This window comes from Spea bombifrons, chromosome 5, assembly GCF_027358695.1.
Source record: "Spea bombifrons isolate aSpeBom1 chromosome 5, aSpeBom1.2.pri, whole genome shotgun sequence".
Taxonomy (NCBI): Eukaryota; Metazoa; Chordata; class Amphibia; order Anura; family Pelobatidae; genus Spea; species Spea bombifrons.
In genome coordinates this window covers 69,165,193-69,441,842 of record NC_071091.1, presented here as the reverse complement: position 1 = coordinate 69,441,842, position 276,650 = coordinate 69,165,193, and the positions used below count along the sequence as shown (strand labels likewise).

General features: G+C 38.4%; 9 protein-coding genes across 10 annotated transcripts; 5 read left to right on the top strand and 4 right to left on the bottom strand.

Moving 5' to 3' along the window:
* The first annotated feature begins 9,775 nt into the window (after window positions 1–9,775).
* C5H6orf62 (chromosome 5 C6orf62 homolog) lies at window positions 9,776–16,190 on the top strand. The gene is made up of 5 exons (XM_053466145.1): window positions 9,776–11,329; window positions 12,262–12,438; window positions 13,031–13,153; window positions 14,639–14,773; window positions 14,944–16,190. The coding sequence occupies exons 1-5, from the start codon at window positions 11,201–11,203 to the stop codon at window positions 15,067–15,069; spliced, it is 690 nt and encodes a 229-aa protein (XP_053322120.1). The 5' UTR covers window positions 9,776–11,200; the 3' UTR covers window positions 15,070–16,190.
* Window positions 16,191–26,143: 9,953 nt separating this feature from the next.
* Window positions 26,144–29,146, bottom strand: ACOT13 (acyl-CoA thioesterase 13). Its single transcript, XM_053467118.1, has 3 exons — window positions 28,695–29,146; window positions 27,592–27,776; window positions 26,144–26,511 (listed from the first exon to the last, which is right to left on the bottom strand). The coding sequence occupies exons 1-3, from the start codon at window positions 28,836–28,838 to the stop codon at window positions 26,355–26,357; spliced, it is 486 nt and encodes a 161-aa protein (XP_053323093.1). The 5' UTR covers window positions 28,839–29,146; the 3' UTR covers window positions 26,144–26,354.
* A 294-nt stretch (window positions 29,147–29,440) lies between these two features.
* Window positions 29,441–35,280, top strand: TDP2 (tyrosyl-DNA phosphodiesterase 2). Its single transcript, XM_053466744.1, has 7 exons — window positions 29,441–29,612; window positions 30,977–31,092; window positions 31,699–31,872; window positions 32,696–32,787; window positions 33,516–33,634; window positions 34,405–34,575; window positions 34,776–35,280. The coding sequence occupies exons 1-7, from the start codon at window positions 29,460–29,462 to the stop codon at window positions 35,055–35,057; spliced, it is 1,107 nt and encodes a 368-aa protein (XP_053322719.1). The 5' UTR covers window positions 29,441–29,459; the 3' UTR covers window positions 35,058–35,280.
* A 2,975-nt stretch (window positions 35,281–38,255) lies between these two features.
* Window positions 38,256–57,698, top strand: KIAA0319 (KIAA0319 ortholog). The gene is made up of 21 exons (XM_053467660.1): window positions 38,256–38,340; window positions 39,200–39,311; window positions 41,588–42,315; window positions 43,292–43,484; window positions 44,554–44,652; window positions 46,090–46,187; window positions 46,661–46,748; window positions 47,741–47,833; window positions 49,194–49,326; window positions 50,012–50,240; window positions 51,962–52,085; window positions 52,501–52,633; window positions 53,128–53,276; window positions 53,753–53,904; window positions 54,365–54,503; window positions 54,856–55,015; window positions 55,212–55,354; window positions 55,730–55,852; window positions 56,552–56,642; window positions 57,055–57,146; window positions 57,486–57,698. The coding sequence occupies exons 2-21, from the start codon at window positions 39,215–39,217 to the stop codon at window positions 57,662–57,664; spliced, it is 3,243 nt and encodes a 1,080-aa protein (XP_053323635.1). The 5' UTR covers window positions 38,256–38,340; window positions 39,200–39,214; the 3' UTR covers window positions 57,665–57,698.
* A 2,240-nt stretch (window positions 57,699–59,938) lies between these two features.
* ALDH5A1 (aldehyde dehydrogenase 5 family member A1) lies at window positions 59,939–65,981 on the bottom strand. The gene is made up of 10 exons (XM_053466916.1): window positions 65,489–65,981; window positions 65,138–65,221; window positions 64,497–64,667; window positions 63,701–63,817; window positions 63,474–63,617; window positions 63,193–63,336; window positions 62,858–63,016; window positions 62,364–62,533; window positions 61,839–61,897; window positions 59,939–60,886 (listed from the first exon to the last, which is right to left on the bottom strand). The coding sequence occupies exons 1-10, from the start codon at window positions 65,762–65,764 to the stop codon at window positions 60,681–60,683; spliced, it is 1,530 nt and encodes a 509-aa protein (XP_053322891.1). The 5' UTR covers window positions 65,765–65,981; the 3' UTR covers window positions 59,939–60,680.
* A 2,193-nt stretch (window positions 65,982–68,174) lies between these two features.
* GPLD1 (glycosylphosphatidylinositol specific phospholipase D1) lies at window positions 68,175–81,636 on the top strand. Its single transcript, XM_053468125.1, is given in 26 exon segments — window positions 68,175–68,265; window positions 68,610–68,662; window positions 68,826–68,904; window positions 69,194–69,291; window positions 69,976–70,086; window positions 70,431–70,479; window positions 70,597–70,651; window positions 70,859–70,966; window positions 71,085–71,112; window positions 71,192–71,331; window positions 72,101–72,166; window positions 72,618–72,747; window positions 75,256–75,389; window positions 76,005–76,191; window positions 76,461–76,571; window positions 77,825–77,899; window positions 78,707–78,794; window positions 78,797–78,862; window positions 79,017–79,158; window positions 79,304–79,409; window positions 79,784–79,877; window positions 80,380–80,556; window positions 80,723–80,883; window positions 81,077–81,103; window positions 81,184–81,234; window positions 81,443–81,636. Coding segments are annotated over 26 exon segments (2,508 nt in total). The 3' UTR covers window positions 81,524–81,636.
* A 2,528-nt stretch (window positions 81,637–84,164) lies between these two features.
* On the bottom strand, window positions 84,165–91,735 carry MRS2 (magnesium transporter MRS2). 2 transcript variants are annotated; one of them, XM_053468127.1, is made up of 11 exons: window positions 91,423–91,733; window positions 90,492–90,565; window positions 88,909–88,945; window positions 88,608–88,720; window positions 88,238–88,411; window positions 87,754–87,884; window positions 86,556–86,672; window positions 85,736–85,888; window positions 85,425–85,542; window positions 85,000–85,113; window positions 84,165–84,528 (listed from the first exon to the last, which is right to left on the bottom strand). In XM_053468127.1, the coding sequence occupies exons 1-11, from the start codon at window positions 91,598–91,600 to the stop codon at window positions 84,418–84,420; spliced, it is 1,320 nt and encodes a 439-aa protein (XP_053324102.1). In that variant the 5' UTR covers window positions 91,601–91,733; the 3' UTR covers window positions 84,165–84,417. The 2 variants fall into 2 exon arrangements, with proteins under 2 accessions (XP_053324102.1, XP_053324103.1); XM_053468128.1 differs by having other exon boundaries at window positions 88,608–88,945; window positions 91,672–91,735.
* Window positions 91,736–99,682: 7,947 nt separating this feature from the next.
* On the top strand, window positions 99,683–162,461 carry DCDC2 (doublecortin domain containing 2). Its single transcript, XM_053468126.1, has 10 exons — window positions 99,683–100,355; window positions 105,163–105,214; window positions 127,499–127,575; window positions 127,658–127,789; window positions 128,381–128,527; window positions 130,224–130,278; window positions 132,977–133,154; window positions 156,830–156,930; window positions 159,848–160,036; window positions 162,228–162,461. Exons 1-10 carry the CDS (start codon window positions 100,042–100,044, stop codon window positions 162,324–162,326), a joined length of 1,344 nt encoding a protein of 447 aa, XP_053324101.1. The 5' UTR covers window positions 99,683–100,041; the 3' UTR covers window positions 162,327–162,461.
* Window positions 162,462–175,554: 13,093 nt separating this feature from the next.
* Window positions 175,555–183,703, bottom strand: NRSN1 (neurensin 1). Its single transcript, XM_053468131.1, has 3 exons — window positions 183,538–183,703; window positions 177,926–178,123; window positions 175,555–176,394 (listed from the first exon to the last, which is right to left on the bottom strand). The coding sequence occupies exons 2-3, from the start codon at window positions 178,112–178,114 to the stop codon at window positions 175,996–175,998; spliced, it is 588 nt and encodes a 195-aa protein (XP_053324106.1). The 5' UTR covers window positions 178,115–178,123; window positions 183,538–183,703; the 3' UTR covers window positions 175,555–175,995.
* Between the last annotated feature and the right edge of the window lie 92,947 nt (window positions 183,704–276,650).

Genomic DNA, 276,650 nt, shown 5'->3' with positions numbered 1-276,650 from the left:
TTCCCCCTCATAGCTGAGGTAAGTAATCAAAAGCTTTCCGGATAAATCATATTACTTGGGGTCCGCAGTTTTGGTCCTTGATTTGACTTTAGATTATGAAGGACCATCCCTAATCAGCTCCTGCTGCAGGAACAGCTTGGCTGTCCCTGTATAATGTATAGTTAAATCAGATAGATTCAGCCACCCTCTGAGCTATGCATGATGCGGTGCTTCTGTTGACCCTTCATAATGCATAGTAAAGAGAGGGTTAAAAAGTTCAAACCATCCCTTTTGTGAATAAACCCTGTGTGTTCCAGTAATCCAATCATTGAAATCTAATTAAGGTAAATGGTTCCATTATTCTGAATGCGACTTTAAAAATAAAGAGACATATTCTATATTATCCACTAATTATAAACGGAGACTCCTGGACATCTTGGAACTCTCAATGTTTAGCGATGACCCTGTGAAAATGAAGGTCTTGCTTCTGTGTTGTACGATGACACAGAGGTGTAAATGTCTTGGCTCTGTCGGTCCAGCGTGACTGGAACATTTCTCTCTCTTTGTCTGGTCGGCTTACTTACCATGTAACTTGAGATCTGGGTACTTGGCCGGCACAATGTGTAGACTAAAATGCATCATGTTAAAAGAGAATGCTACGATCTCACATACATCTTACACTTTATGGTTTACTTGCCAAACAGCAAACGGAGCTCAGACTCGCTTTGTAATTCATTTTTCCTCTGTTTTTGCATTTTGCAGGATTCGATGAAGCAAGTGATGTAAACCACCTTGTAAGCTGTCACACCTTCTGTCTCTTTAAATATGGTGATATGTACACTATTTTACAGCGATGCTATCTAAATAAAACAACTTTGCAGCACGGATAAGACCCGCTTTTTTGCGCGCCTTGTTATACATCCACGTCGGATGGACATGGGCTGAGGAGAAAGGTGGTATGGATGCTTGCTGTTTGAGACTTCCTTCTAGCCTGTAAAAGGTTTGGTCCCGAATAACTTGACCGTGCCACCTTTGCCCCCAGACCATCTTTGTTCCCGCAAAAATGTTGGTGTCATCTTTGCCCCCAGACAGCTTGTCAGTGCCCCCAAACTGCTTGACTATGCGATCTTTGTCCCCAAAGCAATTGTCTGTGCCATCTTTGCCCCCTGCAAACAGCCTGCCTGTGTCCTTGCCCACACCACTTACCTGCAGGAGAGTATGGACAGTTAGTGAAGAGAACAACATTCTAAAATTAAACTGCAGCTTAACTGTTCCTGTATCCGCATTGACTTCATGGACACAACAATCAGTATGACAAACCTTCCTATGCTATGAACCGAGACTCACATTTGCTTACAGCTTCCACCTGAAAAGCACATATAAAAACCTACCTCTGGCCAAGCCAGAAGGTGTAATTGCATTTATTCTGAATAATGACTAGGTTCCATTCATTCTCAATTATAACGCATAGTTTGTGGAGTTCTTCACATGATGCCAACAGGGTTTGACACAGTATTGTGTAGGAATGAGAGGATAAAATAAATATTTACCCCCCTGCTGTCTTACAAACAATCCCCAAAGCTGAAACAACTGGTTGTAAGCAGCTCACTAAACAGACCACTAGTAATACTTGTGGTAATTCCCTCTTTCTTGGTATGGACTCACCAAATGTGTTACCCAAATGGCTCTAACACTGGTCCTCATGACTTTTATTTAACCCCTTAACGACAATCCCCGTACATGTACGGGGTTGCCGTGCAACGGGTTAACGACAATGCCCGTACATGTACGGGCTGCCGTTAAATAGCTGCATCGCCGCGATCGCGGCGTTTTCGCCGCGATCGGCGGCTTTGCAGCATCCACGGAAGCCTCACAAGTGAGGCTGACCGTGGATCCGGGGAGGGCAGCCCTTGGCAGCCCTCCCCGGAAGAAAAATGGCCGCCGCCGCACCGATCATGAAAGATCGCGGCGGCGCCCGGCTAAAACAGCTTAGGAAGCGATCTGAATCGCTTCCTAAGCATAAATGGTGTTACTGACATGCCTCGATATCGAGGCAAGTCAGCAACACTACCCCCCGACCCCCGATCGCCTTGTGATTGCTCCGAAGAGCAACCACAAGTGCCATCCTGTGAATGACGTTGCCGTCATTCACAGGATGGCATCAACAATAGAAATTAGTTCATAGAGGGTCTATCCAGACCCTCTTGTGAACTCTCGAGCTCCTCCTGCAGGTTGAATGCAGGTACTGCATCCAACCATGCAAGGTCAATGGAGCCCAGCTCACTAATGAGTGATTAGTAAAAAAAAAAAAATTAAAAATTAAAAAAAAAATTTAAAAAAATGTTTAAAAAAATAAAAATAATATGGTAACATATAAAAATCCCCACTGTCACCAAAAAAAAATAAAAAAAAATTAATAAGCAAGTCCTAAAATTCTTTATCTTTACAAAAATTCCAGCATGGAAAGAGTTAAAAATATTGGCATTACAAATGCCCATAGGGTGTCTCGTATTAAAAAATGCACGAGTGGATGGGATAAATTGAATTGGCCGGGTTCAAAGGTGTCCCAAATATGGGACATGGGGGCAGTAGGATCAGATGTCTAAATGGCCAAAAAATACACACCTCACAAAGGCGGCCTTTTACCTCCCTAATAACCCAACAAACCCATGCATGTGGGGTATCGCTGCGCTCAGGAGATGTTACTGAACACATATTGGGGTGTTGTTTGACACTGACATATACCAGGAGCGATAAATTTATACCTGAAGTACAACGTGTGTGAAAAAAATACAAAAAAATTTACTATCATAAAGTTTCACAAAGGCTGGTGGTAAAATTAGTGCATGGAAAGGGTTAAAATACCAGCATGTGAAATACCTTGGGGTGTCTAGTTTTTAAAAATATATGACTTGATGGGGTAAATTGCATTGGCCGGCTTCAAAGATACCCGAAATGGCACATGGGGGGAAGAATTACCAGATTTGGAAAAAAAGGTTTTGAAATAGCAAAACGCTACCTGTACTTATTGCCCCATAACGTGCAGAAAAAAGCAAAAAAACATAAAAACATTGGGTATTTCTAAACTCAGGACAAATAGTAGAATCTATTTAGCAGGTTTTTTCATTCGTTTTTGCAGATGAGTAAAAGTTTTTTGTTTAAAAAGTGAGAAAAAGTAATTTTTTAACAAAAAATCCCCATATTTTATCATTTTTTGTATAGTAAATTAGATGGTATGATAAAATTAATGGTATCTAAAGAAAGCCCTGTTTGTCCTGAAAAAAACAATATATAATATGTGTGGGAGCATGAAATGAGAAAGAAGAAAATCACAGCTAAACAGCAACACCGAAAAATGTTAAAATAGCCATTGTCCCACAATATACTACGAGTAAAAACCCCTATTGTCCTTAAGGGGTTAAAGATACATTTAATTGAGTCACCTGCATTCAAGCGGAGATACCAGTCATAACATATAGGGAGTCATCAATATGATCCCAGCAGTGTAGAATGTGAAGGAGTCAGCTCCAGACTGTGTGACCCTGAGATTCTGTCCCTTCACCATGAGATTGGGGCAGAAACCCTGAGACTCCGGGTGAAATCCCGAAAGTTCCTGGCTGTGGACATAGGGCACTGTATTCAGTCAGCCATTTTTATGGCTCATTTCAAACTGTTAGTTCAGCTTGTGATAAATAAGCAACAGTTGGCAGATTTATAAATCAATTAAAAAAAAAACATCTAAAATGTGACATGAGAAAATAATGTAAACAAAGGGATGGATGAATCCCAATTGTGCATTTCCTTATAAACTGCCACTTGCTTTACATGAGCTCTCCAGGTGTGCAGAACAATCGGCTGCCCCTCCTACAGCTTAACAGCAGAGCTCTAATGTCGGTTCCTATATTCTCTCCTACTGAGTTTTTCTCTCTTTTCATGGTGTTTGTTTGCAACAGAATTAAGAAGTCCTTTGCAAGAACGAACTTGCATTTAACTCCACAGGAAAGCTTTCCGAGTGTCCTTTTGGGGTTTTTGTGCCACGGTGGTTGGCCAGGAATTGCAAAAGCAATCAGTGAAAATAAAAACAAAGGCTAAGCATGCAGCATATGGCGGGATTGGGATTTGAGAGCAGTTTACGGTTTGGAGTAGATTCAACAGCCCTGTATTGTCTTACATTTATGTACTGCACAAGCTGGCACTTTTGCACACCTCTGGCCAAGACCTGATTCGTTATTTAGCAAAAATCCACGAAAAATTCACTGCTTCCCTTGAGAACCAGCTCACAGAAAGGGGAACTACCCCCATTTTTTTGTGGCGTATTTAATTAATAAATGTGTGCCAAATAGGTATTTTTTACTTAAAATAGAAGAGCAGGAAAGTTTTCATGTGTTCCTTTAGTTCCAGATTTCCCCCCTGTGAACAACACAGTAATTACTTTTACTATAGTTAAGAGTGGTCTTTCCCCCAGACTTATGACTTCCATGGGTGGTACTCACCGGTCCTGACATCAGAAGTGTCATATGTGAAGTCACATATTCTCAACAATAAAGTCACATTTTGTAGCTTTTTTCGAAAATGCACTGCTTGTATGAGAACATTGGACATCCATATAGTATAGTATTCGAATATCCATTAGGCTTCCACGTCACGAGGACTAGCTTCAAAAGTAGAAGAGGATCATGCGTAGGTGAATGCTCGCATGAAACACAAAGGTGATAATGTTCTAAAGTATATATTACTTACATACTTGATACCTGATAAAAAAATATGGAAAAATAATGACTACTGTTTTAGGCCTAATTTCTTGAAATGGTTCTCATTTTAATTGTAATTTATTTGTAAGTGTTCTCCAGGCCATACTTGAAAAGGAGAGAAATTGCTGTGTAGTTTTGCTGGTTAAACATTTTCCAAATAAATAAACTGTGCTAAATGCAATGTACTTAACAACAAATATTCCTCTTAATCATACAAGATCACACGCTTATTTGAAGCTGTGAAGGAGATAACTGTCCATCCCACTTGCCAACCAACACATTTCCACACAATCTCATAGTTCCTGTTTGCCTGCCACTTATTTAGTTTGGAGAATATAAGAAGCACCTCTATGAAGGTTAGAGGGGGTATAATATATAATTTACCTTTGCACGATGCAGACAGTCCAGGCAAGGATTCTCCAGATGGAGGAGTGGGCAAATCTATGCAGCTGGAGTGTGAGTAAGCAACCTTTTTCACTGGAGAAGAATGCTTATTCGGTAAGGACCTCCCAATGTGTCCTGATAAAGTGTGCCTACCCACCAACATCTCAGGTGTCCACACCGGGACACCTCTGTTGGGGGGTTGTGTGACAATAGGGGTGTGGGGCGGCTGATACAGATGCGAGTGGGCCAGAAGCATGAACATCCACTCACTTTACTCACCTTGTGGTGTTCAGCTGCCGAGAGTGCTAGGAGCTGTAATGGAGGCCTGTGATGCAACACAACAGAACTCCATTCATTTTACATTTCCCTGGCCTGGTCATGAGAAAAATGATTTCCCCAACTGGCCCTTGACCCCCACTACCTGCAAAAGCATTACATCGGGTCACCCATACAGGGCAGCGAGGCAATGCCTGAAAATCAGGACAGTCCTGCAAAAACTGTGTTGGGACATGCCTGTATTAGGACAGTTTAAGGAACTGGGCTGGGGAGCAGGTCAATATGTTGCTTGGTTCCTTCTAAGCGGCCTACATATATTGCAGGGTAGCCTTGTGGGACACTGAGGGGTATGAAAATCTGGCATTGTCCACAAAATCTGAGCCCCCTGGAACAATCCCAGCCAAATGGACCTGCAACACAGCGGCACGAAACATCTGGCAGAAGACAAGCTCAATGCACACTACTCAACTATATCTAACACGAAATAGAAAACCATTACTGTCCTTGTTACATCGACTACCATTGGAATTGCAAATGAACAGCAAGAATATTCAAACTAAAAAAGCAGTTTTGGGGGTTATTGGTACGGCTCACCTGGAATTAAAAAGCAGGGTCCCAGCAGCGCGTGTGCTAAATTCTGAGACACTTCAGAAAGCATTGGGACTAGAGCAGACCCCACTTGGTGGCCATATTTACTGTGTATACATTATTTTTTAGACAGCATAAAGTTATCGCCACACCGTTTTACAATATAGGATAACTTTACACAAGCAAATTGACTATTAAAATATATCGGCACAACAATGTACCTTACACAAAGAACATTTTTGAGAATACTTTAATCTTAATGTATTTCACAGAAATGTTACGTTTAATAATTCTGCTTATGGTCCACTTTGAGTGCCCATATCCTGCTAGGAGAAATCTATGAATCTACATATTGTTTTATTAAATGTGTCAATTGGATTATGGATTACACAAAAACCTAGTAGTCATCCATTCTCCAAGACTTTTATTAAACTAAAACCAATACTTGCTCTCCATTGATGGAGAACACCTTGTTCTCCATTGATGAATGATGATCCGCCTATCCTACTTATCCACCAATACCTGGTCTTCAGGTGTCTTTTTTGCAGGACTGTTAAATATCCTACTGTGTTAACGAAACTCGCATGTGTGATACCTTTGCTTTCCATGAAAGTAAATGTATTGACAGCAGATTAAACTAACAATGAGATTGCTTGCCTAATTGCATTTGAAAAATTAGAAGTGTTAATTATATGCGAGTATTTGTGGTTTTAAAAGCAAGGTAGCTTGAGGGTCTAGGAAGAACCTTCTTACATAGCATTTCCTTGCTTTTTATGTGCAAACATGGGCAGGTGATGTAAATTGGGTATATATACATGATAAAGTGTAGGTAAATTTAGAGTTTGATGAAAAGCCTGTTTTATTGTTCTGTATGCTTCTCCTATCTATCCCATCTGGAGCAGGGCTATTGTATGTCTAAGTGACCAATTATTATGGAATGATGCCACAGGCATTTCTTTAAAAAGTGAAATATTCTTCATTCAAACTCTGATTTCACATTTAATGTTTATATTAATATCAATAGATATCATTAGTGTAAGTTTTTCACCATTCGATTTCAAATAAACCATGTTCTTATTTGTAACCTTATGTCATCTGCATGCCTGAGGACCATGGCTGAGGTTTGGAACCCCAGGGATTTACTAGCCTTCCGAAGCATGTTGAGTTGTGGCAGCTAAAAGACCAAGACCCACCAGGGCCGCAAAAAGTCCCTTCCAGCAAATACCTGGGACCCGGACCCTCTGTGGCATTTTTCACTGACAAAATAAACCATGACAAAACCAAATATGAGATAACTATAAAGTGATCCTTAGGTTGGCATTTTAAAATTTCTTATTACCAAAAGGCCGTGGCAGATGTATTGTCAAGAAAAAAACCTTTTGTGAAGTCATTGCGTAGGTAGGCAATGCTGTTGAGGGGAAAAGCACCTTGGACTTCGTGACACTCATGGCCACAGGCAAGGGGATCAGTTCATATCCCTCGCCCTAAAGTATCATGATTTTAACCAAAAAGCAGAGACATGCCCATGTTTGGGTTTCAGCTGAAAGGTATCACTGTCCTTCTCTGCAAAGTAATTAGATGTTTATGTGAGCTCTCCAGCATGGATCATACCTTATTGAGCATGGAACATCAATGACCACTCTGGGAGCCAATCCCTATACAACTCTGATTAGTGGGCCAAAGTTGAATGCTTTAGGAGACTGGCTCCTCTTGCAATGCCATAGCTGTGTTGCTGTGTAAAGTGCATTTGCAAAGTGCACACAATGATAATCTATTCTATAGGGACATTTCAGCTATCCTATGCATTGCAGTGAAGGAAAACCTTGCCACATAGTGGCCATTTAAGAGTACTACACCAAGTTATTTTAACGTTTAAATTGGCCAACATTTATAAAAGAGTAACAGTTAACCACAGCTTTTTTTTATTTTGGGTCATTGCCTGAAACCTGCAATTGCACATATAGTCATGATACTGTCAGGCAAAACAAGTACTACAGGCAGCATTCACACAATGGCAATCCTTTCTGTGACCCTTCTATGTTTTTTCCCCATGCAATAGATAGGTGTCTTGCCCACAAAGTTTCTTTTTGGGCTACGTTATAATCCTAATGCCACTTGGCTGGACTTGCTCCGGAGCTGAATATTGCAGTTCGTATTGTTGCAGTCATTTCTTGACACACGGCATATTAGAGACTACAAGGTCTAGCCTCCTCCTGACACACAGCAAAGGAGACTTCAATGTCTAGCCTCATCCTGACACACAGAAAAGGAGAGACTTCAAGGTCTAGTCTTCTACTGACACACAGCAAAGGAGAGACTTCAATGTCAAGCCTCATCCTGACACACAGTAAAGGAGAGACTTCAAGGTCTAGCCTTCTCCTGACACACAGCAAAGGAGAGACTTCAATGTCTAGCCTCCTCCTGACACAGTAAAGGAGAGACTTCAATGTCCAGCCTCCTCCTGACACACAGCAAAGAAGAGACTTCAATGTCTAGCCTCCTCCTGACACACAGCAAAGGAGAGACTTCAATGTCTAGCCTCCTCCTGACACACGGCAAAGGAGAGACTTCAATATCTAGCCTCCTCCTGACACAGTAAAGGAGAGACTTCAATGTCCAGCCTCCTCCTGACACAGTAAAGGAGGTACTAGGGATTCTCAGTATTTAGTGATTTATTCAGCATACAAGTGCATAGGGATAATAACCAAGTGAAGTGATTCCTCTCATGCTTAAACAAGGGTTAGTGCTATATACTATTGCAGTAGTTATACAACATTCCCTCCACACTGGTCATCACAACTTATTTGCAATTGACAATTTATTGCAAACCAGCTTAACTGGTGCAACCTGGGACATCAATGTTTGAAGCCACTTGAGTGTGATGTAACCTTTATGACTATTTAGTCATCTATAGATTAGCTCATTTCTTGTATATGTATCTAATGTAGGGAAATTTGACTTTACTGAGAGGGTGGTAGATACATGGAACAGCCTCCCATCAGAAGTCATAGAGGCTAATACACTGAGGGAATTTAAACATAAATGGGGTAGGCATAATAAGATTATCCTGGATCTAAGACAAGATCTAGGACTGATTAAGGTCTGCGGCTCCACAAAAGAAAATGGGCTGAATGGTTCTTATCTGCCGTCTAATGTTATGTTTCTATATTGTTTGTATTCAATTGATTGCACTTGTGGTACTTCTAGGGCTAATATAAGGGGACCTGTGCTGTTTGTCTACTGTTTATAGTGTCAACAAAGTTTAATAGCAAAAAAAAAAAACACAAAGCGAGCAATGGTGACGCAAAGGGTTATAAATAAACGCTACGCAATTCATCCTCAACTAACGCCAGGTGACCTAATTTTGTGAACACTAGTGTATTTTGATCTACGTAGAAATGGCCGCAGTGATCCACACTGGAGATCATTTTTGTACAATAATAATCGTTAAACGGATCCATCTCTAGGGTGTAGAACTCCCTGGATTTGCAGAGGACAATGCGAGTAAATTACATCACTATACTTCCGATGCCAAACAAGGCTTTCTACCGAGCGGGCGCAACCACTAGAAAAGGGGAGGCCAGGCTTATTATAAGAAACGTTTTTTTCCTTCCTCGAACGCTCAGTTTAATCTGTTTGTAACGTTAGGATCTCTTTACTCTTTTCGAACTGCTTGTGACCGTGCTTATTACAGTAATCATTTTAATGGATTTACCATCGCAACTGACACATTTACCGCACTCCCTTTCACTTAATAGGCTCGACCAGAAAGATGCCTGGCGGGAGTAGTCGGGAGGTGACGCAGCAGCGGCCATCTTATTCCTGTGTGTCTGGCGTTCGCTGTTTGTTGCTCCTGGGCCGAGCGGACGCTCCTTCCGCAGCCTTCTCGGCCTAGAGCGCCCTAGGTCACTCGGAGTCGCTTCGAGATAGTCAAGGTGTTTTCGTTAGTCTGTGCCTGGTTTATCGGCTAGATCGCTGCGTGACATCGAGGCCTTCGCCCGTGCTTTCGTTACCTCTTCCTCACCGGCCACCGTCACAGCGCGCCCTCGGTTAGGACTATGGGTGGGTCGGGGTGTAGAAGGGTGTGTAGCCCGCTTAGCGGCGCAGCTCTCATGCAGCGGGGTCCGTTGGGGGCCCTGGTCTTGTCTTGACATGGATCCCCCTGGAGCAGTCAGCACCGCCAGCCTCCCCTGCAGAGACAGCTGCCCCGGAGTCCCGACACCCGCACACCGCCTCCCTCAGACACCTTCCCAGACATGACAGACAGCCGGCGTGGCTAGGACACCTGAGAGAGCGAGACACCGCACTTGAATCAGTCGCGACCCATTTTCCACACGGTTGAGATTTACTGAACCCTCGAGGGCTGAGTGTCCCCAGCAGCCCGCACCCCCTTAGTGCCGTAAACCGGTGTTCTTTTGTCGCCTGTTACCGCGACATGGCGACTTTAACGCCTCATCGTTGATTTACCCAAATATAGGGAAGGTTTTAGACTCTTTGTGACAGCTAGGCCTCGACACTTGGCTCCCTCTTGACAGCGCGACCCCTGTCCTATTTACTCCCTGGCATCATGCTGTCCCTAACCAGGGGATGTCACATGGGCCTACTCTCTGCCCTCATCCCCGATACTGTGGGACCCCTTAACATGTGCCGTGAACACCCCCAACGCACATATCACACAGGGAAATAATAGACATTTGCACCTAGTTAGAAGCTTTACGCAGGAAGAGGGTGTTCGCCTGAAGCAACTTGTCATTTTAGGGCTCTATGATGCGGTCTTGGCTTAGAATAATCACTTTTTTTTCCTTTTGATCAGGGAGGTTTAGATAACATGCCTTTTGAGGATGGCATTCGATTTTATGGTACACGAGAATAACCGGGAACAACTTTACTTTATCAGCGGCGTACCCTTGGCATTTTAACTGATGTCTTTTTCTTTTTTGTATTTTTTATTAAAATGCCTTCTTTCGTTTCATCAGAAAATAATGCCGTGGCTGTGCGGCCCTTTGTGTTTATCCTGGTAGATACACAAGCTTGTCAGAAGTTGCCTATATAGCACTTTGGGTTTCGTTGGCCTGTCGATTTAACGCTCTAAGAGGTGGTAACAATGGCTTGTTTCTGTTAAACCGGTGACAAGCAGAGAAAAAACGGTAACTTGTAATTAGTGACGGGCTTCGTAGGTGCGGGCGCCAGCCGCGTGTTAAATACAATAAAAAAAAAAAAAAATGGGGGACCCAAACTCTCGCAAGAAGCAGGCTCTGAACAGACTGCGCTCTCAGCTGAGGAAGAAGAAAGAGTCTCTAGCTGACCAGTTTGACTTCAAGATGTATATCGCCTTTGTGTTCAAAGACAAGGTAATTCATGGGATCGGGGTGGCGGGCAGATCTGTACAGCAGGGTGAAGAATTAATTTTGCATTATGTAGAAGGCTTGTAAGGTGGCTTTATGACTTGATAGGAGTCATGATAAACAAAAAATCACTGCGGAATGCTTGAGCAATGTATATTAATACGATTCTTAAAATTAATGTAACCAACTAAATGCCTGTTCTTCCCTGATTGAATTGCACAGCGCTATGTTTTATGTTACTGGTGAATAAATGCATCTGAAATGGATATCTGATCCATGATGTCACCTGACATTTGTCATCTTGACTTGGGCAGCAGCACAGTCTCCTGCAAGACAGTCTGACCTTGTGTAGGGAAAAAGGTAATGTTCCAGGTCAATGAACTTCTGAAGACCCTTGTTTTGGATACCGATTCACCACCGATGTGTGCAGAAGTTAATGTTAATACAGTGTTCTTCATAGTTTCCCTTTTAAAGGCGTAATCGCGTTCAATAGCAAGAATCGTGGAAGGCTGGCGAGAAGAAATAGGATAAAAAAAAAAAAAGACTGCAAAAGAGAAGCACTTTATTTTTAAGCCATTTTTCTCTTTGGAAATGACAAGTCTTGCATTGTGGAGAAGAGCTTGGCTAACGTTAAAGGAAGCGGTGACTTCCTCTTCTGCGTTTCTAGCAAGTGCTTAAATATGGCGATTTAACGTGTTTTAGTGCTACTTCATTGAACTGCTTTGGAGCTTCTTGGTGTTTTTGGACATTGCTCACAGGTTTATAACGAAGGGAATACTTTTAAAATGTTAAATTCTACCATCAGTATTAACGAGTTTTGTATGCTGTAACATTTTAATACGCAGGTATTAAAAGCTGAAGAGCTTGTGAAGTTGGCCAAAGTAAACGTGAAAATGAACCTGGCTGCCCTGCTAAATACAATTCTTTATTCTGTCTAGAAAAAGAAGTCTGCTCTGTTCGAAGTTGCTGATGTGATACCAGTGATGACCAATAACTATGAAGAAAATATTCTGAAAGGCGTGCGGGATTCCAGCTATTCTTTGGAAAGTTCACTTGAACTTCTGCAGAAGGATGTAGTACAGCTTCATGCACCTCGCTACCAGTCCATGCGCAGGGTAAACAGTAACTTTCATTTATGCTACAAACTCTGTCTTCACGTGCAGCTATTAAATAAAAACAGCCAATACTAATCAACATGAAAATCTGTTGGTATATTGAAAGCCGACTGGCTCTCATGGAAAAGTTTTTCTTTCTGCGTTAAATACAGCGCTATATACTGTATGGTGGGTTGAGTGATGTTTTGTATGACTTTCCCTGCTAAAGTCCTTTTCACTATAGACCTTTTGAGTCATTGTGTCCGGCTGGGTGATCAGGGCTAAGCTATTGTAATTCTCTTACACCCCGTAAAGTTCATAGAGCGTAGTAGTATGTCCCAAAGTGAAATAACCTATAGGACCTAACAATATGCCTTAAGCATTTTGCACTAATGGAAATCTTAAGTTGGCCTGAAGCCCATCTCATCAGAAGGCGCTAGCGTTGCTGGCTTCATGCTGACAGATGAGATGTAGCGGACTTCATTGCCGAAACCTGCTGCACAGTGTGCTGCTGCTTATTTTTGTGGCGTTCTTACAGCTGCCGGCTCATGTTTGTTTCCAGCGTGTTGCTTAGTGCGAGTGATAGTCATACAAACTTGTTTTTTCTCTCTAGGATGTAATTGGTTGCACTCAGGAGATGGACTTTATTCTTTGGCCTCGGAATGATATTGAGAAGATAGTCTGTCTCCTCTTCTCCAGATGGAAAGGGTCTGAGGAGCCCTTCAGGCCTGTCCTGGTATGTTGCATAAATGTCTTCGTTATGTGAACTTGTGATAGACTGCTTCCTCTTGATTTCAAGAAATATGTATAATGAATGTGTTTTTTTTTGCTGGCAGCACATAACACTTCAAGGCACTGTTCAACATGGGCAAAACATTGTTTGCGCTTTAGCGCTTTAATCATATAAATCATGAATCGGTCATAAGATCATCACATAAATACTTAAAGGAGCTCTCAAGAACTCCAATAAAGCCTGGTCCTGGATTTGCTGCAGTCGATACAAAAAGGACTCCACGGTGCATTAAAAAATTAATGTAACTTGTACTTGTTGAAAGAGCTTTTGCTGTCTCCATGGCAACAGTGTGTCACTTTAGCTGTTCCCAGCAGAAATTATGAATATGACAGAATTTCACTTGATGGGCTACTAGCGATTCAGAAGTAGAACCTCACTAATACTGCTTTGTGATATTAAGATATTATTTTAGATTCATACATTTGTACTGTCTTGTGTATGTACAACTATCATTTTGGTTTGTTTTCCAGTATTTTGAATCCAGTCTCAATAGTGGAAGCTCAACTTGTATAAATTGCTTGCACTATACAAATGATTATATAAATCCAATCCACTAGGGAATGAGTTGGAGACTTTTATTGAAAATGCCCATGTCAGTGATAGTTAAAGGGATGTCCCCTGAAAAAAAAATCTCATTAAGCATAAAATACAGTGCTAAATACAGAATTGTATGCTTGCGTTGACAAAAACTTGGTTTTATTTCCTTTTTCTAGCAATAAACTTACTTGGCCTACAATGCTGACCCTCAGATTTGTAATGGAATAGTAAAGTAATGTTTTAATTTTTACATGACATCTCATGTGCTCTGCTTAGGGTTTCAGTGAAGCACACTGCAGAGCTGTCAAGTAGAATAGTTTGTGCATGGCTAGGAGCTATTGCACCGGATTTCAACCCTGAATACAATTCCTGTGACGTATTGATAGAAATATGAATCGCTTAATATGCAGCTGCCTGAAAACATATGCAAACACAAATACAAATCTGATACTAGACAATTAGACTCCTTTTTGGGATTGTTCACAAAGTGTGGTGAATGCGGAAAATTCTTGTACGATCAAATACAAAACTAGTCCCCTAGGCTGAGTTGGTTAGTGTGGGCTGTGATGACAAGTGCTGTACTTATCACTGCATTATTGCTATGAAGGAAAAATGATTTTAAACCATTTACTGTGGCCCATGATTGTAGGCTATAGACTGAGTGGGAAAGCATGTTTTTTGTGTGCAAGTGACTCTTCGTTTGAAAAAAATTCTCAAATTCTACATTTTAAAGTTGACTATGCTAAACCTATGTAACTAGAAAGGACTATTCCTTCATCCATGACTTTTTTTCTTGTTGACCGCTCTTTTGTGATCTGCTATTAGTAAGAAAAGTGCTATTTACTGTAAAACATCGGCTAACGTGTCCTTTTACTATTTTCCCTGTTACAGGCCAAGTTTGAATTTCATCATGGTGATTATGAAAAACATCTTATGCACGTCCTGAGCCGGAAGGACAAGACTGGGATTGTTCTAAACAATCCAAACCAGTCCATGTTCCTCTTCATTGATAGACAGCACTTGCAGGTAACGTTTAAGTTGATGGAGCCCTTCTAGAAAATCACACTGCGCTTTTGTGTATGTAATCTGCAGCCGATAGCATACAGACTTTGATTTTGTTTCTATGAAGTTTTAATCTCTTGCGGCTGTGTGGATCGATATCCCGTATTGCTGAATTATCTTTTTTTCTCTCTTAGACTCCTAAAAGCAAAACCACAATCTTCAAGTTATGCAGCATCTGCCTGTACCTGCCACAGGAGCAGCTCACCCACTGGGCGGTCGGCACGATTGAGGATCACCTCCGCCCATACATGCCAGAATAAGGTGGACCAGTCAGACTGGGAAGATCAGATACGAGCAGCAATCTCGCTTCCTTCTCCGGATTCCAGAAGAATATGGACTCATGCTCAGAACACTTGTTTGTTGTGAACCTTCATGCTGGATATTTATTTTTCCTTCATTTTGTATCAGAACTTTTTTTTTCTTTTTTTCTGTTTTTTTTTAATTTTCCTTCTGCATGGACCTTGTGACGAGAGGATGTTCTGCAACATCTTTTGCTTTAGCCTCTGGAAAACAAAAAAAACAAAACAAAATGTGAAACGATGGGACACTGAATCAAATGTATCAGAAAGCACAAGGTATTATTTATTTAGTGGTCTTCCCATTTGCACTGGTCATACCCCCTAACATCTTTTAGAATGTTAGACAGCAGTATTGAGGGTGAGGGGGTGAAACATGAATGTAATGGGTGCTGAAGCTTTATGGCTTTAGCAGAAAACGAAAGCACTATATGACTAATTTAAATGAATGCATGTGGTTTTGCAGCAGTAGAATGAAATCCAGTTCATTTAGCATTTGCTTTCATGTCTTAGTTCATTTTCCCGAGCTGAGAATGTACTGGCACCTTTTTAAAATGTTGATCTCTATTCCAGATTGCTGCGTACCTTCCGGTGTATCCCCCCCTGTGGGGTATATACTGATGTTCTTAAAATGTAGGAGTCTGCGGTAGCTCTATTAAAAAATAAATGGAAGTCAAATCCTCGGGCGCTGCAGAAACTGCGTTTCTGGTGAGGAATCTAGATAAGCACCTGCCGGTGAACAGTGCGGATATTACTTGTTTCTAAAATAAAAGTAATATTTCTATAAGAAACCCCATGATGGGTTCCTGGGGGAAAAAAGTTTTACAAAGCAGTTGCAAACTTAAGTTTGAAGTATGAAAATGTTGGTTAAGATATCTTTATTTTGTGCAATGAAAATAAGGTTGACTACTGTATTGCTTAAGAAAGATTTGCTTAAAAGGATCCAAATGCCTTTCCGACAGTGTACAGGCCTGCTCCCTTCGCCTAATACTAGTGCTTACCTGGTTTAAATTTGTATCTAGCTTTTTTTTTTCTTTTGGAAATTGGATTACAATGGAAATGAAAATAAATGAGGTGAAATCAGACTTTCTCAATTTCTGCACAACACTCATGATAGAGAATTGGTTTCTATAAGTGATATATATCTACCTACATACCTCTCACTCACTGCCGGCGGGTCACACATTCGCATTACCACCAACAGAAGTCTCACTGAAATAGTTAAAATCATTCAATATGTGTTCCTGGCCAAGCATAGAAGAGCGATATGAGCCACAGTGCGAAAAAAACTTTTTTAGCCTTAACTCGCTGTTTGTAAAGGTTGGTAAGGTAATTCAAATAGTAATATGCTATCTAAAACTTGAATATTTAGCCCTTAATGTTGCAAGAAATCTGAATTTCCAGGAAGCTGTAGTAGTAGAGGGACTAAATAAACTAGGGGATTGATAATGTTGACATCAATTGAATGTGTTGTCCCCCCCCCCCAAATGGAAAACACAGATAAGTGAGAATATCCACACCTTTCCAGCAACTTTAAGGTTAATTAGAACTTAAAATACGGAATGTGTATTTGAAAACAGTTTTAAATTCTAGACCTGCAGGGTTGATGTTAACCATTAATGGGAGGCTACTGCAATCACATGCACTTTCATGCATAGAATATACTGGCCCTGGTTTGCTGTTCCTTTTACAAATGTATGGGGGGGCCTGCAGACTGTCTCCGTATGCATCGGCCCCTTCCCCAGTATCACACACAACTCATTGTGCGAGATATACTTCCTGCCGGCCAGCTCTGGCGCGGCAAACAAGAAAGGGCAGAGAAGTCGATGCGCATGCACGGTAAGAGCTCCCATTGACTTCAAAGGCCATGCTTTCCTGCCACTGATTGGCTGCTGCTAGGTGGCAAGAATAGTTGGACCGCTTAGCAAGGGGCAGCTTCTAGCGCAGGTAAGTCCCCCCCCCCTTGGAAGGATGCATAGAAATGTACTTGCTAGAGTTCTTTAATATGTGTTCTTTGTTGGGGATGTTGGGGCATGAAACTGTCCCTTTAATTTATTGCTCCTATGTAGAATCTGATTGGCTCTCCCAGCTTCTGAAAGGGTGGGTTGAGTTGAAGTCTTAAAGACAAACTACTTAATATTGGTAGATGTCATAGATCTCTGCTTCTCTCAAGTGAAATAGGCTGGGTTCATGGTTTGGAGAAAAATCAATGTAATGATTACAAACTATTTTAGTAATAGTAATCAAAAATGTCATTTTAAGTGTTTTCTGTTACAAAGTTTTCCCAGTTATCACTTTAGACGGCTGAATATTTGGAGCGTGTCGAGTTCTAGCTGGGTTAGGTCGGTCTAGCAGCCAAACACTCTGTATGATACAGCTTTGCTGCAGACAATACGCCCTTCATCACCTAACTGGACCCTCTAACCCACGCGTCCGCACTTTGACAGACCTCTAGGTCCGCAGGATGGAGGACAGAAGATGGAGGAGGAGAAAGGTAGGAGATGGGGAGAAGGTGGGGGGGGCTGTAAGGGCAAGTGTGACCCTGTATGTTTGTGTGTAAGGGCAGTGTATGTGTACATGCGTGTGTATGGGCAGCGTATGTGTGTGTATGGGCGGGCATTTGTAAAGGCAGTGTATGTATATATGTGTGTGAGGGCAGTGCGTCTATATATATATATATAATGTGTCCTGATGAAAGTCAAATAAAGACTGAAACGTTGACCTGCAAAAGAGTAATCTGTATTTATTGGAAAAAGACCTAGAGTGCTGGTAACTATCCATAGACTGTATATATATATATATATATATATATATATGTATATATATATATATATATATATATATATATATATGTACATCATGTATTTTTGGGGGGGCGTACGGGCCCTGAGGTGGGTAAGTTCCTGCTGATCCGGGCCCAGAGGTGGATGACAGTGTGGCCTGGTGTGTGTGTGGGACGGCGGGGTCTGTCTGTATGGCGGGGACCCAGAGTGGTGCAAGAGCCTCGGGCAGCTTCTCATGGATTACGGCTGCGAGAAGCAGAATGCGCAGAGCCTTTTGCCTTAAGTTTTTTTCCCACAAATCGGTTATTTGATGTAACCCATGTTCTCTCTCCTGACAGAAAATGCTTCTTTCACTCATTCCTGCAGTGGATTTAGACCCTGCCATCCCAAAGCTCCACCGCCCAAGTTTAGAATATTTCAAAGAGAACTTCTTGACGTTACAGAAGCCGGTTATACTGGAAGGAATCATCGGCCATCGGCCTTACATGAAGAAGTGGAGGTAGGACAAAATATTGTTGGTTTCTTAAAATAAAAATCCATTGATTATTTATATACACTTCTGATTAAACGGTGATTTTTAATGGAATCTCTTCATAGATGTGCATAGCCCCTTCATCACTCCTGTGTTCCAATGGCCCTTTATCACTCCCATCACTCCTGTGTTCCAATGCCCCTTTATCACTCCCATCGCTCCTGTGTTCCAAGGGCACGTTGTGTTAGTTTAAAAGGCTAATTAATGGTTAGAAAACCCTTTGTAATTATGTTTCAGCCAGAAATGTCCTTGTTTTCCATAAAAACAGCCGAGTGACCCCAAACCTTTTAAATGGTAGTAAAGGGACAGTCCCTCTTTCAATCTCAATTAAAAGATTAAAGATCTTAGGTCTGCAAATCGGGACTGCAAATCCAGGATTGTTGGGATGTATGGTGTAGGCCTACATAAGTAGTTTGGTCATCAAACAGTATCTGGCCTTTTCAAATGGACAACTCTAGGGCTGCAACTAACGATTATTTTCATAATCGATTAGTTGGCCGATTATTTTTTTCGATTCATCGGATAAAAAAAATGAATGTAAATTTTTCATTTATCAAAATAATTTAATAAACAAACAGGATGTTAAAAACAAACAGCAGAATAAAAAAACTTTGATAAAATGCATTTCTTGTTTTCATTTCCCAACCTGCCCCAGTTATGACATTTGAGCCCAGGCTTGCCGCACTGCCTCCCAGATATGCCACTCCACTCTCCTAACATATGCCTTATACCCCCTAATATGCCACTCCATCTTCCCCAGAAATGCCACTGTGCCCCCTGATATGCCTTATACCCCCTGATATACCACTCTGTTTTCCCCTGATATGCCACATTGCCTCCCAGACATGCCACATTGCCTCCCAGACATGCCACATTGCGTTGAGTAGTGGAAGTTATTTCAAAATCCATAATTTAATTATGGGAAAATAGAAACCTTTAGAAATGAAGAATTATAGGGTCCGATATCACTGGAATTAAGTTATGTTTGGGGTTACATAAAGTGGATTACTGAAAACTGACTTTTATTTGGGACATTCCTATCTCCATAAATCACAATATACTGTCTGCTTATGATGTCATAGAAGCAGAAGCTGTCTTGTGATGTCATGTCTATGTAGAGCTATCTGTGGACAATGGCACCTGTAGTTATACAACACAAAGGAAACAATAACAAAAAAAATGTAGATGTTTCTCCAATTTATTATGATGTTATGATGTTATTTGGAAAGAAGGCAAAAAAACCCCAGTTTGTGTCTTTTTCCAATTTTGCAACAAACTAGGGAAAAAAATTCCTTCTTGAATATTATGTTTTTGGCACTTGGCCAGGGCTTAGTCCATCCTTCAGGCCATCCAGTCTGGAGTCACAAAGGAAAAGCCAGAAAGAAGATGAAATGAAGATGAAGAGGACGTGTCCTCTGTGCTCTCCAAGACTAAGGGAATCTCCTGAAGTGTCTGCAAGCGGAGATCTGATGTTGATGTCGGCCGGTACGGGGGAGTGGAACGGCGGCTCTCTAAATCCTCCCACTTAATGTCCTGAAAGAATGGATGCCACCTAATACACCCCGTGATCCAGAGGCGATAATCAGGATCTTTCATCATAAGATGCTTCAGGATGTCCGCAGCTTCTTTGGAGATGTCTTTGACATTCCGAGGGCTTCCTTTTACAATGGAATCCATTAGTACCCTCTCGGAGTAGTGATAGAACGGTAACTTTCCGTGAAGCATGCGGAATAAAATCACCCCGAGGGACCACCAGTCCACGGCAACACCGTATGCTCTCTGTAGATGTATTTCGGGGGCCATGTATGTGATTGTTCCGTAGTCTCCTGTAGTTTGTGCCGCTCCAAAAATGTTTTCTGCAACAAGACCAAAATCACAGATCTTGGCATGGCCCTCTCCGTCAAGCAAGATGTTTTCCGGCTTCAGGTCTCGGTGTATAACTCCGCGAGCGTGGAGGAACTGGATGCCGCAGATGATTTCAGCTGCATAAAATGCAGCTGTGGTCTCGGTGAGGCAGCCCACCCTCTTCATATATGACAGGAGGCTTCCACCAGCCATATACTCCATCACGAATAAGGCGCAGGTCTGTGTTTGGAAGCCTGCATATCCGTGGCACAGGAATGGGCTGTCCCGAGCCATCTCCAGGATTCTCTTCTCCTTCAGTAGGTACAGGGGCTTAATGGCTTTCTTGCGGATGATTTTGACCGCTACCATAGAATCTCTTCTAGGTACAGAAGCCAACATGACTTTTCCAAACCCCCCTTCACCCAGCACTGAATGGAAGGTGAAGCTGGAGGGAGTCATGGGGAGAAGGCTCCGAAATTTCTTCGCAGTATCGCCACTTTCCACCCAACTCCTGCGTCTTTTCATGGGAACCATTCCCCTTCTGCGCTCCTCCAGATGTTCCTCCGCTTCTTCTTTCTCCTGCTGCCCCAGAATCTGGCTGTTTTTCTTGCTGTATTTACACCGCTTTTTCTCATGTTCGGAGCTGCCTGTGCTGCTGCTTCGGCGTCTTTTTGTCCCCTTTGCCCTCAGACACAGGCTGCTCTCCTCCCTCTCATTAGCAGTACGCTTGGTCCTCTTCCTCGCTCTTCCTCTTTCTTCCTCGTTACTGCTACTCTCTTTCTTCCTTTTCAGGACAGGGTCCAAGTGCTCCTTGTTCTGGTTCTCACTCTTTTTGGCGGTGTTGGTGAAAGCTGTTTTCACTCTCTTGAAAAACGTCCTCACTTTTCCGGGGTAGCATCTCCTTACAATCCACCTCAGTCCATGGAGTAGACGACAGTTCTCCATAGCTCTGCTTTTAAAAGGCTCTCCTTTTAAATCGCCACAATCTCCAATGTCGTTGGTAACAACACTTCCAAGTTCGCTATCATTAGCTGCTTACAAGTGCCAAGCGCCCAACTACACTGAGTAAGGAGAGCAGCGCTCTGCGGATTTATTACAGTGATGATGTCACAGACATGATGATGTCACAATGCACCACGAGGGTTCCGTGCTTCTGCTTTACTGCTTTATGGACGTAAACACGTTAGTGGATTTCTTTGAATTTATTGATGGGGCACTTTTGTATTTATCATATAAAATGAATTTAAATACTGCATAGAAATGATCCCCATCCTGCACGAAAACCCATAAATTATTTTAACGAGTTGTCCATTTGAAAGGACCAGATACTGTTTGATGACCAAACTACTTATGTAGGCCTACACCATACATCCAAAAAATCCTGGATTTGTAGGGCAGTCCCGATTTGCAGACCTAAGATCTTTAATCTCCTGTTTGTAATGTATTACTAATATTAAAGTAAAAGTTTTATTTGTTTTTTTTTAGGTGTCCGTATGTGTTCCGTCTCTGTTATTATAGACAATGTACTTGAGAAGCACCCAACTCCTTATCATACCGCCTGTGGGGAACTATACAATGTCTTAGAGGGACATTTCAGTAAATGAGGAATTGGACTTTTAGATATTAAGGCTTTAGATCCAATGCCACTAATAATCAGCTCACATAGAACAACATGAGATAAAAACAGCCTTATTGTATATTGCACTTCCACGGCGGAAGTGCCGGCACCAGAAGTTGTCCACGCGTATCGCGCAGATGTCCCCCGCTGGCCCCGCTAGACACCAGGGAGACTGCATTGCTAAGTCTAGGGGAGGGGGGGCATATCTAGGGAGCAAAGTGGCAGCATATCTAGGGGGAGGGGGCAGAGTGACAGCATATCTCGGAGGGGGGCAGAGTGACAGCATATCTCGGGGGGGCAGACTGGCAGCATATCTCGGGGGGGGCAGACTGGCAGCAAATTATGGGGGGGGAGCATAGTGGCAGCATATCTTGGGGAGCAGAGTGGCAGCATATCTGGGGGGCAGAGTGACATATTTGCTGGAGCAGAGGGGCATATCTGGGGGCAAGGGGCATATATGTAAGGTACATTAAAATGGCTATTGGTTTTCTGTTTGTATGTAACATATGTTGACTAACTGCAAAATAGATACCAAAAATTTTAAAATGCAGTGTGTTAGTTAGAATACTTTTTTACTATTCCACTAATGTGTATTTTTTCTAAAAATCGAAATTTTTCTTTAAAAAAGCACCTTACTTTTAGGGCGCGGCCTATAATCGGGTGTGGCCTACAATCGGGTGTGGCCTATAATCGAGCCAATACATTAATATTTCTTATCATGAATATGGTTTAATAGGAAGTTTTGAAATAACTTCATCTTTGGCAGGTACACTAAAAATAATGATTAAACATACATGCTTCAGTCTTTATGGTGTAAAACATCCTTTGTCATGAAGGGGTTAGCTGCTAAACTGTAGAAAGTGGTGCAGCACTGAATGAAGGTGTGTTTTTAAGTCGTATGGCCCCAATAAATATCATTTAACTGCAGTCCAGGGGGTTAATATATGAAAATAAATACATGATTGGGGACAAAGAAAAAAAGCGGACTCCCAGATCCAAGCCAAATTTGTCGATAAACATTATATATATAAAACATTATATATCGGCGCTTCGCCTGTTTGGAATACATTTGGAATGAATATAAGACAAGGAAATGCTCTGACAAATTCCCCTCGTCTTATATTCGAGGTCGTCTTTTTATCCAGCATCAAATAGAAGTCTGACTTAGGGCTGCAACAACCAATCGATAAAATAGATTAGTTGAATCGATTTTATCAAATATAAAATGATCAAATGCTCTGAAAAATACCCCTGGTTTTAAAATCCAACCTCAAACAAAGGTCAGATTATAACACTAAGATCCAGATCCTCTGCAGCTCTGCAGGGGACCCGGATTCTCCTCTACAGCAGCCGGCGGGCATCTGTGCGATGTGGGTAGACAACCTCCGCTGCTGCCGGCACTTCCGCTGGGGCTTCTATGATGGGGTACCGGAAGGTCACGTCACGTGCATCGTGCAGACGTTCACCCACTAGGCACCAGGGAGTCTGGAACACGGGGGTAAATCTTGGGATGGGGGCAGAGTAGCATATCAGGGGGGTATGTCTGGGGGGGGCAGAGTGGCATACCAGCGGGTCATGTGGCATATCTGGAAGTATAAGCCATATCAGGGGGGTATGTCTGGGGGGGGCAGAGTGGCATACCAGCGGGTCATGTGGCATATCTGGAAGTATAAGGCATATCAGGGGGCAGAGTGGGTTATAGGGAGGTATAAGGCATAGCTGGGGGGTATAAGGCATATGTGGTGGTTAGAAGTCATATCTGGGGGTGGAGTGTCATATCTGGAGTTATAAGGCATATCTGGGGGGCACCGTTGCATATTAGGGGGTATAAGGTATAGCTGGGGGTGTAAGGCATAGTTGGGGGCGGAGTGGCATATCTGGGGGTATAAAGGATATCTGGGGGGCATAAGGCATATCAGGGGGCAGACTGGCAAGCCTGGGTGAGATGTGCATAACTGGGAGACAGGTTGGAAAATAAAAAGAAATAAAAACAAGAAATGCATTTTTCTCAATCCGTTTTTATTAAACATGGAAAAATAGTTTACACGTGAATTAATATTTACTAGTAAAAGTTTTTTAGGTAATAAAACCTAGTTTGAGAAATATTATGTTTGGGTTTCTGTATCTTTAAAATATTGCTTTCTTATTATGTCAGTAAAATAAAAAGGCGATTCGAGAAACTCCAGTGTGATAATGAGATACAATGACAGACGTTAATGTCAATTGTAAGTTTTTTTATTCTGCTGTTTGTTTTTAACACCCAGTTTGCTCATTAAATTATTTTAAATAAACAAAAAAAATTGCATATTTTTTTTATGCAAATAATCGTTAGTTGCAGCCCTAATATATATATAATATATATATATATATATATATATATATATATATTTAACGGGAAACAAATCAGTGCAGGTATTCTTTAGTTATTGAAGTTATGCTGTCTCATTTAACTCCTACTCCCCTGGCTGCATCTGTTGAAACCAGTAAGTATAAGCAGGAGACCCAAGCTTGTTAGAAGTCCCATTAAGTCAGTTGGAGTATAATGGGAGCTCTACTGAGTATATGCAAGAAAAGTACAGCAAGAATATTGTTTTTGTGTTTTTTTTTTATCATACTGTCTTGCAATAAACCAAAGCGTGTCTCAGATTACCCCAGACTCTGACTAATAAAGACTGCAGAGCAAAGGTTTTTCCTTGGATGAGCAGACGTTCCTTAGCATTACCATAAAGAATCAGCTTGGCGTTTCTCCAGGGAAAATCATCCAAAATATCCCATAAATGACGACAACGACAACTCCAGGTCACAGATAAAGGGAGTTTATTAGACCAAAATGAATTAAAACTAGGTTTTTCCCCTCTTTAGGTAGACGAAGCAAGGGGATAAATAAGACAGGAGTGTGAATAGGGCCCTTCTCAGGTTTTGTTGCTGTAAATAAAACTCTTATGTGATGCACTACTTGCTATGTCCCCTCTACCCATTGTACTGCGCCGTGGAATATGGCCCTGCATAAGTCAAATAATACAGACTGCATGCAAACGCATCTAAGTCCGTGCAGCATTGTCATAGAATATGAAAACAGAGCAGGAGTGGACCTTGTCTCTTGTGACACAAAAGCAGGCAATAATAGGCTGTTGCCATAGAAACTGAAAACTTTTTTTTTTTAATATGATGCAACTTTCAGAGAAAAGAATGCCAGATCTACTAAGGTATCTACTAATTTTAAAGTCGGGTAAGGTATTTAAGTTAAATAAATACTTTTGTCGTCTTTATAGTAGATTTTATCTACAGATCTTCAGGAAGTCGTATAGACGATTCTGGGGCTGCATTTTAAGTTTATTTAAACTACTGATCAACAGAACTGCAAAACTGCATTTAACATATTCAATCTGTGAACGGTTAGCTCAAGGCATAGTAAATAATTGGTCAGGTAAGATTCCCAGTAAAGATGTCCCAATAGTAGAGCAAATCATACAGAGCTCGAGGAAATAAAGACAGATCACCAACTGTCCTTCCGGGGAGTTTGTATTTTTCCCTAGAATTTGGGGGTCTAATCACTAAAGGGGACGTTGTGTTTCTTTCTCTAGCACCAAATCATGCGGATGAGTACTTATATATCGCACATGCTAAACTAGAATGGGGCTCGTCGAACCTTTGAATAAACACTCCCAAATTCTCCCTATGATCTACCACTGATGGAAACATTCTCCATATTACCGTATTTGCCCGAATATAGGTCGCACTTTTTTGAGTGGCAGCATATCTATTCTACATTTTTTTTAACTAAGAAAAATTTTTCCTTAAAAAAAGCACCTAACTTTAAGGGTGCGGCCTATATTCGGGTGCGGCCTATAGCTGAGCCAATACGGTATATCTCTCTTTAGATTGTAAGCTTGCGAGCAGGGCTCTCTCCACCTAATGTATCGGTTTGTCTTAGTCTGTCAATTCTCGTCTTGTCATATCCCTTGAATATATGTATTGTATTATGAGCTGTGTACATCGTTGGCGCTACATAAATAATAGAGAATATACTATATATACATATACACACACACACACACTTTATGGATACTAATTAATATCACTATTAAATGCTAAAACCAAACAGGTCCAGAAGTATCCAAGACCTATATAATTAGTAACCAAAGTGGCCCATGTACCACCGGTGAGTTATACTGAGGTTAAAAACACATTTAACAATGAAAAAAAGATAGTAATTGCCGTAAACGTTTCAGTCTATCATGTTTATTCATAAATCACAAATTTTACTACACAGCTGAAAACAAATGTCTTTTATTTGGAAAACATACATTTTTCTTATTTTATTAAACACAATCTGTACAGCAGAAGGTTAACGCATAAGTCTGGATATCCTTCTAGATTAACTCGGTTGGATTGAGCACAAAAAACAAAAAAAAGTGTTAAAGTAAAAGTTTGCATTTTATATAATCTTTCTAAATCAATTTTAGTTGCGCTAACTCCCGAGATGCTTTGTGTGTCGGCCCTGTGCTATTATTTTTCCCGTGACTTTGTTGGTCAGGTCTACGGTTGCGAATCCCAGGGTTCTTCCTTGCTTTAAAACCTGAGCAGAGATGAGGACAGAGTCTCCGATTTTTGCAGCGTTCATGTACCTGTAACCAGAGAAACGGATTTTAAAAATCACTACTAAATCAAGAGAGATATGAAGTGTACAGGTATCATGTAATAAGAATTACCGTATTTACTCAAATATAAGACAAGGTTTTTTTAATGGGAGCCAATTCCTGCTGGTGATTAGCGCCTTCAAAACGCCAAAACTGGTGTGAAACGTCAGCGTAAAGAAACACTGTATATTCAGTGGTTTTATTGTATTTATTTATTTCTTACACACTGCTAAAGAATGAATAATGCAAAGCTCTACATTGATGGGGCATTGAACTGCCCTTTAATATGTTGTAAACATGTGCAAGTGGGTGTTTGGCCATAGTCTCCCAACTTCATACATGAAAAGTCATGGGCTGCCTTTTCACAATTATTAAAAAGAAATAATCATCTTTAATATATATATATATATATATATATATATATATATATATATATATATATATATATATAAATGTTAATTTAATGTAAAGAATATAAATTATCACTCCAGGCTGATGCTCCAGTTCATAGAAAATCAAAGGGGCTTTGTTTGCATGCAGAATATTTTGTATAGAAAACCTCTTGGTGGTAAATTTCAACATGGAAAAATTTAAACACATCCAATCCACAGCGACGATCACAGATACCTACAGCACTAGGAGGTACAAGGCAATAAATCTGAACAGAAGATAAATTCCATAAATTCAGTAATCACCAAAATCTTTCCTTCTATTACTCATGGGTAAAAAATAGGGGCTTCCTACCGGTTTAACCCCCTTAAGGACAATGGGCGGTCCCTAAACCCATTGAAAACAATCCATTTTGAGACCGTACATGTACGGACTTTGTCATTAAGGGGTTAAGAGTGGAACAGTGTGGCTAAAAAATGAATGAACGGAGGTTACGTGTCAACAATTCTAATGCAAAGCTGCAAAAGTGGACCATCAGCACACATTCCATGGGTTGCTATGGTGATTGCATCTATTTTTATGCATTTTATTTATGATGTAATGTTTCAATGATATATATAATATTGTATGCAGTTACTTTGGTTCCATGTTATCTATTGAAACTGACTAAATACTCACGTTATGTTCATATCTACGCTAACTCCTGGAGCGCCTCTCTCTGTATGCATGAGAGCAACAGTGGACACCATATCAACGAGGGTAGCCGTTAATCCTCCATGTAATGTCCCACCACGGTTTGTGTGCTCTTCTTCGACTTTCAGCTCACAGACCACTTTCCCCGGACTGGCTGAGACGAGCTCGAGCTGAAAGAAACCCGATAATAATGATCAGAGTGAACTGAACAGCTTATTGGACCTCTCTTCTACAACACCTCTGCCAGTGTCACCACTGCACAAATAATTCTCTAAAAGCAAAGACGTCACTGGACTATAGCGGGATCACGTGTGGCATATATACTGTGTTTTCATATACATATCTGATTGTATATGTGTCATGTACATCTACGTAATGTTATTAGCCATACCCGCTCTGTCAGGGATGCCTGAGGCTACTAGTCACTAAGTGACACTTAGCTTACTTGGTACATAGTTTTCTTCTTTATTTTAATACAGGAGATCTCCATTTACTTTGAATTAATATATCACGGGTAAGCAATCAAAACATCATGTACCGCGTGTTTTTGTGCGTCTTATTTCTAGATGTGTCCCTATTGACAGAAGTGTATTTTATTTAGTTTGCTGAACAGAGAAAATAAACAATATCTAACGCCAGGTGAGTTAAATGCGCCTGAAATACACAAGATCAGGCAGGACCCCCCCCCCAACACCACTGCACCTGACACTTTAAGGTCACATCCAACCACCATAGAGGTTTCACGTACACAACAGGCACAAACACACAAGACAATTGCATTGCTAAATTGTGATTAGTACTCTGAGAGGTGGGGTGTAAACCTTCATGCGCTACCTTGATCTACAAAGACATGATCGTACTCACCATTCCAATTTACCCATAAATATATCTATCTATCTATCTATATATATATATATATATATATCTATCTATCTATATATATATATATATATAATTATATACATATCTACGTCTCTCCATACATATTGATCCATGCTCGGTTTGGAGTTAATCTACGGATTAAATTACGCAATACTAATATATATGTAGATTATTAATTTCATTGACTATTTAAATAGACTATTCACCTTGTTCAATACTCGATCAAACCCAGGTCCATCACCTACAGCTTTCATCACCGCCCGCAAACTGTTCGTACACAGAGATCTCATGAGCCCCGTATGCTGGGACACCAGCGACAGTCCATTCCGGCGCAATAGTCCCGCTTGCATTGAAAAGCACGAAAAACCTGCAAGAATCTAAAACTCGTCAGCCGGTAACTGGCAATGCAGGTCACCTTAAACAGTTTCTTGCCCTTCCTCTGAAATCTAAGCACAAGAGACACAACGCAGCCCTGCACTATACGCTCATTTTGTGAATCTTATCGTGTACATCTAAAGCGATCATAAACAGCACTTTACGTAAGCACACTGCCTTCGCCAGTTAGAATGACTGTGTATTCTTTTCAAAGGTTGGCCATTCCCAATAAACGTCACAATCAGATCAGTGCAGTTACTTAACAAACAGGTTATACGCAGCCATCTTTACTAAAGCATTTAATCTGGCGTGGCTTTTCTATATCATCCGTACTTATTCTACTTCAAAGTGTAATTCTTACACTATAGAGACCTTACTGTATGTATTATGTTTATTATTCAGTAGCTTTTAAACTTGTTTGAGTTGCACTATACGATGGCGCTTGGCTGTGACGTTACCAGTATGCGCCAATGAAAAGAGGGTAAGGAAAGCCGGGATTGGTCGGTTTTCCTTTGGTGAACGCGGGAAGTGTCACTGAGCTCCGTGGTCAGGTGGGTGGAGTTCCGCCTGCTAGCTGTATTGAGTCTAGTCTAGGGATGGACGGAGAAGATGCGCAGCAAGCCGGGGACAGAGATGGGGACCGTCTGACTAGCGAGAGGAACCAAAAATGCCTGGAGTTCGCCAATATCGCGGGCTGTGACCGGGCTGTGGCTCAGTGCTTCCTGGCAGAGAATGACTGGGAGATGGAAGTATGAGGGTCTGACATTATAACCTGCGGAAGAGCCCAATGCCTTCCGAGATAACGGCTCTGAAGCCAATAGTTTCGCATTGATGGCTGTGTCACAAGTGGCACAACTAGCTGGCACTGGTTAAAACTATCAGAGCATGATGGGAGTTGTAGTTCAGATATCCCTAGTATTTCATTAACAGCAAGGGTTAGACTACATTTTTGTGGTGGATTAATAATAATAATAAAAAAAACAGTTTGTACGCGGTATAGTGTTGCATTAAGTCAGGAAACTTCCTATGTGCGCATTAATTGAGCAAATGCATTAATTAAGCCAAATGTGGGACTGGAGCTTCTTTAAGCCCAAATAATACCCAAATGCATTTCTAGATGGCACTTTAGGCCATCAGGCTCCTGGAGGGACCTTTTCTGGGCTTTCAATAGCACTTTGGTGAATAAAGGGGATTTTAGTGAAATGCAGAGTTTTGCTTACTCTGCTGAATTTGTATTTTGGATCAAAATACAGCATTGCGGACTTTGTTCAGAGTACTGCAAAATGCCGAAACCCTTGCCGGAAATAATGGGCCTGGCAAACTCTTAACCTGTTCAGATATTTTTGCTTGGAACACTTAACTGTCGTCGTTTAACAAGAAAGCGGTTACTGATTGGTTGTTGCCATCACAACAAAAAAAAAAAACCCTCAAAAGCTTTGGTGTTGTACTTGTGTGAATATGATGGCGCTATATACCGGTATATAATAAATAATCCTTAAGAGAAGATAATAAAATGACAAATGCATTATGGTCTATTTGCACAAGATAGCAGTTAGTTAACTCCTTAAGGACCAGGGGTTTTTACTAGGTCTCTAATGTCCCATAACATCACTCTCACTCAATGTATGCACACAAATTATATATTGTTTTATTTGGCTTCTTTTGAAGACATATTCATAAATGTAGGACATTATTTTATATGAAAAAAATCCTTTGAAAAAAAACAAACAAACATTTTTTATGTGTGCCTTTTTACGCTTATACACAGCTAGAGCCAATAGGGGAAAAATACCTGAATTGTCCTGAAACTGCCCTCTATGGCTGATGTAAATTATTTTATCCGTTATAGGGCAAATATTACAAGCTGCACGTCACGTCACGTTTTCTTTTTGAAATTTAACATGGTGGAGCTCAATTTTAGCGCAAATTTCTTGGTTCGCCAAATCCCCGTGATGTATGGCATATGTCAAGGACCATTTCTTATGATGTGTCCTCTCGCTGGTCCTGAAGGGGTTAAAGTCAATGAATCTGCGGGTGCTATGGAAATAAATGTATCGTTATAGAAATGTTAAATTGCTCCAATAGCTCGCGCTGATCTGGTTTCTGTTCCCAGAGGGCAATAAATTCATACTTTGACCCTGCGGTGGAGCCGGTTTCACGAGACGAAGGCACAGCTGAAGGGACAGATCCTTCTTTAAAACAGACAATGCCTGCAACATCTGAGTCGTGGCAAGTTCTTTTTTTTTTTTTTTTTTTTTTTTCTTCCCTTAAATTTCCCTAACAATGTATTTTACACACTATTTTTTTCATCCTACCCTGCTACAAAAAAGAGAAAATACAAATCCTATATGAATGTAACCTAGTATTTGTTGCGTGCCAACTCCCTTAATGCTTAGCCGCCCTGACTGTAAGGGCTGACTGGGGATATTGGCAGATGCATTATTTATCATGGAATTTAATATGCAATAAGTCTGGTTATACATCTCCTCTAACACAATACACTGTCCTTATGTTTGCGAACATTATGTTTACAGAACCCATGTCCCCAGACCTTATTCAAAACCTCTTAACAGCACTTTTTGCCTCAATCCAACAAAATCAATGATGTCATTAAGAGTATTTTTTTTTATGGTTTCTGGATCTTAAAACAACAACAACATAATCAAATTTACAGCGCTACATTGAGTCGTTAAAGTTGAGTGCTTTTAACTTGCTAATGTAACAAAGGTTGCAAAACAATTATATATTATAAATGATGCCTCTAACTGACTTTCCCCTTTTCTGTCTCTGTGTCTGCCAGTAGTTGGTAATTACATTTCCGTTTCACTATCCTAGCATTGACTTGACTGGTGAGGAGTCGGTTGTCGGCTGCGCAAAGCCCTGCGAGGGATCTGTGGCTCAGAGCTCAGAGGACGATAGTCACTTTTCCTTTTTGACTTGGAACATAGATGGCCTTGATGAGTCAAACCTTCAGGAAAGGGCACGTGGCGTGTGCTCTTATTTGGCCCTGTAAGTATATTTATTTTGTTTCATGGTTTGCTGTCTTGTGAGATTTGTTTTTATTTGAACTGATATTTTTGCATAAACCTGCCTATTAAACTAAAGAGCTAACAGCTCACAGGATGCACGACTTCAACCTGACTTGCAGCATTTGTAGGTCAACGAGTAAGGGAGAGCTACCCTTTGGATGCATTTATGTATAATTATTAGATGTTAATTTGAAAGAGTGGATTATCCCTAACAGCACTTTTACCTCTTGTGTAATACACCCTAACTCCCGCTAAGTTTCTGTGCGTCATATTGTTATATTACATGTTAACTTTGATTACAGATACAAGATGTGTACATAAATAATTTAGCCTCAGTTGTTGTTATATTTCCTTTGAAAGGAACTTACAAATAGGTATCATGGTAATGGTTATGCATTTCTTGGGTTCAAAGTTACCGTAATTTAATTGGAGTTTCACAGAGGGGACATCTAGATTTTTATTTATGCGCTGAAAGCGTGCAGCAGATACAGTAGTTTATTAGATACATGGCTGCAAAAGAAGCTTTCTGGGTCTCATTGCTGGCAAATTAATGACTTTACCTTTCTTAAATATATGAAGATTAATATGCAAATCCAGCATTCAAAACAACCTTATTCTGTTCAGGATTAAGACCAGAGATGGTCTCGGGTGACATTTCTTCAGTCCCTGAACAGCTCACGTAGGTAATACCATTTGGCACACAGTCTATCTTTTAAATTATTTTATTTATTGCCCGCCCCTGTTAGATGAAACCCCTTTTATTTGTAACACTTTTTATTTATTAACTTTTCATGTTAACCCAGGTACAGTCCAGACATCGTCTTTTTGCAAGAAGTTATTCCACCTTACTACGAATACCTGAAAAAGCGAGCGGTCAGCTACCAAATCATCCCAGGTAGTTTTTAACCCTTTTATGAGATGCATTTTTTCCAAAGTTTTTACAGTTTGAATTGGAACAATTAAAGCTAAATCTTTTATTTGTCTATCCCGGGAGGCACTTGGCTTTGAAGAATTTTATACAAACAGTAAACTATTACATATTACTAAGTACCAGTAAAGAGTTTTCTCCCCAACCTTTGTACAATGATTACACAATCCTTAGTTAATACAGTAAGCTTTGTACAATTGTTCCATTAAGAGATTACATGAATGAAGTCCTTTACTTACCTCCCGATGCTTACTTCCTCCTGCACACCTTTTTACGTCGGTACTGAGCAAGTCTCTGATCCTTACTTAAAAGTAAGGATTCAAATTAATGTTTACCTAATCACTTTCCCAAAGGGGAGCTCCTACCAGTATTTTTATTACTTCTATCACATGGTAACATCAAAAATAATGTTGTCATTGTAAAACGGTTCTGTTTTTTTAAGACAGAGCATATTCAGAGAGCTGTGTACTTCTCATGTAATGGCATTTGCAGGTTTTATTATTATTATTGTTTTTATATAGCGCCATCAAATTCCATAGCGCTGTACAATGGGTAGACAGGACATAGCAAGTAGTATGTAACATAACAAATTGACTAACAGAGACAACAGGTGAGGAGGGGGCTGCTCAAACGAGCTTACAATTCTTTACCTATTGTCAGATTACTCTTCATAAATTACTGTATTTCTGTTTCAGGCAGCGAAGATGGTTATTTTACAGCTATAATGCTTAAAAAATCCAGAGTGAAGCTAATCAGCCAAGAAATAGTTTCCTTCCCAAACACATGCATGATGAGGAACTTGCTAATAGCAAATGTAAGTTTTTAAATGTCATTTACTTGGTCTTACAGCAGGGACGTCTCGTCATTTGTTGCCCCAAAAACGGAAAGCATCGGTGTGTACACCTCTTCCGCATGCCCTGTAATCAATGGAAACAGCAGCAGCCGATTACATGCATGCTAGCTAAACGCAGTTAGTTGCAGCTACTAGTGTTCATTTCAATGGAGTATGTGCAAGAAGGGCAAATACAAATGTTTCCTGCTTTCAGTAGAGAAGGGTGGAGGTGGAATTAAATGAGGCAGAAGTCATTTAATTGGTTTGCTTCCTGCGCATGTATGCAGCAATCTCTTTCGAGACCTGACCATGCGCATAGAGGCACTGCAAATGTACGTCAGGATTCTGCCTGCACAAAAAAGTACCATGCTTTAAAGTGCTTATAATGGCTTGGCAACTTTAATGATGGGACCTGTGTAGACAGTGGGTTAATTAACACTGAATAAATGCATTCTTGCATACAATTAACATGCCATATACCCTACTAACCATATATATTATTCATGGGAATCTATGGAGGGTATAATGTAGTCTCTGTATACTTCAATCTGACCTTTATCTTCCTTAAGAATTAACAGAGTACAGTTCTGTCACTATACGAATCTTCCATGTATTGAAGTAGATGAAAAGAAAATACTCCAGAGGAAAAACTCGAGCTTATAGGGATTTAGAACATCCTGTGGTTTTTGTTTTTTAAATTTTCATTTTTTCCCTACTAACTTTGCCTACTTGTGTTTCTCCTCCTTCCAAAGGTTAACCTTTGTGGCAGTCATATCTGCCTCATGACGTCTCATCTGGAGAGCACCAAAGACCACACGAAGGAACGCCTCGATCAGCTGCGCGTTGTTTTAAAGAAGATACTGGATGCTCCTCCATCAGCTACAGTAATTTTTGGTGGGGATACAAACTTGAGAGACTCTGAGGTGAGAACTGATATGGGGTCTGGTATCTCCCAATCCCTTGTCTTTGAAGATCATAAAGGATAGCATTTGCAGACCAGGACCTTTTTTTTTTTTTTTTAATATATATACATATGTATGTATTAAATACATATTATAATTCAGTAGGACACATTTGATATAAAATAGTTAATCATTAAGTTTTTTTTTCCTTGCATTTGCAGGTTGCAAAGATTGGAGGCCTGCCAAGTAACATTGTGGATGTTTGGGAATTTTTGGGTAAACCTGAGCACTGTCGGTATACTTGGGACACTAAAGTGAACAATAATTTGCGTGCCCGGTACACATGTAGACTTCGTTTTGACCGGATACTATATAGGACAGCTAATGATGGTAGTCAGGTGATCCCTCAATCCCTCGACCTTGTTGGCCTTGAAAAACTAGACTGTGGCAGGTATCCGAGTGATCACTGGGGCCTGTTGTGCGACTTCCAAGTGATATTATAAAATTAAAATTCAGTTGTGTATAATTTTAAATATTTAACTGATTGTTTTATTAAAGAATTTTTACCTACAGAGCTTGTTTTCTCTCTCCCTCTCTCCCCTTGTTGATGATGATTTTATCTGTAAGCTTCCTAATTATTGTGAATAGTTACTTGATTTATATGGAAATATAGCTATGTATAGAAATATTAAAATTTGTATTAAGCAATGTTTGCCTATAGCCTACAAAGTGTGCAAAGTGATATGATTGGATCCAGCAAAATGGTTAATAATGCACGTGTGCACTTACCTGAGGTTAAGAAAAAAACCAAAAAGATACACTTAGAGAGAAATCATTATAAAAACTGAGAAGCCACATCTTTTGCCAACTATGTGTTAAGCGACGTATTATGTGCAGATACAGGGAAGACATCAAGAGACCAGATCCCTCAGACCTTTTAAAAGAAAAAAGGTAGGAGTTGAAATTGCGCCACAAGACTGTAACACAGTACTTGAAAACAGGCAATTGCAGAAGGGCATTACAAGAAAGTAATCACTCAAAAAAACACTAGGTTTGTGAGTAACCTTTAACCTTTTGATGACAATAGATGTACCAGGCACGTCACAGAAAAACCCAATTAAATGGTGTTGCTGAAATGCCTTGATTTTGAGGCATTCAGTGACACAGAAAACCCACGCAAGGATGTACTGTGACCAACGTTCCATCTAATTTTTCTTAGTTGGCGTGCGCAGAAAATTTCTCTTGTGCAAAAATTTTCACAGCAAAAATTTTGTGCGCACAATATCCGCGCCGCATAAAGCTTCAAAAAAATTATAATTTTTTTTCTTTTTTGGGGAAAAACTGTTGTGCGCACAATTTTTGGACATGTGCGCTCTCTTAAAAAGCTATGTGCGCGCGCACAGCGTAGAGGGAACACTGACTGTGACCCCTCTCCAGAGAGGTCACAAGTGCCATAGTGAGCTATTTTGCATCATGGCGGCGCCCATTAAAAAAAACAAGTTCCTAAGAGGGTCTCTCTGGAGCTCCTCTTGCAGGTTGAATACAGGTACTGCATTCAATCATGCAAGTTAATGGAGCCCAGCTGATTAATCACATTGTGATTAGTAAAGTAAGTAAAGAATTAGTGCATGGAAAGAGTTAAAATACCATTTGAAACATTATCAAACATACTGTATATGGTTTGATCGGAGGAAGTTAAACTCACTGATTTAAAAAATGACCCAAATAGGACACTAGAGCGGTATGACCATATTTGAAAAAAAAAATTGGTTTTGAAAAGGCAATATGCTACTTGTACTTATTGCCCTATAACCATAAAAATATTAGGTATTTCTAAACTCAGGACAAATAGTAGAATCTATTTAGTAGTTTATTTTATTAGTAAAATTTTTTTGAAATGGATGTCAGAAAAAGTATTTTTTTCAATTTTCATATGTGATAGATTTTCTTATAGTGAATTATGATATGATCAAAATAATAGTATCTAAAAAAAAAAACAACCTTGTCTTGAAAAAACCCACAAAATGAATGTGTGGGTACACTAAATGAGAGAGAAGACAATTTACAACTAAAGATGAGTACTGCGGAAATATTAAAACAGCTGTTGTCACGAAGGGTACTAAAAGAAAAAACAGCCCTGCCCTTAAGGGGTTAGAGGACACTAATATTTTTTTTCGATTATTTCCAATAAAAATTGGTGCTTGGTAACGAAAGCATTTAAGAAGTATGCATAGGAGTTTTGTTAGGGTTTTTTAATAATTACATATGTTCTATGTTACTGTCAAGGATTGTGCATTATCAGAATACTTGCATATCAGCGCTGACGTGTTGTCTCCTGTGTTATTTCAAACTCACAGTTGCTTGACCTTATCAAAATTATCGGTATTGCGCACCTTTCTCAAATGATGGGGAACAGTTTCTGTGCAGAGAAGTTTCTTCCACTTCACTCGATAAGAAATTCTAAAAAATAATTCCTTCTCCTGTAATCAGAAGGTGATACTTGTGGTCAGGGAAAGATGAGAGCTATTCAGCAAGGCTCTTGAATTTGATCCATCATTCATGAAATCTAAACATGTTCTGTTAGTCCCAATGTACAGTATGTTTTCTTTGAATTCTGGAAAAAATACATTGGAGTTACTGTTCCGAAGGACAGGTTCTGTTTCCTCTTCAAGACAAATTTTGGTAGATTTCTTAATTTATCTTCATACGCCCATCTCCCAAGACATATGAGCACACAGTATTTTCATGAAAGCAACATGGTCTCCTTTTCACACCCTGTAAAATATTACAAGCTTTAGTTTAGCTGATGTCACAAATGCTCAGTTGGGGACTAATGTCTGTCTACTTTTTGCAACCACCTTTGGTAATGCCCGCTTCTAATGCTGTGTTTGAACCCTGCCATCTAGACTGTAAAGGAGAAGGAGGTCTTTTTACATCTTTATTCTATCACTAGCTTGATCACAGTATTTATTAACAGTCATAACTGATTTCCCTTTTGTACAAAATTTGGGCTGGATGTGGGGATGGCGAGGTGGCCCTGACACTTTACGACCCATGCGCCCACACTTATGGGTCGTGACCGTTATGCTCACTTAGCGTGAGTGTAGGGCACTAATGGTCAGTTGGCCAGTCTGCACCCAGCTAGGGAGCAAGGTTTTACCAAGACTTTTTGGGGATAATTTGACATATAGATAACTCATGCAGCTCACTAAGGTATTTGTGTATGAGGTACAAAATTGAATTCCAAAATACATTCCTGCTGATTCTATACACATGATTGTGATAGTCAGGACTGTAGAATGTGATACACTCATACCCTGCAAACATTCTGACCTCTTGGAATAGAGGGGTGTCAGGGGACATCAGGCTCCCAAAGAGGGGCTGCCCCTCCTAATAATTACCTTATGTAGATGGTTACAGTTTAACCATTTGATGCTTACCAGTTGCCCCCAATGCGTTTAGCTGGGTGTCCAGCTCCCTCCCCCTTCCATGTCGTAAGCCTTCTTTTATTCATTGATTGCTGTGGCTGATGGATCCTGGAAACTGAGCCAGTGGATCCACACCGAATGATCGCTCACACAGCCCGAGCAGCACCGACTAACACACAAAGCGTGCCCTCCGCCGGCCCCACCTCCTTCTCCAACATCAGCAGCCGCCCGTCCGCTCCCCGGACCTCCTCCCCGTCCAGGAGCAGAAGGGACACGGCGATCAGGTGAGACGCACACCGGCCTCCGGTAATCGGCACACAGCCAGCCCCCCTCCCCATCTCCACGGTCTGCAACCCAGGTACGGAATGAACAGCCTGCCAACACCCACTCGTGTTTTTTTTTATTTATGTCTGATCTTCAGGGTTACAATGATCCGACTGCTCATTGCTATAAGGCAGCCCTAATATATGCTGTTTGAAGATCGTGCTGATTGTGATGGCTGGGCTGGTGGATGTGGTCCGGTTCTGCAGCCGGGAAACGCATTCATTCTTCCTTTCTTTCATTCATTCTTACATCGAACTATGGCAGTCAGTATATCAAGCCCTTTCCCGGCAGCCACAAGACTATGTCAGACGGCTGTCATTATTATGTTATGCTGTCACCAGCACAGGCATGTGTCACAGGTGCTTAACCCATTGTGGAGAGATGGTTACATGCAGATTTATTCTTTTTTACTAATATTTTTCTGTGAGTTTCAGGGGATAGCATTTACATTCATTTACAGAGAATAGATCACCCTTGTTGGAAGGCTAAAAAAATCAATGGAGTGAACTTACTAGAAATCTTACATTAGCAGGTGTGATGGGACATCTTGGCAACTACAGTAAAGGATGCTGGACCAGATGTCCCATGTTCAGAACGCATATCCATAAGCTTTGTCACACTTTACCTATCATCGGCATCTTCTGCCTCTCAGTTTAGATCCCGTAAGATAAATAGCATTATTTTACCAGGATTTAGTCAATAAACACTCTGCGTTTAACTGCGTTTATCCCAATTAACCGGGATTTTAAAGACACCAATGATCACCTATATGTAATGCATTTCAACCTATATTATTTTACCAAGAATCCAGAATAACTGTCACGACTTTTTTTTATAGAAATCTAATTACCGTAATTGGAAAGGTAACATTTTCCACTGGTTCTTTGACACAGGCTCAATAGCTGGAAATGAGCGACTCACAGAGACGGCAGGTGGTAAACAGTAAGCTCAGCATCATGCATACATTTATCTACAGCTTCTTCATCTGGCTCAGCGCACTTACAGGTAAGCACTTCTTCACTTAACAGGTGCCTTAACCTGTCCTTATTCTTATTATTTTATCTCTATATGTACTCATATTTGGCAATTTTAAGGTTTAGTTACAGGAAGCAATCAAAGCCGGCTTACGTGTGACTTTAGCCTTGAGCGTTATACCAGTCTAGTCTTTTCCAAACCAGTTTTCAAGTCAAGTCTATGATTTTCACAGCTTTTGACTTTTTATATAAGATTATTTAGCAAATGTATAGATTAAAAGGTAAACAGTACGGGATGGAATGTTGTAGGCTCTCTAGAGTTTTATTGTTGTTAGAGCTTATTAGGTTTTGTCTTATTTTAGCTGAGATTTGCCTTATGACTTGATGGGAATTTGTTACTATTCCTGCATAAAATCAAGAGAACCCCCCAGAGAATTAATCAATTCTCATATGACATTGGTTTAGACTAGGTTTGTGAAATGAGTGTAGCTTGATTCATATAGTATGAATGACTTGAAGCAATAATAAGCCATAAGCCATAAGGACCCTAAACATCTCTTCCCTAGTTCCCACATACATCCTATACGAGCCTTATGACACAGTGTACATGCTATATATACACACACGCTGACATTACACATACCCACATGGAGAACTCTGTGGATTTACCCCAGGGGATTTGGGCATAGTAGCTGGCTGCTTCTGTGTTTACCCATGCCCACTTATACCCACCATATCCAAGTTCCCATCATCTCAGCCTTCATACGGAGTAGGATGAGGAGAGCTCTAGGCAAATGCATACTCATAAACCATGTTTAGGGCGCATGTATAAAGAGAAATTCTGGTGTTCAATGGGACAATCTAGAACATTGTTGGTTGCTATGGTGATTGCCACTTTTACCACTTTTTACTTGGATTTCTTTTTTTTATATATATATATATATAATCCTCACCGGAAGCTTTGTTGCAGAGTCATTCTACAGATATGTTGGTTTGTCTCAGTTAGATTGAGTTTGTACTTCCCCGAGGGCCTCACTCGCACCCCCCCCCACAGCGCTGTATCTGCCTGTAGGGCAGATATGAATTTCAAACTCAGTCATATGCATCATTTGAATAATGCAGTACTGTGGAAGTTAGCTGTGAAGTAGACCACAATTTGGCTTATGCCTATGTTCAACTGTATGACACTTGTGACAGCTGGGCCATAAAGTGCTGTTCTGAGGTAGCTCATGGATTTTTGTGGTACTGGTGACACGACCATAAGGCTACATGGGCCTGGGTGATGCAACCTTTTTAATTGGTCTAAAAATGCCAAAATATATGTTCACTTCTGCTCTTCTGGACAATTTTTCTGGACTGTTGCAAAATGTGCAAGAGCTGAAGCAAAGCTCGGTATAATTCAGCGCAATGATGGACCAGGAGTTTTCCTTAAAGATGGATCCAGTTTGTGAGCATGTAATAAAAACAGACTTTAACTGCAGATGGTGTAGCAAAGACTGATGCCATTCCAGATAAACCCATCTGTTGCTGTAAATTATTATGCAAATGGAAAATCCATGTAGGATCAATCATTGATCTCATTAAAGAAACATGTTTTTCTCAACATAATACGATCACAGGAAGTGTCCCGTGATGAAAAAACGTAATACATGATTATTTTGTAATTATTATTTATGTGGCAAAAAGTGGAATTTATTTACAGATTTTGAGGATAATTCCTTTTTAAGCATAGTTTAATACAATATCCCCTGGTACTGATGATGTAGGGATTGAGGGCTTCTGTTGGCAAAAAGTGTTGTACTCTGTGGGTCCCTTTGTTAATTAAAAAAAGTTATTTTCAAAAACTGCACTTTTAAGTGTATTATACATAAAATAAACAAATGTGTGCATATCCATACTAATTAGTTTTTGAAACACAATCCATGCTGAGACCTCTGTGGCTGAGCCAAATTGTGGTTTATAACATGTGATCAATAGCTGATGCATCACAGAAAATGGAAACCAGTATATGTGTTTCAAAATATTGTCTTGTTAAGAAGGCTTTTTGGTAATAAATTCAACAGCAGGGAGTGTTCTGACAATTTATGGCTTTTGGCAACCCCGTCCGTAGTCCTTGTTCTTGGGCCAATATACAATCATCATTTCTAAAAAAAATTCTCAATAGTTCCACTTAATAAATCCTTTATTGTACTATAATATTAACATGTAGTCATCCTAGCAGTCAGTAGGATTTCTAAACATTTTTATTTGTTTTGTATATTTCATATACATATTTACTTACTCTATATTCAATTATCTTATTTACAGGCTTTGGCTGTGAACAGTGCAGGGAGGGAGCAACCTTCTCGGGTGCAGCTATATCTCCTAATTTACAAAACACACACATCATGAGAGTGCCTAATGCCCGGACCATGTCTGACTGCACAACTGCCTGCTGTAACCAATCAGGCTGTGATCTCTCCTGGATGTTGGGCAAACAATGTTACATTGTAAACTGCCAACATAAAGAGAGCTGTGAGCCCCAGAAGATGGAGAACATGAAATCTTACCTAACATTTGTCTTGAGGCCATCTCCAAGATTTGTTCCCTTGTCTCTCTATGAAAATTTTTTGCCTAGTCGAGGTTACCCACTAGGAGGCCGGGATGACTCTAATGAGGAAGTGGCACATCTTAAAGATCTATCTTTTGTAAATAAGGATCCCAGCCTTGAGGAGCAAGATGAGTACCCTGATGATTACAGTGACCCTCAGTTTGACTTTCTTCACCTAAGTGCTAAAGGAGATAGCAAAGGGAATTCTGATGTAGGCTATCTAGGTTGGTTTTTTCCAGAGCCAGAACAAAATTCTTCAGCTTTGGAAATAGGCAGACGCAACAAAGATGCACCAGATGTCCAAAGAGAAGAGACCACCATGAGTAATGTAGTTGTTCACAATGTGTCAGAGGCAACATTTGCTGACCATGTAACCTCTACAACAACACAAGCAGATATGACTTTACCACACACAATGGAAAAGAATGGTCCTCTTCTAAGAGAGGTAAGGTATAGTCTCTAGCCTTTTGACACAAGGAGCACAATGAAATTATTAACATGGGTTAGCAATGAAATCATCTGGTATAAAATGTATATGTAATTCTTCTTCACTGATAAGGTACTGGTCCAAGAAAAATGCTTATAATAGAGGGACCAGTTTCTTGATTATAAGCCCCTGTTCAAGAGGGATGGAGGATTGATTTACGATTTACGTAAAAAGAGACCATAACCATCCAAGTAACGTGACATCACAGTCTGGATTGTTAATGTCTTTGAGAAGTAATCCAAAAGCATTAGGGTTGGCAAGGTGGACATATGCTCTGGTTTGAAGATTTTGGATTAATTAAAGCAGTTTTGGTGTGTTTCACTTGCGTTTCCACATATAGCCATTGAGGTACCAAGAGTGGTAAGGGCTTTAGAAAACATTTACCACCCGCTTGTATATATTTTCTGCTCCTTTTGTCGACATTCTGCAGTCCTTTATTAGTAAATATGTATTGGACATGACTGGACAGTGAACATTGATCATGATATTAGATGTCTTGGGACACGGTATTACTGACCATAAACAAAGTAATGACCAATACACCCTGGAAAACCCTAAAATGGGGAATTATCCAAATTAATCCAAAACTCAATACAGCTGAGTATGTTTGCAAAACAACATTGGTTGGAAATGCATTAAAAAATTAATCACACTTTTTTTTCCTCATTTTTACTGTATTGATGGCCACCTGCTTGGTCTGGACCCCTGGAGTGAATGGTACCAGCTCTCCCCTGGACAAAAACTAAATTATTAAAATAGAATTGCAAACATTGTCTGCAGTCCACCTGTAACATTTCACGTCCCATATGTTTTCACCCAAACATGAAAATGGAGTTAACTGTATACAGTGAATAGAAAGCAGTGGGTTTGGGCACTTACAGAGAAAGCAAATATAATACTTTTCTTCTTATTTTGGTTTTCTTATTTTCTTCAGTCATCATCGCCACTACCCAGTTCTTCCTCATTGGAGAAACAAACCTCTTTTGTTGCTGAAAAGACCGGACTCTATTCAACTACTGATTGGCAGCCGGAGCACCAAACAGTCTCGGGCCTCCTACCCAACCTTGGAGCTTCTACTCCATTCACTGCTACCAACATTCTGACTGTCAGCACTTCAAAAGTGCCATGTAAGTAGCCTTTATAGAACATTGTTCGAGAAACGTCTGCCTTTTTTAATCATTCCTGCACCCATTTTGGAATATAAGTTGCATATAACTCAGTTTAAGTTCTACTAATTGATTGTCCAGGTATAAGTCTTGAAGAGCCTACAGTCTATGCTGTTTTCAAAGAATAAGTGGGCAGGAAAGTATAGCATTTGATTCTTTTCAAATGCACCTGGCATCTTTATTTAAATTTAAGACATTGATTTAACTAAAAAAAACAAACATAGGGTGTACCGGCAATTCCCAGCGGGAAAGAGAGACTCACTGTAGGTAGCGAGCATCAGGAGCTACGTCATTTTTACTTCTGAATTGAATCTCTTGAGATATCTACCGAGTAAACTGTACTTTTAATACAAGTAGGGTTTGCTTAATTGTTTTTGCAAGACTTAAAAAAATTTATTTCTTCATTACGGAATCAACAGGTTTCTAGTAAAGATAGATATGTATGTTGGTGCGATACAAACTTCACTTGTTACGGTGTTGGCGTGTATTTGTGTATTATTTTTAGATGGACTATTTCATTTCAAAGAACTCTGCTATTGACAGATAAATGCTGGGAGTTATTTACCTCCATAACATACTGTATTGTTTATTCTTAGCTGCAAGTTAAACTAAAAGGATGCAGAGGGAAACAGTTTCATTTTTTTACTCAAATATTACTAACTTTTTGTTAATATGTTCTAGTATTTTCATTATTAGGGAATTTAGAAATGAAATTTGAATAATAGCATATCTTTTATTATGGTACACCCTCGGGAGAACAAGAAGGTTCCGTTATTACCCCCAAGAGAACAGGGCATTTGATTTTCTTTGTAGCAGACAACAATTAAAATGTGTTTTAACATTATGGAAAAAATATTAAATAATGCCTTTCTCTGCACTAAAATGTTTTTCTTACATAGATATTGGGACTTTGCACTATATATATATATATATATATATATATATATATATATATATATATATGTATTTAATTTTTCCTGCATGACGCTGCATAAACAATACAACTTTTTGTATCTTCTGTCTACTGTAGTGCAAGAGCTTTCAGTGTCTACTGGAGACAGCATTCAAGTGATTTTGCCGAAAGATGAAGTGCCGCTTAATGTCTTTGTGACGCCTGAAGCCCCAGCAGGTGATTCATACTTTGTACTACATATATTGGTGACTAGCAAAATGCGATACCGGAACTCTAGATACTGAATGAAGACCTCATCACCGACAAAAATGTTTTTCAGAGATATGGATCGCAGCAGGGACAGTTCCCAAAAAGCTGACTAAGCTCTGGAACTCCATTTTTTTGAAAGCAAGCAATTTGCAAAAGAACACGCATGAACCTACAATTTCACTTCTAATTCCCTGACATCCTCATAACTTGGATCCCATAAAACATAATGATGTCCAAACTATACATGACATTTCCACAAAACCTATTTTTCCCTATTCATTTAACTTGAGTTTATAGCATATACCGACTCTATTCAGGGCCAGCCCTTTTTTTAAGGTAACCTAGGGAGCTGACTATCGGAAAAGGCGTACCACCTGCAGTTTCTGTACTTTGTTAGCAAGCAGGTACATGCTGGAAGCAGAAGCCAGACACGTAGGTTTCCAAGGGTGCGAAGAACTCTGGGGACTCTGGCTGTGTTTATTTTGTGTGCCTGTTGCTATGATCTCAGAGCAATGCGTTTTGCACTTTTCCTTCAGACTGGCGCCATATGTATCCTTAGGACTTGGTGCCTCGGTTTGACCGTGCCATGTTTGCTGTGGAATATGATGTTGTGTCAGGTTGGCCAACAAACTTGGCACTGTAATTAAACGAGATGCAGGCAGTGTAATTGTCTTTCCCAGTGACTTCCATCTACCAGGACTTTCTTGCCACATACCAATTACCTAGATATTTACCTAGTCTTTAAAGAGCAGCAAACTTAAGAATCTATTAAACAAACTATTAAGTAAACTTTGCATAATAGTTTTTTTTAAGTGTTTGATTAAACCTCGACCCATCAAGTCATTCCTGGTCATTGCTGGAGGTGCTGAAGTGCTACCCTTGCCTTCATAATGACGATTTACTCTGCAAGCCCCTGCTGACATAACCATGAAAATATGTAACCAGGCCATGCCCTTACTAAACATGAGGAAACCAGAGGCAGTATTAGACAGGAGACATGTAAAAGATTTCTCCCTTTATTGTATCGGTTGTTAGCAAAACTCTGGGGGGTCTAAAGTGCCTTAAATTGAAAATACCATTAAGATGATTGAACTAATCATTAGTATAGTAACAATTACTATATAGCAGAGCACTTCATTTTTTCTGTTGCCAGTGTCTCTATGTGCTGTTGAAAAAATAAAGCCTACTGGCTCTTTAATGTTAAGTAGTGATTTAATATTGTTACAACATATTTGCGAGTAAGTGAATACCGGTATATCAGGGGTAGCAAAAAGTTACCGAACAGTTGGATTTTAAAGAGCACTTTGTCTCAGACACATGTATCTGCTTAAGAAATTGAGCCACAACATAGCAAAAAAATGTAGTCTTTTGTGCTAGATACAATGCTTTCCTTATCTTCAACAGATATGCCTTATCTCTATGAATGGAGTTTGGTAAACCAGCCAGAGGATTTCAAAGGACAACTGGAAATGAAACATACAAGGACACCAAAACTGTCCAAAGTAAGAAGCTGTCATGCTAATGTTTACTACAAATGAGGCACTGTGTTAGACATGGAAAGAAAATAAACACACTTGGTAAAGATTTATTGGTTTACGGAATAACTTTAGATTGTAGACTTTTGAGACTACCTGTGCGACATCTTCAGGCATAGGTTTCCTTAAGTAGACTTGAAAGCTTATAGGAATTCAGTTAGGCAACAAAAGTTATCGTCTTTACCAAATCTACTCACATCTATAAGAAAACCAATTAGTCTCAAAAGCTTGCAATCTAGTGCAGTTCATTGAGCCAATAAAAGTATAATTTTTACCAAATTTGCTAATTTGCTTCAATAGCTAGTGTTTGTATTTCCAGGACTTTTTTTGCTTAATTTTTTTGTTCCACTCCTACTCCTTAGTACAAATCCCCAGTGGTGTTTAATGAATATATCTTGTGTGTTCTTCAATCATGTATTATATAAGTTTGTGTGTTTCAGCTGTCTGCAGGACTGTATCTACTCAGAGTTGCTGTGTCAAATGTAAACGCTTTTGGAGAAGGATTTGTAAATCTTACTGTCAAACCAGGTAAATGCATTAAAAATGTGTGGGAAGAGTATTTATTTGTTATGGATCTGTGTATGTAGATAGATAGATAGATAGATAGATAGATAGATAGATTTGATTGAAAAAAGTACACAGTCTTTGAATTCTATGGTTTTACATATCAGGACATAATAACAATTATCTGTTCCTTAGCAGCTCTACAATAAGGTAAATACAACCTCAAATCAACAACACATGATATATTACACTGTGCCATGATTTATTCAACAAAAATAAAGCCAGAATGGAGAAGCCATGTATAGAAAACTAAATACAACCTTACTGTTTTCATAGGAATTAAGATGACGGGGCTGCTAATCAAAAGGCCCTTGACTACTTAATCATCAGCAAGTGTGACCACCTCCATAAAAGCCAAAGTTTTAGTAGTTTACTGTCTTGGAGCACTCTGGTGTCTGCTAGCACTCTGGTGCTAGCTGTATATATTGCTTTTAAAAAAAAAGGAGAATACTGTTTATTTCACTGAATACATGCATTTTAATGTTTTAATGAATATAAGCTTAATAAAACTACTCAACATGAAAATGTAAATATAATATTTTAATTAAAAACAGGACCATACATAGATAACCCTAAGTAAAAAGGGTTATGTAAAAATAAATATTTCCATAGTTATTGAGGGGGGATGTATAAAGTGGCATTTGAAAAATTACCCCATAGTTGTATGAATGCAAGATATCTTCGATAATTCAATCTGTCACACAACTCTACTCTCATGCACACTCGCAGACATATATCCTGCGTGAAAATCAATGCTCTTTTTACAAGAATTCAGCCTTAAGCTATTTTTTTGTAAAAAGTTTAAAAAGTGCAGCATATCACATGTAGTACCATTAGAATAATTTACACTTTTATTCCTGCCACCATTTGTTCTATGTAAAAACAAAGTAATCATAAGAATAAAATAAAATGTTACAATCATATCTCCTTCTGTTTGTTATTTTTGTTCTCTCTAGCACCCAGAGTGAATCAGCCTCCAGTGGCAGTTGTGTCTCCAAGAGCTCAAGAAGTATCTCTACCGACATCATTTACCTTTATCGATGGAAGCCGTATGTACAGCTTGAAATGTTGTTTTTACAGACATCTTTGTGTGTATATATTCATGTGTTTTGTGACTGCAGTGCAGGGGCGTAACTAGAAACCTCAGGGCCCTGGTGCGAGAATCTGTTAAGGACCCCCCCACCCCCAACCCATCTATCCCTTTCTCACGATCTACCCTCTCCTTCCCTACCCCCCTTCTCACGATCTACACACTCCCTCCCTACCCCCCCTTCTCACGATCTACACACTCCCTCCCTACCCCCCCTTCTCACGATCTACTCACTCCCTCCCTACCCCCCTTCTCACGATCTACCCACTCCCTCCCTACCCCCCCTTCTCACGATCTACCCACTCCCTCCCTACCCCCCTTTCTCACGATCTACCCACTCCCTCCCTCCCCCCCCTTTGTAGGTCACTTATCGTCAACTCCTGTGTTGGGAGCGTGAGGCGTTTGTCTCGGGTGCCGGCGCTTCACTGCTGAGCGCCGGCATATGACGTCACATGCCGGCGCTTAGCGTGAAGCGCCGGCATCTGAGACAAACGCCTCACGCTCCAAACACTGCACTCTGGGCAGCGCTGAGGCAGACGGTGGTAGCAGCGGCGAAGGCGGCAGCAGCTTCATCGGTGACGGCAGCAGCAGCGGCGACGGCGGCAGCAGCGGGGGGGAGCGGAGGCATCCTGGATTTCTGTCAGTCAGGGGGGACCAAGAGTTGCCGAGCGGTCATTTTCAGCAACCCCTTGGCAACCCTTGGGCCCCCCTAACTGTCAGAACTCCAGGGCCCGGTCGCAGTCGCGACCCCTGCGACCCCGGTAGTTCCGCCACTGCTGCAGTGCATTTTACTGCCTAGTACAGAAGAAGTTTCATTTTCCAAATCCTGTGCACATTGAATGTATAGACTTTATATAATTTTCTTGGGTGATGGAACTAACAATACAATACAATACAAAGTGTATGCTGCTCTGGGCCTGAATATGACACTGATTACAGCATCAATAATTTTCCCCCAAATACAGTGCTTTTAAAAGACTATAGCCACCATCAAATTAGAAGCTGCTCTGCATCATATGACTCCCCACAAGGACGCTCGGGTATACCAATAATCACACTTACTAATGTATTATAGTTAGGTGAGGGATGAATACGTTCTGTAAGCAGAACAGCAAGAGACATTTCCTATTCTGCGTCTGTCGTTTTAAGTTTTTCTCTCTATGTCTGCTTCCACTTTATAACCCCTTTCATGTCACCTTCCTCTTCACCTTCTCTGCAAACATTCCCTCCTAGTCAGTAGCATGTCACTTCAGAGCTACATCTCAACAACAAGTTAATATAAGCTTTGATTAAAATATGTTATTTTGTATTTGTCCCAGAGAGTACTGATGATGATAAAATAGTTGCTTATCACTGGGAAGAAATCAAAGGTCCTTTACAAGAACAGAAGGCATCAGGGGACTCTCCAGTCTTGCACTTGTCTGGTCTGGTAACAGGAAACTACACTTTTAGGTGAGAACAATCACTGTAGTTTCCTCTTAGACTGCACATTGTCAATCTACACAGTTATCTATAATGTGCTTTGCAAAAGAGATTTAAAGGACATGGTTTTAAGGATATAATGCAGTGTGTCCTCAAATTATACTTCTACTTTACTGTTTATGTATGGTTTTGTCTATGTAACCTCATCAAACACTCCTGGATCTTTTCTCAGTGCTCAGTTGATGAGACATATTACACCTTGTCATGATTTATTGGACAAAAATGCATGCAGCCAATGCGTGAAAAACTAAGCATACCCTTTCTCCTTCCATAGGAATTAAGATACTAAGTAGCCCTTGATTAATTGATCATCATCAAGTGTGACCACCTCTATAAAAGGCAGTTTTAGCAGTTTGCTGGTCTGGAGCATTCAGGTGTTTGTTAACACAATGACAAGGCTTTATTTTTGTTGAATAAATCATGACACAGTATAATATATCATATGTTGTTCATCTGGGGTTGTATTTACCTAATTTTTAGACCTGCTAAGGAAAAGATGATTGATATTATGTCTGATATGTAAAACTATGGAGGATGTACTTTCTTTTTCACATGACTGTATTTCTAGTCATATAATTTATTGAAAACATGTTTACACTGCAGACTGTGATAGCAGCAATACAGTAAATCAATAATAACATAACCTATCTTATAGGTTAACTGTTACAGACTCGGATGGAGCTACAAACTCAACTACAGCATGTGTTACTGTCAACAAACCAGTGGATTACCCTCCACTTGCCAATGCTGGACCTAACCAAGTCATAACCCTTCCCCAAAATTTCATCACATTGAATGGAAATAAGAGCAGCGATGACCACCATATTGTCAGCTATGAGTGGTCATTGAGCCCTGGCAGTAAGGGCAAAGTAGTAGCCATGCAGGTACGCACATATGATTCTTTTTTCTTGATGACTGGTGTTTTAATGTATGCTGAGTAGCAATAATTTCTGGGGCTTTTATTTGTATAATGGAAATAACCTGTACTCAAGCAGGAATGGAGAAAACAGTGAAAAGACACAAGATCCAATGCAGGCAACACCTTAGAGCCACTTTCAGTTGCTGCTCAGTGCACTGTGCCCATTTGGGAGAAGAGATATATATATCATTACAAAAACTCACAGTGGTTTGGACATGACAGCATGTGTACCATAGGCAGGTTTTTTTCTTGTATGTTTTAACATCTAGACTTGGCATTGGTTACAATATGCCTGCAGCCCATGTGTATATATATATATATATATACACACACACACACACACTATATGGTCAAACGCAGGCTCGGACTGGCCATCGGACTGGCCCGGGCCGGATTGCCCCTTAAGACCGCAGCAACTGCGACCGGGTCCGCCACTCTAGGGGGCTGGGCAGCCCCCACCAGGGCCGGCCTTAGGAGTGCGCGGCCGCACAGGGCTTATTAAAACATTGGGGTTTTTTTTTTTACTTTATTTAACATCCTCCATGTTAAATAAAGTTTTTTTTTCCTTTTTTAACATGGAGGATGTTAAATAAAGTTAAAAAAAACCAACAAAAAACCCAGATGTTTTAATTTAAGCTCTGTGCAGCCGCACACCCCTAAGGCTGGCCCTGGTGAGGGCTGCCTGGCCCCCTAGAGTGGCGGACCTGGTCGCAGTTGCTGCTTACTCCGGCAACAAGGTAAGTAGGGTGAGGGAGGGGGGTGCAGTGAGAAGGGGCAGAGGGGGGAGAAGGGTTAGATAGTGAGAGGGGGTACATATTGAGAAGTGAGGAAGGTGGTACATAGTGATAAGGAGGAACATAGTAAGAAGGGGAGGGGTAGATGGGGAGAGGGGGTAGTGTGAATGCGTACGAGAATGAATGAATGAATAAATGTGTGGATGAATTGTGTGAATGCGTGTGAGAATTAATGAATTCACGTGTGGATGAATTGCTTGAATGATTTGTGAGACTGCATTAATGAATATGTGTTAATGATTTCTGTGAATGAGTGAGTGTTTGTGTCTATGATGAATGTTTAAGTGATTTTGGGAAATGCAAAGATGGTACATGAAGGGTGGGCTTTAACAATAAATAAAAATGGGCTGCTCAGTCTTAAATGCCCGGGCCTATTTTTTGTCCCAGTCCGGGCCTGGTCAAACGTTTTGGGCCACCTGACCATTACACCAACAGAGACTTTTATGGCATTGACTTATAAATATATAGACATTAATATGTTGTTGACTATAAGCTAAAACAGCTTTGACTCTACTAGGAAGGCTTTCCACAATAGAGCATTTGCGAGGTCAGGCACTGATGTTGGACACGAAGGCCTGTCTCACAATCTCCATTACAGTTCATCTTAAAGGCTTGACAGGGTTTAGGTCAGAGTTCTGTGCGGGCCAGCCAAGTTCTTCCACATCAAACTTGCTTTGTGCACTGGGCACAGTCATGCTGGAATAGAAAAGGATCTTCCACCAACCGTTTCCATTAAAACGTTTGGTTTCACTTGGCTATTTTCTTGGAAAACAAGGACATTTGTAATTGTAACATAATTGCAAAAAGGGTTTCTTATGATCTATTAGCCTTTTAAAATTAAACTCGTATTAGTGAGTATGGCTGATGACTTGTTGTTTTATATGGTGCACAGGGTGTGCGCTCTCCATATCTTCAAGCTTCTGCCATGCAAGTGGGAGAATATACATTCCAGCTCACGGTATCAGACTCATCCCAACAACAATCAACTGCTGAAGTGACAGTGATTGTACAGCCTGGTATGTGACCTACATACAATGACCTTATCAATGTATGGCCCATTTTTTCCTGTTGTAAAAATCTTAATTCTTGGTTGGTCCTTATCTTATGTTTAGGGTAGCCTTAAGCTTATCCAGTGCATGTTTACATTCCCCGCTAAACTTCACAACGTCTGCTAGAAATCATGATGGAATAGGGATGCGAGAACTGTAGGAAGAAAAAGTACTGTGAATACTTCTAATCAAGTTATTTATAAGTTAAGGTGAAGGTAACTAGATACTGAGAACATATACTAATCCTTAGTGAACAAACAATCATATATGTGTATGTCTACCCTGAGCCCACAGGAATCTGTTTATATTAAGCAGGCTGAAGGCAGATATTCTGAAGGCAGAAACTGACACTAAAATCACCCTGTTTTATATATTTCGACAGAGAGTAACAAGCCACCCGTTGCAGTGACAGGCCCTGATAAAGAACTGACATTTCCAGTGGCATCTACAATACTAGAAGGGAGTAAAAGCAGAGATGATCAAGGCATTGTTTCCTATGAGTGGGAAAACGTCAGGTACTGCATACAGAGTTTAGATTTTTAGTGTGGGTGGATAACAGCTTAGATCCATAAATGTAAAATACCCTTGACAAGTACAGTAATTACATAGCCATAGGAGATGGAGGGCCCCACACTCCCTTCAATAAATCATGTGGACACCAATTAATTGCAAGCTTGTTACCCTAGTTGAAGGCGCACTGCCATATCATCCACAGTGTCAACAGAATTGCAAACTCGTACATCGGTTGGAGGCACACTCACCTTATATCCGTGGTGGTGACCAAGCTGCAGGTATAGCTAAACATCATGTACTTTATAATCGAGTCATCACCATAAATATGCAAGGCAGAGAAGGTACAGATAACACGGGACCCTACCGGTTTTGCATGCTGGGGCATTTAATCATACCAATGACAAGGTGCATATCTTATTTTTTATTTTAGAACATTATTTTTGTTTAACATATAGAACTATAAAAACAATATACCATGTCTTTGTTTACACTCCAGTGGCCCAACCAAAGTGACCATTGAGGATGGTGATAAGGCAGTGGGAAAGGTGACTGGCCTTCAGGTTGGAGTGTATCATTTTCGTTTGACCGTGAAAGACAGTCAAGGCCTGAGCAGCAGTGCTATGCTTTCTGTAACGGTTAAAGAAGGTGAGTACTGAGACAATGGCATTATCAAGATAAAAGCTGCACAAAACAACTGGATAACGTAGATGTTATTCATGATGAGTTGTTACTTAGTATGCGATCATATGATTATGTCCTGAGGCTGCTGAATCAGTTTACCAATGTTTGCAATGTATATTATTGGATCAAGCAAAGCAATATATTATGTGACTATTTTGTGCTTTTTAAAATTATTCTTCCTCTTTAATGGGGGGGGGTGCAATTTGGCAAGTTACAGGCAAGGGCATACGAGTTCACATCACCTGTAACTGTATACATACAGCAAATGGCTTCGATTATAAAAGTACATCCTTAAAAAATAAAATGCAGCCAGAAAGGAGTATAACAGACAGGAAGCCCAGGATACAGAGCAATATCTGAATAATTGGTCATTTTTGACACATTTGTATTAAATATTCACCAATTTTGTTTATATTTTTGTTACCTTATTTATGTGTCAGAAAATAATAGCCCCCCTAAGGCACATGCTGGTGGAACACATATTCTTGTACTTCCCAATAATTCAATATCCTTGGATGCCTCGAAATCCATAAGTGCACAAGGACTGGTTTCATACCTCTGGACAAGGGATGGTCAGAGTCCTGCAGCTGGGGTAAATACAATCTCATTTTTTAAACTCCATTGTACTAGTATCATGCTTTACTTTTCACCTACAACAACCTTGCAATTACACAGAATATAAAATCACCTTTACATTCTATATTACAGTATGTTTCCATAAGAACATTGAATAGTGTTGGAGCTCTTTTGTGTGTTTCTCATATGATTTGTATCATATCGGTAATAAAGAATTGTCTTTCTTTAATTTGGAATCTTTGCATGTTGTTTGTTTGTGTATGTAATAATAATTGTTGGAGCTTACTAGGCCAGAACACTTAAGCCCCTACAATAAATAACTGTAATTGTACTATTGCTAGCAATTAGCCAGGGTCCTACCTCCCCGCATATTTCAAATAGCGCATCCAGGCAACTTTCATATTTTGTGAACATAAATCACATACTGTTTTGATTTTGTACCATATTTTAACTGTTCTTTTGTGACCTGGTAACAGGATGTTTTGCAGTCCTCTGACCATGAACCAGTTCTTCAGCTCACAAATCTAGTAGAAGGAATATATCTTTTCCACTTGAAGGTTACCGATGCCAGAGGATACTCAGATACCGACACGGCAACAGTGGAAGTGCGTTCTGGTATGAATATTTATGTATATCTTCATAAATTAGCCTATTACTTGTTTTACTTTAGTTAGCATATAGGACAAAGAAAGAACCATGGAAACTCATAATATTTGAAGAAAAGGATTTCAGTTATGCTTTTCTCATGTATTCATATGAGTACTTCTGTCAAGATCACCATGGATATTTACATTTTTTACGTTTTTCGTTTTAATATACATTACAGGGCCAGATATCCATATGCGTATATATATATATATGTATATATATGTATGTATATATATATATATATATATATATATATATATATATATATATATATATAATATATTGTAACAATCTTCTCTGCTTTTTGCTTGTTTCAAAGATCCAAGAAAACAAAACTTGGTAGAATTGATTTTGGAAGTTGGAGTTGGCCAGCTGACAGAACAACAGAAAGATACATTATTAAGACAGTTGGCAGTCCTTCTGAACGTTTTGGATTCGGATATTAAGGTTCAGAAGATACAAGCACATTCTGATTTAAGGTATATTGCAGAGATATTTTAGTCTATTATTTCAGCACACACATATTTTGTCTAGTTGAACAACAACGTTTTTTGAGAGATGAGTATAAAGGGTTGGTGCAAATAGTTTTTCTCATGGTTTGGGATGTATAAAATTGCCATTTACACTGGGCAGGGGTATTTGCCTTACATAATTATGCAAAAATATACTTCACAGTACGGTAATCGTGTTCTATGTCGAAACCGGTCCTCCCCTAAAAATCCAAAAAGCAGCTGATGTTGCACGGACGCTTCAAGGACAGTTACTGAAAGAGAAGGCAGGCTTCCTCGTCTACAAGGTTCTTCGTGTAGACACTGCTGGTAAGTTTAATACTTTCAATGACGCTTCACTACATTTAGTTACAAGTGTATTCAATTCAGCACAGTAGGTGAACAGCAAATGTAACGCCTATGTACACCCCAAGTCCAGGTATCTTGAAGAGTGAGTGTGCAACCCTTGATAAATTGTTAATATTAGGCATGTAGGTAACAAACTGCTGCTTGCCTGTATTTTGATCATCAAAGGCTTGGGAAAAGTCTTGTAATGGGAAATGTTGGTTGACCTCCACTGGTTTAAAGCATAGTTATACTCATAATCTGTTGTAATATAGATTTTTATATATTTTTTAAATACTAAATATCAACAAACGTATGCATTTATTCACTAGATCCTGCCACTATTAATCTTTTTATCAGTATGCCTTCTGAAATGTTCTGGCCACGGACAGTGTGATCCTATAACCAAATCCTGCCTGTGTTATCCATTTTGGACGGAGAACTTGATTCAGCGTTACATCAGTGATGGAGAAAGTAACTGCGGTAAGTTGAAACGGTGTTGTGCCATAGACTAACATTCAGGAGCTGTGGGTTCTATAGAATGCTTGCTGTTATTACTCCCAATTAGATACTCACTATGAGTATTATGTTTAACTCAGAACATAGAGCTTCTTCTGCAGTCCTCTCTGGTACCAAGCCCCACTTTACTCTCTCACCTGATTGGCTTTAGAGTAGTATCACATAAGGGGCACTACCTTACTGGCTGATGGTGGAGCCTAGGGTCACTGGTGCCTTGGTGCAGGATTTCCTTGGTGCTCCCATTGGTTGGTGTGGCCATTACTTTGATCCCGCCCTCATGTGACGACCCACTACCCTTCCCGTCCCACCACTTTATGTACCTCCCCTTCTCTACTATACTTGTCCCTTCCTATTAATGCAACATCCCATGATAATCTCTGTCAACAGCAAATTTGTTATGAGCGAGTGCATGGAGGAACAAGATCAGAAATAGCATTACCAGCTGTATACATTCAATATATACAGTTAATAACACATTAATAAATTGTCCTGCCAAAGCCCTCTTGATATGGCCGACCAAACATTTTGTTTGACGACCAGGAAATCCCAGGTTGCTAGTTGCTACATAGTTAAACTCTGCATATTTCCCTGGTTAACTGAAGATCGCAAATGAAAGGACAACCCAAGTGACATTGCATTTGTTCTTGTTCACCTGTTTTGCAGACTGGAGTGTACTTTACATCACTGTGCTAACGTTTGCATTGGTTGCCTTCTTGATGGGACTGACTTGGCTCTGCATTTGTTGTTGCAAAAGGTAAAATCCTAATGAGAACTGTTGTAAATACAAACCATCTTGGTAATGAATATTCAGCAGCAGATTTACTATAGAGAGTCTCTTGTTTCTATCACTAATGGTCTTGCTTGTGTCTGGCTACTGCTGCAGACAACGGCATCACTTTACCTGCCTACATAATGAGCCCTGTAGGCGCAAATGTCGTTGGTGAATTCAGCGGTAATACATTATTTTAGACGGTAATATCCTTTCATTGGGTAAACTGATTTTTTTCTCTTTTCAATTAAAACTCTTTTGGAGATCTTAAGTTTATTAGAACATTTGTTGCGCTGGAAACAATATATTCGTTTTACATTAATCTGCCTTTTGTTTATTGAGAATATGGTATAATTGATCATTTATCTAATTCTCTAATTAAATTTTTTTACTACAGCCGTAAAAGGACAAAAATAAGAAAGAAAACAAAATATACAATCCTGGACAATATAGACGAGCAAGAACGAATGGAATTAAGGCCAAAATATGGTGGGTAAAATACCTCCCCAATGTTGTAATAATTTATAATCATGATTGCTTTTGCGTGGCTGGGTTCAACATTATATACACAAAATCTGGCTGCTGCGGTGACCTAATCAAAGCTGGAGAAGAGCACCCAAACTGTCTGTCACCCAGGCTTACGAGCAGTAGACAGCGTTTGTAATTATTTCAGAAAAGGTAATGATCTGTTGTAAAAGCTCCTTACCTACACTCTGGAAATGAAAACCAAGCATGGACTAGCTGAGCGCTCGCTCAGAAAGCTTAGCTCCATTAAATGAGCACAAAGAAAATCTGGATCTTTGTTTAACTTTATTCTTACCTACGCAGGAATAAAACACAGAAGCACAGAACACAACTCCAGCCTAATGGTGTCAGAGTCCGAGTTCGAGAGTGACCAAGATACTATTTTCAGCCGTGAGAAAGCAGATCGGGAGAATCCTAAAAACATTGCCAGTGGGGCTGTCAAAAATGGTGCGCCCTTCAACTTCAGCTCAAACTACAGATAAACTGTGTAAAAAAAAAACCAAACAAAAACAAAAACTGGAACAGTCCATTACGTAGAGTTGAGGCCAAAAATATATCACGGGTGGACAAAACGGCTAAAGTCAGAATATGTATAAATATATATATTTGCGTTACGTTACAGCAACTTATACATGATATCTTCCGAAACTCTTCTTTAACTAATAAAAGAACATGCCTCCTTGACCTAGTTTTATGCTAAATGGCTTCCAATAGACCAGGTAGAGCATAAAGGGTCCTGATGGCTATGCCTGTGCTTGTAGTAGGATTTTAGAGCAGATTACTAGATAGACTATTTGCGTGAGTTTATCTAATTTAATGGTGCCCCTTAGTATCTTAACTGCCTCTGCCATTAACTGTTTTTCCTAATGGAACCCACACAACTTCTAGGCGTACCCCCTAATGGTGGCCCTGGACACAAGATTGCAAGGGTAGGGAAAGATGGCTGCCCATTTCTCATAACACAGAAAATAACAGAGAGAAGACCCTAAAGTTCCACCTATCTTGGGTCCACCTTACTAACTTTCTATCGCATACATGGTTGGGACTGAAAGGTTTACTGAAGCACGGAAACAATTCTGCTCAGTAAAAAGTGAAAATGGTTATTATAAATAACAGTGTCTGTTATTACAGGTACTTGACAAACTATATTTAATAAGACGCGGCATATATTTTCTTGAATGAGTCCTTGAACATGAATTCATTTTGAAACATTTGGAAAACGTTTATGCATATACAAAAATATTAAACGAGTGGAAAATAAAACAAGAAAATAAGGAAGATTGCATTTTTGTATTTGTACAAATATTAAACTCTATGCAACATTTTCCTCATGCAGTATTAACTGGCCTCTCGAAACACCCTTATAACTGCATACTGTCCCTGGTGGGAAACCAGTTACACCTTCTGGTGATTTTATTATATGGTTCAGTGCGATTTCTCATTTAATTGCCGTATTCAAGTTCTGCAAAACAATGTCTGTGTTTTACCAGGGTCTGTACAAAGTGCCCGATCAGGCCCCTGCCGTTCTTGCACCTTTACCCTTTTTCACAATATGAATATGAAGCCACATGAAGCAAATACGACCCACGATACTATATGAAGAATGTAAGAGTGCGCAATTGGCTAGGTATCCTATTCTTTGGGCTAGGATGCCGTAAAGATAAACCCACTACTTGCCGTGTCTCCCGTAAGTTTAGATTCATATCTACACTGTGGCTGGTGCTCCGTTTTGACCTTTACATTGACATGGCAGCGGCCTCTAAATGGTATTGGGCTCCAATACAGAGATGCTGATGGGGAACGAAGGACTGATACTGCGAGGATATTGGAATGAGAAAAGATTCTGCTTGTCACTTACATTGCAAAGCAACCACACTGTGATCCTTCAGAAGTAAAAAGAATACTAACAAGAACCTGCTATATTTGGACAGATATCTCAGAGAAGGCAACTTCACATTTTTTGGTTTTATTAAAACATGAGTTCAGTCGTTAACAGATTATGGGCAGCATTTCTAAAACATACACATTGCTCAGCTGTAAAAATAATTAGTACACAATAACCACTTGTTTAATATGTTCCTTGTCATACATGTTCCATTGATCAATTGGCAAATTATGTCAAATACATCAAAAGATTAAAAACTAACAACTATACATACAAAATGTCTATGCACAATTGTACAACATTTAGATTCACTGTATAAAATATATAGTTACCATTTAACAATGGATCTTACTGTATGTTTAACATTATATCACTCATATAATAAGAATAATTAGCTACACCTTCAATGGCCTTATTGTGGTTTAAACTGTACCAACCATTTGCCAAAACATTTCTATGAAAAGGCAGGACTCAAAAAAAACAAAAAACCAACATGTTTTCCCAAAGGAAAATAAATCAACCAGAATTATATGGGAAATAATTATTGTTAACGTAAATACATCAGATGGGCATAAAGCAATGCAATCACATTATAGGGTCAATAGGATAGGTTAAACATAGACACCTAGAATATGACCGCCAAAAATTGGTAAAACAGAAATATGTCATATAAAATTAGAACACATAATGCACAAAACGTGTGTGTATGGCACTAGACTTATCACTAGACAATCCCAGTTAAAAAATTTAAAAAAGTATTATTGTTTAAAGGCCTAGTCTACAATCACACATGCAGGCAGCCATTTTTTTTTTTAGAAGCATTCACATTTTTCACAATGTATTTTTCCAAATCATATATTTTTTCAAATTCATATTAATACTATGAAAAATATGTTTAACATGGAACGGTCTCATTAATGTTGGTTTAGAGATTACCTGGAGTTTTAAAAATAAAAAAAATCCTCTGAAGTATTCAACTTCTGGGCAGTTTTTTTAATGTAATTCTCTGAGGGCTGGCATATAACGCGCTATCGTGGTACTCCAACTATTAATGACGTGCAGTACTGTAGAAGAACTGGTTCTACGACCACAGGTTATGGAGAGGACCCTTGTGACCGACCCATTGAGCAGTGGTGCACTGAAGAGCCTACCTGCTCTTGGGGGGGGGCAAAAGGGGTTCCAGCCTAAGACAGAGCACACTGCTTCTAGTCATGCAACTAAACACCATACAAACTTAGTTAATATTGTCCAAGTCAAAGGCCAGACAAATTAAAATAATGCGTTCACCTCCAGAAAACAAAGAAAAACATTACAAAGAATTTTCCAATACAAACATTGTTGTTATGACAACCATACATAAAGTTTAAAATAAACTTTTAAGTTATGTTATTTAGACCTTTTCTACATTAAGACAAAAAATCCCAGGAAGCTGACCCACGACAATAGCCTAGGGAAAGCGTTACAGAATAGAATGTAACGTCACTGGAACAGATAATTCAAAACATTAATTTTCTTCTAAAAGCATACATCTGTCATTAATACATTTTCCAACTGGGTGTATGGCACGTTTTGCTGAGTATCCTGTCGAAGAATGTTTATAAACCTAGTTTATATTATAGGCCCCCAAAGCAAACATATTTAATTTCTAAATATTCATCAATGCCATATTTTGACCCTTCCCGGCCAAGACCAGACTGCTTTACTCCACCAAACGGGCACTCTACAGAAGACAGCAGACCTTCATTGACTCCTACCATGCCAACTTCAAGGCGTTCAGCCACTCTCCAGATCTGTGCTGGGTCTTGAGAATAGAAGTAGCCTGTAAAAATATATTACATTATTGGAAACAAAAAGGTTTTTTTTTGGGGGGGGGGGTTGGGGTTAATTCTACTCGGCTTTAATTTCTCAACAAGGAAAGGAAAATACTCTTTGCTTCCTTCCCTTTACACAAGCATGCGATTTAAAACATCTGTATCGGATGGAAATTTCTTGACAAATGTTTATGACATTCACATGAATAGCCACTATATGTACTTTAATGCATATGATAGCTGCATAGTCCCCAGAACATTTTGGGTGGGCTGTTTTGAAAATACATGGAGGGATTTTGCTGAATCCTCCTGTCACGCAGAGCCTGTGTTGGGCTAATGCCGGGGTTTGGCATTGGAAGGGTTAACCTAGCCAGATGTATTTTACAGCTTACAGCTTGACCATTAGTGGTAACTCCCCTACGATATGGAATTTAGGGTGATGGTCTTCTATGCTGGGTTTGGGTCATCTTGAGGACACCATGGGACTTGTCAATCTTAATAGATGTATGTTAAGATGTAGTTCGATATGTATGTGATACTAAGGGCTAGGCCTGGGACATCTCTCTGTGACACTGGAGGGGTGGAATAACTCACCAGGGGATAAAATGGACTGTTTTTTGGAAAATCAGAACCTCTCCTGGAACTTTCTATGGATTTAGAACATCCATACTCAAACTCAACAAGGACATTGAGGTTCCCGCAGATTACCTATATGGGTTTTTTCTGTGTTTCTTCTTGTTTTTTTTTGTACAAATTGTATTGTATACTCTGTGCCTAAAATGTTATCACCTTTGTTCATATTATTTTGTGCTTAAGCACTGTGACATTCATCAGATTAAACTACATATGAATCCTGTTTCGGTCTTTGTGCTCTAGCCAAACTCTACCTTCCGAGAAGGAATGCATATTAAAAGTACTCATAGAGAAATAAATAAGAAAAGATAATGCAACAGGCCATACCTGCTAAGCCCACATTGGCGGAATTTGCAATGGCAATGGCTTCATCTTCTGTGTCAAACCTAAGGTTGGTGGATAAAAACATGAAGACTGAAAAAGGACACAAATTGCAGGCACGTCTAGAAAGATTAGGGAAACAGCTGACTAAAATATTAGCTCTTAGCATGTTTATGATATTTCAGTGAAGTGACACATGAATGGATAATTCCTTATTGGCCACAAAGACAATAACGCAGAGAAATGAACCACGAGTGGACTATCATTTACACAGTCACATAACCTTTCATGACCTCAGAGGTCACGTCTTCAGATGTATTGCAAGTTATAGTTGTTAATGTGAAATGTACCCCTTAATATGTGGGATTGTTTCCCATATGTGAGAACATACGGTTTTGACACTTTCCTTCTCCAACCGCGAAGTTGGCAGAATGGCACAGGACTGCTTGCATATCGCCAAAGGCCAGTTGTTCGTACAGAGGAATACACACAAATACATACAGGGTGCGATCTCACATTTATTCAACTTACTTTATTACTGGAGCCAGGGGGCCAAATGTTTCCTCTTGTGAGCAAAGCATTTTTGTTGTGACATTGCTTAGCAAAGTTGGTTCATAGAAATTCTTCCCCGCAGAAGATAGTTTGCCGCCAGCTTCAATACGAGCTCCTTTAGATACAGCATCGCTGACATGCTGCTCTACCTGAAGAAGAAGAGTAGCAGTAAAGTTGAATGCAAAGGACTTTGAGAAGTCAAGTTTTCCTTTTTATAGGAAAAAAAAGTCCATAATTCAGAGTTAAGACACCAATAGACCATTTCAGAAGCGAATACATCATTTTAGGACAAATGCAACCATCTAGAATGTTATGTGTTCTTCAGCACTCCACACAATGTCTATCAAGGACATACATAAGAACCCCCAGGTCCCTATGTGTGAAAACAGATTACCAAACAAAAAACCCTAAAAACAAAACAAAAACAAACCGTAGTTACTGTCAGAAATGCCAAACTACAGCTTTCACCATACCTTCTGCACAGCTTTATAATTGATGAGAGGGCCCTGGTTGACTCCCTCTTCAAATCCATTCCCAACACGCAGCTCTTTTTGGATCAGTGCAGTTAACTTTTTCACAAAGACATCATGTATTCCTTTCTGAACCAGAAATCTATTTGTGCATACACATGTCTAAGAAAGAGGGGAAAAAAATGATGGGTCAATTTGTTTCAAGAAGGGACTATTTATACCCCCACCCATACAAGATGGGAAACTTAACAGCCTTTTGCATGCCTGACTTACTATTAAAGAAGTCGATAGGCTTAAGGGAACACAATCAACATCAGAATAGAAGAAACATCGTGTACCTGCCCGGAATTCCGAAACTTTGAAGCGAGAGCCCCTGCTACAGCCTGGTCAACTTTTGCACTGTCAAATACAATGAATGGCGCATGTCCACCGAGCTCCATAGACACCCTCTTCACGGAGTCAGCAGCATAGCGAAGCAAGATCTGAGATGAAACAAAGCTGATTGTTCAGATTTTTTTTCAGCTTATTAGGAATGTACTTTCATAAAATGGAAATATTTAAATATTTGAAAGATAAATAAGCTCTTTATTTTAAAACCAACACTGATTGAATGTGATACCTTTCCTGTCGCTGTAGACCCTGTGAAAGAAATTTTTGCAACAGACGGATCCGTGCAAAGGATCTCTCCAACAGCTGGCGCCTTCTCCCTGGAGCATGGAACAACATTATACACCCCTGCTGGAATCCCTGCCTGGTGAGCAAGCTGTAGACACAAGTGATATTGTATTAATATGAGGAGGGACCTTACTGACTGCAGTAGACTGGAGATCTTCTTGAAGGACTTACCTCTGCAAGTGCCAATGCAGATAATGGCGTGTCTTCTGCAGGCTTCACCACAACGGTGCAGCCGGCAGCCAGGGCAGCTCCCACCTTCCTTGTAATCATCGCACTGGGGAAGTTCCACTGGGGAGACAGAAAGATAGGACAATTCAATAAGTCCACCCTGATGCCCAGGGTATTCTCAATTCTTATCTAAAAGACGTTCTCTGGAAGTGACGTATGTACCATGAGAGAACTATGGAAGGTTCTAATACACAAAAGAAAAGCAAGAGACCCTAGAAATTCTAGTATTTAAAAGTTAAATGTTACCAGTGTAACTGTGATGGTGAGGCGTGTTCCTTGAACCACAAATTTCCAGAAGAGTGTAACACTTATACATCCTGATATCATTATGCATTATGAAAGCCCAAACCCAGTGGACGGCTGAGATGGCCCCATGTAATGCATAGTTAAAATGATGACATCACTTTTCATACATTTTGGCACCAACTATGTAATATATAGGAGGAATTCAGCCCTTCGTCGAGGAGACACTTGCTGGTGTTGTGTTTCCACTTAACGAGGACACCTCACAATCCAGATAAAACATTTAGCACGGAATCTATACCTTGTCAGGATTGTTTGCTTTTGTTTTTGTAGACAACAATACTATCATCAACTAAAAGAAAGCTCAACAACCTTGAGACGCAATCTAGCTGCTGATCCATAATAAACAAACGGGCACTTAGCAAACTGCATTATGACCAAGAGAACAATCGGCCCTGGGGGTCACTGTCTTTTGTGTTAGGCTTCCAAACCTTACCGGGGTAATGATTGTCGCCACTCCAACAGGTTGCTTGAGGGCCAAGGCTCTGCGGTCTTTTAGCGGTACGGATATCACATCTCCGTATATACGCCGAGCTTCCTCTGAAAACCATTCCAGAAAGCCAGCTGCGTAAAGAATCTCTCCGAGTGCCTCTTTCATGGGCTTGCCCTAAAACCGAAGAGAACAAATCTGCTGAAGAAACTGAAATCTGCTCATTGTTTGCATCATAAAAATAACTGTTAGGTGCTGCATTTTCAGAATTCATAGTCTTACTTCTCTACAGGAGATTCTTAACACAGTAAATGCCACTAAACTATGGCAAAGGTACAGAACTGTACGTGGTTATGATAGATTGCAAGCTTTCAAGACTATCTAGTCATTCTTCCACAGGCACAGTTGACATTGACAGTTGACAGTTGACACACACACATACATATATATATATATATATATATATATATATATATATACACACACACACACACCCCCCCAAATGCAGTGTTTGCTTCCTCTCCTACCCCGTACATCTCGGCACGAGGCATACAGCTGAATGGGAACTTTTTATAATTTATTAGGAACCGATAATCCCGGCATATTTATATTGGAAAATACAAAATAAAAGTTACAGACAGGCTTACGTTTTCTGCTGTGATTATCTTGGCGAGATCTTCTTTGTTCTGGATCATCAGATCGTACCACTTACGCAGCAGGACACTTCGCTCCTGGAAAGAGAGAAAAAAATTACAATAACCCATAATAGTTTTTAATGTAAATGTATATCGTTTACCATGCAGGACTAATGTACATTTAAATCATTTGCAGTGTTAGTAATATTGAGCCACAGAAGGGTTCTCCTGATATAATTGATACATTATATATGCAGCAAAGTGCAAAATAGTGGAATATTATTAATTTGGCACAAACAGCTGTCTAATGATCACATGGGTATTGATCTCTATAGTGATCACCTAGCAGAATGAGCAGCTCACCTTGCCAGACACCTCTCTCCACGTCTGGAAGGCCCCTGAGGCCGCCTTCAGTGCCTCCCTGCACTCTGTGGGGCCACAGTCACTGACTTGGACCAGCTCGGCACCGGTAGCAGGGTCCAGCACCGGGAACGAGGCAGAATCCGAGCTGTGCAGCCATGAGCCCCCTACATATGCAGCTGATCGCAGGAGGGACGCGGGGAGAACGGGGGCACACGATGTGGAGGACATCCTGCTGGGGAGGAAAAATATGCCAGACAGGGGCAGCCGGGCAAACATTCCTTCTCGGTGCACAGCTGATCTGCAGCCAGCGGTACGGCAGGGATCACCGACACTTTAATGATTAACCAGATATTAACAAATCTGGATGATCATTAAATGCAGCGCTTCTCTGCCGTCTATTAAAGTGCAGAAAACCAACCCGGTTGCACAATAGCCAGGGCCGGTACAACAGTCATAGAGGTTGCCGAGCCTGCACTGACATAGAGCGAAGTCCCAGTGCGCAGGGACAGCAGGGGGTGTGTCTCCGTCGCCACGCCTCTCCATGTCTTCTTAAAGGCACAGCTGCCTCTTTAGTCGACTTGCTCCATCTGCTGGTGAATGTGTTATGCAATCTGCAAACACACATTTTCGGTTTTATCATCCTGTTGAGGATGATTTTGAACATTTTGTAAATGCACAGCATAAAAAAGGTCTCTGTCAGGGAGCTGTGAACATTGTTGTACAGAGCTACGGCATATGCTGGTGCTAAAAAAAACAATAATAATAATAATTTATTAAATGCAACATTGACAACATATTTAAACTGTCCCAAATGTCAGATCTGCCTGTGCCTAGGTGGCTCAGCACATGGACCTATTACCATACCTGGGAACTTCTCGCCTCCGGCTACCCGGAGCCTTCCCTTGCGGGACGGGGCCAGGGCTGCACACTAACATCAGCGGGCCGCCCCGCTGACGTTGGTGGGCGGTTCTGCTGACGTCAGGGGAGATCCTGCTGACTTCGGGGGTGGAAGCGGGAAACACCCCCATTTCAAGGAAAAAATGGGCATTTCAACACCCAGAGGATTCGGGTCTTGACCCGGAGAACCGGAGGAGCAGCGCTCATCTGGCAATCTCCGGGTCAAACCCGGAGAGTTTCCAGGTATGCCTATTACATACCTCCCAACAGGGCCGGCTTTAGGTGTTCAGGTGCCCTGTGCGGACTACTCCTCAGGGTCTTCCCGCCCCGCAAAAAAAGGAAAACAATCTTGTAACAAAGAACTAGTTTTAATTAGAGATTATTTACTTTCAATTGCAAGCAAGTACATATACACATACACTACCCATAAACGCACACTGCACTTACACACAACTGCTCATAAACACACACACACACATTTACACGTACACTGCCCTTACACACACACACACATATACACGCACACTGCCTTTACACACACCTGCGTTTACACACACACACATATACAGATACACTGCCGTTACACCCCTTTCTCCCCATCTCTTATCTCTTACCTTCATCATCCATCCTGTGCTATTGATGCAGAGTGCGGGGGTACGACATCATATCCCAGCGCTTGGCATCATTTGCTGGTGCATAGTGATTAAGGAGTCACAGAAGTGACAGACCTCGCACTCCCTAATGTTGAGCTGACTAGAGGGAGATTGTGATCTCCCAACTAGTCCTGCAGGCTACAGCTGCTGGTCGGGCGGCTGTGTGCCCCTCGGAGCTGCGCCTCACCCTTCCTCCGCCCCTGCAAAGCAGGACAGAGGTAGGGATAGGCGGGACAGAGTCCCAAATTGGGACAGTTGGGTGGCATGCTATTATATGGTACAATTGTATACAGACAGTGGGGCTTATTCACTAAAAGGGGAGTTTTCAGCTATATTTCACTATACATTATGAAGGCCCAACCCCAGTGAGCTTCTGCTGCACATAGCGAGCTTTCCTGGCCCTGTGATGTATAGTTAAATCAGAAAAGTCTCCTTACACATTAAATTATGCATTATACAGGGCCAGCTGAGCCCTTCTTGCCGGAGAAACTTGCCATTGTTGACCCTTCATAATGAATAGCAATTGCAACTTGTTCCTTAGTGAAGAAAACCCAGTATAGATTCCTGCCGCCATACATCAGGACATAAAGTCCAAGTGACAGGATTACCACAAAAAAAACAAAAAGAAAATACTAAAAATTGTGTCCATAAGATGGTTTTATCATATTACCTTTTTCCATTTGACACACTAAAATAATAATATATATTAAAAAAACTTGGACTTTATGTCCTGATGTATGGCAGCAGGAATCTATAATGGGTTTTCTTCACTAAGGAGCGAGTTGTGGTTGCTATTCACACAAATCTATCAAGTTAAACCTCATGCTTTAAAAATGGGGACGAGGGGGTTCCTTCTTAACTTCAAAATGGCAATCTGATTTCTCACTGTTTTCATGGTTTCTGGTCCAGCACTTTGTGTATTAACAAAAATATGTTTATATAGTTCTAACTTTTGGCAAATGGCATATCGGTTCCCAAAACCAAACCGAATGCAAAACTTTCCAGTAAGCGAGCTTGACATTTTAACTTTTGTACCAATCATTCTGCAAGATAAATACGCCAAACTCCAAAGGTTGCAAGAACAAATTCCTTAAATAGTTTAACATTTTATGTTCTATACATATGCTTTTAAAATCATGACGTCTTTTCTTTCTGCTGTCTTATTCGTGAATTCTCTGCTTTGGTTAGATACTACACCTTGCGGAATTTCAACACATATAGAGATTGGTAAGGGTTATTATTATTATTATCATCTTTTATTCATATAGCGCCAACAATTTACGCAGCACTTCTAACAATACATATATTCAAGGGGTCTGACAAGCCTAGAATTGACAGACCAAGACAAATCGAAAACATTAGCTAGAGAGGGTTACTATATTCTATTCATACAATATTGTTAACAGAGCATTGCAAAATAGGATGTATTATTCTTTTCATGGATCTCATGATAAATGTATTGCTTAATATAATAATATATACGTTGATTTACCTTTTCAGAATCTTTTTTATCTGTAACTATCTGTAAAAAAAAAAGTTTAATCTTATACGTAAAAATGCCTTTTTTACAGCTCACAGGGCTCTGGAATACTTCCAAAGCGATGGAAACTTTAACTACAGAGAGGTAAAGAAAATATTTGTTGGAATTTACTTTTTCTATTATTTCATGATATTTTGTTGGTAAGAGTTTTGTACTATGTTAATAAGTCTAGTTAAAATTATATATATATATATATATATATATATATACACACAAATAAACATGTTTATATGTATTCTGTTATTAGCTTTTAAAGAAACACCCTGAAGCGTTCCAAGCAGGAAGTGTATACCCTGATGCTTTCTATCAAGACATTTGTGCAAACGGTAAAGGATAGTAAGATTAGCTTTAGATTGGTGACAATTTACATGGGGACATAACGAATAATCACATCATTGATTTCTATTATTCACATACACAAGGCATAATAAATGTTACCCGAGACCTTTGTCTTATTTCTGATCTTCCATTTGCTGACCCCAGGCATGAATTCAATAGTGTGGTCCAAATGTTTTCAGCATCATATCAATAAAGGCCCAATGGCAGGAAACAAAAATATTTCCAAAGACAAAGTCGCTGTGTAAATCTTGTCTTTCCCTCCTTGGCTACCTACAGGAAAATACCATGATCTCTCAGAAGATTCGCATTGGACGCCTTTCCTGAAGGCTAGTATTAATTATATCAGGAAGGTCTACCCGCGGCCATGGGACGAGGTAAAAAATTCTAAATACCAATATGGCGTTGCCATTAGCATATTGGATATATAAAATTCAAATAAATATATCTGTGATGTAAGCAGCTGCATGTTCTGACCATGACATGGTCCTGTGTTCTTCATGTTTTTGTATTCAGAATTGTTAGACGATGAACTGCTGGTAACCCTACTATGAACCCATATTCTCTTGAGGCTCTCACCCTAGGCTTTCCTCATGGATGTTTTTGCATGACACATATAGTGCAGTTGTGCAGTATGTGTGATGAATAAACTCACAAAAGAAAATCCATTACTTGAATTCAGCAGCGAAATACCTTCTATGACCCACATACTACAGAGCAGAACTTCAGATGTGGTGGTCATGTGCAATGTATATATGTTCTGGGAAAAACTGGCCAATTTGGTAACCCGAACTAACACTTGTCAACATCACTATGTAGGATAACACATGGACTATTTGGAAGGATTTAATCAAAGAATATAATATTAGATACTGCCGTTCAGAGAAACATCAGCCTAGTGCCTTCTTTTTTATTTCAGTTTTTAAAAAGTTTTTAAAAGTTTTTACAGAAACATAGTAGTGTGATACACAAGTCTTAGGGCAAAAGCGACATAGAAAATAATTATTGTGTTGCAATTGATATGAGATTGTAACCCTTCATATGCTTTATGCTATGTCTAGTCAGCTCAGAAGTTGGTGGCCTTCCTATTTGGAGTTGCATCTCACATGGTGGCTGATGTGAGCTGGCACAGCCTGGACATTGACCAAGGGTTCCTCAGTGTCATGGGAGAAGTGAGTATTAGGGTTTATTCACTCAACACCCTATCTCCCCTATTTGTTCTGAAGGTACAACTCCATTGATCTTCTCCAAGAACTGCTTGGTTTTTTTTGGTTTCCCAAAATAATGCATAGTTAAATCCATGAAATTTACTGAAAGTCTACTCAATATCTGAACTATGCATTGAATAAGAACAGCTCGGTCCTTCTTGTGGAGAATTCAGAGAGTTAAAACTACAAATCACATGCAGATTCCCTCTTAGTTTCATCATAGTTTTGTTTTTACATTGTGTGGCTTCTAAAATAAAATGTGGGCTAGAACCAGCATATGATTCCTCTTGTTCTGGAATTACTTTTAGATTGACTTCCATGGCTCGTATGCAGACGCTCATCAGGCAGGGGACTTTGGTAAATCTGAATTTTGCTTTCTGTTTATTGATTAAATATTTTTTTTTTGGTGTTTTTAACACAATATATAGCATAATAGTATTTTATTATATTCTGGTATCTTTTTTGTAACTTTAGGAGGTGATGTATTGAGTCAGTTTGAACTTGACTTTAGTTATCTGGAATCAAAATGGTAAGTGCACAAAGTATCAAAATTCAGATATTGAGGATGTTTACATGTGTAAATAGTAGAGTCAGTACACTAACAAATCCTATGGCCTAGTATTGATGTATGATGGCGATATATTGTTATTTCCTGTCAGAGAGGCTTGCAATTCACCACTAAAAGAGTTCTTATATATGAGGCTTATTTACTGAGCACACTTGTGTTTTATTTTAGGTACATACCAGTAAAAGACCTTATTAACATCTACGAAGAGTTCTATGGCTCAGCAGTCATAGCAGAGAGCACAATTATTGATTGCACATACATTTTGTTCTTGCAAATGTAAGTCTGAAAATAAAAAAACAACTCTAAACGGGAAAATGGAACAGCAAAACAATTTTTGTTGAACCTTGCATGATAAAAACAAATAATAATTGATATTTTTATGATTTGTGGTTAGGTATGGTGAATCTATTGCTGTCTCCAAGGTAAGATTTTTTCCCCTTAGGCCAATGAAAGCATTCAAACGAAGAACTTTTCACATTTTCTTAACATTTATTTTTATAGCTTTTTTCAACATATGCAAGAAAATCACCATTCCTGGTGGAGAAATTCAATGAATATTTTCTGGGTGGAGTAGATGATATGGCATTTTGGTCAACAAATATTTTTCAGTTAACCAGCTTCATGTTGGAGAATGGTACAAGGTGAGATGTGTCTACAGTGCTAAACAAATTAATGAGAATTGCTTGAATTTCAGTGAAACCTCTCTCCACAACCGCTCTACTAGGATACCTCTCTACTTCGCCTTGATTGAGGCATATGTCACCTCATTAGAACCTTGATAGCATTCTCTATCAGCAAATCATTAGGGAAGGCTTTATTTACTCATGTAATGAATGTACAAGTAAGTGGGGCAAGTTGGTCTGGCTTGCTGAGCTTACATATACTTTACAAAGAGAAAGATCCTTGAAAGCATTGTTCAAGACCAAGGCTTAAAGGACCTGTTTTTTTTTTTCCCAGTGTAGCTTTGTCTTGTTGCCCCCCTGATGAACTGGGCCAATACCTTTGGAGTTTTAATTCATCATTGTCTATAGTCTCTTTTGAAAAGACATATCTGCTGTTCCGTTCATTAAATCCAATCCATCCTAAAAAATGTTCTTATATCTTAAGTTCTCTAAATTTTGCTAATACATTACAGTGGCGTAGTGATTTCCTGCTGGAAAATAACTATTTAATGGAGCAGGCTGACTTAATTGTGATTGCAGAACTTGCCCATTAGGAACAGTAATAATGTATTATTTCGGATGGCTTAATCTTCTCTAAAATGATTATGTATTCATGTCAAAATAACAACTGTTTTATGGAACAGACTAATTCCGGCCTATAGCAGATAGACACAGGGGGAATTACTTTATAGTTCTGCTTAAAATGAAGTTTTGTTAAGTGACTTTTTTTATTTTGTATTTTGTTCAGTGACTGTTACATGCCGGAAAATCCCATTTTTCTTCAGTGCAATTCTCAGAAAAGACATAAAAATATGTGAGTAAAATTGTATTCTACATACCTTCGTTTACCAGTAAGGGTACATGTCCTCATCAAGTAACTTTTGTCACAAATACTAGAGAACAAACTGTGTACTTAAATGTGAGGAATACCTAACAAATAAATTATTACATAATGCCTGATGCGGCATCCATATTTAAGAAGCTGATGCCAATGAATGTGATCTTTAAATTGTGTTTGTGATCAGGTAATTGGATGGCCGTAGGTTTCAAAGAACTGCATATGATGACAACCATCAATATATTACGTATACATTGCAATTTGTTACATTGAAACATTGAAGACACTGCATTTATGCTATTAACATAGGTGACAATGTTTAGAAATTGGATACCACGTTACTTAATTAGCTTGACTTTGTTAAATACATTATTAGGGTTTCGATCTTGGTCAGTATTTTTCTTGTAATTCTTTTCCGTTTTCACAGATTAGGGAAAATACGTTTGCAGAAAGATGAAGACTTCAGCAATGTCACTGACTCTTTCATGAACTCAGTTGGAGCTAATATAATTTCAGCGGATAACGGAGTATTCTTTCAAGTCAATTCATGGGCCAAGGTAGTGTACTTATATGCAGCACAAAGCAAATCTGCTTAAAGAGAAACTGTCATGAAAGACAGATGTTGGAAAATAATTTTCTGTAAGAAATATTTGGCACCCGGGGTGGATCCTGTATAGTGGTGACCCCCCACCCAACCAACAAACAATGAATGTTGGCCAGAATATTTATTTCACAAATTGTTATCTGTATGTCAACTGGAAAAAATAGAAATCTGGAAAAATAAATTATTAACTCATAAATAAATTAAATAGGTTTAAATAAATAACATTTTCTGAACAGATATGGTACAGCGTAATTCCCACCACTATACACTGACCCAGACATTGACAGTAGTGTAGCATAACTCCTATTATTATACAGTAAGCCAGACATTGAGGTGGTAGGCCTCTGCCTCAAAACAGCCTGCCTGTGCCTCTTCTGCCTCCCTAATCAGCCTGCCTGTGCCATTTGCCTCTAAACACTAACTTATTACTAACTTCATTCAATCACCCACTAACTAACATTCATTCACTCACTCACCCATTCACTCTCCCAGACCCACTTACCTCCCTTGCCTAACGTGGGCCCACACCTTGCTGTGTCGCCCGCGCACTGTATGAGGAAACTCTATTCCCGCCCACGTTCCTGCTCCCCTTGCGCGGGAAAGAGTTTCCACATACAGTGCGCGGGTGCGACACAGCAGTAAGCCACCGGGCACCCCCCTGATGAGTGGCATCCGGGGAGGACCGCCCCCTCGTCCCGCTTTAGGTACACTACTGTCCTGCATTAGATTTGAGAAGCTCATGGCAGTCGGTGTGGGCTCAGAAACAGGTATTAGGATGACAGTGACTGTTACAGTAGGTTCCAAAGAACTGCATATGATGACAGCCACCAAAATATTAGGTATACAAGTACTGTTTCAGAAATTCATACGCACATGCGGCTTTTCTTCCAGTATAACAGGAGTTAAGCTAGGTTTCCACTTGTTTTTTTTTTGCTAAAAACGCCTATAAAAACGCCAATAGCGCCACCTGGCGTTTTTTTTGTGAAAAACGGCTGCAGCCAGATGTTAGCTGTAATTCAATAGGAAATCGCAAAATGCCATTTCCACTTGGCGTTTTTCTGTTTGGCGTTTTTTCAGTCCTCTTTGGCGTTTTTCTGCTTTTTTGGGCTCTGTGGCAGTTTTTCAAAATCGCAGCATGTTGACACTCTGGCGTTTTTTGCAAGAAATCTTGGCGTTTTTCCTCCAATAGAAGTCTATGGGAGAGAAAAAACGCCATGAAAAAGCCATGTGGGTTTATTGCCTTGGCGTTTTTTATGGCGTTTTTTCCACAGTTACAATGCAGAGGATGGACCCAGTATCTGTGTGTCCTACGAGAAATAGGCTGAAAACAAACAGTTTCACACAAAACAAAGTCCTGGACTGGTTCATATTGAATTTTACACCATTTGGAACAAACATGCCATTACAAACAAACATACGCGACTGGATCCTGCGTGCCAAAAGCAACAGCAAACAATTTGCACCATCATTTGGGGCCAATCTTCCCAGAGGAGCAGACATTCGGAATAAAGCATGCCTTACAAACCACAGAAAAGAGACAAAAGGGTCTACCGAGTAAATGACATCAGGAGAGGGCAGATACTTGCCATTTATCCTAATCCCTTTTAGCTGGGTGAAACTTCTAACTTGTAAAGGCTGGAAAAACTGCCTAAGGTCAAAAAAAGCAATTTCCACAGAAAGGCTAAAACGCCAGAAAAAACTGCAGAAAAAACGCCAAAACGCAGGTAAATGCAGTGGCAGTTTTCTTGGCAGTTTTCCTGGCGTTTTTCATCAAGAAAAAAACGCCGGACAAAAACCCAAGTGGAAACCTAGCCTTATGGTTCTGAAAAATTTAAATACCCTATTAATTAATTAACTTGATTTTGTTAAATGCATTATTAATTAAGCAGTGGGTTTCAATCTTGGTCAATATTTTTCTTATTATTCTATCCTCACTTCTGCTCTACAGTTAAACTACAAATTCACCTCGAAGTAGGGTTGCCATCATGACTTATCATCACAAGGGTGCTGCATGAAGTATACTCCTGTTTATGTTCTACCTGCTTAGACAGCTCCATGTACCTTCAGTCCCTTTCTTTTCATGCACGGTCAATTTAATACCTTTTACCTTCCTGTATGGGGTCATCAGTGATAATTGTGCCTGGAGGTGTAGGGAAAAAAAACTGCCCTGTTAGTTTTTAAAGCAACAGTTTATATTTTTTTCCCCTATACTTCTCTACATATTCTGAACTAGATTACTCTATAACCAATGCTATGCAAAGCCGTTTTATTATAGTACCAAAATAATAAAACAATTAATACAAAAATGTAGCTAAATGTCATTCAAATATTGTCAATAATCATCCCAGATATTTTCCTCCTAGGTACATACCCTAGTCTAAGTGTATTTGTTATGAATTTTAATTTGAGAAAAAAAAAATATATATTTCTTTATTTAATATTACAAAAAACATTCTTACAGACTTCTATGCAGTTTTTAACCAACGCAGCCAATTCGATGTACCTGAAGGGGATCTTTCGTTCTCAAGATCCAACTCATAACGCAACTCATTCTACCGCCTATTTTGTGAGAACCCCTTATGCAAGACTAGGGTGGTACGTACTATTTAACAATATCTCTCATTAACTATTACATTGTTTAATAAAAAAAAATTGAATCCTCTATGCAAAACTGGCTGATGTGCCCATTATTAAAATGACAGTAGGTGTAGCAGGGGGCATGGACCATACAGACCATATGGATAGTATGAGTGTGGGTATGATTATGGCTTGCAGTCCCCTTCTTATGTGAGCCTACCCCACAGGCTAATGTTGCATACATGGACATCATGTGCAATTAGTATGTACCTAGAACCTCATGTATTGAATAAATTTACTAAGGGAGGATAGGTCTTTCAAGAAAAATATTTCCTTTTTGTTACTTTGATTATTTGGTTTGGGAAAAAACGCGAAGAAAAAGTAAAAAAATTAACCTTGAACAGAACATAAGTAAACTGTAGGCACTTTGTCTTTGCTGCAAAACCATTTAGCTAACTTATTACTTTATTTCAAGCCAAAATAAATTTTTGATTGCTCACAAAATTAGCTACATTTGTTTTCAGTTTATGTGACATTAAAGAAGTATAAATTATTTAGCATCACACAGACGGTGTAGGAGAAAGATTATTCCGCAATCATATAAGTGGCTCTAAAAAATTCTCTAATACACAGGACTATGGCCACAGCGGACTTCAACCGTGATGGGCTGGATGATTTGGTAGTCGGTGCTCCAGGTTACAGCGCCATTGGCCAACTTCAAGTAGGACGTGTGTACATTGTCTACAGCAAGCAAGCGGGATTGCCTTTTACCAGTTTGGATCTAGACGAGGGGGCTGACGTTATTCTCCAGGGCCTCGAGGTGAGGTAAAATGCGCAGAGAAGGAAAAAAGCAGCGAGGAAGTTATATTCTTATTAAAAGTGCATGGTGATACAAATTTTAAGCACATAGGGAATAGCTTTGGAAAGGGGGGCGATGTGGGAAAAGAAAGCATGTTACTGTATTTTAGAATACATATTTGTCAGCTTCAAATTGAATTGGTCATTTTTCTCCTCAACATTTGACCTTATTGGAAATCTACCCGTGTTAACAACAATCACCAAAATTAGTTGCCCTGTTAAATGTTTCAGCAATCAAGCAGATTTGGATCTTCGGTGGCTGTACTGGACTTCAATCTTGATGGAAAGCTGGATCTAGCTGTAGGAGCTCCATCTGTAGGATCAAAACAGCTCACATATACAGTAAGAGACTGTGAAATTTCTTATGTACTCCATAAAACTGAAGCGTTATTTCTCATGGTAACAAGGCAAAGGTGCTGAGGTAGGACATGACCCATAATGCCTCAGAAGTGGTTGTGGTAATGTATTGTGACATGCAAAATCAAGGTTCAGTAATATATCATGGGGGTCATGCACTGTTTTTTCAGGTGGAGAAAAAAATACACATTTTAAAATCACTGTTCATTTACAAACACTGTTATTCTTAAAAACCCTCAGGTTTTAATATGCAATGAAACATAGCACATCCTCTATTTCTGCTAGTAACATGGGAGTTATTTTACACATTGATTACATGCTTACACATGCTTACACTAACATACACATGCTTACACATACTTACACAAGCATACACTTACTCATGCTCACTTACACACACACACTCATAACACACACTCCCTCTCACAATACTTACACACATTCATGATACCGCACACTTGCATGTCCATGCTAACACACAAACTCTTAGACATACACATCAATGCTAGCACACAAACACTTACACATCTATACTAACACACAAACACTTACACATACACATTCATGCTCATACACACAAATGGTTACACATACGTATTCCTGCTCACATACACATTCATGTTAACACAGACATACATATGTGACACTAATACATACATTCTTATGCTAATATACATACATACATTCATACAGACTCCCTCCCTTACCCATTCACTCACACCTTCTTTACCTTACTGGCAATTTTCTCTCTGGCTACTTGCACACTGTGCAAGCAGCCTTGCTTTCACCACTGGGTCATGTAACCTTGTACTATGTGCCTCCCTGTGCTGGTCCAAAATTGTTCACAAAGAGTCAGTCTGACCTAGACAGGCCCCGGTCCAGGTCAGACCAGCCCTTAATTAACAACTTTTGACTGGTCGGGGGTGCAAATACAGTTGCACAGGTCGCACACCCCTAAAGCCAGTGGTGTGGCAGCAAGATGCTGCCTCACATACATCACAATACATCACAATAGCAATGTTATTGTAACATCCACATCATGAACAAAATAAGATTAATCTGTTAATGTCGTTGTTATAAACATTTGGATTTGGCATATTCTGTAATGTGGCAGTACTGCTGTAAGGTATCTGATATTTGAACAATAGTCAGTGAAGCAATTAAAGCATCAAAAACTAGTCATCCTACTGCTAAATGTATATCTACTGTTTATTTGTAATTGTTTATTTTTTATTTAGGGCTCTGTGTATGTGTATTTTGGGACTAAGACCAGAGGTTTCTCCTCAGAACCTAACATCACTATAACATGTAGGGTAAGTTATTCTTTTTTTAGTGAGAGTTCTCATTCTAAAGGCCAATTTTCATGAGTGGTTTTTATTGGAAGAAAAAGTAGCTTCATTGACACAATGGTTTGTATTTGAATGCCATTCTTGAACGGAATGTCCATTCACCACTCTTGATACTAAATGAAACTGTAAGATTACACATATAGCAATATACAATATATGGACAAAAGTATTTGGACACCTGACCATTACAGGGACTTTTATGTCATTGCATTCTAACTGCATAGACGTTGATATGAAGTTGGCCCCCCATTTACAGCAATAACAACTTCCACTCTTCTGGGAAAGCTTTCCACAATATTTTGGAGTGTTTCTGGGGGAATTTGTACCCATTCATCTAGTAGAGCATTTGTGAGGTCAGGCACTGATGTTGGATGAGAAGGCCCACCTTTGGTTCATCCAAATGGTTGAGGGTCAGGGCTCTGTGCGGAGCAGTCATGTTCTTCCACACAAAACTCATCCTACCTGAATTCAATAATTAAAAGGTGTATCCCAATTATTGTGTCCATATAGTGTATGTTAATTGGGGCAACAAAATGTGCATTGATCAGAACCCCAAAATAATGCTTGCAACCTTATTTGGCTGATTACACTCACTGAACCACTGATTACACTACATGTCTATTCCCATACATAGTTAATGCAAGCATTTCCAAGTGGATTTTACACGTCAGTATTTCCAGGTTCACATTAATTCTGAGCAGGACAGGTACAAACGAAGGAGCTCACAGCATTAAATGCTTATCATGTGGTATAAAATTTGAAATATTACAGAACACATACTGTAACCTTGGTTGGACCCTCCTGGCTGCTGATGTGGATGGAGACAAAAAGAAGGACCTTGTTATTGGATCTCCATATGCACAGGCGGAGGGCAGCAGAGAGGAATGGTGGCTGTTTTTTATTCCCTGAGAAGAAGGAGCAGACAAGGTGATGATCTGAGATAAACAATGGGTGGTGAAATATGTTCTTGTACTTGTTGGCACCAGTGACTTCGTATAAATAACATGTGTAGTATATTTTCAAATTTTTTTGTTGACTAAGATTGGAGATGACACAATTGTGTGGGTGAAATTTCATCTAGGCATGATGTCAGTAGAAGATGCAGAATGGACTGTTTTGGGGGAACACAATTACGCATGGTTTGGCTACTCACTTCATAGTCATGAACTGGATAACAAGACTTTGTTAATGGTTGGGAGTCCAACATGGAGCAAGTGCAAGAGGTTTGCCTAAAATTAATTACCTTAATCTGTTTGCTTACAGATACAACATTTTTGTTAATTTAATGTTTATATATAACCTTTTAACACAATTCTGTTGGCCACTGCTCTACACTGTGCTTCTGTCACATGTTTTTGTTTCATATAGTACACCTTATTGTGATGGTCCAGCAGATACCTTGCAGAGTATGGGAAAAGCTTATGGATTCTACCCACCAAGTACAAACGTATCCTTTGAAGTGTATGGTGATACAGTAAGTGTACAATTATTTTATAGAACGAATCTTTGTATAATTCATTAAATATATGTGGAATTTTAACTTTCACTACAATGAAAACTAAACCCTAGTCTTAATTAAGGAACAGCGTAAGTCATTTTTATTAAATGGCTTGACTGCAACTTACAAGCCTAACAACTTAGAAAGAGTAGTGATTTCTTCTCCCTTCTTCTTCAAGGTGTATTAATGTAATCTGCTAGGTTTAATCAATGGAATTTAATGTTGTAAAAGGCCTATAATGAAGAAAAGTCTCCTTATAATATACGTATCATATCATTGCTGAACGGACATTTCTGACACTTTTTTGTTATATGCATGTAACATAAACTGGTTGTTTCGCTCTGATGCAGGAACACAATAAATTAGGCACATCATTTGCCAGTGGAGCTGTTCTGGTCAATGGAGTAAAAAGACAAGTGCTGTTGATTGGTGCACCTACCCAGAGTATGTATGTGTGCCATTAAAATGTCAATATTTAGCCAGAAGGCACACTGTAACTAAGGTTCCAGCTGGAAGGACAGATGCTGTCATGTTAGTATTTGGTTACCAAACTTATTCTACTTTCATAATATCTCATTTAATAGTGCCTGGCTCTCCAGCCAATATCTGTTATACGTGGCCCTCTGTATGAGAAAAAATGACGATAAGGTTCTTTCTCATTAGTATTTTATTGCCTGCCCCCACAGTAACTCTTCTAAATCATTGATGAATGTGGAAGTGGGCAGAAACACTTAGGCAAGTGACATTGGCAGAAACATCGGATAAGGCTACATGGTTTTTCTTGTGAGAGTTTCTCCAGGATGGAAGTTCTTTCCACCCTTTTTCAAAGATGGGCACATTTTGTTTAGCCTGCTCTGATGACTCTCAGGAAGAGTTCTGTCTCAGCCATGTATTTCTTATTCAAATGAATATCTTCCAACATTATTGCATTGTGTTGTTGTTGCAGATAGCAATGCAAGATTTGCATTCATACCACAAGTGCTACACCATGCCGGGGCAGTCAAGATGTTTGAGCTAAATTCTGGAAGGGATCCATCATTACTAGGCATTTTGAGTGGGGACAGGGAATATTCACGGTTTGGAGCAAATGTGCATTTAAGTGATCTCGACAACGATGGTCTTGGTAAGAGACAATATTTTTGGAATTACATCATATGGGAACGAAAAAAACAAGGCTTTATAGCTGGAAAGTAATGACACAATCTAGCTTGTGCAGGTTAGGTATGAGAACAAAAAAACACCTTATGTATTATTTAGCAATATGCACTAACACTATATTAATTTAACAGATGAAATCATTGTGACATCACCTCTCAAGACTGATGGCAAACAGTCTATGCTATTTGGCACTCAAACAGGACGTGTTTTCATCTACAATGGAAATGTTACCTCACCAGGTCTCCTATCCAAAAGTTGCAAGTCCTGGGTTTCACCCTGTCCAGAAGACTGGGTAAGGCTATGGAGAATGCCAAGTTTAACGAAATTGAATCATGTTTCCTATATTATGGTAAAAAGCCAAAATTTGCTAGTATTTTGTATATATAAGGTGAATGCAATATCATGGTTTGCTCGTGTTAGGTCCACTGCAAATACAGTAGCTGTAGGCATTTCATAAATGAGCTGTGTTTTTTCTCCCTTCACAGGCCCAGTATGTACTGGTGTCTCCCGAAGTAAGTGTCCCGATTTTGTGGTTCAAGTTGAAATTCAGATTTTATTGATACAGAGGATATAAACTGACTTATTGTTTTAGGGAAAAGCAAACTTTGGAACAGCTGTAACTACAGTCACATCAAAGGGAGAAGTAAGACATCTTTTGTTCTGTTACATATATAATTCTAATATATTTATACATATATAACAATAGAATGTTATGTTAGGTATTAAGGAGCATTCTGTTTTATTACACACGCTATTAGGAGTTATGTACTATTAACCAAAGGGAAAATTGGATGATACTGGGTGCCGACACTGGGAACGTAATCAGGCTTAATATTTATATTGTATTTTAGAAACAAGTTGTGGTAGCAGCTGAAAGAAGTTCTTTGAATGGAAGACTTGCTGGTGCCATCTATGTATACAGTCTTGGATAACAAATATTTCATAAGGAAACAAAAGGTGGGGTAAATGGAGAATATGTTGTATGGAAATGTAGCTTGAAAGCATACTTGGCTGTAATCAATCAATAAAAATCCATTGTTGACAACTTTGCCTTCTTAACCTTATGACCGTAGAGTGTGGACAGTTTAAAGCAGAAATGGTAGAGGTTAATACACGCATAGGGAGAAAAAAAGGCTATTCTAAACATAAGAGAAAGCCAAGGACTGAATAAGGTTTGAGATTTTTACAGCATAATAAGAAAAAAAAGTAAACAAATGGTTCTGATCTGCCTTCAAATTCTTAGTTTCTTGTGTATGTGTCACCTACCTGCAACAGCAGCCGTCCCAGCCGTCATGGAGAAGAGGACGACCTTGATCCTCCGCCATGTGCCGTTTGGTGGCGAGTCATGGGAATCCTGGTCCCTATACATAGATTACAGCTGTGCCACAAACAAGATGTGATCTCTGAACAGGAAGTGACATCAGACTTTTCAACAGTTTGGTGCCAAAACCTTAAATTGCTGCCTATTTACTCCCTATCCTATATAAACCCTCAGAAGACATCAGACCTTGCCTTGTGATGGTCATGTCTCTGCTTCATAGTGGCTATTCTTCAGTGCGTGTTCTGATAAGTCTCCAGTTGTTTGACCTTGGCTTGACCTTGTTGATGCTGACCTCGGCTCGTTCTTCCTTTTTCCCCTATTTCTGGCACCCCAACCTCGGCTCGTCCTTGTTTCAGCCAACGCCTTGAGGTTGTACCTACCATCAGCATCTACAAACCTCGCTGTGTGTGATAGTATGGCATGGAAAATAACTATAGCTTGTGGTTTTTGTTCTTCAAAAATTGTAATTATTTACAACGTATTTAAACACTCGAATCAAAGTACGGTACATGTATTATATATATATATATATATATATATATATATATATAGTGTCTGGTAGCATCAGAATATTGTGTGCAAATACTGACAATGTGTCATTCAGCAAGTGGCCCTTTTTCAATATACACAAATACATTTGCAAGAATATTCTAATTATCTGCTCCAAAATTGCGGCATTGAAAATACCAAGTCACATTGATTTCTTGACAAAATGTAAACATTTATTTTTAAATAATAAATCGCTAACAAGAGACACAAAAATAAGCACAATATTAAAAGTCTCTATAGTTTCCAGTAAAGTAAAAAACCTAATAGACTATTATTCAAAGTTATAGCAAATAATAAAATTGCACATGTAAAACAAGACACTTTTGGACAAACTAATGAAAGAGTAAAAAATATTTTGGCCTGGAGTGATGATGTATATACTGGAGAATAAGGAATTTAGTAGATGAATGTACCCAGTGGCCAGTTATTTGCCAGCTTTTAATTAGTTGTTAATCAAACTCGATGCTTTTATTGGGATAACATAAAAAATGTTTTTTTTTTTTTAGAATGAAAATAGATTATTTTTTTTTAAATACTACTGAGGTGTCTCCATGGAATGTGAACCATGCTATTTTTTTTTAATTTTGTTAGAAATAGATGAAAAAAAAAAATACCATTGAGGTTGAATATTCTTTTAATTCGCCAAAGATGACATCTAGTATTAATGTTAAACATTACTTTGAGTGGTCATCGAATACAATGGATGCAAAAAACTGATTTGGAATAAATAGTGCATTCTTAAAACACTAATAGATCGTGACTACCTAATCGTATTCTGTGGTGAATTTCTATTAAATACCTACACTATGGGATGAACCTGTATTTCAATCAGGCAAGTTATTAGAGGATTGGTCCAGTAAAGCCATACAAAAAAAGGCATTTCCAATCTGCACCTGCATCTCCCTGTATGTAAGGTTATTTATAAAAAAAATAGTTTAAAAAAAGTTTTGAACTTCAGAAATTCGCCACTGTATGAAATTTGCTGTGGTTTATATTGGTAAGTAACTAGTATACTGCGGTGGTCAATGGCACTAGAGAGGCTATAATAATGCAGTGTGAATACTTTTCATGCAATTAACAAATGTAACTTGAAAACTGGGATCCTATAGTCCACCTTTATTGGCTAACTATGCCAATTCTATTATTTGGTCTTACAGAATGCATAAGAAAAAAGGCACAAAACAATTGTTTGGTATATTTAGTAAAATAGATATTCTAGATATATATAATTTAAGGCACCTTGGCTATATAAGTACAAGGAAAAACATAACCAGGAATGTTCCTTTGCATAAGTCTTCTTGTATCATTGGCTAATTCAGTCATTTGGTTCATGTAATAGCTATAATCACTTCACACAAATGCTTGGATTAAGCAAGGCATCTTCAGCTTCCTATGCGGATCATAAAGTTATTTATCCAAGTTTTTCATCTTCTTCATACAGTCTGTTTACAAAAGCAGCTACTATGTGCATGTTTTTTTCTAATCAGGCTTGTGTTTTAAAATGGCAGATGTTAATGCACTTGATTGTATCAAGAAGCAAACACAATTAACAGACAGCCATAAATGTGATTTGGGTCTACCTTCGGTTTGCTTGATTTTACCCCCTTCCTCAGGGTATTTTGGGGAGAGTTATCTCTGTGAATTTCTCTTCTACTGAAGACATACAAAAATGTATTGTAAGTAAAATTGCTGATGTGAGCCCTACAGCGTGGTGTGTTAAGTGTTATTCCTGAGTAGGTACCGCGTGCAGCTGAAGGGAAGCCAGACACGTTGTGCAATGCTATCCTGAGACAACAGGGCTGACCATGATGGACACTGTGTTAAAACCCCATGCAATGATTTGAGGATATTAAATGAAGTTGAATTTCTTGAAAGTCCACTTGATCCACTGCCGACTTCCCTCTCAGAGGTAATATGTCATTGTAACAGTCACAGTATACATTTGTGGGCTGAGGGTTATCTGCCAGACATGTTACTCCTATTCGACACAAATGTTTCCAGTTTATTCCCATTCCTGGTTTCAACTCTTCCGCTCACAGGGTACGGCCTCTTTAGCAGTGATGGGACCTAAACCAAAAAAAGCAAACACAGGTCAAGAATCAATCTGAAACAACAGTATACAAGTCTTTCTTTGTAAAGACGGTTTACAAAAGAAGCTGCCGTGTGCATGGTTTCCTATTCAGTTCTGATCAACTATAGAATGGCAGAGATCAGATCAATGCACCTGATTGAATTCAGACACAAATATAAACACAATGGATCCAGTTATAAATCAGCTAATTCCAACATCATGTTCGTATTTTATTCTTTGTTCACACACAACTATATCTTGGGACTGATTTATTTAATTTTCAATAATACATTTTTAATAATAAATGGCATTATAATATATGCCATTAAAAAAACACAACTTTGCTCTAAAAACTCATATTGCTCGTGTATGTATATATATATATCTTAAGTATTTCCCTATATGAAGGAAAGTACATGGCATTCATGAATTTCCAAGCCTTATAAATCTGTTGGTCTTCAACATACCGGAGGGGGTAAAGACGGCTCCAGATGTCTTCCAAGAAATGAAAGTAAGCGTCGCCAGATTAATCCACTTCCCAGAAACATTATTCCAGTAACCAACCAAAATACTTGAGGATTCTAGATGAAGAACAATATAACTTTTACTGTTGATCAAATATATATATATTTGGGTAGTGAATTTATCCACATGCAAATCATAGCACTTATAGGATAATAGCCTTTTAAATGTAAACAATATTTCCCAAATACAGTGACTGACAAAACCAGAAGCTATGTGTAGTTTCTATAAGATTAGTTATACTAAGCTGTGGTAAAAGAAGTTAATGGGAATCAGTCTATAGAAGAGAATACAAGTCAAATAAACGTTAAACACAGACATTAAAACCACCCCAGAATAAACAATAAATAAAAGACATTTATTGTCTCACCTCTTCAAATGAAGACTCCAGATTCATTCCGAATGCAACCCCAATTAGGCCAAAAAGAGAGAGTGAGAAAGTCCCCATAGTCAACTGTAAGTTCAGTCTCATCATTACATTGCGATGGCTGGAACACCAGAAGGGAAAATGCTTAGTACTAACACAGCAAATTATGTTTTATGTTTTAAATTACTTTCATTTCAGGACAATACTAATGCAATGTATAATATTTACTAAGTTGCATGCTTTGTAAGTGCTGCAAACTATGCAGTATAATGTCATTATTAAATTAAGGGACAATACAGTGAATTGAGACCAACCTGTCCAGGTTGATGAAGATGACACTTTCAGAGTCATCAATCAGAACCCTGAGCTCTCTGGCAGCATTGGCGAGGTCGTCTGCTTGTCTATAATAGTTCTCCAGAAGCAGTTCCATTTCCTCTGCATGGTCAATTCTGGAAGCGCTCTCTTCACTATGCACACAACACAAAATTATTAAAAAATGTGGTGCTTCAATATTCAACATAAAAAACTTCTCATTTTGCTACAGTGAAATACAACTGTTCACTTTCATAAGGGTTTCCTAATGAAGTCTGTAAGTTAGCCGACAGAAAGACCACTGTTAACAACATAGTTTAAAGGTTCTGTTCCTGCAAAAAAATATTTTGTGCCGTCACTTAAAACTGTGTTTTAAAGTTTATTGAAATGCTACAGTTGCCTAGAAACGGAGTCATGTAATTCATCCAAATCCCTCCTCTATGTATTACATCCCCATAGTCTGACTGCCTACTAATACACAGTGATGGTCAGTGATGGGGGGCGAGTTATAATGTGTAATAGGTGTAAGGGGAGTAAAGAGCGATGGGCGTGAGGTCCCTTAAAAACAGAAGACACTAAAAATAACATTCCTTCTGTTATGTCAGAAATTGGCATCCAGGGCAGGGCAGACTGACAGGATCAAGCGGCCCCCACCAAAATCTTTTCAAGCAAAACTATTTTATTTAAAAAAAAATAAAAAAAAGCATGTTCACATGTATACCATAGCAGTACGTACTAATGGAAGTATATAGGAAATATCTGTGGAACAGAACCTTTAACATCAATAAACAGAAACACAATAATAAAAACGGTAATACTTACAGGACCTGAGGATATGCCATCTTGGTGAGACACAAATCCTCAATTAATTCATCTTCATCGAGGATTTCTAGTATTGTTTCTTTGAAAACTTTAATGTCCGTTTCCAATTCTGACAAGCTGTAGATACAACATGTGATGGCATAACAGATAAGTGCAAATAAAGCAAACTGATCTGTCTCCCGGTGATGGGGTCTGAATCACAGGGCAATGTGGCATGTATCCAACAAAAAACCTGTTGTGACAGCACAGAATGACTGGCTAGGTTTCTTTGCACATCAAAATGGTACAATTATGGATGGTGGCTCAAACTAGACATGTTCGAATCCAAGTTGCTTGCTTACTTGCCCGGTTGCAACTCTGCGTGCATCATTGTGTGATCATGACATGGTCATTAAGAGTCTGCATCACACATTTTCAATGTCTTCTCCCTTTCAGCTGGGTTTGCCCCAAAGTGCCAGAGGCACAAAACAATGCTCTTAGCAGTAAGGGCAGAGGCTAAGCATTTTTTTAATTAAAACATAACAAAAATGAAAAACCTTACATGAACGTTATCTTCACAGCTGATATCACAAACTCTAATAACAGAGTTCGCAATTTAGAAGCTTAGAACTTAGAATACATTTTGAATTAGCTTTTTACACATATATCTTTAAAAGTAAAAGCAATGTACAACAAATAAGGAGGATCTCACAATTAAGATGTAGCATTCTGCTTATATAATACTTTGACTGTTCCTGTCTATTGGTTTTATTTATGATAAGATTTAAACCAATATTACTTTCAATACATAACCCTCTCTGTGATAATATGACACCAACACAAATGCCCGTGGACCACTACACACATTGTGTTATAAACACAATGGTAGAATAATGGGAAAAAATAGAAATTAAACACTCTGAAGGCAATGACAGTACTTGCATAACAAACATAAAATTAGCTAATGACTATGTAATGCGGGAAGTAGATTAGCACACACTTGAATGCTTACAGCATTGGTGATGTTTACAAACTTCCTCTGATATACTGAAGTCTGGCACTCACAAAGTAGCAAAATGGGCAAGTAAGCATGTGTGGAAATATTGGAAACTTTATAGGACAGTCCTTGATCTGAATGGAAGAAATGGTAAGATTTATAACTTATCAGACAGTATTGGAAAAACAAATGCTTTATCTTTAACACCCAAGCCAAACTTGCCTTTTTCCATTTTGCAGCAAAACGTGCAATTTGCTCCTGTCTATGGACAGTAGCTTGGGATCCACCAAAGCTTCCAAGGTTTCCAGGATATAAGGTTGCAAATACTGAAGTCTTCCCTGAAGAGTGCTCATCTAGATGACAATATTACCCTTCATAAGCATTGAAAATCAGTTATTTTAAAACATACAGAGGCAGGGCCACTTACAGTAATGAAGACACCCTAATCTCGTATCATACGTCTGTCCTTTCTATACAAAATTTGTAAACTTAAGTCGTCATGTACCCTCACCAGTTGGAAGGTTTCTAACTAACATAGACACCGGAAAAGGACACACATTTTTACACCCGTCTCAGGGAATCTGATATGGAGAAAGTCTGGTGTAGAACAATTTGAAAACTTATGCACATTACATAGTGAAGTTCTGAACAACTGAAATGTGAGTCAAAAATAATTTTAAACAGATGCGTACATACAAGAACTCACCCTATGCTGCAGAATAGCTTCTAAAGCTCTGAATTCAAAAGGCAAGGAATAGGTGACCAGTTGACCTTCGCCTGCTAACTGGGGGGCAAGTTCTCTGAATAACCAGTGATCCAAGTGGAGGTTCCGATAATCCAATATCAGAAGATACTCAGAGGTTATAACAGCTTTTAGAAACTAATACAAGAGACAGAAAACACAATAAACATTTTTATACAGAAATCGTGAAATGAAATGGCGAATTGAAAAACGATACAGATTATTTGCATAGGAAGTAAGAATTATTGAATGGAACAATATCCACACTCTTATTCATTGACAGAACATGTGAATAAAACAAAAGTCAGCTAAACAGATTTAATGGCCAGGGTACCTCCATTCTTAGTATAATCCTCTTATTCCTAGAGGTGATACTCATCAGATGCTGGAATCTTAAATCTCGAGCTTGAAGACCTAACTCCTGGTACAATTCAGTTTTTTTCCTTTCTGTAAAAATAAAACAATGAATTGAAGTACAGTACATGTTACAAAACTTGTAATAACCGTAATAAACCATGGAAATACACAGTAAAAGAAGTGAATTTTGATGCCATACATTAACGTCCAAGAAACCTTTCATTAGTAATATATGTGTCTAAGGATCTAAGGAAGCACATTATGTTGGAAAATCTTACCAAAAGACATGATGTTTCCCTCTGTGTCAAATTTCACCTAAAAATAAAAAAGAATAAAATATGTAGATAAGACTATTTCTGTTTCTAAAGAACAAAGAAAGCAGCATGATGTTCTTGGGAGACATTTCTGTGTAGCCCAAAAATAGTAATGGATGGAAACACTATCCAGAGTACAAACCTCTTTCAAAGGATTTATTTTGTGTTACTGCAAACTGACATAGTGTTATCGGCAAAAATAAAGTTACTAAATATTCCATGAATTTGTTATCATAAAACACAAGTTAGTGTTTAGAGCATTCAGATGTAATGTAAGTTAATACCGTATTTGCTCGATTATAAGACGAGGTTTTTTTCAGAGCAAATGCTCTGAAAAATACCCCTCGTCTTATAATCGGGGTCGTCTTCTAATCAGACCTCAAATAGAGGTCTGATTAGGAGACTAAGATCCAGATCCCCCGCACCGCTGCAGGGGACCTGGATCCTCCTGTCGTCGCCCCCCCCCCCACACACACACTTACCGGTGCTTCCGGAGGTGAAGTTGGCAGCGGGGGTTTGTATGCGTCCGTCGCAAATACCTTCCCCGACTGTCAGAGTTCAAGAGTTCCTGATCTCTGACAGCCGGGGAAGGTATTTGCGACGGACGCATACAAACCCCCGCTGCCAACTCCACCTCCTTCCGGCTGCCGCGGAATGAGACGTTAACCCGCTGCCCCGGCAATACAGCAGGAAATTGGAAGCACCGGTAAGTAAGTAAGTAAGTGTGTGTGTGTGTGTGTGTAGGGCATTTCTGGAATGCCTTACACCCCTATATGCCACTCTGGCACTTAGGGGGTTAAAAGGCATATTATGGGGCAGAGTGGCATATAGGGAGGTATAAGGCATTTCAGGAGGCAGAGTGGCGTTAAGGGGGCATTTAATAGTGCACTCTGCCTCCTGAAATGCCTTATACCTCCCTATATGCCACTCTGCCCCATAATATGCCTTTTAACCCCCTAAATGCCAGAGTGGCATATAGGGGTATAAGGCATTTCTGGAGGCAGAGTGCTCTATATAATGCCTTTTAACTCCCTTAATGCCACTCTGCCTCCTGGAATGCCTTATACCTCCCTATATGCCACTCTGCCCCATAATATGCATTTTAACCCCCTAAATGCCAGAATGGGATATAGGGGTATAAGGCATTTCTGGAGGCAGAGTGGCACATAGGGGGTCAAAAGGCATACCATGGGGCACAGTGGCATATAGAGGGTTAAAAGGCATATCATGGGCCACAGTGCCATATTGGTGTGGCAAGCCTGGGGGCAGATGTGCGTAACTGGGGGACAGGTTGTAAAATACAAGAAATAAAAACAAAAAAAAAATATTTTTCTCAATCATAGCTTTTATTAAAAAAAATAGTTTACATGAATTAACATTTACTGCTAAAACTTTTTTCCTTTAGGGTCGTCTTATATTCAGGCTTTTTCTTTTTTTCCTAAGTTAATATTCAGATTTTGGGGGGTCGTCTTATAATCAGGGTCGTCTTATAATCGAGCAAATACGGTAGTTCATCTGAAGCGGTAGAAACAGCATCATATACTTACAATAGAAAATACAGGAGCTACGCTGGATAACGTGGCTTGTGTTGCATCAGTGGATGAAAGTCGAAATGATCCACCTAGAAGACCAATAAAATAACCGATTACAATGATTTGTTCATTGGAGCTTCCTGATGTCTGTTTAATAAATAAAGGAAGCAAACCGATTCTAAAAAGAAGTTACAATTTTAAATGGTCAGCCATGCTCATTCATCATGCGACATTTTTAAAGCTGACAAAAAAAAATATCTATCAGTGTGCTAATAGGACTAAAAGCATGGCCAATGTCTTTGTGAAATATTTCAAGATCAAGAGGCGTTGGTATATTTGCAATATACAGTTCATATCAATACGTATCAAGTCATCAATACCCTAAGAGGACTTCCACCACCGCACAGAGCATCGCTGATGGCATGCACAGAACCGAGCTTCCGATCTAGTTACCCTTAATATATTTTGTATGCCCTTTATTCAAAAGCAATCTTCTACATATAGAAAATAATGTAGAGGGGACATGAGTTGCCACAGTGTGACACAAAACTTTGCATACTAAATGAATGATTCTCTGTGTCTAAGAGGTGGCTTACACTAGTCTGGTACGCTACGGACTGAATAAAACCAATGCACCAGCGAAGCTTCTGTGAACCTTGTGTCATAACAAGACCTGAAGTAAGTGAAACAAATACATTGAAACACACATATGAATAATATTACATTTATAAATACATGTAATTAACACTTTCAATTTCCTGGCATATTAGGCATACTTGATTAAAGTGTTATAGTAAAACTGTCAATACTGTGGAAATGTTATGCTTTCACTACATTGCAAGCCATTCCTTCTCTGTATATACACAACTTAAATGATGGTCACCTATATATAATGTGAAACACAAATACATATATATACATATATATACATCAGAACATTACTGACCGCTGCAGATGGGTCTCCTGGTGTAACCCAATAAAGATCTGTGGGTCCATCTTGATTTAACTCCCCGACCAACATGAGAGTACAAACTGCAACCTCTGACTGTCCCTGCCTGTCTCAACACTCCCAAGAGTGCCCTTCTGCAAGACCCGAGGCTACGTAAAACACACGGTATCTCCATAGAATAATAGGTTCGCGTTAGAGGGAATAAAAAAAACAACTTAAAATAATAAAATCAATTTATATCATGACCCTTGCGATGACTCGTAAAGCTTTCACTCTTCTGTCATAAGGATACACATGGGTTTGTGCACCGGAACCGCTTCCCTTGTCATACTACAGACCGGTGTGGTTTTTTTTTTAACAAACTTTATTGACGTAGCCCGTCAAATGACACAATGAACCTCCTTGTGGATAGTTCTGTTAGAAATGGTTCGGCCAGGGTTTGACTCGCTTATTACTGTGCTCAATAATAATGTGAGCATGCGTGTTGTGATGAAACAAATTACAACATGACTATAGCAGACCTCATACTGCATTTTTTCAGCATAAATGTTATTTAACCCATGCAGTCCTGTTTTCTGTTAACCAAAGCATCAACATATTTTTTTTGTAATTTTTGCATATGCCTGTTAAAGCACGATTCCCCTTTTCCATATTTAATGAGCCCCCAAATATAGGTCATTGTGTTGAGGAGAAGTAGAGTCTTCTTTAATAGAAATACATAAAGCATATTAGTGATAATAGATTTTAAAAAGTATACTAAAAATAAAACCAATTCACATTTTTGCAATCTTACTTAAATTTTCTTCAATAGTGTAGGTGTCACAGCTAAACAATGACCCAATTTTTGTTCAGCAACATCTCCCGATTACAGTCATGCCCCACATACATATTTTTTTATGATACAGAGGGCCACATCCATGCTTTAAGTATTACCCTATATTTACTTAAGGGGTTTGGGGGGGTTGTATTGTTTTTATATATATTTTATTACTTATAGCAAAAGCAGTAAGGGTTAATTCTTTAGATTTTTTTTTATTTTATTATATTTTTTGCACTGTACCTTGTACTCAAGTCATACATTTTTTATGTCAGTGATGTCATGTCAGTTAAATTTTTCCCTTCATTTTTGTAATTTAAAAAAAAATTGGAAGGGGAGAAACTATTTATGTGTTTGTGCTGATTACAAGCAGTGCACCATAGCCCTGCATTGCAGATTGCAATAACTGTAATCAGCCAGCAGGGGGTGCAATGGGGGAGCCCAACAGGGTCTAGAAAGACCCAGATGAAGCTCTATTGACTTTCGGTGGGTGTCAGCTACCGGAAGGGAATGCTCAATTACACGATAGGGGATCCCTTAAATGACAGTGTACTGGCGCTGGTGGCGAGTGCCGTTACACATGATCAATCAGCAGGAACCCAGCTGTGCAGGCTTTTGCAACAAAGTCGGCATGTACCTGTATGTCTTAATGGGCTTTTCGCCACAAATTTTAAGAATGTACAGGTACGGCCTAAGGGGACTCAACGGGTTAAACAACCCTAGAAATGGGTGGCTTCTACAGCATCTTATGGGTGTTTGTGCTAACACTTCAAAGCAATTAGTATTTTACCAATTTAAATGATAATAATTGCCCGTATAAAGTGAAAGATTGTTTTACATAGAAACTTAAAATTTGATGCAAATAGGAACCATTTTGCTCATTATTACTGATAAAAAGGTTAAAACCCTTAATCAGTCCTACACCTTGTTTTGTCCCTTGCACATTTAAATTCATTCTCTATATTAACCTCTACAACCTTTGCTGGGGGGCTATTCTACATGTCTACCACCCTCTCAGTAAGGTAAAACATCTAAGCCTCTGTCCCTCTCATTTAAGATTACGATCTCATGTTCTCCTCCTTTGAAATAAACTTCCCTCCTTCAGTTTGTTAAATCTTTTTTATGTATTCAAATATTTCTAAGATCTTGGAAGCTTCTTCAAGCAACTTCATCTGAATGAAGAATGTTCTAAAGTGTTTCTAGTTGACAACTCAAATAAAAAAAAACTTTTCTTTATACAATAATTAGTTTAACGTAACATTCTTTGTCCAACTAAGGCCCTTTGTTTCCTTCAAACAGACATATGTAGTTGTGTCATAACAGTTAGAGTTAAATGTATAGAACATGGATTTTAATCAATGGGCTAATTAGTACATTGAATACAAAATCAAAATTTTGTTGATTTAAGAGATGATAAGTAATTATGATGTCAGGCCATACAATACGCTTACCAAATCAATGAAGAAAGATGATGTAATGCTACAATCAGAAGCAAAATATAATTGATAGAAGAAACAATGTCCCTGTACGCCTTCAATTATGGAACTTCATTTTAATTATATCCTGTGGTTATAACTTACACATGGCATTCTGGCATACAATAGAGACTGTGACAATAGTAAAAATGAAAGCTATTCTTTGCTCAAGTTCAAATTACCAATAGTATTCACTATTATTCAATAGAATTCCTGCGTTTTATTTGCAAGCTTTGTTTAAAAGATGCCAGGCTGTTGTTGGATTTGGAAACAAAATCATTGACACATTGTTACAACCATCAGGAAATTTGAGCTTCAAAGAGAAGGCATTTATTCAACAACTCAATGATGTTCCAGGCGAGAAAGAAGGGCAAAGCGCCAATATTCCCCCTGGGCTGCTCTGATTTTAAGGTTTGAGCCATTTCTCAGATATGGCTATCCTGAATCCAAGTCAAGACCAAGGCTGAATAATAATCGTCCGTCCCACCTTTTTTGCACCCGCAGGGACATTTCCTGGTGGTACACAGTATATAAGGCTGTCATTAGACAACCTGGGGTCTTCTCTGTCAACAAAAGCCAGCATCTCTGGCTTTTTGCTGAGTGATCCTGTGTGGCGGCACTCAGTACGAGCACTGGTTACACCAGAATAACGGAGAATGTCTGAACAGAAGTGTAGGCATTCTCTGCTGGCTACATTGGTCCTGACACCACCAGAAACAATATTAAATGTATAAAAATGCTTCTGGTGGGGAAATATTGGGCACTTGTCCTTCCTGGAATTTTGCTTTCAGCAAGATGTTTCATGGCCACCCACAAAAACAGTTAATTTGTTTTGAAATGGCCAATGGTACAGAAGCATTAATGGTAAGTCTCTGGATTTCAACCCGAGTCTTTATATGAAGCGCTACGTCCTTGGGTCTCCAGGTCACTATTTCTTCTGGGTAGAAGTAGTCGACATTACCATCTCCCCTCCTACTCCTTACCCACGTAAGACTCTTACATGGGTGTGGGGGGGTTACTATTGTTGGTACTTTGTTTTAGATGCAATCCCCAATTTCACCACAGAGGGCCCTCAGTCTTCACTGGAGGTCTTTATTCCAGCACGTCATAAACTGTTGAAGTTTCAAACGATGATCAATAACAAAATCTAAAATGTAGGCCGGTTCATGGTATATACTACTACTACTACTAACAATACTACTAATAAAATATAATTAATGGTTTGTCTGCTAAGTTTGCCTGCCTCTCAAGGTGGACTTGATATTTCTTCTATTGTTTATTAAGTTAAATTGCATTTATTTATAGAACATATCACTATTACACTAAGGGGTCAGTGAAAATGAATAACATTAAACTGGATATTAACACACATAAAGACATACTCGAAGGAGAAGATGGCACTGCAATTGTGAGCTTTTAGAACCAAATTTAGAAGAAATTGCAGTTATTAAACCCCACACCATGTTAAAGATTTTGAAACAAACCAAACAAAAGTTGTACTATAGTCACATTCCGCTAGTCTCTTCTTAAGGACTGAGTCATACAGATGGCTGCTTTCCATGCTGCGTTGGGCAATTCCCAAAGCAGCATTGAAAGTACACAAGGCCAGTCTTTTCTTTGAGTGGAAATGTATAGGGTAGATCTCTTACCCTATACATTTCCAACACGTTTTCTGGCTTTGTATGCACAATACAGAGGATTATATGTATGTTGATGTTATAGGAAGTAGATGCGGTGTGGTAGACATCAGGCCTAGACTGGCCATCTGACAGATGAGGCAAATCTCCTGTGGGTCGCTGGGCAACATCGCTCCATACATACCCAATCTGTATGTGAGGTCTGGTGCTATGGTGTGTGGCCACCGTTTTGGATATGCTAATAGACCTGTTAGACTACCCTGAGGAAGCTGGAGAAGAATCTTAACGTGTTGTTTGAGGATTATCTGTGTGTAGACCACATGAGGTGAATGATTTGTACTTCAGAAGATCACGCTGCATGCTGCTGGAGTTGTTTATTAATTTTGCCTCATGAATTTCTGTCTTTTCTTGTATAAGGAGAATACATTTTTCTATACTTCACTATTGCTGTGTTTGTTTCTCCAGTACAAACACAATTTCCATACGCTTGATTTCATCTTCAGTCTTCATGGTGGCAGAACATAGGTAGCCATGTGAGGTAAGGTGGGGGGAGAGTAGTGTATGATTGTGATTGTGTGTACATATACTATAATGTCAGAGTCAATGTTTATGTGTGTATATGTTTAGTGCTGGAGTCATGTGTATGTGTCTGTAGTGTTAGAGTGTGTAACTTTATATATGTATAGCATTAGCCAGTGTGTGCATGCGTATAAGAGTGTGGTACTAGCGTGTATGGTGTTGTGTATGTTACAGAATGGCTTTAGCATGCATGTGTATGTCAGCATTAGGGCTGCAACTAACGATTATTTTAATAATCGATTAGTTGGCCGATTATTTTTTCGATTAATCGGATAAAAAAAAAACAATATGCAAATTTTTCGTTTATTTAAAATAATTTAATGAACTGGATGTTAAAAAACAACTTAAAATTTACATTAACATTCTTATTTTGTTATGATGTAATAAAAAACAATATTTTCAAAGTACAAGAACCCAAACACAATATTTATGAAACAAAATAACCCCAAACATTCTGAAAAGAGGTGGACTATTACTGTTCAAGAAACTTTGCCCCAGCCCTGGAACTTTGCACCCAGCACTGGCACTTTGCACCCAGCACTTTGCACCCAGCACTTTGCACCCAGCCCTGGCACTTTGCACCCAGCACTTTGCCCCAGCCCTGGCACTTTGCACCCAGCACTTTGCACCCAGCACTTTGCCCCAGCCCTGGCACTTTGCACCCAGCACTTTGCACTTTGCATCCAGCACTTTGCCCCAGCCCTGGCACTTTGCACCCAGCCCTAGCACTTTGCACCTGCACCCAGTCTCCAACTCTGCCATGCACCCAGCCCTGCCCCCACATTCTGCCCTGCCCCCACACTCACACCCTGCCCCCACACTCTGCCCTGCACCCACACTCACACCCTGCATCCCCACCCCCACTCTGCCCTGCACCCACACTCACACCCTGCATCCCCACCCCCACTCTGCCCTGCACCCAGTCTCCTGCCCTGCATCCCCACCCCCACTCTGCCCTGCACCCAGTCTCCCACTCTGCCCTGCACCCACACTCACACCCTGCATCCCCACCCCCACTCTGTCCTGCACCCAGTCTCCTGCCCTGCCCCCCCATCCCCACTCTGCCCTGCACCCACACTCACACCCTGCCCTGCACTCAGTCTCCTACCCTGGCCCCCCACCCCCACTCTGCCCTGCACCCACACTCACACCCTGCATCCCCTGAAACCCCACCCCCACCCCGCCGTGGACCCCCACCCCGCCGTGGACCCCCACCCCCGCGAATTGCTCTGTGCGAATGGAGCCACTCGCACAGAGCGATTCGCACATAGACATGAAGAATACTTACCTCCGGAACGCGTCACATCCGTCACGTAGCTAAAAGAAAGCGGAGACTGCAGAGCGTGTAGCAGAAGCGGGGAACGCTCGCGGAGGTAAGTAAAAGGAGCCGAGTGCTCCAACAACGAATCGATCACTCGATTAATCGATAACGGAAATCGTCGACAACGATTTCCGTTATCGATTATTATCGATTTTATCGATTCGTTGTTTCAGCCCTAGTCAGCATATAGTGTTAGAGAGTGTATGGTGTTGGCATGCATGTATATGATTGTAGAATGTTAGTGTGTGTATGTGTTACTGTAGGGTGTTAGTGTTTGTGAACATAAAGTGTGTGTCTGTACAAACCCTGGGCGCCATGAAAATAAAAACACGATTGGGAAAGAAAAAAAAAAGCTGGCTCCTAACTTTTTGGCTGGCTTCTAGATCCAAACCATATTTGTCGACACCTGCAATAAGGAATTAGTACATAAATCTCAACAGTAGTAGTCATAGTTAGATGTGTGGCTAGGGACAGGGCTTTAGAGGGACTTTCGATGCAATGTTGTGAGCTATTAGAAGAAGAGGTCTTCAATATTTAGTATTATGTTGCAACAGCATTTCACACTTACCCTATTGCATGTTTTTGGTTAGCATAACCCAATACTTTATTATTTTGTGCGTCCAAGCCTTTTAATTTTAATCTGTAATGCTTGGGTATGAATAATATGGGTCATGACGGTGCCTCTCTCATGCACACATACCAGTTATAAGTCTGCATTAACATGACCCCGCTGAGCTTCACCCTCCCAGCTACACATGGCAGCGACCGCTATGCAGCTGGTGGTGTTGGTGCGCTGGAACCCCTCAGAGCCGTTCCTTGCTATTTAGGCACTACAGGTGGCTGTTTATTTGGTGGCAGGTCCAACCACAAGGTCATTCCCTTTGTCTGAATTTGAAATCCATGCATAAGGGGTATGCTGGTACTTTACTTGCTTGGGGAACCGGAAATCCCAGTACTTAACCTTCTTACAATACTTGCTTTCCAAAACTGATTAACGAACATTTCATTAAATTAACATTTCGGTGTTATTAAACCCAAGCGATAAAAAAAAAGCTTTGCGATTCAAAGGGTTAAATCTGCTTGGCGTATATTGAGGTTAAAACAGGTTGATTTACAGTGCCGTGTGCTTTTGTAATGGTTAACCCTCGGTTATTACTCTCAGTGGGGGGTCAAAAGCCCTGTTAAAGCAAAGATAGGTTCTCTGAAACACTAGACCGGCCACCGTGTGTTTACAGAACATTCCACAAAGTATTAGTTACAAAGAGCAACTACACGTTAGTTCAAAAATACCGGTATTACGCCTGCAAAAAATAAAGTATATTAACAGTAAATATATTCTGATGTCAAAATAAAGTGACTTTATTTGGCTGATTTTTATGTTTATTTTCTCTTCTCAAATTTGTCACAAAATCGTATTATTGTTATTATGTTTATCAGCGATGATTTCCATATTTACACAATAACAAACTGTTTGGAATATGCATGAAATAAACACGATGTATTATATATCAGAACAATGGTGCCTTGTGTTTTATGCCATCAGGTGTATGCCTGTGCCAATTCACACTTATCGCAACTGGTTTTCACAATTATACACGCACTGGATGCAACCGAGTACAATCTAAAATCTAATGTTTCCGAGATTTTTATTTTAAATTCGTGTTTCAGATCCCTTTGATGATGTCATGAGGGAAATTTCATTAGCATCTCGTTAATGTCTATGAATTCACATATGTGATTATGCAGTTTTCTTGGATCTACTGTTTGATTTCCTACTACCCCCCCACTAAAACCCTAGAACAATAGTTTTATAGAGGGCAGTATAGTTCAGCTGAAACATAGAATTTAACAACCATTTGGCTCTTAATCAGTCCTTTTTCTTGCCTTAAATTCAGGATTCTTGATGCCTATCCCATGCATGTTCCCCTTATCTACCCTTATCTACCCCCTCTCAGTAAACTTCCTTACCTTACATACAACAATAATTACAATCATAAAAACAACAGACTGGTTGGTTTCATAGTAAAAGCACTTATAAGTAGAAGCTGGGCTTAAATATATCAGCACTAAACAGTTATAACCACTAGTTTCTCCAGCATGCACATGGCACAACGAGCGTGGCCTCGAGCAAACCATGTGACCAGCCAAGAGGGGGGGTTACCATGGAAACAATAGGAAGCCTCCGAAAACACACACCCCTCCGTGCTAACATTATGCCACTTTAACCGAAAAGGCGTCTGAGTAATCATTGACCCGGGAGGACTCGGAGTCTCGCCGGAGAAGGAGGACTTGTAGTACGGGGGATATTATTTTAACCCCTTGCATTATTCATGTGAGGGTATAGTTGTGCACAGTTAGCAGGTGTGGTCAGGGGTGACACGGGGAGGAGACAGCTGCAGGTGTCATTGGCTTCTTACAGCAGACCTTTCTATGCTCCGATGAGGTGTGTGGGCAGCGGTAGATGGTTATAGAAGGAGTAATAATGCATGCATGCATTCTTTAAGTGGAAGCATAAAGCCATAGAGCAGTATAAAGAATAGTGCTCCAGGACTGTGTGTAATGGCTAGATGTAGGCTAAGGGAATAACATATAGATGAGTAGTAGAGTATCCGCATCATAACTACATCATCAGAACGTATAGAATCGTTAGGAAATACTAGAGTGTTGGCTGCCTTGTGAGTTGCTGATGTGCTGGAATCCCCATAAGGGACTTATCTAGAAAGTAGAGCCAGGTGACTCGGTATATGTAAGGAAGGTGGGTAGCCCTTTGCAGATCTCGGTTAAACTATGCAGCCGGCCCAAGTTGCAGGAGGCGGTGGGCGCACCTTAGCCCCTCTCGCCCAGCAACCTGCCGTCAAGGCGGTGCATGTGTACAGAAACGGAGACCCGTTTTTCCGTGGGCGCCGCATGCTGATCCACGAAAAGCGAGTGGGGACTTTCGAAGTGTTCCTGAAGGATGTGACGGGAGGGGTGCAAGCTCCCTTTGGGGCGGTCAGGAACCTGTACACCCCGAGAAACGGACACCGGATCACGTCTCTGGAGGACCTGCAGCCGGGAGAATGCTATGTGGCAGGAGGGCGAGAAACCTTCAAGAAGATGGAGTAAGTAAAGCCATCGGAGGCATGCTAACCCCGAACATGCACAACACATAACTAACTCTGAGATAAAGTAATGGAATGTATTGTTTGGCAATCACATGGGTTAATGCATATATATATATATATATATATATATATATAGTTTATATGTATATATATGTGTGTTTTGTGTTTTCAAATTTGTGTATTACCAAACTTTGTTCTTATGTTGAACCCTTTTTTTGCAGTAAGTTGGATTAAGCAAAGCATATATAAGTAATGCACCCTTCTGATTCAATAGCTGTTTTATGTATTGTAAGCTGGGACCTTAATACTTGTCTAACTGATTTAGTCTACAGATCCCAAGAACTTAATTGTCAGGAAAGATGAGTGATGCAGTAAAAATAATATGAAGAATTCCAAGTCTGTGACTGTGTTATTGCTTATCTAAGCGGCTTTTTAGAGTTTGTCCAGTCTGGCCTGTAGGTAATTTCTTAGCTGCCAGTTCTACACCATCCTCTGAAGTCTTCCCCTCACCACCAGAACAAAGTGTATGTCCTCAGTGCCACCTTCTACCAGGCAGAAGCTGATAGAGATGAACACATCTATGTAGAATGGATATGTCTGGAAGAAAGTCACCTTCATTTTTCCACAAGCCACGAAAAGTTGTATCTATTGAGATGTGGTGTGGTCTTAATGTGGATTTGCCCTGGTTAAAATAGATGACCGCCTTTTCTTACCAATGAAACCCATTGATTAGATTAGAGAAGGGACCTTCGGCCTGTTTGAATCTAAGATAGAACTTAAGCTACACCTCACAGCATCTAATGTTACTCATAACATGTTTTGCTTGATAGATCCCATCAAATATTTGTGACATTGGATATCCAACCCTTTGTTTAGTGTTTCCCATTCACTACTTCACTTGACATGTACGTGAGCCTTTTCATGCCCTACTGATGATATCCAACTTCTCAAGCTGTCTAAAGTGTAACCGTCTTATCCTGGCTTCTGAAAAAGGCCGGCTCTTAAATACCTCTTTACGTTTCTTAATTTCTACATAAAATTGTCTATCTCTGGTCTTCAAATTTCAGTACTCGGAAGAATTGTGAGATTTTTTTACAACAAGATTGGAAGTATGTCTCGAGTTAATTTGACTCTAGTTTCAGGGTCCTAGTGAAGGTTTAAGCGTGGGCAACAATAATACCTTTGCAAATTAGTGTGAAAACAGTGTCTCTAATAATGGGCAATATAAGTAAAACTAGGGTAACTGACTGCTCGGTTTTTGGGATCTCCAACCTTTCCTGATTCATGAAATATTTATAAAGTGTTACAACAAAAATATATTGTTAAAATGGCATGTTTTTTTAGGTTTCTTTTTGAGGTTTAGTAACGGATATACATACTGCCCCTTGTCCTGGTCTCTGTATGTGACTTTTGAATTTTCACAATTTATTCATTTTGCCCCAGAACTATGTTCAAAAATATAATAGAACGTTATGGGGTTTATGTCTAAAGAAGTGATTCTGATACAGAGTTTGAGGAGTGGCGAGTGCGCCAATTAATAGGACCATTCCATTGGTTGCTATGGCGATAAAGCCACTCTCCAAACACTGCAGCAGAATTACCTTTTTCATATACTGTTTTTTTTTCTCTCGACAATAAACAAATAATATGTGTCACATGTTAGGGCGTATGTTATGTTATTTTTTTACATTTAAGGTAAACCTACCTGTATAGCAAATAAACTATTCATAAAAAAAAATATAAAAGTCATATTTCTGTGTAATCGAATATTAAATCAAAATGATATAAAATTCACAAAATAAAATCATTTTGAACTACTTATTATTGCTAAAATTACCTCTGTATAAAATGTCAAACTCTTTTTAACTGGGTATTACCAATAGGGATGGTGAAAACCTTTCGCTTGTTCTTCCAGAAAATGTTACGTTCTTTATATAAAAAGTGAATTAATGCTGCTTGCAGAATTGAAACTTTCAACATAATTTTTCTCAACAATGATGAGGCTACTATATAAGCTGATAATACAGAGCGATAAGGGTCCCGTTGGTGTTAGTCATTAATTTATACCAATATAATGCATTTTTTCTTAAAACTGTGGTCATACATTTTGTCCATTATTATTCGGACAAAAAGAATGTTTTCCTTTGGGGTCATAAAGATTTAGAACTGTCCATGTACCTGGAAAATTAGGTATTTGGAGAAAATGGTTATACAGACCATGAAAGATCTCTATAACGTGCCTGTCTTCATTTATTGGCTTGTTTTCTACTTGGGAAACCCAATGAAAACGTATTCAAATACACTTAGAGCAAGCGCAACTTCCAAAGCCAACAAAAAGTCACTTTTACAAATGACTCATGTAATAAAAATTAACTAGGGGATACTTGTTTAAGCCAAGAAGCTGTTGTTAAGATCATTTATTACATGAGCTGCATCAAAGCTTTGAAAAACCAGCACACGTTCCTCAGCAGTTAAAGAGATCAGCTCTTTATTTTACCATTGTTACAAAAGCACATAAAACACGAAAATGAAATAGATTAACAAATGGGCAAATACATTTGCATAAAGGGCAGGAAACTAAAAAAACATGATAATCACGGTAACCTTTTCTCTCATTTATTTAAGGGCTGTGTGTAAGTATATTCTGTTTTATTGAATTGTGTCATTGTAGGTTTTGTGGTTGGCCTTGAAAGGGGAAGTTTACTGTCCCTGATATCCCAACTAAAGAAGAATACATATTAAAATACTCTGAGTATGGCACGGTAATTCCTGAAATCAATGGGAGCACTTTCTGCACATACAGGGGTCTAAACAGACCCCTGGCCTCACTGTTCACAGAGCCAGTGCTGGAGCTGATTGGAGATAAGCCTACCAGGGAATTTATAGGTACTGGCTACCCAGAGCCCTCCCTCTTGGGGGTAGAATGGCTTTGTGAGGGCGGGACTTGTCAGGTGCATGTTTGAAATGTATATAAAATGTGGGCGGGGATTAGGTTGTATCTGGGCTTGGCTAGCCACATACATGGGCGTGGCTTTGCTTCAAACGCCTTACATTTTATTGAGGTGGGAGGGTAATCAGGCAGAGAGAGGGCATGCCTAAACACCGCCCCATGTCCCCGAACTTTAGTGCCCTAACCTGGAGAACCAGAGAAATGGCTCTTCACCTGGAGCCTCTGGGTGAAACCTGGAGAGTTTTCAGCTGTAGAAATAAGCATATCATAAGCATAAAAATGGCATTATAAATTTTTGCTAGGGGGTTTTGTACGGCTTATAATCGGGGTTTAGCCCAGGGATGCGCAATTCGTATCACCTGACGCCCGGGACATGCAGTTCTGAGGGCTGGGCAGGTGTTGTTTTTTCCATTTAGCCCTGCTTCTCTCTGGCAGCTGGTGGACGTCTGTGCGATGAAGACAACCCCCGCTGCTGCCCGCTTTCGCTGGGACTTCTATGATGGAGCTCCGATGTGACGTGACCTTCCCGTGCTCCGTCATAGAAGCCTCGGTGGAATGGCGGACAGTAGCAGATGTTTTCTACGCGCATCGTGCAGACGTCCACCTGCTGCCCCCACTAGACACCAAGGAGTCTGGAGCATGGGGAGCAAGTCTGGGGATGCATAGGTAAGCATATCCGGTGGGCAGAGTCGAATATCAGAGGGGCAGAGTGGCATATCAGGCGGTATAAGGCATATCAGGGGGTATGTGGCAAATAAAGGGGATGAGTGGCATATCAGGAGGGCATAAAGTATATCTGGGGAGCAGAGCAGCATATCTGGGGTGCAGAGTGACATATCGGGCAGAAAAATATTTTTTTCCTTAAAATAGCACCAAACCATATGAGTGTGGGCTATAATCAGGCCAATACGGTACATACGGGGGGATTCTGCAGAATCCTACTGTTATGATACTTATGGAGTCCAGCCGCCGGGTCAGCAAGATCCTCTGCCAGAAGTAGCCACTTGCTACCCAGACCGTCGAGCCCTGGTCTGGGGCTGTCTGGTCTTAGGTATGACAGCAGAGAAGAGTGGCTGGAACCATACAGTATAATTTAACAGAAGATATGAACCTCTCAACTCATCTAGTCTGCTGTAAAGACTCAAAACTTTAGTCAGGTTCATAGCTTTCTGGACTATGACTTCAATACTGTATAGAGAATGCCTCATTCATATCATTGTCCAAGTCACAGAGCGTTCCATTAAGAACTAATAAGTCCTATTTTTCACTCATGCATTCCTAAAACTCTGTCCTATATACAGTACATTTCAACACAAAACAGGAACCAGGGTGGCCAGGTACAATGATCAGGATCCTAAAACTACAGTAATACACAGACTATAGTATATGTGCTGATGAATATGAATTAAGCACTGCTATTAAAAAAAGTTTTAGGCATGGTATCTACAGTGCTTCATTTATGTATAATATACAAAAGCACACAAGCATCTTTAAATTACAGTATTGCTGAAAAATACTATATATAATGCTGCATTTTATTGACTTCTGAATTAGAGCGTTAACTATAAACATACTATATGTAGATGTCTGATGAGATTCCAACAATTTCAGACACTTAAGCGTATATACAATAAGGTATATATAATCCCCTACATGGGAATAAGATTTAATTATTTCAGTTAAAACTATGCATTGCATGGTAAGGGGCTTCTTCCATGATATTATATAAACTACATCCTTCTGTAAAGTTACTGCTTAATTCCTGTTATGTAATTTATATTCTTTATATACTTACATGGTTCGAATAAACAAAAAAACTGCAAATTCTCACCCATATATTATTATTTTTTCCAGTTATTTGCATATTGGGGAAATAAAGAAAAGACCTGTTGATCCCCTGAGTCAGGTATTGTAATTTTTTTGTATATTATATGTATTTTTTTCTGGCTGGATTTTGGATGCAATGCAGATTCAGGTTATGCCTTTTGTATAACCTTCACTAATAGTAAATGCTAAAAATTATGAAAATATGTTCCCAGAATGAATGCTTTGTGAGACAGAACATTGCCTGCTTTATTGATGTGCAATTATTTCACTCCTATAAATAAATAGAAATATCCATTATAGATGCTGGGTGTAATCAAATGTAATCAAAGGTTTACAGCCTATGAAGATATGTGAGGATGGTGATTGGATGTTATTTTTTTATTAAAACATTTATGATGAAGAAGTAAGGTTAATTTTTGAGAAAGAATGAGGACATCTGGCAGTTCAGTTGCTGAACTACAACTCCCAGCTAACATGTAGTCCTACACAGGCCCGGACTGGGACAAAAAATAGGCCCGGGCATTTAAGCCTGAGCAGCCCATATTTATTTATTTATTGTTAAAGCCTACCCTTCATGTACCATCTTTGCATTTAATCATTCACACAAATCATTAACACATTCATTAATGCAGTCTCACAAATCATTCAAGCAATTCATCCACACATGAATTCATTAATTGTCATACGCATTCACACAATTCATCCACACATTTATTCATTCATTCTCATACGCATTCACACTACCCCCTCTCATCATCTTATCTGCCCCTTCTCACTATGTTCCCCCTTTTCACTATGTAACCCCCTTCCCCACTTATCAATATGTACCGCCTCTATCTATCCCCTCTCCCCCTTTCTCACTACCTAACCCCCCTCTGCCCCTTCTCACTGCAGCCCCCTCCCTCACCCTACTTACCTTGTTGCCAGAGCAAGCAGCAACTGCGACCGCGCCTGTGGCAGGGCAGGATTGATTTAGGGGCTGATGGAGCTGCAGCTCCAGGCTAGTACCTTAAAATATGGCCGTATTAAGGCAGAGCCCCTTAAGCCCGCCGCAACTGCAACCGGGTTCGCCACTCTAAGGCAGAGCCGGCCTTAGGTGTTCTGGCGCCCTGTGCGGACTACTCCTCTGGTGCCCCCCCATCCCAAAAAAAGAAAGGAATAAAAACTTAAAAAAGTAACAAAACTCCCCTTTCTCACTATCTACCACCTCTGCCTCTTCTCACTGTTATCATTATATACTGAGGCAGACATTGACGGTGGTACAGCATAATACTTATCACTATATACTGAGGTAGAAATTGACGGTGGTACAGCATAACACCTACCACTATATACTGAGGCAGACAATGACGGTGGTACAGCATAACACCTATCACTATATACTGAGGCACACATTGACAGTCGTACAGCGTAATCCCTATCACTATACATTGAGCCAGACATTGACAATAGTGCAGCATAACACCAATCACTATATACTACGCCAAACATTGATGTGGTGTAAGCCTACCACTTCATTGTCTGGCTTAGTAGTAGGGATGCACCGAAACGAATTCTGGACTGAAACCGAAAATGCAGCATTTACCTGTCCGAAACCGAATATGACCTCCCCACACCATAAAAAAATCTAACACTTTTATTTAAAGTAAGTAACACACCAAAATAGGACAAAACAATTAAAAAACAATATTATATGTATATATATATGATTGTTAACAGCAATCACATTCCTATCATGCCCAGGCATACCCAGATTCCAGGATGTACTCGCAGACTTGGCATGATAGGAGTATGATTGCCCTATCTACCCCTTCTCACTCCCTTCTGCCCCATCTACCCCTTCTCACTCCCTTCTCCCCTATCTACCCCTTCTCACTCCCTTCTCCCTATCTACCCTCTTTCCCACATCTCACGCTCTTTTGCCTATCTACCCCCTCCTAACTATCTACCCTCTCCCTCTTTGAAGTTCACTTACCTTTCAGGAGTCCTGCGGTGGGGGTGCAAGGCCTCTGCCTCCCAGCTCTGCCACTGTATGGAACAGTATAGAGTGATGGGAGTTATGATGTACTTTTAGAGCATAATTAGATCATGAAAAAGACATTGGAAATGGTACAGCATAACACCCATCACTCTCACACACTTACCAATCCACACATATATACCAATCCACACATATATACCAATCCACACGTATACCAATCCACACATATATACCAATCCACACGTATACCAATCCACACACATATACCAATCCACACACATATACCAATCCACACACACTGTCACAGGACTGGGTCCAAGCTGGTGGCTGGAAGGACCCAGCGCGCCCGATGGTTGTTTGCAGGAGTCTCAATGCAGTAGCGGAGTCTGGGGCAGGGCCTGGTGCAGGGTGACCACACTCGCCCAGGCGTTGAGCACCTAGGATAGTGCAGCCAAACACCAGCGCCCTGATATGGCAGCAGATGGAGTCCAGAACACAACGAATCCTGCAGGCACCCTGGAGCAGGCATGAAGCATATCACACGGATCACGAGCAGGATGCTGCAGGCTGGGAGAATGAAAGCTAGGCAAAGGGTTAATGTAGCAGACACATAACAAGCAAGGGAAAGGGAGACCAGGCAAGAAACATGATATAGGATATACAGGAGAAGTGGCACAAGACAAGGAATACACATAACCTGACAAGACATACATGGTACAGGGCACAACAAAGGACAGGGAAGAAGGCAAGGAACACAGGGGAAGGAGTGAGGAGCCGGAACCCTCGGACGCTTCTCCTATAAGCAAGGATAGGACATATTAACAGGGACATGGGGAGAGGAGAGAGGAACCGGAATCCTCAGATGATGCAAGGAAGAAGGGCAAAGGTACATAAGAGACAAACAAACATGAATACAGAAACTAGCCTAGGACTACAAGATAACTATTGGAGATTCCGTCACATGATATGGCCATAGTATGCTTAGCCCACCACTACGCCAAAGTACTCCAATGACGGTGGGTCCTAACGCTAATCCCTGCTGACAATGGTACAAAACAAACCACACATGAAAACCAAACACATAGCACTGAGACATACCTTAGACTGCAGACTGCAGACTGAGACAAACAGAACACACAGGTGGGGCACACTTAATAAAGGAAGCAGAGCTGAAGCAAAGAGCCGGAGCAGAAGCAAGGAATGGAAAATAGAACAAAGCAAAAGGAAATCCAGGAATGGATCAAAGCAAAGCAGAGAAACTACAGCAGGACAGATATGCAGCTCCGCAGCCTGGGCAGACCGTGACAGTATCCCCCTCCGAAAAGAGCGGCCTCCGGACGCGAACAGAAACAGCAATAGAAGGAAGGCCCGCCCTCTGACGGGAGAACGGAGGAAACAAGTCAACCCAGGAACCAGCATACAGAGTCTGAAAAACGTAGGAGTCCTTCGATGACCAGCACTGCCGCTAGTAGACCAATCTCCTCCAAAAACAGGAATCAGAATGTCTGAACAGGATTGAGGAAGTTGACTCTAGCTGACATTTAGATCCAGACGAAGGCAAGATAGATAAACCACTTGACAAGGCAGACACGGCAGGTAACCCACTTGCTGGGCAGACACGACTGGTACAGGTTCAAGCACAGGCACGGTTCAGACAACAGGTTGCCCACTTGCAGGGCACACGGCAGGTTGCCCACTTGGAGAATACTCGACCAAGGTAGCCCGGATGCAGGCACTCATACTGGGAGTCCATAGTGGGGCGCTGGCCGCAACTCCGGAACATGACAGGAAGCCCACCGGAAGGGGCAAGCTTGGCAGGAAGCCCACCGGAAGGGGCAAGCTTGGCAGGAAACCCTCTGGAAAGGGCACGCTAGGTAGGAAGCCCTAGGGAAAGGACACGCTCGGTAGGAAGCCCTATGGAAAGGGCTCACACATCAGGAAACCCTACGGAAAGGGCACGCTCGGTAGGAAGCCCTACGGAAAGGGCTCACACATCAGGAAGCCCACCGGAAGGGGCAAGCTTGGCAGGAAACCCTCTGGAAAGGGCACGCTCGGTAGGAAGCCCTACGGAAAGGGCTCACACATCAGGAAACCCTACGGAAAGGGCACGCTCGGTAGGAAGCCCTACGGAAAGGGCTCACAAGTCAGGAAGCCCACCGGAAGGGGCGAGCTTAGGAGGAAACCCCTTTTGATGGGGTGCACGATAGAAAACCCCTTTTGATGGGGTGCACACGATTGGATAGCCCTCTGGCCGGGCTGGAATGCTGCAGACAGGTACGGAGGCCCACTGGAAGGGCAGACGGATACGGAGGCCCACTGGAAGGGCTGACGCTGCAAACTCCACTCCGCGAACTCCTGGCCTTTTACCTGCGGCCATGTGTCACAGGACTGGGTCCAAGCTGGTGGCTGGAAGGACCCAGTGCGCCCGATGGTTGTTTGCAGGAGTCTCAATGCAGTAGCGGAGTCTGGGGCAGGGCCTGGTGCAGGGTGACCACACTCGCCCAGGCGTTGAGCACCTAGGATAGTGCAGCCAAACACCAGCGCCCTGATATGGCAGCAGATGGAGTCCAGAACACAACGAATCCTGCAGGCACCCTGGAGCAGGCATGAAGCATATCACACGGATCACGAGCAGGATGCTGCAGGCTGGGAGAATGAAAGCTAGGCAAAGGGTTAATGTAGCAGACACATAACAAGCAAGGGAAAGGGAGACCAGGCAAGAAACATGATATAGGATATACAGGAGAAGTGGCACAAGACAAGGAATACACATAACCTGACAAGACATACATGGTACAGGGCACAACAAAGGACAGGGAAGAAGGCAAGGAACACAGGGGAAGGAGTGAGGAGCCGGAACCCTCGGACGCTTCTCCTATAAGCAAGGATAGGACATATTAACAGGGACATGGGGAGAGGAGAGAGGAACCGGAATCCTCAGATGATGCAAGGAAGAAGGGCAAAGGTACATAAGAGACAAACAAACATGAATACAGAAACTAGCCTAGGACTACAAGATAACTATTGGAGATTCCGTCACATGATATGGCCATAGTATGCTTAGCCCACCACTACGCCAAAGTACTCCAATGACGGTGGGTCCTAACGCTAATCCCTGCTGACAATGGTACAAAACAAACCACACATGAAAACCAAACACATAGCACTGAGACATACCTTAGACTGCAGACTGCAGACTGAGACAAACAGAACACACAGGTGGGGCACACTTAATAAAGGAAGCAGAGCTGAAGCAAAGAGCCGGAGCAGAAGCAAGGAATGGAAAATAGAACAAAGCAAAAGGAAATCCAGGAATGGATCAAAGCAAAGCAGAGAAACTACAGCAGGACAGATATGCAGCTCCGCAGCCTGGGCAGACCGTGACACACACATACCAATCCACACACATATACCAATCCACACACATACCAATCCACACACATACCAATCCACACGTATACCAATCCACACGTATACCAATCCACACGTATGCCAATCCACACGTATGCCAATCCACACGTATGCCAATCCACACGTATACCAATCCACACGTATGCCAATCCACACGTATACCAATCCACACGTATACCAATCCACACGTATACCAATTCACACATATATACCAATCCACACATATATACCAATCCCCACATATATACCAATCCCCACATATATACCAATCCACACATACACCAATCCACACATATATACCAATCCACACATATATACCAATCCACACATATATACCAATCCACACATATATGCCAATCCACACATATATACTAATCCACTCTCACTGAATATTTTCCTACCTTTCCTCTTTTCTCCTTACAGCTCCTTTTCTTCCTCTTCGCTCCTCTTCTTCAGTTCTTCTGTCTTCTCTGTCTTCTTCCGGTTCAGAGGGCAACAGCTGCTGTGCGCCGGGGTTTGTTGTCAGATTCCGGCGCACAGCAGCTGTTGCCGTGCAGATCACAAGGGAGCGGTATCGGAGGTCTTTAACAGACCTCCGGCTCCCTTGAGTGATTTTAAGCCGGGTTGAACCCGGCTTAAAATCACTCAAGGGAACCGGAGGTCTGTTAAAGACCTCCGATACCGCTCCCTTGCGAACCTGCTCCTCCAGCGGCGGACATTACTGTCCGTCTCTGGAGGGGTGCCGGGTGCCGCAAGTTGGCACCCCCTGATGAGCGGCACCCGGTGCGGACCGCTCCCCGCCCCCTAGAGTGTGACACCCCAAAGGCCGGTCCTGCTCTAAGGGGCCGGGAAGCCCCCACCAGGGCCGGCCTTAGGGGTCTGCGGCCGCACAGGGTTTAAATTAAAACATCGGGGTTTTTTTTCAACTTTATTTAACATCCTCCATGTTAAATAAAGTTAAAAAAAACTTTATTTAACATGGAGGATGTTAAATAAAGTAAAAAAAACCCCGATGTTTTAATTTATACCCTGTGCGGCCGCAGACCCGTAAGGCCGGCCTTGGTGGGGACTTCCCGGCCCCTTAGAGTGGCGGACCCGGTAGGTAGGGTAGGGGCCTGGAGCTGCAGCTCCATCAGCCCCTAAATCAATGCGGCCCTGCCGTGGCCCGGCCCACCGGGCAAATGCCCGGTGTGCCCGATGGCCAGTCCGGGCCTGGTCCTACATATCTGCATCCTCCAACATCCAACATTCTAGGTTTCCAAATCAGGACACCAATGGTGAGCGGAAGGTGGGATGGAGGCAGGACTGGGCTTTTGGAGGTGGGAGCCAGGGCTCACCAATAGAACAGACCTCTATTGATTTCACAGTGCACTGGTCCAGTCAGGAGAGATCAAAAGAGCCCCTGTAGCAGCCAATGATCCCTAATTCCCGTAAAAGTGGGATAGCTCTGTGGGGCAGTGCCATAAAAACAGGACAGCTAGGTGGTATGTGTCTGGGGTGACGGACTACATAGCATGATGTTAGTGGATGGGGCGCGATGATGTTAGCCTCAAAAGCTTTACATTTTTATGGAGGTGAGAGATTTCAAGCACCCAGGGAAGCGGCACTTCACCAGGAGTCTCTGGGCAGCACCTGGAAAGTTCCCAGGTATGCTTATTTCCTAATGCAGAAGCTATAAGGTCACCAGATTTTTGGGGCTGTCATCAGCGTTGAGCAGGACTAAGCTATCCAAATGAATCCCCTTCACTTTTCCAAACTGCTCTTTAAGATATTATTTTCCTGGTTGTGGATGCAGAGTGTCGTGTGTTGGTGATAGATACAATGGCCAGTTACTCATGTCTATTGTGTTGTTTCACGTTCTTTGATGCCGATCTGTATACGCAGATTATACACTACATTTTAGATTTTTGCCTTTTCAGATTGTTTGCTACAACATCCCAATGTCAGATATTGTATTCAGCAAAGTGAGCTTTTACTTTTAACTTCCTTGCAACCTAACTGGCCCAACTTATAAACTACACACTGTAACCGAGAAACTCACATACCATTGCAAAGTAACTCAATACTGTTTTTTGTTTATGTCTTCAGGGTATAGTTACAGCATTCTCTGTGGATGACACTGAAGTTGTTTTGTTTCGTACACACAATGGCCATACAACTCTCTAACATTCTGTTTCAAGTTAGGGTTTTCTAAACTTTTGCAAGATTTTTGCTGGCGATCATTATTTGTATTTGATGTCCATATTAATTAGCATTTTTTGTACAATTCTGCTAATATCATTTCTTTATAAATCATTATCATATACAAATTTAAATATATATCCCAATCTTAAAAGTGTGAAAACTACCTGTGATGGTGAAATTGACAAGGGGACTTCCTTATGCAGAACAGTGATGGAAGGAACCATGGTCTCATCCCAAAAGTCTATGACAGCCTTCTGCCTACTTGACAATTAAAATAAAAGTCTAAGAAGGAAGCATTTTAATAAAGCATTTAAGTGCAGAACTAGATGGCACGATTGAGAACAGGGTTCTTCAAACTTGAGGTTGGGAACTTGGGACCCAGTACCACATTGCTGCATGCTCATCACTTGGTGCCTCAAGGCTTTCACTCTTCACTCATTGTACTGGCACTGCACTATACAATATAATTTAACACTGTTACAAATAATTTCTATGAAAATTAAATAAGGGTCACATTCCTCTGAATCAGTATTGTTTTCCAAATATTATTTAAGCACCACTATGTAACTAGAGAGTGGTTCTAGTTACTAGTGCTGGGCTAAGAGTTAGGCGACCTACTTTGTAAGCGCACTAATAGGACCGTGTATGTGTGTGATATTACTTTACTGGGTCATGGGGAAAAGTTTGAAGAACACGGATTTCAAAAATGCAAGACTGAGTGGTGACTACTTTCCAGAAAGGGTAAAGGGAAGCTGTACGGTGATCATGATTTAAAAAAGACAAAATATGTGGGCCAATTGCTTCTTTTCTGACATCGCTATTTATGTATCTACACTTCTTTTGATACAATGCTTTTTGTAGCGCAATTCCCGGTGCCAGGGTTGTTGACATTCTTGACGCTGGATCAAATCATGTAAGTGCTTTTCAAGTGAATAATGCGTGTTCCACTCTACTTCAGACTCCAATGAGTTAAAAGCACCCTTATATTAAAAAGGCCCCTAAATCTGCTGTAGCCATAGGTTGTGAACTTTATAATAACTATACAATAGTAATGCCTCAGACATAGATTTATGGTATTTTGCTTTACTTTTTTCTGCCACACAACTTGCATGGATAATATATGTATAACTGCAGAAGGCATTGAGGTGTTTTGGTCTTATTATAGGAAGCCGTTTCCCCAGAGGTTGTTTTGTACTTAAACCCTTAAGAGTGTTGTTGAAAGCAATTAAGTCCGCTGAGAAATAACAAGTGACAACACTCTCTACACTACATTGCTGCTATTATACCAAGCAGTTACTGGCATACCTTGTCTGCTTCACATTACATGTAAAGGAACTTTTCGCATCCATTCCATGATGATTTATTCAAAATGAAAGATGTAGATCATACTTTAAACTAGGGGTATATACTTTGTAATATATGGCAACGGGGCAACAATTTCAAGTAATAAGATCTACTGAAATAAGCTATTTACATTTGGGGAAGGAATTTGAAGGAACAAGGACAGAAAGATATCCAGAGGCTGTTGTTCAAGAGGTAAACAACTATATAAAACAATAAATAATAATAATCAGTTCTGTTGTATACAAGAATCTTGTTGACGACAGCAAATTCCAACAGGTTCACTCATGCTATAAATACATCTATAATGGTGACAATATCTCCTCATAACATGTCAAAGACTTTAGTATGAGGAAAAGGCTTTAATGATGGGTGGGAGGGGAGGACCTTGGGCAAACCATACCTAGTACCCATCTACCCCAGCATATCTGCTACAGAGCATGCTTCTGTTTTCCAACCAATGATTTAGTTTTGCCCCTGATGGTACAGTGCTTTGGAGGTGGAGGCCTGTACAACTGCCAGCATAGGCCTCTTGATTAGCAACTCCAGGGCGTGCTGCACCCACCTTGCCCCTGGTGACTTTTGAAGGTGCCCAAGGGACAGTTGCTGTAACCCCTAAGGAAAGTCTGGGCCGTGGACAGCTGTCCATTTTGCCTTGCGTCAAAAGCAACACTGTATGAAGGATGCCAATGCATTCATTGTACGCTTGCATAGAACGAAGGTTGACTAAGTGATTAAGTGAACCAGTAGGTTAAGTGAACTAGTAGATTAAGTGAACCAGTAGGTCACTTTACTATAAAACATACAGGCTATTTGTGATTTTTTCTGTTCCTACAGTATCTACCAGTGTCATTGTAAATTATCTGATATTATCTTTTTTTCTTTGTTTTGATTGTAAATTATTCTTCATAAATTAGATCTCATTTAGAAACTAACGGAATGATGTAATGCCTTTACCTTTCTAACACATTCGTTCTGTTTTGCCTTAAATGCCCCCTTCTTATGGTAACTCACATATTGATTGTGGCAAAGAATACATTAACAGGCCATGTGCCTTCTTTAATGCCATTATGGTATAGTATTAGGCAGTTAATATTTAGTCACATTTTAGTTGGGGCTTCTTAAACCTGATGTGTTGATGTATTGATCCAGATGCCTAACCAATGAATATACTCATTAACAATTTTAACTTTTTTGCATTCTATTTTTTTGGGTGGGATTTTCCTAAACATACGCTATTTTATGACATAGTCAGATGATATTGGCATTAAACGAATTAAAAAATAAAACGAGCAGGGAACACTTTTAAATGTAGTTTATACATGAAACTATTGATACAACACAATGCCACTAAAGTGTACAATGTGATACGACTAAAAATTTTGTGAAACACACCTCTAAAAAATGTGGCATTACAGTAAATACCGACCTCCACCCTGCTGAATGAAAACAGAGAAACACCAATAGTGCAATACCAAAGTCACTTTACTGGAAAAAAATATTTAAAAAATGCAGTGATAACAAGAGATAATATACAATTCTGTACATATTAAAGACAATCAAGACATCAAGACCTGGCCAAAGATGCTGATATTATTCCTTCTACATTCTAAGAGTGGACTTCTACATACCATTACTACTTTGACCCCTTTGTAACGTTGTACGCTAGTGTGGACCCACCTGGGAGGACCAATCCTTGGGCTTGAAGGAGATTGTTCTGTTTCTGTACAAATGGAATACTATGTTTTAGAGCTATGTATGGAGCGGTATGCTAATTCTCGGCTCAGTTTTGTCCACAAAGAGCAGGGAGGTCTCTTTATTATTTCTTAAGTATATAGCAGGCAAGTTATGGATCACAGGAGCAGATAGGGTTTTTTTTCAACATCTACTCTGATAATTTGGCTTTGTTTCCTTTTACTCTGTTGTTTTCTGAAGCTCCTGTGTATTCTATGGTACATTTACTAACCTAAAATCACGTATAACTTTAATGCATGTCCAGATGTGATATCACTTACCGGGGTGCAGAACTAGAGACAGAGAGAGAAAGGAGGTAAATAACTGAAGAAAGTGTTCATGTTGTGGGACAGAACAGTGAGATCACCATTTATCAGGAGGTTCCCAGTAACCGTGGCAGCTTCTTTGCAAAAAAGTAAAATCTTAGCCCAGAATTAGATTAAACATTTGGTTGAATGGTAACTGAAGACAGTGGAACATACTCAGCTTCAGTAGCAAACTCTTTCCTCACTCAGATTACGTTTCCATTGGTTTTAAAAGGACAGAAGGAGCATACAAACCGGGCCTTACTGTATTTCTAAACATCTCTAGAGTATATTTACTTATCTAAATAAAGTTTTGAAACACGATTAAGAAATTTAGTTCTGAAATAGACTTGTGTGTCCCTTTGCGCCACAAGAATGGGGCAATTACATTTCATTAGTTGGCTATTAAAGTAAACCATAATTATGTACAATGGATTTTAGACCTGCGGTGTTTGCAACCTAGATCCATAGTAAACCAAAATGTCTTCATTTCAGGGCTGCGGACCAGCATGCAAGTACATTCAGAACGCTTATGTTTTGCACGTATCCTAGTAACATAATTAGTACAAGCCTTCCAAACACTGCTTCTCCTTGAGCTTTGCTACTGAAACTAGTTCTAAGATGAAAACCAAAACAACTAGACTCTTATTTAAATAGCACCGTCTCCACATTTGTATCTTAATGATATATTAATCAAATGTAGTACAATTTTTGGAATGCATACATAATTATGAAATTTGTACCCCTATCAGTTCCAAAAAATAATACCCCTATAGCACAGATTTCATTGACGCAATTTTTTGTCGGTGATTGTGTTCCGCTGAAATACCAACAGGGCCATATTTTATTATAGGCTTTATTAAATATTTACATTTTATCAGAATGAAATTATATGATCTTTACTATGGCCATAAATAATGCTTCATTCGTATATTTTTAGGGAATTTTTATTATTGTCATCGGCATAAAAGATAGGCACTAATAGATTGTTGCCATAGAAACAGAAAATGCTTCTTAAATGTTTCAAAATGAATTGGGTAATTCTAAACACTGTGGCAGTGCTGATCAGTGTACTTGGGACTGACTTTTAAGGGGAAAAAATATTTTTCTCTCTGTAAGGCTTTAATATAGCATTATTGTGGGTGTTTCTACTTTGGTTTTTCATAACTATCCTAGGGATTGAAGAGAATTGTGACCCGAAAGGCGTGTTGGTGTAAGGGTTAATATGTTGTTTTTCAGCTATTCTCCGTATAAAGTATAACAGGAACTTTAAATCAAGATAACGTTATGTGAAATGTTTTAATTTGGCAGAACACAGTTGAATATGTCCTTGAATTAGGCATGCTGGGAGTTTGAGAACCCAGACTGACAGCATAGGGAGTACAGCATGAGAATCCTGTTTCTTTAACCGCAGAATTTAGAAACAACAGTTAGTGAGTACGACCACATAGATATTTACGTAGAATTTCATGTATTACTAAAAAGCTATAAAAGTTGACCCCTTCCAGCACTGTCGAGACATGGTGCCTGGTGTTAGCCCTCCAGCCCATCACGCACTGGGAAGCTGCGTATGGGGGTCTCCCAGTGCAGGTCCCATAAGCAGAATCTGTTTCATTCCTCTTTCGTTGCTAATTATCATGCATGTATTTTGATTGAGTAATAAACTATATGTATGATTTCATCCATTGAGTCAAAGTGTCTGTATCCTCAAACCTGTTAACCCGTACCTGTCCACGCAGGCGTGTGCAGTCATGGGTTAAAACAGAAGGGTACCTTAAATTGCTATGTCCAGGGCCCACACTACTGAATGTTTCTCGGTTTGTTTGAACTCTGGTAGTTCTAGACATTCTGAAAAGCACAAGCTAATAATATGTCTGAAAATATGCCCGCTATTTTCATAGTGTTATTCATTACCTACATACAGCTAGCTGGGGAGATTTTTTTTGTTGTTTGTTAGATGCCGATTACAAGAAACCTCTTAAATGAGATGGTAAAACATGGACTGTTAGTTAAGAATCTTATTTAGCAGACACCTATATAATCTTTTACAGAGTACACAATCCTTTTAGGATTAAGAAATGGTTGAGATTATACATTTTTACATTTTGTCGTATACAGGTGTTCAAATGTGATCTTAAACTATTATAGCTTTTGCTCTTTAGTTATTACTTTAGATGAGTATTTTTATGGATTTGAATTAAATACTACTAATGTAAATCTACTTAAAATAGTTTTTCCAGCATGCTGCATATTTAAATTGTCAATTAAGTACCTAGCAATGTATCCTAAGTAGTTTTTTGTTCCTTGAAGCAGAAGAGCAGGGGAAATACAAGTTATAATATGATTATAATAAAATGTATTATAATAATAATGATGTTTCCCAGTGTTCTTGTTGAGTGTCACCTTAACTAGCCAGAGACTATGGAGGTACTCGCCTAAACTGACATCATAAGCGTCGTACTTGAAGCCACAGAATCATGACACATCATGACACATTTTGCTACTTTTGTGATGTCATCAAGAATAATGACCGTAAGGTCTGTAGGCATACAAAGTTTATTGGAATAAAATAAAATAAAATATACAAAAGTGTACTTGGAATTACAGTATACATATAGTGTGCTGTTTTTCAATTCAATTAAATTGAATTCAATTAAAGGAGATAGACTTGAAGGGGAGCAACTTTTTAAGTAAAAAGGCCAGAGCAGTGAGGAGACATTGCCATTCGATTGAAATAGTTACCTGTTAGCGCAGAGGATTTCAAGGATAAAATGGGTGCAGAAAAACCTCATAATCATGCCCAGACATGCCTCGTCTCAATTTAGCTTATGAACCAGAAATAGGTTGCTTTTTAGGTCAGAGATATTCTTATGTGTCCAGACTTCCTGGAAAATAAAGTGAGGCTTTTTCAGAAGAAAAAAGTCTGACAAAACAACTTTGCCATATATTTCAGGTTCCCTTATATTCGGACCTCAGGAGCGGTACATGCCGTACCACCAACAGTTATCTTGACCTTCTGCCAACATTCCTACTTCTCCACTTGCTTTCTTCTTCTATCTTGGAAGAGGAAAGTGACATGGAGATAAAGTTGGTAAAAACATGTTTTTTATTGAAATTAAAAGTTACATACTTCTAAATACTAAAGTAATGCGCATTATTATACATTTAATGCAATGCTCAGAGACTTATTATTATACCATAATCATATTCTACGTAATTTCCTAGGTTGATAAATGCGACAACCTTAGGTAAACCTTATATTAAGGCCTCTTCTTTTTTTGTTTGCTCATACAACCCAACACCTCCCAACGATCCTGATTTACGTTGGACAGTACTGCTATCCTGCTTATGTGAATAGTTGGAATAATAGGCTGATTAAGAAGATGAGGGACTTTTGCAGCACAGACCTCAATCACAGCTCCGAGCAGGGTGTTTCTACCACCCTTTTTTATCAGTTTAAAATTTAACCTGTGAATCATGCAGACATATTTCTTGTAGGGACAACCAAACATAAGCCTACAGAGGGCACGTAGATTTGTGAAGCTGATCCCCAGGCCTCTGTAATCTTTCACTCTCAACAAGCCACATCGCAGATATTACCCCAAGTGTTCTGGAAAAACAAGTTTATTTTTAACTTTGCTAGCTTAATTATTAATTGTTCAAGCTAGTTTTAACAATTCCCACTATTCATCTGCACATAACATTGACTAATTATCTGATTTGGCTATTGTTAGCAATTACCACTATTTGCAACTATGGCATTTATGGGAATGTCCGTGTTTCCGCTTTACGTAATTGGGATCTGTTGTAATTTCAACCAAGAATTTTGTGTTAATAATTAGCCATGGCTCCATAGTGGGGAAGACTATGTTTAAAATAAAAAAAACATTCTTAAGTGTTTTGTTTTAATGAAAAATAATACTCAAGTCCTAGCTGTTATAAGCAGCTTTAGGAACCTACCTAATGGATCTCAAATCCAACCTTGGGGTTCCAGTTGGAATATGGTAATAAGTAACATCATTTCTAAGACTTTACCTCAACCTGGCTCCATCTTCTATCTTTGCTCCCATTTGGAAAAAGAGGGGAGATACTTCCAGTTCACTCTACGCTGTGAAATATTGACCTAGTAGCTAAAATGTAATTCTCCTCTGTGGTTCTTGGTGGTGCAGAAAAATCAGGTATATAAGGATTCTTATCTGGAGCTCCAAAATTATAACTGAGAGCCCAAAACTGTGATGAGATGCTTCCTTCTGAGTTTTCAAGTCAGAGGAGAGTACACAAATGATTTTGTTCCATTTTCAAGAAACTGAGGACCCACAAATTTTCTAGAAGTAAAAAAAATAAATTATTCACATGACTCTATGTACACATAGACAAATAATGAAAGTTGTGTCATGGCTCCTAGTCCATACATTAAAAATAGTATTTAATAGACTTGTGCATTTGGATTCGTACAAATTGCAAACCTACAGAATTTTGGTAAGTCCCAAAAATGAGGCCAGACCGCCCGCGAATCTGTTGAAAACGAAACAAAAAGCTCAACATTTTAATCTGAAATTTGTAGGTCCACATTCACTCTCTCACAATCTCACTTACTCTCTCATACTCTTGTTCACTCTCTCTCTCACGCTTCTGTGTAGACCACTTCTGCATCTTCTTCTCTTCATCTTCTATCTTCACCCTTCTCTTCTCTTTTCTAATTTCAGTCTTCAATCCTTAATCCTCTGTCTTTCTTCGTTCGCATGTCCACAGACATAACCCGGCAAAAATGGCTGCACTGTGGTGACATTCTCCCCGATCCTCCAATCGGGGAAGAGGACGTCACAGCAACCATATGGCTCTCGATTCACAAAGAAAAAAGATAGTAGATTAAGACTTGAAGAGAGAATAGAGAAGAGACAAGAGAAGGGAGAAGCCAGAAGAAGAAATTCATTGCCCGAAAAGAAATGGGCCAAAAGTGAACCGAAAAATTAGAATCAATTTTGGCCCATTTTCACATGTCTAGTATTTAACATATATTTAGGATATACTGTATACAACTGGTTGCAGCATACAAACCTTGTCTATGTAAAAATGAGTAAATAAAAAAATACAGAACAATGAAACAATGTACTAACCTTAATCATGTGTTAGTGCTACTGTAAGTGCTGTTTGCAAACAACATAACCATGTAGTGCTCATGGCCACTTTGCATTTTAAGATGATCTGTGAATTCTTATTTGTAATGCACTTTGGCATAGCTATCTCTTTTATCCTGGTCTTGTTTCTGATATACCTTTTGTTGTGCAGTTACATTTATAGCAATTAATTTGCCCCATAACTGCTCTTTGCACATGTGGGCCATTGTGTATAGTTAGCGGTAGCTAACAAATAAAGAACCTGCCTTGCAAAGTCCTTGGAAAAACATCCCTGAGCTATTTCAAGAGAACTTTTAATGTTTTCGAGAAAGCCTTATCCTTCACTAAAGAATTCAATTGAAATAATATAGTTAAACCTTCAGATTCTCTTGTATGTTGATGGTTACATAAATAATTTATTCCATCTTCGGTTGGATAGTACTGAGTTATATTGCATTTTTTAGATACATGTAACACATTTGTGAGATTTTTTTTGCTATGAGTTATGACCCGTAACATAAGTTTCCCATCCTGATGAGGCCCATTTTTGCCACCTATATGAACTCAAATAATGCCTAATACTTAGTAGCCAGTGTTTGGGGGGGAAAATGTCTAGGGACATATTGCAGGCCAACTATCATTCCACACAATCCTCAGAATTAGCATAATTTAGCTCAACCTAGTTATTATGGTGCAGATTATATCACCAAGTTCCATCAACACTACCATACATCCTTATCTGGTAGACACATTTTCAGCACAGCATCTCGAAGGACACTATGATTTTTTTTTACTTTAAAACAATACTAAATAGTGCCCATGGGTTAAATGTGCGTTAGAGTGAATCATTCTAGTTCCTTTAGGCCCAAAACAGTAATAGTATGTCTGGACTATCACACATACACTGCCCTTACGATACCTGTCCATACATATACATACACATACACATTCACGCTTGCACTTACGCACAAAAATTCAAACCCACACTTGGCTTTGCAGCCACACTCTTACTAGCCCATAGAGAGATTTGCCCTAACATACATACAAACACTTTCAAAATAACAAACACACCCTCTCTCCACTTTGTCTTTAACCTTTTTTATCTATATGAATCTATCCCCTTTCTCCCATTTTTTTACGTTTCTCCCTCTCCTTTTCCCTTCTTTAATCCTGTGGTGGGAGTGTGAGGTCTGTTTCATTAAACCTCTGATTCAGCGCTCCCTTGTGGTGAGCGCAGCTTCAGTGCTGAGCCTGAGGATATGACATCATATCCTTGCGCTCTGCATCAATTGAAGGCACACAATGCTAGCAGAGGTCTGAAGGGGCAGACCTCCTACTCCCTTACTTTTGGGCTGGTTAAAAGGAGATCTGTGATCTCACTAACCGTCCCTGCCCTTAGGCAGCGGGCACCCCAGGCAACTGCCTGGTACTAAGAAGGGGCAGAGGGGGGGTGTAGTTTGAAGGGGCAGAGGGGGGTGTAGTTTGAAGGGGCAGGGGGGGTGTAGTTTGAAGGGGCAGAGGGGAGGGGTAGTTTGAAGGGGCAGAGGGGAGGGGTAGTTTGAAGGGGCAGAGAGGGGGGTTAGTTTGAAGGGGCAGTGAGGGGGGGCGCCAGAAGAGTAGTCCGCACAGGGCGCCACAACGCCTAAGGCCGGCTCTGATTACAGTATATACAATGTCTAATGAGTAGAAGGTTTTTTTAATGCATTTAAAAAAACCTGCTTGCATTCACACATCTACTCCAAATTAAGGACAATTGAACCAGGTACAGAACCTTGAAGGATGCTGGTTGCTGCCGTTATCCAGTTTGAGAACTGACCATCTGCATCTAACTTTTATGCAGTAGTTCCTGCTAAGCCAACACCGCTTTGGTATTTTTACCCACTTCTTCATAAAAAAAGTTATAAAAAAACAAATGTGTTGCTTTAACTTTTAAGCAAAACTGTTTAAGTATAACAGTTAAATGAACAACACTGTGGTTCCAAGTATAATTCATGTTGCATTGTGCATTATTTATCTGCGTGTGTCATTTATCCCAAGTTCATATCCATGCTCTCATGCAATTTTAATAGAGATGCAAATTACTTATTAATAAAAAATAAATGAAACACAAAGTCTTTGGCCTGCTGCCCCCCTGTCAAAGTTGCTCTGGCCTTGTGATGATGTAAGGTAGTAGAAACACAGAAACTTAAAACATGATGACATAGAATTTGTCAATTAATCATGTTATCAGTAATAATGGTACCACTCGACTGTGTCTGTTGTTTATTCATACTTCCCTGTAATTGAAATGGCCAAAGATGGATACTGTGTTTTAGGTGGTGTGGCTAGTGGGTTTTATTACCTATTAATAGCTAGTTATATAACCAATTGTATACCTAGCATCATATAATTTAAATGTATTAATTCAGTGTTTTATTAATAGATATTTTATTTTGTCATTTTATTCTTTGCCAATAGTCTCCAACAGAAGATGTAAGTATGAATGCTTTAGAATTGCTAACTGCAAATTATACAAATAAAACTATTTGCTAAATAAATCCTATAATTAGGGATAGATCTTGTTTCTAATCACACTGGAAACACTGTTCGGTTTATCGATATAAAAAAGACCACAACAATATCCATCCACACGTATATTATATATAATCGTGTGTGTATGTGTAATAAGAATTTTAACTACGGAAATCCCTAATTATAGGATCTGCATGGACCACTATAGTTGTAGCTGTAGATGGTTTATTGAATCTTTTTTGCAATGCGGTGCATCAACTTTTGTGTTCGCTTAAGATAGAATAAAAAGTATTGACATACATGGAAATATCATTACTGAAATAATATAGTAGTGGAAAATGTCTAATTATTTGTTAGTGGCATAGAATTTGTTAAACCATCAACCTTTATTTATAGAGCGTCCTTAGATGATAGAACAGTATGGGGTCTGTAACATGAAAGTGCCTATGTATATCATTTTATGTATAATACAAAAAAGCTGGACCTCTGCTCCCTACTTGTGTGGCGTAATAAACATGTGCGTATCTCATGCCCCCTGAAGGAAGTTACTGCAAGAAGACTCATCAACACATCAATGTGATTTCACAATTTTGGGCCACTACCTGTGTTTTTACTTGCATTTTAACATGTAGCTACTGAAATTTGTAGAATTACATGAATTCTAATCTGTCTAAAAAGGCATTGGCTTTGTAGGTCTTTTGATGACTGGTGTTATGCGTGCGAGTGTACCCCTGTGCACATTTAGTTATAGCATTGCACTCATGGTAAGGACAAACATGTGTAATGTCTTACACACGTCTTAAATGTCTTAGGTTAAGATGACCAGATGGTTCCATTATTTTTGGTTGCACATAAACAATGCATCCATCCAGGTATGCTTGATATGGATGGATCTCAACAAAATGAATTTCCCGGTCCCTGTTAAAAGGGAATTTGGCCTCCCTATCCTAAGTAGGGCTGAATAAATGTATGTTAAAAGTCAGAATACTGAGGATATTGCCAGCTCGTGAGATTTATTTGCACCTGGTCATATGGTTAGCAGTATGGAAGGGTTGAAGCATATAGAACCGTAGTGTTATAGAACCCAGAATGGCTTCCTTTTAAAGTTTGTAGCATCTCATAGATATTCATTTATTTTGTTGTACCGGAAAGTTGTTTTTATATTGTTATCATAGTTACATTATTCAAATTTTGACTGGATGTTTGGAAATAGTTATTCCATAATCACTGTTTTACAGTTACTAACTGCATTATACATGTTTATAGAATATTTTGTAAAATATTCATACTACGGTATTTGTGTTATAGAACAGTTCAGTTCTACAGAATAAGTCACATTGTATTCATTGATTGATAGCTTTATATTTGACTATAAGAAATGCATATCATTCTACATATTGATACCGAATAATGAGAAGCAGTCACTCATAGCTAGGGTTGTTAAACATTGATACTGCGGGATTGACAAATGTTATTTAGTGTTGGCATTGCGCATATTTATTCAAATTACAAAGCCAACCGATGTTCTGGCATAAGTCAAAACTAACAAGGTGCAAAGGTTACAAAGACTTTACAATAGGAAGAAGTGGTCTAAGTCTGAGGATCTGGATAAAATGTTGAAATTACCTACTCAATCTGCTTTGGAGTGATTTGTTTTGGAGTCAGATGTGTGTAACTTTTACTACAACCTGACTTGTTCATTGAGAGGTCTACGGAAAGTATGTCCATCTGCTTCCTGGAAGGCACTCTTCTGGTTTTACTGTGCATGCAGTTCTGAAGCATGCCAGCATTTGGCATTTCCTCCATTTTATATGAAAATCTTACCCTTTTACTTAACCCCAGCAGCTCCCTACCCTTAACTACCAGACATCTCTTTTGCTACTCCATTCAACAGTCCACCATTATTTTTTTCCATGCTCGCTCATTATCTCACCTGTTACCAATCATATTATCACACTTAACCCTTTCCTGCATGTGTGCTATCCCCAATGCTGGATCATAATGAAATGATCTCATCAACAACAGTGAGCTTTATAAGCATGAATTACCGTATTTGCTTGATTATAAGACGACCCTGATTATAAGACGACCCCCCAAAATCTGAATATTAACTTAGGAAAAAAAGAAAAAGCCTGAATATAAGACGACCCCAAAGGAAAAAAGTTTTACCAGTAAATGTTAATTCATGTAAACTATTTTTTTTAATAAAAGCTATGATTGAGAAAAAGATTTTTTTTGTTTTTATTTCTTGTATTTTCCAACCTGTCCCCCAGTTACGCACATCTGCCCCCAGGCTTGCTACTCCAATATGGCACTGTGGCCTATGATATGCCTTTTAACCCTCTATATGCCACTGTGCCCCATGGTATGCCTTTTGACCCCCTATGTGCCACTCTGCCTCCAGAAATGCCTTATACCCCTATATCCCATTCTGGCATTTAGGGGGTTAAAATGCATATTATGGGGCAGAGTGGCATATAGGGAGGTATAAGGCATTTCAGGAGGCAGAGTGGCATTAAGGGAGTTAAAAGGCATTGTATAGAGCACTCTGCCTCCAGAAATGCCTTATACCCCTATATGCCACTCTGCCATTTAGGGGGTTAAAAGGCATATTATGGGGCAGAGTGGCATATAGGGAGGTATAAGGCATTTCAGGAGGCAGAGTGCTCTATTAAATGCCCCCTTAACGCCACTCCAGAAATGCCCTATGCCCCCATTTAACACACACACACACCCTATACCCCCGTTTAACTAACTAACACACACACACACACAAACACACACACACACACACTCTCTCAACCCCCACCTCTCCCCCCCTTCCCCTCTCTCACCCCCCTTCCCCCGCTCTCCCCCCTCTCTTACCGGTGCTTCCAGCCGGGGCAGTGGGTTGACGTCGCCTTCTGCTGCAGCCGGAAGGAGGTGTGGCTAGCAGCGGGGGTTTGTATGCGTCCGTTGCGTATACTTTCCCCGGCTGTCAGAGATCAGAGTTCCCCGCACCGGTGCGGGGAACTCTGATCTCTGACAGTCGGGGAAGGTCTATGCGACGGACACAGACAACCCCCGCTGCTAGCCACACCTCCTTCCGGCTGCAGCGGACGTTGTCTACGCGGATCGCGTAGACGTCAACCCGCTGCCCCGGCAACACAGCAGGAAGCACCGGTAAGTGTGTGTATGATGGGGGGGGGGTCGGGTGAGACAGGAGGATCCAGGTCCCCTGCAGCGGTGCGGGGGATCTGGATCTTAGTCTCCTAATCAGACCTCTATTTGAGGTCTGATTAGAAGACGACCCCGATTAGAAGACGAGGGGTATTTTTCAGAGCATTTGCTCTGAAAAAAACCTCGTCTTATAATCGAGCAAATACGGTAAAACATCTACATGGGTGATGGTTGTGAGTGAACTATCAGAGAAATAGATACCGGGAATTAAAAGTGGTTTGGGAACAAAGTGCCGTCAACCTAAGAACCAAGAAAATGCTCCCTTTAGTCTTAATTTTCCATTGGTGGCCACTGTGATAAGATCTCTATAAACACAATCCATATTGTAGCGCTAACCCTATAAGCACTAACAAGGTCACACTAAGTGTTGTGCCTTAGTACTTATATTTGCTCATTAACTTTCACCTGTAAAGCTAAGGATAATGTCTTTATCATGACTAGAAGAAAGATCAAGAGATAATCTTCTCTTCATATGAACTTAAATGTATGGGAAATGAAACACTGTTTTGGTCCTACTATTAAAATGTGAAGGTGTGCTTTGTTATTCTTATGTTTTGCAGGTTAAGCCTGTGTCCCATAGCAGAATCAATGTGTCTGCAAGATTTCGAAAAATTGTTCAAGAACCTTGTACTATTTTGTAAGTATTCTTTAGAAGAAAAAAATGTGCAATCTCTTTATTTGGCTTGTTCATAATGAATGATATCGGTTTACCCTTACAGCTTGATTGCTAATGGGGACACGATGAATCCCGTTGTGCGTCTGCTGATACCCCGAAGAATTCTAGAACAGTGGGAACTTGTTCTGGCAATGGTTACAGAGAAAGTAAGGCTCCGAAATGGGGCTGTGCACAGGTTTGTCTGACACTATATAACCACTTACATTATTCATTGATTATTGACACTATAATACTATGCACAAAACTATAAAGTTGAAATAAACTATGTGGATATTACACAAAAAGTAATTCTGCTGCTCAATTTGAAAAGTGGTCTTATTACCATAGCAACCAGTTGGATAATCTTGCTGATTGGACCATTTCATTGGTGGCTATGGAGACAGGACCACTTTTCACACTTTGTACCTAAATTACTTTTTATTACATGTGTGTGGAAAGCACGGTGGTCATGGTATGGAGTACTGACCAATGCACGATCCTCCTCTGCTATGACAGGCTTTTTCTAGGTCTCATTTGGCCTGGACTAGAAGCTCCCAATTTAACATTGCCTCCCGTGTCTCTGACATACATGACAGCAGCTGGAATTCCCTAAAATACCTGCTGTGGGTTGTGAAGTAGCACGGAATACAGTAATGTCTGTATGCTTTATTAAAGTACAACTAAAATGCTGGTTCATTTACTAGTGGAGACTAACTGCCAATGCATACTCAACCTCTGGTGTAATTTAAACATGATAGAGAGAAGATCCCTTTTTATTTTCCAATAGGTTATACACTTTAGAAGGAACTCCTATCCAAGATGGCTCAGAACTTGAGAATGGACAGTTTTATGTTGCAGTTGGCAGGGAGAAGTTCAAAAAGTTGCCTTACAACGATCTGATTTTTTCCAAGAGTTCAGTGAGAAGAGCTCATGGGTAAGCATGCGCATCATGATGGATATGTAACATAGTATATATATATATATCTATATACCGTATTGGCTCGGATATAGGCCGCCCCCGTATATAGGCCGCACCCTAAAAGTTTGGTGCTTTTTTAAAGAAAAAGTTTTTTTTCTTTAAAAAAGCACCAAAAAAAAACATGCTGCCACTGTCCTCCCCCCCGAGATATGCTGCCACTGTCCTCCCTCCCCGAGATATGCTACCACTGTCCTCCCTCCCCGCGATACGCTACCACTGTCCTCCCCCCCGAGATACGCTGCCGCTGTCCTCCCTCCCCGCGATACGCTGCCGCTGCCCTCCCTCCCCGAGATCCGCTGCCCTCCCTCCCCGAGATCCGCTGCCCTCCCTCCCCGCGATACGCTGCCCTCCCTCCCCGCGATACGCTGCCGCTGTCCTCCCTCCCCGCGATACGCTGCCGCTGTCCTCCCTCCCCGCGATACGCTGCCGCTGTCCTCCTCTGCCCCCCTCCTCGACTTACCGGAGCAGACTCCCGGGTGTCTTCAGGGCCGGCGAGGGACATCTACGCAATACGCGTATGCAACTTCCGGTACCGTTACCGGAAGTTGCATTTGCGTATTGCGTAAATGTCTCCCGCCGGCCCCGCAAGACACCCGGGAGTCTGCTCCGGTAAGTCGGGGGTGGGCAGAGGTAAAACGCTTAGACAACCTCCCGTGCCGGCCCCCCCCGTGGGAAGTGCTGGCAGGGGAGGCTGTCTGAGCGTATCGGGGAGAAGGATGCAGGTCCCCTGCACCGCTGCGGGGGATCTGTATCTTAACCCCGCTGCCTGCCCAGCGCCCGGGACTGCATGTCCCGGGCGTCGGGCGCTAGACCCCGAATATAGGCCGCACCCCCACTTTAAAAACTTAAAGTGGGGGAAAAAAGTGCGGCCTATATTCGAGCCAATACGGTATATATATATATCTTGCTCCAGCTTCTACTCCAGGGTGAGTAGAAGATTTACAGTTTAGTGGAAAGTGTTGCACAACCCTATGGGTTAAAGTCACTATTGCATACTCCAGTACTCTTTTGCTAAGAATATACGCGTTGTTGCAGAACGTACTTAATGCAAACACAAAACAAGCTTTATTCATTATTAGCAGAATAGTGCGTAAAGCTTGTTTTGTGTTTGTATTAAGTACGTTGGGAATTTCTATGAGTCAGCGTTCGTGGAAAAAGATACCCTTTATTATATAGTCTGTGTGCTAATAGCTTACACAACTGTAACCTACTGCTTCATCTTTAGCAGTGTTATACTAGCAGGTGCACTATTATGTGCTGCTAGCATGTTTTTTATATCATATTCTCTATACCATATTCTCTATACCACTGTGTAAAGTTAAAGTATCATACAGTTATGGAATTTATCTACCCTTATGCCCATGGTAGAACTAATAATTCACTTGTTGACATGTTATGAAAAATGATATTCTCCCCACCATTAAATATTATTATTATTATTATTATTTCATTATTTCTTAAAAATAATTTAACATGGTTTTAAACCAATTTTTTTACAGTCTACAAACAACAAGTCCCTAAAATGAATTGGAAAATGACATGGAAAATTATGTTTTCCCTGACATGACCATTTTATCATTAATATTTGATTTTTGTTAGCTATTCTATAATGGCATAAAATAATATTTATGTGCTTTCTAATTCCATTTAGCTCTAAAGCCTCCTCATTGCCTCCGATAAATGGATTCCGAAAATCAAAAGAGAATGTAAGTAAAAGACTACTTTACATGAGAAAACATGTTAATGCTCGTATACTACGAAATCTTGAGATTCCTAAAGAAACAGTAATAATGGATTTTTTTTATTTTTTATCATAACACAACATGGTGTTTTTTTTTCAGAACCTATGACATCTATGTATTAAAAAAACGACTCTGATTTGACCAATCTGTTGGTCTCTATGGTAATAAGTATTGAAACATAGTCCCCCAGATTTGCTGTCTAGAACGCCACCATTTCTGTAGCATTCGACAGGGCATCACTTGGTTCAGTACTAAAACCAGCAACAGGGGGGATATGTGGTTGGAATAAATATGCACTAACGCGAAACTCCTGCTTGACTGATGTCAGGGTAAGTTGAAGAGCCGTATTTTTGACTCAAGCTCTGCTCAGAGAGCACAGAGACAAGGACAAATGCCACCATGATTGCTTTTTCTGACCCTGATGATGGTAACTATGGACGTGACCATACCAAGGAACTCTCTGGGTTTGTGTGACAGTCTCTGGGTGAAGTCTTGCATCCCTAGTTTTCTGGGTAGCATCCTCTTTCTCTGGCTAGGAGAGCGGCATTTGACTACCCCCATGCCATGCATGACCTGCAGATGGCTTCATATTTTATACTGCTTGCTAAAATATCCTCTTATAAGCTATTTAATGAAATCTGCCACAGTAATTGACCAAAAAAGTACAGAAGTTAAGAAGTTAATTTAAATCAGTTAAAGCACAAGACAGAGCAGTGCAAAGGACATGGTACAAATGATTGGAAGGAGCTGCAGGGGATCTTATTATTCTGCAAATGTGCTTTGTAAGGGGTGTGAGTCAGCAAGGAGAGAATGTAGCTAATGTTTAACTGCAACTCCAACAGCACAGGATTTAGGTATACAACACCTGTCATAGGGAATTTTTATTATTATTAATCTTAAGTGTCTAGAAACAAGGGACGTATCCTTACCTAGGCCCACTAGACCTAGGCCTAGGGTGGCAAGTCTAGGGGTGTGGCAGCCCCCAGCTGCCAATGAGAGAAGAAGATTGCGACCAAGTTCCCTGCTGCTCAATGAGTCGGTTACAAGTGAAGTCTTTGATCTCCCCAACTGGCCCATTTGCACTATGGAGGCTGGGCCAAGCTAGTACAGATTCCACCTTTAAGGCACAGATTGCCGGGATGTGATGTCATACCCCGACTCTGTGTTTTAAAGGCAGGGCAGGCCTTTTTATGTGGTGCAGACGCTGACAGAGGAGGGGGCAGGTGGAGATGTTCCCTAAGTAAATACATGGCTGCTAGAAACGCATGAGGCGTCATTTTTTAACCAATATACTCTCAGTCAGTATTTGTAATGTACATTTTCTCTTGCTGTCAAATGACTTTTTGATCCTGTTATTGCTGATAAAACACGACTGTCCAGCTATCCTGCTTGGACGGGCAATATAAAATAAATAACTGATCTGTATTAAGGTTCAGGAACCAAAACAACATTTTACATTTTGCATAGCCTGTGACTTTGTTTTAAGGATGGAACTACTCATTGGAGGCAATCTGATTTGTCCTCTATTTTATGTACTAAGTAATATTCTTACAAAATAAGATGAATCACTTGTATGAATTTGACGTACCGCATGGCTGTACATGGCAACCCAATATTGTTGCCTGAACATAATTTTTTTCTCCCCTTTTAGGGGTCATTGGAAGGCAATTACCGTAATATGCCCTCTGCATACAACCTGTACTACCTTAAATAAAACAAATATAGAGTAGGATTGCAGGGATAGTATTTCAATATAATGAGGCAATTGTGCATGTGTGTTTTTTTTTTGTATTGTTTTATAGCATGGCTTTTCATCTCAATTATAGCATGAAGTGGCAGTTCGTGGTGTAACATATTCACTGTACCATGATTGCACTATGGATAGTGCCAGTACACGTAGACCTATATGATCGCAAGATCTGATAGTCTCCGAGTTCTGGTAATCTTGTGGAATGTATTTATTTATGCTGTTACTGGAGGAACTACAGTAGCCCGGGGGCATTGCTTTATCCTCCAGGTAAAGGTGGAATATTTAAGTGGTTGTTAAGTCAAGCAATGTGATGCAATGTATGTGGCCTGTTCTGCTGCCAGGGAAACTTGCACCTCTGTTGAAGAAACAATCCCATAGGCTCTAAATAAAGTAATCTCTATGGACAGATGGGCTAAGCTTTGGGGATCATGGGTGTTTAAGAACCCGTGTGATATGTAAACAAGTGTTTAACACTGAAACTTATTGTCATCATATAGAGGACTTTCTTAACAATTTTCTTGATTGGTGAAATGTAATTCTTTTACAGGAACAAGACTTGTTGTACAAACACTATAGATGCCTGTAAAAACGCCTTTAGCCTAATAGGACCTCTTTAAAGAGGTACATATGCCATTTTTTCCATTGATCGAAGACTGAGGCACTGAAACTCAGAAAACTAAGCTTACTTAATATGATCTTGATTTTGGTAAAGACATAGCAGGAATAAATCAGGTTTATTCACTCACATTAGTCAGAGGCTATTAAGGGGTATTTATTATAGTGGTATCAAACATCGACATGGTTGTTCATTTAAAATACTTATGCCAAGCATATCATTCATGATATATCTATTTTGCCGAAATATTTACATGAGCATGTTGAGAAGTTGTGGCATTTTTTTTTGTTTTACAGAGACATGAGCGTCAGACCAAATCCACTGGAGGTTCCACTGACACTGTAGATAATATCATATCTCCCCAACCCCCAAAAGCAAAAGAAAAGAAAAAACATGAGCCACAAATACTGACCAAACCTGTTCAAGTGAGACTGAATAACGGACAGCTCGTTAACGAAAATTACCCAGATAATGGTAAGTGAAAAGCTACAAAAGCCCATCGACTATGTAGAAGTTAACGTGGTCAATTTCCTTTACCTGTTGTGAGAGCTGAAGACCACTTAAACATTCTTGGAGTTATAACCCAATGCAGCACGTCTATCATAAATTACTTTATCTTGGTGGGACTTTATGGAAGATAATGATAAGGATTGTGCCATACTTTAGCCCTAAAAACTAACCGAGATTGGACCATGGCAAAAAAGAGCTGCAGAGGCACAGGTCTGAATTAATAGATTTCTGTTTTGTTGGAAAGTCAAAAGGTAAATCAGAAGTGGTGAGGTAAACAAATTCTATATTGTTACAGCAGAAACTTGTAAAGTGAACGTTTTTGATAAAAACTGCTCTTTACCATCAAAATTAACCTTTTCTGCTTAAAGCAATAAACCTCCAACTCAAAAAACTCCCTCTATTACTTTGTGTGTTGTCTTTCTGTTACACATAACATTGGTCACTGTCTATTGTAATTATTGACTATTAAGCCGTTACCAGCTGATATGTTACGTTTGACACACGTTTAAACATCCTGTCACTAAGGGCACCTATTCTGATACTACCCTCAGCGTATTTAGTTCTCTCGCTCCGTATTAGTATTCTCCATGTATCCAGCTTTGCTCTTAAAGTTTGATTGTTCTCCTCCTTCCCTAACCCCCCCTGGCAAGTCTTTGGTTATTTGTTTTTGTTCTTGGGTATCGTGGCTTTTCAAAGTCCGCACACAGGGGCTCAACCAGCGGGGAAAAGTTAATGAAGCAGGTGAAGAGTAAGCCCTGTTTTAGTAGCTTCTCTCCTCGCCAAAAATCCAGACTATTATTTGTTATATGATTCGAATTAGAATTAACAATTAACATTGTTAATATATGCAGGTTTAAAAAGTACTTTAAAATGTACAAAATCAAAATTGTTATATTAAAATAGTAGATTGAAAAGTTTCTGCTGTACATGGATATAGTGGAACAAGCTCAGCCATCCCAAAATATTTCTTCACTTGGCTGCATATATACTTTTATTCTGCTTGTAAGGTAAGCACACAATTCCTAATTATATTATGCATTATTACTGCTTTGAAGCCATCCCTCAATTTGACCACAATCATATATATACTGTGTGTTCAGTTTCATGTAGTAGTTTTTGATGCCTTGTAGCTGGTACATCAGTAGTAACTGACCACTCTCTTGGCCTTACTGTCCCTTCTAATCTCTTAATTGTTGTACTACCTTGCTCTCTCTCACTCACTGCTATTCACCTTTATATAAATGTCGCATTCCAGACTTGCAAAGATACGTAAAGCAAATTTAGAATGCATGGACACCAGCTATAGGACAAGCTTCTTAAGGTTAAAAGATTCATGGATCTGTTGCAGTAGCTTTAGAACTGCCCCAAAAGTGGCAGACACCACTTAGATTGGGGGAGACAGACCAGAATTAATAAACTAAGAAAAAATGCATACTATAATAATGTCAGGGTTATTATACCTGACCTCACTAAATCGGAAATTGAATCAATAGGCAACATTATATGTTAAATATTTTTGTGTGCTTTAATAATTGGCTCTGTGTAATACCACCACCTACTGGTCCCTGGAAACATTGCGCTACTGAACACAGGAGAACAGCAGAGATAATTAGCATCATTCTGTTTTGTTTGTCTGGTCTCTATCATGTATACCTTGTCTATTTCTATTATATGAGACTGCCTCATGCTGGCGTCTGAATTGCATATATCATGTACATAAACAATTCCAACATGCTTTTGGTAAAAATACTTGTCGTGTTCCCTACAATAGTAAAATAGAATAGCTAAACACATTTAGGTTATATTCCTGCTGTGGACTTTCGTTAAAGGGATTGTGTAGTAGCCTTCAGATCTTTGATGAACAACTCTAAAGATCCTTCCATTATTTATTTTAATCTTATTCATACAATTTAAAAATTACCAGGCTGATGCATGGATGCAGAGGAAATTTGTTTATTGTAGATTCTAGGATCATGAATCTTAGAAATAGATAATAATGTTGGGCTGCAACTCTTAGATTCCACCTTGATTTCACAAAGGAGTGATCATAATCAATAATATCTGAGAAAAGATTAATAATTTACATGTAAAGATAATCACCAAACTTTCCCTTTTTACAGTAAAATATAGAAAGCAAAACATTATTTTGAAAATTACTATTTGTATTGTTAGCAGGATTTTTTTAATAATCCAAATAATTTTGAAAGCTTGTATAGGATTTATTGCAATGGTCAGAGTGAGTTTATCATCACCCTAAATTAAAATTCTGAATGTTGGCATAATATTAAATGTTCCTTATCATAATGCTTACAAAACTGAAATCTGAATTCAGTGTCATAGGTAACTCTAACTTAGACTATACATATCTGGACTGGACTAGACTAGAGATTTACCTTGCATTTAAAGCAAATCAGCTCATCAGGCATTTGTGTCATAATGCTGGTCCAAGACAGTTTTACCACAAGTCGGCAATATTTTAATTAATAATTAATAATATCAACTTATAAGATTCTTACATTAGCATCAATGAGGACTTTATACATTTATCATGATGAGGAGAAGGGCCTCACCAAAAAGTGTAGAGTTGAAGTTTCCTTTTTTATATCACATACTTCTGTACAAAATACACAGGGTTGTAGAATATACCCGCGCCTAAAAATAGTGTAAAGGGCCATGAATCACATTAGCAAAGTCAGATCTTTGATGTTGAGAATCACACCATAAAAGTTGTACCGTATGTTTGGTATACCCAGCAACATATTTACAGAGACACATAGATATGTTTTTTCCTACTACAATATAGGGTGTTTGATGACTCAGCATGGAATCAGTAATTTATGTGAAAAACTCCTCAAAAAGTGCAGTTTTCAAAATCAATAAATGCTCAATGTGGCCATTAGATAGCACAGTAGGCCTATCAGGGCTACTCATAAACAAAACTTCTGAGGGTTCCTGAGGACCACTGGCCCAAGTGGCATTATGTTTGAGAATATTTGCTCTTAAAACACTTGGAACAGGCTGTACATTTGTTCTCACTATAACTGGGCATTCGCTTAACTTGCTGTGTTGGAGCTTCCATTGACAACTGTCTCCTTCATTCTTTGGCAGGTCATACATTCATTATATAAAGTATCAGTGACCCCATTTAACGCTTTTAATTAAACTTCACTAAATTCCACATATGCTATTGCAATGAATCTGTTTTTATGAAGCATATCCAGATGATAAATTGTTTAATTAAGGAAGTAATTAACTGTTCTTATAGGTACCTGGTAGATAGGGTGGTTATGAGAAATTACATTTCAAGGAGCACATGTGCTCACAAGAGGACTATTTGTCTAATTGCCAAAGCTTTTCTTTGACTGTTAGCATAAAACATAGCCATATTATTTTTTTTACAAAACACACATCAACTACAACAAATAGCAGTCTTGCATTGTTTACCTAGAATAAGAGTAGAAGGATGTTCTAGCCTTTGCTGTGCCCAACATCAAAATGCAGAGGACATGCATGAAATCACGTGTCTTGTTGGAGAACAGGGTCCTATGTCATACTAATTGCCGCACAGTATTTGGAACTCTTGTTTTATAACTCGTCACACTATTACATCTGTATTGTATATTGAATATAATGAGAAAGTATGTTCTTATGATTTTTGTTAGACACCTTCCAGTGGTAATACTAGCAAGCTGTGTTATGACGAATAGTGTACGTTGTCCAAACTTTGCCTTTCCAAGATGATTGCTAAGTTTGAACTAATATGTGTTAAAAGGGAAATGTAGTTACCATGCGAGTCATGCTGTATGTGTATAAAGAGTCCCAAAGAATTATTTAGTTGTGTTCAGTAGAAATGATCACATGCACTGAACTCAAGGGGTGTCCATATTCATCAATTGAGACTTTGTTTTGGCTGACACGCAACTTTTGGTGTACAGAGTGTCATGGAATGGGATATCCAGGTATATATTATAAGTAGTATTTTATTATTGTAATATTTATTATAGAATGTTTGTTGTGAGGGCTATACTAATATGTACCCTTGTTGTCTACTTGAAAATCTGGCATTGTACACAATGCAAATAATATAACTTACTGTATAGTCCCAAAAATGTAGCATGTAAAATAACGGCTGTACTTGGGGTGGAAGAACTACCGTATTTGCTCGATTATAAGACGAGGTTTTTTCCAGAGCAAATGCTCTGAAAAATACCCCTCGTCTTATAATCAGGGTCGTCTTATAATCAGACCTCAAATAGGTCTGATTATGAGACTAAGATCCAGATCCCCCGCAGCGATGCAGAGGACCTGGATCCTCCTGTGTTAACCCCTCCCCCCCACTTACCGGTGCTTCTGAGTCCCCGGTGCTTAGTCCGGGCTGCGTGTAGAGCTCTACGCGATACAATCGCGTAGAGCTCTACACGCTTCCCGGACTAAGCACTGGGGACCCAGATGCAGGGGACCTGGATCCTCCTGTGTTAACCCCCGACCCAACTTACCGGTGCATCTGAGTCCCCGGTGCTTAGTCCGGGCTGCGTGTAGAGCTCTACACGATATAATCGCGTAGAGCTCTACATGATACAATCGCGTAGAGCTCTACATGATACAATCGCGTAGAGCTCTACATGATACAATCGCGTAGAGCTCTACACGCTGCCCGGACTAAGCACTGGGGACTCAGAAGCACCGGTAAACTGGAGGGGGGGGCATAACACAGGAGGATGCAGGGGACCTGCATCCTCCTGTGTTATGCCCCCTCCAACTTACCGGTGCTTCTGAGTCCCCGGTGCTTAGTCCGGGCAGCGTGTAGAGCTCTACGCGATTCGCATGGAGCTCTACATGCTGCCCGGACTAAGCACCTGGGGCTCAGATGCAGGGGACCTGGACCCTCCTGTGTTATGCGCCCCCCCAACTCAGAAGCACCGGTAAGTTTGGAGGAGGGAGGGGGAGTGTTAAATGGGGGGTGTAAGGCATTTCTGGAGGCAGAGTGCTCTGTGAAATGTCTTTTAACCCCTTTAATGCCACTCTGCCTCCTGAAATGCCTTAAACCTCCCTATATGCCACTCTTCCCCATAATATGCCTTTTAACCCTCTAAGTGCCAGAGTGGCATATAGGGTTAAAAGGCATATCATGGGGCACAGTGGCTTATAGGGTTAAAAGGCATATCATGGGGCACTGTGGCATTTAGAGGGTTAAAAGGCATATCATGGGGCACAGTGGCATATAGGGGGTATAAGGCACTTCTGGGGCAGATGTGCATAACTGGGGGGCAGGTTGGAAAATAGAAGGAAATAAAACCAAAATATTTTTCTCAAGCATACCTTTTATTAAAAAAAGTGTTTAAATGAATTAACATTTACTGGTAAAACTTTTTTCCTATAGGGTTGTCTTATATTCAGGCTTTTTCTTTTTTTCCTAAATTAATATTAAGATTTGGGGGGTCGTCTTATAATCAGGGTCGTCTTATAATCGAGCAAATACGGCAATATGAAATACCACAATAATGACTTGACTAACAATCCCAGGAGCCACTATGTATATATGTTTGATACAAATGTATCTAATCCACTCCTTTGTGAATTGGGCAGAACCATCAATAATATAAAGATATAACCAACTCGCCATAACCACAAAGGATCTAAAACATCCCCCAGGATCTTCACAGCCTTTATGGTTTCAAGCGTTATAACCACCAAACACCATCTGGTCTTAGCATACCAGCGCCATTGTCAATGTGAATGGCAAGTTGGTTACATCTTGGTCACAAAAAGGTTGGATTAGATACATTTTGTATCAAATATATATATATACTGTACATATTGGCTCATTGGACTGTTCTCTCATGCTTAGTCAAGCGATTATTGCGCTATATTTTACACAATGGAAACAGCTTATAGTTAATTCTATCACCCATTATATATTGTTTAAGCTATGTGTGTTCTATGAAAGTTTAGTATCATAATTGCATGTATTTTTTTTTGTAAACACATAAATGTCAGGCACGGGCAAATAGAACCTGCAATTAAACTGTGTTTAATGTGAAATGCTTCACGTTGATAGGACTGTTGGCTTTTATAAAGTATCAGCATCTACCTGATGATGGCAGCAAAACACCAATGTTTGTTTAACAGCGAACGGCTTAATGAACAAAGAAAGCAACAGCCAGTTATTCAGGGAAAAACATCCTATTTTCACTTGGTACCCAAGATGCAATGTGTGATATGGTGGTGATTGATAAAGTCGGATGTGAATCACAATTTTTACGTCTATTTGAGCGCCAGGCTTGACGCTTGATTTTCATGCATTGGTGCAGTTTCTAGAGATATGATGGGAAAGAGAAGAAAATGACTGTAAGCAGTGTGATCATATTTTAAGAAATGCTTTAATAGGTAGCATTAATGAGATTCAGTGATTTTAAATGTAATATTTCCAAATTGCCTCGTTGCCATGCCATGTGTACATGTTGTCTGTGGCAAACAAGTTTTCCCAACCTGCTCTCTATACCAGTTAGCGGTCTTGTTCCTGTAATTATTTGAGGTGTAATGTTCACATAAATGTCTATGCTGCTTTTTTCTCTTTATGGAGTTTCTAGGATTTTGGTTTAATCTTCAGGCAATGATTGAATAAATGCCCCGTTTAAGCTGCGCAAAGAGATCATGACATAGAAGAGGAAGTAGCGTTGATAGCCACAGGTTTTCCTATCATGAACTAAGCATAATGTAGCGAAAAGTATTTTCAAACATTCAAGTCCCAGAAGCAGTGTGTAGGTAAAGAAAGAGTTAATTGGCCATTTTTACAGTGAATGCGGTATTTGCATATCTTTTTCTTCGTGGGATGCTTTCCATTTATCTCTTACTTGCTCAGATTGGAAGTTTGAAGTGTTGCAGGCTTTCCTAGCCCGCTTTGGCGTTATGTCTCTTAACTCCTGGGGGAGAACTTGCAGCTATTGGCTTTAATATCCTGATCTCTGCACCTTCCAGAGTCATGAGAATAGGAGGATATAGTGTGCAATATAGCTGTCAGATGTCCAACATTTCCTTGTCAGCGTGCCAGCGGATGTGCGAGGCTGAATGATGTAAGATGAAGGAGCTCCCACTGGTCCTTATCTACATTTTCACTTCCGTACCTATTTAACTTCCGTTTAAAATGCAATATCCCCTAGAGAGGAGCGGTCTTTAGTTTATCATCTCCCTCTCTTTCCTACACATTTCCTTACATTGATTTCTTCCATTTGTCTTTTTTATGCCTTGACTTTTTGTTGGAGGCCTGTATATAGAGATTTTTTTAAAGGCAAATAACTTGCTTATTATTGGCACACGTCAGAAAGCTTCAGATACTACCAATTTAGCCATTTAATACGAAGTACTTCTCAACTTTCAAGTTGGCCCAATGAAACTTTTATTTTAGGAGGCCCAGGTGTCTACTCTGATGCTGCTGATAGCTAATACTCTCTGTACCATGTATACATTTTGTAATATGGACAAGAACAGTACAATAATTTGTGTGTTATTAGTTAAAACAGATTGTGTTTGTTCATTAGTGTAACTAAGATTAAGATCATATCATTAAGACAAATTTATACATAAATGCTGGCAGTTTCAAAGGGTTCGCCTACTTTTTCTTGCTACTGTACATACGCACACACATGTAAATATACATACAGTACATATATGCATACAGTTGTGCTCAAATGTTTGCATAACCTGGCAAAAATTGTGAAATGTTGCCATTGATTTTGAAAATGACTGATCATGCAAAAAACAGTCTTTTATTTAAGGCTACTGATTATGACATAGTTGTTTGGCTCCCTTTTAAATCATTGTGATAACAGATATCACCCAAATGGCCCTGATCAAAAGTTTACATACCCTTAAATGTTTGGCCTTTTTACAGACACACAGGGTGACACGCACAGGTTAAATTGGAAATTAAAGGTTAATTTCATTTATAAAAAGATATCCAAAGCCTTGAAAATGTCAGTCAGTGCTGTTCACTTATTTAGAAGTGAACAATTTGGGGACCGCTTGATGCCAAGCCAAGGTCAGGTAGACCAAGAACGATTTCAGCAACAACTGCCAGAAGAATTGTTCGGGGTACAAAGAAACCCCCCACAGTTATCCTCAGGAGAAATACAGGCTGCTCTGGAAAAAGACGGCGTGGTTGTTTCAAGGAGCACAATAGGAGGATACTTAAACAAAAATAAGTTGTATAGTCGAGTTGCTAGAAAGAAGCCTTTACTGCACCAATGCCACAAACAAACCTGGTTACAATATGCCTGACAACACCTTGACACGCCTCACAGCTTCTGGCACACCAAAATAGAGCTTTATGGTCACAACCATGAACGCTATGTTTGGAGAGGGGTCAACAAGGCCTATAGCAAAAAGAATACCATACCCACTGTGAAGCATGATGGTGGTTCACTGATGTTTTGTGGGGGGTGAGCTCTAAAGGCACATGAAATTGTGTGAAAATTGATGTCAAGATGAATGCAGCATGTTATCAATAGATACTGACAGACATTTTGCATTCTTCTGCACAAAAGCTGCTTATGGGACGCTCTTCGACTTTCGCGCTCGACAATCACACCTTTTGATTCTTCAAACAATACACAAAAATACTCTGCTCTCATGGATATCAAACAATTGTAAACACAACACAGGTTCCAGCATGACTGTGCCAATGAGAACCTTTGCGATGAATAGAAACGCTGATTGCAAGCCAGGATTTTTCGCCCAACATCAGCGGCTAAACCTCACAAATGCTCTTTTCGCTGAATGTGCACAAATTCCCACAGATAGACTACAAAATCCTGTGGAAAACATGCATTCATCCCATGAGTATACCATGAGTAAAGATAGTCTAGGAACCGTGTAACCTTTGTTGTAACAAAGAAGGTGCATGTTAGTCACTCCTCTCTTCAGATAGTTCTCCAATCCAAGAACATCAGTAGTGTAGGTCCTGCAAACTGTGTACAAGTGTCTTAGCGGTGCATTTAAAATAGAGTGTTGATCATTGATTTGCCTGCTGTGTTATTGATCCTGGAGATTTGAAGCAGGAAGCACCCAATACTCAAACCGACTTCACCTGGAGAGTATGTATTGACAACATTTGATGAGTTGTTGAAGGATGATCTGTATAGGAAATTATGTACTTAAATGACAAAAAAAGACAAAAGCATGCATATGAAAATATGCTATGTATTAATTGCTTAATTGTGACAAGACCGAAATGTACTTTTCATTGTAAAACCCGAAAACTGTGCATTATTTTACTTTCATGTCTTCATTTTTGGTTATGATTGAATGATTTATTTCAATTCCAATGAATTAGGCACAGAGCCCAGTGGCATACACAGCCAAATATTTTACAGTTTGATTAGTCTGAACATATTTCTTAAATCCTACACCTAATATCATACACTAGGTGCTTGCTAACACTCTATTACCTTCTTAATGAGTAAAAAGTTTAATGCATCATTAATTAGGCTGTGGAAACAATTTTCGTTGATAATTGTCTTCCTGCTGTAGTCTACACTAGCCTCTTCCTCTCTTTCTCAGGAAATCAATGTACTTTAAACGTTTTTGCATGTAGTTTCAGACGTACTCGGTTCTGTAAATATATGAAAATGTTGATAGGTTTTTAAAATTATCCATGGATGTATAAAAGATAGCACTTTTTGCTGCCTTCCTTTAAAATGGCTAATGCTGTTTAGTGAACCTTGGGCCTGGGAACATTGAACCACATCATGATAATGCTACTTTTTTTAGCCTTTCCACTAATTACTCTAATTAATCACTGTTGCTTATCACCTTCATATGTCATACGAGCGGCAAATGCGTGCTCTGTTAGTTTTGGGTATTTAGCGGTGTCCTTTTTGTTTTTCGTGCACTTTTGTTGTACTTTATTGCAAAGCCTACATTTCTAATATTATCCAGATACAAGACAGGAAGACAAGACATGTTTAAAGAGGGAAGTCTAGTATGTTTGACTTATTGGTTGCCCAACTGACAATTCCAGATGTTTATGATTTACTTTCCTCACATTTTATGAGGATACGTACCAGTGGGACAAAACTGAGCCCACTTCTGTTGTAGAATATTGTGAAATTAAGTTTTTATTTATATGAAACGTTCCCGTTTTATTTTTAGTTAGCGACTGGGTATAATTGCTCATGTAAAGGTTTACACGAAATGTACGGCACATTAAAACTAGTCCATATAAAAACCGTTATCAAGAGGATGACCAAATCATCTTAAAAACATAAAACAACATATAGCCTTCTCAACTGTATTTGCAGTGGCAATAATTTAATACCAAGTCCCATATAGAGAAATAATTGATACACGTTGACGCTTTAAAATTACATAACACAACATGTAATCATTATATATATATATATATATATATATATATATATATATATATATATATATATATATTAATATTATAAATATTGCCTAGAGTAAAATCTGAGTTGCATGGTTGTCTCCTGCAATTTTAGTCTCCTGATGTATTCATAAAGATCTGATTATTATAACTGCTCGTGTCGAAAATCATGATGACAGGCAGCAATGCACACACTAAAAAGCTAATTATGCATATATTTTGCAACATTTTTTATTTCTAAAGGAGGACAAGCAGGAAAATGATTGTGCTAAAGCCCATAATATGCAGTTCTGTCTCTTAGCAAAGTCTGAGGAATCTATTTCCCAGCTTTCTTCGGAGCATGATCCGTGTCCACAAAAAATGACACATTCAGCTAAAATATTTATACGCTAGAAAGAAAGGCACTCAATATAAGACATTTATATTTTTCTTCTGCAGTCTGAGATTATGCTTTCCAACATATGGTGAGAATCAGCAGAGACTTTCTGGAAAGGACTTAATTAAAAAAGATTACTATATCTGCATGAGATAAGTTCTGACACGGCTCTTCTGTGCATTAGTACGCATTGCCTCATCAATATAATAGCACACATGTATCTTTATTTGCAGAGTATAATCCAAATGGCGATGTTCGGCAAAAACATCAGTAAAATGATGGCTGCTTTAAGCCTAAGTGAAATTGGGCTCATTGACAATAAGAACTCATTATCTGGATATGAATGTAGAGTAGGGCCGAGTATTGTGATGACATTTTCTAGCAAAGAGTAAAATAATTTGAATATTACAATAATCAAAATACCATTTCCAAATCGATATATATCAAGTATAGCATTTTATATCTTTCTTTATTATCCCAGTAATAGAAGATAACCTTTGAGATGCCAGAATACTTTAGACTAAGCCACTCTTGACTTTATTAGTTGCATTGTTTTTCTACTAGCTATATATTTTGGATAATGTCATCAATTGCTGTACTTGATAAACCAACACTAAAAGAATATGCATATACATGTTTTTAAAAGCAAACATTGTTGAATAAATGATTTTTAATGAGTGTAATGAAAGAAGATACCCTTATTGAGGTATTTTCCAAGGAGCAACTGGAGGACACCGCACATCAGGCCTAGGGTAAGCATCAGGCCCTATAAATAAGCAATGGGGTTTCAGTATGATGCCTATATGGTCACAGTGTGACATCCTCAAACAATGTTGTGACTTAATCATTCCTAGTCCTGTTGGAGAGAGTGTCAGTCTCTGGGTAGGGGTCCAATTCTGCTCATTCTACATTCTACATCTCCTGCTTATCTCCAAGTCTATTCTTGTCCTAAACCACCACCACCCAAAATCTATCTAATGGCTACTCAAAGCAAACTTTGCCTTTGTAGATCCCAGGCTCTACCCTTCCTCCTTTAAAGAAGTCATGGTCCAGCCATGACATTTAACTTAATATGCCTTATTCAAGAGATTACCTCTAAATTAAAAAAAACCCTCTAAATTATAATAATAATAATAATAATACTAATTGTTACAGTAATTTCGATTTATTGTGTGAACATTTAACTAGTACATTTTGCACGAGGAGGATGTTTAATAACCACTCTTTTGCAAGTAATATTTTTATAGAAAGAAAAGTGTCTGTAATTACATTGATTGTATATTTGGCTCAGGTTGGTGTGTTTGGCTTACGCACAAACCTTAGAAAACACTTTGACTGAATCAATTTGTCACCGTTTGGATCTGCCTTGAAAAATCAGCTTGGTCTATTCAATATGTGCCAAGCACTCCCCGAAGACACATAGTTGTTGCATGATTCCTCTTCAACAAGAAATTTCATCCTTGGTGGAATCGAAATAGTGAGAACTCCAGTTAGCCAATTGTGGCAGAGACTAATCACGTTCCACAGTTCCTGGAGGCATCTTCCTATTTGCTTCCCAGCAGTGGCATGACTTCAATCTGAAAAAGTAATAATAAAGGTCCTCAGTGAATTATTATCTCCCTCTCAACTTTGTAATGCCAACTTCATTTTTCATGTGTTAAGAATATATACAATGTATCCCTCCTATGTAGAATTATACTTTTCCCCTAATCAGGTAGTGGCTCACAAAACAAATATCTTGGAGCAATTAATATATATATATAGATATTATAGCAGCAGACATTAAACTCACTACATGCCAGAATTATCGATTACACATTATAAATGATTTGCCTTGATCCATATCTATATTTTGCGCTCCATATATTAGATCTTTAAAGGAGCAAAATATATCACTGTATCTGTGTAAAATGGATATGACATTTAATTTTGAACAAAAATACCTATCACCAAATTTTCTTATTTAATTTAACTTTAGTTAACAGTCCTTAATGGTAATATTACCAAAATACAGTAGTGTTAGTTATTATGTTTTAATTTAATGTTTTAGAAAGAAAATATCGAATCATCTGTAAAAGCTCCGTTTCCACAATTTGTTCTTGTACAGTAGATACAGTAATGTAGCGTACCAAAAATGTGAAATTAAAATTCCATGACAGGAGATGTTAAAAAATAATTTCTTGATATTATTTGCCATGACTGCATTCTTAGTTTGTTCATGTTCTGGATGACTTTGTATATCAGTGAAGGGCTTGGCTAATCTAAAGGTTTTGGGCAGCTACCCAAAGCTATCTTTCAGTATTGTATAACAATTCTATGGTAGCTACAAGGATATCTAGAGTAAGAATGGATTTAGCTGACATTTCAATGATGACTGGACCCTTCTATGTACCTTTTTTAAAGTTTTGCATACATTATCTTACATGGCGCGTGCTCTGTGCCAGATGGCTTTTGGGCTACTTTATTATTGGGCCACTTTGCTCCCCAGCATTTGCTCCCCAGTGTGAATGTTGCCAGCCCTCCTCTGATGTTTGTCATGGCATGGATAATTCTTAAGTTCCATGAATGCCATCATCTTGTAAGAAGATGTGAAATAGTTTTGACTAAAGCAGTAAAAAAAAGTCCTTTTTTTAAAAAAAAAGATATTGCACATAAATTTCACCACACGATATATTGCTTAATCTTCACCTGTCTCTAATTATACTGTAGATGGTAGCCCTTTAAGCCATTGTTATTTTTTTGATCCTTACTTTTTGTTTCATAGTTTGAAACACAAAGTAATTGGGTTGTTTTTTTTTACATTTTAGCTTTGAAAAAAGATCACATAGAGCAAACTTGTAGTTAGAATATGTAGTTTAATGAGATGTTCTGAAATTAGGGCTTGACATTCTCTGTATTAATTGTTTTGAGTTGATTTTTATAATTTCCTTTTACACTGCCTTCTCTTGTCCTTGTCTTAACTTTAAACGATCAGAAAAACTACTGGTTACATTTTAATATCTCATTAGTGATATACCGTATATATATTTCTGTATTATTGATCTTATAGGTAGAAATATCTAGTAAAAAGTAGTACTTGACTAGAGGGTATAAGAGGAGGGGAGTTACAATTTTCCTTAATAAAGGTCATTGTGTTTCATTTTGGTGAAAGTAAAACATTTTAGAAGCAATATAAAAACTCAATGAACTAAGAATGTTGTATGCCATTATATATTTAGTTTTCAGATATGTACCACCTGTTTTAATGTATAGAATGGATCCATTGATTAGTACATTTTACTCTCTGTTGGGCTATTTTTTTACATTTTTATTCTTATTTTATAGCTGTTGTCCTAGATAAAGAGCTAATAGTCTCTCTTTGAACAAATGGCCTTTCTTAGCAGGACAAACTACTTTAGAAGTGAACCCTTTCCTATTCATAGTTACAGACTCAGCACCTCCTCAGGCTTTAAACTGACTTAGAAGTCTCAGAAGGTGAAGTCTGATGCCTTTCTATGTAGCAACACATTTCTTGCTTATCTGCTATTTTATAGCATGTCAAAGCTGAAAATTAAGTGTGCTCTTTAAATCACCAACAGACTTATGCCCTGAAGGCACAACAAATGGTGGCCTAGATGATGATGTCCTCTCCCAGATTTTATGTGTTTAATTAAAACTAATAAGTCAGCAGATATTGAGGATATATTTTCATTTAACGGTCTTCACAATTTATTTGTAATTATGCTAATCCGAATAGGTTTAGACATTACCCCTACACTGTTATTGGGGGTATTTCTGTCACCTCTCCACCGACCTAGCAGAATGCATCATGAGAAAAAGATATTGTATAAATTGCATCTCAAAAAATGATTTTATTTTTCCTTGCCAAAAGCATCCCGAGAATTAGCGTATATGCTTTGACAGCTGGAAATAATAGACAGGTACTTTACTGTTAAAGGGGCTCTGTTTTGTAAAGTTCCAGAAGATTTTTAACGTAGGCATAATATTTCGGCATGGCAACAGTGGATCCATTTGATATACTTTTAGCAAATTGTTATCACATACATGTTGCTGTGCTTTTGCAGGAGATTGCAGAATTACATTTTGACCCATTTGGAGCTAATATAGTGCCTTATTGCCTTTTATTCACAGAAAAATACTTTTTGAAAAAAAAAATTCTTGGCTTTATAGACTGTTATACATTGTTATTAAGGTTAATAAAATAATTTTGTTGTATACTGTAGGTAAGATGAGCACAGTAAAACTAAATGTTCTAATGTTCTAAATTATCAGTAACCATATAATTGTTTGGCAAATGAAGATATTCTTTGGACATATATCTTATATATATATATATATATATATATATATATGTATGTATATATATGACTCATGGATGAATAACAACAGTTTTCCAAAAGATATTTTGGATAGGAACATTGGCAGCTGTAATGATCCTGAGGAAATAGCATGTTTACAAGTCTGTGACGCTTTTAGTGGGCCATCATACTCATAGAATAAGATGTATAGTCACATACGTATTCTAAGACCTCAGAGGCCCCAGTGTGACTCATCTTCTGTCTGAGGATATAGTGGTTCACCTATATGGCGTCACAAGCATCTAAGAACACCTGTAGGAGGATGCTAAAATTGGTATTCTTCAAGATTTTTTTTTATATATTTCTACCGCCTTCTCAATTGTAGCGAGTAATTACCACATTCTCACTGGACAGAACCCAGGACTGAATTGTGTTTTATATATTCCTTCTTTTCAGAAAGCTTGTAAATCCCGTTATAGCTGCTGCTTCAATATAAAGCTGAAACCAAAATACATTTACTTTTAGGAATTGGGGAATTGTTTTCTCATTTTCTCAGTTTCAGTAAGAAATGAAATTCAAACGCAGAAAACAGGCAGCACAAGATCATACAGTACAAGGGTATTTCAGTAATACTTTAGTAAATATACATGTATGTGTCTATATAACAATTTATATGCTATGCCAACCCTGTAGTGTTATCCAGTCCTGTGTCCGAAAGGGCAGGGAGCCCATGTAGGAATAAAAAAAAGGAATAAAAAAAATGATATATTTCTGGTGACTTTGTGTGCAAAAGAGAGGTTTTTTTAATCACATATACACACAATAGGTAGAGAAATAAAGGTGATAATGAGCAGTTAATTTAATTGTATTGCAAACTATATGAGCAAAATGTTTCCTATTAACTTGCTTCACTTCACTAATTGCCAAGTCTTTTCAAAATGGGTTTATTCAAATAATCTGTGTCCTACTAAATTGAAATAAACCAGCTTGCTAATTTGAATCCATTTTAGTAGTGAAATGAAAATGACTTTGTTAAGCAAAATACATATCTGTGGCTGGATGTACTCCAAAGGAATTGTCTTAGCTTGTTCCAAAAAAAAAAAAAGGTAAAAAAATAAAAAAGCAATAAATAAATAATAAATACAGAAAAGGTTTTATGTAACCAGTTCATACTGGGTATACAGACTATTTGAGATGTTTACCGTGTAATGTTCTGATTTATTTGATGGAAAAATGGCAATTATCCAGAGTCTCGGAAACCTTTTCTAGTTCATTTAAAAAAAAAAAAGTTATTTGTTTGTATAATTAAATATCTATTGGCACCAGACACTATAACTGAATATTATGATGATTAATAGCATATCTGAAAATATCCCCTAACATGTTAACACAATATTGTGTCCCGATTTTGATTCAAGGCATCTCGTTCTTCTATAACTAAAGCTGTTTATAAAAAAACATTGTTCTCTTTGATTTCCTGCAGATACCTAAATTAAAATCTGCTGTGGCCATTTCGACGTAGAGCCTTATCATCTATATTTGATGCAGGAGAGAGAGAAAGGTTATAAGTTGCTTGGGGGGAATTGTGCCTGTAGATGCCAGCATGTTCACATTTTATCATGTGTATTTTTCTTACAGTCACAATTAATTAAGTATATGAATCAGCGAGTGACCACAGATCTAAGGCTTTCAGTAGAGATCAAAGTACTGAAATGGTTTTAAAGGACAAGCAAAACTGGACATTAATAAATGTTTTGTGTTCTTCAAAAATCTTATCCATGTAACATATAGGTTCCTTTAGGTGGTAAAATAAGTACTTGTGAGTATATTTTTTTGCATGAATATATACTTTTATTTGTATAAAAGTACAGTTATAATTAATCAATTAGAATTATAACTATAAGGGTTAATGATCAAATAATGGATGTGGTTTTAGGGGACATGGCTTGATGTGTCATTTTCAGTGGTCAGATCAACTTAAAATATACCATCTGTTTTCATAAAGAAAGATAAACTAACTGATATGGTGAGTCAATCATGTCGAAAACTGGTGGCTTTTGTTTGGGCTTTACATGGGGAAGAGCTAGATCTGTGAGGACTAGGGCTAGCCACATCATGTGGAAGCAGGACTTGGCTTGGATACCCTTAAATGTAAGTGTAGGAGATGGAAGTGGACAGAGAGTGGACATGGCCAAAAGCTTCTATTTTGCCCAGAGAAAGCCGAAGGTGAACTGGAGTACCGGGGAAGCATGTCTTCACCCTTAGACTCCAGATACAAACTGGGGAGTTCCCAGGTACGGCTCAGTGACATCAGAGCCCCAATTAGTTCTGAACTGCCACTTGGAACTGTGTCTGGGACATCATTCCTCCTGCCTAAAACAGACCCTATAGTGTCACCACAGACTTTTACACTGTTCAACATCTTAGTATTATTTTTTTTTATTAATGTTTATGCTGGTAATTTTTGTAGTTGTGAGAATATCCTATGCTCCGGAACTGTAAGCTAAGGAACATTTCAACAAATATGTAGTACATTTCAGATCTACCCCAACATTTTAGGTGCCCAATGTGGGACATCCTTGTTGAGTATGAGATCGGAGGTGGGACTGGGGGCATGGCTAGATGCGGGTGTTTTTGTCTTTGACTATGCACTAGAAAGGACTAACCCATGACATGTTCTCTTGAACAAGAGCTCTGCATAATGCATAGGCAAGACAGTGAGATGACATTTCTCATTCTACTGAAACCCCAGTATAATCTTATTAATTCTTTAGTAGAATTGGAGAGGAGGTAATCGTCCTACCTGCAGGACAAATACATTTATTGGAACAGAATAAAATACTTTACTACCAAGTACAGTAACTTTGCAGAACTTAATTTATTTGAAATTGTGTTGCTATTTTTTCTTCTCGCTTATGGAAACAATTTTTCTCAGCTCTTTTTTACTTCCCGCTGTGTCTTATTATAGCTCTGTTAACCTACATGGGAAAGGAGTATGTACAGTAAAAACTGTTACCTCAGCCTAAATGTTTTCTGTATGATTGTACCAGATATAGCAATTTCTCGACTTGGTTATTTCATCCAAATCACTAAGTCGTGTCTGTACATGCTAATTTTGCACTACATTATTTGGGATATTTAAGCTCCTTTTGCTTTCGTAAGAACGTGCAAATACTTATTGTTATTAGACAGGCATATTTACCCTTGAGGTGGTTTCTATTGCAGTTGCGGTGATAAAGCCTATACTAGCAATGGATTGTGTTTTGTAAGTAATACAATAACATTTTACAACATATTTAAAGAGCATAATAAATTAGTACTTCTTGCTCATTGACGTCATCTAGCTATTTTACCCACAAGGCAAATTACTTTAATATAATAACCATAATAAAAAAATAAAATAGTATGGCCATTATTTTCCAAGTGAAAAGCCAACCTTAGGTGGGTGTTGGATGCTGCGAACATGGCAATAACTAAACGATAGTGCTATTGTCTAATGTTGTTATAAGATACATTTATCACCCACATTCATATTTTCGTCCATATGCCTGTCCATCATGTGATAATTATATCCAGTAGAAAGGCAGAAACCAAAGTGCCGGAGAACAGTCTGTACTAGACATACATTTGTTGTTCCTAGTTTTAAAAGAATAAGAACTTTCTTAAAACATGCGCCCCACAATGTTACATCTCGTCAACAATAGGCTACATTAAAAGAAGCATACATTTTTTTTATTTGAAACAGTCTAAAGCCAAGAAACCTCATAGGATAAGATTTTAGGCATTTATTCCTAGCCCTGAACACAAAAAACGCGCAAAGAAGATATTCTTTAGTGGACCAACATACAAGATGTAAAGGCACTGAAGCTTTAAAAACCAAAGTTCACAAAGCTGCACTCCTTAACGCCTGTCTATGAAACTAGGGATGGTGGAAACTAGGGATGGTGGAAACTAGGGATGCATGTTGGGATCTATGGTATTTTTTGCTTCAGTCTTTATTCATTAAATATGGAGTTTGCTGGAGAGATGTGGATTTAAGTCGTGCATATCATTATACATTATGAAGGGCCATTATGAAAGGCACATTTTTCCTGCAGCAAGGGCTAAGCAAGCCCTGCTCAATTCATAGTTAAATCACAGAGATTCCTGAAAGCCACCCTACTGATGACACAGAGAGAGCTGAGGTCTTCTCCTGCAGGAGAAAATGTGCAAGGGATATCCCCTAGTGAATTGGGCAAAGCCATAACCCTCCTAAAAACATCCCTGTCAACTCCTGCTTTAGTGAATAAACCCCAAAGCCTCAATGTTGCATTTTAAAGACAATATCTGAAATAATCTAAAACATTATCATCCTAATTGAGCTAATTTAATTGGTAGTAACAAGTTGTAAATGTGTTTGCACTAATAGAAAAAACAACTAATATAATTTCCATCCACTTTGTTGATTTTTTTGCCTTGATTGTAAAAAAAAGTTTTGGTGTCTGTATTTTTTTATGATGGCGCCAACAACAATTACTCCCAGTGGTTGGCAACCCTAGTGCAGAGACATGTTCTGAGCATTATTCAGCTTCAGCAATCTTATTGCCTTTTAAATGTTTAAATAACAGAGAGAGAGAGAATGCATCCATCTACCCTGGATGTCCATTGCCTTATATTACACTAATATCCGCGTTCTGTATAGATTGAGAGGTTGTCTCCATTTCTCTTCTAAAACCTTCTTCTAAAGACATTGTAAATATTTACTACATATTTAGATCATGACATTAAATGCTACGGCTGCTATGGATTCTGGGTAGTTTAAAAAGGTAAATGAAAATGTTATGGAAAAAAGGCTATGGTCCTGTTCACAAACACTATAAATTAAATTGTTCTGTTTTTTTTTCATTTATTTTTTCTTATTATTTCACTTCATTGTTGAGGACAGATGTTGCAGACTTTTATTAAAAAGCCATTGTTATTTGTCTTCTTAATTTTTTAATTGGAATATACCTTCACTAATGTTATCAACATTTCAATGTACTTTTTTTTTCCCCCCCTGGCAAATTATATTATCGACAGCAAATCATAAACGCATGTGTCCTTCTTCATCCCTCACAGCAATCCATGGGATTTAATGAGGCAAAGATTTTTACATTTTGTTTTTAATTTGATTTTGCATTTTTATGAGGCAGACTCCGTGGTAAATCACATTAAAAATGTTTATGGTTGCATTAACTTTCTTGCTTACATACAGAGCTTACAGTTAATAAATGACTCTGATTTCCATAAAATATTCAGAGCAGACCATTATTACAATGATTTTTTTTTCCCTTTTATCCGTACTGCTAAACTTCAATCAGTTTTGGATTTGCGGTGCACTTAATGTCATCATTTGTACTGCAATATTCTTTTTCTGCAGAGAAGGTATTAATTGAGGTGCTTAATTATTTCAAATATATTGATTTTGTATTAGTTATTTAAATTCGTATATCAATATGTTCTTTAATTGACATATGTAATTAACTTATTTAGCGGTGTTTACAGATTTCTATGGTACTGCACTAAAATAATGTAATCTTGAGTGGTTTTCTGTTTATAGCTATTTTTTTAATCTAACATTAGTGAAAGGTCCATGAATTGGCACACAGCTTTGCTTCTTTTATTGACGTGGACTGGAATCCATTGTTGAATTGCTATGAGCCAGTTTGATATGAATTTGTGCTTATTTTTCTCAGCTAACCTTGCAATACTGAGTTAGTTACAGAAATATTTTATTAGACATAATAAGGGCAGGACTTAAAACCTAAATACAAGTTTTAGGTAGCCCTCAAACTTATCTATAGCGGCATTTCCCATGTGGTAACTGATTACCGGGGCATTGATGTATGTGTAGGGGCGTGGTATTAAGGTCTGCCCATTCTTTAGCTCCACCCACACACTCATGTCTAGCCTTTTCTTATTGGCCTGGATCCACCCACTGAGGAGCTTCCAGGTACAATTGTATTGTAAATGTATAGATGCACATGTCTCCGAGTCCAACAAATAGTATGTTTAGTCTAATAAGGATTTTTTCCCCATTTAAAATAAAAATTGCAGCAAAAGATAATAGGATATTTCCTTCCCAACTACTGGACAAGTATTTAAGTTATTTCTAATTAAGACCAAGACAACTCTTGCTTGTCATACTAAATTCTAATTACATAGTACCTTTGTTAAGTCTGGCAAATCTTAATATACTGAATTACCAAAATCCAGAGATTTTTTTTTAGAGAATCTAGTTTGTTAATAGAAATTCACATATCCTATGTAACAAATGAATGACAAAATCATTAGTTTAGCAGATGATTTATTGAGTTTCACATTTTTATATATATCTGAATATAAATATTTGAAATAAACTATATTTGAATGGCATTTGAAGTAATTGTTACTGATGTTTTTGATAAGTGTTGAAATCTGCAAGAAGTGTGATTTATAGAGTTGAAGTACCCACTACTTCCACCATATGTTGTATAGTTGTTAGTGATAAATTGTCCTGTCATTGGGTGTGAACCATATTTGCATACATATGTGTTGAAAACAGGGAAATAATTAAAGTAGTCTAGTCAAAGCGTGTATATTAATTTTTTATTCACAAATGGCTTGTGTCTTGTCAGACGTTGGATTCTCCTTCAGTTCAGCAATCTCAGTCTCTCCAGCCCCATCCATCTGTTGTAGTTAATAACACTTCTGAATCTCGGCTTCCTACTGAGACACCCGTTGCTTACCTTTATGGTTTTGAATTTACAGTACATACATAATTAACCATTGGTCATCTTGGTAATGAACTGAAAAGGCAAGAAGGAAGAACGTACAAGATGTAAAAATGTATTTTTATTTATTGGACAAATGAAATAACTTAATCTCAAAGTTACATTTCCGTTGAGACAGTGATAGACATAATGAGTGCATTTTAGGTGGCCACCAAGCCCAAGCTGGTTGTCGGGTACAGCATCCTGTAAAAGCATAGTCTGCGGCTGTACTCCTGTGCTTTATTGTCTGCTGGCCAGGGCCACTTACATTTGTAGTGTCTGACTACAACAACAACAACAAGTATTTATATAGCGCTTTTCTCCCAGTGGGACTCAAAGCACTTTACAGGTATATGCATACGAGAAAGAGTGAATTATCTGAAGGATTGGGAGAAAAGATGGGTTTTAAGTCTTTTTTTAAAAGTCTCTAAAGATGGAGCCTCTCTGATTGAAAGTGGTAGAGAGTTCCATAATGTGGGAGCAGCATGGCAGAATGCGTTGGAGCCTGATTTTGTGCGCACTTTGGGTAATGAGAGAAGAGACATATGTGTGGATCGGAGGGGGCGAGCAGGGATGTAGGGTGTTAATAGCTCTTTCAGGTAACAGGGTCCCTGGTCCTTTAGGGCTTTAAATGACAACACGCCTATCTTAAAGTGAATTCTCCATTTGATAGGAAGCCAATGGAGAGACCGTAAAATAGGTGTAATATGGCAAGAGCGGGGTTGATTTGTTAATAGTCTGGCTGCTGCGTTCTGAGCCAACTGCAGTTTATGAAGTTCTTTTCCTGGAAGGCCTACATACAGTGCATTGCAATAATCCAGACGAGATGTCACAAATGCATGGATTAGGGTGGCAGTATCCTCTGGTGGGATTAGGTGCTTTATCCTGGCTATATTCCTCAAATGGAAGAAGGCAGATTTTGTTGCAGCAGAGATTTGACGTTTAAGTGACAAACCATTGTCAAGGAGTACTCCGAGATTTCGCACTTCACTTGACCTGAGTAGCTCTGAACCCCCGAATTCAATGCCAGTTGTGTTAGTATTTCCTAGGATCGGCCGAGTTATCTTTTGTCCTCGGATCAACAGGACTTCTGTTTTATCATCCATTCTAAGAGATCTAGACTAGTACTACTTTTATAGTGTATTTCCTTCCTTGATGTTGACCTGTTATCCACAAATTTGTAGATGACAGTTCAACTCTAAATCGTACTTAGAATATTAAACATCGGTTTGCCAACCTACTTTAGATATCTAAATTTTAGCTTTTCTTTTGGCAACCTCCTTTTTTGTGATTGGCTGCTAATTTGTTATTATAATTCTAATGTTTCCTAAACTGTGCTGAAAAGTGAAAGTAAAAGGAGCTGTAAACAAGCGTCTACCACCTTACAAAAAAACACAAAATATTTTTAGAAACTTATGTAAAATATTAAATAATATTCAAACAGCATATAGACAGTTAATTTGAGTTTTGACTGTTGTGTCGCTTTAACCTTAAATTCATAAAATGTATCTTCATTTTTACATTATATAAGGGATTTTTTTGTCCATTGAATAGATAATTGGGGGGTATTTAGTAGATTTAGTGATTTAGTAGAATGCATATAAGCCCATGATATGCCATGAATTTTTCATTGCTTCTTTTAAACACCAGATCATACCCCAGATTTACAAAGTAGTACTTTGTTTTTTTGTGTGCTAAATTGCTAGTTTAAAAGATAGTAGTCGTGTAGTTATTTTGTTCTACCACAAAGGGACAGAATTGAGCTGTATTTCAATGAAATGGTTTATTCCGTTATAATTCTTTTGCAGATGATGGCATTTTTAAAGCTTCTGAAGACAGATCAGAAATGTGGGGGGCATCAGAAGTTCAGGAAGATGAAAACACTAAAGTGGAGGTTCCGGTTGATCAGGTAATTTGCCTTACAGCTTTTAAGCCATCAAATGGAAATGAGAAAAAGCAAAATAATACAAATTGTTAGGCTGCTCAACACTAGCAGCTGAGACTGGAAAGCTATAAAGGACTCATTTTAAACCTCATATTCCAGCAGCTAATTAAAGTTGCAATGGAGATAACTGCTTTTAATTTGAAGCATTTAGAGCCTTTTAGGTTGTTTTTTAGAGTGCAATAAATTAGAAGAAAAATTAAGGAATATTTGCATTTTCTATCTTTATATCTATGTCTGAATATGTATCATCTATCTACCCCCCAAGTGCCCTGGTTTGTGCAAGTCATGATTTTGTGGCACACAGAGCTGTTCCACTTTTGTGGTCAGTGGGGCTCATGGACCATTTAGAGTCCGCAATCAGTGGATCTCCCTGGATGACTCACTGAGCTCCAAAATTGATCGATGACTGTCCTTTTGCAGTAGAGATCATAATCTCAGCTCCCATATGCCCACTATGATGTCATATCATTATTCTTTACACACAAGATGGTTCTGTAGGTGGATGGTCCTGCCCAACCTATAATCATACTCCTAACACAGGCGTCCTGCTTTGGACTCCTAAAATGTTGGGGGTATGTATCTAACCATTTACTGTGCTGCAGCACACAAAGTACATACTCTGTATAGGCTTACGTGTATGAGAGGGCAGGCCGTGTTCAGCCAGGTAGGCAAGTCCAGCCAGATGCCGTAATCATAAAGCAACTCAAACGCCATTTGGCAGAAAAAAACTTAGTGTCTACTATCCACAAGCCTGGGAACTTTGACCTTAAGTATTATATTATATTAGTGTTGTGCATTTGCAGTGAGATTTTTTTTCTCCCTTCTTAACAAAAGTGTTTGATCCCCTCCTGGTTTTGTACATTTGCTCACTGACATGACAAGATCAGTCTATAATTTTATATGTAATGGTAGGTTTATTTGAACAGTGAGGGACAGAATAACAACACAAAAATCCAGAATAACGCATTTCAAATAATTTATAAATTGATTTGCATTTTACTCTGTGAAATAAGTATTTGACTCCTTTGCAAAACATGACTAAGTACTTGGTGCCAAAACCCTTGTTGGCAATCATAGAGGTCAGATGTTTCTTGTAGTTGGCCACCAGGTTTGCACACATATCAGGAGGGATTTTGTCCCGCTCCTCTTTGCAGATCCTCTCGAAGTCATTAAGGTTTTGATGCTGATGTTTGGCAACTCGGACCTTCAGCTCCCTCCACAGATTTTCTATGGGATTAAGGTCTGGAGACTGGCTAAGCCACTCCTTTGTTGCCTTGACCGTGTGTTTTGGGTCATTGTCATGCTGGAATACCCATCCATGAACCATTTTCAATGGCCTGCCTGAGGGAAGGAGGTTCTCTCCCAAGATTTGGTGGTATATGGCCCCATCCATTGATGCTGTGAAGTTGTCCTGTCCCCTTAGCAGAAAAACACCCCCAAAGCATAATGTTTCCACCTCTATGTTTGATGGTGGGGATGGTGTTCTAGGGGTCATAGGCAGCAGTAAAATTTATTTGAAATGCGTTATTCTGGATTTTTTCTCTCACTGTTCAAATAAACCTACCATTAAAATTGTAGACTGATCATGTCTTTGTCAGTGGGCAAACATACCAAATCAGCAGGGGATCAAATATTATTTTCCTTCACTGTAGATAGATAAATAGATAGATGTGGGATAGGGAAGGTATGCATTTATAAGGGATTATACAGTATTTGTGAGATGATATATGGTAAGGGCAATATGAGTAGGAGGGGGTTGAGATATGATTGGGAGAAGGAAGGAGTATTGAGGCAAATGGATGAGACATTATTGAAACGAAATAACAGAAGAGATAGAAAAGAAGGATTGGGTTTGTTAAAAACAAACTATTTATCAAGTACTTAAAGCAGATATTTCTCTGTATTTCTCTCTCTCGTCTATGTTTTCATTTGTTGCCAGAAAAAAAGTCTGTAGTCAAACTCACAATTCATTTTTAAGTATAAGAGTGAAACACATTTTTAAAGGCACAATTTAAGTTACCTCTTGAAAGCTTGCGTTCGCTAAAACCTTCATTACAAAATAACATTGTAATGAAAATATATAATACATAATTAGATAGATACAAAATGGTCAAGTATGTGAAGGTTAGTTTATAAATGTGAATATTGCTGAAAACTGGTAGAAACATAATTAGAACCTGATATATATATAAATATATATATATATATATATATATATATATATATATATATATATATATATATACCTAGCCAGGGCATCAGTTAGGAAGTCCAAGTAATAACAATTAGAATATTATTTATTTTTGTTGGTTTAATTTGTGTAGATAAAAGTTTGGAAAACATATAGTGACCATAACAGGGATTATTATGGTAATCTACTGTTGTAGAGAAGTCCAATGTCTCACTTATACATATGAAAGAGAAGAAATTGTCACCTCAGAAAGTGACAATTCTAATAGAGAAGACAATTATGTATCACCTGGTGTATGTGCAGGTGACAGTTTTCATTAACAATGTAATGAGACTGGAGACATGTGGAGCATTCTGCACCCTGCTGTCTTTCTATCTATGGATTATTCATCTACCAATTTCTACAGCAGATCTCCCATTTTGTAAGCCTTACATGCCTAAAACAGTTGTAATTTTGTAACTACAGTTCAGGATGTCCTTCAGAAATGGTGTTGTAGATTGTGCTGTTTTTTTTAGATTGGATATAGTGTACTTTAAATTGTTGCCATACCAGGAACTGCTTTTTTGTGTTTAAACCTTGACATATAAACAAAGGGGAAAAAAATCTATTTTTATTAGTTAAGTCTATCTTTTCTTCCTTCAAATTATCAATCTTGATTTGTTATTGAATACCTGTTACTGGTTTCCACAGAGAGTGGCAGAGACTGTGGAGGAAGAAGAGAAGGCCAATATAGACAATGCTGATGAAGATGCTAATGAAGACGAAGCAGTGGCAGAAGCAGAAGAGGAAGACACACAAAACAACATCATTCATGAGGATGCCAATGAAGATGAAGCTGAAGTAGCAGAAGAAACAGAAGACGCAGAGGGCCATAGCATGGTAGGTCCAAAGATCTTGAAGATAAACAGTGGTTTAATAGATGTGGTCTTGATGAAGACACTCAACAATAACTCATCTCTTATTTTCAATAACTGCACACAGCAGTGATAGAGTTGGTCAGATGAATAGTGATAGCTTTTTGAAAGCAAACAACATAGTTTGGCATTTTTGACACAGATGGGTATATTTATTCAGTTCTTTAAAGTCAACCCTCTTATTCATCACCCATATTGGTTGTCAGCACACAGTGTGATTGTTGTATTCCCAACATTATGTTGTAACTAGCAGATTTACTAATAACCAAATACTGCTTCAGTACTACCACACAGATCTGACAATTAGCAGTAGCGAATTTGGCTGTAATTGGTGGCTAATTTGCCTTCTGAGCTGACTTAGGTGCCCCTTTTTGCTCATCCTTGTTCAATTGATGTAAGAAGGGTTTTTGGCAGGGAATGTGTCAGCAATATACTGTGGTTGTGGTTGTAAAGAAAAAAACATCTAAGCTGAACCTATAGTTCTGAGTGACATTGAAGAGGGGTATTCAGGTACCATGTATGCCAGTGAATGGAGTCCAGTAAAGTCTCAGCTATAAGAACCTTCTCTTTTTCCACTGACAGATCTGTTAATACCTGACAAGTCACAGGGCTGAGACAATAGTTTTACCATGTCAGGAAGCAGGGGAGCCTCAGCTAGATCTGAGAAAGACATCTTGTCAGATACATTGACTGATCATGTTAGCAACTGAACTGACAGATGGCTTAACTCCCACTTATGCTTCATGTATTGCGTTTCTCGATGTGAGCGCCAGGAACATGGATTACACGCTGTTTACCATACTAAACCATGTATATCTCCAAGACTAACATACATAACAATTGATTTGTGAGCAGAATGTTACCATACCTGGTAAATTTATATGACTGAATGCAGTAAACCTTTTGCACTTCCCTAAGGCCAGCTCAGTCGCCATACTTGCATGAAACGGCATTAACGTCCACATATTCTTTTTCACGTATCAGTGATGCAAACTGTTTTTGTCTCACTCATACCCTCTAATCAACTTCATTCCCCAGTGGTGCTTGGCAAAGGAACCATTTCTCATTCACTAAGCTTTAATGTAAATATGTTTGTGCCACAAACTTTTGGTATGTATATAGGGGACACAATTAAGTTGCTTTTCATAGACGTATATCCTTGGACTATTACTGAATGCCATTTTAGGGACAAGCTTCTCAACCTGTGCTGAACAATATAACAAATACTAGCCACTATTCTTTCTTATTCCTGCTTCTAAAATGAACTCCAGCAGGACTCCATTTCCTATTTTTACTAATAAATCTATAATGCACTTATTGCTAATTTCATTATCCATGCCTTGCGTAATATCTTACTGAAGTACAGTGTACATTGCATGGTAACATATAAATAAAAAAATTAACATTCAGCAGTAATAAGGCCAAAATTGAATTTGCCTTTGCATTACTCAGAATCCGTTAGTAACGTCTTAATCGCTCTCTGATGTGGCCTTGGAGAGTAACCATAATATTAACATATAATCATTTTGGTGTGAATACTTACACAATTACCAGAGAGACTGATAGTTTTAAAGTATGTCAGTATACTAATTATGCATTCATTATTTAGTTTACGACATTACATGATATGACGTACGTTTTTTTTTTACTCATTTCACAATTTAATGGAATTTCAACCATAACATTTAAGCATACTGTAGAAGGACATGGGGAACATGGAGACTACAACTTGAATTTATTTTGTTATATGTTTTGTGAATGTGGTGCAGTTACTGCTGTGGTACTTTTATTTAAGTGGACATTCATCCACCAGAGAACTTAGTTTCTTATGCAACTGAGGTTAAAAATGTTAAAAATGCTATATATCATATATCATATATCCCTTTATAGATTTCAAAATATTATATAATAAAGTGTTATAGCTGATATCACATTTTTCAAACTTTTTATACAGAACTAATGCTTATATGTTTAAAAAATGCAACATTCAAATCACGGTTACTTATTTAATGCATTTGTTACCGCTAATTATATACCAACTTCTTTATAGTATTGTCTCTTCCTAAATGGTGAATTTTGGTCAGGAAAAAATAACTAACAGATGTACAAAAAATGAAATAAAATCAATAACATGTTATTGTGTTTTCCTTTAACAGGCAGAATATTCACTTCCTAGGCCAACTTCATCAAGACTTTTGGAAAAAGTATCAACTCCCAGTGAAGCAGAAAAAAATGAAACTAATGGCGTAGCCTAGAAAAATGGAGATGATAGGGTCTGCTGAACAATGCTACCTTGATACTTGAATCGGCACATTTATTTTTGTGATGTCACTATACTGGTAGTTTATTATTGGGTATATGTGTATATGTATATAAATGAACATACACATACAGATATATATCTATTAATATCCTGCATAAGCATAGGTATATATTTCTCACTAAATGCTCTTCTTTTTCTTGATATATATATATATATATATATATATATATATATATATATATATATATCTTCATACATTTCCATAATATAAATATACATATATACTTATATATCGGACATTACTACATACATACTGTTGGAACAGTGCACTGTTTCTAAAAGCAAAAAAAAATGTAAAGGTTATTTTTTAAATATTGTGGAAAAAACATACAATAAAAACAAGATTGTTTTTCTGTTTAGGTATTTATTAGGTGCTTTTTATATTGTTATATTTTTTATAATGGTAATTTGGAGACTTATTTTGCCAAGCCATAAGCCTATTGAACTATGGAAACATTGCACTATTCCTTCTAATTACTAACTGAACTTCTCATGTACTGTTTGCCGAATATATATCTTCTTACTGTCTGTTTCATATCTTAATTGATGATTACACTGTTACAGAATATAGAACTGGATTTAGAAAGAAAAAAAGCAAAATAAACACAGATTTTAAAAAATGATTACTGATTAGCTACGGTTATTTATGATTTTCAGTCTACCAGACTCCAGCACCAGACTTTTTCAGTGACTAGGTTGGCTATCCATGGGGTAGAGTTTGGCAGCAATATCAATGCTCAACATTATAGCATCTGTATAATGGTCATACGCTACTGAGTTCACTTTAGAACTTAGTTTTTCTCCATCTGAAGCTTTTAGGGTCTGCTATAAAATAGCTCCAGGATTAGGGTGCCAAAATGGAGGCCCATTCTGTTATGTAATACATAGTTTCTATAAAGTTAATTGTACTGCAGATCTTCATTGTTTATATGTTGCTTCTGTAGATGACATAACACAAAGAAACCAAGTTTGGAACTGGCTTTTTATGTAATACTTGTTCACCATGTTTACTGTGATCACCATCCTGAAACGCACACTAACACTTACTTAGCTTTGTGTTCTTGTGAAATGTGTAATGTCGTACAAAAGAATGAATCGTAAATGGTTCTATCAATGGAACACAAAAATTCTTTACCTATAAGTTTACCTCTAGAACTGGTCAAGTTACATATTGCAGCAATGATAAAATGCACTAGTGGAGATTATTCTGGACTCTCAACGTGAACACAAAAGAGAGAGAATTTGTATCCATCTGAGCAGATATAATCTGACCTACTTTGTTAATGGCTGGGAATTCAAGTGATTTGAATAGTTTTTAGGCATGCACAATTTGCAGATTATCTCTGGAGTTGCTGTGGGCAAATATATTTTTCTAGGCATTATCAGAATACTACTGATACATTAAAAATACAAAATCAGAAATAAAGATACAAAATCCGCTTCTATAATTTATTGAATAATATTACATTTCTATTTGATATGTGAACTGTTGCTTTATTACTTGTATGATCAGATCATCCATGTATAAAATAGAATGCTATTTTTGACACAGTTTGTTAAAAGGCTATACCAGTACAGACATATATGCAGCATATTTAAAAATAAAATGCGTAATTGTCATAAATAAACTATACACATGCGTTATTCATGCTTGATGTGTGCTATTTTATCAATATTTATCTATTTTGTTTTGTGTGATGTTATTCTAAATATTGAAATGCTGAAATAGACCTATTACCTACACAATTTTACCATCATTGCTTATATTTATCACAACTGGTGTCAGGCTCATCGTCAAATCATAGGAAGAACTATTGGTTACAGAGAAATGGCAAGTTAACAATTCATTGTTATACTGACTAGATAGTCAGACCCAGGGTAGCACCGCAGTACTTGCCTTCATTCCACTGTCCTCCCTGCTGACTGCCAATGTAATATGCTTGGGCTCTGCGTCTTATGGACCTGAAATATGGATATCGCATTTTATTGTGGTTGTGCCATAGTGTAATTGGACTGGATACAAGGGAGGTCACCGATTCCACCAACTGGTCCATTAAATAAGCAGTAAACTGGAGAGATTACTTGCCCAATATTGTTCCACTATAGTCCTAGAGCCAACTAGAATATGCCACTGAGCAGGGCTGGATTAAACAAGAGACACTGGAGGGCTTTAAGTCAGAGTGCACTCTAATTGGCTGTCCAGCTTCCTTTTTATTTCCTCACTTCACTGCCCTACCTCTTGTTTCCCTCTATACTACATGGCCTTTTATCCCCAGCCATAGGCTACACAGCAGCTTGTGAGAGCCTTGTTGCCACAATACAACCAGCCACATGCAGCACCAGTGGTACTAGCAAACATCCTGACTGTATCAGTGGTAACATTTTCTGTACCCCACCTACCAACGTGAAGAGCAATCTTAGTCACTACCAAGGATTCACCAAGTGAAGGGTCGTATTCTTGCGCCTTTGTGGGATCAAAGGCGAAGATTTCTTATACGATGTGAAGCACGGAATAAAACAACTAGCAGTGCCACCACAACCATCACTGGGGCTACCACTACCATAAGCAGTTACTCTGAGGTGATCAATTCTTACATTTTTTGTTGAATATTAGGAAAATGTAGTCCTGCACCAAGGGGCTGCATGTGCCAGTGCCTACCCAGGCCACATGCCCTACTACTGCTGCAGCCCTTCTATCTCTTTCCTCCCACCGAGGTGGTCAATTCTTGTTTTTTTCTGTTATTGGGGGAAATTAAGTCTTGGACTATATGACTCTATTTCTCTATGCTGGTGATTTCCCCGTGCTCTATCTCTGCATTTCAATCTTCTTCCTTACTCTGGGGTAATCAATTATTGTTGTTTTTCTAATATTGGGGGCCTTTAGTCTCGTGCCATATGGCTGGATGTATCTGTCTGCCAGTGCCTGCCATGTGTCTCAATGTCCTTCCTTACTCCAGTTGATCAATTCTCTTTCTTTTTTCTAATATGGGGGGGGGGGTGAATTGAGAGTGAATGAGAATACGAGTGTGAGAAAATGAGTAAGAGTGTGAGTGAATGTGGAACCATGACTTTGGGACAAAAACTAAGCCAAAAGCTCTGAATTTTTGTCCCAAATTCATGGGGAGTGTGACCTCGTTTCCAGGGCTTCGTACAAATCGCCAAATTTACTAAAATGTATTTATATACATATATATACACACACACACACACACTATAACGACAAAAGTATTGGGGACACCTGACCATTACACCAACAGGGACTTTTATGACATCACATAAATAAATACATACATTAATATGTAGTTGGTCCCCACTAAAATAGCTTCTACTCTTCTGGGAAGGCTTTCCAGAAGATTTTGGAGTGTTTCTGTGGGAATTTTTGCACATTCATCAAATAGAGCAGTTCTCCTCTGTGCGGGCGAGTCATGTTTTTCCACACCAGACTCATCCAACCATGTCTTTATGGGCCTTGCTTTGTTCACAGGCGCACCATCATACTGGAATAGAAAAGTGCCTTCCCCGAGCTGTCCCCACAAAGTTGGAAGCATAGCATTGTCCAAAATGTCTTGGTATGCTGCTTTGCTTGTGTCCTGTAATGCAAAATAGAGTCTTCCTAAACCTTGAGATACTGCTCTTGTAATTAAAAGATGAGTCCAGAAGGTGGTGGGGACCTCCCCCTTTTAAAATACCCTTCTGAATTTACTTTCTGAATTAAAAAAGCCCTCTGAATTTCGTCTGACCCAAATGGTCAAAGAAATTCTTTGGCCGAAAATGAAAAATGAAACAAAACTTTTATTCGAATCAATTTTACTTGCCATGCACAAGTCTACAAGACTGGTTGATCCTTTTAGCTGGTAGATAATACTCATTTATTACATGCATAATTACATAGTCTATAGACACTATCATACATTATTCTTTACAAAGAACTATGAAATGTAGGGCCCCAGAAGCTGACGTGAAACATTTTACAATGAAAAATGTGTTGAGTTTAATATAGCAATTTAAATCCAGTTTATGATATTCCTTAATAGGACCTACACACCCTTTGGAAATATTTCTACCAGACCTATACAGCAATTAATTCTGTTATCTTACTTCACTTTCAGTTATCAATATGTGCACAGCTGCCTTTCAGGAGCTGCCAATAGGCCCATCTGTTAGAGAGAGAGAAGCAAACCTCATAATCTGTCTCTGTTTTTTTTTAAAAAAACATGGATATGGTCATCAGTATTATTGTTCAAGAACACTGCTTTGCATTTCTGTACTCATTATTTCATATGATATTCTGTGAAAAGTCACAGTTAGAAAATTAAGGTTATTTCTCCAGTACCAGATGTACATCTTGGTCTTTCATTTTGTTGTGAATTTTCTCTTTTTTTTTTTAAGGGGGAACTCACTTACTGGTTGTTCAACCTACTATATGTTTCAGAGCTAGGTAACTTCAACTACTGTTAAATGTCCAAAACATTCCCTGAAATAATAATATGTTATCAGTTCCATGCACTGATCCCTGCTAACAGGCATTCCATTTTTTCAGCTCTACTGTCAGATGCTTCTCATTGAACACACAGGGCACAGTAGTTTACACATAACATGTTTTTGGAGATTACTTGGGGAGGAATCGGTTGGCCAATTCCTCCCCAAGTAGTTGGCCAAGTGGTGTACTTTAGGGAGGGTGGGGCAGTTCGCCATGAATGCCACTCATCAGGGAGGTGCCACACGCAGAGGTCCCAAGTCTCTCAGAAAGTCTTTTTTCCACCGACGGACACCTCTCCCCATTCCTCCAATCGGTTGTGCATAATGGCTCCTCCCTTTTGTGGAAGCACTCTGTGGGGCCTGGTCAGCATATCTGACACCGGGGAGAAGCACTCTAACGTTAGAGAAAGTGATTGAGATAGAATGTGAGCGTTGGACAACCAATTTTGTTTCAAAATTTAAAAACCCTAATTATTGACAATTAACACTCCTGTTAAAAAGTTTGGGGTCACTTAGAAATGTCCTTGTTTTTGAAAGAAAGACAAATTTTGTCCATTAAAATAACATCAAATGGATCAGAAATATAGTTCAGACGTTGTTAATGTTGTAAATGACTATTGTATCTAGAAATGGCAGATTTTTTATGGAATATCTTCACAGGTGTACAGAGGTCCTTTATCAGCAGCCATTATTCCACTCCATTTTCACATGTCTAGCGTCTACCTCTGATGTCAAATGCATCATGGTGCGGGTTTGTTGGAGGATTCAGTGCAAGCGTGTAACCCAGGAGAGCTGGCGCCCTACACCTTGGAACTGATTTACATCATGTAGACACCATGTTTTTATCGGATGGTAGAGATTTTTTTTAATGATTTGAAAGGAAAGGTTGCTTAGTAAAAGAGATCCCTTACTGCACACTGGATTGATTTTGGACTATATTATTGCTGATTTCTGAGTTTTCATTACTTTGGAGGAGCATAAGTGTCCCACGGAGCAATATAAGTGGAGGGATAGAATGACCTCGCCAGAGGTGAGGTAAAGTCACATATAATTTGTGGCAGTTATTGGGTGAGGGCCGTGTTGGCCCTTGGGGGTTGGTCCCTCAGGAGCTGCATATTAGGGGATTGTACTGCTGGACCACCTCCTTTTTGGTATATTTGCCCTTTCTCCCTTATTGGGCATCGTGTTTGTTAAGTAATAGGAGAATTGTGTAGCACACCCTTCAGGTAGGATAAGTTTGGGCTGGGGGCAACCTTGTTCAAATTGCATCCTTGGGGGCAGATTAAGTTGAAGGATCCTTCCTGGTTGAAACCAGGGTGGGGGCATCTCTGACCCACCGTGTTGGTGCTGGATGCGGCCGGTGGCATTCAGCAAGACGCTACTCAAGAAAATGGATGAAGACAGAGCAATGCGTTTACTTTAAGATGTTTAGAATTGTTGAAAAAAAGTATGTTTATGTTATACTTGATAATTGCTATTTATGAAACATGTTGCAGTGTGGACTTTAAAATCCAGTTAGTCTCCCAGTTTCATTTATCTTTTATTTTAGGTGTGACTTCGCCATTGTCTGTGCAGAGGTCATGATTTTTTTTTTACCAATACAACCACACTAAAGTTGAAATATATAATTTTTCTAAATTATAAGTAAATAAATCTACCAACTTTATTGCATTTTTTAGTTAGCTCTTATAATCGAGCAAATACCGTATTAATTCATATACACTCATGTCAAGAAATTTGCCAAGTTAATTAGGCAGACACTAGTTTTACTCTTCATAGAAAAAAGATGTTAAGGCTCCTTCTCTTCTTAACTGATCTTAACCTCTTTAAACTGATAAAATATAAGGAATATATAATCCCGACACTGATGTTCACAGTACAAGTTTTAACTTTTGATTTGTATTCAGTTTCCCTACGTGGACTCAACAACACTGCTTTTTGTCTAACCTCATAAACTTCAGGGTTTACTTTTTTGTATAGAGAGCTGATATTTTTATATTCACAAAATATGCTCTGAAGGATCTATATCCGTCTTTGTAGCAAGTTAAATACCACAATCCAGGCAATAGTATTTAGAGATGTCTGTATTATTACCAAAAAAAACAACCAAATTTCTCCCAAGAAGCACCAGTCCAGACTGCATCCCATGTTCATGTGCTTCGGCTGTTTGCTTGCTGATTCCTGGCTTAGCAGCACATCACGAGGCAAAAGATATGCAATTATAGCAATATATAACATATTTGCTATTATTTAAGTGTCACCAAAGAATTGTCTCTTAGGCTGCAGATTTCAGTACCTGGGTATGTGCTTTTGATGGGCTTTCTCCTTTTATTTTGTAAAATGCACATTTCATTAAAAAGCTGATTTAAGCCTTCTCTAAAGCATAACTTAAAATATTGATATTGTCATCCTTCTGCCACATATTTGTGCTGAGGGATGCCTTGCCAGTAACACTTATTTTGATTTCATTATTGAGAGATCATAACACTGTTAGAAATGTGTACTCAATTTGAATTCCTTTTTTGAACCATGGTGTTCTGCTTTTGTTCAATGAATATAATTAATTAAAAAGTCAAAACACTCGCATGCTGAGTATTGAAATCATGACTCGTTTATTAATTATTATGCTTGTTGACATTCCCAACTTTTATCCAACCAATTACCAGTAAACAGATTAATATTATGATTTTGTTCAACGGATACTTTTAACACCAATGGTTTCCTATCAAATACTATTCATTTTCCAAACAGGTATTGGAGCAACATTTTGTTCCTTAAGGTTTCCATGTGCTCCTAAAATTTAGAGAAGATCAAACTGGTTGCTTGCACTCAGGGGCGGGCTGGGCCGGGGGGCAATTTCCCCCCAGGCCGCCCCAAAATCTAATCTAAACGGCCGCTGGGTGCTGATGCCGCCGGCCGGCGCTACTTTAATACTTTCTTTTAAAATTTAATATGGCAAGCCGGATCGCCACCAGCACCCAGCGGCCGTATGCGACGGCAGCCAAGTGATGGGAGCAGCGTGAGGGGTGAAAGCTCCGCCCCCTCGCACTCACCTTTCACCCCTCACGCTGCTCCCATCACTATGCGGCCATCAGATTGTTGGAAATCGAATCTAAACGGCCGCTGGGTACTTTATTTATTTTTAATATTGCAAGCTGATCCGGCATATTAAATAAATAAAAAAAGGATTAAAGTAGCTCCGGCCGGCGGCATCAGCACCCAGCGGCCGTTTAGATAAGTTTTCCAGCAGTCTGATGGCCGCATAGTGATTGGAGCAGCGTGAGGGGTGAAAGGTGAGTGCGAGGGGGCGGAGCCACTTCACTTGACTTGCCCCCCCAGGCCTTAGGCTGCCAGCCCTCCCCTGCTTGCACTGTTGACAGGTGTAGCCCTGACTCCCAGGCTATGCTATGCCCAGTGCCCTCAAATAAAACACTTTGTGAGTTGAAAAGGCCAGAGCCAGTATATTTACAAAGTAATTGCCATGCAACCTGTAAACATAAAGGACTGTTAACACCAACAATGACACCAAAAATGTAACATACGTAACCCCATAAACCCCCAAACTACCGCCATGAGTCCATCTCGTGGCTTAAAAAAGTCTGACCCCAAGTCATTAAGATGCACCCCATTCCCAATTAGTAACCTGGAGCATTCCCTTTCAAGAGCCACATGCCTTACCACTAACCCTTGCTGTCTCTGTTTACTCTGCTTACTCCCCCCCCCCGACTGTGCTCCATTGCCACATAATACTTGACCTGATGCCAGTGTGCCCTAGGGATCATTTCTGACCACATTAAGTTTACACCAGGGAATAGCTCCAATAACCACAACACATCCTGCTTCATCTTTCATACCAACTCCCTCTGAGGGACCACCATATCCTTCACCCCAGCATGGATCACCGAAACAGCGGGCCAAACTCCCAAGAAACTTGACAACTGTCAACACCATCCGACAACATACCCTGCACACGAAACCACTTCACATGAACCTGGTCCTTAGAGTAGTGCAGCCGCAGGCCGTTGTTTCTAACTTTGGCTATCTGTCAATCCCAGTAAACATGAGAATGTTTAATCCACACCACCAAGCACAGCCCTGCAACAAATACAAAGAAAACATTGGGGAGGGAGGAAAATAAAGACCAACACTATCCACTCCCTGTACCCACCCAATTCAACTCAATAACCTCGGCACCTTACCTACCTCTGGAAACACCCCTGTACACAAGAAGCCTTTGAGAGGACCCTAAGACCCAGGTCTGGTGCTGCATTGCATGGGCTGTGGGGCCCTAATTTACGCCCCTAGAATAAAACTAATAAAAATATTATAAGAGAATTTTTTATGTGAGCTCTGTAAGGTATGAATAAAAGGTGACCTTGAATATAATGTGAGGTTTCAATTTAAGATTATTTTTCTTGAAAAAACATTGCCATTACCGGTATTTAAACATGGTATTTATTAGGGGTGTTACCTATAGCTACCTCCAGACCGACCTCCCTTTTCTTTGCTGCCATGCTCGATTTGTGCATCATAAACATAAGCACGAAACACCTGTAATGTAAAGGGGCCTAATACAAGTGACGCCTCTCACCTTTTGATCTGTGGCCTGTAGCAGAACCCAGTTGCTCAATAGGAGAACTCCCGCTGGTAAATAGGGAAGGGGCCACTGTCCCCTGGCATCTGTTGCCCCCACTAGACATGTCATCCTAGTCCTAGTTGTCGTAGGCCAGAGGGCCATTGTAGATTGACTTCTTATCAACCAAAAGTAGCTTAGTGGTGGTGTTCCTCCATTCTTGAAAAGGGGCTGTTACATGCTGACACTGAACACTGATACTTAGGGTACACAGAATACTTAAGACCCAGGCTGCCCCAACTATACAGGCGATTAGGCTGAGCTGGTGGTGGGTGCCATCATTAGGTTCTCTGCCTTATTAAAGCAACACAGAGGGAGCACCGTAGACATATTTCATCTAGAACGACGGATCCAAGGGTCTATTGAGACATGGGACAGACCATTCCCATATGACTCTAATGACTTGCCCTGTGATGTCGACAGTCATTTAGAGATGCATGACCTAGCTACTATTTTCCAAGGCTACATGTTTTAAGTGTTAGCACGAGATATATTCCTGTGCAGTCTCACATAATGTATACAATTACCCACAACCCAATTATCTCCAGTACATTCAGCTCCAAGGGAGCTCTACCCTGAAGAGAAATCCCCCTGCTCTGAAATCAAAACATTTAGTAATTTTTTGTAATCTGTTTCTTTACACTTATGTTCTTTTATACAAATAATTAATCAATAATGCATGTGATTCAAACATTCTGTGTTGTTATACTTAAATATCTAAAAAGCCATCTTTATAGGCTGCATATGAATTTTAAATTAGGTTGCTTGAACATTTTGCTGTGAAGAGTTTTGAATTGAAACAATATGTCAATAATAACAATAATAATAATAATATGAAATAAAGTACAATAATGAAAAATGCTTTGATTAGGAGTTTTGCTAAATTATGGGAAAAATGAATATTTCATAAACTTATTTGCAGTTTTAACAAAAATATATACCATATTACCACTGCGTAGCCCAAATTAACACAACAGACCACTTTGCTCCATACCAAGGGGCCTGTTTGCTTAATTACAAATAGATGTATATACAAATAGATGTAATACATTGTATATAAAGTCGAAGGGTGTATAGGGTGGATAAGTAGTGGGCCATTATTACAAAATATAGGAAGGTGTTTACCTTTAACTTTTGGTCTATTTTTATTTCCAATTCGACTGTAACTATTATCTACCAATCCCGGTGTATACAATTATGCATAGGTCCTTTTATAGATTATATAGTGACATTTAACAAATTCCACACTTCTGTCATTGCTCAACAATCTTTTATTTCAGACGATAAAGATGGCAGCTACTAATCGTGAAATCTACAGTAAACATTGGAAAACAATTTTTTATCGTTAGTTGACATACAAGGAGTCTTCAGTCTAGACTGACAAAACACTGGTATCCTTCGGCTCGCTTGTGACATTTTGCAACAAAAGAAATTATGCAAAAAAAATTCAAAAAAATTGCAATTGTTTACTGTTTCATTTTTTTTCTTTGCTATTCACGATAACAATACACATCTAGACGTTTGATTTGTATAGCAGATGCAGAAGATGTATTAACACCGAAAAGATTACATGTTAATTAGTGAAATTCTACTGTATTGTGACAAATCTCAGTTAAAACATAGAACAGCTCCGTGTTACATACAGTAGAATAAGTGACCAAGAGACACACAAAGTTTAACAGCATACCAGATAAAATCACTTTCATGGATTCATTTGATTTTTTTTTCTTGACGACCTTAAAATTGAGAACTGTTATAACCTTTAAGACAGAAAAATAAAAATATCTGAGCTTATAATTGATTTTTGTTTGTGAGAAAATGTTATAGGCTATATAACATGTGTATAGACAGATCATATATTCCTTGAAGGAATACATTAATATGGTTATAAAAATATATCATCACATTTATAAAGTTCTCTTATTGACTATAAGCATGACATGAATTGTAGACCTCACTGCACTGCTGGAGATGGCACAACATACATTATTACTCATCTTTATAAATACAATTCACATATGGCAATATACTGTATATGATAATAACTCGGCATGGGTTTTGAATGTTTGCATATTTGTACCTGGTTTTGCTTCAAAATATATACTTTGTGATATTTTTATCTGTGGTTTTAACATATTCTGGATTGGACCATTAGCGGCTGCATCTAAGCATTACATTGATGTTCATTGTGATCCCATTCATTGCCCTCATACAGTCTAGGTAGACCCATGTACACATTGTAGAGCGTTTTGGAAACTCTGAGAAAGCTATAAACCTATGCAAAAGGTGAGTGAAATTGTCGATTAGTGTTATAAAGTTGTAAAATCAATTCCCTAAGCAGCAGAGAAAATTATGGTTTTAAAGGCACTCTATCATGAAAACAACATGTTCTTATATTTTGAACAAATGGTGTTGAATTTCAGGATTTGAGGTGAATGAACAGGCTACAGGTTTTTTCTGGATATCCTGCCTTGAGCACAAGTAGTGCAATCAAAAATGGTAAAATTGATTAAACCACTTGTGTTCTACATAGATATTCAGAATTCCTGTTTTTGTGGCCCGATGGACCTGAATTTGAAACCCCTGCTCTATATCTTTAAAAATATGGTAGTGTCATTTAGTGCAGTATTGCCCATAGGTATCATGTAAAGGTTTATGTAGTCGGGGTGTGATTTTGCACTAGGCAGGTGCATAATGAGCAATGTTTCTGGGGCATCCTGGATGTTGAGCCTTCCCGATCTGTTTAGCTCAAACCCAAAAACTTGCTAAATCAGGGAAAACACATCTGTTAAAACCCTATTGAGCTTTCTGAAAACATAAATGCATGTTTTATTCTACAGATCAGGCAAATCAATGCTGTAAGGTCAAGCAACTGTATAATATGTGACATCTCATCAGGTGCTAAATGTGTGATGACTACGTTTATTGGACTCCGGGCAAAGTAGGACCAAGTATTAGAAGAAGCATTAGTGCCAGAATAACTCTAAAAGTTTCATTGGGTTGAACATTAATGGTGCTGGGGTTTCATCTTAAAAATAAATCATACAGTTAGTGGCAGTAGTTTTCTGGCTAGTTAGTGAACAAGAACTTTCTACAAAAAGTATTTATTAAGTAAGGTGAGCATGGAGTGAGGAGATGGAAGCTGTACGGAGATGCATGACTGAATTATATTCAAATGTAAAAACTACAATTCACTACTTAAGGCTTCAACTAGAGGTATATTTAATTGCAATATTTTTTATAGATCGACTTGACAGTTCTGCTCTGGAAATGAATCTGATGATATCTGATGATATAATTAAAGCGTTACAATTTGACTGGTTCTGAGCTCCTGTGGGAAATGGCATTGTGGGAGTTGTAGTTAAATACCAGCTGGATACCTACCATACGCCTGCTTTGGTGCACTGGTCTCCAAAATAGATAAAATAGATAACTTCTAGTTGTCTTCTTGTCAGCCACATCTGGCTTTATGACTGAACATTTACCTCAATTAAACCTTCAACAACATACAAGAAAATAGATACTTTGACCTACAATCTGTAACTTGAACGCATAGGCAAGTGAACCTGCTTATGTTTGCTGATCATTAACAAATCAACTAGAAATTCAACACTTGCCTTAGCTTCACGGAGTGCAATGAATAGGTTATTTCTTCTGCATCTGCAAACCTTGGAGGATGTAGAAAAGCAAGCACCCACGTTTACACTTAAATTATCAGAGGTGTCAAATGATGCAAGAAATGATCTTTTTTTCCACTTGCTGGTTTACACAGACTGAGTGATCTGTCAGTAATAATTGACTTCTCTCAAATGCTGGAGTCTAAAGATATGTTTTTTTTTGAGGCGTATTTTCCATTAATGAAATCTCATCAAATGAATGAATGGAATAGAGATTGGGTTTAATAATTGAGATTAGAAGAGGACAAGGGAAAGCACATCAAACAAAGTTTTAGATTAAACAACAAAATAGCAATAAAGGAAGCATGAATAATATCAAATAAAAGACCCAATGAGTAAACAGAGACTAAAAAATACTCATGAGAAAAAAATGAACTCTAAGCACTCTGCTTGTACATATTACTCTCCCCTTATGCATCTTCAGTCTATGCAGGGAGCCAAGCACTTCATAACGGATATGTAACTCTCTTAGATTTTCGGTAAACACAAAATTGTGTTGAAATACGTCTCTATTTAGCTTAAGTAACAGTTCAAACAAAAAAAGTCAAAGCACAAGATAAATAGCACTTTGCTGCTGTTGTCAATAAGTATTGTGTGTAGCTGGCTGTATAAGATTCAGAAGCTTTACCATTAAGACATTGTAAACTTCCCATATTAACACACAAAAATTGCTATCTTTTCACACTTTGCTGATATGAGGTCTATTCATATGTTTTTTCAGCTTGGTACAGTTCTGAAAATAAGACTTTAACTGTAACATTCACAAAAGCTGACCTTTTCAATGTAATTACACTTACACTTATGAGTAAATGTCAAGTTTCAGATGATGGCTGAATATTTTGAACTTTGGACAGAGTGACAGGTATCTTCGATTCTCCTGGTGCCGGGGCCTTTGTCACCGGGTGGACGTGAGCTTTTAGGTCTGCTATTCTTTCTTTAAATTTTTGCTGAAGGTACTTTTCTTCTTTGGAGTAACTCTTGGCAAAGGCAGACATAAGCAGACATGCCGCCAATGTGGTTCCTCCAATGCAGAACATAATTGCCCCTGATAACTTACAAATATCAAGTGCGCCATTAAACTCAATGGCACGACTATCCACAACAACAAAATTGTCTTCGCCGAAAGCCTCGATTTTAGGAGACACCAGAAAACCAACTGCGAGTACTGTTAAACCTATCAGCATGAGGACAATGCCCAAAATGAGTCCGACCTAAAATAAAAGTTTACAAAATTAATTACCATCACAATTAAACATGGAGAACATACTAAAACAGCAAATCTCACCTCATCACATGTGTATAATTAAATTACTTATAGCTTATGATTTTGGTTTTCACACACCTGAAATTGCCTAAGAGAAATATCATACAAAGGTAAGACCTCAGTGAAGTAGTAGCATTTGACCTCAGTGAAGTAGTAGCATTTGACCTCAGTGAAGTAGCGTTTATTGGCAAATGGTGCCAAACCAGTAAATCAATTTTTCTTAAGACCTCTGCCTTATCCAAACCCTACCATTCCAAACGCCACTAAACCAACTCCAACCAAAGGGGAGGGATAATCATGCATTTCATGAGAATGTAATAAAAGGCAGGGGTGGGACAATGCAGAATAAGAGTCAATCAAATCCCCCAAACAGAAGGCAAAATCCATACCAGACCATTATATAGCTTTGTTTAGTGCATTTGGAAAAACACTGTCTCTTTTAGTGACATCACTTATATGGCTTACATGTCTATCAAATAGGCATGTCATCACTGGAACTATCGGCTACATGGTGGCTCAATAATAGTGGACTTGCTGCACTGTGATTGGTCCCTTTGCTACTCTTATTGTAACAGAAGTTCTGGTAGAGTTGTGGTAGAAAGGTTTAAAAAGCAGCAGGATCTGTTCTAAATGCAGTGTAGCGGTGTGGTGTGGGTGGTTTCCAGCTGGTCAATGGTTTGGAACCTGGTGTTGGACAGGGTTTCATCTTGGTATGCTCCTGTCCTGGTGGCTACGTTTAGGTCAAGGTTGGGTGAGGTTTGTATGGGGGGTGTCATTGTCCAGGGGTAAATTGCAGGTTTTTAACATAGACAATGACAATATTGTTGAAAAATAATTTATTGTCCTGTTATCCCCATACATATTAAAACTATGGCCAAAACAAATATTAACCCTGGTGTGACTAATGTTGAGGTTGTAAGGTTAGACTATGTAATGGTGTAAACTGAATGGTAGCATGTGATGAAAATCATAATAAAAAGTGAAATAATTCTGTAGTATATTATAATTACTTTAACTGTGCAATTTACTGTTCTTGGGTATTAAAGTATTACAATATTTTAGAAAAAAACATTTTTTTAAAAAATATGATATTTCTCCTTAGTGTCAGAATTTTAATGGGCTATGTTTGGTTTTTCATTGTTTCTTGCTTTATTTGCAATATGTTTTGTCAATTTCTGGTGGTTGTGTGTAGCACAGAACTAATTGTATTTGTAATACCACATATTTTGAAAATCATAACTATCACTGAATTCATAACCAAAGTGGAATAAATAATCATGAATTCAGGGCAGGCATTCTCATAGCCAGCCATTAAATACAAGCAGTCTTGATTTAAATAGAGGAAATTATGACTTATCTCTGCCTGAAGCAAAAAGATAGATTGTCCTTCTTTATTTAACCAGATGAAGAGAATGTAATTACAGTATCAGTGTCATCAGAATCTAACAACATTTGAGTAATGTGACTTGATTATCTACCTTCCAGAAAGCAGAGCTCCACCTACTCGGCGATCTCTGGATCTGAAAATCATCCTCATATTCCCAGATTGAAGCTGTGCAGTCCTCATAAAACTGATGCAGATAGGACCGAACTCCATAACGATGGTATCCTCCTTCTGGGGTGTTTTGGGATTGATGGGACCCACAGATATCAGCACATGAACTCATCCTTATTAACTGAAATTACAGAAATACCACATAGTAGGATTACAATAAATAATTGATTCATTTACATGAATCTCAAAACACTGAGTAGTTATAGGAAGCAGTATATTTAATGGGATGCCTACTTACCACTGATGAACGCGTGGCTAGGGGTAAAGTGCTATGGAGTCTCAACTAGGCACACACGCATGTAAATCAAAAAAGTACTAAACAAACTTATGGACTTTAATAAAACATACAATACATATAATAACCAGTAATATGATTAAGTGAAACTAAACCTACAATTAATACCGTCTAATATTGTGATGTGCTACTAAAAGCAATGATAGATGCAAAAATATACCTTTTTTTAAAAAAAACAAAAGAACAAAAGTGCATTAAATAATATATTCCCACTCGCAAAGAGGGAGGCCCAAACCAGGCTCTTGCGGAAAAGCAGTTGATTGTAGTCAGAGTATCCCTTCTCCTCTCAGCTATCGCCAATAATTAATATGTGGTATTGCCTACAAATGGACAGGAACCTATCGCAGAACTTCGGCAGAAACAAATTTATAGTGTGATAGAAGATCAATTTACGCCTCACAACCACACAACATATCATATCATATCCATACAAGCACTAGAAACACCCTTCAGCTATAGTAGTTATAGTTATAGTAGCAGTTCTCGGTCTTCTCCCTTTTTTTGATGTAATAACTTTATAACATGAAGAAGTACTTCACTTGTACTTGTTTTGATTTTTTATGTTTCGTTACACCAAACTATAATATTGTTCAATATATGACTGTTAGTGTTTTGAAGGAAGAGACACCTTGGTTTCTCCCATTTCACAATGAACAGCCAGGTTTGCGCCTCCTTCTGCGCAAGCCGCACCACAACAAAAGGAGGCTTTTTTGCCTATATCACTGCTTATAGTAGCACATAGGCATGCGATATTATATGTGTTGTACTTTTTTTTGTATCACTTGTTATTCATCTCCATTTTGATTTATGTGTTGGTTCGCTATGTGTGTGATTTGGGAGGAATATCACACTTGTGTTTGCAGCATTTAGCACCTGACACAGTGTTTCAATGTATTTTACACTGGTTATTTTAAAATACTATTTTAAGGTTATAGTGCCCACACCCATTTTTTTCCCCATACTTGCGTGTAAATGACTCAGTTACAATGGATATCTTTGTTTTCCCATAACTAGGGAGCGTGATCACCCAATAGGGAAATCTGACCTCAGTAATGCAAGAGAGGGACCACCTCAGACCTAGGCCAAGTAGGAATACCCCAATGGTTATAGGAAAGCTAAATATAAATAAATATCAGTATAACAAATGTTTCTTTTAAGGGACCCCATACACACCCTAACTTGATAAAGCCCAGCATACACTCTAAATAGCTTTCATTCACTTAGCAACACTTCATGGACTCTAGAGTCATTAATAAAAACAACTATTTTGTTATGACTAGCCTGTTGGAGAATGTTTTTATTCAGTTGCCATTTACATATTAATCTGCAGCGCTGGTTTAGGCCTAAGCCACGGCAGAGCCACCAACGGCCCCCTCCATGACATCATCCTCCTTCTTGACAGGATATGATGTCATATCCCATCCTTCTGCTTTATAAGGATAGGTGGTATCGGAGGAAAGCGAACTAAAGAGGCTGTGACAGCTTAGCACAGTCCTTCATAAGGAGGGACATCGTTATTCAAAATGTATATCTTTATTGGCACATGAACAATAAGGAACGTTTCTTTTACATTCCAAGTGTATAATTGAAGATGATAAGTACATTTTAAACATTTCACATACACATGAAACAACTGTTTTATTGCATGCAAGGACATTTGGATACACTATTTAGTGAATCTGCCCTCTGCCTCACACCTTTAATTATTTCTCTCAAATAAGAGAACTCAATGGGCTCCCTGTATATCTAGTCACTTTGCAAAGGTCAGCATCTAAATATACAACAACCTTCCTAATTTCTTTATTCAGCTATTTAGAGGTGTCGTTCCTGCTATTCTGTTGAATTGAACATTTTTGTCAGTTAATGCAGCAGTGGAAAAAAAATATTTTCTAGGACTGTTGAGCGTCTAAACCTTTCCTGGAAATATTTTCCATTGTCTATAATTTTACCTTTCATAACTTTTACTGGGAACACTTAATTGTCATATGACACAAAGCAGTCACTGATAAGTTGTTTCCGTGGAAACTGAAAAAATAAATAAATCACAGATGTGCTGTCATAGTTTATCACGCTAGCGAGTGCAGTTAATGTTTTGTATAAGTGGAATATTACCTTCAAAGAAAAAATTTAAATAGCGTGATCTGCTATATACTGTGTAAAACCAGTACCAAATACTTATCTGGGTCAGCTCTACACATATACTTGTCTAGCTAATAAGTCATACTAGCCATGAGGCTCAAAATTATTTCAAATCCTATTATTATTTGTATTGTCATATATTTACGAAGAGCCATCAGAAGCATGCTGTATAATGGAGAGGGAAAGTGGACTCATTTTTTGCCGCTTAGGAAAGATTATATTTCTAGGCTAGATTCAAAAAAAAATTCAGTCTACAGCTAGAAAGTCAGCTATAGTTAAGTATGCCAGAAATATATCACATATGAAGAATGTTGCTCATCAAATTACCATAATCTCTATATATTGTAAGTTTATTCAAAAATAAATATTGTTTTGTAAAAGCTTGCCATAAAAGGCTTAGGAAGGGATACTTCTTAATACAATTCCCACATATTAATTACCAGATGTTTAGCTTGACTTCAGAAATGTTGGAGCAACTAAAAATTGCATAATTGTTTGAAAAAGTATTATTTTAGCATCGGATTTTACATGTACTTGCATAAGTTCTTGCATACTATATAAGTTTTAGGAGCTATGCAATCAATATGCTGACCTACACCACCTATTGCAGCCTTGATTTCTGAACTATAAACTTACAAAGCCTCTACCAGTTGCTATTAATCCGAAATAATGCCACTAAGCAAATAAATAAATAAATAAGAAAACTTCCTTCCTTAAGGTACATTCTTGTATTATTCAAATTAATTGCTACATTGTACCCAATAGGTTTTCTTTATCAACATAGGATACCGCTGGAGGCAAAAGCGATCAAATAAAAACAGCACCTGGGAAATGGTATTGTCGCCACAGCTCTTATTATAGCATTGTTGTACTTTTTGGGGCTCCAAAGTCAACACAAATAGTATTAATAGTTATTTTTACGTTTTTCATTGTACAGTCCTTTGAGTATTATCACCCGGACCTCTCTGGAGAAAAAGCCCTTACTACTGTCTTCTAATGATAAGTTTCTGCACCTGCATCAAAATAGCTTTCACAATGTAAGTAAACTCATTTCATTGCAAATATATTTCCACTCACTACTGTTTGTAATATATGCCTACCTAATAATATTGCATTTTATAAAATAGTTGGTCGTCCATCATTAATATGTTAAATTATTGGTTTTCTAGCTATAACAGAATTACCATTAATAGAATTTGATATTAATATTTTGCTGTACTATAAACAGATCCGTTGTTAAGTAAATACCAAGGAGATCGTATCGTCACATGCTATATCAAATAATATTGTCTATATTATAATCTTTGTGGGACACATAGAGTAACAGGACATTATTATCTTCACACCGTCGTCTTCTGCTGAAGAAAAAAATTGTAAAAATAATCACAACCTAACACGAAAAAAAAAAAGAAATTGAAAAATGTAAAAATGAAGCTATAGTTCAAGAGCAATTCTGCCAGGAGGAAGTGGTGGGTGGAAATGCTAACATTTATGTCACTCCTCCTCCGTATCGAGTCATACAGCAACACATATGAGTTGAGCAGTAAGAATATTGCTCCCTAGCAATAGCAACCAGGAACCGCATCCTGGGAATTCTAATAAGCACATAGCATTAGGCAGGCAAATAGGATTTTTCGAAGAAGAGAGTTTTGATTACAGAAAGGACAATTACAAAATCAAATGCTTCAGAGCCATAGAAATTGGCTCCGGAAAATCTGTTGTTGACCTTTACACGTAAATGACAAAGTAGGAATTTTAATCCACGCATTAGCACATTGGTTAATGATTATTTAAATTACGTTTCCATGGGAAAGGATCATCGGCATTCACTGAAGGCGAGATGAAGCTTTAGAAATGGGAACACTGTTCCATATTCATATATATAAATATACATATATATATATTTTTATACATACATATATATATATATCTATAGTACAGAGGAAGTATGTTTTGTTCATTGGGTACGGATTAAACGTGTGTTGGTGTTAAATCCAGAAGGTATATTACAAAAGAGAGAAGAAAAGACAAAGCAAAAGAGACTTGAGAGGTAGAGAGAGGAAAGGAGAGAGATAGAGGGAAAAGAGAGATAGAAAGAGGGAGGAAAATAGAAGTGACAGAGAGAGAAAGAGAGATCATATCTGGATGCAAACTTAGATAACTAAACTATTTGGATCCAATCCAGAACCCACATCCTCTAAGTCAAATTCTAAATGTTCATTTAATAAGAAGAAATTATATATTCCACTGTAATTTTATTAAACTGAAATAAATCGTCCTCTGCTCATAAGAGAAAAAAACAAAACAAAAACCCCAGAAATCTGTATAATTGGCATGATTTTATTCTCTGTGGTTTATGTGAGCAGCTTTGTGTGCAGCGCTGGGTATCAGGGCACCTGGCAGGAAGGAGTCATAGAGCAGCACGGCCGTTATGTTCCAGTGACTAAGCTGCCATGTCTTGTGGGATCAATGTATGAGCGCAGCGCTGAAGGAAGCAGGCCACCTCTCTTAACGCATCTCGCCAGTGTGTGGGAGGAACGATCCGGTCTCTGCGTGTCCTTCACTCCGCTCTCCATGGTGCTGGAATCGATTCCAAGCCCAGGCACACGTACATTGTGACGACACTACTCGCCATCTGTTCATCCATCAATGCCTTTCTAGTGCTGAGCTCACTGTGGGCTTACAACCACCTCCTATCCGTCACACGCCGTGTCACCCGCAGAACCTTCAACGGATTCTCGGGGATCAGAATGTCCAAAATAAAGGAGATTCCTGCAACACTTCTAAAGATGCCCTGCCTACTTTACGTTACTTCTCGGTCAAACATCGCTAATGCCTTCAAAACGGGCTTTACATGCTCATACATATATGATACACACATACACACACATATATATATATATATATATATATATATATATATAATATTTATATATATATATATATGTATGTATGTTTATATATGTATATGTGCAATGTGATGCCGGCTCTCCCCTGGTCCCTGTGCAATGTATAACGCATATACGTGTACCTAGCGCCGCTTTCGTTGTATATTCTGGAACACGAAGCCCCGCGCTACCCCGCACCCCCGTTCCCGTTACCTTTCCCGATGCCGTGCTCTGCCCGAGGAGCCGTGCTGCTAGCTGCCGATCTCTTCTCGTTCGGGTCCCATCCCTCTGAGCGTCTCCAGCCTCAGACACCACGTATTATTCCCCCTGTCGAGAGCCCCGCTCCCTGTGCCTGCGCACTGAGCTCAGTGAGCTGCCGAGGCCGGCGAGCATCCAGCGTAGGAGGGGCAGCTCGCACACTTGTGCTTTGAACGATCCCGTACCGGGAGTAACGTGCAGCTCCACAGCGTCACAATCACCCAGTGCAGCTGAGCGAAATACTTCATACATCGATATAATGTGCCAGATCTCAACACCGGCTGTCTTTATCATGAATTAATAATAACAGGATCACACACAACGCACTGCATTAAGCTTTCAATCTAGTGCGGATTGTTTGCAAATTCCAAAACACCTGCTGCAGGATGGAATATCTGCATAGTCAAGGGCTGGAGTTCTCAAGCTTATTAACATGCCATTAACATGTCTAATACCCCCCCCTCCAACTCACATAGGATATGCATTAACAAGTGCTTATTAGTATTGTATGCATCTTGTATCATGTTCAATGCTACATTGTTTGGATTGGGACCTGATTCCTAGCCATCAGTAGGCAAAGTGTCCATGCAAAGACGCAGGGATGGCACCTTATGGTCCCAGGGTGCAGGTAAAGCCAAGTGGCCCCCTCGGCCCTTTGCACCCTCAGTCGAGTGCCAGCACACACATATGCATACATGCTCTTACACTTTCGCACTCATTGAAACACACACACACATACGTATACATACACAATCTCACTAACACCGGTTTATACATACACACTTAATGTCACACTAACACACACACATACATACTCATGCTAACTCACCTTCCCTCTAACAAACGTTTACACATACATACCCAATGCTAACACATACACACTTGCTTTAACATACATATATATGTTGTGCAAGCAGCTTCACAGCGGGGTCACATATAATCTCATTGCATGACCCCACCATGTTCCTGCCTCAGTGACTGGACTGGTCCAAGTTGCCCAGGCCCTGTTTGTGGGATTTTGAAATGGCACAGAGGGAAATTGCCACCTGCCTTCAGGCCAGCCTTCTACACGCAAAGACACTAGTATCTTGATACAAATACGTATCTACTACCTTCTTAAACGTTTTGATATTATAAACCGGCTTTAAGAATGTAATATATTTTAAACATTTTACTCCATGCTAAAATACATCACAAATACATTAGCTTTGCAAAGTTCGTCACAATAGGGCAAAAAGAACTCCCATTGATTAAAATGGCTGTGTTTTCCTAACAGCTTCTCTTAAAGCTATGGAATTGAGTTTCATTTTCCCTAGCTGAATACATATGAAAGTACGTACACATCACTGTGTCGCTTTAAAGGAACACTCTAGGTTTTTTCATGTTAAATGCACATTGGCATCATTTTACATGGAGTCCAGTGCAGCCATTTTTTTAGATATTGAAGTTAGAAAATGAGACTTCTTTACACCTCTTTACGCATGGCCTCCTGATGCTAAAGTTAAACATCTTAGAAATATTTGATAATTTGCACAAAGTTGTGGTAATTTTATACATGAATGTGCCCTTATGCAATCTCACACTCCCACCTCTAAAGGAACATTGCACTATAAACATTATAAAAAACATTTTTATTTGTCAATTTTAATTCGTACATATGTCCAAAAATGAGTAGGGAATCCAATGAAACAAACAAAATGAAGCAGTGAGCTCTGAATTTCAGTTTGCATTTTGTTGTTTTTTAACTCACTCGCTCATATACTCTTTCAATGTCTCCCATCCTTCTATATTGACTGCTTCTGTGTCTCTGTCTCCTTTCCCTCAGCTTCTTCTCCTGTCTCTTCTTGTCCTTCATATCTCATAGCTTCTCCCTGCTATCTGCTTCGTTGACCAGGTCTCCCGGAGGAGTTACTTAACCTCTCCCCTGTCTGAGAGGGCAATCCAAGAGTCCAGAATAATGAAGACAGATTTGTGAAACACTTCTCTTCACAAATCCATTATCATTATTCTGGCCTCTTGGAGTATCTCCACTGAAGGGTGGAGCCATGTCTCTCCCTTTCTCCAATTGTGGGAGAAGGTGTGCCCAGAGGCTTTGCCCTTTTGAAGAAATGCTCAGGGGTGTCTGGAGCAGATCGTGAGGAGAAGTGGACAAAGAAAGAAGGACAAGAAAAAATACAGGGTTGCAAAAAAACAGAAACTAGAGTGTGAGAGAATGAGAGTGTGAATGAGAGTATGAGAGAGAATGAGAGTGTGAGGGCGTTGAGTGAAAATGAATTTCATTTTCAAATAGAAAAAGCCCTCCATATTTATTCAGAACCAAAATGGCACAAATCAATATTTGTTGCCTGAAAACAAATGGACCCAAAAATGAAATGAAAAATGTGTCCAAATCATTTTTGGTCTATGTGCACAAGTTTAATACACATAGTATTCTGAAAAAATACCTTCTTAATTGATTGTTTTCTTCCTTTGAATGTAAAATTCAAAGTACGATTTAAAAGAAACAAGAACTTTCCTAGCTCATAAAAATGATTAGGTCCACATAAACAGAGCAATCTCTGGAAATTAGATTGACTTCAGGCAAAAATAATTATACATGCATGCTAATCAAAACAGAGATAGATTCTATGGAAAAGGGTGCAGGAAAATGTGGCTCCCTGAGCACTCGTTAAAAGTGTGCACTAATAGCTAAAAGCAAACTTTGAGATCATTTTATTCAATTAGCCTCACAATTTTCACTTTTAATGAATTCTTAACTAAATCCGAATGACCCTGCTGCACACATTTTCCTCTGAATGAAGAAAAAATAAGTAATATTTTCTATATTACATCAGGTTCAGAAATCCACTTAAGAGTTTCCTTGAATGACTACTTTGTAAAATATTTTCTTCATATGTTGTTATTATCTACAAGGTAGAACATTTTACCTAATTAAAGTTTTACCTATTTTTGTAAATACTCACTATGACAGGATGGGGAACCAGTTGGAGTAGTAAATGAATGAAAAGTAGTAACTGGAATGTATCATTTTACATGTTTTCCATAAATAAAGATCCAGCCACCAACTCCAAATTTGAAGGTAAAATGATACAAATTGGGAAGAACACTGGATTTGTTAAGGAAGTTGTTGAAAAACAACAATTTTAAAGATACACTTTACTTTGTAAATATTTTAATATGCGTTCGCTAAAGCTAAAAAACAAATAAAATCAAATCAATCACTTACCTTCAGGGGAATGTTCATCTCCGGAGCTATAGTGCAATGCCTCGTTCATGGTCTGATGTTTTGCGCCAGCAATTGGCAGCTTAAAGCGCACTCTGTAGACCCTACCCAGAACACTTGCAGCGCCAGTGCCCAAGCTGGCACTAAGTATACCATTTAGCAGAAAATGGATTTTGGCCAAAACACTTCTCCTGCAAGCCAAATTGGGTGGGGTGGAGGTAGAGGAAGCATTGCAGAATACCTCCATTTAAATGGCCACGCATTAAAGTGCATATGATGACTGGAGTGTCCCTTTAAGAACAAAATACCCAAAAAGCTATATGTTTTCTTGCTTCAATAAAATGTCAAAAAATTATTTTTTCGTGAAGTTTCTTTTTGCGTGACTTTAAGGTCTATCTGTTTATAAATTAAAATAGGCAACATTGAAAAATGTACAGATTTCAGTGCAGCATTTCTGCCTACCTTTGAAAGACTCATAATACCTACATATGAAGCGTTCAGGAGGATGCGGTATTATTATTATTATTATTGACCCTCTCAGTGGCACAGAGATAAATGTCACACACAAAACATCTTAGAAAATGGCTGAATAGATAGGAAAGGAATGAAAATGAGAATACAGAAAAGGAGGATATGATCGATGCAGGCAGACCGGGAACTATACCAGTGTATACTATTTATGTGTTCTCCTTGATTCGCTGCTTTAGTAAAAAGCATTATTGGTCTTGTTGACACCTGCTAACTGATAATCATAGTTCATTTTATTCTAAGCAGGTCATCCTAAGACACATTTCAACAAATGTAACCGGGCAGCTGAAAGGTCTAATGGAATAGCACCTCTGGGTAAAAAATGGTTTCATAATAAGACGCTATACGCAGAGAAATGCATGTCAGTCACTGATGACTCATATGAACAGGGTTGAGCAAATTATACAGTGACTCATCCTCACTTGTCGACAACGTTAAGATATTTCCTCCAATAATGGACTTTAAAGGCAAATCTCAAGAATTGTGGACAAGGTAAAGTCATACATGAGATTTAGTAAAATGTGTTATATTTTCCTATTTCAGCTTTAGTCATCAATAATGATCACAAAGTAATGAATACGATAGACGTAGTTGCTTAATACAAGTGCGATCTGAAATATTATGCTCTATTTTTTTGTGTGTTATAATAAGATAACACCCTATTTTTTCCAAGAAATAGAGAATGATGCAATTCCACATTTTTCACTAGCATTGCTGTAAATGGTATTCTTGGAATCATACGGTTGTGTGTAACTACATAATTAACACGATAATTTTGATTGCATTTCATGAATGATACTAAATGGAGTCATGTGGTTGTAGAACATGCAATGTAACAGGAAAAATGAGTTTACATATCAGAACAGCTTATGGGCCGGCACAGAAAAAAATAAGTTGCTGGTTGCTTGATACAATGTAATTTATGTATTTGTACTGCACAGCATGAATACAGTACTTGTTGTGCCGGGTGATGTGCATGGCCATATGGGCACACACTTGGTTCATGGGTCCTCTGTCCTGCAGCAGGAGCTTTCTAATTCCTGTCATGTGACAACATCTGCCCCTTCTTCCTGGTCAGGTGTAAGCTTGGCTCTCTGTTGTAAAGAAAAGGAAAGTGTCCGAGTTACTGTTTCAGGATCCCAAGCCACGAACCTTCAGCTACATCGAGACATACTCTGTAGAAATTGGATGGGATCTATGTTTACTGTAGTCAGGGTGTATATTACGTTACAAGATGCACTCTACATTTACAGTCCAGACAGGGCAGTCAGTAGAACAAACACAGCTGAGGCAGGGGGATGAAATCGATTCAGCTAAGTGTTACTCCTAGTAGATACCCCACTTCTAAATGTATATTGATACAAAGGGATCATTCAGGACATTGAAAGACAACCACCAAGGGAGGGGGAAAGATGTGCATAGGCTCCTGACGATGTTTTGGCCCTGGGCAGTTGCCTATTTGCCCTGTAGTAAAGACGGCCCTGTCCGAGGTAATCAAAACATATTCAACTATACATAATTTTCTGTGTGTTGGACCGATAATAGATATCACCTTAGACTAGGCCCATGTTTCAGAAAATGTGTCATCAATAATGATCACAAATTAATTAATACAACAGATGTAGTTGTTTAATATGAATAATAACAGAAAATAGTTTTAGGTAATTTTAAGGGTACTGCGGATTCACTTGCAGTTGGTCTGGGGTCCAGGACCATGCTGCAGATCACTGCCCTGGAGCCACTAGCAAGGTACAAAGGGGGCAGGCAACATCGTAACCCCCTGGATACATGGTCTTATGACCTTGGACCTGGTATGTGAGTCTGATGAGAAATGATTGTGTTAATTTACATATTCTATCTTGACTTAAGTTTGAATCACTGTTCTCAGATGTCCTTCTCTGCTTCTGGATATCCCAACTTCTAATCCCAGTTATTTTCTGCTGTCGTACACCAATGAACTGTTTTGGTGAATAAACCCCATGGACCCTATATGCATAAACGTAAAAATACTAGTATTGGGCTATATCTTTGAGAAGAGAAGTTTGGTAGTAATAAGAATAACAATGACTTCATGCAGTTCTCAACCCACCACCAGTTATCATTGTGCATACCTGTGTATAGACAAAGAGAGTTAATAAAAAAACAAAACAAAAGAAGGTGTTGGTATGTTAGGCATCTTAATTCCAGGTCCACTTCAATAAATGGTTCACAAGCACAGCCTGGACCATGACACAGTTGTTATAGTAATCACAAACAAACAAAAACCACACAGACCAATTAGTACCATTAGTACCAGTTACAGTATATTGCGCTACACCTTTCATCTATAGATACCGTATCTATACTGAAATAGTCTCCTAGAAAAGAGCGTCATCAAGGTAGGAAAGATTGACTGAAGGTAGCATACATAATGCAGTGAATGTTCTCCAATACTAAGGAGTTCAAACATTATACCCTGTATAAGTTACCCATAAAATACTAATGTAAGGGACCCTACTGGTGACCCTGTATATATAGCACATGGCATGATATAATGTCATACAGGATTACACTCATGAACTATTGATACTGATTGTGGGGTTAACACAGTGTTAGAAAACGTTAGTGTTACAATCACCTAGATTGTAAGTTCCTACGGGAACAGAGCCCTTCATTCCTCTTGTATCTGTATGTCAACTGCTGTATTGTACTTGTCTTTATCTGTAACATTTTCATCTTGTACAGCGGAATCTGTTGGGCTTTATAAATAAAGTATAATACTAATAATAATAATATGTTAAGAACTGAAAGTGCCAACTAGTGTCACTCATTCCGGCATGTCATTAAAAAAATCCTAAAAAAAACTTTTGTAATCCTTAATCAGACAAAACCAAGAATTGTGGTTTGACCTTTAATCTCCTTCATTTTAAGTAACTGATTATTACTAACTCATGATCTAGATTTTGAATAGAAGAGTGGCATTATCTTTCAGCTTTCAGGCTTAACATTTTGATAATAAAAAGGTAAGCCTTTCAGTACTCCCCCCCTTTCTTACGTGTATTAACTATTCTTTATTCGAGTGACATAAACAGATTTTGCTGCATAATATCAAGGAATAGCCAATACCTAGGCTAAAACCTCCTGGCCACACGGCCAGACAGCTATCAATTATTTAAGGAGAGGTGTATTAGCACCATGTCTAAAATCTCTAGATACCACAGGGACATAGTTGGATGTCAGTGTCTGACGAATGACAAAGTGTTATCATACGATTTGCTGCTTCGCGCAAAGCAGTTTGTAAATTAGCCAGAAGTTTGTGCCCCCCAGCAGAGGTTAATGTGTGTGCCATTTTACTTACCCTCTACTAAATAATTAATTAGTGCTCCACAACAAGAATTAATTGTTTCATTTTCATGTGATAGATTACAACAAAGTAATGGCTAACACAAAAGACAATTAAATGGGTAGCCTTACACGCTGGAGGCACTTTCTGTTAGATTATCATCATTTCGGTGACCTATGACTTTGAATTAATGGATTTTAAATAAGTGGAATTTCAGGATTCTTTTTGCATCCATCTACAACTAATATTTTTGCTCATAATCAGGAAAGAAGATGTATTAGTTCAGTGAAATGTCCTTCCCTCTAGGTATAATATGTAGATGGAGACTTTGAGACTCTTGGATATGTGTCACGAGTGAAGTACTTCATGGTACAGTTATTATAAAATGCTGAAATGTCACTGTTTCAATTAAAACTCTATAGTAAATGACAGCTGGGGGGGGAAAATTTGATCTGTTATCTCTAATTAAGTAACGATTTACCTTCTACTTTCCACTAAGTAAAATAGTGACATCAAAATAAGCCCTACCAGCAGCAAGATTATCAATCATAAATCTTAAGCAGCAGCTAGTAATCACAAAAACATTTTTATCCCAAAACATCCAAATTTAAGCTTGATGTCTGTAATTAATTATTTTTTCATTGTGATTAAAGGACTGAGAGTGTGGCTTGAACAGGGTGAGGCCTCTATGGATACATGTCAATCAAGCCCTGCATATATACAAACACTTACTCTCTCTCACAAGTACATGCAAAGTAGTTTTTGTATGTTGTTCCCATGCCTATTATTCACCGGACATCGCCTTGAATTTTATTACCATTTTGTTGGTCTAAAAAAGAAAGCTCAGAAGCTTTAAGCTTAAAGGCAGCGTGATTAAGGATCCAAAAAAAGGCTGTAGCCAGGTCATTCAGACTATGCTTATATCACCCATGTAAACTGTTGTAACAATCTGTAGAAAAGGAGAGTTTAGGATTAAGAAATTATGAACAGTGTAGGTGGAGCTGCAGGGGGAAATTTGCCCACCATTTTTTATTTTAATTATGTTGCCCCTTTTTGCTCATAAGGAATATGCTACTACATCCCAATGCTAGATCACATTGTGACACAGCAAGATGGGCGACTGGACTTGTAGAGATTGCGACAGGTCAGGTTTATGGTTTGGAGTTTGGGGTTGCGTCCTGTTTCGGGTAGTGGCAGTGCTCAATCTTAATGGTGGATGTGAGATCGTGATGCTGGCCACGCATGGTGGTACAAGCAGTGAAAACATTAATTGGAGAACGTGAGCAGATTCAAAATTAAATTTGAAATATCTAATGTGCTGGCAAGGTCCTCTTATTTTAGGTATTTTTTATGAATAAAAGCTGTTGCCATTAACCCCTTAACCCCTTCAATCCCCTATAGACGTACTGGGATGTCCAAAAAACGCCTATTAAGAAACCCCTATGGACGTACCGGTACGCTTCCAGCCCTTCGTGCAGCGTTAGGGTCACATCCAGCTTTCTGCTGTCCGATCTGATGTAACAGCTCCCGGCATGAAAGCCGGAAAGCTGTTACATTTCAAACTGCCGATTGCGCGATCGGGCATTCCCTTCAGGGTTGCATCACTGCTGATGTAACCCGGAAGTTCATCGGAGGACAGGATATCCCCTGCAGGGGATATCCTGTCCTCCGATGAGGCACAGACGCTGCGATCTCTATGCACGTCTGTGAGGAACAAACAGTGGATTCAATAAAAAGTTAATGTTGCCTCACTCAGCTCAAATAAAATATGATATAATTTGATAAAACCACATGTCAGTAGTGCTTTCCACATCTTTATTGTTCTTACTGTAAAAAACCCTTTTTCGATATTTTAAATGAAAATTCCTTTCTGAAAGGATGACCTCTTGTTCTTTACACAGTCCTATTATTGAACAGTTCATCAGAGGGCAGCTGGTATTGTGCCTGTATCTATTTGCATAATGCTATCACATCTTGACACCCTTTTTCGAAAGTAAACAAATTCAGCTTCTCTAGCCTCTCTTCATATCTAGGTTGGGCATTTAAAAATGTAACAGTTTTCCGGCGTTCGCGTAACAGTATGTAACAGTATTCCTCAATATTAATCCTTAGCAAGCCTTTAAATATTTTTCCCACCACAGACTCACAGGTCTGTAGTTTTCTGGCAGCACCCCAGACAAGAGAAAATTATTGAAGATCAAAAGCAATAGTTTTGCTAGTTTTTGGCTAAGCTCCCAAAGTACTCAGGGATGTATACCATCTGCCCCTGGGATTTCATCTATTTTAATTAATTCTACAAGTTTCATCACTTGCCCTGTGTCAGCCAATCATGTGATTGCTGCAAACTTATTGTAGCAATACTTTTCAAATCAAAGGCATTTGTTCTCTTTTGGTATACACAGAGGCAAAAAAATGGTCTTCGCTAACCAACTTACCAATTACAGACTTCAAAAAGCCAACAGTTTCCTTCCTTCATTTTTTGTCATTAATGTATTTAAAAATTGTTTGGGTTTTGTCTTGCTGTCATTGAGAATGATTTTCCCATTATCTACTTAAGCCATTCTAATTGCCCTTTTGTAATTTATGTTAGATTCTTTGTATTTTACAATTATGTAGTCATTAGCTATTTTTCTATGGTTTAAAAGAAAGGATAATTGTGGTGATTAGACAACCATGCACATTCAAGAAGGGACTGCAGCGGTATAAATCAGCATCTATGATCCTCTGTAAATTGATGAAAATGACAGCAGGATAGATAACAACAAGGATGCCTTAATACAGCCATACCAGAGAGAAATGCCAATGTATATACAGTACTATATAATGTAAAGGGTTAATTCTATAAGTGTTTTATCTTATTTGAAACCTTGATAATAGGATATTATAAATGTGGTATAAAGAACCATATGCTTAAAGGGAGTTTGTGGTCCATCATTTTGCGTATATTTAAGTTGCAACAAATAGTGATCTTTGAAATAATTACTGAAGACATGGAGATACTATACTGTCTATACTGTAGAATAGATACTATATTATATATACTGTAGAATAGATACTATATTATATATACTGTAGAATAAATACTATACTGTATATACTGTAGGATAGTTAAAATGAATTCATGCACTGGTAAGTTCAAATATAGACTGATCCATAGTGTACCTACTATGCCTACATCATCATTGCTGACATCTTCTGTGTCTGCATCATCACCCTTACATTTAGCATCATGTGGTACAGTACTACAGGTATTTTTAATTGGCTGTTTATCATTATCAGCTTTCATAAAATGTTCCATTGGTTTTGCTACAGATAAGAACTTTTTTTTTCAAACATGCTACAGCAACCTTGATACTTTGTATTCATCATATTGTTATTACCGTATTGGCTCGAATATAGGCCGCACTTTTTTCCCCCACTTTAAGTTTTTAAAGTGGGGGTGCGGCCTATATTCGGCATGCAGTCCCGGGCGCCGGGCAGGCAGCGGGGTTAGGATACAGATCCCCCGCAGCGATGCAGGGGACCTGCATCCTACTCCCGGATACGCTCAGACAGCCTCCCCTGCCAGCACTTCCCACAGGGGGGGTGCCGGCACGGGAGGTTGTCCTCTGCCCACCCCCGACTTACCGGAGCAGACTCCCGGGTGTCTTGCGGGCCCGGCGGGGGACATCTACGTAATACGTATTGCGTAGATGTCCCCCGCCGGCCCCGCAAGACACCCTGGAGTCTGCTCCGATGAGTCGGGGGGGGGAGGAGGACAGTGGCAGCATATCTCGGGGGGGGAGGAGGAGGACAGTGGCAGCATATCTCGGGGGGGAGGACAGTGGTAGCATATCTCGGGAGGGGGGGCAGAGTGGCAGCATGTTTTTTTGGTGCTTTTTTAAAGAAAAAAACTTTTTCTTTAAAAAAGCACCAAACTTTTAGGGTGCGGCCTATATACGGGGGCGGCCTATATCCGAGCCAATACGGTATTTTAAAGCTATACAGGAGATGCTATATTTTAAACACGTTATGAATGTCAACCAATAGAAAGCGAAGGACTCACAATTCTTCTTTTCTTTTTGCTGACCTGCATTAATATGCGGTGCTAGTATTTGTTATGGTCTAGGCTAGTGAGCTATGGATGTAAACAAGGATATTATGTTTGCAAATTGTTGAAAGTTCCTTGCGGTACATATATTTAAGTTTTTTCAGGGAGCATTTTAACAAAAAACTTTTGCTACTTGTAATAATAATGCATGCATTTGTGAATGTCAATTCATTGTCCATGTAAGTCTTTGTAGGATTTGTGGAACTCAAATGAAGGGAGAGCAGGCAGAATGGGGGAGGTCAGGAACAAGGCAGGTCAAACTAGATATCAGTCTGATCCAAAACACCAGGCTGAGTAGCAATCTGGAAGCCAGAAACCAGGAAATAGGTCAGTCAAGAGTCACCCCAATCCAAAACACCAAGACGAGGGATAATTAAAACAATGCTAGCAGACAGTTCAGATCAAGATATCAACAAAGTCCAAGCAAACAAAATAGTGGCGTAATCAGAATAAACAGTCAAAAGGCAGGGGAATCCAGTTAACAGGAGCAGGACCATGTGGATAATCCAGTTATCCACATGGTCCTGAAGTAATACTGGACCATGAAGTAATACTGGATTTCTGAAGTAATACTGCTATTTTTTGGACATGAAAAAACTGCAATACTGCACTTTTACTGCAGTATTACTGCACATTTACCGCACTTTTTTTTTTTATATTGCAAACCTACAGTTGTACTTCAATGTACTGCAGCTTTATTGCATTTGTACTTCCGTACAAAAATAACTGCAGTAAAACTGCAGTACAGTGAAGTACAAATGCAGTAAAACTGCAGTAAATGTGCAGTAATACTGCAGTAAAAGTGCAGTATTGCAGTTTTTTCATGTCCAAAAAATAGCAGTATTACTTACCCTAATGGTGCCCAAATTGTTGTGTTTGCAATTGTTTTATATACATGAGAGGAGAGTATTTGTGTAGATTGTCTGAAGAAAAGATCAAAAGGTAAAAACATAAAGAATAATTATGAAAGCCTACGTTGCTCATATTAACCGCGGGTGCCAATATTTGTGGAGGCCATTGTAGGTGGCCATTAAAATGGAGGCATTTGTATTGACTCATGCAACTGGTTATTAAAAGCAAATTCTTCTACCCACTGCATTAAATCACTTTGCAGATGGCAGGTGAAGCATTTGAGGTACTATTCAATGGCTTGGGGCTTGGTCATTAGTTTGTGGAGGAGTGATTCCTAAACCATAGCAGAAGGCCTTCCAGAAGGGACCTAACCACCCCTGTCTATAATTGAACAAGACAAACTATTTTGCTCCCAGTCTAGTTCTAACTCAGGCTGGACCTTTTTTTCTAAAAGTTAAGTTATCAAAACCAGATAATATCTTCTTATGATTTGAATGGGGTTTTGCTTGCCTAACAGTACGCTACATGTGTACAATGTTATATAGTTATAATTTCATTGTATATACATTTATTTACATTATGAAATCTTCATACTATTACAGTTGGGTAATTGTATGTTATCTATGATTTAGTGTGCAAGCAAGAGCAGGTAGACAACTATTCTATATTCACTTTTCCTTTTTTTCAGTTGCCAAAATATATTTTTAATAGACAATGAGCTGCACACTGACCAGCTGCCTTTATTTACTTAGAAGGAAGATAGCTGCACATTTTGGAATATATTACTATCACACCATTAAGCATGTATGTAAGCACAAGTGAGTTTTTGTTCATTCATTACGTGTGGCGTCTTTTTTCATACATTGCTAAAATGGCACTACACGCTTCATTGATTATTTTTTGTCCCAAATCATAACATTATGTTGATTGAAAGCATTTTATAGCAAATGATTGCTTAGGTGAGAGTTACAAAGTCAAATGAAAACAGCAATGACACTCTGGAAACTTGTATTTATGAGAATAATTTACATATCTCAGAGACTGAAATGAAAAAGCAATGCTGTCTTTTTATGTATAATCACAATGCAATCAACCTAGGCTATTTAAGTTAAATAATACTGCTGATGAGAAATCAGAATATATATATATATATATATATATATATATGTAATATATATATATTGTAAATAAAACGAATGACAGCATTTCCGGTATGCTGGCTTTTAAGGTACCTCTATCTTAGTCAATATTTCAGGTCACCTATTTTTAGGGTACATTGTACACGTTTTTATTTTCTTGTAATATGTTTGGAGTATTTAAAATGGGGTAACGTTTTCTTTCTAATGTGCACCTAAAACTGACAGTAAAGCCTAATTTTATTGTAAATTAGCCATTGTTACCTGTTGTAATTAGTGTAGAAGTCACACAAATTATTTAAAGAAGCGCAGTCAAGCTCTGATACTTTCTTGGGTGGGTAAGTGACACTTTATGACTTTATTAAGAATCATCCATTCTGATTCTGCAATCTAAGCAAGTCTTGTGTATGGGGTGAAGAGTGTCTAAACAACTATAAATAGTGCTATCGCAAATTTAGGGTATAACTTTACGAACCTGGGCTCTTTCCAATGGCTACCCCAAATTCTCATTTAACATTGACCTATCTCCACTTCCTGCTTTCATCTGCCTTTATTCCTCAAGAAAGCCCCAGGCGAGAGCATGGAGCAAGAAGGGCGCATGACTGAGGGGACGACAGGCAGCCCTCTCCCCCTCCCGTTTTCCTGTTTCTTAGTAAATTTGCTGAGTCAGCTAAGGGGGCTGTCGGTCAATGTTGATTGACGGCCCTGAGCTGACAATTGATAGGTGTGCATCATCTTACTGTGCTTAGGGGTGGGGGTCACTATATATATGGGAGCCCACCCTGTTTAGGTCACTTTTTCAATTGACCAGGAAAGCTTTCCCTCCCTCCCACCCCTCTTTTTTCTGTTTCTTGGCGGTTGGTTATCAAGCTGGCATAGAGCAAGGGTTAACCACCTTAGGTGTGGTTTGACCCGTGGTGCACAGGCCCTCGGCCTAAGTGCAGGACACTCCTTGGGCTTGTGCCTTGGTGAATCCTAGCCGTGACAATGGCTGCCGTGCAGGGGACGCCGGTGGTCTCTACGTTTTTTTACGGTTTTACGCCTGTGCCAGCCGGGTCAGTAGTTTACAGTCGTTGTTTACAATTTAGGGTTACGATTTGTAACCTGTACATTTGGTTTACAATTGTTAGTTTTAAGGCTTGCACGTGTCATAAGTAAGTCGGGTGGTGCGGCACGTGCATCGCTATATTATATACTATGTTATATGGTGTTTACAAATAAAGTTCATTTTACTATGAATAAAGTTATTTATATCTGTGTCACGGTGTGGAAGGCGTAAAGCGGACTGCACCATGGCCTTATTTTTCCATAGTTGACTATAATAAAGCATTATATTATTTACTTTGTGTTTGTGTATTTATTGTGGGAAGGGGGGTAAAAGAGGGCGTCGCATTGGTGCTACCTCAGTCATGCATTTTTTATCTTATTAATTTTATCTTATCAGTGGGTGTTGTTAGCTATCCCTGCTGGTTATGTCACTCAAATTAAAGTCAACTGAAAGAAGTACACCAGTATATAGCTACCAAGTCTACAACCACCAAACATAAAAGTACTGCTAATGGAATAGATGAGCTCCTCGGCCACATTGATGATTAATTGACTTTATTTAAATCAACATAATTAGGGTCCACAACATAGTGTCAGGCTTACTAGGCTGGGTCACAGACTCTGGAGCAGAGTAGAGAAGTAGCTGGATAGGGTATACAGTGCCAGTCCCAGAAAATAAATAGAAGCTGTTTAGTCAAGGGAAGCTAGGCCAGGAACCAGAGATGCACCATAGCCAAGGCAAGCTGGGCCAGGATACCAGAGAAGCTGTTTGGTGAAGTCAGGTTGGGCCAAACAGAAAGAAATCAAGAAACGTGCAACTGGAGAAAAAAAAAGAGTACCTTTCTGAAATATGGCATCACATCAGACACCTAGTAAGGATGGCCACCAGGAGTTGTCTCTCTGTGTGGTAGTGCATCCGGTATCATTATTTTGTTTAAAAGATAGTCAATAAATAATACTTCATAAAATAACTTTCAATTCTATTATTTAGCTTAAAATATTTGTTTTTGCTTGTAGAATCTGAAGAGCTCTTCTGTTAATGTATGTTGCATTGCATGTACTCAGTTTAAAAATGAAAGCGTGTTTGTACAGATTATCATACATCGTGAGCTGTATTCTAACAGCTGCATATGAAAAATAGAAAAAAAATGTGCAAGAAAAAAAAATATTTTAAAAGATGACTTTCAGCCCTGAACTTTCCTTGTCCCTTGTGGACCACAAATGCTATTCTACTTGTGCTAGTTTATCTTACTGACACGCATACGTGCTTTCTTACTGAAGTCACCTTACCGAGTCAGTGTACTGTACTTATTTATTTGCTATCCTGGTGAAACATGTCCTACAGCTAAACAACAAATAATTTTGTATTCCATTTCATGGCAAGAATAAATTATGATTGGTTTGAGGTATGCATGGACTTTGAATTGCATAGTATTTCACCTCACTACCTCCATCACTCAAAGCAAACCACAACCATCTTTATTAATAATTTTTTACATCATTATACAAAGCTTTAGATATCTGCAAAATGCATTTCAATGGATCTGTATATGAAGGGATTGTTTCTAGGTCTCGTGTATGCAAATATCAGTGTTCCGCATGGACAAAGTCAAAGAAGTGCATACTCCCTGTGCACTCTGCAGAGTTGTATAACCCTCATTTTTTGTTCAAAATGATATTGTCTTTTTAAATGGAAAAATCTTCTCCTTCTAGCGCTTGACACCATTGTGAAATAATTTGTCAAGAGCAGCAGGTGAAACTCTTTTTTCATGTTTGCTATTTATGAAGGAAAAGCAAGAGAAGTAAAGCATTTATATTATTCTAGATTGCTATTGAAGGAAGAAATGAGCATTATATGGGTCTTTGAATCTGATTTATCGAAAAACTCAAGCTGTGACTTGAAGTCATTACAGCAGTGATGAAGTCATATTTTATATTGTCATATCTTTATGATGCCATATGTACAGTCATACATTCAAAAATATTATAACTTTCCTTAAGCATTAGAGCATTTGGCTCTACTCTTGCGATATGACTTTTTGAAAATATGTTTGGTTTACATCGCACAAAAATACACATATCTTATTGTACAGAGGTACTAAATATTATGATGCTATATACAGTAAACCAATGAATAAATAATAACCGCTGCCTAATGATAATTAAGGTTGGTTACATTATTGTATTGTTGTACGTTTCTACGATCAAATTTCATAAATCTGCAATAAATAAATGTTATCATGACAAAAAAAGAAATTCTTATAAAGCTTATTTTTTTAAGAAAAAGGTTTGCAGAATCTATATGCTACATAATCAACATTTCATTGGTGATATAAATGTTATGTCTTCTTATATTTGTTTTATCCTTATCATTTGAATTACTGATCTGAACATTAATTGTAGTTATAGATGAAAATGAATGACTGTTTCAATATCAAATTAGTCATCTCAATGTTGTATTTTAGATTAATAGCATTCTTACATTGGTAAGTAATCTAATACTATTATATTAGTTATGTTAATATTTTATATATCGCATGCTTATTTTATATTAGTAATACCAATCTTTCATTACTAACATTATTCATTCATGTTTTAATTATTAATTAAAGTATTAGTCATATAGATAGTTGACATTATTACATTAGGGATTTTAATAAACTAAATTCCCCTTAATTCTCTGGTTGAAGTGCTGCTTTTTTAGGCAGTGGTATGATGTTTGACCAAGCCCACTCCCCAATCTACTCCTCATTCACTTTCGACTGTCTGGGTCTAGCCCCAACCTCCAAAAACATCTAGCCCCCTGTGAAGTCATGAAGAGAGATATTTCTGAGTAGCCTACCCTGCGAAGTTCCGGGTATACTCATCACTGTCCTAATAGCCCTCAAAGCACTACAGATATGTCTAGCCTTTCATAGGAAATGTGAATATTTTACGATGAGCCCATTTATGTCCTTGGAAATATGAGTGCATTACTTGTCTGTACTACTGCTTAGCCTTTATTCTATATGGAGTTACACTATTTTCTGTCCAAAATTCCAAAATTCATCATCTCTCCTCTGTCCTCCCCATCTTCTGCCCTCCTTCCTGCATCATCTGTCCTCTCTGCTGTGTCAGACTTCCTACATCAACTTTTCAGTCTAGCTATAAGTGCTTCCTATGTGCAGTCCATCCCATGAAGGTTCCAACTACATTTCATTGTCAGATTTCAAGGAAATCTACAGCATTATTGTTTAAAATATATAATTTAAATATAAGTCTGGCTTTCATAGAAAGCTAATATTTGTCTTAAATATTTTGTTTTCCATTGTGTTAGGCTGTGTGGTGCTTATCCATATTGCTGATTTTCTTTAGGAATGGTGGGGATGTCCAGATTTCTTTCCTATATTCATCTTGCTTAACCATAACTATATGGTTAAGTTCAATACAGTCTATCTGAATTGCATACAGTAGTCTGTCTCATGTGTTTAGACAGTGGTGGCTGTTGACAGGCGTCTACCTATCTGTTCACCAAATTGAGTCTAGTCAGTAAATCAGGATGATGAAGGATAACTGAACAAGAAGAGCATTATACAAAAAGAAAAGCAACACAGTGAACATAATGGATAGTTAATATAGGCAGATTTCTTTAAAATCATCTGACTTAACAATGTATTATAGGGGACCATCTCAACCCTTCTTGCAAGAGCAGGTCACTCATGTGACCCTTCATGATATATAGTGAAGTCAGGGAGATGGAATGCCCAACTTACCTGCAAGCTCCAGACTATTATAAACTAATAAAGCTTATTAATTTCAGTACAGGTGTAATTAAAATAAAAAATGCTACTATGAAAGACATAAAATACACTTAAGGTCTATCAGAAATGGAGAGCTAAGAGGATCAATATTAACCCAATAACCCCACCTCAGATCCTCACAAACCCATAACTGACTTTTGTTTGTGTGGCATGTCAGTTATTAGTTTTAAGGAAATGTTTTACAAAGCAGGATATTTTTACATCTTGCATTGCTTTTATGTGATTAAACCTTAAGATGAAAAAAGACAGACCAGATAAGATTTACTTCCTTAAATTACTAGAGAGTACAATGTTTTGCCTAAGTGGAACAATACCTTTAATTGAGGTTTAAGGTAAATCGGTGTGTGTGTGTATACTCCTTAGCCTCCTCTCCACACCTGAACAACATAAAGGTAACCATTTGGTCAGGCAAAATGTCCTGTAACAGATAAAAATGTGACTTTATGATGATCAAAAAATAAATAAAATAAATAAATAAATAGATATATACATATATATGTGTATATAATATATATATATATATATATATATACATATATACACATCAATCAGCATCAGCGGAATCTGCTGGCGCTTTATAAATAAATATAATGTAATGTAATCAGTGTTCTAATCAATTTAACCATCTAGCTATAGAATTATCTACAATGTTTTTAATATACCTAGAAAAGAAGCCTCAACATTTTTTTGCATTTTTGAAAATATTTGGATGTATATAAACTAGTTTATTGTAGTGTCATTGTATGATTTTACTACTTAGTGATATGCTATGTTTGTTTGTCACTAGAGGGAGTTCCTGTTTTTCCTATATCGCGATCACATCTGATTGTTAGCTCCCTCTTGCCACAAGGTTTGTGCATCTTATTGTAACATAGGAAAAGACTATTTAATAAACTGTATGGGCACATGGGTATATATATATACTTTATATATATATATATATATATACCCATATATTTTATATATATATATAATCTAATATAAACATTAATATATGTTCTAATAGATATAAAATAAAACTATAAAATCTATACATAAAACTATGGAACATGTTTTCAAGTATATAGATAAAACAGGAAGAACAAAAGTAGATGATGGTTGAAGGTTATAAAAGACATGATAAAACATATTAAGAAGTTAATGCGGCAAATAAAGAACCATGCATACGTTTTAAAAATCGATGGGTATATATGAAGTGTACATTTACAAAGAAATTTGACGTTGGGTAATATACACTATTTGACCAATACTTTTTTTTATATTGAGTCACATGACAATGTTTCATAACATTTCCTATCCATATGAAAATCATATAATAAAATGACATATGATATGTAATATGAATTTCTAACATATATAGAGAATATAACAAATTGCTACTTGGCATGGGAGATTTCCTAAATAAATGGATGGTCCATTTACAGAATTTCAGATGTATTTTCAATAATGAATTATGTTTGATACATGCTCGAAAAACAAAGTCCATCAAAGGAGTAAATGATTCTGTGTCAGATCCGTGTTGCTGAGAAATGTGAGTTTTATACTCAAAGGACATCATCATCAGGCAGTAGGAAGAGACAGCTGAAGAATTTTTCAACCATTATGCCTGTGAAGTATGACCGTAACAAAACCCAGACCTGAACATAAAACTAACATGTCAAGTGTGTCAAAGGAAAATAAATGGAACAATAAACGGAATGCTACCTCCAAACTTTCTGAATTCCAATCATATTACTAGATTATTGTGTGCAGTAAAATGAGCTTGTTTTTTCCACTTCTTCTACAGAGCAGAAAATTCAACCACTTGGTTTAACACACATGAATTTGAAGGTGCATTGCTGCTCTAATATAGTATATATAAAAGAGTCACAAGTATTGTAGAATTTGCCATTACTGGCATTTACCTTCTAGTGATAGCATGAAGAAATGAAAAATCTTGGTTTTTAAATAATAGTTGTGATGGATATCACAGTATGAAAACATGTTTTCCATAGTTGGGAGTTTTCTGAGTGTGCACCAAAAGTTCAAGTATGGATGGTAATTGCTATGATTCTAGTCCTTTTGATCTGTAATTATGGGTTGATGTGGAGGTATTATGTCATATCCACTCCCTGCATGTATAACCCTATAGGTAGCTCTACTTCTTTTTCTCCTGGTCTCATCCCCTCATCAGATCCTATATTCCATCATTGGGAACACTTACTTAACGAGCAGAGGTAACCCTATTTTGCAGCCAGCGATAGATAAATTAACCTTCTTAATAAGATGTTGAGACCCTAAACTTTTTATAATCTGTGGCATTAGTTGAACACAACCTATACCAACATATATTATGTTTGTTTCTCAGTTATCATAACTAGGTTTCAAGTTTAATTATGCTACACTATGTGATCTAAAGCTTGCTACTTTATTTTCATACCTATCATGTTACTGTATGCACACAGGTGAATTTGCTAAATACCAGAGCTGCTTAGAACTGTGTACAGAAAAAAATACTTCTATATCATTTAACTGCTCCTCAAGCTGCCTCTACTGGAAGCATGGGGCATACTACAATATGCTTCTTGCACATGTGGAAGGGAGCTGAGCTCTCATTTAAATCAATGAGCAACAACATTCACGTGTATTTCATCTGAACACTGTTCTTTCATGAGATCTGGCTGTACTTCAGTAACTTTAATGGGAGTTCCAATCATATGCAAAAAGTTAACTTACAGGTATGTTCTGGTTTCAAGGGAAGCAGTGGATGAAAAAAAGACACATAACTCCAATAGCTAAGAAATGTCTGCACCTATTTACATGCCGTAAAATGCATTGCACTCAATACAAAACAGACAACACACATCGCCAATAATAATACAATTTTGAGGACTAGATTGTTCCCTTAACATGGGAGCTCTATGACCCATGAAGGACAGACCTCCTTTGATGGCTTATCATGGTTCCAATATATATACATGGGTTCTTGGCTATACATTTTGACAGATTTGCATTAACACCAGGCACAAGATCATGAACGCTAATCAACAATACAGCGACACAACCCAGGGCCAGAACTACATTATAGTTCCTCTATTGTACAAAGATTACAGGTGCCTTAAAATATTAAAACTAAAATGCAAGAAGTATAGGCCAAGAAGAATATCATAAAAACAGGTAGATTATGCTAAGTAGATGTAAGCTGATGCAAAATGTCAGCAAAATAGTTCACATTCAAAAATAACATAACAACAGAAACAAATTCATGCAACTTAATGCAATTTATTATGCTAAACATATACTTGGCTTCGGTTTAGTTAGCAATGTAGGGGGAAGTACATTGTTTGCATCTGCCAACACCCATGATGCAACAGATCTCCCTAGGTAGGGCAGTAGGGACACAAACTTCTCTGAGTGGACAGTAGTCGGTGGTCCATCACGTACACTGCGCAAAGACTATGGCCGTGACATTATGACCATGTGCCAAGAAGTGAGTACAGCAAGGAAACAGATAAGAAAAAACACAAAGTAGAAAGCTGCACTAAAGAGCCATAGAAGAACAACTCTCGTCACGGTTTGGCTAATAATCGAATATGTCAGGAACAGATGTATATTGTTTAATAGGAGATGGATATCAATGTATAAGATTCACTGGAACGGGACAATAAGCATTGATTCCCTTTAAATCTTATTTTATAAAGCAGACATACAATAGACTGGCAGCTAACAAACTACTCTGTTGTTCTTGTAAAGCTGTTTGAAAGCCTGTTTTCTAACTTTTTCTAGTAGTCTTCTTGAGTACAAAATGTAAGTGAATTGTGTTCTTATATTGAAAGAAATGGCCAGACAGCATAAAAAATGCTAAGACCGAAAATTGAGACATAAAGTATTTTTCAATACTGACATACAGACATATAGGTTTTACGCAGCAGAGATACATTTGACATGATGTTTTTCATGTCAGACATTTTTATTTTTATTTGTTAAGCTTTTCACAGTATGTCCTAAGTAGTATCTTTTGGCATCAAACCAGCAGTTTCCTTGGCAACAAAGTAACTTGATACAGCTATAAAAATAATTTGAAAAGCACAGCTTGAAACAATGTGCCAAGTAAAAGAGTTTTTACTTACTTACAAATACTAGAGTATATTGTTGATTTATATTAAAACACAAATTATACCTTAAAGTAAGTAGCTAGCGTTTTACAACTAACACTATAGCGTCTCTCACAAGTAAATGTACTTGATACTAGCACTTTTTAGATGACAATAAAAATAAAATTAAATTGGACATTTATAGAAGCTAAATATGTAACCCTTTGAGTGGCAATCTGGTAAAGAGTATTGTAGTCTTTAATTATAGCGACAATATGACTTTATCCATAATTAAGGCTCTCCTATTTTTAAAATATGGTTTAAATGAAAATGTTCCCTATGTGGCCATTAAGGCAAGAGAAAAATCATACCGTACTTTATGGCCAGAGATAAAGCATCCCTCATCTTAAATATTTATTGCATACTGCTTTCTTGTGTGTTATATATTAATAAAAATTGAGTAGCAAGTGCCATGTTCAATGATATATCAAAATTATTAAATTAGGTTGTTTTTTTTCCTGCTGTGCATGAAATGAAGTCACTTTGGGTCACATTTTGCACTTTCAAGACCACAATTGCCAATCTAGACATCATGATCATTATAATACAAAATAACTCCATTATTTGCCTCACCATAAGACAGGGACTATATTATTTCACTACTATTTAACTATGCTCCAGTGCACCCAAAATAGCATTTTAAATAATAACTACTTAAGAAATATGTGCCATGTGAAGTGTATTGTGTATATATATAAATGATAACTATGATAGATAGATATATGGGACGTTCAAAAAGTTTCTACACTTTTTTTAAACTATTTGCTTTCAGGCTCGTAATGGTGAACCTATGTTTCATCTTCTGCAGAAAATCATCACCTTCTTCAAGATACTGGGCCATGTGTCAGGAACAAATGTCTAAGCGCTTGCGTTTATGTTCCTCTGTCAGCTGTTTGGGCACTCACCTGGCACACACTTTACTGAACTTAAGGCTGTCATGAATCAGGGCATAGGCAGATCCAACACTCACATTCAGCTTTCCTGAAACCTCTTCAACTGAGCACACATGCAAAGATGAATTTGTGCTCCCTGCACACCTTCTGCCCACAGAAAGCATAGGACAGAACTCTGTTTCTCTTTGGTGCAAATTTTTTTCACAGCCATCTTCAACCCATAGGAAAGCTCTTATACTAACCTGCAAGGGCTTGCCAGACAGAACTAGTCACATGACACGCTAAGACACAACCAATCACTACTCCTCCCGCCTTCACCGGTTCCAACGAAAATATAAAAGTGCGGAAACTTTTTAAACGTCCCTCGTGTATATTTGTATATGTATACTGTATGTCATATAGTTTTAGAAAAAAAGATACCTTAGTAATAGCTGGTCCATTATAAATAAAATGTGATGCCATGTGGTTTAGCGAAAAAGCCACTCGATAGGCAAGAAAAGATAACCTTGTTAAAAAAAAATATTATATGTAGCTACTTGGTAACGGGTTGAGAAGTTTAGATTCACTATCACTATTCATAATCACCAACTGAATAAAACTAGATGGAAAGCCCCAAGAACTGTTAACCATTGAAAGGTTTTTGGCATTCCGTCACTGTTTTCCATCTGGTAGAGAACTTTGGATTAGATTTGGGCTGAAATTCCTGGCACACAGTGTTTACTTGATGACATAATCATTACTGGGAGAATGACCAGGATGACAGGAATCTGTTTTACAGAGGTTACTGAACTACAGGTTAACTGTCCACTTAGACGAATTTGAATTGTTCAAATACAACGTGGAGTTTTCAGGTCATATGATTAATAATTACGACATCAAAACAACTGATGATAAGGTTACAACCATAAAGGATGCACCTAGACTGCAAAATCAAAGTCAACACTGTTCTTTCCTGGGTTTGGTGAATTATTACCACAGTTTTTTGCCAAACATCACACACATACTATACCCTTCATATTGCTTATTGGAGAAAAAATCAAAATGGGCCTAGTCAGAAAAGCGTGCAGAAGGATTTTGTCAAAAAAAGTAATTTTAAATTCTATATTTTTCATGTGTGCTCTGATTGTGCTCTGATTGGTCCCACCTAGCGTGACTAACAATTACCACAGGGACAAGGCTATTATATAAATCAGCTAGTTATCGTTTTTAAACTATAATAAACAATAGGCAGATGTTTGTGGACTATTACCACATGCTGGAAGTCAGTATTGTCTCTCTTAGACAGTGTTTCTATAGTATATTTAGAAATCTAAGCCATATAGTATGTGTGCCTACCCTGCCATATGTTGTGTATTGTCACCTAAATGGGCTACGTGTGCAATTTACATGTATGTACATAATACATTTACTAAAGGGGGGAGTCAGGGCATAAAACTTCTGATATTTTTATTATTTGGGCAAACTTTTTCACATTTGTATCATTATATCATATGATGTAATGGGCTATACCTATAAAAAGAAATCTGTAGCTGTACCTGAAAAGAATTATAAATTGTGGAAGTACACTACAAATAAATCCTGTTTGAATAAGCATATGGAAAAAAAAGTTTTTAGGGCAACTATACCCTTACTAAGCAGGGGGTTAAAAGTGCCAGTAAAGAGTTTTTGTTTTTCAATGATTAAGAACACCTTTCTTGTATTATAAGGTTAGCACAGTTGCTACTTACCTTCCTATAGCATATGCTCTTACTGTCCCAGTTGCCAGAACAGACTCCAGCATCATCTAAAATGTATCATATCATATCCTCAATTCTGACAGTTTCAATCTGATATGGCGGCACGGCTGACGGGAACAGTGAGAAGACACAGAGAGTATAACCCTATTTTTCTTTTTTTCACTGAATTTCTAAAAGTGTCATTAATGTTTTTTGACTGTTGAGAAAATAGTTAAGTTAACCTTACTTATAACAGAAGAATAAACGGTCTTAATCACACATATCCTGATTAATGAGTCTACAGAGGAGATGATTTCATTGTACACGCATGACTTTTTTTTTGCATTGTCATACAGAATCAGCACAATGTGGTGTTGGAGCAAGGAAAGCCACCCAAAACATCAGACAACTACCTACAATCGTGACCTTTTGCGGGTTATGATATAGGCGGTTTATTGTAAATAAACTGGAAAAAAATCCAGTGTTAATCTATGTTACCGTATGCAGCACTGGATTTTAATGCTCAATGAACAAAAATACCGGTATATATATTTTTTTATGGGACTTCTTTTAAGGAATGAAAAAACCTTTACTGGCCATTCTATAGAAAGAGTTAAAACGAAAAAACAAAAAACTCCATAAACATGAGAATACAAAATGTTAACATGATAAAAACACATATAACGGTGTTTTATAATGATTACCAATTTTACAGAAAATTGCACTCTATGTCTGCAGGCCATGTTCACATTTTCAATCTATATAAAGGATGAAATCATTTTTATCACTAAATGATCGAAATAAATGTACGCTTTGATTTATGCCGTGTATTAAACGTCCAAGCCACAAGGGAGATTGACAAATAAATGTTGTTATAATAGCTAATCTGCACTCTTGTAACATAAATTATCGCAAAATGGTGATATCGGGTCATGCAGATCTCTAGAGAAAGGACAGCAACATAGGTTCTTGAAGATGTAGGTGACATGACCTTCAGAAATAAACAATAATCAAACATGCTTTAAATTATAAGGTGTGTATTAAAAACACTTTATGCTTACTCCTGATCTTCACCATATTTTCACTTATTAAAGTATTCAGCCGTCCAAGTAATATGTTATCATGTTCAATGTCAAAACATACAAGACTATAATGATCATATGTTCTTAATTTCAAATGGTCAAAAACGCATTCTTCATGTGGCAATAGTTATTAGACATGATTTCAGCAAACTCAGCCCTTATTCAGTCCAATTTGAAGCATGTTTCATCTCACCTAAAGATAATAAAGATGTGGTACAGTATGACTGATATGCAAATAGACATTTTCTTTGTGCTATGAGTAAGGCCATGATTTATGCCTATACAATATGGTAAGTGCACCATAAATTGTGGCATTTATACAATGAATAATAATAATAATAATCTGGACTACAGTTTTGTTTTAGAATTAATTAAAAAATATTATTTCCAATACTAAATTGTAAAGAATACAGAGACTGAGGGGAAAAAAATCCTGTATTGTAGTTTTAGCAATATTTTTTTGCTACATTTGCTGTTTTTTATTCCATTTTCTCTATGTTTAATTAAATGAGAAGCCCGCATGGTGCCAATAGCAGAATATAAAACCAGTGCAAAAATCCCCCCTTTATGCTGGTGAAAAAGATAGAAAATTGGTCAACATGTATTTATTAAAATTACACAGAATTCTATAAAAAGAACACAGATCACAACACTTCATTATTATTTCCTGGAAGTGTACTGCACTTAAGGTTATAAAAGCTAACCACAGCAATTAGATTTTTCCATGCATTGCCGTCTACAGTTGTGTTGGCATTTTGTCTTTTTTTGATCTGCTATAAATAAGTGGGCAGAATGTGGAGCTGTTCCAAAACCTACATTAATGTAATTAAGAATTAACGTTTCATAGTAATTACACAAAATATGCTTTTCATTAATGCCACCTTTACTGCTGATTTATATATATCCTACAAATTATGTCACTCAGTCTAAGAAATGAAATCTACTTTTTTGAAAATAAACCTTTGTGATTTTCCTATATTTAATATAGCTTAAAAAACTTTGCAGACCCTATGCACAATTTCAAATTACTGTATGTAATTAGTTTCATAAAACCGGTACATTCATTTAAGGACTTATTTTTACCATTGTCTCCAACTCAAACCAGCAATTAATAGTACAGGAAAAGTCTCACAGAGAAACCTCATACACAAAGGGATTATTCATCATAAAAATTTTAAAGCAATTATTATATTTTAAATTAGTGGCTGTGGGAAATGTTATCTTTCATTGTGCCATCGTGATATGCTTCTACGGAACCTCTAAAACTGTGTCTGTGAAAACATAAACTATAATTTAATACGAAAACAGCACTACTTTCAGTAACTGAGGATTTATACCCTAGCCCAGGCATCCCTGAACTCTCCATACAAAAAAAATAAAATCAACTTTATAGATAGTATAGGCCTTAAAATAGCCAGGGCAAAAGTTTCACAATTTGCATGGTAGGCCCAAACCTGGTAGGGCATAAGCAGACACAACTAGGGAAAAGATGGAAATAGGTAGTGGAAACTGGTAAAACATACATTAATCAATTAAAAATCTGACCTATCGGACTAGCGATAACAGTCGGTGATTGGTTAGATTTTTTATTGATTTATGTATTAAACGTTTTAGCTATAAGTGGGCAATACCCTTACCCTGCTCACAATCTGTATGTGTCATTACCTAAAAAACATAGTTATGACATATTTCCACCCTAGCAACACACTGATTTAAACCCTAGTTAAAAACTGATACATGAATATGTTTATGCATTGTACATAGTTTTGCTAAATAAAATTCTATAAGGAACAGTGCCTATACATTTATACAAGATCACACTTTGTCTTAAACAAAGTGTCTCGGCAATTTGCCCCTCCCAATTAACATTACTGCCATAGTTTAAGACTTCTTAACTTGTTTATTCTGTCTTCATAGACTTAAACCACCAATATGCAGGTAATTGGTTATTAGCATATTAGAATAAAGTGATGGAAATATAAATTACTGGAACATGAAGTTCCAGAGACTACCGGGGAACCGCAATACATTCTGTAAACATGATGATCGCTTAGTTCTGCATGCTGGAGCATATCTCCTACTCAAGGATACAATTCTCTTCAGGATTCAAAAAGTGCTCAATTGCTTGGAAGATTCTATAACTGACTAACAGTATATCTATTTCACGCAAACATAGAAGCCATGGGTGAGGAATGGACTGTATTTTTTAAAAACATGTTCTTATAGTATATTTCTGCTGTTCTGCTTTATGAACTGCATGAACCATTTTTATATTATCTCCCAGACAGAAAGCTGTGCCCTTTGGATGACATAAGCCACACACAGGTCAAATATATCTCTAATTCCGTTTTACCTACCTGTGTGCAGAAATATATATACTACTGATTACACACCAAAGAAATCAATAATCAGAAGTCCATTTTTCCTCTTGACACATCTGCGAAGATTTCACAAAATTTCTGCTTCTAAGTTCATTCTGCTTAATCAAAAGAAAAAGAAAAAAACCCTAAGCCAATTAAGCAGCCTAGGCACATTTTTACAATGAGTTTTCATGAGCACCGCAAAAGCCAAGAATTCAATCTACTATAATGCAAATGTTCATGGGCCTTAGGGGTGTAAGATCTTAGCTGTTGTTTACTTACACATTTTACCAATTTCGACTTCCTTAATAGTGAAATTTGAGATCAAGGAAAGCTTAACTATATTAAAAGTAACGGTGTCAGAGTGCTTGCCTTAGTAACTATACATAATAAATTAACTTACCTTTCATTACTTGCAACATGCCTTCTCAGTGTTCTCAACAGTGATGATCCATCAATGGACACTCGTACTGCAGTGAAAAAAAGGTTCTTTACAAAAAGAACAATAAATATGTGGAATTCATTACCCATGGACATTGTGCTATCAAATTCACTGCGATTGGAAAATCTCTAATTATTTTTTTTCCTTTTTCTAGATAAACGGCAAGGTTGAACTTGATGGACTTGTGTCTTTTTTCAACCTTAATTACCATGTTACTATCTCACTGTTGTTTTTTTCCCAATATATATTGCATTATTATTATTTCAGCCATGCTGAGTTAAGCATAAAAGTTTAGGGAAAAAAAAAACCTTGCACAGCACTAAAATTTTCACTTAAAGATAAAGTATCACATGCAAATAATGTCAATTAATTTGCAAAAAAACTCTTTATGCATAAACACTTTCATATATCTCGCCAATTTTTCAGCATATTAAAGTGTGCTTCCAAGGACTGCATTAGGAACCCAGCAGGAGACAGCATAAAAATAAGTACTTGAATATGTCTTCTTTGAAAACCACAATTAAAAATATCTGTGAAACCCAAATGCATTCAAATAACAGTTTGATAACATCTGCGTTTATTAATCATCCAAAGTAGAAAGCCAAATGTTTTACCTTTTCTTTACAGACTAATGGCATTCAAACCTTTTTTAATATTAATTCCATAATAAGCAGGAATGTATGCTAGGCAATATTTAAAAAGATTAACTGTAAGGGTTTCAGATTTAGCACACAAATTGAAAGATATCATTTAAATAAGTGGTGTCGTTTATAAATTAACTTTACTGTGGTGGTTGAACAAAACAGCGAGTTTTTATGTAAAGTGCAGGGTGCATATATATATATATAGATATATATATATATATATATATATATATATATATATATATACCGTATTGGCTCGAATATAGGCCGCACTTTTTTCCCCCACTTTAAGTTTTTAAAGTGGGGGTGCGGCCTATATTCGGGGTCTAGCGCCCGACGCCCGGGACATGCAGTCCCGGGCGCCGGGCAGGCAGCGGGGTTAAGATACAGATCCCCCGCAGCGGTGCAGGGGACCTGCATCCTTCTCCCCGATACGCTCAGACAGCCTCCCCTGCCAGCACTTCCCACGGGGGGGGGGTGCCGGCACGGGAGGTTATCTAAGCGCTTTACCTCTGCCCACCCCCGACTTACCGGAGCAGACTCCCGGGTGTCTTGCGGGGCCGGCGGGAGACATTTACGCAATACGCAAATGCAACTTCCGGTAACGGTACCGGAAGTTGCATACGCGTATTGCGTAGATGTCCCTCGCCGGCCCTGAAGACACCCGGGAGTCTGCTCCGGTAAGTCGAGGAGGGGGGGCAGAGGAGGACAGCGGCAGCGTATCGCGGGGAGGGAGGACAGCGGCAGCGTATCGCGGGGAGGGAGGGCAGCGGATCGCGGGGAGGGAGGGCAGCGTATCTCGGGGAGGGAGGGCAGCGGATCTCGGGGAGGGAGGGCAGCGGATCTCGGGGAGGGAGGGCAGCGGATCGCGGGGAGGGAGGGCAGCGGATCGCGGGGAGGAAGGGCAGCGGCAGCGTATCGCGGGGAGGGAGGACAGTGGCAGCATATCTCGGGGGGGAGGACAGTGGTAGCATATCTCGGGGAGGGAGGACAGTGGCAGCATATCTCGGGGAGGGAGGACAGTGGCAGCATGTTTTTTTTGGTGCTTTTTTAAAGAAAAAAAACTTTTTCTTTAAAAAAGCACCAAACTTTTAGGGTGCGGCCTATATACGGGGGCGGCCTATATCCGAGCCAATACGGTATATATATATATCTATATATATATATATGTAGGCCTGTGCCAGAAGGGTCAGCAAACTGCCCTCCTATGGGTATTGGATCTCACTTGCTCTCTAATTAAATAATTAAAGACCTAACGACTGCTTTGTCTTTTGTCCAACAGGATCCGTCTCAACACTTTCTGTATGACACATTTCTACTTTTTATACTTTTATACTTTTTATAGACTGCTATATGTTATGTTCTCTGTTTTAAGATGTAGTCTGCTGACCTAGATAAATTGTTTATCCTTCTATATTGTAAAATCCTCAGTATACTCCTTTAGTATTCCTGCTCCATAGAACTAACCTTTGATCCCGGCCCTTGGATAAGAACACAAAGAAATACAATTATGTTTTATTATATTTAATATAATCTATATAATCAGACTCAATTTTTCCCATTAAAATGTGTTTGCCAAAGTTAATCTCTGCTGTGAAGCTATAATTAGAAGAGGATATTTATTATTGCTTTTACGCTTATAAAATGTTAAAAATGCACATTCTGTATTATATTTAGTAAGGTCGAAAACACTGCTATTCTTCTTTAGGGTTTTAATGCTGTAGCGGGATGTGGTAATTGCAATTCCACAAATCCTTTATCTATAGCAAGTGTTGGAATTTTCATCACCCCGAAATTCTACCCTTTGCAAAAGTCATTATTAAAGCTAAGCTGAAGGAGAATGAACAGCAACAGTGGTAATCAAATCACAATCGAAATGGAAAAAGACTCCAACTGTTCAGTAAGCAGCAAGAAGCCCTCCTATGTTTCAGTTTTCTTTTAATGCTGCAAGGCATGATAAACCTTAATAGCTGTTTGAATTTATCCAGTTGGAAGTCTAACTGATTACATTATTACCTTCGGGGATCTGGCACTAGTTCCATTTGCCTGATTAAGTCATTGAATTAAATATCAAAATTTTGAGGAAACATATTGGCTTTAGATTTTTAGCTTTTTTTCCCCCTTCTTCGAGCACATGGGCTTAGTTATGTGTTAATTTAAGGCTGAATATCCTGCTTTAAAGACTAATTTGGCTTTTGTATTAACCTCAGCTGTCAGGCTTCAGTGGAAATAATGGTCTCTGACAGATCTAGTGCAAAGGAGAAAATATAAGGAGAAATAACACTGTATTCTCTCACTGTGATAAAATGCTTATAACAAGCACCTGTGTGCTGTACTATTTCCATATAAATGTGAAATTTGACATTCTGCAGGGGTCAATGGCAAAATCAATCAATTTAAAATCTAACCGGGCTGTAGACTTCCTTTGGAAAAAAGAATCAATGTAAAAAATAAGATAATTTCCTTTTGGCATCAATTGTATCTTGTTGTGTTTTTCTTTTTCCTTAAAAGACCACTTTAATCTTCACATCATTGTCAACTGTGCATGACTATACACCTAAAATGACACTCATTTTATATCAACAGAAAAGATGTATACTTCCTTTAGAATTTTTTATATATATATATATATTTTTTTTTTTTTTCGAGAACTCAATGCAGTTTTGTTTTGACTTTCAATAGGAAAGACACATTAAAATGCCAGAATAAGAGAATGATTTCCAAGGGTATCATGGAAATACTACAGAGGGTGAGGTAGCTTATATCTCACAGGACCTACAAACCAAGTGTAACATTTAACATAAACATACCTGCCAAATCTAGCCAAGCCTCCATAACGTTTCACACAATGCACACAGTGTAAAGGACACAAGCAGGTCTGTTGACAAAAATCAGCTTAAACGTTTTACTGAAATCACATGTTCTCTAATATGTGAAACGTATTGTGAATTAAGGTGCTAAATAATATACATAAAACACTATTGAGTAATAAAGCTGTTGTACAACAAAAGTGCAAATCCCATGATAACCATAAATATAAACAACTAAAATAAGAGTTGGAGCGCTCAAAATAAACTAATAAGATATATGTAACATATGCACCTTGTGCTTGGTGTAACACAAGATACTCAAACTGCTGTTGCAACAACAAATATATATATATATATATACATGGTGTATATATATATATATATATATATATATATATATATATATATATATATATATATATATATATATATGAAACTTTGAAAAACAGGTGAATTGAATAACACTGATAATCTTGTTATCATGGCACCTAGGTAGGTGGGATATATTAGGCAGCAAGTGAATATTTCGTTCAAAGCAGAAAAAGGGGGCAAGCATAAGGATCTGAGCGACTTTGGGCCAAACTGTGATGGCTAGATGACTGGGTCAGAGTACTACTGGGTCTGCCGAGTAGATTGGGTCTGCAGTGGCCAGTACATTTTTAAATGTGGTCTGAGAAAGGAAAAGCAGTGAACTGACAAAAGGGTCATGGGCGGCCAAGGCTCATTGATACACATGGGGCGAAGGCTGGCCTATGTGGTTGCTGAAAAAGTTAATGCTGGTTCTGTCAAAACACACAGTGCATCGCAGTTTGTTGCGTATGAGGCTGTGTAGCCACAGTCAGGGTGCCCATACTGTCCATAGGTGGATATAGGTGGACAGTTAGAGAAGACACCAGGAATTAGGCCCATACTGGCCATTTGGCACAAGGTGCAAATGCCAGTAGGCCCTGGCCACCCGCGCCTCATACTCACCCGATCTGCCATTTCAGCTGCAGCATGTGGCAATGCGGATTTTGGCGACTGGTGTCAGTCCTCAGCATCCCAACTGTTACTTCTGCTTTGTTATTTAGAGTGCCTCTTCTACATTATTTTGTGTAATTCCAGCCATAGCACAGACAAGCTGCCTACATGTGCACTTTAACCCCTTCGAGACAAAGGCTGATTTTACTTTTTGTACCCTTTGTGACAATGGCCTTTTTAACATTTCTGCGCTGCTTGTGTTTAGCTGTAATTTTCTTCTTTCCCGTTTACTGAACCCACACACATTAGATATTGTTTTTTTCAGGACAAGAAGGGCTTTCTTTAGATGACATTGTTTTGATTGTATCATATTATTTACTATTAAAAAATTATAAAATATGGTGAAAAATTTAGAAAAAAATGACTGTTTCTAACTTTTAGTTGAAAAATCTTTTACTCATCTATAAAAGGTAATGAAAAAACCTGCTAAATAGATTCTACTATTTGTCCTGAGTTTAGAAATACCCAATGTTTTTATGTTTTTTTGCTTTTTTCTACCCATTATGGGGCAATAAGTACAGGTAGCGTTTTGCTATTTCAAAGCCATTTTTTCCAAATCTGGTAATTCTTCCCCCCTTGTGCCATTTCGGGTATCTTTGAACCCGGCCAATGCAATTTACCCCATCAAGTCATATATTTTTGAAAACTAGACAGCCCAGGGTATTCCAAATGCTAGTATTTTAACTCTTTCCATGCACCATATCTACCACCAGTCTTTGTCAAACTTTATGGTAGTCATTTTTTTGCATTTGTTTTGTCATACACATTTTACTTCAGGTATGAATTAAAATGTTCTCGTTTATGTCACTATCACAAAACACCCCAATATGTGTTCAGCAACATCTCCTGAGCGCAGCGATACCCCACATGAATGATTTTGCCTGGCTGTTTGGGGGCAAAAGGGCCACATTTGGGGCATGCGCATTTTTCAATGTTGAACTTTGGCATTTGGGGATCCACTGCCCATGCCCTATTTGGTACATCTTTGAGCCGGGCCATTTCAGTATGCCCAATAAACCCATATATTTTTGAAAACTAGACACCCCAGGGTATTTCAAATGCTAGTATTTTAACTCTTTCCATGCACCATATCTACCACCAGTCTTTGTCAAACTTTGTGGTAGTCATTTTTTTGCATTTGGTTTTCCACACACATTTTAATTCAGGTATGAATTAAAATGTTCTCGTATATGTCACTATTACAAAACACCCCAATATGTGTTCAGCAACATCTCCTGAGTACAGCGATACCTCACATGAATGATTTTGCCTGGCTGTTTTGGGGCAAAAGGGCCACATTTGGGGCATGCGCTTTTTTCAATGTTGAACTTTGGCATTTGGATCCACTGCCCATGCCCTATTTGGTACATCTTGGAGCCGGGCCATTTCAGTGTGCCCAACAAAACCATATATTTTTCAAAACTAGACACCCCAGGGTATTTTAAATGCTGGTATTTTAACTCTTTGCATGCACACATTTTACCACCAGCATTTTTTCAAAGTTTGCAGTAATATTTTTGTGTGTGTATTTTTCCCCCACACACCTACTTTATGTATGAATTTACAGCTCCTGGTATATGCCGCTGTCACACGACACCCCATAATGTGTTCAGCAACATCTCCTGAGTGCAGTGATACCCCACATGCATGGGTGTGTCATTTTTTGGGGGAACTAAAAGGCCACATTTGGTACGTGTGCATTTTTCTAATTGGAAATTAGATGTGTGGCCATCCTTCCCCCCGTGTTAATTGGGACATTGTTGAACCTGGCCCATTCAATTTACCCCATCAAATCATACATTTTTTAAAAGTAGACACCCCACGGGCATTTAATATGCCAGTATTTTAACTCTTTCCATGCGAGAATTGTTTTAAGCTAATATGCTAACTTTAGGACTTGCTCACAAAAATATATTTTTTATATATATATATTTTTTATTTTTATTTTTTTTAAAAAAAAATTTAACATTTTTTTTCAACTTGGAGGTTCCCCTGATAGTGACATCAGTGGGAAATGATTTTTACATTTTACTGTTTTTTTACTATTTTTTTCTAATTATTATTAATTTTATTTTATTTTTTAATTTATTTTTACTAATCACACTGTGATTAGAAAGCTGGGCTCCATTGACTTGCATGGTGAATGCAGTACCTGTATTCAACCTGCAAGTGGAGCCAAAGTTCTCTAGATGGTCTGGACCATCTAGCTAAATTTTAAAATTTGTTGGTTCCTGTTACAGGACGGCGGCCATCTTCCTTGATGGCGAAGATTGCCGGTAGCTGCGGCTGTGACCGCTCTCCGGAGCGGTCACAGCCCATCAAAAGGTTAGTGTTTGGTGTCGCTGGATGCCTCCTGATCGAGGCATTCCAGCGACACCATTTAAATTTAGGAGGCGATCGTCGATCGCCTCCTAAACGCTTTTAAAACGGGCGTCCGCCGCCATACAAAGTATGGCGGATGTTGACGCCCCGTGGAGGGGCCAGAGATGGCCCCTTCGTGCCGATCGCGGCGTTGCTGAATGCCTCGAGGTCGAGGCATTCAGCAACGCTTTTTGGGTGCAGAAAGCGATAGTAGATCGCTTTCTGCACCCGTTTAAAGACGTGCCGGTCCTGGCACGTCAATTGTCGTAAAGCACATGCTTTTCCGTGCCGTGCCAGGACCGGCAATTGTCATTAAGGGGTTAAAGACCTGTACAGCTTCCTGCTGATTCTGTAAATGCTCATGATATGCTCAGAAAGTGTAGGTTTGAAAAGACTAACTCAAAGTAAGAAAGAGGGCATAGTGGAAGAGCTCAAGGGGCAAATGCATGCCTTTACTGCTGTCCTTCTAATTAATGATACCTTGTCTAATAGCACAATTTACCTGCTCCTAAAACATTTTTTTATGAAAATGATAAATTCTATATTTTCTCCCACTGTGATCTGCTTCTGAATGGCGTATTTCAAATTGAAGACTTTAGTTATAGTGTGGTGCAATGGAACCTCTCTATCTCTAGCTGTTTTTTCCCCATCCTACATCACAAGGATTAAACTCTCCCAGAATGATAATCCTACCTTTTATTGACATCTTACTTATTAGTTACATTTTTTTTGCTGTTATATATCGCCCCCCTGGCCCGGCTAACATCTTTCTTGATCACTTCTCATGGCTCCCTCTCTTCCTCTCCTCTGATGTTCCTTCTGTTGTCCTTGGGGATTTCAACAAGTTGACAACCCAATGAGTCCCATGGCTTCAAAATGTATTTCTATCACTTCCTCTTGTGATCTCCAGCAACATATTAACTCCCCTACTCATGATGATGGTAACACCCTGGACCTTATTTTTTCTAGCATGTGCTCTCTCACTAACCTTTCAAATTCCCCTTTCCCCCTCTCCACTTCCTTTCCTGCTGTCTAATCTTGCCTCTTATACTCGCCCCCTTGCACCCCAACCCCGCCTAACCAGAGACCTCAGCTCTATTAGGCTAGATTTCCACTTGTTTTTTTTTTGCTAAAAACACCCATAAAAACGCCAATAGCGCCACCTGGCGTTTTTTTAGTGAAAAACGTTGCAGCCAGATGTTAGCTGTTCTTCAATAGGAAATCGCAAAATGCCATTTCCACTTGGCGTTTTTCTGTCTGGCGTTTTTTCAGTCCTCTTTGGCGTTTTTCTGCTTTTTTGGGCTCTGTGGCAGTTTTTCAAAATCGCAGCATGTTGACACTCTGGCGTTTTTTGCAAGGAAATCTTGGCGTTGTTCTCCAATAGAAGTCTATGGGAGAGAAAAAACGCCATGAAAAAGCCATGTGGGTTTATTGTCTTGGCGTTTTTTATGGCGTTTTTTCCACAGTTACAATGCAGAGGATGGACCCAGTATCTGTGTGTCCTACGAGAAATAGGCTGAAAACAAACAGTTTCACACAAAACAAAGTCCTGGACTGGTTCATATTGAATTTTACACCATTTGGAACAAATATGCCATTACAAACAAACATACCCGACGCATCAACTGGATCCTGCGCGCCAAAAGCAACAGCAAACAATTTGCACCATCATTTGGGGCCAATCTTCCCAGAGGAGCAGACATTCGAAATAAAGCATGCCTTACAAACCACAGAAAAGAGACAAAAGGGTCTACCAAGTAAATGACATCAGGAGAGGGCAGATACTTGCCATTTATCCTAATCCCTTTTAGCTGGGTGAAACTTCTAACTTGTAAAGGCTGGAAAAACTACCTAAGGTCAAAAAAAAGCAATTTCCACAGAAAGGCTAAAACGCCAGAAAAAACTGCAGAAAAAACGCCAAAACGCAGGTAAATGCAGTGGCAGTTTTCTTGGCAGTTTTCCTGGCGTTTTTCATCAAGAAAAAAACCTAGCCTAAAACTTCAGGACTTCTCAATCAATTTACTCCTCTCTCCAATCTCAAACATGTCATGCCCTAACAACGCCACTCTCATATCTGCTCTTGAGCATGTAGCACCAGCTACTACTCGCTCCTCATGACGTTCTCATTTCCAACCCTGGCACATGACTGTAACCCGACACCTACGACGATGTTCCCACACTGCCGAACGTAGTTGGCGAAAGTGTAATTCCATGTCTGACTTTCTGCACTATAAATTTATTCTATGTTCCTACTATTCTGCTCTTAACCTTGCTAAAGAAACCTATTTCACCTCCCTCATCTCCTCCCTGTCCCACAACCCTAAATGACTCTTTAATACTTTCGATTCCCTGCTTCGACCTATCCCTACTACCCCTTCCACTAACCTTAATGCATCTGCCACATTCTTCAAGAATAAAATTCAAACTATCAGAGATGACATATCTGCACCTCCCTCTGACTGCGCACCCCCCTTCCCACTGACCTCTTCTCCCCTCACTACATCAACTCATTTCTCTGCTGTCACTGAAGAAGATGTACATGCTCTTTTTCTTTCCTCTCACATGTCCCCTTGACCCCATCCAGGGCCGGCCTTTGGGGTGTGCGACCTGTGCGACCGCACAGGGCGCCACACTCCAGGGGGCGCCGCCGCCGGGTCCTCCCCCGCCGCCGCCGCGGGGTCCTCCTCCTCCGCCGCTGCCGCCGCCGCCACCGCCGCCGCCACGGGGTCCTCTGCCGCCGCCGCCGCCACGGGGTCCTCCGCCGCTGCTGCTGCTGCCGCCGCCGCCACGGGGTCCTCCGCCGCTGCTGCTGCTGCCGCCGCCGCCACGGGGTCCTCCTCCGCTGCTGCTGCTGCCGCCGCCGCCGCCGCGGGGTCCTCCTCCCCCGCGCCCTCTGCACCTAAATGAAAACATTGTTGTTTTTTTTTGTTGTTGGTTTTTTTTAACTTTAATTAACAACCTCCTTGTTAAAAAAAGTTTTTTTTAACTTTATTTAACATGGAGGATGTTAAATAAAGTTAAAAAAACAAACAACAAAAAAAAAACAACAATGTTTTCATTTATGTCCCGGGCAGGGGCGCCGAGCGGTTGCTCGTGAAGTTCTCAGCAACCGCTCGACGCCCCTTACTCTCCGTCGCGGTGCCGGCGCTCAACATGAAATGCCGGCAGGACTCCTCAAGGTAAGTTTGAAGGGGCAGAGGGGGGGTAGTTTGAAGGGGCAGAGGGGGGGGTAGTTTGAAGGGGCAGAGGGGGGGTAGTTTGAAGGGGCAGAGGGGGGGTAGTTTGAAGGGGCAGAGGGGGGGTAGTTTGAAGGGGCAGAGGGGGGGGTAGTTTGAAAGGGCAGGGGGGGTAGTTTGAAGGGGCAGGGGGGGTAGTTTGAAGGCACAGGGGGGGTAGTTTGAAGGGGCAGAGGGGGGGGGCGCCAGAGGAGTAGTTCGCACAGGGCGCCGGAACACCTAAGGCCGGCTCTGACCCCATCCCTTCCCATCTCACCCAGTCTCTTTCATCTACCCTTGTCCCTACTCTAACTCATATCTTCAACCTCTCCCTCACTACTGGATCTGTCCCATCGTCCTTCAAGCATGCTACCATTACTCCTATCTTGAAAAAGTCCTCGCTCGACCTGACTGGTCTCTCCAACTACCGTCCCATCTCTCTGCTTCCTTTCACCTCCAAGCTTCTTGAAAGAATTGTTTATATACAACTAAGTTTCTAGACTCCAACTTCCTGCTTGACCCTCTTCAATCTGGTTTTCGCCCTCGACACTCTACTGAGACCGCCCTTACTAAAGGTAATAATGACTTACTCACTGCTAAATCCAAGGGCCACTACTCCATGCTAATCCTACTGGACCATTCTGCTGCTTTTGATACCGTAGACCACCCTCTTCTCCTTCAAAAGCTTTATAATCTTGCCCTCTGTGATACTGCTCTCTCATGGCTCACTTTCTACCTCTCTGATCGTACCTTCAGTGTCTCTGTCTCCAGTAACACTTCCCCTCCCTCTCTCAGTTGGGGTACCCCAAGGCTCAGTTTTAGGACCCCTTCTGTTCTCTCTTTACACTTCCTCCCTTGGCAAACTTATCTCATCATTTAGCTTTCAATACCACCTGTACGCTGATGACACCCAGATCTATCTATCCTCCCCTGATCTCTCTCCCTCTGTCTTAGATCGTGTAACTAACTGCCTTGCATCTGTCTCTACCTGGATGTCTGAAAGTTTCTTGAAACTCAACCTCTCCAAAACTGAACTCCTCATCTTCCCTCCCTCCAATGCTAAGATTCCCCTATCTATCTCCCTCAATGTTAATGGTGCCATCATCTCCCCGTCTACTCATCTTGGTGTCACCCTTGACTCCGACCTTTCGTTCACACCCCATATTCAGTCTGTCTCTAAAAACTTCATCTTAAAAACATTGCCCGTATCCGTCCCTTCCTAACGAAGCATGCCACTAAGGCTCTTGTCCATGCCCTGATTATCTCCCGTCTTGACTACTGTAACTCTATCTTAGCCGGTCTCCCTCTTAACCGTCTCACCCCTTTGCAATCCAGCATGAATGCTGCTGCCAAACATTTCTTCCTCTCACATCGCTTTACTAATGTTTCTCCCCTCTGTCAGTCTCTTCACTGGCTGCCTGTGCGCTTCAGGATTAATTTCAAAATCCTCACTCTTACTTTCAAAGCCCTTCACAGCAGCTCCGCTCCCTACATCTCCTCTCTCATCTCTAAATACACTCCTAACCGGTCTCTCCGCTCATCCAATGATCTCCTTCTATCCTCTCCTCTGATTTCTCAATGGCTGCCCCTATCCTCTGGAATGCCCTCCCCCGGTCTATCCGTCTCTCCCCCTGCCTTTATGCCTTCAAAAAATCCCTCAAGACCCACTCCTTTAAGGATGCTTACAACATAGCACACTAACGGCCCCCCATACTCCCATATTCCTTTAGCTCACCTTTCCTAGTCCCTCTCCTGCAATACTTTTACTAGCATGGCTGGTCTATCCCTAACAACGGCACTTTTACCTATAGTGTAACTATTGTGTAATACACCCTAAATCCCTCTAGACTGTAAGCTCGTTTGAGCAGGGCCCTCCTCACCTGTTGTCTCTGTTAGTCAATTTGTTATGTTACATACTACTTGTTATGTCCTGTCTACCCATTGTACAGCGCTACGGAATTTCATGGCGCTATATAAAACAGTAAATAATAATAATAATAATAATTAGCAGATGGCGGAGCTCCTCTGCATGTCCAGGGAGTCTATATATTAGACTTGGGCACCGGCCAACTCTTCGTGTTTGTCTTCGTATAGAAAAAAATCTTCGTATTCCACAAATATTCAGCGGTTCCTGTGTTCGGTTCGAGTGAATATTTGTGTACATTCTTCGTGTTCGTTTTTTTTAAGAAGGGGTTAACATGGGGTTACTGGGGTACGCACTACGCAGCAGCTTTGGCGCCAGGATTTTAAAGGTCCGTACGAGCAACTCTATTGGTCCCCGGCAGGGGCCTCCTCTGCATTAACCAATGAAGTGCACCTCCACTTTATTGGTTGATGGCAGACGAGCCCCCTGCTGGCAACCAATAGAGTCGCTCGTACAGACTTTTAAAATCCTGGTGCCGAAACTCGGCCTGGGGAGACCACTGGTCTCCCGGGTCCAGGAGTTAAAGGGTTGTACAGGCGACAATTAGAGTCGCCCGTACCGACCTTTTAACTCCTGGCGGTGAAAATGCGCATGGGGAGACAATTTGTCTCCCCGCTCCACTGGCAGAGGAGCTCCCTGCTTACCTAATAATGTTTACCTAATACAACAAAAATCACAGACCAACAATAAGGTCCATAACCGCCTACCCCAACTCAATTATATTCTTCTTTGATTTGATAACTAACCATCCATGTTAGCTGTTTTTGTACCCCTGTACCTCCTTACAAGTAAAGATTTCCATACAGACTATTTGTAGAACCATTTGATACAAAAAAACTACAATAAAATTTCAGTGATGGACTATAGAAGGCTTAATATTAGGAAAGTTAACTTGTATAGTTTGAGAGTCATGTGAGCACCTAGTATCGCTGTTCACTATAAGTTGCTTCTTTTGGGAAACCATATTGCAGACTTTATAATAATATTAAAAACAGTAGTATAGTGCTAAACAAAAAGTAATTATGTTTGATACTGATATATATATACTGGGGCATAACTAGAACACAAAAATTACCCCGGTGCCCCTCAACACACACTCCCTCTCACACCACTCATGCTAACATACTCTCCATCTCACACCACTTACACATACATGCTCACACACAATCACTTACACATAGACATCGCTGCTCACACACAATCACTTACACATAGACATTGCTGCTCACATACACTTACACATAGACATTGCTGCTCACATACACTTATACATAAATTCATGCTTATTTTCTTACACATGGTTCACAAATCTAAAGATAGAAATATAACGGAAAATAACATCGTTCAATTCCACATGAAAATGGTAGCACATATATTATGTGACATATTAAATATATAGTGGTGTAACTAAAGGGATCGCAACAGCCGCGACGTTTGGAAGGGTGCTTTGTGAACAATTTTGAAGCGGAACGAGGAGACGGGAACAGGCTGCGACCTATGTGACCCCTGTAGTTATATATATAACATATATATATATATATATATATATATATACATATATATTTAATATGTCGCATGATATATGTGCTACCATTTTCATGTTGAATTGAATAATGTTATATTCTGTTATATTTCTATATTTAAATTTGTGAGCCATGCGTAAGAAAATATCTGCAGAAAATGCAGAGTGCATGTAATTAAACTATATATATACTCACCGAGAGGCTTTACAACAAATTATAAAATAATCATAAACTGTAAACAACATTTATTTCTGCATTAAATTTATTTTGCCACCTGTTGTTATGACTCTCACTTAAAATTGCATGCATTGTTAACTGCCTGAACTTTATGTTTTCCTCTACAACATCTACTCCCCTGGGGTTTCTATTCCAATTTACAATATATAGTATTATGGCCAATTGAAACATAAATAAATGCCGGATAATCTGTCAGATGAGAATAACACAATGTTAAAATTTAAATTCTATAAATGCAAGCACATTTAAAACTTAAAAACTTTATAAAATGTACTAGGTGTATTCTTTTTGGCATCAGGGAGCTTCGGATATCAATTATTTAACCGACAAAATATGTGAGTAACTTATAATCATCTTTTAGCATCTTAAAAAAATGAACAGTATAGTACAACTTGCAAAATAAAAATGTTACTGGGACTTTTTCCAAGTGGCTTCAATACATATTTGATTATATGGAATATTACAGTGCTAAATCTTAAATAACTATATTTCTACCCCAAACATATATTAACTGATTCAATCATTCCCTTTGAGTAAATAATATGCTTTATATTCTGTCAAAAATAATATATATATATATATATATATATATATATATTAGCACAGCTAGAAATGTCCTTGTTTTCCATGAAAAGAGCTAACAAAATTGCAAAAGGGTTTTCTAATGATCAATTAGCCTTTTAAAATCAAACGTGCAGTTCGAGCAGAGGAGTGATAGTTGCTGATAATGGGTCTCAATATGAAGATATTCTATTAAAAATAATATGTTTCTAGCTGCAATAGTCATTTACATCATTAACAACATCTACACTGGATTTACACTGGAACCATTTGATGTCATTTTAAGAGACAAAATTGGCTTTTCTTTCAAAAACAAGGACATTTCTAAGTGATCCCAAACTTTTGAACGGTAGTCTACTGTACAGTGTGTATATATACCAATGAATTCATTAGAAATCCTACAATGTGATTTCCTGTATTCTTTCCCCCCATTCTGTCTCTCATAGTTGAAGTGTACCTATGGTGAAAATTACAGGCCTCTCTCATCTTTTTAAGTGGGAGAACTTGCACAGTTGGTGACTGACTAAATACTTTTTTGCCCCACTGTATGTGTGTTATTTTGTACATTAAAGAAAATACAGTAGAATCCACAAAGTGTGCTTTCCATCACAATGCAAGAGTTTCTTCTATGCGCCACAGCAGTGAGCTTCAGGCCTGCATTAGACGATCGTTGGGCCGCATAGACGTATGCGTGGCCCCAGTGATGATCGGCCGGCCCCCGATTTATTTTTGTCAGATTTCTAGTTTTTTTCAGTTGCTATACAGTTTACAAATTTGTGAAATAACTATTCTTGCCAACATAATTTTTTTTGTGGGGGGGTAGGTGCCACATACAGGATACGCCCCAGGTGCCAAATACTCTAGGTATGCCTCTGGCACCAGGGCCGGCCCGACAATCGAGCCAAGTGGGGCAACCGCTCCAGGCGGCACTTTTGAAGGAGCGCCCCAAGCCCTTTTTTTTTTTTTTTTTTTTTTAAAGCGAAAGAGAGGGGCGCCGAGTGGTTTTCGCTTACCAAGCTATCAGTACCCGCTCGGTGCCCCTCTCTCTCTCCTCTGCGGCGAGTCTTCCTGTTCGTTCTCGGTGCCGGCTTGTAATGCTGAGTGCCGGAAGATTTCCGGCGCTCAGCATTACAAGCTGGCACCGAGACCGAACAGGGAGACTCGCCGCAGGACTGCTGAAAGGTAAGTACAAGGGGGGGGGAGGAAGGGTAGATAAGGGAAGGGGGGGCGGCATTTTAAAATTCGCCCCAGGCGGCATTTTGCCTTGGGCCGGCCCTGTCTAAGCCTAATAGAGGGGGTAGTTGAAATTTTACTCATAGTCATAGTTACTCAGAATTTCTAGACCCCCCCCAATAAAAATTTTCTTTGTGCCTAATTTAGATAATTTAGATAATAATCTGTATAAATTAAAACTATTTATTACCACTCAATTTATTTATTGTTCCAGATCACTCATCTTGTCACAGATGTGCAATGGACCGAAATCCATTAAATATAATTTTAGAACATTAAATACAAAGTATTTTGCCCAAGGCTTGACTTGCTTTATATGGACTATCTATAAGCATGCACACCTGCCAGTCATTCCTTCAGTACAAGCTTAGTACTCTCAAATTCAATTGACTTGGTATCCAGGCAAAGCCAAGTTTAAATTGACCACAAGCTAAGCTTTTTATCAGTGCTCACCATACTGAATACAGATGTTATTTTATATCTGCAAACAATATAGAATAATTCATTTTATAGCAATCAGCTTGAACTATGAAAACCCTGATTTGTATTACATTTTCCCAAAATATGTTTTTGCGCTGAAGCTTGTCAAAATATGTTTCTGTTACAATTAATATGATATTGTAATTATGACTGTTGTTCATATTATTTGTCAGTTTTATTTGACAGTGCCAAGCTGCAGTAAATCAGATAAACAAGCACGTGAAAGCATAAAATAAATGGATTGTAAATAAGTTAGATTAGATTTTTAAAAATTACATTTTCCAATTGATATTTCAGTTTATCTTTAGATAAATTCATAATCCATGTACTATGTATGCCTTATCTATGTACAGTTTAAATCTACAATGTTTTCTTTTACTGTGTAGAACAACTGGTGGAAAATATGTACAATTTATATTTAACTTATGGGCAATAAGAGATTATGCATTGTGACAGCAAACACTGATGATATTTGTTCTATTGTGGTTTGGACAACACATACTATTACTACCAGTACTAGTTTATTTGTTTTTTAAATGACTTGGTGTCAGGGACAGAACACAGAACTGGAGTTGCGCAACCCTGTTCTACTTTTTATTATTTTGTATTTGTATATTCTGTCACAAGGCACGTGCATCTTGATGCATAATAATATCTATAAAAGAAATTACCAACCTTTATAATTACGTATAGACACTAAGAATTTGATGGCACATAAGAACCATAGATTGTAGCAATCTGCTTGCGTCTTCTGATGCTTTCGGACACCAAATTCCTTTTGTTGCCCATTCATTTCGGACAAATTTTTTTTTTATCCTGAAAACAAATTAGTTGTCCAACGCCCACATTCACTCTCTTACACTCCCACTTACTCTCTCACTCTCCTATTTACTCTCTCTCTTGTGCTCTATGAATGTCTCCCTACCTTCTCCGGCCACATCTGCTTCAGTGTCTCAAAGCTCATGTCCTCCTCATTTTCTTGTCCTTCATCTACTAGTTTTATCTACCTTCTGTCTTCTTTCTTCATCCACATCTCTGCAGACATGACCTTCTGATGAACTTCCAGAAAAATGGAACCATGAGGTTATCTTTGGGCAAACATGGCAGAGCTTCCAGGTACACCCTCTCCCTGATCCTCCAATCAGGGAGGAGGATGTCACTGGAAGCTCCAACAAAGTTCACTGGGAGGTCATCTCCGCAGAGATCTGAACAAAGAAAGAAGACAGAAGAACAAGATGATGCTAAAGATGTTGCGAGATATGGAAGCAGATGCTGTAGAAGGTAGGGAGACATTCAGATAGTGTGAGAGAGAGAGTGAGGGAACATGAATGAGAGTGTGAATGAATGAGCCCACACAATTTCAATGAAAATTCTGAGCTTTTTGCTTGGTTTTTATTCGATTCGTGTGTGTGGGGGTTGTCCAAGATTCGTATGAATTAATGAAACATGCAAATGTTGTGTACTGCTTAACTTTTAACCAAAAACGTCCTTCTGATGTCACTGATAGAACAGTCACCCCAATGCTATATTTTGCCTGTAATGCCTTTGCTTCAGAGGCGTTAATTGTTATTTTATTTTTAAATTACTTCATTTATAGAAGCAAAAAAGCTATTGAACCCTACTTGACCCTATGTTATAAAGTAATGGTTCCCTTAGTTACTAAATTTAGTAATTTTATCTCACATTTGCCAAAAAACATCTCGATGACCCTCAAGACTTTTAGAATAATATTTTCTAGATTAATGAGTCAAAAGTGGAACTTTTGGAAGACATGAGTCTCAAGCTAACACAACATTCCACAACAAGAACATCATACCAACAGTCAAAGTGGTGGTAGTGTGATGTCTGGGGCTGTTCTGCTGCTTCAGGGCCTGGGCAACTTGCCATAATTGATTGAATCATGAATTTTGCTCTCTACCAGAAAATCCTGAAGGAATGTCCAGCCATTAGTTTGTGAGATAAAGCCCAAGCGCAGTTGGGTTATGCAGCAGAACAATGATCCGAAGCACACAAGAAAGTCCACCTTTTGTCATACATTTAAATTAGTTGGATGATCTGAAACATATGCATGTGAGAAATAAGCATAAATAGAAGAAATTGGAAAGGGGCACTGTATGTAATTTCAAAACTTTCCATATAATATGCTATAGAGTCAGTCTATTGATTTTGGGCAAAAAGCATTGCAGGTGAAGATTGACTTGTTAGTGAAGCTTTTATCAACGTTATTACATTGAATGTAGTTTTCTACTGCTAGAGCACATCACTTTAAGATTACAGGATGTGATTTATTGACATTTACTGTCGGAGTGATAAATGAAATGTGTGGCGAACTTCAAATCATGCCTTACTATTGATCAAAAATGTGCTCTTGAAATTAGTTACATTTCAAGCATTCCAGACTGTGAAATGTGCCACATAGTTTAGAACATGTCACATAAATGCTTTCATAAAAAAATTACATGGCAATTGAAAATTACGATGTCTTTAAAGATTTTTTTGTTTTCTTTTTCTCATTAGCATATTTCCTTAATCTGATTACGTCAGTGGAACACAGAGATTGCTTGTCCTTGTACTGACAAATAGCTGGAATAAAAACAACAAAAATATATTACATCCATGATATTCTCTGGTGTATTGCAATAACTTGAAGTTATTAAATGCTCTCAGAACGATCATATTATTTTATTCATCTTCGTTTAATATTTAGGCACTATATATATATAACCCACCTCCCATTAACCTTTTTCTTACCTTCAGATGATCTAGCAAAGTAAATATGTAGGTTGGTGCTTTATAAATTGTGGGTGAGATTAAATAGTTTATGTTATTGCCTTTCTATGAAAGCTGGTAATTTTCCTAGGGATTCTCATAGGAGCTCCCGTCTCCTGCTACATACAGAAGAAAGGTCAAATGGCCATGGTAAGGGGGCAGACTAGCTGTGCTTTAGGGACAAGGCTAGGACTAGTTCAACTTTGAAATAGTGTAAAACCAGTGGACTCTGGGTGAACAAGGCAAGTCCCAGTCCTGATCTAGGTGATCTTTCAAAACTATTTATTAAGGATGTGCTCTATAGTGTTATGCAACATGTAAATGTCTATAAGTAACTCAAATTTTATTTAAATTTGTATGTGGTAAAATTTTTAAGTCACAATATTGCGCACGGTTCTGTTTGTTTTCTGTTGTATCATTTAGATTAAAATTGCAAAATCTTCTGTAGCCTTTTAATAATATTAACCCAATTTATGGATACCAACAAAATAGGTTTGCTATTCTTAGAAAATGTATTAATTATATTTATAGTTAATGATATTTTGGAGAAAATAATCTACTAAAAATAGCACATCACGCAAATTCTCTAACTTTATAAAACTCTACTCTCCACTTTGAAAAGTCTACATTCATATTAGCAATGGTGCATTTTATCTTGTTTTGTCTATCAGAATGGGAAGATATATTACAATAAAGAAAGCGTTAATCTGCTTCCTCCTGTTGTCTTGTAGACATTATGTGAAACTGTGTCACATGTCCCTGAGAGCATAACTGTCAGATAAGTGAGTACTAATTAACTAAACAATATACAGCACAATTTCATACCATGTATGCATCCACAAATTAGATAATATGGCAATTAGAGTTTGCCTGGCACAATAAAATTGCATTAACATAATGACTAAACATATATATCTACAGTAAACCAAAATATAATGAATAGAATCCTCTTCCTTCCTCAGACATTTTGTGACCTCATGCAACGTACAGAATAAGACACAGTTTATTATACAGATTATTTCTGAGATTGTAAAATTAGATATTTTGCATTTTGCGCTACTGGCAGTAATATTCCAATTAAGAAAACAGGAAATATAATGCAAATGTAAATCCTGACCTGATTTTACACATGATATAACAAAACAATATCATACTTTGGAAAGGATGTACTTCAAATATTTTGGAGACTAAAGGTGCTTTGCGAATTCCCACTGAAAATTACACAACAGTATCCAAACATTTATTTCCTTCCTTCCTTCCTTCCTTCCTTCCTTCCTTCCTTCCTTCCTTGCTTCCTTCCTTCCTTCCTTCTCTCTCTCTCCCTCCTTCTCTCTCTTTGCTTTCTCTCTTTTTATTCATTCTTTCCTTCCCTCTCTCTCTTTCTGTCTTTCTTTCCTTCTCTCTCTCTTTATCTCTTTCTTTCCTTCTCTCTCTTCCTTTCCTTTGCTCTCTCTCTCTCTCTCTCTCTCTTTCCTTCTCTCTCTCTCTTTTTTTCTTTCTTTCCTTTGTTCTTTTCCTTTTCTCTTTCTTTCCTTCTGTCTCTCTCTCTACTATGTTAAATTGACCTTGAAAATAGTTGTCTCCAGTACAGCTGTGATTTATTTTTTATTTTACATGTTGCATATATCTGTGGTACAGTAACGTTAACAAATTAATAACCTCATTTTTGATCAAAACATGATGCAATTTCTCACTGACACTAGTAAAATATTGATATAATTAAATTAAATATGCTTTATATAACCTATGTTATATGTTATAAGTTATTGCCGACATTTCATTGCATTAAAGCATGACCTTTCCATTAAGTTAATGCAATTGAAAGTAATTTTTATTATAAAACACACGAAGATTCACTTTACTGGAATACTTGTTACTGAGAGAATATTCCTGTAAAAGACTGCTGCTTGGGCCAGCAATATCCAGGAAGGAAATAACCCTTTGGCTATGTATCTAGCTTTATTTAACATATTTCTCTAAACAGATTCTGCTATTTGGCCTGAGTTTAGAAATACCCAATAACTGCAAGTTATTGGGCAGAAAGTGCAAGTAGCGTTTTGCTATTTCAAAACCATTTCTTTTTCAAATCTGGTCATTCTGCCCCATGTGCTATTTCGGGTATCTTTGAAGCTGGCCAATGCAATTTACCCCATCAAACCATATATTTTTGAAAACTAGACACCTCAAGGTATTTCCAATGCTGGTATTTTAACCCTTTCCATGCACTTATTCTACTACCACCCTTTGTCAAACTTTGTAGTAGTAATTTATTTTGTGTTTTTTATCACAAAAATTGTGCTTCAGGTATGGATTTACAGCTCCTGGTATACGTCACTTTCAAACAAGACACCAATATGTGTTCAGCAATATCCCCCGAGTACAGTTATACAGTGTTTTGGAGGTAAAAGCCACATTTAGGAAGTGGGCATTTTTTAACTTGGAACTTTTACATCTGGTCCTATTGCCCCCATGTCCTAGTCAGGCCAACTTTGAAGCCGGCTGATTCAATTTACACAATGCCTAAGTGTGTGTTAAAATGAATGTGTAAATTTATGTGAGCATGAATGTGTATGTATACTTGTGTAAACTTTTGTGTGTGTGAGTATGGATGTGTAAGTGTTTGTGAGCATGGGTGTGTTTAGGAGGGTAAATATGGAACAGGCAGGCTGCTTGGGGCACTGACAATCTGTTTGGTGGCAAAGATGACAGACAATCTGGATAGAAGGACAAGCTGTTTGGAGACAAAGATGGCACATACAAGCAGTTTAGGGGCGCTGGTAAGCTGTTTGGGGGCACAGTCAAGGTGTTTGGGCCAAATATGCCACAAACAATCTAGGGCATTGACAAGATATTTGGGGGGTAAACATGGCACATACAAGCTGTTTTGGGGCAGTGACAAGCTGTTTGCCAGCAAAGATGGCACTGGCAAGCTGGTTGGGGGCAAGGTTGGCACTCACAACTGTTTGGGAACAAAGATGGCACTGTAGGACATATTGCTTGTGAAGTCAAGGGGACCCGGGGCAATTTTCCTTGGCACCAAGGCCCCATAGTTAAACTGTATGAATTAATTAAAATTATTGTTGAGTATTGTATGAATATGAAAGGGGCATTGCTAAGGATACAAAGATGATGTGGAAATAAAGGGTGGGTATAGAGATGTATAGAGAAGTTATGTTAGGGATTATGAAGATGGAGGGTGGAGACGATTCTTGAGCAATATGGGGTGATAATTGTAGGAGATGGAAAAGATGGTGGGAGGAATATGATGATGGGGTATGAATATGGTGGTTGGGGATAATGATTGTGATTGGGTATTGGAATTATTAGGATGTTGTGTGTATGATGATGGTAGGGGCAGATCTACACTAACACCATAAGCATGGATACATATACACAAACCCACTAACACTTTACACATACATGCATACAAACACTCTTACAACATACACATATGCACCCACATAGCCCCTTTAACACCATGAACTGACACATATAAAAATACATGGATACACACACACACTCTCTAATGACATACACCTAAACATACATGCACACATAATCTAAAATCATACACTTACATACAGACGCCAGGTTTAATATGCAGTCTGGCCCTGAATAAGACCATTTCCCATCTGACATTTCAGAAAAATGTTCCAAAGTTTTTTCAATTTTTTTTTCCTATACCTAAGACTGGTTGGCCTTAATAATTTTATTATAAAAACACAAAAACATACTGGAATGTGCTATCACTTTTTTTATCTGAATGAAGTACAGGGAGACATTGTCTCATGTTTTTATAACAAAAGGCTACAGTTGTCTTAATTGCTAACCTGCTCATATTGGTTTCCTCAACTCTATAGCCAATTTCCTTTCTATCAGCTTTTTAAAACTTTTTTCATTAAAAAATGTTTTATTAACTGTTCCTATAAAATAACCTTTTATAAGAAATATGTAAATGTAGACTTTAGAGCAGAGAGCCTATAAAGTACAACCAATGTATCATTAATCTTTCAGAAGTTATGAGCTATGATTTTTGTTCAAGTGATTCCAGAACTTCAATGAACCGTATATCATCTTGATATTTGGGAAACTAGTACAATAATTATAATGTTTGACATCACTGGGATTCAACCTTTTAGATGCCAACAATTTTCTCATTCTATATGTTTAAAAGTAAAACAATAAAATATGTATTTATGATGATTGTAACGCTATTTGAAATACAGTTGTGTAATATTCTAATACTATAGTGCATGCACAGTTAACATTTTAAACAATTACAGCTTCCTATTAGAGACCATGGAAGGAAGAAAAAACTAGAGTCAACAAGAGTATCAAAAAATATTCTGTGTTACAGAAGGTTACCTCTGGTTATGTCACTACAGAAAAGAAAAAACCTGCTAAATAAATTCGAAGAATAACCACTACAAGCAGTGTCTGTTTTCCACCATTATTTTGCACATCAAAATAGTGGGCATTAACATCCACAATTTTTTGAATTATGAAAGAAAATATGAAAGAGCGAATTATGGCTACTGTTGTCATCTCTGCTCTAGTAGATATCAAGCTACATTTTATTTTCTAGAATGGCATAACTTATATCATCAAGTAATCCAAAATCACAATAAGGTGAAGCACAATATTCTATATCCAGTATATACCAACAGCTTCTGGTGAAATAGTGCTGCAAAAACCCAGGAACAAACTCCCCAAATGTCCCAAACCTAATCACAATAAAATAAACAAACACATGTCTGCGCACCCCCCCAAACAAAATCTTATATATGTAAAAAAAGTGAAATAATATATATATGAATATCCTTCCAACGGGAGTACATATACTTAATATACAATAGGCTCATAAAAAGAGAAACAAAGAAAAAAAGAAAAAAGCATATAGTGTAGTGTTAGCGGCATTGGAAGGAGGGGTTAGGATTGTGGAAGTGTATCAGGGGACCGAAACGTTGTCTCTTCACAGTAGCGCTGCTACGAACTGTGAAGCCTGGACCCTGTGCATCCAGAAGGGAAGATAAGAAGTTTGTCTTTATTTTAAATATTAAAGATTACCATTTTACCTACCCTCCTTCTCTGCCTACCCTCTTCATTTACAGAAATCCCTCGGTGTCAAGACCACCAAAGGGTCTGTGTGAGGAGATCATTACATTCAACATATTGGCATATTGGTACCCTTTATATTTTAAGAGTCTGTCCTGCTCGGTAGAGGTTTATGTTATTTATTCAACATACTACACTATATGCTTTTTTTCTTTGTTTCTCTTTTTATGAGCCTATTGACTATCACACGTGTATACTCCCATTGGAAGGGTATTCCTATACTTTTTATTTCACGTGTTTCACACATATAATTTAATGACATGTAATATAACTATATAACTGTAACTGCCCAAAATATATAATTTGTCACATGGGCAGATTTTTGGTGGTTTTGACTAGGGCAGTAGCAGGCCGGTGGCAGCAAAAAACTTTGCCCTATTGTTTCTGACTATTGTTTTCTTAATAAAATATTTTATAATTTAAGTTTTCCGATAAATCCATTAGCGACATTTCTGTACATTTTTAAGTGAAAATTTCAGAAATATATAATTCTTATAACATTTTCAACTAAAAATGATTTGTTGCATAATATTGCATTTGTGTTATATCGGTGTGAGATATTGTTGTGTTTGTTAAATCCTACAATGCTTTTTTTGTGTTTCATAGAACCTTACTCCAAATATATACCGTATTGGCTCGGATATAGGCCGCCCACGTATATAGGCCGCACCCTAAAAGTTTGGTGCTTTTTTAAAGAAAAAGTTTTTTTCTTTAAAAAAGCACCAAAAAAAACATGCTGCCACTCTGCCCCCCCCGAGATATGTTGCCACTGTCCTCCCTCCCCGAGATATGCTACCACTGTCCTCCCTCCCCGAGATACGCTGCCACTCCCCCCCCGAGATATGCTACCACTGTCCTCCCCCCCGAGATATGCTGCCACTGTCCTCCCCCCCCCCGAGATACGCTACCACTGTCCTCCCTCCCCGAGATATGCTGCCACTGTCCTCCTCTGCCCCCCCCCTCCTCGACTTACCCGAGCAGACTCCCGGGTGTCTTGCGGGGCCGGCGGGGGACATCTACGCAATACGCGTATGCAACTTCCGGTGCCGGTACCGGAAGTTGCATACGCGTATTGCGTAGATGTCCCCGCCGGCCCCGCAAGACACCCGGGAATCTGCTCCGGTAAGTCCGGCGGGGGCAGAGGTAAAACGCATCGTGCGGAGGTCCGCACGATGCGCTTAGACAACCTCCCGTGCCGTCACCCCCCCCCGTGGGAAGTGCTGGCAGGGGAGGCTGTCTGAGCGTATCGGGGAGTAGGATGCAGGTCCCCTGCACCGCTGCGGGGGATCTGTATCCTAACCCTGCTGCCTGCCCGGCGCTAGACCTCGAATATAGGCCGCACCCCCACTTTAAAGACTTAAAGTGGGGGAAAAAAGTGCGGCCTATATTCGAGCCAATACGGTACTTGTTTACTCCCTTGCGGTTGTTAAGATTGATAACAAAGTAATGTAAAATATGATCAGTCAGGGTGCCCCTGGTTGCTTTACCCATATACCTTTTATAAAAAAATTAAAGGATTCTGGCACAAGAAAGGTGTTCAATGCTTAATTTGTCAACAGAATCACTCATCTGTCCTGTAAAGATATTTTTCAAATGATTTGGTGACTGCACATTACAGCTATTACAACCAGAGGGATCATTTTATCCAGGATTGTGAAATGGCACTTGTTTTATGTTATTATATAATAAATTGTTTTTATTCCTTTTACTATACAATGGAATATCTGTCTACACAATGGATATAGAAAAATGAATTATTTCTGGATATCTAATCACTAATGTGAAAGGTGTTTAGTTGTTTTTACATTTAATCGACAGTTCCTTTGGTGATTTTTTTTTCACCCTAGTATTCTCATTTATTTAACACTGAAAGAAAATGTTAGGATGTCAAAGAGAACAATCTCTATCATCATAGATACACTGATAGATAAATAGTGTGACAAACCCTATAATGCCACATTTAGAGGTCTTAAGCACAGTCCTCTAGGGGAATCAGAGTCAGGAACACCAGCTTATAGCATAGGTGCTTTATTTTTAACTGCTCAAACAAAACACCCCAAAACAAAATCATAAAAAGAAAAAAATCTAGCTCCTAATTGGAGCCCTCTCTATCTAAATTATTCTGGCCCAGACTGACCAGCCTAATCACCCACTAACCTGACCTCCCAGCCAGACCCAGCTAAGCCAGGCTCTGGAAAACCTCCCCCAGACTGCACACAAAAGTTCCAGGCAGGTATTGCCTCACTTGGCTCGGGGATTGTCTTCTTCAGGGCCTCTCCTTGGCCTGAGAGCTCAGGGAAACTTCCTCTTCCCCCAACAGTCTCCCTGATGCAGGCCCCATAGGAATCCCGGACCGGATCCTGCAGACTTCTAGCCTCCTGGAAAAGCCGGCATGGATTTTTCACAGGATGGAGAACGGAGCATTGGCCCACCCTGCTCTCCAATTGCTCCACCCCAGGGACCCATATTTACGATCTGGATAGCGCCTGTACCCAAATGCCATGCTAATCATCTCCCTGGGGTTTACACTGTCACAATACATAGATACATAGACGCATGACTTTATAGTTCCCGGTTAAAGAAAACAGGTTGCTATATTGGTAACGCTGTTTACTGGCCTTTTAACTCTGTGACGTTGGTCCTGACCAAGCAGATCCTCATCTGACACCCCAGGATCTTTTACTGCCTTGAACAACAATAATTCCACAGATCACACAGCAGCATACCTCTTGCGACAAATCAACACTGGTGCACAAATGATGTTAACCTTGTGACTCATGGAATTAAACTGCATGCTTGACAGATGGTGAGTATATTGTTAGTTTCAGTCATTGTTTTTGGTGATTTTTTTGGACTTTCAATCTTTTAATATTTGTATATTGAACAGCTAATTTCCCAATTTGTAATTTTTAATTACAAAAGCATAAAATAATGTTCAGAATTTCTGCAAGTTGCAATTAATATGCTCTCAGACTATTCAAGTTGCAGGATTATAAAAAAAACATTTTTTAAGTAGTGCTAGATCCAGATTCAGAAACCTGTCTGTGCAGCTAATGGCCATAGACGGTTGATTGATATATACCTGTGAACATGACAGATCATGAGCACAGTAATCATGCATCAATGAAATTGCCTAAAGGTGGATTGTGTTAAATGGCTGTGTTATATGTAACATTGCACATAACAACCTAATAGTCTATTAACCTCACTCACTTTGTCCCTTAGCTTTACAGTTATATTTCCAAATTGTCCAGTATTTATACATGATTGGGAATATTATCTTCTTGCGCCCATTTGAATTGTGTTCAAATATTAATGCCTTTAATGTGATTTGGTCTTTTGACCAAGACAGCACCAATATTTCCAATACAATTAAGTCAGAGCAGAATGTCCTCTGTCCGATGGTCTGAAGCCACCCAACTCAGGCAATAAGAATTCTCAAAGACTTCCAGAATGAAGCAGAGAGAAGAGATAGTAAGAAGAACACAAAAAAAGACAGAATGATAAAGGTTGATTGCTCCTCTCACTTTATCTGCTGTAATGGAGCCCACAGTGGGTCACCTAGCTATCAGATAGCTACTGTGTTGTGTTAGCAGGGAGAACCATACCTGTTAAAGGGTATGGAGCTGAGATGGAAGAAGGGGAAGAGAAGTGGTGGAGAAGGTAAGTAAACTGATCTGGAAGGATGGGACATGAGATATAGGGGATGGGGTTAGGAGGTTTAGAGAATGTGTCAGTGACCCACAAAGCAAAAACTGTCTAGGACTCTAAAATGTAAATTACACATCTGTACTTCCTCCTAGTTCTCTAATATAGTTATTCATGTAGCTCATCCTGGATGCCAACACTAATCTGTTGGACAGGCTGGATGGGCCGAACAGTTCTTATCTGCCATCCCTTTCTGTGTTTCTGTTTCTATGTTAATAAACTTTTAGTCCCATAAAATAATGTTATTAAATATAAGTAATGAGTATGTTATATAGAAGAAGAAGAACAAGGTCCAAGCCTAAGGGCATACGGTTGGCAACATTTCTTTCTTTAAATTTGTGACTATATTTGTTTGTGGGTTTCAACTACTACTGCCTTTTGTCTCGGTGATGTCCTGTGGTTTGAGCATAACTGGAAGAACAAATGGAGTATAACTGGAAGAACAAATGTTCTTTCTGAAATAAAATGTGGTTGAAACTGACTAATTGTATGCTGTGATGAATAGTGTAAACATACTTGGCTAGTTAGTTACTTGTTGATTGCCAATAATTAATGAGGCAATACTTGATTAAAAAAGATTTAAGATGAAATTATACTTTGTGGAAGCATGCTAATGAACTCCTTGTCACAAGGATATTATGAATATAGTCTTAATGCATATACCGAGGTCTGAGTTAATGATGATGGCAACAGTTACAAATGGAAAGTTAATAAAGGAAAGCTTTTCTCTTTGGGTCTCATCCTGCTGCCTCTGCCTCTAATGGAAGGATCTCATGTGTTTGTTCTATTTGTAGCTGATCTTCCTATATATCTATGTCACCTCAGGGAACTACGGTATATAAGTACTTTGCCCTTATAAAGGAGATATGTTTGAAGCAAGAAGACCAGTGAGTAAGGAGTTACAGTAGCCTGGATACAGTGATATGGATATGATTAGTACATGCAAGTGTTTTGGTTGTAGACTGAGAAGTTAGTTCTTTGGTAATCTGTTCTTTTAAACAGGTGAATGAAAGAAGATTGAGACTTAGAAATTCAATTTCAGCGTGCGCTGACACCAAGAAGGCAGAAGGATCTAAGTAGGCTGTATCAGCTTGACTATTGATGGTATTGACACTGCATGGAGACAAAATGTAATGTCATTAACTGTCCCAATTTTGGAAGAAATGTACTTCTGCTAAACTGGGGTTGCTACTGCGGTGCCCTGTTCTTTAAAATATCCAGAATTGGATTTAAATGTTATAATATGCACAGGTGGTTTAAAAAGCGCATACACATTTGACGAGAAAGCTGTGTGCCGCAGCAGAGCGCATTTGTAATGAGTTGGCTTGCTACATGTGACTTCAAAAACGTGAAAATGATGTAATTTCATTGATACTCATTTTTAAAATGATGAAAAGGCTCTATGGAATAAATACAGGCGTTTTTAATGGGAAGACATTTCTCCAATGCCCATCTTTGACTTCATGCATCAAACTGTACATAAAATACCTATTGCATTTATACCTATAAATGCATATAATATACCTATCAAACTGCATATAATACTATACTGAAAATAAAAACACATTATTTATACATTGTGTAGAATATAACAAAACTGGGTAAATGCACACATTAAAACTAAGTTATGTACCTCAATCAGAGAAAAGAAAAAGAATAACTAAGATATTTTATTATGGGTCACCTCTGCCTGATACGACTTTTTTTGTGTGAATTTCATGGTTCTTTTCCTACAATTCTGCAACTTTAAAGGTTGCATAGATAATGTATGAACGCAGAGTGATGATTTGGAATTCTAAAGATCTCGAGTGAAAGGTCAGACATTAGGCACACATTAGAATTGCTACAGAACAATGATGCATTTTTACAAGGCTCTAAATTAGACAGAATAATAATTTCATTCAGTGCTGTTTATTAATGCATTACCATTACCATGGACAGGCTCTGGAGTTCTAGAAGGATTTCTACCTATTCTATGTGAAACGCACATTAATCACGAAAATACCACTGCGGTGTGGAAAAAAAGAACTTCACGACAGACAAAGCTTTTGATAACATGAGCTATTAAATCAGCTTTTTTTTTTGTAAGGATAAAGACTGGTCCCACCCCAATAATGGGAAACTAATATAAATAGAAAGACAGTCATTACCCTTTCCTACAAATATTCCTATTCAGCAATCAAAACATCAATCTCGTCCAAATTGAGCAGAAATTAAAAGCAATTTTTGGGGAAAAGCCATAAAAAGGGCACAATCAGGGATTTTATTTACACTGCTTGATAATCCAAACACATTTTTAAGGATGTAGATTAAGAAACATACATATTGAATATAAATGTGTTTTATTACAAGGAAAGCACAGCATTCTATCAGTTTCTTGTTCAAATACATTCTCCAAAATATGTTCCAAAACAGTAAAGTGATTTACATTTATTTTTAATGTAAGCTCATAAGGCTGAATGATTTGGTTATACTGTTTTTATTGCCAGCAATCTGTATGCATGTGGTTATATTTTTTCAAACATGTCTTGCATATATCTTATATGCCGCATCTTAGTGCATATAGTAAGTCATTACACAAAGTATTGCTAGCTTGGAACAACTGTAATATTAAAGCCATAATATCAAAAGTCACAGACATAGGAAAATATGTTCTTAGCTCAGTCATTGGAACTACTGATGTTTAGCTTTGTTTTCTAAAATGTACTTTCCTTACCATGTATTGAGAAAAATGCTTATCATTGATATGGTTTATTTAGATAATTAGGTATGGAATTCACTGCCAAGGGAGGTGGTGTTATCAAATACATTAGATGCCTTCAAAAGAGGTCGGGATATTTTTTTTTATAAAGGCATGACATACAGGGCTATAAATAGAATTAATATTTGAGAGCTTCTTGATCCAAGGAGAAATCCAATTGCCTTTTGGAGTCAAGAACAAATCCCCCCCCCATGGCAGAATTCAAAGTAGCTTAATTAGGGTTTTTTGCCTTCTTTTGGATCAAGAGTAGGAAGGTTAGGTAGAAGAGTTGAACTTGATGGACTTAGGTCTTTTTTCAACCTTATGTACTATGTATGTAACTGGAACGGATATTGCGAGCCAGACCTTCTTGTCCATCAGATCCTTACCTCACAAATGCCTTACTGGATGAATGGACAAAAAGTCCAGAAAAAGTTCTAGAATGACACTATGCTGTCTGCTTTTCAGCAGTTTTGGAACCATGAGATGAATTAAGACTAGAGCCCCAGCATGCCAAGTTTTGATTTCTCTTACCTTTTTGCCAAATCAGTGGAAAATAGTACCTTCAGTGACAACAACCAGGCACTGTTGCAGGATCAACCTATGACACACATGATATGAAGGTAAACGCATTTGATCTTCTCATATTTTGACAAGCATTACACTGTGCTATTCAGCACTTCATTTGGAGCTATTTCATTCTGCAGTTTAGATGTCTGATTGTGGCCATTAATTGTCAATTGACCGGTTCACATCTAAGAGCCAGGTGATCTTGAATACTATTTTACAAAACATGTATTATGAGTTTAAAGATGCTCCCAGTCATTGGGTGCCTGAAGTGAAGAATGCCATGAATACATTTTATATGGTATGTTTTGAAACGGGTCACAAATGGCCTGAAAAATATAGGTAAAGTAAATATGTATTAATGGATACAATCCTGATAAAATAATTTTGTGCCAATTTATGAACAAAATGGACAGAGATCGACATTGTTTGTTTCAGAGTTTACTTCACGATGCCTAAAAAATGGGCATAAATAAATAAAAAAGGGCTCTTAATGAAAAATATAAACTCACTCAGAAACAATGAATAGTTAACATTCTTGGGATCTTACTATGGCCTCCCTGAGTTCCCCCACTTGTTCTATGAATGGGAAGTTTGAGGGAGATGGACAAAGTTGAGGTTAGCCACAAACGGAACCAGGGCAATCCCCTTACAGACGTAAAGTGCTTTCTACATATGGTGAACGTACTGGCATTCTGTGGCTCTATAACACTAAAAGTGGCTGGTGGCTCTTACTTTATAAGTATATATAACCTTTTTGTAGTACAGTGTAGTGGTGCTGGCCATTGACTGCTAAGCCAATATATAAACTAATGTTACCTCCCCCTGGCAAGTTATACATGCAAGACTTCCCTTAAAGAGAGATTTAACTTTAAGCTTGTAGTGGTTCTGCCTATTGGCTGCTAAGCCAATGGATCGACTAATATTACCTCCCCTGGCAAGTTAAACAATCAAGACTTTCTTTAAAGGTAGATTTGTTACGTTTACCCTAAAATGGGAGGTGCTATTCTAGTGAAAATCTTACCATTTTCTTTTTTTTTAAAAAAAATCTAAGAAATGCTTTTAATCCATGGAGCAGGTAGCTTATTATGGCTATACTGGGAAAAAAAATATGACATCATGGGTGCACCCCCCTGTAACCCCATCTAAAAAAATGAAATGGCTGTGCAAAAGGGCGCAAAAGGTATGCCATATCTGTGGACCTTTGTATTGTATACCAGTATTTTGACTCAAGCATAATTATGACATTAATTTTGTGTGCCTACCCAGCAATATGTTGTGGTAGACAGGTGCCTGACGCAATAGCAGATTTGGTCCTTCAGTGTGCAACCACCAGCTGGATATACACAGCTGTATATGAGTGTCAGAGAGTAGCATGCAACAGTGCACATACATTCTTAATACTCAGTCCAGCCCTGCTAGTCTCTGTCAAAAAATATGCTGTGAAGAGTTACAAAAGATCTCGCAACATTGTTAGCTAGGCGAGGGAAACAAGAGAACCCTGTTCATAAACACCAGGAATTAGATTGCTGCAAATTTATTAAGAAGGGTAAAAGGCTAAAACTTTCCTTTGCCGTACTAGTCAATCTTTGAAGGGGCTCTTGTTCTGCCAGAGATCATAGTGCATCACCTTCATATATTGCTAGGTTCCAAAAGCAAAAGTTGCTCTGATATGTTACATATCTTTTCATGTTGTGTTTTTATTGGGTAATACCAGCTACATTGACTGCAATCATATATTGCATATATATATATATATATATATATATATATATATATATATATATATATATATATATATATATATACCCATATATATATATATATATATATATATATATATAGGGTATTGCATATATATTGGGTATATTTACTTACTCAGTTACTTTTACTCTTTGGTTTGACACTTATGGGGAAATAGTTTTTGATTGTTATCATTATATCATGTGATGGGATGCCTAAACTAGGTATGATGAATATTGTCAACTGTTCCATAAGCAATGCTAATGAAGAATGCATATTAATGTACTTTGTATTTTTCCATAAGTTATCTGAAAAACATACTTTAGGTTTAGTTTAACTTTAGCTTCAGAGCTGCAGACTGATTGTCCCCTTCAGTTTTGAAGCAGCCAGTGATAGGAAATGCTCACTTTGGAATCAATGAGAGCTCTTTCTCTGGATGCTCACAAGGGGTCTCGTTATTTCCCCTGGAACTCTTTGCACTATAAACTATCAGGCCACAAGCAGACTTTGAGAGTTGTTGAGTTGTTGCTTCTGTCTGCTGCTTGCAATCCATTCCTAGCCTGCTTAATCAGTGGCGTTATGACCAAAACATTTAAAACTTTATGCTAAGATTGTTATCTTACTGTCCTCAGATTTACCATTTATTTCACACTTTATGGACCGTATTCTATATAGAAATAGTAATTTGTGCCTTCTGCAAACATCTGCATTGCAATTTATCAGCTAGTGATCATTGACCTTTAACTGCCGCAGATCATTTGTGATTTGATGATATAATGTGAGCTGAGCAGTAATTGAAAACAATATATAATAATTATAATTTCTGTGACATAGGCTATTAGCTGAACATTATGGCATTATGAGAATCCGAAAATATCTTTGACATTAATTTGCAATCACATATGATGTTTTTATTTCTAAATAAGTGATCAAACATAATTACGCAATTAATAAAAATGTTTAAAAAGAACACTTTTCTGGTTTATACAAATCCATTTCTTTTGTAAGATTAAAAAAGCACATAATAGGTTCCTGCTAACAACAGTGTTATAGAATTCAGAACAAAAATGACTCAAAATTATTTCTATTAAAGCCTGCAAAATTATTTCACACAAAAGAATAAACATAAGTGTATTACACTTCATCACATCTTGTTCCCTATTATCTGATTATGCGAAATGAATCAAGTATGTGTTTATCAAATATATTAATGTATAGTTTTTGCACAGTGAATTCTGCCCACTGACAATTTTAAAATACTTAGAATAAGATTTAATTTAGATTTTATATTGCCACATAAATTTGAATTGTAATCCGCTTAGCCACCAGGTGGGTCTGTTATTTAACTACAACTCCCAATGACCTCAGCCAGTGCTTACTTAACCAAATACTGGCTGCAGTGACTCATGGAGACCTACCTGTTGGCCTATTCAGTCTCCCTTTGGGCATTAGTGTCAAGAAGAAAACTCTCCATGTTATGTTGAATGGGATTTGTGTTGGTATAAAAGTTATAGTGCCAAGTGTCATCTTGTTTAGGAAATTATATGCTAATGTGTACATGTTATTATATCATGAGCAGTCCATACCAACCGGAACATAGAGTAATTCCCTCTGTTCCTCATATTTATTATTAAGTAGTGATGTATGTAAGCTGACAATTTCATTCTATCTCATTTAATAAAAATTTAAGTAAAAAAACACATTTGAGAAAGTTCACTGTCCAGATTACACACAAACGTATCACGGGAGGTACAGTGATGATATGGATGCTACACGAAATCCTTGATATTTTAGATAAAATGATGGATGCAAATTGAATTGTAAGTTAAAAACCCAAAAAAACTGTAAACTTACTTGCATTTCTCCTGAGAATCCTGCACAGGATGAAAAAAAACAAAGCATAAAAACACCTCAAAATAAAATAAACTCTCCAATCTACATACAGAACAACCGTAAATACAGAAATAACTACATATAACTCACAGCGATGTCAAAAAGGAAAATAAAAGCAATACATTGGCCCGATACATGTACAAAGCTTTAAAATCCCAGCAGAAGTTTCAGAATAAAGATAGGCTAGGATTGCAGGGAGTTAGGGTTTTAATTACACGTATACTCAATATCTCATCAAGCTAAGCCAAGTAAACGGTTTCTAGCTATTAGTTGCCACTAGTCTACATACACGACTACTTTCTGCCTCGGTACCTAGAGTCTTTACATTTGACTAATAAGGTACTGAAAAATGATCAGATCTAAAATTGTGACTACACATAAAATGAGTAAACATAAAAAGAAAAATGTTTAGGGCGATACATGAAAGGAATTAATCTTAAAAAAAACAAAACCCTGGAGTCTGGAAAGTCAGTGTGACCTTTGCTATCAATACATGCATTTTCTAATTGACATTTGATAAAGTACACACTAAATCATCACGTTGTGTAGTGAGGAAAATGTGTAACAACTGTCTTAACAGGCCTGCACAGGCTGTTGTAGGGAAGGTTATTTAAATTTTAAGCACCTAGGAGGTTTAATTAATTGATGATTACTATGTTAATTGAATCTGAGATTATATATCTACTAGTATCCCTCCCCCATTCCTTTTAAACTACAGTAAAACTGGGAATGCAGACACTATTAATAATACAGTGTATGTAATTGAGTTCGATGCGTAGACACCACGCTAGATGGCAGTCATACCATGTATTAGCTATTGAAGTCTATTCCCTTCCCCCAACATTTTTATTCTATGGAATTAATATGTCCATTCAGAAAATTTGGCTGAAGCATTTTTTTTAAGGATTTTTTTAGATTGGTATATGAAAACAATTAAACCCGATCAAAAGAAATTAAGAAATACACCTTCTAGGTACTGATACTACTACAAAAAAAGAAATATTGACATAAAGCTCACAAATAGGCCAAATGTCCACAATTTATTTTAGGCTAATGGTTTCGTCATCTTAGGCAAAGATTTCATATATGGTGAAATGGGAATAGGAGTCATAGTCCCTGCTGAGTAATGATTAATGAAAAGATATTTGGGAAAATATGGCATTGGTCTGTGTTAAGCATAAGCAACGTGTGTGAAAAAGCATGCTAAGGTTGTATATGACTCCTGTAAAACTTAATCGGATGCATACGACGTACAATGATGAATGTTTAAAATTATGTTTTTATGTATGGTGGGGTTGCCCGAAGCGTCAACACTTTTTGGTTATCAATTGTAAATTGGTCCTCCAAGTTGCTTCAGACTCATTGACTGTACCTCTTATACAACCACTGGAGTCACTGACACGAGCTTATTCCCATAGGGTCCTCTCAGACAGAGTTATTGCTTGTTGGCATTAAGGTGTTCTTGGGGTGCCCTGAACAGGTGGGGTGGGTTATTGCAATGATGAGATTTGGGAAGAGAAATTTGGGGAAGAGGGTACTCTGTGTCTGCGTTATTGATTAGGGAAGGAAAGTCAGCAATACTTACAAAGGCATTGCTTTCTCATATACATTAACATAATTTCAGATTAATTATATTAGTGTGATGATTTGGTGTAATAAGAACCTCATCACTGTATCTTTTTGGCTTGTTCCCTAAAGGTAGACCTTAAAGGAGAGTTGTGGTTTTAACGCCCTCACTTCACTATACATTATGAAGGGCTAACCCCAAAGACAGACTGGGTATTACGCTGGTGGCCACCTCATGACATAAGTGCAGTGGACACCTAGATATGACACGCTGCACATTACTTTCTTTAAGCTCATGTAGTGGGCGTCCAAATGGCCACGCACTACAGCACCTGATCTACCACTGGAGCGGCAGATCACGTGCATATGGAAGGATGTCTTTCAATTTGCCCAGTGTGCCTGATGGCCAGTCGGGGTCTGGCTCACTGCAGTGGACCTTGACTGAGGAACGAACTTAGGCCCTGTATAAAGCGTATTTAAACCAGTGAGTCTCCTTATGTAATTAATTATACATTATGCAGGACCAGTTCCATGCATGATGGTGTTTCATTTTTATGCCTTATTATAGAAGTATTTCTTTGGTGAGGGCCAGCATTACTATAGGCAAGGTAGGCTTCTGTCTACTACTGGGGCTGTCCGTGCCTCCTCTTTGATGAACTGGAGTACAAGCCAGTGAATGGTAAAAACAGGACAGTTGTCATGTATGTATGGGTATGTCATGTTTTTTAAAATTGGAGCATGCATATAAAATTTTTTAAACTTAGAATTTTCACTGATCATTTTGCCTGGTCCATGTCTCATCTGAGGTACAGTAGAGGTCCCATATTTTCATTTAACCACATGCAACTATTTATTCCCTACACACCCCTAGAACAATAGAGAGAGTACACAAAACATTAATCCTCAACTGATGCTGAGCAGGTAGCTATGACATATATATGGTATGTGAGTGTTATAGAGTTACAAGAGACTCCAAATAGGAGTGCAAACTGGTTTCTTTACAGTTGCACCAGGAAGATTCACCTCATGCTTTTGGGGGTAAAACTATCGGGCAGAGGACGTCACGGAAATTGCCCTGTGTTTTTAGGACAAAATTACAACACTTTCGTGGCGTCCTTTCCCCTATAGGAGGATTAGGGAGTGGACATCACCAGAAGTGCCATTTTCACGGAAGTTCCCACGGGGTTATGTACACGAATATACAAACGAAGGTAGGAGATAAATGATTGAAGATAAAAGAAAGATGATGAAGAAAACACGGATGCAGAAGTGGTTAGCAGAAGCAGAAGTGGTCGGCAGCAAAGGTAGGGAAACATTTAGAGAGCGTGAGAGTGAACGAGAATAAGTGTGTGAGAGTGTGAGTGATTGTGGGCCCACGCATTTCGGACTAACATTCTGAGCTTTTGCTTTGTTTTTAATAGGGGTTCTGGCCTAGATTTTGTGGATTTGTATGACTCCCTGCATTTACCAAAATAAGACAAATTTCCAATTTGTATGAATATGAATGCACAAGTATAATGCATAGAGAGTTCTGTTTCAGGTAAAGTCTGTCTTTAGCTCTCTACTCCTTTGATCTGGGGTTGGTGTGCTGGTTCTTAGAAGTAGTCTCACAAACAGTTGATAAGGTCTTTTTGGGTTAGAAGAAATGAGAAGCGAGGAGTAAGGGCTGCTTAAGGGTACTATCCTCAGGGTCTTCAGTAGGCTGCCTGGATAAGGTGTTTTTGCTACCGGGTGCTGTATGTGATGTGGAACGAAGATCTCATGAGGAAGAGGGCCCATCTTGCTTGTCTGGCTCGGATTCTTTTTTGGCTTTTATAGATATTCAAGGTTACAGTGTAGTGTGAATGTGACAAATGGATTCTTTCCAAATGCGGCCTTCAGTTCTCAAGGGAACACTTGATTGCAAACAAATACCTATCGGCTACATCGTAGTTTTTCTCTGGTGCTGTGAGTTTGCAGGTGTAGAATGCTATCAGGTGAATTTGGCACTTTGGCCCTTGTCTCTGCTAGAGTATCGCATCCACGGCCACTGTTGAAGCATCTACCTCGATTATAAATGCAAGTTATAGATTTGGATGGACTAGGATAGGAGCAGAAGTAAACCATCACTTGAGATCAGAGAAAGCATTTTCTGCAGCTTTGTCGCATTTAAAGGACTGAGCCTTTGCCTGAACCTTAGAAAAAGTTGAGATTGAAGCGTTGGTAGAAATTCGCAAAGCCCTCAAAAGTTGCACTTCTCTCCTTGTCTGTGGTTTAGGTCACTCAAAGACATGCTGTACCATCCTTAGTGTCTGGATCAATTTATAATAATAGTCATGCTGTACCACCCTCAGTGTCTGGATCACTATATAATGGAAGGAGTCATGTTGTACCACCCTCAGTGTCTGGATCCCTATATAATGATAGGGGTCATGCTGTACCGCTATTTGTGTCTGGATCACGATACAATAATAGAAGTCATACTACACCAGAGTGAGCTGATTGGACAAACGAAGATCAGCTCACTCAATGAATGTCCGTCTGCCTCTTTCAAGAATCAAGATTCTTTGTGTCATAAGTCTTCGTCTTCTTGTAAGTTTATCCACCGCCATATTTTTTATTTTTCATACTAAATGATTGTTTATATATATATATATATATATATAATTATAAAAAGCCCTATTTGTCTTTAAAAAAAACCCCAATAATTTGTTAGGGGTAAGCTAAATGAGTTAGTGGAAAAATCACAATTGAATAAAGACAAAGCATAAGCGCAAAAATTGCTTTGGTAAAGTGTAAAATAACATAAAACATGATCTTTTTAGCTCACACTCAAATGTTTTAACTTGTTTAATGTATCATAAGCATTTTTAAGTAATATATGCATGGGTATGAGCAAATTATTTTATGTTTGCAATGTCCTTTGTCTTGAAAGCAACTAATTAAAGTTTCTTCAGAACAATACTGTTTTCTAGGAATATCGGTTTTGTTTTATGGTTGTACAGTTAACAATATTGAATATACAGACTCTATTTTCTCACTTATGTATAGTGATTTCAGAAATGAAACACACAAGAATAAAGTTACTTCAAAAGGCTTTTGAAGATGTGCTAAACCACAAATATAGAATAAAGAATTTTGATTAAACAGAAATCACAATGTTTATTGGGAATTTCAATCTGCTTCATCCGTCTTTCAACAAAATCCCAAATTGACCTTGACATATAAAGAATAATGTTTAAATAAACTAGAATTACTTTTTAAATACACAGACTTTTGCGTTAAATAATTATAAATAGACTGTTTTATTTATAAATAATGCACTTTTGTGCCATCCTTTCATTGAAAATTGATTATTCAAATGTATGTTGAAATATAAAAAAAAGGTTGAAATAAGATGTTCACATAATTTTAATGCATTATTCTTCCTCATTCAATTATATTCTTAGAATAAAGCTAGCTACATAATTACGCGGAATGTTTATTTAATACAAATAGAGAGTGACTGTGTTAGAACGATGAACTACCTTGAAAAAAGTATTGTGTACGCCAGTGGAAAATGAAGAAAAAACAGCAGCCACAATAAAAGACTGAAACTCATTACAGTTTAAAAACTGCTAATCATTGTAAATGTCCACATAGGCCATTTGAGATTGCAGAAAATTCCTACCACGCGCAAAAGAATAAATGTACTGTACCCTGCACAAAATAATAAAAAAGCAATGTAAGACATCAATATGGAAGTAAAATAAGTAGACTGGAAAGAAAAATGGAAATTAGACACAGTATGGGGTCTAGCAAAGTCCCATAAGCATGGGCAAAGTGAATGATTTTATGTTTTTTTATCATTTCTGTAGAATAGAAACGATGCACCAATAGCGAATACCACAGCATATACAGTATATAACAATTTCCCCTTAGCAAATGAGCAATGTATTTTTTTAGTCCCTTCTGTAATATTATATTTGAAAATTATATACATATACATGTCACTGCCACATACTATTCGGTGCATCCATGCCTTTTAATAATTTATAAGCACATGTTTTATTATTCCTCGGCACCATTCACTAGGTAAATCAAAAGTTGAACTCATCAGTTGGAGAGACAACTACTGTTGTTGGTCATCAACTCTACATGCAAACTCAATGCCTGCAGCTTAGATCAGAAGTATAGATCAATTTCGGCAGTTACATAGATGCCAGACTTGATGCAGAAAGAAAGCTTCAGGCGCTGAAAATCATATCACGAAAAACAGGGAAACGCAACTACTTCATGAATTCTTTACTAAGCAGAACCCAGTGGTCCCAAAACCATTTAAAGTTTCCATTGCATGTCACAATAACCTGCTTCTGTATGGGACTTTTTTACAAAAAACAGTTTCTTATTGTATGTAAAAATAAATAAATAAATAAATAATATATATATATATATATATATATATATATATATATATATTTTAAAGACATAAAGATAGATTGGTAGATAGATCAGTCATACAGTATTAAGGATATGGTTCTCCAGAAGTTTCTTCAACTCCTGCTTATGGCTTATATTCCCTAACATGCCTTGTTTCATGTGACTAAAGATGCTTTAGCATTGCTAGATAAAGACAATGCCTTCACTCACTTTAGTCCAACTATACCCACTGGCTTAACTATGTGTGCATGTATGTGTGAGCATGGATGTGTACTTGTGTGTGAGCAGGGATGTGTACTTGTGTGTGTGAGAGCATGGATGGGTAATTGTGTGTGTGAGCATGGATGTGTACTTCTGTTTGTCAGCATTATTGTGTACTTCTGTGTTTGTCAGCATGGATGTGTTCTTGTGTATGTGTGTGTGTGAGAGTATGCATGTGTAAGTGGGGTGAGATGGAGCGTGTGTTAGCGAGTATGAGTAAGTGTGTAATTTGTATGTTTACATATGTTGTATGTTGGAAGGGGGGGCAAGGGGCAAATAAGGCACAGACCAGTTGTGTGGGGGCAATGCTGGCACTGATTAGCTGTTGAAGTCTGGGGGCCCAGGGGAAATGTTCGCACCTGGACCCTGTGGTTTCTAGTTGCGCCCCTGAGTATTCCTCATCCTTGCTGGTGCTCACTTAAAATACGGAACATACATACAAAACGTATACCTATATTTCCTGCCAATCACTGACAATCGGATCACAGCCTGGGTAGTCTGAGGGATTACTGCATTTCGGAAGGTGCTGCAGGTAGTGAAGGGATCTTCAAGAGGAATTAGCTCTACCTGACAGTGATTGTTATATATACAGTATATCTACAGTATATCTAATATATATAATAGCCTTGTCAAGGTGGGAAAATTTGCTGACGTTGGTGGGCAGTCCTACTACGTTATTGGGACACATGCCATTTTTGGAGGTGGGATAGGAGTGGGGTGTGCCACACACTGCTCCGTCAACCTGGAGTTTCACCGCAGTGACCCAGAGAAACCCTGTGAGTTCCCATGTATGTTAAGGAGAAGACATCGTTAACCCTGACAACACTGCTCATGAGGAAGTAGGGGGTTGTTTTAAGTTGTTTCTGTCTGTTTCATTCATTTCCAGTCAGTTTCCAGCTGCCTGTGAAAACGTTTTGATGATAGGTTCATTCAGCTGCTGTGATGAAGGGGGATTTTGCTCCCCTTTTGTATTAAATTAATAACGTAGCAGAGAAGCTCTGGGATATTTTTTTCCAGCAGAATACCAGCAATGTGACATTGATACATAACATATATACCTTCTTAGAAGCAAAACTGTGCACTGCAGGTCATTGAATGTAACATTCGAGCATCACCTATTGTTAAATGACTGCTTTGTTTCCTTCTAAATTCCCTGTGTGAGTGCCCGCGTGTGAATGCTGAGCGGAATTTCTGCAGATTGTAGCTTAAAGATTGATTTCACTCAGTTCATATACCACCAAACCACTTGACAGTCTACAAACATAATCAATAAAGTTACACTGCAGGTAATTACTCATTAGAGAGGCTCCATCTTCTCTGTGGTTTGTGTATATCAATTTATCATTTCATTTTCATATGTGTCAGAAAGGTACATTTACCTTTCTGAAGCATCGTTTTCTCAGACAAGGTTAATACTAATTTAATTCGCTTGCACACTGATCTAAATGAAATACCTCCATGAAAATGAGGAATTGGACAGACCTTTGATTAAATTCGGTAAAAAAATAAAAGCTGCTAGATCAGCAACAGATTGGTTCATGATAGATAGCATTACTTTCCTTTTTTGTTGACAAATGTAGCATTTTTAAAATTTACGCAAAACAATTATATAGGTTCTAAACGTTATTTAATTATTTAATACCTTGATGACAATTCATTCTTATAATTGCATGTAAATTATAAAAACCACACATCTTTCAGTTAATTTGCCAAAGATCCAAATCATTATATTTGTGCTATTTTTACTTTTTTTTTTTTACGGTTACGTACTTTGGATAGTTTTAAAAGACATAAGTCCATCAAGTTTAACCTTTCCCAAATGTCCTTAATATTACTTATTCAAATGAAGGCTATCAAAAACATGGTTCTCGGTATTAAAATACTGTTCTTGAAATGCTGCAAATATTGTACTTTCCAGATTTTCAGTTTTGGAGTTCTTTAAGCCTAAATGAACAATATTCTTGAACGTCCTCTAACCAACACCTCCCATTAAGGCCAACCTTCACCAGCACTCATAGTGTTCTACACTCCTAAGAGTAGGATTCTGTGAAGTTTTTGAAACAAATATGGACCTTCCATGAACACAGAATCTGACAAGTGTCAATGTCACAAACTATTCTTACCCGTGCAGAGGGCAGCCGTGTACCCGCTGCTCGACGCGTCCGAAAGTCGGTTCTCTTAAAGGGACCGCGTCCCGGAAATTGGGCGGGTATCAGGGGGCTTCTGGGACTACCTAAACAACTGGCACCTTTCCTAAGGTGCTCAGTTGTTGTTTAGAGTTCCTGATAGCAACTTAGCGGTTTGTTCCCTGCCTCCCTTAAAGTTCCAGTTAACCCTTTCCTGCCTGTTCCTGATCCGTCCTGCACCTTGACCCTTATTCTCCGTCCCTGTTCCCTTCGGTGGGATTTCTCGGTTCTTGACTCGTATTTGGATCTCGACTTCGGCTACGTCTTTAAACCGAAAGTGCAGGAAATCAACTTTGTTGCTTGAAAACAAATGGACCAAAAAAGAAACAAAAAAATTGTCTGAATCATTTTTGGTCCATGCGCACAAGTCTAGTTTATCTAGTTTACCTAGTTATGATATTCCTTCCTGAGTGGGAAATAGGCATTAAACAGCAGACACAAACAGACTCTCAGACCTGACAGATGTCTCCATATAATTGGGTCTTAAATGTTGTAGAGTCAGTTGGCCACAAACTACCAGTGGTCGTTTCCTCTGTCACTTAAAACACATAAAACGTATGCCTTCATAGAGTCCTCCATATGTACTTCTCACGTGTCTGCTATCAAGTAATACCTGAATCTCTGTCAGACTACACAGCTTAAGCAAATTCCATAGTGAACTCACAATTTCATGTACATCACATATGGAAAATTGCTTTAGTTATGCATATACATGCTTCTGGGCAGTATCAGCCTGACAACTTGGGGAATTCATAAAAACGTATAAATAGCCATCATGACAACACATTTAGAATAGTTTCTGCAGCTCTACTGTATTTATAAGTAAGCCACGCTGTTTTTAAAAACATGTCATGTATTATGTCGATTGCAGAGGTTATCAGAGTTTGCAATCAAATTACACATTTTCCAATTGAATTGTTCTATATGACATGGTATGAATTGATTGAAAAAGAAAAAAAAAACCCTCCATATATTCTTTATTAGGCCCGGTTTGCTAAAACAGCTGACACTTGGCCATCTGAAGCAACAATGAAGTAGCTGTATGGTGAGGATTTTGACAGCTGAATTCATTATAGCCCGTGGGATACACAATAGAATGGATTAGTTTTTTAATTGAGCTGGGCCAAAAAACAGCAGAGAAAAATGAACACTGTAGAAAAAAATGTCTAAAACTTGACAGAATATCCTGGAGGCAGGACAGGTATTTCTCGCAAAGAAATGACATTCCTGTATTTAATATTACCATAAGTGAAGGGCTGATGTATGAATACTAGCTTTGATTAACTTGCTATTGCATTGTGTATAAACACCAGGCTGTCTGTGACTATATTTTGTTATATTGTGCATAGTGTTTATTTAAAATAAAAATATTAATAATCACATTTGTACTTTCCATGGGAGCTGTGTATCAGAAGCAACAGCAAACTCTCTTGGTTTCCATGGGGTAGTTAGTACGGAACTGGATTATATTCTCAACATTTTGAATAGAGCAAAAAAGCAAAAAAATAGATACCCCATTCTAACAACCGGATTTTATTTTCTGTAAGATAAACAGAAAATAATATGATTTTATTATTTTTAGGCAACCCTTAACACTGAATTATTCAGAAAAAAACTAGTGCTCAATGAATAAAGGTAATGTTTATTACAGTAAACGGAAAACTATTTTCATCTAATAAATATTGATTTCATTAAAGTAATCCAAGGGAGATAATTGAAAATAAAATGATGCAACTTGACATTTTATGGTGTTTAAAATGCTGGTCAACGCATGGTAAATATATTCCATTAACTACTAATCCAACAGTGGTGTTGCCAATTAATGGACACGTGGCAAATTGACAGTGTTCCATCTTATTACTCAGTATAGTGTAAAACCTCAGGAGCCCAACATGCGGCCGTTTTTACATGATTGAGACACTCGAATATATTTACACTTAAATACTTCAGCTCTCAAATGGTGACATTAGAATTTGAACTTTGCATCACAGAATGGAGAAAACCTAGGATTCCTACAACAAATATTTAATGGGTTTTCTAAATCTCTGCAGACTTCACCTCGGCGAGCTTCTGCTCCAAGAATAGTTTGCATGACCCTGTACAAAATATATTTACATCAAATAGGTTTCTCGCAAGTCATGCTTACTGACTGAACTATGCATTATGCAGGGCTAAGCCAGCCATCTGAATAGGGATCGCCATTTAAAAACTATGGTGAATTCAGGGAATTCCTGCCAGTCTCTACTTTACATTGAATGGGAATGGCTGAAAGTATAATTATTTTTTTCTGATTGTTTAGCGTATGGTGTTAATGAAAAAAGGGTGTCATCCAACTTTGCCAAGGCCGGCAACCTGGTAAACAGGCGTCCTTCTTTATGAAGGGTGCTTGGTGTAGTTAATATTGCATTCAATAGCTAGGGGACATCTTTAATGTACACATTGCACCAGTCATGATTTTTCTTTACTGTTTCTTATCTTTGTGTGCTCACATCATTGTGGCCTATCTGATGGCTACACTTCACTAGTTTTAGCAATTAACCTCATCAACATGAAAATAGAAGCCATATATAATAGTGACGGAACGTTTACAGTAATTCTAAATACCTCTTTCACCTTAACCCGAGTAGATCAAGCATTCTAAGCAGTGAATATATTATAAATTGTCTCTTTAAGGCAATTTTCATTGTCTATTGAAACACACAATCCCACAATATACTTATATCTGCCCACAAGATAATTCCCAACTCAGTTTTATTTACATTTATTTACAAAGAAAGTGAACTATGAAATTTTATTACACAGAAAACACAAAAACAAAACAAAAAAAATAATTTCATTTACAAATATATAAAAATGTAAACTGACACCAATATGAAAATGAATACAATACAATAGTTGTTATGATTAATTAAAAAGTATTACTTATTTTATTTATAAATTAAATTAGAACACTTGTCTGGTTTATACCAATCATGTATCACTACAAATTCAGTAATGTTGTATTCTTTGAATACAAGTTGCAATGTCATGACATTTGAAAGTTGACTTTACTTATCCTCTGAATGTATCAGAATCATACCTTCAATGTACACTATATATACAGTACATCTCATTTCCTGAGAAACACTTAATTATTTATTACTTAATTATTTATTGTCTCTTGCTATTCACTCATGTCCACAGGCCCACAAAGGTTATCCAATAGCCTCCCTCACCTCAAAAGCTGAGGGCGGTGGTATTTATTACCCTATATTTGCCCTAAAGCCCAGGAGGGAATTCTGTTAGGACCCCCATTTGTTATTATAGCCTCAGGAATATACTTGCCATTAATTTTTAATATTGCACTGTGGAAGGGAAGCTTATTGCATGACCCATATAGTGCATTGTGAAACTATTTGTGTATGGAAGAAAATCACCAAGTTATTGATTGCTGTAGGTAATACAATCTGAATATCTGATGAGCTAGAAAGGATACAAAGTAAGACTTCAGTTTAGTGTTTCCATTGAAAGGTACTAGATGATGAGAAATAAATGTTTCAGTACTATGCGCAAGTTTTAGGCAGGTGTAAATGCTTCAAAACCTTATGTTAATAGTTTATTTTTATCATTTTACAAATGCAATATGAGAGAACAGGAGAAAAATCTAAATCAAATTAATATTCGATGTACCCACCCCTTGCCTTCTAAACAGCATCCGTTCTTTTAGGGTATACTTGCTCAAGATGTCAGGGATTTTGTAGGCATATAGTTAGGTGTATGATTAAACAATTATACCAAACAGGTGCTAATGATCATCATTTTAAAATGTAGCGTGAAACACAATCACTGACGTTTTTTTGAATATGTTTTTTAATACGTGTAAATATTTTTATTTATTTAAATGAGAATGAACATCTTCACTCTACCTCGTACCGAAGAAGAAGCAGTAGCGTTCTTACAACAGAAAGGTGTACAGACAGCTGGGCTACTGTGTCAAACTGGTCATGAAATTAAGCTTTACTTTGGCTCAAGTATTTTCTGGGATTGTATAAAGTCTACTTGTCGGAAGAAGGTCAACACCTGAACCGGAAATTGGTTTACAGATCTGCCCTTTGTGACAGCCGTTCATTTCTTCTTTGTGTCGATCAAGTGGTACGAGGATGAATTGGGCATGAATAAGAACACAACCGTCAACTGGAACAACTACATGCGAGAAGTCTACCTCATCGAACTACCAAAACAATGTCAGCAGTGGGTGTTAAGAGGAATTGGTCGGAAGAATAAATCCCCCCCAGCCGGCCCATTTACACTATGGAGATTGTTCTGTGCCATATCCCAATGTGTGTCTTCAAAGCATGGTGCATCTTTTAATGAAATTAAAACACAGACTGTAGAGGGGACAGCTGGGGACGGTGCCCTAAGTAGGGCCTAGGGCAGCATAGAAGGTTAATACAGTTCTGGCTAGGATAGTGACTGCTTTTCATTGTCATACACTTCTTTTCCACCATTGTCTGTAGAAAATGTTATTCTACTGTTGTTTGTGCGTTTGAGTTGTGAGGCATGAATAGATTTGAATTTCCCTAATTAAACTGGAAATCCCCTGAGGGTTTACACCTTTTAATTTTAGTGATTAATTACAGCTGCAAACAATTTTCTACAAAGGTTTTACATTTTATTCATATTGCCTCAATCTGTATTCTAGTCTCATTTGAAACATGTGAGGCGTGCAGTCCCCGTTCAGGTTGTGTCTTTTGTCGGTCAACTGAGTTTCAATGGTAGGCTGTTTTCAGCTATAAGAAAACAGTGTTCTTTAGAAGAAAATATTGTATACTAAGGCAAAAGAGCAACTTTTGCATTCCCAGTACTGCCGCCCATATGTATTACTTATGATCAAGGGTCAAGAAGGTTGGACTTTTAACTGTTATCAGTATCCAAATGTGCAGAAACTAATGTGTTGGGAATTTTGTAACTTTTGTCACAGTAACATTTTTAAAATATTTCCCAATAAGTGAGCACACAAATGTCTGGCCTTGTTTGTTGATTCTGTAGATTGGATAGCATTGCTGATTTTGACCCCTTGTGTGGACCTCATGATAATCCTGGTTTACCCTTTGTACTGCTTTGATTCTGCATACCTGGTTATAGACCAACCCTGTCTTCTCCTGTTCTTTGACTTTGGCTTGCCTATGACCATGATTGATTTTCTAGTCTGATCCTTTGTCCATGGGGCCTACCTGATATCCACTCTCTAGAATTCTACTTTTGTGTCTAGAAACATTAGTATCGACCTGATCTATATATTTGTACAGAAGGCATAGACCCTACACCAGCCTGACTAGCTTATACCTCCGCTTCTCTACATCCCGCTGCCACCTGCTTGTTCCACATACCCCATTGCCGGCTTCCTGTTCCTGGGTACCTGTTCCTCTGTACCTGTTTCAAGACTTCATACTTCTTCAGATGGCACCAAACCAAAAGTCTAAGGCTACAGAAGACAGCCATCTGCAACTAGGCATATATTCGATAACAGTACATAGTAATATTATCTCTTTACTGTATTCCTCAAATGGGATGGACTCTGCATCTGCACCATTATAACCGGGCAAGACAGTGTTGGCTTGAACAGAGAATGAGCCCAACGACTGGCTCAGAAGAGAATGAGTCAGTCCTGGTACCAGATGCAGCATAAAGCAAACTGCTTGAGCCACATTTTATACTACTTATCCTAAATAGAACATCTCGGATAGTTAAATCATGTGCATTGACGCCCATTTGTACATTTTAATTACCCATTTACAACATAATATAATTTGCTGTTCCTATCACAGATTATTTCTTTCACAGAGGAAAGCACCAATGTCAACATTAAAGGATCCATTATGATGAAATAAGCTAGCAGTCTGGCACTGAATTGATACAGAATATTATTTTTATGATAACAATCTACACATTTTTTCAAATGAACACAGTTGGAGACGCAATACCAATGAGTCGATGTGCAAATTACATTCACTTCTATCAGTTTTTTGTATGCGTCTGAAACAAAAAAATCAAATTGTTTCTGCAATCAAATACAGAAAATATGCCAATACAATGTTTGAAATGATTTTGTGTTTGATTTTAAAGCAATAGAAGTCGATAACACTCTGGAAATGCACTACAAAAGAACAATATATTATTTTCTATGAATGGCTTGATATTTACAGAGATCCGTTATTTATGTTAAAATACTTTTCTTGACTGGATGTTTCACAGTGACAACTATATATATATATGATCATTGACCTTATTTGCATTAGCCCACCCATAATTCCTTGTGGTTGTGGAAGCACCATGGGATTTCTGGGGAAAACAAGCCTTCTGGCTTGTCTAGTAGATGTGGATGAGTGTTTAATAATGCTTCTACTATCATATAGATATATAAATATTTAAATATCTTGTGGTGTTACACAACATTATAGCCTCATCTGTAATTTATTTTAAAAGGGTTTTGTATGCATTTATGTATCCTGTAGATTTAAAGGCTGTGTCTTGGAGAATGTACATGTATGTCTGAAATCACTACTTACAAATTTGAAGACATACACATCTTGTGGCATTAAAACAAACGTTAATAGTAGCCCAAAAGAGTTCAGTTGTGCCCCAAAAAGTCCTGGGACCCCCTAAGGCCTAGAAGCACAGCTGCACCATAAGGGGTGCCGTAGTGTGTGTTGAGTAACAGATGTTTGCCTCTATGATGCTGTCTGCCCATCCCTGGTGAAATTGTCACATTAGGGTTTACATGATAGTTTTGGAGAGGTGTTTTTTAAAGTTATTTACAAGCTGCTCAACATTTATAAGATGTTGATCCCTTAAAGACACTTCTAGCACTACAAAATAGGAAAAGGAAAAAACAATGGAGCGCTATCACTTTAAATTTATAATAATAAAAATGTATGCTTATGTGCAGTCAGTTGGAGTATATATGGAGTGTTTTTCTTCTCAGTTCGGGTTAATCTCTCGTCCAGAATCACCAATGTTCACATAAAAGAGAAATAAAACAAACACCATAGTGTTTTCCATATATTATAAATACGCTTGTTTGTAGCAGTCAAACTGGAAGTTGGATACAATATAGCGGCGGTTCAATCTAACATATATCCTGATACTCGTCACAACGGGTTTCGCCCTGTCTTAGGCTTCATCAGGTGACTGTGAAGGTTTTACATGATAGCTGTCCTAGTTTATTGTGTTTACATCGAGATGTTTAATATGCAAGGTCACATATAGCATAAAAGTAAGCAGGAGATTAGCGCACCCACTCGACCAATTTATAGAAAGTAATCAAAGTAATTAAAATGTATTAGTTTTTGTAAAAATCTATAAAGTGCAGTATTAAGACGTGAATGGAGGTGAATGGCCTGAACCCTTTAATCTTAGACGATGAATGGATTTTCACGAAGATTAATAAAAATTATATATTATATTCTATTGGATTTAGATTGAATACTTTCTATACGATGGTCGAGTGAGTGCGCCAATTTTCTGCTTGCTTTTATGATGCAAAATGTGATTTGAACGCCGTGGGAAGCCATTGCTGCAACATCTGACCTCATGACGCATTCATGTTGGCTTGGAGAGCCAGCGGAAGTTGAGCACCTGATCCGTTTGAAGTAACTCAGTTAATATGCAAGTTTCCTCACATGAGGTAAAATGTCCACATTTCCTAAAATGAAGTAAAACATATGGATATACAACTAAATAGAAGGTGAAATAAGAACCGTAATCCATGAAGACCACTAAAGCCATAATACAATAACCTTCCATGCATAATACAATGTACAATAATCATACATGTGCATGTGTTCTCTGTTATTTGCTCCAAGTGCTGTTAAGTTTTAATAAAACCAAATAAACAGGAATGAACTACTGTATCATGTTTTTGTCCTTGGTATTGCATATTAGGAGGAACCAAGAAGTAACAATCTAGTTGCTTTTTTTGTCTTTATACAAAGATAGTATGACAAAGGACATATGCAAAGGTCCATAATACGTGCCTGGGTTTATACCTTAAGCAAGGATCAGTCACATTTTAATAATTCATAAGAAATATTAGTTCTTAAACATGTGAAAGCGTGTATGTTGGGAGAGGAGGGACCTATCTTTATACACATAAAAGAACGCTCAGGGGCCAAATTCACCTCACTCAAGATATACAAAGCCAACTATTACTGTTATTGATCATTTTTCTTGGTTTTGGTCATTATGTTACAATCAGTGCACTGAATACATTTTAATCAGTAAAGTGGGGTGAATAATGACAACCACAGGAAAATGGGATACATTCCACTTTAATAATTGAGCATGTTCTTTAACCATCACTGACTTTGCAGTAATGTCATTTATAAAAGTTAATTGATAAATGTAGAACTCATTAACATATAGTAAAGCAAAGTTACCATAATCTTGAAAAAGGTTTTTGTTTATTTTAAAGACGAATGTGTTTTTTTACAACAGCTTTTATTGCATATTTTTTAAATGCAATATGATTTTATGTTATTAATCATTCTTGATAATATGCTTTACATTTAAATGTATAATAAAATTAAGTAACATATAACATGTCTGTTAACTGTAGCCTTTTAGTGACGCATTTGAAGATTGTGTACTTTTATACAACTCTCCCTTGCTGTTTATACTTTTATACAAATCTCGGCACCCTGGTGCTATGGACGTTTTGTATAACGTCCTTTGTAACAGAATAAGCAATAAGACTTCTTTCAGGACAAAGGTGTTCACACCCAATTAATACTCATAAGGTCATCCCACCCCACCCAACACTTAACCCCTTTCCTCTATTCTAACATAACCCCAGTGCTGGAGCTAACTGGTAAGGAGTATAGCGCAACTGCTTTATTATATTACATTATTATTACTGTGAGAAGAGCTGATTTCCGATTTACCTTTCCCAGGACTCCAGCTCTGGCTTGCTGCTCGTGGCTACTGTCTTTATATCATACAGTACCGCTTGTAGAGTGTGGTCATTAAACCTGCATTATGAACGTTGCAGACAGGGTAGCCATGAGTGGTGAGGTAGTGCTGAAGTCCAGGTAGACATAAATCGAAAATCCGCTATGAAGATTGTTAATCCCGCATTCAGCCAGTTGAAGAAAGAACTTCCAGGCGGGTCAAGTATACTTCTGTGTCGTAGTCTTGATATTTGGGGCTTCAGCACTTTAAGCCTTCCGGTGATGCCCATGCTCTGGCTTAAACAAATCATAACACTTGCTATGTACAATGGAATCCATAGTTCATAATAGCTGAAGTACCAAAGATAGCCCAGCAATGGTTTACGGGGAATAACCGATTCTCATGTGTGAGTAGCTAATTGTATGTACACTAAACTGTAACCAAACTCCTTTGCTACCCTTCTCTATACCCAGGTAAGTCAGTGATCCTTAAATGAACTTGTAGCTATTTTGATACTTTTGTAGTACATAGCTTCACAACACTAATTAAGAAAAAAATACATTTTAGGTAAGCTTTGAGAAAATGTGTCATCATAGCTGTTCCATACAATAGGTATAAAAATACCGCAAAATAATTTGACTATTAATATCTTTGTTCCCAGTAATGAAAAAACACTTTATGAAGAAACATTCTTATTTGGGAAGTAAAATATGAAATGAGCTTAATCAAATTTTAAATAAAAATTGACAAGATTCACTAGGGAATAATTTCATTAAAGGATTATTGGGTTTAATTAAAATGTTCCTAGATTAGAAACTAAACTCAATATCGCGTCTGTTAATAAATAGCTAGGAGAAGCTCAAAGGAAGTAGAGTATCTCATTTTGCTCTAGTAATAATTTTCTGTTTCTGTTTAAGTTATACTAAACATAACCTAACCAAATGGTTAGGAACAGTATACTATTTTTATCTAGTAAACATGGGACTGGGTACTCTCACGGTTTGCTCCTGAACCTCAGTGTTGAATGGCTGAATAGTCAGATTATCAGGGGGAAATAACCTGGAGATGACATTGACCACTTCATATTTTACTCTGGTTCGGTGATACCTGAACATCTTTATTGATGCTTTTCTCACAGATGAAATCCCTGCTTAAACATACGTACATTAATTTAATTTAACATTTCTTTTCATCTTTAATGCATAGCTAATAGATGGTATTTGAGCAGTTAAAAAAAACGTGCCCCCACTATTTCAGATTAGTAATGGGTGGGTGACATGTTTTTGGCTCGTTGAGAGTAAATGTACAAAGGGGTAACATATTCTTAGGCCTAGTCCTAACCCAAACAGCAGAATCTGAAGCATCAACCTCTACAGTAAATGGCAAATCTGGATTTAGGTGGACCAGGATAGGAGCTGACTTTATTAGTGTTTTTAAACTTTCAAATGCAGAGCCTGCCTTGGATGTCCATAAAAATGATACCCCTTTTGTGGTTGAGTTGTGTAATTGAGCAATTATGGCAGAGAAGTTCTTAATGAAACATCTATAAAACTTAGCTAACTGCTATTACACTATAAGGAATCAAATGTACAATAGGAAAAGACAGCTGTCTTTTTCTTTTTATAAGAACATAAAGTTCAAGGGACTGGTAGAGGCAATCGGATGTCTTGTGAGGTGACAGGTGAGCCACCATGACCTCCGTGTATTGATAGTTCACACTGTATGAAACAAACCTCTGTCTGCAGTTCAGTCACTTTTTCCTGGACAACTTGAATTACCTGTGCATTAGTCTGCATGGTTCTAACATTGATTGCTCAGTGAGTGCAGAATCTGATCCAGTGGTCTCCATAGTAGGGGCAGATTATTCTGTTATAATACTCTACAAATTAACAGAAATTGGCTAAAAGATAGAATGCAGAGAGTTGTTGTGAATGGGTGTTCTCAGACTGTACACAGGTATTAAGTAGAGTACTGGGTCCACTTCTTTTTAATTTGCTTATAAATGATCTCCCAAGCTGCATGGAGTGCTGATGACACAACATTATAATTCAGACTAATCTTAATGTTTCTTCTTTGCAGGAGGATTTTGACAGAGTTGGGGACTGGGCAGGCAAGTGGCAGATGAGGTTCAACATAGATAAATGCAAAGTTATGCACAATGGTAAAAATAATAACAATACAACCTATGAATATCCCTGGGGAAAACTACTAATGAGGAGGACTTGGGAATAATAGTAGACAACAGACTTGGCAACAGTGCACAATGCCAGCAAGCAGCTGAAAGGGCCAATAAGGTATGGGCATGCGTAAAACGAGGTATTGATTCACGAGAGGCGGATATCAACTTGCCTCTTTACAGGTCAATGGTAAGTCCTCACCTTGAATATGCGGTACAATTCTGGGCACCGGTCCTTACAAAGGACATTATGGAATTAGAAAAAGTGCAAAGGAGGGCTACGAAATTAATAAGGGGATTGGGAGATACTAGTTATGAAGAGAGATTAAGAAAGTTAAAATTATATACGCTAGAAAAACGGCGTCTCACAGGGGATATGATAACATTATACAAATATATGCAGGGCCAATATAAAGAGCTCTTCAGTGACCTTCATTAACAGAAATATACAAAGAGACTGTAAGTGTGCAGGTTTCATAGACGACAAAGGAAGGGATTCTTTACAGTAAGGTCAATAAAGGTATGTAATTCACTGCCAAGGGAGGTGGTGTTATCAAATGGATTGTTATCAAATTGGTGTTATCAAATGTTATCAGTGGATTGGAGACAGCAGGACTTATCAGGCAGACCAAGATCAAAACATGGATAAGCAATAGATGAAGAAGCTGAAATACTGGGAGCAAACAACAAAAATAATAAGGCAATGAGTGTAATGCAGGGTGTTTTGTTATAGACTGTAGGCTATACATCTGTCTAGGCACAGCTGGAAGGAGGTTAGGAAATTGTCAAGCCTTTGATATTTAGTGTATCAGAACTGGGGCCAAGGTAGCAGGTTAAATTGTTAAACCAGCAGAGAGGAGGAATAACACCACCAAGGTCCATGGTTCAGTTCCTGGCACTCACATTCACTGTAACACACTGACATCACTCACCTTGAGTCTACCTTAAGGGCAGCCCATCCCAGCCTTATGACAAGTAGATTTATAAATAGAGACATATTTATCAGAAATATGCAGCTAACCTCAAATGAGGCTGAAGAGAATTATCCATTTAAAGCATAGCCTGGTAGAGAGTATGCAGATGCTTATATATGAATTTCATGCATTATCACTTTTCTTGTATATGCACCAATTTTAATTAATAAATATTAATAATATTAATAAATAATATTAATAAATATATAATAAATATTAATAAATATATTAAACAATAACTTTAAGATACAAAACAAAAAGGAACAAACATAGGCTATAAAAACAATTATATAAAACTATATCAGTAAAAGGTATTATAATATATACCGTTTTATAATAACTGTTCAAATTGTTAAATTTAGTGTGACTCTGGGCAACTATTATGTAAACCACACTTTTGAACACTTGGCAAAAGTCATAGGATTTCATCATCAGGCCGTTTCCAGACTAGACAGACTGCTATTATCTATTAAATTACTGTATTCTAAAGGGACAATCTTCTTCAGTGCAATGGAAATGTGTGCCTTAAAATTACTTTCTATGAAAATCCAACAGTCTAATCTAGCACATAAAAGCTTATTTTGCCTTAACAATTGTGCACGTCAGCTACTTCTAGAGTGTTTAAGAATATATTGCATAGATAGTATTAAAGTTTAATGTACCCTCCCTGAGTGTCTACATGGAACATGATGGAATATTATCTCAGCCGTTCCTGATCTCTGAAGCTAAGTTTAATTTTTAAAAATCATGTGAAGGCAAAAGAGAACCCGGAACAGATGTTTACGGCGACATGCATGTTTTCTATGGTTTCTAAATAATTATGTTTATAATATTTTCAAAACACAAGAGAATTTGGACATTATTGTCTATATTGCTGTAGTTAACATTTACTGTAGTTAGGAATTGTAGCAATAATACACATAAAAACTAGATAAGGCTGTTAAACCTGAGAGGCTACATGGAAGCAGATGCAGGTAAATAAAGCTCTAATGCTTCAGGTAAAGCATAAAACATTACAGAAAATTAAGATTATTTTTTTGTCTTGACACATTTGTCTATGGACTTAATGTAACAGACTTAACTCTGTCATTTATGTTATAATTTGTTGTATTCATGTTCTCATAGTTTTTGCAAGTTTTAAATGTGGATAGGGTTTACACTGTCCATGTTGCAGGGGGAATGTGTTTGGGGTAGGACTGTTACTCAGAAGGAAATGGTCTTGGGATATACTGGTCATAACAGTCATACTGGTCATAACTGTAATACAAGAGAGCCAGCATATCAACAAGAGTTATCAGAGTCCATCCTCATATACAAGGTTGTTTAGCAAACCCCTGAAAAGGCATAAGGTCTGTATATTTTTTACTTTGTATTAGTAATATGCAAAAGATAGATAATTTAGGGATAAGTCATTAATGCATATTATTTGTTATTTGTTTAGCTCTTAAGGTGAATTTTTGGAGTTAAAGGAAAGTTTACAATAAAGCTTTTAAAAATCATCAGTAAAGTTTTGGCCATCATTCAGACGGGGTCTGCTACACTTAAAACCACCAATGCATTGTAGATTATAATTTTGTTATTTAACAGACAAAAGCTAAACAACTTTACATCTGTACAAAATACTTCTAGAGCAGGTAGTTCTTCTATGGCTTTCTGTGTACTGATAGTTCCACATAAACAAATAGGCATTGAGCCATGTCTAGTCTTCAGTTGAATGTTGGCTTGGAATACACATTTCATCACTTTTTATACACAGGTATATTAATTGGCAACTAGCCTTAGTCTTTTGTCACAAGTTACTCAAAATAAAAGCTAGCTTTGCCCAAATTACTGGCCAATCAGTTTTTCTTAAGTATCATACCGCAATAAGGTAAGCCACATCTTCAAAATTAGATTTGACCATTAAAAAAGAGTGGCTTAGCCAAGGTGTGGGACTAGCCTTAAACAGCCTCATACATTAGTAAGGTAGCCTTTATGGGGTCATGAGTGGGCATGACCAAATGCTTCTCCTCTACCCAGAGAAAGCTGGAGAAAGATTCACCCAGAGACTCTACATCAGGCCCAAGGAATTCCCAAGTATATAACCCATGTTTTTGGGTTTTTTTTTGCCAGCTTATTCACATCCACACAATAACCAGATTTCAGAAGTGTCAGGGTTTTTCCTCTGATGGAGATGACTCCGCCTGGAAATGAATTGTCCTAGAATTCACTAAACTAAACTCACTAAAACCCAAACATATAGTATATTTCTAAAGTTTCTTAATTTTTTGCTAATTAAAATAAAAATATATTTTGCAAAATTAATACATACCCTTAGAAGATCTGTTATCGTATTAGTTCCCTTGAAAGCGGGCTTACATAAAAACAACACAGAACCACAGTGATGGGTCTAGGGTGGCAAAAGTTGTGACAATAAGCCCAGGAGACCACTGCTCAATGGACCAGTTCCAAGGTAGATCGCTGATCTCCCTAATGGGCCCATTCACACTATGGAGGACAGTGTCCAAAGCATGTGCACCCTTAAGACACAGAGTGGTGGAATATGACATCATAACGACAGTGAGAACAGCGACTGCCTGTGTGAGGGGGATGCCAAGATAAATACATCACTGCAGAAACATTTAAGAATCTTTTTCAGTAAATATAGTAATCCGTTATAATCTGCATGTAAACTTTTTATTGCTTGCTGTTCCTAAAACAGATTTTAGATATAACTTAAATCTAGCTTTCTTGGTGTTGTTGAGTTAAATAAATTAGAAGAATGATCAAGAGTGTGGCAGATTATTGTTGATAGATAAAAGAATGCAGTTGGAACATAAAAAAATCAAAACATAGCATAAAAGATGGGGACCTGGGAGTAATTGTTTCTGATGATTTAGTAGTAAGCAGTTAATATATCTTGTATCCCTCATATCCAACAAATCTACATTTTACTATTGACTGATATTTTATAGTTAAATTACATACAGTTTTGAAAGCAGATTTCCTATGTGATCTCAATATCACATAAATAGCTAAAAAATCACCCCTTTTAACTTTAATAGGATTTCACCTTAGGTGCAGTGATCCCAAACTTAGAAAGAAATTGCATCAGTTATCTCTATCGGCAGTTCATCCCATGGCTTTTTAGATTTCCTTTTAAAATGATGAGATGATTTTATACTATTGCATTTAAAAATGGAGCGTTTCATGTGAGTAACCTGTTCCTTTCTATTGATATTCCTGTTTACCAGATACAGTTTCCAACATATTTTTAGTTATTTATTAATATTGCAATATTACATCCTGCATAATAGTAGTTCCAATATGTGTTCATAGTTGTAGTTACTGATTACAATACACTTATAATATACAGATAACACTATTGAGATATAATGAATAAGATAAGTAATTGAAGCATATCAATAAAGCAATCAATGAACTTTAATTCAATAAGATATTTTCTGTTTATCAATTTCGCCTCATTTCTGGAGCTTTTTTTCTGTAATATTGTTATAGCATAGATATTACATTTTCATATATGTTCATGTAGTTGCTAAAGATTACATTTTATATGTTTATATGTGTTATGTCTGAACAATCAATTTAAAAGAATAATTAACAAGCATTAAAATAAATGAATGAAGTTTCTTCTAATAACATTTATATTCAGCAATTTTGAAGATATTAAAAACTAACTAACATATTTGTAGTAAGTAACTGTTGATCAAAATGCATAGGATTTTGGGGGCACCCAGCATTGTCAGACATTTCCCTTGAGACATTATTTTTAGCCTATGGATTGTCTCAAACATTATAAAAGGCTGCCAAATAAATAGAAGCCAAAAAATTGTTGCTGGTTGTATGGACCATACAAGGCTGGTTGCCTATGATGCCAAGTGGATGGTGATTTGCATTGTCTAGTCACTATAATAAAAGTAATAGACATAAATTGTGCTAGGTAAAGCTTATATATTGTTTATTATTTTATTGGGCTTCATGTATTACCCCCATCTACCCCCCATAGGTTACTTATGACGATTGCTTGACAATTCTGTATGGGCTTTAAAAGGTAAAAAGTTTTCCCCAAAAAAGTAGCAAGGGTTTTTACAGTGAAATCTGATCTCCACTTTTCTGGCATTTTCCTTGGATATACCTCCCTATCCCACAATAGAAACGTAGAGATGGGGGATTGCTAGGGTTTATACCACTTTAGAATTATTTTATGTACAACCTAACCCTCTCCATCCTATACAATGAGGGAGGAAGGAAGAGGGAGAGGAACATGATGGAACATGATGGGCTCAACATGGATAATGGGCTCAACATGGATAATATCAATTAATTCTAATTGACGGGCATGAGTGGTTGAGGGGCATAGATTGGTTTTCTATCCCAAGGGGGTATTGTTAAACATTATACAGCGCTATCTCACCAGGTATGAGATAGAGTAGACATGGGTTATATGTTTTAGACCTCTATATCACCTGCACACACAACATGATATACTGTTTTGTTATAGAGTCTTACTTATTTATTTTAAATGTAAACCCATTTAATACATATCTTGTGGGGTAAGGGTTGGTTAAAGAAATGAAAGGTACGCATGTGTCCTTGCTTGAAACTTGCATTATCTAAAGAAGAACACACTTTTAATCTTGAAATAAGAAATATACCCAGACCATGTCATATCTTTGGGGTAAAGAAAAGAAGATGATAAATAAAATGTGTACTCCTTTGTGTGCTTACATTTTTATCATTATAAAGTGTTTTATAAAGTGATACCAAACATTCCTGTGAATCAGAAAACCTAAGCTGAATTTTTATTTTGACAACTTGTTAAAATTTTAGCTCTGATTTCAAGCCTTAGGATACTTAAGTTTTACAGTTACAATTCTCTACTGAAATATCAGTACAAGCATGTCATAAAGGCAGTTTTTATGATAGCTTAAGGCTTCTTTCCAAAACAAGAAACAGTCTGTCTTGTTTTACATGAACTACTCAAAAGTCTAGTAATTCATGCAACTAAAATATTTTATTTCTAAGACCACATGTATTTTACCATGCAAAACTAATAATGAATTCTCACAGGAACCTATGGTAAAAAGCTACATTTTCATATACAATATGAAAAAAAAGAAAAGGACAATACTTAAATCAACATTAAATGTCATGTATCTGAAAGATATTTTTGAAATACTGGTAGTATTAAGAATGGATATTATTAAGTACCTTATATAACATAGTATAACAAATACACTTTTTTTGATTGTTTTCTATGCTGCTTAGTTTCTACCTCAAGGTATTTCTTTATACATGGAAAGAAACTAACATACCTGTCTAGTTATCAGATATGTTGGTAATGCACCAAACTGGTCTCTGATCAGTTGCTTACAGGTAACAGAGAGTTAACCAGTTGCTACTGAATTGATTACCAGAAAAGCCTGCTTTCTCCATGCTTAGCGTGAGAAGTATCTGTATGATATCATGAAAATGTAACCCTAAAAGGCATCATATATTATATCATAAAAATAAAACATTGAGCTGTGATTTCTGAAACACAATAAATACTTATGTCATAACATGTCTGATCAATCTTAGATATTTGACAGTTAAAAGTTATAAAATATGGCTTTTAATAATAGACTTTCATTTTAATATGGTATCATATAGACAAAACAATAGGATGGGGTTATGCTCTAAGATAACCATGTGTAAACTTCCTCCAAAATGGCAGAGCTTCTGGTGAGAAGAAATAAGAGAGAAAAGTGAATAGAGGAGAAAGGAGAACAAGAAGATGCGAGAAACTGAAGCAGAGCTGTGAGACAGAGAAGCGGAAGTGGTCAACAGAGAAGGTAGGGATACATCCATAGAGAAGGAGAGAGAGTAAACAAAAATGAGAGTGTGAGAGAGTAAGGGTCTGTAAGAGTCTGAGAGAATGAGAGTCAATGTGGGTGGCGGACAATGACAAATGGCAGAAGTTGCTGCTGGGTTATGTGCACTGGAATGCGGATGACGATAGACGAGACAGAAGATAGCAGATTGAACAATGGAAGGGAGAAGGTAAAGATAAAAGATAGAAAATGAAAAAGATGTAGAAGTGGTCGGCAGAAGCAGAAATAGTTGGCAGAGGAGGTAGGGAATTCGTTGTGGGGGGGTCTGGCTTCATTTTGGTTTCTTTGTACAAATTACCCACTTTACCAAAATTAGGTAAATTTGCAATTTTTACGGATATGTATACACAAGTCTTCTAATTACTATTGCTTTTATTAATATATAAAATATAATAAAGTATATATTTAAAATATATATATATATATATATATATATATATATAAACTTTAATTTTAACTTTTCTTTTATTCACTTACTAACTATAGTCTATAGAGTTTACTGAGTGAAAAGGTGAATTAATTAAGAACAAATAGCAAATATTTTTGAGGAAACATAAGTTGTTCAGAGTATACATTGTTAAGTGAGAAATATAATATCTATGATGTGAACCTGATAACACAATTACAGAGGCATAGCAAAGTCTCATGAATAAGGGTAACTTATTACATATTATCATTTATATATCCGTAATTCAAGTAATAACTTGGGACTATATTTCTAAAAGTCAAAAGATGGATGTGGTACTACTAACTAGAGTGTTGTTGGGGTTTCAACTGAGTCTGTCAGATAACAGCATATCAATGCTAAACTTTTGTTTGTACATTGTATGGTCTCTAGTGCATACAGTAGTATAAGTTTGTCTATTATTCCAGACTGGAAGTCTGGGAAGTATTTTCTGTCTCTAGTGTTGTGAGATCAAGATGCTCTAAGATAATTTTTGTAGAAGCTGCTGCTATTTTCCGCCAGCACCCTTGTTGACAGCAGCCATTCCCATCATGTATGAATAAGAGTACCAACTGCATTCTTTCACCTACAAGATGAGAAAGATGTAAAGAGTGAGATATCTGATACCATCTAACCACAAGCTTGTATGTACCTTTTGATCTTGGAAAGGTGTGCTTTAATTTCAGAGAACGTTGTGCTTATTGTTTTCTTATTCCACTGCCTAGGAAATACAAAAATGTGTTCTGCCTGGGGTCTGCAGATAGTCTGTTAAACACAGAGACTGAGCCTTGTATGTGGTCTGAAGATGTACATAGCCATTTAAATGAGCAGTCTGTGTACTAGGTGTCTGACTTATGCATTGAGATTTGGATAGATATTAATTTTAACAAATTTTGCTTAATTTGCTGATTTGTCTGAATCCCCTAATAACACAAAGGAAAACTAATGAAAAGGCTCAGAATATCTATTTTACATTTATGCATCCCTTTTTTTCCTGTTAAGTTCGTTAAGTTCTACCTCCCAGATTTTCTGAGAACTTTTGTCAGCAGTTAATAAGTGGCCTTTACATTTATTGGAGCTTAAAAAGGTGGTAATTTACTTTTGTCCAAGAAAATGATCTAGGCAATTGGGGATTTTAAACTCACTGTTGAGTAAGTTATTCCTGGCCAGGCTGGCGCTAAATGCAGGACGCGTTTCGTTCTACGACTTCCTCAGCTGCAAAGACGGCGCCGTCTTTGCAGCTGAGGAAGTCGTAGAACTTTTTGCCTCTTTTTCTAAATGAATCCAAGTATCTTTACTTATGCAAATGTGACTCAGTGAAAGTGCCCCTCTAATAACCAGTGGTGTAACAATGTTTATAAGAATGACAAGCTGGTTAATAATCTGTTGTGCCACTCTGAACTCTAAATTATGATATTTTCAAATTAGATATCAGGCTTGAAAACATAGATTTGCATTTATTTGCTATATGTTGCCAAAATACTTTTATTATTAATGTCAGAGGTTCTTCACTCATGGTTAATGTGTAATTATGAATTCCAATTTTGAAAGGTTTATGACATAAATGTTGAAGCAGAAATAAAAGCAGAATACATATTAGGTATGACAGGAAGACAAAAGGTTAGCCTTGTCAGGCTCAACTGTCTTGTTATGTTTTGTATGTATTGCATGTTAATTAATATATGTTGTTTATTATACAACGGTAAATTGTTGTGATGCCAGTCTATATTCATTCTGCTAGAACAAGTATGCAAAACGGACAGAAAAAATTAACTAGAATTCGCACAGAAACAAATAGATTTAACATGAAATCTTAGTTAGCTAAAATAATTTATGAAGCTGTTTTAAAATATAAGAAAGTACGTTATGAAATCAAAATACAAACCATTATGCCAATCTATGAAATTATTGATTTGTAACTACTTTATTCTTACTGTATTTCAGTTAAGCAAAATCAATGTGATGGGTTCTTTTTATTGTGATAACTTTTTTATTTGTTTTTTACTATGGTATTTTTGATGTGCAAAACTAGGCTAACTAAAAAGGAATCAGTCCAAGCTAAGGATCATAAAAAGCTAGGTCAGTTAATTAATCAATTAAACATGTGATAGACTTTTATGTTTAATACTTTTGACTGAGCCCTTGTAAAGCCCTTGAAAATGTAACTCATTCTGTATTAATCGGAATTATTGTGTTTTATATTAAGATTTCCATATTAGTATACAGTTTACACCATTATTTGTAATGTATTTACAATAAGTCTTTTTAAGATAATAGGATATCAATAGTGTAATAAGTGTACAAATGCATTGCATGCAAAAATGCATCCACCACTGGTTAAATAGTGTAGTTAAACACGCTCTGCAAATTGTATTGTAACAGTATTATTAAGTTTCTAGGTTTACAAGTTGGAAAAAAAAATCAGTGGAGATAAAGATTTCTTGTGTATGTCCCCCATGCATTGTGGAAGCTTTTACTGCACACCTGTCAGGAACAAGATCTACACATTGGGGCATTTTCTATGGTAACTGCTGCTGCCTGTCTCACCTAACATGGGCCACCCAAATGGACTAACCAAAGGGTGGGAGGTACTATCAGGCCCAATAGGCTATACAGCCTTTGACAGATATCACAGCCTCCTAATGATTCTTTGTCGCCGACTAACATAGTCTTTCTGTCTATGCTGTAGATTATTTGCCAGCTCTTTCTTGCAGAATGCTTCTAGTTCAGAAGTATTCGTAGGCCATCTTACATACACTGTAAGTCTAGGGACTGTGAAGGCTATTCCAAAACATTATGTTTTCTTGCTAAATAATTCTTGGATGATTTTGAATTATACTTGGGAGTCATTGTTTTGTTCACAGCTTTAGTTTCTTAATAGACTGTGGAAAATCTTCAAGGATTTGCTTACTAACCTTTTTCTCTCTAATCTCATAATATTTTCTGCACCACTAACTGACACCCAATACTAGATCCACCCCAATCCAGTTTCTTCAAATGCGTCTCCTTTTTTCTCCATATGTGCTAAACTAACCAAACCTCAATAATGTAACTTCTTCAGACCAGAGAACGTGGTTCCAAAATTCCTCTAATTT

Coding starts and splice junctions, on each gene's coding strand:
- C5H6orf62 (XM_053466145.1), top strand. CDS start 11,201: ATGGGGGACCCAAACTCTCGCAAGAAGCAGGCTCTGAACAGACTGCGC. Junction 12,439..13,030: donor GCTACCAGTCCATGCGCAGG/GTAAACAGTAAC, acceptor TTTTCTCTCTAG/GATGTAATTGGTTGCACTCA. Junction 13,154..14,638: donor AGCCCTTCAGGCCTGTCCTG/GTATGTTGCATA, acceptor TCCCTGTTACAG/GCCAAGTTTGAATTTCATCA.
- ACOT13 (XM_053467118.1), bottom strand. CDS start 28,838: ATGCAAGCGGGACTATTGCGCCGGAATGGACTGTCGCTGGTGTCCCAG. Junction 27,777..28,694: donor TTGATCGAGTATTGAACAAG/GTGAATAGTCTA, acceptor GGTTTCTTTCAG/CTCGAGCTCGTCTCAGCCAG. Junction 26,512..27,591: donor AGCGTAGATATGAACATAAC/GTGAGTATTTAG, acceptor CTCTGGTTACAG/GTACATGAACGCTGCAAAAA.
- TDP2 (XM_053466744.1), top strand. CDS start 29,460: ATGGACGGAGAAGATGCGCAGCAAGCCGGGGACAGAGATGGGGACCGT. Junction 33,635..34,404: donor GGAACTTGCTAATAGCAAAT/GTAAGTTTTTAA, acceptor CTCCTTCCAAAG/GTTAACCTTTGTGGCAGTCA. Junction 34,576..34,775: donor CAAACTTGAGAGACTCTGAG/GTGAGAACTGAT, acceptor TTGCATTTGCAG/GTTGCAAAGATTGGAGGCCT.
- KIAA0319 (XM_053467660.1), top strand. CDS start 39,215: ATGAGCGACTCACAGAGACGGCAGGTGGTAAACAGTAAGCTCAGCATC. Junction 43,485..44,553: donor CAGCACTTCAAAAGTGCCAT/GTAAGTAGCCTT, acceptor TGTCTACTGTAG/TGCAAGAGCTTTCAGTGTCT. Junction 46,749..47,740: donor AAATCTTACTGTCAAACCAG/GTAAATGCATTA, acceptor TGTTCTCTCTAG/CACCCAGAGTGAATCAGCCT.
- ALDH5A1 (XM_053466916.1), bottom strand. CDS start 65,764: ATGTTTGCCCGGCTGCCCCTGTCTGGCATATTTTTCCTCCCCAGCAGG. Junction 64,668..65,137: donor AGATAATCACAGCAGAAAAC/GTAAGCCTGTCT, acceptor CTTCGGTTTTAG/GGCAAGCCCATGAAAGAGGC. Junction 61,898..62,363: donor CCCCTGGCTCCAGTAATAAA/GTAAGTTGAATA, acceptor CACCAACCTTAG/GTTTGACACAGAAGATGAAG.
- MRS2 (XM_053468127.1), bottom strand. CDS start 91,600: ATGGAGATACCGTGTGTTTTACGTAGCCTCGGGTCTTGCAGAAGGGCA. Junction 88,946..90,491: donor TAGCTCCTGTATTTTCTATT/GTAAGTATATGA, acceptor TTTTATTTTTAG/GTGAAATTTGACACAGAGGG. Junction 88,721..88,908: donor GGGAAACATCATGTCTTTTG/GTAAGATTTTCC, acceptor TTATTTTTACAG/AAAGGAAAAAAACTGAATTG.
- DCDC2 (XM_053468126.1), top strand. CDS start 100,042: ATGCAGCCGGCCCAAGTTGCAGGAGGCGGTGGGCGCACCTTAGCCCCT. Junction 127,576..127,657: donor CAAGAACCTTGTACTATTTT/GTAAGTATTCTT, acceptor TTACCCTTACAG/CTTGATTGCTAATGGGGACA. Junction 130,279..132,976: donor TCCGAAAATCAAAAGAGAAT/GTAAGTAAAAGA, acceptor TTTGTTTTACAG/AGACATGAGCGTCAGACCAA.
- NRSN1 (XM_053468131.1), bottom strand. CDS start 178,114: ATGAGTTCATGTGCTGATATCTGTGGGTCCCATCAATCCCAAAACACC. Junction 176,395..177,925: donor GGAGCTCTGCTTTCTGGAAG/GTAGATAATCAA, acceptor CTTTTATTTTAG/GTCGGACTCATTTTGGGCAT.